The sequence below is a fragment of the Giraffa tippelskirchi genome, chromosome 3, assembly GCF_054371585.1.
Source record: "Giraffa tippelskirchi isolate mGirTip1 chromosome 3, T2T-mGirTip1v1.2.pri, whole genome shotgun sequence".
Taxonomy (NCBI): Eukaryota; Metazoa; Chordata; class Mammalia; order Artiodactyla; family Giraffidae; genus Giraffa; species Giraffa tippelskirchi.
The window spans coordinates 22,260,106-22,500,055 of record NC_137277.1 but is presented as its reverse complement, the minus strand read 5'-3'; the positions used below and the strand labels follow the sequence as shown (position 1 = coordinate 22,500,055).

The 239,950-nt window shown below is 45.2% G+C and overlaps 10 protein-coding genes and 2 long non-coding RNA genes across 41 annotated transcripts; 6 read left to right on the top strand and 6 right to left on the bottom strand.

The window, feature by feature from the left end:
* Positions 1–8,004: 8,004 nt before the first annotated feature.
* Positions 8,005–32,688, top strand: ERBB2 (erb-b2 receptor tyrosine kinase 2). Its single transcript, XM_081582178.1, is given in 28 exon segments — positions 8,005–8,313; positions 15,053–15,204; positions 16,313–16,526; positions 17,180–17,205; positions 17,207–17,390; positions 17,672–17,740; positions 17,914–18,029; positions 18,155–18,296; positions 19,166–19,285; positions 19,555–19,681; positions 22,963–23,036; positions 23,124–23,214; positions 23,461–23,660; positions 24,033–24,165; positions 24,259–24,349; positions 24,936–25,096; positions 26,544–26,591; positions 28,190–28,328; positions 28,411–28,533; positions 28,838–28,936; positions 29,214–29,399; positions 29,518–29,673; positions 29,789–29,864; positions 30,163–30,309; positions 30,642–30,739; positions 30,939–31,127; positions 31,412–31,664; positions 31,807–32,688. Coding segments are annotated over 28 exon segments (3,843 nt in total). The 5' UTR covers positions 8,005–8,240; the 3' UTR covers positions 32,163–32,688.
* A 577-nt stretch (positions 32,689–33,265) lies between these two features.
* MIEN1 (migration and invasion enhancer 1) lies at positions 33,266–34,638 on the bottom strand. The gene is made up of 4 exons (XM_081582209.1): positions 34,514–34,638; positions 34,312–34,409; positions 33,796–33,872; positions 33,266–33,708 (listed from the first exon to the last, which is right to left on the bottom strand). Exons 1-4 carry the CDS (start codon positions 34,600–34,602, stop codon positions 33,625–33,627), a joined length of 348 nt encoding a protein of 115 aa, XP_081438335.1. The 5' UTR covers positions 34,603–34,638; the 3' UTR covers positions 33,266–33,624.
* A 5,186-nt stretch (positions 34,639–39,824) lies between these two features.
* Positions 39,825–48,650, top strand: GRB7 (growth factor receptor bound protein 7). 7 transcript variants are annotated; one of them, XM_081582179.1, is made up of 15 exons: positions 39,825–39,994; positions 44,382–44,538; positions 44,645–44,798; positions 44,980–45,136; positions 45,264–45,385; positions 45,476–45,553; positions 45,819–45,956; positions 46,297–46,407; positions 46,552–46,650; positions 46,945–47,025; positions 47,134–47,250; positions 47,439–47,499; positions 47,628–47,715; positions 47,819–47,912; positions 48,112–48,650. In XM_081582179.1, the coding sequence occupies exons 2-15, from the start codon at positions 44,387–44,389 to the stop codon at positions 48,256–48,258; spliced, it is 1,599 nt and encodes a 532-aa protein (XP_081438305.1). In that variant the 5' UTR covers positions 39,825–39,994; positions 44,382–44,386; the 3' UTR covers positions 48,259–48,650. The 7 variants fall into 7 exon arrangements, with proteins under 7 accessions (XP_081438305.1, XP_081438310.1, XP_081438309.1 ...); XM_081582183.1 differs by lacking the exon at positions 39,825–39,994 and adding an exon at positions 40,184–40,263; XM_081582180.1 differs by lacking the exon at positions 39,825–39,994 and adding an exon at positions 41,873–41,891.
* LOC145542732 (uncharacterized) lies at positions 41,507–55,956 on the bottom strand. 9 transcript variants are annotated; one of them, XR_014080094.1, is made up of 9 exons: positions 55,678–55,956; positions 53,203–53,362; positions 52,470–52,691; positions 48,340–48,536; positions 47,763–47,870; positions 46,620–46,739; positions 46,104–46,308; positions 43,473–43,527; positions 41,507–43,009 (listed from the first exon to the last, which is right to left on the bottom strand). XR_014080094.1 is itself a non-coding variant. In XM_081582208.1 (3 exons), the coding sequence occupies exons 1-3, from the start codon at positions 55,800–55,802 to the stop codon at positions 53,163–53,165; spliced, it is 366 nt and encodes a 121-aa protein (XP_081438334.1). In that variant the 5' UTR covers positions 55,803–55,956; the 3' UTR covers positions 52,726–53,162. The 9 variants fall into 9 exon arrangements, 1 of the variants encoding a protein (XP_081438334.1); XR_014080091.1 differs by lacking the exon at positions 43,473–43,527; XR_014080096.1 differs by lacking the exon at positions 53,203–53,362.
* Positions 55,957–59,581: 3,625 nt separating this feature from the next.
* IKZF3 (IKAROS family zinc finger 3) lies at positions 59,582–150,241 on the bottom strand. Of its 9 annotated transcripts, none has more exons than XM_081582187.1 (8): positions 150,166–150,241; positions 128,382–128,435; positions 126,213–126,314; positions 88,150–88,410; positions 87,073–87,240; positions 84,938–85,054; positions 75,380–75,496; positions 59,582–65,866 (listed from the first exon to the last, which is right to left on the bottom strand). In XM_081582187.1, exons 1-8 carry the CDS (start codon positions 150,170–150,172, stop codon positions 65,163–65,165), a joined length of 1,530 nt encoding a protein of 509 aa, XP_081438313.1. In that variant the 5' UTR covers positions 150,173–150,241; the 3' UTR covers positions 59,582–65,162. The 9 variants fall into 9 exon arrangements, with proteins under 9 accessions (XP_081438313.1, XP_081438314.1, XP_081438315.1 ...); XM_081582188.1 differs by having other exon boundaries at positions 126,213–126,311; XM_081582189.1 differs by lacking the exon at positions 88,150–88,410.
* LOC145543778 (uncharacterized) lies at positions 119,828–123,744 on the bottom strand. The gene is made up of 2 exons (XR_014081041.1): positions 122,844–123,744; positions 119,828–120,758 (listed from the first exon to the last, which is right to left on the bottom strand). It is a non-coding gene; the product is annotated as an uncharacterized LOC145543778 (long non-coding RNA).
* On the top strand, positions 133,287–136,071 carry LOC145542734 (uncharacterized). The gene is made up of 2 exons (XR_014080099.1): positions 133,287–133,748; positions 134,632–136,071. It is a non-coding gene; the product is annotated as an uncharacterized LOC145542734 (long non-coding RNA).
* Positions 150,242–154,053: 3,812 nt separating the features above from the next.
* On the top strand, positions 154,054–161,697 carry ZPBP2 (zona pellucida binding protein 2). Of its 6 annotated transcripts, none has more exons than XM_081582201.1 (8): positions 154,054–154,136; positions 154,371–154,436; positions 155,593–155,718; positions 156,367–156,528; positions 158,302–158,520; positions 159,056–159,138; positions 160,384–160,564; positions 161,278–161,697. In XM_081582201.1, exons 3-8 carry the CDS (start codon positions 155,640–155,642, stop codon positions 161,370–161,372), a joined length of 819 nt encoding a protein of 272 aa, XP_081438327.1. In that variant the 5' UTR covers positions 154,054–154,136; positions 154,371–154,436; positions 155,593–155,639; the 3' UTR covers positions 161,373–161,697. The 6 variants fall into 6 exon arrangements, with proteins under 6 accessions (XP_081438327.1, XP_081438325.1, XP_081438323.1 ...); XM_081582199.1 differs by having other exon boundaries at positions 154,054–154,245; positions 160,384–160,491; XM_081582197.1 differs by having other exon boundaries at positions 154,054–154,245.
* A 16,160-nt stretch (positions 161,698–177,857) lies between these two features.
* Positions 177,858–189,401, bottom strand: GSDMB (gasdermin B). Its single transcript, XM_081574955.1, is given in 12 exon segments — positions 177,858–178,193; positions 178,642–178,712; positions 179,086–179,224; positions 179,328–179,488; positions 180,374–180,400; positions 181,422–181,460; positions 181,989–182,073; positions 182,779–182,941; positions 184,319–184,324; positions 184,815–184,965; positions 186,327–186,419; positions 189,173–189,401. Coding segments are annotated over 12 exon segments (1,329 nt in total). The 3' UTR covers positions 177,858–178,028.
* Positions 189,402–191,450: 2,049 nt separating this feature from the next.
* Positions 191,451–198,720, bottom strand: ORMDL3 (ORMDL sphingolipid biosynthesis regulator 3). 3 transcript variants are annotated; one of them, XM_081582176.1, is made up of 4 exons: positions 198,539–198,720; positions 194,344–194,543; positions 193,495–193,646; positions 191,451–193,075 (listed from the first exon to the last, which is right to left on the bottom strand). In XM_081582176.1, exons 2-4 carry the CDS (start codon positions 194,515–194,517, stop codon positions 192,940–192,942), a joined length of 462 nt encoding a protein of 153 aa, XP_081438302.1. In that variant the 5' UTR covers positions 194,518–194,543; positions 198,539–198,720; the 3' UTR covers positions 191,451–192,939. The 3 variants fall into 3 exon arrangements, with proteins under 3 accessions (XP_081438302.1, XP_081438301.1, XP_081438303.1); XM_081582175.1 differs by lacking the exon at positions 198,539–198,720 and adding an exon at positions 197,648–197,764; XM_081582177.1 differs by lacking the exon at positions 198,539–198,720 and adding an exon at positions 197,101–197,343.
* A 10,407-nt stretch (positions 198,721–209,127) lies between these two features.
* On the top strand, positions 209,128–210,291 carry LRRC3C (leucine rich repeat containing 3C). The gene is made up of 2 exons (XM_081582174.1): positions 209,128–209,618; positions 209,835–210,291. Exons 1-2 carry the CDS (start codon positions 209,160–209,162, stop codon positions 209,922–209,924), a joined length of 549 nt encoding a protein of 182 aa, XP_081438300.1. The 5' UTR covers positions 209,128–209,159; the 3' UTR covers positions 209,925–210,291.
* A 16,529-nt stretch (positions 210,292–226,820) lies between these two features.
* On the top strand, positions 226,821–238,471 carry GSDMA (gasdermin A). The gene is made up of 13 exons (XM_081582173.1): positions 226,821–226,865; positions 226,958–227,077; positions 228,950–229,168; positions 229,351–229,531; positions 231,734–231,899; positions 233,101–233,197; positions 233,831–233,878; positions 234,270–234,296; positions 234,825–234,845; positions 235,751–235,905; positions 236,304–236,418; positions 237,281–237,354; positions 237,875–238,471. Exons 3-13 carry the CDS (start codon positions 228,955–228,957, stop codon positions 238,115–238,117), a joined length of 1,341 nt encoding a protein of 446 aa, XP_081438299.1. The 5' UTR covers positions 226,821–226,865; positions 226,958–227,077; positions 228,950–228,954; the 3' UTR covers positions 238,118–238,471.
* The last annotated feature ends 1,479 nt before the right edge of the window (positions 238,472–239,950 follow it).

Below are 239,950 nucleotides of genomic sequence, written 5' to 3'. Positions count from 1 at the left end.
GACACGGGTTTGATCCCCGGATTGGAAAGATCCCCTGGAGAAGGGAATGGCAACCCACTCCAGCATTTGTGCCTAGAAAATTCCATAGACAGAGGGGCCTGGTGGACTACAGTCTATAGAGTTGCAAACAGTTGGACATGACTGGTACACACACACACACACACACACACACACACACACACACAAAGGCACTCGCTAAGACCGAACATGGAGTTTTTTGGTGTTTTTGTTTGTTTAATGAACAATGTAATTCATAAGTATTTGAGTGCCAAAGCTGGGCTATCAAATCACCAGCATGATTCAGACTACGCTGAGATAAGAGAAATATCCTATTTCAAGAAAAATTAAGAGGAGGATCTTTGGGAATAGGAAGTGAAAGTGAAAGTGTTAGTTGCTCAGTCCCGTCCGACTCTTTGCAACCCCATGGATTGTATAGCCCACTAGGCTCCTCTGTTCATGGAATTCTCCATACAAGAATACTGTAGTGGGTAGCCATTCCCTTCTCTAGGGGATCTTCCCGACCCAGGGATTGAAGCATAATTAGTGTGTGTATAATGATTGCCTTTTCCTCCACTCCACTCTCTGGATTCTATTCTTTTTTTTTTTTAAATTAATGTATTTATTTGGCTGAACCAGGTCTTAGTTTTGGCATGTGGGCTCTAGTGCCCTGACCAGGGATTGAACCCACTGCCCCTGCACCAGGAGCTTGGAGTCTTAGCCACTGGACCACCAGGGAAGTCCCTGGATTCTATTCTTTCACTCTGTCAGCAAACATTTCCTGAGCCCCTAGCCCTTGCACCAAGGTAAGGCCCAGCTCCAGGAGGCACCATTCATATTTTATGTTCTGTGAATGGCACTCAGGGGTGCCCCATTCACATTATATTTTCTGCAAATGGTACCTTTTTCAGTTCAATATGACATGAATAGTGTCCCCTGGAGTTGGGCACCCAGTTTGATACTGATTGGGAAACTGAAATGAACAAAACAACCACTCAGCCCTCTAGGAGCTGACTGAAAATAATCGAGTGCTAATACTATTTTGCATCTGATGGATCAGTTCTTTCTTTTTTCTTGCTCTCTTTAAAAGTTAAAAATAATTGAAGTATAGTTTATTTACAATGTGTGATAGACTAATTCTTTTATAATACAATATTTTATTTTGTCCTTACTATAATGCTTGGATGAATATTTTTACTAAGATTCTCACTTAAAAATGAGGAAATTTAGGATTAAAGAAGATGTAATACTGACAGAGTATGGATTCTCTTTTTGAGAAATAGAGCTTTTAAAACTTTCAAGGTTCCAATTTAGGATGCCTCATCCTATATTATATCAAACATCCTAAAATGTGGCAGCACGCACATTAAATAAAATATATAAATAACTATATATAATTGAATTGAGTTTCTGTAAATAGTTGACATATTGCTATATTTTGTACACCTTTAATAAAATATTAATTGTTTTTTTGCAGTTTTCTGATCATATTTTGGAGCTAGCATTGAAAATTTTTTCATGCCTCAAATATTTTTTAGGTCCTTGAAAATTCATGGCTATCCAATGGAAAAAACAATCCTAGATTGAAGGTGGAGAGGTCTGTCATGTTGTCCTGATGGGAGATGACGTGTTGTTTCTTTGGGACATCTTTTGAGAATTTTTCCTGCCAGAAGAAACAATTACCAGGCTTCTTCATCTCCCCACTTTTCAGCCCAGAGACCCTCCTTTCCTTGCTCAAGAGCTCCCTAATCTTAATCTGTTTCCTAACTTGGATTTGGTTTTTTATGTGAGTCACAGCCTGCCAAGTCATTGATTTATTCCTTCAACTCAGGCTTATTGAGCCCTACTGGGTGTTAGCAATTGCACTAGGAAAAAAATAGATGAATCAGAAATCTTTCCAAGTCTTGGGAGGTGAAAGACAAAAGCAAACATTACAGTATGCTGAGGGCTCACAGGCAAACTGACCATATTCTTAGAATAAAAAATTGAGGGATAGTCTACAACGAGGATTCCTCCTAACTTATCAAATAGGTATTGCAGTTTACCATGTGCGAGTCTCTGGGGACAGAGCAATGAACAAGGTGCCATCTTTCTCATGGTCAGAGGAGGAAGACAGGCAATGAATACTAAACAAAAGACCTGGATAATGTAACTGCTAATGCAAGAGCACATTGGTATGATCACTATGTAGGACTGTTTAGCACTGTGTAAAATATACATACCTTTTAATCCAATAATTTGCATAGACTCTCTAACCAGCAATTTCTCTCCTAGGTATATCTACATCTACACAATCTCTAGGTATACCTGCACAAGTGCAAAATGGGGTAAAGTACAAAGCTATTCAAGGCAGCATTGTTCATTATTTTCAATAGCAGGAAAAAATGAGAGCAAAAACTAAATGTCCAGCTTTAGGGAATGAATTACATAAATTGAGGGAGATCTAGATAATTACCATAGAATGCAAAATAGAAATTAATAAGAATGGAGCAGATTTATAATATCCTGACATGGAAAAACCGTCATGATATTTTTGGTAAGTATAAAAAAGCAAGATACAGAACAATATGTGTGTGTCTACACATTACCTAGTGTGAGGAAAAACAAGAGTGTATGTATTATGTTTGTTATTTTTAGAGACTATACCTAGAAAGTGAAAATAATTGTTGCCTCTGGGGAGAGGTGGAACTGTGTATCTGGGTGACAAGGAAGTGAGACATGTTTTTTATTCTTGTACTTTGAAAACTTTGTGCCATTTGTATGTCATCAGTTAGAAAACAGGAATAATGTAAAAACTCAGTTTCACATAGTCACAAGCACTGAGTAGTATAATTGGAAAACAACCTGAATGAGGGAAGGAAGGCAAAGGAGGGAGGAGGAGGAGGCCACTTGGGATTAGGTGGCCAGAGACCTTTCTGAGAAAGTGACATCTGCGCTGAAACTCGCTTGACCAGAAGAAACCAGCCCTGCTAACGCCTGGGGGCAGATTGTTCTAGGCTGAGGGAACAGCCAGTGCAAAGGCCCTAAGGCAGGAACAAGCTTGGCATCTTCGAAAAACAGAAAAGAAAGCCACATGACTGGAAGGCTCTGTGACCTAAGTAAAGGCCAGAGACCAGGTTCTGGCAGGTCTCAGGTCAAGGTGAAGAGTTTAGGCAACAGGAACCCATTAGGAGGTGTTTTAGCACCGGAGCTAATGAAATGATCTGATTTATGTCGAAAACATTTACTTTGGTATTGTGTGGGAGAAAGGAAGGACTGAAAGGGGACAAGATCTAAGATTAAAGACCCATCCTTTTGCCTATGGAACTGATGGAAGCTTAGACCAGCTGGTGCTGGCATTGGGAAAAGCTTAGATGAATTGGAAGAGGAATTGATGGATTTTAAAAGATGATTGTATGGGAAGTGCAAGGAAAGAGAGGCATGGGTTCAGTCAATGAAATCATCTGAAACTGGAACTGTCCCCCTTATATCAAGACTTCATGGTTGCCACAGCTTTATGCTTCTCAAAGCTTCCTAGTCTCTTCTTCCCCAAACGGAAAGCCAGAGGCAAGAATGTTCTCATTCACACCCCAGTCGTCTGTATCTACAGCAGCAAGTGGGGTGAGCATGGGGTCCTCAAGGCTTGAATGGAGCAGGAAGACCCAGTGCTTGTGAAACAAGGAATCTGGAATCTGCCAAAAAGATGACTCAATGGGGCTTTCAAGGGACAATTGTAGGGGTTGAAAGGGTCACTACTCCCACACCAAACCCTAAAACACTGTGACCAGGAACCATTCAGTGCAACGCCCATATTTCAGATGGCAAAGTGAAGCCTTATTCAAGGCCACACAGCCCAGTTACCATGTGAGGCCAGCCCCTCAGATGCACTTAAGGCACATGGTAAGCAGTTAGCACAAACACACCGACAGCACAGGACATGGGATCACAAGCCGTGACAGCTGTGCGTGCCCAGGCCAAAATGGAAGCCACGGGTGCTCCATGCACCTGCATCAAAGCCAGATGAGAGCTCAGGCAGGTTAGAGAGGGAGGAAGGCCAACTCCCCAGGCCTTGGCCTGCATTCCTGAGAGGGGCTGTGGGGCTGAGGGAGGCGATCAGCACTCCCAGGGTCTCATGTGTCTGGTGTCCCTTTGGGCTCTGCTCCTTTGCTAACCTGGGGACCAGAGTTAACAGACTGGCCTCCGAGAGGTTAGGTTGCAAGTTAAGGATAGATTTTCTGACCAGAAACTTCCAAATTACTCTCCTGTGGCCCCAGAGAGGCCTTGTGCCTACTTTCGGGGGACTCCTTCCAACCAACTAATTCATACAGGTGCTTCCCCAGCAAACCTTGCCCCAGACTAGAGGCCTTGTGGGGTAGGCCCCAGTTTGTGACCTGGACCTCGAACTGTGGCCTGAGTCTCCTCCCTTTTTCTGTTTGTTTTCAACCCTCTGACCCCAGGCTGGCTGTTGAGGTAGCCAGAGAGGAGGAGACTCTGGTGCCAACACATGTGTGCGCGCACACACAAACACACACACACACACACACACACAAGGCCTCCTGTGCCCCCAGTGTCAGCGGCTGGTCAATGATTGACTGGTATTTCACAGGCTGCTGGTTCCAGCCCCCAGCCTGTTGACCCTTCGAGGTCACCTCCCTGAGCCAGAGCCCCTTCCTGCCTCTTCAATGCTGGTGGTCACCTCCACTGCCTGCGGACCCAGTACCTGCCGCCAAAGACCTTCAGTCACTCTCTTCCTCTGCAATTGTCTCTGACTCCCCAGGCCCCTCACCGGACCCTTCTGGCAAACTCTCAGGTTCCTCCAGCAACCCCGGCAGTCCCCAGCCCCCCCTGCTCCCCCTGAGGCCCCCCCTCTGTCTTTGTCCCTCAGACATCCCCTTTCCTTGGCTGTCCTGCCAGACCCTGCTGGAGGGGCAGTTGAGGGGAGAAGCGAATCAGCAGCACCCACCCCTGCCCCCCTTCCTCTCCTCTTGTCAAACACCAGACAAGGTTTTCTCCCCTTCCTTCCTGGCTCTGAATGGGCTCTTTCTCTTTGGGAAACTCAGCCCCTCTGGAGCCTCCTCCCGGGGCGTGAAGTTCTGACCCCCGCTCCTCCCCCGTCCCCACTCCCCCCCCCCCCGCTGGCTCCGCCCTCCCCCAGCAGCCCTCCAGGACCGAGCATTGTTTCCAGCCCAAGTTTCCCCCTGAGATCTGAGATGCGGAGAGGGTGGGCTTGTCCGCCCAGAGCAGGAGTAGTGGGTGGGGAGGCGAATTTTTGTGGAGGGAGGGACCAGTTGTTCCCCGGATTTCTCGGAGGAGCCTCCTCTGACTCCTTTGTGGGGACCCGCAGGGAGAGTGGGTTCAAGCACCCTTGATTCCAGGCTGTGGAGCTGAATGGCTAAAGCCAAAGTCTCAGAGCTCCTCTTCTGCAAAATGGGGAAAGACAACATCCCCTCTCCTGGTGCCCGAGGACTCCGAGAGATGAGTGTGGCTCTGAGACAGAGGGTGGCACACAATGGGGATCGAGTAAGGTGGCACCACAGCAATTTTGCTGGCAGGACGAACCCTCCACCACGGCAGGGAGCACGGGGCCCGGGGGACAGGGGGCGTCTTCAACCCTGGCTCTAACACCCTGATGCTCTCTTGTAAGCCACAAGCTTGCGTGCCTGGTGCAGGTACAAGTCCTCCAGCGTGTGGCCAGCAAATGACTCTTGGAGCCAGAGCAGTGCTTCCTCTCTCTGAAGGGCTGAGAGGCCGCAGGTCTGAGCAGCTCCTTGACTAGGTCCTGGGCTGGGTGACGGGGTGAGAATGAGGGGCTGGTTGTGCGGGCTGTTCCACTTTTCCCTCGTTAGCCCTGACAATGTCTTGGGGAAATTTGTTAACATGTTTGAGTCACCCCTAGAGAAAACAGGGATATTATTGATGCCCATTCTGAAGGGTCACTGTGTTCCCCCCACCCCACCCCACAGCAGTATTTCTTGAACATATGTGACTATAATCCAAAGAATAAATCCATTGTACCTCATCACCCAGGACACACATGACTTACCCCACTTACCTGTAGTGAATCTTTTCGATTGCGTTCTATTTCTCAACAACAAAAAAGTTTTGTCCTGATTGTTGAAATTAGTTTCACAACCAACCCAGTGTTTACTGATCTACAGTTTGAACATTACCGGTTAGGGCCGGAGGTTGACTTACTATGGTCTTGAAGAGGAGTAAGGGGATTTTCCTGGTGGTCCAGTGGCTAAAACTCCTTGATTCCACTGCAGACAGCATGGGTTCCATCCCTGTTTGCTACAGGGAATGGCCAAAAAATAAATAAAATAAAGTGGGGTAAGTTTCAGGCTCCTCATTTGCATGTATGTGTCTAATTTTGTACTCATAACTTTGTTTTCCTTTTCTTAAAGAGAGTTCCTCAAATTGTGTAACTTCAGGCCCCACAAAACCTAGATTTGCCCCAGTATAACTAAACCTGAGACCACTCATTGGGCAGTTTTGTTGTTGTTATTGTTCAGACATTAAGTCGTGTCTGACTCTTTGCCACCCCATGAACTGCAGCATGCCAGGCTTGCCTGTTTTTCACGATCTCCTGGAGTTTGCTCAAACTCATGTCCATTGAGTCCGTGATGCCATCTAACCATCTCATCTTCTGTTACCCTCTTCTCCTCCTGCCCTCAATCTTTCCCAACATCACAGTCTTTTCCAATGAGTTGGCTCTTTGCATCAAGTGGCCAAAGTATCGGAGCTTCAGCTTCAGCATCAGTCCTTCCAGTGAATATTTAGGGTTGATTTTCTTTTACTATGTGCTAGATACTGTGCTGAGAGCTTTGGGAGTATTATCTCCTTTAACCCCTAGCAGTCTGCCAGATGCTATTTTACAAATGAGCCAGCTGAGACATGGAGAGGCTCAGTCACTTGCCCAAGGTCACATAGCTAACAAGTAGTGGAGTTGAGATTTGAACCTAGGTCATCCTGATCCCAGAGTGCCCTGTTCTCTGGACCTTACCATGAAAGTGCTTGCCTAGAACCACGCAAGGAATAAGGAAGCAGTTTAAGAGATGCTAATGTTCTTCTTTCTCCACCCCGGGTAGGTGCCTCTGATCCCCTCTGAGCAGCACAGTTATGCTCTAGGCTGAACATTTCAGCATTCCAACTAGAGTTGCCAGTTTTAGCAAATAAAAATAAGGATACCCAGTTAAATTTGAATTTCAGATAAACAACAAGTCATTTGTTAGGACAGGTATATCTCGTGCAATATTTTGTTGGCATTCCCAACAGAAGCGTAGCCTTCCTTCCATCCCCACCCCCATTCCACCCCCCACCCACCGGATCTTAGCAACTGAGTCTGGGGCTCCAGGTGGAATGCCGGGTGGGGAGGTGGAATGGAGCAGGCTAATAAAAGACAAAGGACAGAGAAGGAATCTTGGATGAATTGGGTGCTGAGTGCCCCATAAAGTAACAAGGATGCTCTTTGAAGGATTGAGATGTAGGTTTCTCCAATTTGACTCTTTCTCCAAACTTGTAGACTCCCTTAAAACCATGCTTTTCAGACCGGAAAAGATACCTAAAAGATTCCAGAAAGGTATGCCAGTGAGTCCTGGATGCCACAGATTAAAGGCAAAACATCCCCCTCTTTGACTAACATTTTCACTTGAGGATGTGCTAGGAAAACCATTATTTGGTATTAAAATAAATAGGCATCTGATGGAGTAGGATGCAAACGGCCAGGAATGTTTTAAGATAAAACCTGCGATTTAAGAGAAAGTTCAGGATGGCAGGCTAAAGTGTTTGCCCCAGACTCTCGGGGAAGGGAGGCGCGATCACCCTCCTCTCCTTTGGGGGGGTTCTCCTTTGGGGGAGTTCTCCATGGAAACGGGCGAAAATTGCTGCCGGCGTCTGGGTGCTGGGAGCGACGCACCCAGGCCTGCGCGGAGAGAGGGAGAAAGTGAAGCTGGGAGTTGCCACTCCCAGGGACTTGCTGGAATGCGGTTGGGGGGGGGCGGCGAGCTGAGAGCGCGCTTGCTCCCAATCACAGGAGGAGGAGGAGGAGGAGGACGGCTGCCTTGAGGAAGTACAAGAATGAAGTTGTGGAGCTGAGATTCCCCTCCGTTGTGCCCACGGAGCCGAGACGAGCCCCTGAGGCTGCCGACGGCCCCAGCGCCCGGTGCCCTTTCCGGCGCTAGCGCCTGGCCCTCTCCCCTCGCCCGCCCGGCGCCCTCCCTGCCCGGTCCAGCCGGAGCCATGGGGCCAGAGCGGCAGTGAGCACCATGGAGCTGGCGGCCTGGTGCCGTTGGGGGCTCCTCCTCGCCCTCCTGCCCCCCGGAGCCGCGGGCACCCAAGGTGGGTCTGGGGTGGGGAGGGCAGGGAGCGGCGACAGGACCTGCCGCCTGGGACCCCCGCCGATGTCCCCGGGCAGGCGCGGGTAGCGGGGGTCATCGGAGCTCCCTGATCCCAGGTTTCAGATAGTCGGGGCCTTCGGAGCCGCGGGCCCTCGGCTCGGAGGGGCCAGGGAAGGTGAGGTAGGGGGGTGATTACGCCGGAGCGGCTCTAGATGGGACCGGCGCTTTGCAGGCTCCGCGAACTTGTCATAAAAGTTCTCTGAAGTTATTCAGAAAGTTTCCCTCAAAGGGTGAATTGCGTGGTGTGTGTGTGTGTTTTCCCCTTTCTTGAGCCCCTCAAGCTCCTCTCTCAAAGCCTTTCCAGTTGGCAACCTCCGCCTCCAGACTGGACTGGGCTGGATTCCTGGGGGTCCCTTCTGCCCGGCCCCCTCCCCGCCCCCTTTCGGCCGAGTGGGTTGAGTTACTCCGGCTTCGGGCAGGATCGGGGTGCGGAAGGGGGGGAGGTGGGGAAAGCAACCTGTCCAGTCGGAGCCGGGGAGCCGAGGGTGGCCAGTCCGACTGCAGCGTTGCCTCACCGGAGCCGGGGGTGGGGGAAGGGGGAGAAGTTTGTTTTGAACAAGTTTCCTTAGGGCCGACTTAGGGACTGTGTGCTTTGTCATTTGGAAAGCGTGGGCCACGGAGGGGTGGCCGTGTGTTTTCTGGTCTGGGGCATTAAAGTGGGAGGATTCTGAGGGAGGGACTCCTGGGCAGTGGGAGGGAGAGGGGGTAGCTAAGGAACAGGGAGACACGCAGGTGTGCTGGGCGCCAGGCTCGTCTGCTTTTCCTTTATGCTGTATGTGGGGAAGAGGGGGGGCACTATGGGTCTTCCCCATCTGTCCATCTAGATGCATAATGATTAAAGCTAACACGTATGGGAAATGCACACTGTGCTAGGTGCTGTGCATGTTTGCCTGGGTTCCCTCCTTTTATCCTCAGAACAGCCCTATAAGAGAAGTCCTACCAGTGTTCCCATTTTCCAGGCAAAGACCTGGGCTTCAAGAGGTGAAGTGGCAGCAAGTAATTGGTGGGTCCTGGATTGGACCCCAGCTTCCCCACCAGCTCAGCGGTAAAGAATCTACCTGCCAGTGCAGGAGATGCAGATTCGATCCCTGGGTCAGGAAGATTGGCAACCCACTCCAGTATTCTTGCCTGGACAATCCATGGACAGAGGAGCCTGGTGGGCTCCAGTCCATAGGGTCACAAAAGAGTCAAACATGACTTAGTGACTAAACAACAACAGGTCGGATCCAGGCAGTTCGACCCCCAGCCACACCTTGGAAAGCCCTGTGTTCATCTGCCTTGAGCTCTGGGGGACACTGGACCCTGCATCGCCGGGTTGTGGGGAAGCCAGAATGAGAATGTTCTAGGAGTGGTGGCTGGTCTCCATGGATCAGGGAGTCTGGAGAAGGGGTGGGTGTCGGCCTGTGTGTATGTGCCCGAGGGCCCCTCTGTCAGAGCTTTGCTGTGTTATCTGAGCAGCTGCTGTGTCAGGGTGTTCTTAAGTTGTGTGGTCTATGTGTTTGTGTGTCTGGGCTTTGCAGTCACCCTGCTGAACTCTGCCCTCTCAAGGAACTCCCCCTAGAGCTGCTGTAAACAGCGGGAGGTGGCCCCACACCGCCTTCTCTCTGAGCAAGGAGCCTCCCCGTTCCTTTCCTGTTTCCCAGGCGGGCTTTCGACTGAGAAGAATGAGGCAAGGCTGGGCTGCCAGGCGGAGCCGCTGCCCTCCTCGTCTGGGCCTGGGAGTTGAGCAGGTGGAGCGCAGCTAGGTTGCTGCAGTATTGGGTACTGGGGGCCCCTCAAGGCTTCCTCACGCCTTGGCACACAGTGCTGGGTGCTGAGAGAGGCATGGTGTGCAGGGGAATGGCTAAAATGGCAGAGACCCACCCAGCTGCCTCTAGCACTCCCAGTGTATGCCAGGGCTGAGGGGGAAAGGGAGATGGGGGGAAAGCCCAGGGGTTTGGGCTTTTCTTTTCGTACAGTCAAGGTTTTGTAAAGTGCAGCGAACACATCTTGGAGAGACCATAGTTTAATTCCTTAAAGATTCTCCCCACAGCCTCCTTCCTTCTTTTTGCTATACTTAGGGAAAGTAACCTCGTTCTACTATTCAATAAAAAATAATAATTGAAAGATAGGCTCAAATGCCAAAAGAGAAAATACATTGTATTACAAAGTCAAATACAAAGCGCTTTTCATTTTCTCTTGGTTTGGAATTACCCAGACTCCTGCTTTATGGACTTAACTTTTAGAAAAGTACGCATGCTTCCTATTTGCCAAGTTCTCGTCCATTACAGTTTCACTGCTTCTCTGCAACAATCCTGTGAAGTAGGAGCACAGATGAGAAACTTCTCTGAAGTTCAGAGAAACAAAGTGACTTAGCCAAGGCTTCCCAGCAACCCAATAATGTCCAGGGCATTTTTGGACTCTGATGAGGAGTCATTAAGAGTTGATCAGAGGGCCTTCTCTGGTATTTCAGTGGTTAAGAATCTGCCTTCCAATGCTGGGAACACAGCTTAGATCTCTGGTTGGGGAACTAAGATTCCCACATGTCTCAGGGCAACTAGTGAGCCCAAGAGCCCCTGCACTCTGGAGCCTGAGCACAGCACAACTAGAGAGAAGCCCACACCAAAAGGGAAGATCCCACATGCTGCAACTAAGACCAGACACAGCCAAAAAAAAAATGTTGATCAAAGTGTTACGCAAAGCCTCAGGGGCAGTCAGGTGGCCAGACTAGGGCAAAGGTGCTGTTTTGCTATTGTGGTGAAAATGAGGGTGAGCTGCGCCCCCAGCCCCATTTTCCCTCTTGGCTTTGGAGTTCCTCCCTTCCATGTCCAGTCCATGTCTGTCTTCCTCTTGTGCCCTCTAGGCTTGGCAGGGGATGGAAGGCAGGAGTGGGGCTGAGGCCAGTGGGACCGACAGGGCTGTGGGCGAGGGAGGGACCAATGTGGGGCTGGCGCTGGGGCTGGTACAGGGCCAGGCTGGGTGTTCCTGCCCCTGGTGCTAGCATGATCTGCAAAGAGATCCCCTTGTCTGTACTGTGGGAAGCCCCTCCCTGTTGACACCTCCATATTTCAGTAGGCCACCTTTCCTCCCCACCCTTGGGATGAGAGGCGAGGTAGAGAGAGGGGTGTGTGCTCTCTTAAGGAGTGGGAGAATTATAGCCAGTGGTTGTGTTGCCCCAGCTCTGTTGACAAAGGCTTGTCATGTTTGCACACTGTTTCTTGATTCATTATCTCATTTAACTCTCGTGTAATTTCTCTGCAGAGAGTAAGAGTTGTTATTGTTTATTATCCGCGCCTTACAGCCAAAGACAGGTCAGCAAATATTCACTGAGCACCTGCTACGTCACAGGTACTGCTAGGCATACAGGTGAATCTGATTTGACCTCTGCCCTGGAAATCCAGGGACTTGATCAGGGTTACACTGTGAGCAGCCCTCCAGGGTTCTGGCCGAATGAGCTGAGCCCAGGCCCCGGTCTGATCCACCAGGTTGTGTGTGCCAGGTGAACCTTGGTGTCATGGGAATGGGCTCTGGCCCCGTGGGTCTGAGGCAGGTGAACTTTGGGGACGCAGGCAGTGTTCATGGAAAAAAGGAAGTGTTGGCTTTTGTGCTGGTGAGCAAGAGAGGCAAGTGAGGCTGAAGGCTGGTGAAAAGGAGAGAACACACTTGAGAGCCCCCTAGAGCTGGGACCTGACCACTGACATTCAGTTAGAGAAACATGGGGACTGACCAGCCTCTGGGCAGAGGGCTGGACACAGTGACCAGCCTCTGGGCAGAGGGCTGGACACAGTGACCAGCCTTGGGCAGAGGGCTGGACACAGTGACCAGCCTCTGGGCAGAGGGCTGGACACAGTGACCTCAGCTGGTGCCTTTAGGTTTGGAGACTCTTTTTATTTTTAACTAATTATAATTTTTGGCTGCACTGGGTCTTGGTTGTTGCGTGCAGGCTTTCTCTAGTTGCAGCGAGCAGTGGGCTACTCTCTAGTTGCAGAGCTCAGGCTTTTCATTGCAGTAACGTCTCTTGTTGTGGAGCACTGGCTCTAGAGTACATGGACTTCAGTAGTTGTGGCTCACAGGCTTAGTTGCCCCGTGGCATGTGGGATCTTCCTGGAGCAGGGATTGAACCCGTGTCCCCTGCATTCACAGGTGGATTCTTAACCACCAGACCACCAGGAAAGCGCTGGTTTGGAGACTCTTGCTTGGAGTTAATACATTCATTCATCCCCAAACACTTATCCAGGGCTCATTGTGTCCTTGGCTCTGGTCTGGTCCTGCCTCACACTACCTTTGCTCAAGAGATCTGGCTCCTGAAGGGCAGGTGCTCTGGAGACAAAGCTCTCCTGTGTGGGACAAGACCTCCTACTCTGGAGGAAATCACTGAGGGAGGGTGGATATGGGGACCACGGTAAGGACTGGGGAGAGGGAGATGAGTGAGAAGATGGAGGTGTGGAAGTCCTTCTTGGTTTCATGTCAGGTTGGGGGTTATTAGTCCCCAGGCCTCCAAGGAGTAGGTCTCAGAGTCCCAACTTTACCACGTGTTGCAAACAGTTAGTCTTTATTTTTTGGCCGCATGTGGGATCTTCATTCCCCAACCAGGGATCGAACCTGCACTCCCTGTGTTGGAAGCTCAGTCTTATCACTGGACCTCCAGGGAAGTTCCCACAAGCACTTAGTCTTAATCAGACTCTAAACGGCTACAAACAAACCCGTGGGGCGGGGCTCCCTCTCTTTCTGGTCCTCCCGCCCAGCTCAGCCACTCGGCCTGGAGCCTGTTGTAATCAGTGGCATCAACAGAGCTGGTGTGTATTTACCTTTGCACAGGGTGTGGGGTGGGGCGTGTGTGCAGTTAGGCCTAGTGGAAGGAATGTGGGATCTAAAGTCAGGCAGACTCCAATTCAAATCAGGCCTCTATTGCTCACAGCTTTATGATCTTGGAAGCATAATTCCTGGCAGCCTCAGTTTCCTTCTTTGCAAAATCAGGGTTGTGGATCCCAGCCTCTGGGGGTTGAGGCTCCACCCAGAGTGCCTGCCCAGCACACGGTAGATGCTCAGTTGACCCTGTTGCTCCCAGGGTTCCTGTTGTTGTTTTCCCATTGCCAGGGCTACCGCAGCTGGTGTGTCCCTTCCAGGCGGCAGAGGCCGCAGAGGGTGGAGACGGCCCCTGCACCAGCTCTGCCGGTCCCTGTCCCCGGCCTGGGCTAGGGCCTTGGGGTCCAGACCTGGAGACAGCTGTGCCTACAAAGCAGCTGAAGTTGCCGAGGCCGGGGGAGGTCCTGGCAGCGGGCGTTATTTTGGGCCTGGCCTGCCACCCCCGGATCCTGTTTCTCTTGGGAGTCTGGGGGGAGGGACCCTTGAGTTCTATTTCTGGGCCCTCCTCTTCCTCCCTCTTTGCTTCCTTCCCTCCCTGGCCAGAGGAGTGGGAAGACAGACCACTCTGGGTGTTCCTGGGAGGCTGCCCGCTTGTGGCTGTTGACCCAGGCCGGACCCCTGGGGCTTGTTCCCCCAGCCTTTCCTCCAATTTCTGGGGGCAGAGGGTATCTCTTATTACCTCTCAGGATTTGACCTTAGGCTCCAAGTTGTGGGGAGAGCAGAAGCCCTGGTGTCAGACCCCACAGTCAGCCATTGTATTGTCCCCCTGAATCTGCACGTAGTCCGTGGGAGGTGGAGTAGGGACCAACAGGAATTCCAGACACCTCAGGCACCTGTGGATCTGTGGATCTGGGGGTGCCCTCCACCCACCTCTCCCGGCACACCCTCCTGGGCAAGACGCGCCAGGTGATTCATCTTCTCACCAGAGCAGTAAAACGAGTTCCACTGGGCCCTTTAATCTCCCCCCTGCTGGTAGGCATGATGCCAGCTGCTGCCAGTGCGCCCCCTTACCAGGGGTAGTTCACCCTTTCTAGTGTCCCTGGACTTAGTGGGTACTTCTGGTCTCAGGGACACTGGACTGGGGTCCAGGTGGGTTGGGTAGCAGTACATCTTGATGCCACTTGGCTGCTGGTTGACAGCGGGCAGGTACACAGGGCTGACGTAGTGCCCTTGTGGCAGGAGTTTCGTGGCACAGATTCTGCCAGCTTGTTCTGGAGTCTTGCCCTGAAGAGGTGGCATGGGTGAGGTACCAGCAGACGAGCCTTTGGAGCAGGCAGCACTCTGGCTCAGCGTCTGCAGCTTGGGTCCAGATGCCCAGAGTTGGGATCTGACGCTCCTTTTCTCTTCCTGGGGAAATCCCAGAAGTCCCTGCAGTGACCAGGCCACTGGTGGTCCCCAGGCCCCAGCTATGACTTGAGCTGACCCTCTTTCCCCACTTTCTGGGTGGCATTGAGGGGGTGGGTATGCCTTGCCAGGAGGTTGGCATGTGGGTGGCATTGTTTGCTCGGGAAAGGGGTAGGGGGTATCCAGAGGATTCGTGATTCATCATTGCCTCTCTTGGGGGATTTTTACCCGTTGGCCCTGAGTCGTGCCTTTGGGACAAAAGAAGGCTTTCTTTGCCAGCCAACACCCTGGATTGAACGGGCAAGCTCCCTAAGGCTGGCCCAGTGGGACCCCCTCTGGATGCTCAGGATGGGCCAAGTTGGCAGAGGGGGAACCTCTTCCCTGATTTCCCCCCCTTTCCCAAATTAGCACACTTTCTTTTGCTGTTGCACGTGGCCAGTTGGAGAAGCTCACTGCACAGGCCCTTTGACCCATCTTCTCTGTCCTGCCAGTGTGCACCGGCACAGACATGAAGCTGCGGCTGCCGGCCAGTCCTGAGACCCACCTGGACATGCTCCGCCACCTCTACCAAGGCTGTCAGGTGGTGCAGGGTAACCTGGAGCTCACCTATCTGCCTGCTAATACCAGCCTCTCCTTCCTGCAGGTGAGGCCCATGGGCAAGACCCAGCCAGGCCCTGCTTCCTGCTGGGCTGAGCCCTCTGCCTGCAGATGGGTGGTAGAAGAAGGTTCCCCGCCTTACATTTTCTCTTTCATTGTGGCTCCTGAACCGGGAAGTCATTTCTCATGTCTCACCCCATCCGTCCTGCACTAAGACCAGTTGACTCCCTGTCTACAGTGTGGCTGACTGTGGACATCTCTGGGTGGAATGCATCTATTCCTGGGCTATATTTTTTGCTCTCTCACCAGCATGATCACCTTCCCTTGTCCAACTGTTCCAGCCACTGTCCCCCTCCTACCTGAAGTAATGAAAGGCCTGGCAAGTTCTGAGTCCAGTTCTGCCACTGACAAGCCCTGTAAATGTGGTCTAGCCCCTGGCTTCACTGGATCTCAGTTTCCCTATCTGTATATTGGGAGCCATGAGGCCTTCTCTGGTGGCTCAGATGGTAAAGACTCAGTCTGCAATACAGGAAACCCGGATCCAATCCCTGGGTCAGGAAGAGCCCCTCGAGAAGGGATTGGCTACCCACTCCAGTATTCCAGCCTGGAGAATCCCATGGACAGAGGAGCCAGGTGGGGCTACAGTCCACGGGGTCGCAAAGAACTGGACATGACTGAGTGACTAACACTACACTGGGAGCCATAGGCATACTTGGACTCCTCCTGGGGAGCCCATTTAGAATATCATGTGGGAGATATATGTGAAAGGGTCAGGAACAGGAGAGAGAGTGGAAGCCAGCCTCTGGGTTGTGTCCCAGAGAGGGGCCAGGTGTGCGACGCTTAGTCCGTCAAATCACAGACATCATCTCGTCCAGGCATTTCCTGTACAGATGGAGGAGCTGAGGTGTAGAGAGGGTGGGGTGCCTGCTCACAGTTTACAGAGTGCTGCCCCCACCCCTTCATTTTCTTTCTTGATCATACTAGAATCTGGTACTAGAACCTAGTTTGGGGAGGTAGCAGGCAGACTGCTTGGTGGCTGGGCCCTTGCCCAAGATCCCCAAGCTCAGGATGACCATGAGGAGGTCTTGGGGGATGGATGGTAGTGGTCCAGGGCCTGACCTGCCTCAGCCCTCCCCTCCTCTTTCCCCTCCCAGGAGATCCAGGAGGTGCAGGGCTATGTGCTCATCGCTCACAATCGAGTGAGTCAGGTCCCACTGCAGAGACTACGCATTGTGCGAGGCACCCAGCTCTTTGAGGAACACTACGCCCTGGCCGTGCTGGACAATGGAGACTTTTTGGAAAGTGCTGCCCCTGCTGCAGGCACGGCCCCAGGAGGGCTGCAGGAGCTGCAGCTGCGAAGCCTCACAGGTGGCCATCTTTATCACTGAAACTTTCTGCTGGTTACTGAGAGCTGGCCAGGGGTCCCTACTAGTCAAGGGGAGACTTCGTGTGAATCAGAACTGGGGTCCCTTCCAGATGGATGCAGGTGGAGCTAGGAAAGGAGCCCTTGTGAAGATTCAAAAAGATTTCCCCTCTTCCCAGAAAGTCACAGCTTGCACCAGCATAGTTTGATGATTAGGATGCTGGCTGGATTTTTGCCCACTTCTTGGCTGAGTGCACATGTACAGTGAACAACCTGTGTAACTGTACGTGGCAGCCCTGGGACAGACAATGTTCCAGACTCTGAGTGCCCAGTGCTTTGCATGCATAATCCCATCAGTCCTGCCATAATCCTCCAAGGGAAACATCAGTGTTCTCATTTTACAAATGAGAAAACAGGTTTACAGAGGATAAGTCACACAGCTAGTTAGTGGTGGTGAGGCTGGGTTTCACACTCTTTTAACTGCTAAGCCATGTGCACACAGAAGAGATGGAGGAGAGGAGGCAGTGATGTGGACAAGTCACTCCTCCCTGGATCTTTGTTTGTGGGTGGTATTGATAAGGCTCAAAAGATGCTGAAGGGGTGTTCTCTGCTCCCCGAGGAACCCGGGGTGTGTTTCAGAGTCCTGCTCCACTTTTAGAAGGCAGGCAGGCCCCAGGGGAGATAAGAAGATGCCAGATGGGGGAAGAAGCCCCTGATTATTGCCCACCCCACAGAGATCCTCAAGGGAGGGGTCTTGATCCAGCGGAACCCCCAGCTCTGCCACCAGGACACGATTTTGTGGGAGGACATCTTCCACAAGAACAACCAGCTGCCCCTCAAGCGGATAGACACCAACCGCTCACGGGCCTGTAAGCCTTGTTCTGCCCCACCTGCAGCCGTTGCCCTTTCTCATGCAGCCCAGTGACCCCAAACTCCTGGCTTACTCCTTGTCCCCCTCTGCTGCCGCACTAACAGCACCCATCTCCCCTTTCTCTGCGTCTCTTCATCTCTGTGGTTCTCTGTCCTGTTTTTATGTGCTTCTAGATCATGCCTCTGGGTTTGAAGTCCTCTCCTCCTGCCTGGGTCTCTCCCTCACTGTGCATTTCACGTCCTGGTCTCGGTCTCTCTCACTGCCTTTCTGTTCCTCCAGGCGCACCCTGTTCTCCAGCTTGTAAAGCTCACAACTGTTGGGGAGAAAGTTCTGAGGACTGTCAGAGCTGTGAGTTACAGGGCGGCCCAGGCTCTGGAGGGCAGGGGCTGGGTGACACGGGAGGGGGTGTGCCAGCCCTCTCGGCCTCTTCCCTGGGGCAGGAAGTCTCCCCAGAAGGTGATGCTGGTGAGGGGCTGGTGCCTAGACTGCTGCCCAGCCCTCATCCCACCTCCACTTGACAGTGACGCGAACCGTCTGCGCCAGTGGCTGTGCCCGCTGTAAAGGCCCGCAGCCCACTGACTGCTGCCACGAGCAGTGCGCTGCCGGCTGTACTGGCCCCAAGCACTCTGACTGCCTGGTATGTGCCCCCTGGGCCCCAGCCCTCAGGCTGCAAGGGGAGGGGCATCCCGCCCAGTGTTGTTCTATGGCCCCTGGCACGCCAGGGCAAAACAGCCCAGTGCCCACCCGCTGTCTGTCCCCCAGGCCTGCCTCCACTTCAACCACAGCGGCATCTGCGAGCTGCACTGCCCAGCTCTGGTCACCTACAACACGGACACCTTCGAGTCCATGCCCAACCCCGAGGGGCGTTATACCTTCGGTGCCAGCTGTGTGACTGCCTGCCCTTGTAAGTGCCGGGGAGAGACACAGTCTTAGTAATTTTGCTGGGGAGTTTGGTTTATATAAATGGGAGCATGTTGTGAGTATTGTCTGCCACTGGCTTTGGAGAGCTCGTCATGGCAGTTTGTGTCAAGCTGCCCAGTTCTTTAAATGGCAGCGGAGCAGGTGGCAGCAAATAGTAGCAGCTAAGAGCCCATGCTCAGGAGGCTTGCGTTCAAGACTTGGCTCTGCCACTTACTCATCATGTGAGCTTCTTGCTGCATCTCAATTTCCTCATCTGTTAAATGGGGGCAAAAATAGTCCTGCTCTCGTAAGGTGGTTATAAAGTTTAGATGAGTTAATATTTGTGAAGCTCTTACAACTGTGCCCAGCCAATACTCAGCACCCCTAAATTTTAACTTTTATTCTATGGTCAGATGGATCTGACTTTGATTTATTAGCTCCCCTGTTTACTGATAAGCATTCAGAGACTGGCCTTGTATCTGGGGACTTCTTTCCTCCTCTCGTGGCAGATAGCAGTGAGCTCTTGGGTGCTGGTCGTACCTTCCCCATGGTGGGCTCGAGTACAAAGTGTAGGGTCAGGCTATTTGGGTTCACATCCTGGCTCCTCCACTTTCTAGCACAATGACCTTGAGTAATTTACAGAAAACTCTGTGCTTTGATTTCCCTTTTGGCAAAATGGTAATCTAACAGTGCCTATCACATACGGCTTTCATGAGGGAAGGACGAGTGTACAGGGCTCAGACATGTTGTAAGGGCATTTCAGTCTCAGTTGATATCATTCTTACTGTACTACCTGGGCATGGTGACACGGCTCATGGTGGGTGTGGGGGTGAAAGGCCAGGATACATGGACACACAATCTTGATTTCCTCAGACAACTACCTGTCTACGGATGTGGGATCCTGCACCCTGGTTTGTCCCCTGAACAACCAAGAGGTGACAGCTGAGGATGGAACCCAGAGGTGTGAGAAATGCAGCAAGCCCTGTGCCCCAGGTACCCAGTGGTCGCCCCCCCCCCCTCGAAACAGCCGGCCTGGCCTAGCCCACTGTGCCACCCGTCCTCAGACCCTCCTGGGACCCAGTCCTTTTCTCCCACTGACTCTACCCCTGGCCCTTCCCCTGAGCTTCCCACAAGTTCCCCTGTGTCTCCTGTCAATGTGGGGAGGGGCATGTGGCCCCAGGAGGGGACTGTGGACAGGATCCAGGAGGTTGCGGTCCTGGTGCTCCATGTGGAGGCTGAATGCCCCTGCCCCCTCCCCACAGTGTGCTATGGTCTGGGCATGGAACACCTGCGGGAGGTGAGGGCGGTCACCAGTGCCAACATCCAGGAGTTTGCCGGCTGCAAGAAGATTTTTGGGAGCCTGGCTTTTCTGCCAGAGAGCTTTGCAGGGTAAGGATACTCAAAGTCAAGGATGGACACACAGCCTGAGACAGCATTAGGGCAGTCACTGAATCCTGAGGCCCCAGAAGTGGCAGCGTTTCTAGGGGGTAATGGGAGACAGAAGTGGGAGACCCAGGATACAAAGGAAGCTGGTGGAAGACCAGCTTGGCCGGGGTTGGTGGTGGGGGGATGGGGGTGGAGGGTGGGGTGGGGGAAGGTTTTTCTCTTTGTTTTTGGTTTTTGTTTGTTTGTTGCTTTTGGCCACACCATATGACTGGCTGGATCTTCCTTCCCGGACCAGGGATTGAATCTGGGCCTTTGGCAATGAAAGGGAGAAGTCCTAACCACTGGACCACCAGGGAATTCCTGGAATTTTTCTCATAAATGACATGTTATCTATAAACATGCACTTACTTGTATGGAGGTCACTCCATCCAGATAAAATTCTCTTGAGTTCATAGTAGCTTTATTCATAATGGCCGCAAACTGAAAATAATGCAAATGTCTATCAATAGCTGGACTTCCCTGGTGGCTCAGCGATAAAGAATCCACCTGCCAGTGCAGGAGACGCCAGTTTGATCCCTGGGTTGGAAAGATCTCCTGGAGGAGAAAGTGGCAACCCACTCCCGTATTCTTGCCTGGGAAATCCCATGGACAGAGGAGCCTAGAAGGCTACAGTTCACGGTGTAGCAAAAGAGTTGGACACAACTTAGTGACTAAACAACAACGACATCAGTAGCTGAATGAATAAACCCAGCTTACCCTTGGACCTCATGGGTTTGAACCGCTTGTGTGCATGCTAAGTCACTTCAGTCGTGCCTGACTCTTTGAGACACTATGGACTATAGCCCGCCAGGCTCCTCTGTCCATTAGATTCTCCAGGCAAGGATACTGGAGTGCCATGCCCTCCTCCAGGGGCTCTTCCCAACCCTGGGATCGAACCCAAGTATCTTATGCCTCCTGCATTGGCAGGTGGGTTCTTTACCACTAGCACCACATGGGAAGGCCTTTGAACTGCTTGGGTCCATTTAAATGTGAACTTTTCCTAGTAAATCCATATTGCAGTACTGCACAATCTGGGGTTGCCTGAATCTGAAACTGTAGATACAGAGGGCTGACTGTATAGTTATACTGGGGTTTTCGACTTCATAGAGGGGTTTGGTGCCCCTAACCCAGGCATTGTTCAAGGGTTAACTGTAAAAAATGGTATATCCATACAGTGAAATTCTCAGCAATAAAAGAAATGGCCTCAGGATACACAGAACAACATTATGTAGGGGTTTTCCTGGTGGTCCAGTGGTTAAGACTTCGCTTTCCAATGCAGGGGGTGCGGGTTCCATCTCTGGGGAGCTAAGATTCCCCCATGACTTTTGGCCAAAAAAATGGAACATAAACAACAATAAACACTATTGTAACAAATTCAGTAAAGACTTTAAAAATGGTCCACATCAAAAAGTCTTAAAAATATTATGAAAAGTGAAATAAGTCAGATGAGAGGTCCACACTGTGTGGTTGCCTTTGTTTCAGCATAGGCAAAACCACTGTGGGGTAACACAAATCAGAACAGTGATTGTGCCTGGGTGAGGGCCTGGACAGGAACACAAAGGAAATTTCTAGGGTGATGGACATATTCTATATATCACTGGTGGAGGTGGATATGTGAGTGGATTCATTTGACAAAACTCATCAAGCTGCACACTAAAAATCTGTGTGGTTTCTTGTATGTGAATTATACTTCAGTAAAAATATGTATTGCAAAAAGGAGGAAATTCTCTTCACTTCCTCCACCTCTACTCCCCTTTCCAGAGGAGGCCACTGGTAATAGTTTGTGTGTATTCTTCTAGACCATTCATACATATATAGACATACATGCACAGAGAAATGTAGTTCTAATAATTTGGAGGGGGAAGGTTGATTTAAAATGTGAGCCTGCTGTGAATATTGTCTGCCCCTGGCTTTGAAGAGCTGATTATGACAGTTAGTTCACGTTCAGCTGCCTTGTTCTTTCAACAGCAGTGAAGCTGCTGCTGCTGCTAAGTAGCTTCAGTCGTGTCCGACTCTGTGCGACCCCATAGACGGCAGCCCACCAGGCTCCACCGTCCCTGGGATTCTCCAGGCAAGAATACTGGAGTGGGTTGCCGTTTCCTTCTCCAGTGCATGAAAGGGAAAAGTGAAAGTGAAGTCGCTCAGTCGTCCGACTCTTAGCGACCCCATGGACTGTAGCCCACCAGGCTCCTCCATCCATGGGATTTTCCGTACTGGAGTAGGGTGCCATTGCCTTCTCCGCAATGAAGCAGGTGGCAGCAAACAGTCGCAGCTAAAAGCCCAGGCTGCCTGGGTTTGAGACCTGGCTTCTGCCACTTATTAGTCATGTGGCCTTCTTGCTGTGTCTCAGCTTCCTCATCTGTTAATGGGGGCAGAAATAGTCCTGCCCTCATAAGGTTGTTATAAAGTTTAAATGAGTTAATATTTGTAAAGCTCTTATAACATTGCCCAGAAAATAGTATTTGTTTGGCCAAAAAGTTCATTCAAGTTTTTCCATAACATCATATGGAAAAACCCAAACAAACTTGTTGGCCAATCTAATACATGCTCCTAAATGTTAGTTTTTCATCTATAGTCTGGATAGATCAGGGTTAGATTTAACAGCTCCTCATTTATGGAGAAGGCAATGGCAGCCCACTCCAGTACTCTTGCCTGGTGAATCCCATGGATGGAGGAGCCTGGTAGGCTGCAGTCCATGGGGTCGCTAGGAGTCGGACACGACTGAGCGATTTCCCTTTCACTTTTCTTTTTCATGCATTGGAGAAGGAAATGGCAACCCACTCCAGTGTTCTTGCCTGGAGAATCCCAGGGACGGGGGAGCCTGGTGGGCTACCGTCTATGGGGTCGCACAGAGTCGGACATGACTGAAGTGACTAAGCAGCATTTACTGATGGAATATTTAGGTATTTAAAACATTAAAAAAATTTTAATCTCCTTAGGTTTTTTATTTTCCTTCTAACAAACAGTTCTCCCTTGTACATGCCTCTGGAAACAGGGGCCAGTGTCTCTCTAGGGCACATTCCTAGAAGTAGAATTTCTAGATCAAAGGGTATAAGTATTGTTTTGATAGATCCTGCCAAACTAGGGCCTGGGCTTTGAAGCTCAGGATGAGAACAGCCAGGCTTGATGGGCAAAGGGTTTAAGTGGAGGGGACGTGGGGGAGGATGACAGGACCAGCTTGGTGGAGCAGGTTGTATCCACTCTCTTCCTGGCCCTGACGACTCCTCCCCTAATCCTTCTTCTAGGGACCCAGACTCTAACATCGCCCCGCTGCAGGCCGAGCAGCTCAAAGTGTTTGAGTCTCTGGAGGAGATCACAGGTGGGCCCTGTCTCTCTGAAGCCTGCTCTCATGAGGCTGGGGGTTCTCATCCTGGCCCCATACCCTAGCCTCACCCTGTGCCTGCAGGTTACCTGTACATCTCAGCGTGGCCAGACAGCCTGCCTGACCTCAGCGTCTTCCAGAACCTGCGAGTAATCCGGGGACGAGTTCTGCATGAGTGAGCACCAGGGGAGGGGGTCCCTGCCAAGAGAGGCGCTGCCCAGGGAGGCCTAGGAGAAGTTTTGGGTGTATGTATAGTGGGGAGAAGGGGGTTCCTGTTCTCCGGGGACTCCAGCAGCAATCTTTCCAGGGTATTTGCAGTGTGTGCTGGGGACAGGAGGAAGGCGAGGGCAGTCCTGGCTGATGGGGGAGGGTCAGCGGTGCGCTGCCCCCCTGCATTTGAGCACCACTCCCCCTCCCACAGTGGTGCCTACTCGCTGACCCTGCAAGGGCTGGGCATCAGCTGGCTGGGGCTGCGCTCGCTGCGGGAACTGGGCAGCGGGCTGGCCCTCATCCACCGCAACGCCCGCCTCTGCTTCGTACACACGGTGCCCTGGGACCAGCTCTTCCAGAATCCCCATCAGGCTCTGCTCCACAGTGCCAACAGGCCAGAGGATGAGTGCGGTAAGACAGGGAGCCCGGCGCTGCATGCTCTCTGTCTGCCGGCGTGCGGGTGTGTCCAGGGGCCTCTGGCGGCAGCAGTCTGGGACTTCCTTGTGTATGTGCCCTGCCTGTCCCAGGTGCACCATCGCTGACCCAGCTCTGGCTGGCCTGGCCTCTTGGCGTGGCTTCTAGCTGGGTCCGGCCACGCTGCCTTGGCATCCCTTCCTTCCCTTTCCTCTGTTCCTGGAACCTCAGAACTTTCTCCCTGCTGTGCTCCCGCCTCTCTAGCCCAGAGCCACGCCCCCACCCCCCCACTTCCCCCACGCCACCGGTCTCCATGGGACCTGGAACCTCCCATAAGAGTCCCCTCTGACCCCTTCCTCCTCACTGCAGTGGGCGAGGGCCTGGCCTGCTACCCACTGTGCGCCCAAGGGCACTGCTGGGGTCCCGGGCCCACCCAATGCGTCAACTGCAGCCAGTTCCTTCGGGGCCAGGAATGCGTGGAGGAATGCCGAGTACTGCAGGGGTACGCCTTGGGCGGAGGAGGGGGCGGCCAGGAGGTGGGGGGAGGTGCACAGGGGCCCCTTCCAGACCCCTTCACTGGCTGTCCTCCCCTCAGGCTCCCCCGGGAGTACGTGAAGGACAGGTACTGTCTGCCGTGCCACCCTGAGTGTCAGCCCCAGAATGGCTCAGTGACCTGCTTTGGCTCGGTGAGGTGCTGGTGGGGTCAGAGCTGAGTGGTGGGAAGCAGGGCCGGGTTGGGGGGGCGGCTGGCAGGCACCTGGCCAAGTCCAGTAAAATATCCCTGGGGAGGGCTCCAAGCACAGGCCTGAACAGTAGGAGAATGGAAGGAGGCTGGGATGCTGGGGACGGCAAGAACTGTGGACCCTGAGACCCTTTCGACCATGCAGAAGGCCCAGGGAAGCCTGTGCGCTTGGCTGTGGCAGTGCCAAGGTGGTTAGACATGGGCGCTCAGGCATCAGACTACCTGGATTCAAATCCTGGTGTCACTTCCAACCTCGGTTGGCTCATTCGTGAAATGAATGTTACACTAGTACCCACCCCATTGGGATACAGTAAGAATTAACTTAAAATAGGGTTTGGCACTGTGCCTGAGCACTGGGAAGCTGGGTGCAGAACAGGGGCAGCAGACATAGCAGGTCTGGGGCTGTCTCAGAAGCAAGGTGAAAAGTGCTGCCGAGTGGCCATGGGAAGCCCCTAGGGGACCCAGGGGCCTGATCCTGCTGCCCAGGGGTATCAGTGCCAGTCCCCCACAAACCCTTTCTTCCCTCCCAGGAGGCTGACCAATGTGTGGCTTGTGCCCACTACAAGGATTCTCCCTTCTGCGTGGCTCGCTGCCCCAGTGGTGTGAAGCCTGATCTCTCCTTCATGCCCATCTGGAAGTTTCCAGATGAGGAGGGCATATGCCAGCCGTGCCCCATCAACTGCACCCACTCGTGAGTCTGAGAGCCTTCCCCATATAAAGAAGGGCTGGTTCCAGGAGCCTCTCTGAGGCTCTTATTGTAAAAGTGGGACATCTCTGCCTTTGCTTACCCCAAGGCCCTTAATTTTTTATCTTTTTTTTTCCAATCACAAAAGTAACACATATTGTTAAAAATTTTTAAATTAAAGCATGAAGGATAAATTAATAGTATTAATAGTTCTATCCCACTGTTAATAACTTGCCATATTTCCCCTCCAGTTTATATGTGCACATGCTAACATATGTATTATTATAATATACAAAATGTTTATATATTATTTTTATTCTCCAATTTTTGTCTGCGCACATTCTAGTCTATATTTCTTTTTACTAAAATAGGAGCCTAGACCATACCTATTATTTGCAAATTGCTTTTTCTCATGCAACACTGCAGTTTTTCTTGCAATGCTTTTTCATGTCCTAATACAGTGATCCGCCCTGTTCTTTTTATTTTTTTTACTTAGTTGTTTTTGATAACACGTGGAACACATGCATACATTCTTGTAAGACACATTTTCAGCAGTATCAAAATAAACAGTGTAAAGCAGAAGTGCCCTTTCTCCCACTGCCCCACCCAGTCCCTCCCCTCCCTGGGGAGAACTACCAGGTTACTCTGGTATGTGCATTTGTCCAGGCTTTTCTCCACATATTTACATAAATGCATTTTACGTTTATGTTAGATTGAGTCATAAGATTGCTGTTTTTGGAAGTCAAAAATGATCAAGAAATAACAATTTCATCTAGCTCATCTATTTCTCAGCAATTTCATTTGACTCATATACACTTTGCTCCCCCGTACCCTCCCCCCTTTATGTATCTTGGAGGTCCTTTCCTGTGAATGCATATGAATCTACCTCCTTTTTTTTTTAAACTACTCAATCTGCCGTATGGATGTAGTTATTTAGTTGTGTCCCTGCCTGAGGAGTACTGACTGAACTTGTTTCCTTTTTTTCCTTTTTGGCAGTTTATTGCACTTGAGCTCCACGTACAAGTGAGCATCTTGTACATGCCCCTTAGTGTACAGGTGTTGGCATTTTTAGGGTTTATCCCCAGAGGTGGAACTGCTGGGTCACAATATTGCCAAATTGTTCTGAGGAGGACAGCAGTAATTTGCCCGACTACAGTAGTAGTTTACACTGGCATCCTCTACAGAGGAGATGGCCAAGCTCTTGGACTCAATGCTCCTTTGGGTGTCCCCACTTCCTACCCACCACAGGGAGGTGCAAAGGATATGGGTTTGCAGACTGGAGGACTCCCCCGTGGGCTGGTAGAAAGAGCCCTGGTGACCTTGAGCCCAGTTTCTGCCTTGGTCAAGTAGGGATCATAACCCAGTCATACTCACCTCCTGGGATCCTGTGAGGCTGGAGTGAGTGCAGGAGGTGGTGCCCAGCCTTGTTGACGGAACTCTCTCTTTCCTGCAGCTGTGTGGACTTGGATGACAAGGGCTGCCCCGCCGAGCAGAGAGCCAGGTCAGCCTGGTCCCCAGAATGCATCCCACATCTCCCTCAGCCCCCCACTGACCCCTGGGTGGTCACTGCTGCTGGGGTCATGTCCTGACATGACACGTGTCCTCCCCAGCCCCCTCTTCCACTGTGGATGCTCCTTTCAATTAGCTTCAATTAGTGGGTGGAGGGGCTTCCCAGGTGGTGCAGTGGTCAAGAACTGGCCTGCTAGTGCAGGAGACACAAGAGACCAGGGTTCAATCCCTGGGTCGGGAACATCCCCTGGAGTAAGAAATGGCAACCTACTCCAGTATTCTTGCCTGGGAAATCCCATGGACAGAGAAACCTGGCTAGTTACAGTCAAAGTGGTTGCAAAGAGTTGGACACGACTGAGTGACTGTGCACATGTGCACACACACATGCAGTGGATGGAAGGCCTGCTCGGCTTGCTTGGGGGTCAGGGAATAGGAAGACACCCAGCACCTCCCCACCCTGTGTAGCTAGGGGTCTCATAAGGGACACAGGTAGCCTTCAACTCCCTGGGACTCGAGGCACGCTGAGAAGAGGGCATAGCTGCAGCACTGAGGGAGGGACAGTGAATACTTCCCTGGGGTCAGTGGGAGGCTTCAGGCACATGAGCTAGGTTTTGAAAGAGGGGTGGGAATGTCACTTGTATTAGGAGGAAAGCAACCAGGCAGCATGGTGAGGGGTGTCGAGAAAGTCTAGGATGTGTTTGCTGAAGATTCTGCTGTGGTGGGTAACTGACTAAGCACAGAGGAAGGAGTAGGGGGTGAAGTCTGAGTCACGTCAAGGCCAGATCTGGAGGGCATACGCTCTCCCCTACCATGAGGCCACAGGCCCTGTGATGTCCATCACTGCCATCGTTGGACTTGATTTCTAGACAGAGGGGTGTTTTGGGAAGGGTTTTAGGGAGAAAAAGATCAGAGTGTGTCCTAAGTAAGCATTTGTCCATGAAATAAGGGTCCATTAGAGGTCTGTGATAAGCCAGCCCTTGGCTAAGCAAGGGAGGGGGACAAGGATGACAAGGATGTAGGGTCAGTGCCCAGGAGATCCTTCTATCCCAGGATAAGCAGAGTCTTGAAAGATGACCTCATGCAGAAATGGTGGTCCAGGCAGAAGTATCATAACAAAGGCTGGGAGATGTGGAAATCGTGACCTATGGGTGAAAATTTTGGCTAGAACATCAGAATCACTGTGTGCACATTCCTGGGCCGCACCTCATACCACAGTCAAAATCTCTGGAGGGTGGGGCTCCATACTCTCACAGGTTGACCAGCTCCCTGGTGAGTTTTGTCAGGAAGTTTGAGAATCCTGGGCTAGAGCTATGGGCAAGGGCATAGACAACTTGGAGATGTAGGTGTAGAGGGTTTTGAATCCTAGCAAGGAGTCTGGACATTATTCTCGAGACGGTAAGGAGTCAAGGTAGGTTTTAGAGTAGGTTAGACAGGATGGGAGCCTGTGGGTCACCCTTCTGACTTCCCTTTCCAAATGCCAGTGACAGTCGGCCCCGCTCCCCCCTCTCCCCCCGTGCCCCGCCGTGGGACCCCTTCATCCCCCCTGCCCCAGACTGGTCCCCAATCCATGATCCTGGCTCCTGCCCCCAGCCCTGTGACATCCATCATTGCCGCTGTGGTGGGCGTTCTGCTGGTTGTCCTTGTGGGGCTGGTGTTCGGCATCCTCATTAAGCGAAGGCGGCAGAAGATCCGGAAGTACACAATGCGGAGGCTGCTGCAGGAGACGGAGGTGAGGCGCCCTGAGGGCCTCAACGCGGCCTGGGGGTCTGCGGCCCAACCTCTGGCATTGACCCACTACCCCCTCACCCCAGCTGGTGGAGCCCCTGACGCCCAGCGGAGCGATGCCCAATCAGGCTCAGATGCGGATCTTAAAAGAAACAGAGCTGAGGAAAGTGAAGGTGCTAGGATCTGGAGCTTTTGGCACCGTCTACAAGGTCAGGGGTGGGGCCAAAGTCCCCGGGGGTGGGGGGGGCGGTCCTAGAGGATGCTCCTGGGTGTGGCTGAGGGTTTGTTGGGACCATAGCCAGGAGCCGGGGGTGGTGCAGTTGAGTAGGGCAGTTAAGGATAAGGGATTGGGAGTGGCCAGTGGGTCTAAATGGTGAGGTTGTTGTTAAATAATGGGGTTGGCCCAAGGGTGGCGGAGGGAATTGGGAGCACAAGTAGTGACTCCAAGTAGGACGACTGCAGGTGGGATCTGGCCGGCTCTTTTCCTGCTCACATCCTCCTCTCTCTGCCCAGGGCATCTGGATCCCCGATGGGGAAAATGTGAAAATCCCTGTGGCCATCAAGGTGTTGAGGGAAAACACATCTCCCAAAGCCAACAAGGAAATCTTGGACGTAAGCCCTTCCACTCTCTCCAGCTGGGGGCACGGGGGACCCCTGGCTGCAGATCTGGGCTCTCTCTCTCTTCACTGGGGTTTTGGGGGACACCCTGTGATTCCCCCAAGTCTCTACTCTTACCCTCCCTAGTCTGTGGGCCATGGCTCTGGTTTGTGATGAATGGGACTGGATTGGGTAAGGGTGGCATTATCATGACTCAGCCCTTGGGAGGGGTGTGTGGTGGTTGGGGGTTAGTGGTTTCCCATACCCTCTCAGTGTGTACCCTTGTTTCCAGGAAGCATATGTGATGGCTGGTGTAGGCTCCCCATATGTGTCCCGCCTCCTGGGCATCTGCCTGACATCCACAGTGCAGCTGGTGACACAGCTTATGCCCTATGGCTGCCTCCTAGACCACGTTCGAGAACACCGTGGGCGCCTGGGCTCCCAGGACCTGCTGAACTGGTGTGTGCAGATTGCCAAGGTATGCACTTTGGGGGCCAGGGCTCTGCAGGTACCCTTAGGGAGCAAGCCTCTGGATAGGGAGGTTTCCTGGGAGAGTTTTGGCAGAGCGAGGTTCACGCTGATGCCTCTGACCCCAGGGGATGAGCTACTTGGAGGATGTGAGGCTCGTGCACAGGGACCTGGCTGCCCGGAATGTGCTGGTCAAGAGTCCCAATCATGTGAAGATTACAGACTTTGGGCTGGCTCGACTGCTGGACATTGATGAGACAGAGTACCACGCAGATGGGGGCAAGGTTAGAGGAGGGAACAGAGTGAAACAAGGGGGAGTGGGGTCTGGCCCCTGGGAGAACTCAGAATGGCCACCTCCCACCACACCTGGTTGGAGGACTTCCTTCTCTGCTCTACCAGGTACCCATCAAGTGGATGGCATTGGAGTCCATTCTCCGCCGGCGGTTCACCCACCAGAGTGACGTGTGGAGCTATGGTGTGTGATGGGGTGGGTAGGGAGGGTGGACAAGGAGCCATGGCCCTGGGGAGAATGTGGGTGGAGGATGGGGTGAATTAATGGACACCTTTAGTATGAATGTGGAAAGGGAGGAAGTGGCTGCCAGTGCCTGTGCACTTCCCAGGGACTGAGGAAAGACCAAGTTATCTCCTGCCCTTTGGCACTGCATCTTTCCTCCTTCCCCCCATGGTGCCAAGCTCTTGGGCAGAGGCTCTGAAGCTCCGTACACTAAAACTGCCTCTGGTCCTCCCACCACCTTACCCCATCTCTGCCCCAGGTGTGACTGTGTGGGAGCTGATGACTTTTGGGGCCAAACCTTACGATGGGATCCCAGCCAGGGAGATTCCTGACCTGCTGGAGAAGGGAGAACGGCTGCCCCAGCCCCCCATCTGCACCATTGATGTCTACATGATCATGGTCAAATGTGTGTTCTTGAGCTGTGTTGGCTGCTTGGAGGAGGGAGTGGGTGGTCCTGGGCGGATGGGCCTACAAGGGGCATGGGAGGGGGCCAAGAGCATGGTGATATGGTTAATGGAGTCTCAGAAGGCTCTCCCTGCCCTTTTATAGTACCAGTCCAGAGGAGCTAGCGAGGGCCAGCTAGGGAAAAAGACTGCAAAATAAAAAGGGGAAACTAGTAGATTCTCTATCATCAGAGGGCTTTGGACTCTAGTGTTGTCTAGACTGGGGTTGGGAGTGAGGGGCGCTGCATGCAGGCTGCAGCCAGAACTGAGATGCCGGGCTCTTGCCCACCCCCAGGTTGGATGATTGACTCTGAATGTCGGCCGAGGTTCCGGGAGTTAGTGGCCGAATTCTCCCGCATGGCCAGGGACCCCCAGCGCTTTGTGGTCATTCAGGTACTGAACCTTTCACCCCATCCCTGCCTATGGCTAAGAGCACTCTCCCTTAGAAGGGAGAAAAGGGAGAATGATTCCTGAGTCCCGGGCCTCCAAGCTCCTGCCTGACTCGTCAGACTTCTAGCCCTCCCTGAGCCACCCTCAGGAGCCTGCGTACTGGGCTGGGGAGAGGCTGCCATGCTGTCTCCCTCCTCCCCAGAATGAAGACTTGGGCCCTGCTAGCCCCCTGGACAGCACCTTCTACCGCTCGCTGCTGGAGGATGACGACATGGGCGACCTGGTGGATGCAGAGGAGTACCTGGTACCCCAGCAGGGCTTCTTCTGCCCAGACCCTGCACCGGGTGCTGGGGGCTCGGCCCATCGCAGGCACCGCAGCACATCCACCAGGGTCAGTGCCCCCATCACACGGTGGTGGGTGTGGTTGGTTATCTCCCCTGACTCCAGTGGACTAGGGTCCCTTCCTCCCATGTCCCCCAGCCATTACCTCTCATGGAGGAGGCCCCATTTTCCCAAAGAAGGATTCCTACTGCTTTCCAACTGTGATCCCATTCTTTCTACCGTGCCTCTGTCATACATCAGAGGTGATTTATCTCCTGGGACCCTGTCACCTCTCGTGGAGCCTCCATCTCAGATCCATGAATGACCCCCATTTTGACCTCCTCTTGTCCTCAGAGTGGCGGTGGTGAGCTGACACTGGGGCTGGAGCCCTCCGAGGAGGAGCCCCCCAGATCTCCGCTGGCACCTTCCGAAGGGGCGGGCTCTGATGTGTTTGATGGCGACTTGGGAATGGGGGCGGCCAAGGGGCTGCAGACCCTCCCCCAACATGACTGTAGCCCTCTACAGCGGTACAGCGAGGACCCCACAGTACCCCTTTCTCCCGAGGCTGATGGCTACGTTGCCCCCTTGACCTGCAGCCCCCAGCCCGGTATGAAGTCAAGCTGGAGCTAAGAGACTGGGAGGTGGGGGCTGGGGGTGGGTGCTCTGCCCAGGACCTGCTGCAGAGCAGTTGTAGCAGCTAGGACACAGGGTTCCACCCCCTCACAAGATTCCTTCTCTTGTCCTTTCAGAATACGTGAACCAGCCAGAGGTTTGCCCACAGCCACCATCACCCCTAGAGGGTCCTCTGCCGCCTCCTCGACCTACCGGTTCCACTCTGGAAAGGCCCAAGACTCTCTCCCCTGGGAAGAATGGGGTTGTCAAAGACGTTTTTGCCTTTGGGGCTGCCGTGGAGAACCCTGAGTACTTGGCACCCCGGGGCAGGGCTGCCCCTCAGTCTCACCCTTCTCCAGCCTTCAGCCCAGCCTTTGACAACCTCTATTATTGGGACCAGGACCCATCAGAGCGGGGCACTCCACCCAGCACCTTTGAAGGGACTCCTACAGCAGAGAACCCCGAGTACCTGGGTCTGGACATGCCAGTATGAGCCAAAAGGCCAGGGCCACTGAGGCCCTGCTGAACCCTCAGGGCGTGTGGAAGGCCTGACTTCTGGCCCACATCGGCACTAGGCAGGGAGCGGGCCCTTGGATCATGTCCAGGGGAGCCTGCCATGCCAGGAATCTCCTTTCCTACTTCAACTTCTAGGTGGCTGAGAACGGCCCAGCCTGACTTCTTCCAGATCCTTGGCACTGAACGACTTAAGGAGGCTGGGCCGAGTGCAAAGAAGGCCCCAAGGGGGTGTCTAGGAACTACAGCAACCCATTCAGAGACTGTCCCTGAGACCCAGCTCTGTCCCTGGGAAGAAGGGAGCAGCGGCAGCACCCAGATCCAGTCCTTGTACAGACTGCTTTTTTGGTTTTGTTTTGACTTATTTTTTTTGTTGTTTTTTTAAAAATGAAATAAGGACTCGGTGGAGAGTGGGTATGGGGTGGGGGCAGTCCCTGGGGTTGGGGGAGGGATGTCTTCCACACTCACTGTCTCCATTTGCAAATATATTTTGGAAAACAGCTGGACACCAGCCTATGTCTAGGGGTGGCTTGGAGCCGTCCCTTTACTGCTCACTTCCTAACTTACATTCAGTTCATCTTTCCTGGAGGGACTGGCTAGGAATCTTAGGAAACCTTGAATTAGCAACCTACTTCCAGTTTTCTGGCTCTTGGGTTGGGGGGAAACTGGGAGTTGGAATTCTGATCTGAGAGCCCTTTGAAAAGATCATTCTTAGAAAAAAAAGAACTCCTAAGGTCACTCACCCACCCACCAGAATGGGGTAATTTCCTTTCTGTAGGTAGGGGGAGTTGGGGAAGGATAGAGGAAACAAGAGGCAGTCTACTCTGTGACTCATTTTTCTTGCCTTGGCAAGGAAATCACTGAATTAACAGTAGCTAGGGACAGGGAATCCTGTCATGCTGGAGTCCATGGGGTCGCAAAGAGTCGGACATGACTTAGTGACTGAACAACAAATCCAGAAAAAACCCACCCAGCCAGCACAGTCACGTTGGTGGAATAAAGGCTGGGCTGGCCTCTGTCCCCCTTTTCCTCCCTCCCCACAGTCCCAAACTGGACATAAAAACACACACTAGTGGGCACAGGTGTTTGCAGTGCCACTTTATTGCCAATAGCTAACATTGCCTGGGGCTAGTGGAAAATAAATTAGAACTATGGTAGCATCTGACAGATACAGCTAAGCTGGAGAGGGGAGCAGGTTTTTGTGGGCACTGATCTTAGGGAAGGGGTGTAAGGTGTCTGTGGAAATGTCCATGGAGAGCATCTCTCTTCCACTCCTAAGACCACAGAACCATTTACTCCCTCCTGGTGCTCACCAAGGGGGCAAAGTGGAGGCCAGGGTCTCTTAGCTGCTAGGAGCTAAGTGAGGTGAGAGAGGCAGTGGGATCAAAGCGGGCAACCAAGGCTTGGATCCCAGAAGAGAGCAGGAACCGAGAATCATCCAGTCACAGGATTACACAAGGAGGGCGGCTGTTCGTGATCTTTTCGAGGGGTTCTCCGTTACTGGCTCTTCGGATGGCCTCAATGAGCTAGAGGGCAGAGATGTGGAATGGGATGATGTGTCCCTTGGAGGGGCAGGCTGAACTAGGGTTATTCCCGGCATTGCAAGTACTCACATCTTTCTCATAAGGAAAGCCCCCATTCTCCAGCTTGGAGAACACCAGCTGTCCATTGATTTCAATCTCAAAGGCCCCTAGTATTAAATAAACATATGAATGAACTGTATGCTGAGCACAGGCAAAAGGCAGGAAGTTCTATAAAAGGGGGCCTTCTACACTCCTTAGACTTCACACAAGCTCCCTCATCAGCCCCATTAGAGATTCTTCAAGCCATTTCCTAACCCTGGGTCAAGCCAAAGAAACTTAAGGGAGGCATCACCCGTGTGCCCGTCCTTTGAACTCCTGGTAACTCAATGAAAGGTTCCCTTCCCTCCAACACTTGGGTCTCACCCGTTTCTCCCAGTAGGCTTCAAATGTGACTCCCCTCACCTATGGAAGGGGACTCAAGCTGGCTGGTCATTTTACTATATGTGCCAGGTACTGCTGGACACTATAAAGCAGCCAATGCCAGAGCTAGAAAGGGATGGAGCTGGGATTTAGAACACTGACTCAGCAGGTGTTCTGCAGCCTCACCTGTACCCCCCAGGCGCGACTCGATCTCGATGCCTGGATACTGCTCCTTCACGGCACTCGCCAGCTCCAGGTAGGTCGCCTCGAAGCCGCAGGGTTCGCTAGGGAGAGATAACCGGAGGTCCGGTTGGGTTTCAGAAAAGGTACCTCCGGTGGACCCACCCTCGTCCGGCCCGGATCCCCGTCACTGGCAGGGGCCTCTCACCAGTACTCAACCACAATGCGGACCCCACGGCCCGGTTCGGTCTCCCCGGGAGGGGGCGCTAAGGCCGTTGTCCCTGTATCCCCGCTCATTGCCGCCAGCTCCCTACAGCTGCTGCTTCCGGGTGTGACGCGACGCCGCGAGCACGTGATGGGGCGGGGCCGCGCGTGACGTCGGGCCGCCCCCTGCAGGCGGCTGCTACTGGCTTATGACCGTGTTACCAGCTGGAGGGCTTGGGCTGGGCGGATCGGCCTAGACCACCTTTCCTGGCCCGAGTTCTCGGAGCGCCGGTCTTGCCCCATATCTAGTGTCCGCTGGACTTCACGGTCTTATTTAATCTAATGACATATCTTAGACTGCAGAGGGCCTGGGGTTGACTGATGGTATGGAATAGTTGCCGTTTCTCCTGTCTTGCTGATGGCATTATAAACCATTCCACAGTTACACACTCAGGTACTTCTTACTCTTGAGCTCTAAACTGCAGGCACAGTCTGGGTAGTTTCTGTCTGTCTCATGCCTTCGGAAACCTTAGGCTTTAAGGCTTCTATTTCGCAAGCTCTGTGCTGCCATCACGTGCACCCGGTTCCTCTCCCTCCCCGTCTCATCCTACCCCACTACCGAGCTGGCATCTTTATTCCCGATTTTGCAGCTCTAGAAATGGAGACTGTCTCCTTGCCTCTTCTTTCCCTGGAGCCCCACCAAAGGATCCTCTCAGGTTACCCACTCTAGCATCCTTTTAAACCACTCATTTTTAAACAATTCAGTGACTTACCGAGTTGTGGAGCCATCACCACAGATTTCCACCGACATACAGGTCCCACCTGCGTGTTTTCAATCTTTCCAGCTGTCGGCTCCAGCCCTAAACAACCACTGATCTGCTTTCTATCAATTTGCCTTTCCTGGATGTTTCATATAAATTAAATACTATGTAATCTTTTGCTTCTGACTTCTGGCACTCCTTTTAAAGTTTTTGAGGTTCATCCATGTTATAACATGTACTAGAATGGCACCCCACTCCAGTACTCTTGCCTGGAAAATCCCATGGACGGAGGAGCCGGGTAGGCTGCAGTCCATGGGGTCGCTAAGAGTCGGACACGACTGAGCGACTTCACTTTCACTTTTCCCTTTCATGCGCTGCAGAAGGAAATGGCAACCCACTCCAGTGTTCTTGCCTGGAGAATCCCAGGGATGGCGGAGCCTGGTGGGCTGCCGTCTATGGGATCGCACAGAGTCGGACACGACTGAGGTGACTTAGCAGTCCAGTATTCTTGCCTGGAGAATCTCAGGGACGGGGTAGCCTGGTGGGCTGCCGTCTATGGGGTCGCACAGAGTCAGACACGACTGAAGCGACTTAGCAGCAGCAGCAGCAGTGGTTCCTTTTTGTTGCTGAGAAATATCCCAGTGTATGGATGAGATGTTTTGTTTACTCAATACCAGTTAATGGATATTTGAGTTTCCAGTTTTGGGGTATTTTGAATAATAATGCTATGAATGTTTGTATGTCTTTGTATGTACATGTGTTTTTACTTCTTGTGGGTAGGTTCCTACTGGTAGAATTGCTAGGTTGTGTGGAAAGTTTATGTTTAACTTAAGAAATGGCCAAACAGTTTTTCAAAGTGGCTGTAGCATTTTACATTCCTCCTAGCAATATATGATGATTTGTTTCCCTATATCCTTGTCAACACTTGTCGTCTGTCTCTTTCATTATAGCCATCCTGTTCAGAGTGAGGTTTTACTTTGCATTTCTCTAATGGTCTTGACCACCTTTTCATGTGCTTTATGAGCCATCCATATACCTTAATTTGGAAAAACATTTATTCAAATCTTTTGCCCACTTTTAACTGGGTTGTTTGTCTCTTTAGTGTTGATTTGTAGGAGTTCTTTATATACAATTGACCGTTAAACAACACAGGTTTGAACTGGGTGGGTCTACTTATATGTAGACTTTTTTCAATAAATACATACTACTACACAATACAAGTTTGGGTCAATCTTAAGATGAAAACCAGATGGGGGGCTGACTGTAAAGTTATATTCAGATTTTCAACTGCTCTGGGTCATTGGTACCTCTAAGCCCTGCATTGTTCAAGGATCAACTGTATTCTGGATACAAAGTTCCTAATCAAATATATGACTTGTAATTATTTTCCTGCAGTCTTCCACGAGTATTTTTTTTAATTTAATTTTCTAAGTGCAAAATTTTTAAATTTTGGTGAAGTATAGTTTATCAACTTTTTGTCATTTGTGCTTTTGGTATCTCATTTGTATCTGAGATACAAATCTCTGCCTAACCCAAGGTAGAAAGATTTTTTCCCATAATTTCTTCTAGAAGTTTTATAGTTTTAGCTCTTACTTTTAAATCCATGATCTATTTTGAGTTAATATTTGTAAGTTGTGTAAGGGAGGATCTAAATTCATCTTTTGCCATGTGGATATTCAATTTGTCCCAGAACCATTTATCAAAAAGACTATTCTTTCCCTCACTGAATTGTCTTGGAACCTTTGTCAAAAATCATTAACCAGTAGGTCCAGTGGTTAAGACTTTGCCTTCCAGTGCAGAAGGTGCAAGTTCGATCCCTGGTTGGGGAGCTAAGATCCCACGTCTCACAAATGAAAAACCAGAACATAAGACAGAAGCAACATTGTAACAAATTCAATAAAGACTTTAAAAATGATCCACATCAAAAAACATAAAAATGTTAAAAAAAAAATTGATTGACCAGAAATGTAAGGATTTTTACTTGGACTCTTAAAGCTGCCCTATTGATTTATAAATCTATTCTTTTGCATTGTCATTTCTTTTTTTATTTAAGAAATTTAGATATAACTTATACACAGTAATATACACCCTCTGGAGTGTACCTTTCTGTCAGTCCTGACACACACCATTGTACATCTACCACCAGGACCAAGATACACAGCAACTCCATTACCTCCTCACAAGCTTCTCTGCTGTCAACCTCTCTCCCTCCTCCTCAACTGCAGATCTGTTTTCTATCCTTAGCATTCTGCCCCCTCCAGAAAGTCATATAAATGGAATCCTATAGCACTGAGACCTCCGAGTCTGGTTTCTCTTTACAACTTATTCTATCCTTCAACATCCAGAGTGATTTTTCCAAAATATAAATCTGCCCGCTCCTCTGGGCCTTTACTTAAGCTCAGATGGACCCTGTAGGGTCTGGCCTCTGCCTATAGTTCCTGCTGGTCTGGACAGACAGGATGGATGGCTCTTAAACCCGGTTTACAGAACAACCACCTGAGGGCTTGTCAATACCATACATTCCTGGGTCTTGTCCTCAGAGACCAAGTTTCAGTAGTTGGGGAGGGGCCCAGGGATCTGTTTCTTTGTTGTTGTTGTTTGCTTGGTTTTTTAAAGTTTTATTTTATTTATTTATTTTTGGTTGTGCAGGGTCTTTGTTGCTGCTTGGGCTTTTCTCTACTTGCCATTCCCAGGCTTCTCATTGCCATGGCTTCTCCTGTTGTGGATCACGGGCTTCAGGCATGCTGGCTCATTAGTTGTGGCGCACGGGCTTAGTTGCCCAATGGCATGTGGAATTTTCCTGGACCAGGGATCGAAGCTGTGTCCCCTGCATTGGCAGGAGGATTCTTACCCACTGGACCACCAGGGAAACCCAGGGATATGTTTTTTTAAACAAGCCCAGGCAGATTTGGAGGCCACACTTTGAGGGACACAGTTGAGTACAAAGCCTTTCCCCACACCTTTCACACCTGCTCAGCCACACCTGTGTGGGCTCCTCTCCCTTCTTCTCCACCCTGCTCTGCCTCTGCATGCTCTGTCCCCTTTTGTCAAGGGTTTTGGCACTTGTTTCATCATCATGAAAGGTGCTCCCCCTTCCCATCCACCAATCCAAATCCTCCAATGCAGACAACTTCCCCTCTGCTCAACTGTCACTTCTATGGACAAGTCTTCCCTAACTCCCTGTGTGTTTTCCCAGTATAGTTGTCTCCTGTCATCTCTTATTATTTGTGTGATCCTTTGATTTCTTTTTCTTTTTTGGCTGCCCCTGGGTCTTCGTTGCTTTGCTTGGGCTTTTCTCTAGTTGCAGCAAGCTGGGGCTACTCTCTAGTTGTGGTAGCTTCTCTTGTTGTGGAGCACTGGCTCTAGGCACACAGGCTTCAGTAGTTGTGGCACACGGGCTTAGTTGCTCCATGGCATGTGGGATCTTCCCAGACCACGGATTGAATTGGTGTCCCCTGCATTGTAAGGTGGATTCTTAATGACTGGACCACCAGGGAAGCCCTGGTTCTTTGATTAACATCAGTCTCCCTGATTAGGCTGAATGAAGATAATGGTGGGATCTGTTTTGTTGCACATTGTAGCCTCAGTGCCAAGCATGTGGTTGGCATATAGTAGGTACTTAACAAATATTAGTTGAGTGAATGAAGGATTGATTGAGTGAATTGTCTACCATGTTTTGCACAAGATATCCCGTGGCCCAGGTGACCTTGCTTCTTTCCCCACTTCTTCACTTAGTCCACTCTGTTTTTTTCAAGGAAAACTGAGTTTGGAGAAAGTTGAGCATAGAGTCACTCCTCCAGGTCCCCCAGGGCAGATCTCTTATCACCCCTATGAATTGTCTGTTTACTGAACTGTCACCCACTTGGGCTGGGAGGCGGCTGCTGCCTTTGATCTCAGTCTCCAAGGCCCTCTCTCCAACCCTGTGTTTGCCTACTGCTGAAGGCCAGCGCTAAGGGGAGTCCCCTGGCACCTGGCCAGAGCTTTCCCCAAACCACTTCTCCCACTGGGAGACCTTGCCTAACCCCTTCGATTTCAGAAGGAAAACCTGAGACCATGGACTTTGCTTATAAGGGAGGATATATGCTGGGTGCCCCTGAGGGGCCAAGGTGCAGCCTGGGTGGTCAGACTGTGGCTGGAGGTCAAGGGGCAGGCCATGTTGCTGGACATCCTTCTGGCTGGCTTCCCTCTTTCATAGAGTGCCCTTTGCCCCAAGGGGTAAGACCCTGAGCAGCAGACAGCCCCCCTAAATTGGCCAATAAACAGACCAGGTTTGGGAAGGGGCGTGGGGAAGAGTGGGCGAGTCTCTTTTCTCTGATCTTCCAGGCCCCAGCTCCTCCTTCCCAGGTCAGGAGGACTCTAGATCTTCGCTTTCGGGGCTGTACAGTGTGACTGTCTCTCCCCTGGCACCTGCTACAGAAGGACAAAAACAATCCCAGCCAGGATAGAGTGTCAGGGAGTCCCCGCCCCTCCTCCGGTGCTTCCTCCTCCCATGCCCCTCCCTCAGGCCCCGCCCCCACCTGCCCAAGATAATTTGTTTCCTTGGGTCAGAAGCCTGGACAACAGAGCTCAACCTCCCCCGACTCCTACGTTCAAAGTCGGGACACTCTCCTACCACCTGTAGAGAAGAGGGAGGGGGTTTGAAATCAAGCCCAGGTACCCGAGGTTCCTAGACAGTGCCAGACTTCGGACCCTGTGTTCTGCTGCTCCGTCTGGGGCTCCTCCAGGTAAGGGGACCGAGATCGGTCTCAGACGACAATCTGCTCCCACTCCCAGCCGCACCAGGGCCCCAGGCTGTGCCAGTCTCAGGGCCAGGAGCTGACTGGATGGCTGCCCAGGTGGGCAGGACAGGCAGCCGCCCAGCTCCCCCATCCTTCCCCTCTTCAGTGATGTCAGGCCAAGGGTGGGGACAGGAGGGGGACAGGTAGTTAAGAGCTTGGCATCTCTCTTCCTAAATCGGTGGCCCCAGCCAGGTGTGCCAACACCCAGGGTCCAGGTAAGGACCAGAGCGCCGCACTTCGTCTTAGGGGTGGGGAGCACCAGTAGATCCGGGAGAAGGATGTGGAGATCTTTGGAGAATATGGAGAAAGATGTGGCCTCCCGCTGTGTTTCTCTGGAGGCCTCACTTTCTCTTTTCCTCCAGCCTCCCATCCTGCCCCCTCCTCACTATCTGCCCTCAGTCTTTCCCTGTTCTCATTCCCTGTTCTCCCCATTCCTCTCTCTCCACCCTGCCTTCCCAACAGCCCCAAACACACACTCCAACCTGCTGATGGGAGTCAGGGAAGCAGGAATCCAGATTCTCTCCTTCCGGAGACGCCACAGATTTCCCGCTGAAACTAGTCCCTCCCCACATCCCCAGAAGGAGGGGTGTCCCAATGCCAAGGGGGCTGCCCCAAGTCTCTCCCAGGCTCCATCTGCTTTGACCCCAGTTTGAATTCCCTCAAGTCTTTATTAAAGACAGATGTCTCTGTGGGGGCAGCGGGGCATCCTCCAATTTGGAGGGCAGTAAAGGAGACAGATTCTCTGAATTGCTAGAGCTTCGTCTTTCTGGATTGTATCCTTACTCAGCAATACAGACTTCCCTGGTAGCTCAGCTGGTTAAGAATCTGTCTGCAATACAGGAGACCCCAGTTCGATTCCATTCCTGGGTTGGGAAGATCCCTTGGAGGAGGGCATGGCCATCCACTCCAGTATTCTTGCCTGGAGGATCCCCAGGACAGAGGAGCTTGGCAGGCTACAGTCCTGGGGGGTCGCAAAGAGTCGGACACAACTGAACGACTGAACTGAACTGAACTGAACTGAGCGACTCAGCACAGCCCTCCGGTGGGAAGGTGGGAGTGGGACAGGCCCCGGCAGAGGGGTGGGGAACCCTTCTGGCTTCAGAAAGAAGTGGTCTAGGTAGGCTGAAGGGCTAGATGCTGAGGGTCTGCAGCGCAGTGGGGCCTGGGGAGAGTGGGTGCGCTGTGCGGATGGGGGAGGGGGGCCGATTGCCTGGTCCCTCTGAATAGTCTTGGTGAAGACTCGGATCCCAGTCGGGGTCTCCCTGGCACGCTGGGGATGGAGAATGCACCTGCCTGCAGTTGCCAGGCCTTCCAACCCCACTGCGCCTCCAGAATGCCCCCTCTTGGTCCGCCTGTCCTGGACTCTGCTCTCCCCTCTCCACCCCCCTCTATCCTGCTGGGGGGGCCCCCCGTGAAGGCAAGCAGCCTGTAATGATTAACTCCACAGACACTCTAGCATTCTTCCCGAATTAAACTTTAAAAGAGCTGCCCCCCTCATTCCCATTGGATGTTTTTCCCCTAGTGAGGGAGGGGGCGGGGCAGCAGGGTCCGGGGGCCCTCCCCCCAACTCCAGGTCAGCTAGGGGTTTCCCGCCTCCTCACCTGAGCCCTCACCCTAAGCGCTCCCCCACAGGTAAAGCCTTCCTCCTGACTAAATCCCGATGCGGGCGGGGCGTGAGGTTCCTGGGCCTGGCAGGGGCCTTCCCGCCACCTCCAGGCCCCAGCTCAGGCCTCGGCGCTCCAGCCCCTCCCCCGCACCCCCGCCCCGGGAGGTACCGACGGTGGCCTTGTTTTCTACAGGCCCTCTACCCTGAGCCCTGCCACCCGCCCTCCGGGCCAGCCAGGTGGGGCAAGATTCAGGAAGTAAACAAGGAGGCTGGAGGCCGGGAGGGCGGGAAAGAGGGTGGGGCCCGAGCCACGGGGGCGGGGAAGTCGCCGATAGGAGTCTCAATACTAAGGGGACAGATTGATGTGGGGGTCGATTTCTTCAATAAACCTTCCCAGGGACCCAGTTTGAAAGTTTCAGGTCTCTTGGGGTGTTGGAGGGGGCTGCCCAGGAAAGACAGCCAGGGCTGCTTTCTTCCACCTCTCCTCTCTTTGGTCCTGACTCCCCAGTCCTGTCCTGCCTTAGAAGGGTCTGGAGAACTGGGTGATGGGATCTGGAAGCTAAATCCATCTAGAGTCAGCCTTCCTGCCCCCCTACAGAGGCCAGACTCTAGTCTGATTCAAATCTACCCTCTCCCCTTCCAAACACTGCCCAGATTCCCCTTCCCTCTGGGATGGAAGAGGATCCAGTCCTCCCGGTCTCAGACCACACCACTGTTGGTCTCTGGCTTCCTGGAGCCGGTGGTTCCTGCAGCTCTTCCCCTAGTCCTCCCTGGAATGAAGTGAGCAGGGCTGTTTGCCAGAGGTTAGAGAGCAGGTGGGAGTGGGGGCCTTGTGTTTTGGTGTTGTGCTGGTGTCTCTTGGTGTTCCACGGTGGGTGGATCTTTCCCTTCCTGGCAGGACCACCAGCCCCGTTGCTGGCTCTGCCTCCGGGCCTTCCCCTGTCTGCCTGTCTTGTGTCTGTCTTCCTGTGTGTCTTGACTTTCCACTCCTGTTCCTCCTGAGTACGCCTTTGATCAGAACGCCCAGGAGAGTATATGAATTAGAAGGACCCTCATTTCCCAGGGGTGATGAGGATGAGACCCTCCCGGGCCAGCTGAGTCCTGGGTGCTAAGGGTGAGCAGAAGCAGCAGCAGCAGCAGAATGGAAGTCTGGGGGGTCCTGGACAGGAGAAGGAGCATTGCATGTTTCTTTGGGTTACTTTAGGTACCCCAGGGGCACTCCTGTGAGGTCAGCTCCACTCCAGATGGGCTTCTGAATCCCGGTCAGGCTTTTCTTCTCTCCCTCCTGGGTGAGGGGACTCCTGGGCTGGGTGGTGGCTACAGGGGGCCCTTTGCAGATGGCACCTGGACCTGGACTGGAGGTAGGCCAAAGGTGGGGAGGAGGAGATGATGTCAGAGGAGCCTCAGCCTCCCCTCCACCACCCACATCTTCCTCCTCCCCAGTCCTGTTCTGGAGGGGTGGGGGAGTGGAGGGGATGGGTAGAGGCAGGGTTGTTTGTGTTTCTCCTAAGCCAGGAAGTAGTGGAGATGAGTCAAGGGTGAATGGAGAGCTCCAGGCAGTATGTCCCGCCCCACCCTGACTCACCTGTCCCCCAAATCTCCTCATGTCCTCACTTAAAGGTTGGGGACCTGCCTCATCCTGGGTGCGGGGTGGGGGTGCAGATCTTGGGTGCCTTAGGCAAGCTAACAGCGCTGGCCCAGTATCTGGAGCACAGGCAGGGGACAGAACTGCGGGTTCTCCCAGGTCCTCCCAGGTCTCAGCCTAGCCTAAAGGGTCTTGGTTTCTGTGGAGGAGGGGCTTGCGATGCCTCTACCTACTAGTGGCCATCTTTGCCCCATCTCTTCTATCCTTGTCCTGGATGCCGTATAGTGCCTGTGGGCAATAAAACATGGGTAAGACCCTGGCCTTGCCTGGGATGGCTGGGCATCTTCCAGACCAGTGGGTGGATAAGACAGGTGCGCAGTCATTGGTACAGTGGCCCCAGCACAGGGCTGAGAGGGAGCCCTTCAGTCTGAATGTAGAAAATCCAGGAAGGCTTCTCAGAGGAGGTGGCTCTGGCGTTGAGGCCTCAAGAAAGTTGGGGAGGGGGAGGGGTCTAAGGAAGGCCCACAAGGTTTGGGGGCTGCTGGGGCGCGGGCCCCAGGCTCGCCTTCTGCCTCCCATTGCAACTGAGCCCGCCTCCTGCCCTCCTGGTTCCTGTCCTTCCCCACCTCCTTCTCCCCTTCTGTGCATCACTCAGCACTTGAGCAGGCGTTGCCACAACAGGCTCTGGCAACAAAGCGCTGGGAAAACCTGGGGCAGAGCCCAGAGGAGTGAGTGCCCCACGCTGGGAAGTGCAGGGGTGACACTGAGCCCCGGCCGTGTGTGGGTCAGGGAGTCGGTCGCTGCTGCCTGGCCTGTGGTGAGGGGACCCTCACAGCTCTTCCCCTGGGCAACCTGGGGTAAGGAAGAGCACTGGACTGGGAGTCCAAACGCTGAGTTCTGCTCCCTGTCTCATCTGTGATGAGGCAGGAATGCTTCTTTCTCAGGTCTCAGAGTCCCCTTTTGTAACAGGAGCTCACTCTGCCCTTCCCCAGAGGCTCCAGGGAACCCCAGTTGGGGGGGATCGAGGAGGGGCCGGATAGACTCTGAGAGGCACCCGACAGAAGGGTGAAGGAGGTCTAGGTCTCCTTGGCCCCTCTCCCCAGGACAAGGGCACAAGAGCAGCTGTTCCTCTTCTCCCTCAGATGTTATGGAGCTGGGTCTGTCTCCGCTTCATCTCAGCAGCTCCCCAGAAGACCTGTACCTGGCCTCTGGGACCCCTCCTGGGACTCCTCCAGCTCTTGAGGCCCCTCTGTCTGGGGAGGTGAAGAGGTCTCAGCCTCTGCCCATTCCAACCAGCAGGTAAAGTGGGGTATTGGCCCACGGAGGGAGGCTGGGGGGAGTGGTCAGCACTGGGGTAACGCACAGAAGCTTACCATCAACTCCTCCCCTCCATCTCCCGCCCCAGGAAACTTATTCGAGAGGAGGAGCTGCGGTCAACCTCTCTGCCCTCCATCCCCAACCCCTTCCCCGAGCTCTGCAGTCCTTCTTCACAGAGCCCCATTCTTGGGGGGTCCTCCAGTACGAGGGGGCTGCTCCCTCGAGACACGAGCTGCCCTCATGTGAGTTGCCCTGGGAGAGAGAAGGCAGGGAGCATGGGGTGCTAGGGGATGGGGCGGATACAGTGCCACCTTGGCTGGGTGGAGGGGATTTGGTCAAGGATCCCAGAGGGTAGAGCAGAGGAGGGTGGGAGAGAACCACCCTTTGCCCTTCCCCGAGTCACCTGCCATTTCTGGGGTGCAGGTCATAAAGGTGTACAGTGAAGATGGGACTTGCCGCTCGGTGGAGGTGGCGGCAGGTGCCACGGCTCGCTACGTGTGTGAGATGCTGGTGCAGCGATCTCACTCCCTGAGTGACGAGAACTGGGGGCTGGTGGAGTGCCACCCCTACCTAGCACTGGGTAAGTTGGGGCGCAGGGGGCTGCCTGGCCTGGGAGACAGTGCTTCACACCTTGGACTAGGCAGATTTCTCATCCAGGACGTCTGACTGGCCTCCACTGACCCCTGCTTTTTGCCCTTGACCCCCAGAGCGGGCCTTGGAGGACCATGAGTCAGTGGCAGAAGTGCAGGCTGCCTGGCCCATTGGTGGAGACAGCCGCATCGTCTTCCGGAAGAACTTTGCCAAATACGAGCTGTTCAAGAGCACTCCAGTGAGTGTGTGTAAGGGGGGGTCTGGGCCCGGACACCCCAACCCCCACCTGGATCCTCAGTCCCTGACTCCTGGCTCCTTTTGCCCCCAGCACTCCCTATTCCCAGAAAAGATGGTCTCCAGCTGTCTGGATGCACACACGGGCATATCCCATGAGGACGTCATCCAGGTGAGGGCCCACTCCCATTTCATGGCCTTGACTCCACAGGATCGCCCAGGGCTTCTTGGCCCCGAAGCTCGTGCGGTTCCTCTATGGGGTGGAAAGCCCAGCACCGCCCTAAGCGTCAGTTTCTTTCTCTGCTAAATTACAGTAAATGTAAACCCCTGCCACCAAGGCAGGTGCTAGGAAGGCGTGTGTGTGTGTGTGTGTGTGTGTGTGTGTGTGTGTGTGTGTGGCCACCTCTAGGCCTCTCACCCTGCTCTTCTGTCCTCAGAACTTCCTGAATGCAGGCAGCTTCCCAGAGATCCAGGGCTTCCTGCAGCTCCGGGGGTCAGGGCGCAAGCTTTGGAAACGTTTTTTTTGCTTCCTGCGCCGCTCTGGCCTGTATTACTCCACCAAGGGCACTTCCAAGGTGAGGTCTTAAAGGTGACAGCCCCAGCCTCTCGGAGACCCCATCCCTGGTGCTTCTAGGAGCTGCCCCTGCTCTGTGGGAACTCCTAGACCTTTCACCCTCTAGGCCCTGAGACCCTCAGCTACCCCTTTTCCCCTCCCAGCTTACCTGCCCTGGAAGGTAGCAGTGGGAGAGGCAGGTGAACTGAGTTCAAGTCCTGGCTCTGCTTCTATGTGCTGTGTGACCTGGGGCACTTCTCTGCTCCTCTCTGGGCTTGAAATCTCCCCAGCTGGTTTAGGGGGGATGGCGAGAAGGGGGTAAGGTCTGCCTGTACCAAGTCTTGCTCACTCGTGCTGCACAGGATCCGAGGCACCTGCAGTGCGTAGCAGATGTGAACGAGTCCAACGTGTACGTGGTGACCCAGGGCCGCAAGCTCTACGGGATGCCCACAGACTTTGGCTTCTGTATCAAGGTGAGGATCCTACCTCGGGCTTCTGAGCTCCTTCTGGGACCTCCCAGACTCCTATCCCTGTACCCTTCCCTGCCCCACGGAGAAGGGAAACAACATCTGGTTCTAAAGGCAGATGTGGGACCAGCCAGTTTCCTCTCCCTGCAGCCAAACAAGCTTCGAAATGGCCACAAGGGGCTTCGCATCTTCTGCACTGAGGATGAGCAGAGCCGCACCTGCTGGTTAGCCGCCTTCCGCCTCTTCAAGGTGAGGTCCTGGCACTGGCTGGGGGGCTGACCCGGCTCTCGGGATCCCTGGCGTGAGGGAGGAGTTATAGTTCTGTCCTCAGGAAGTCTCTGGAATGAGAGGGCATCATCATAGCCTTGCTCTCTCAGAATCCTTGGTCCAAGACTGGAGCTGCAGCTCTGGCTTCAGGAAGCCCCTCATCTAGGGGCAGGGATGTTGCCCGATTCTTGGGGAGTCCTGGTCTGGGTGGGGCACCACAGCAGAGCCCCCAGCATCTGTGTGACCTCTGGCCTTCTTTCTTTCTCCACCTCGCAGTTTGGGGTACAGCTGTATAAGAATTACCAGCAGACACTGTGCCGCCACCTGTGTCCACCCTGTGGGGGTTCCCCACCCTTGGTGAGTGCTCACAGGGTGTTGTGGGCGGGGGGAGGGGAGGCACCCAGGCCCCATGCCAGGGATACTGAGGTCCCATCTGACCCCTCTCCCGTCCTGTCCAACCTGCAGAGGAGTGTCTCAGACAGCACCCTGGTGGCCATGGACTTCTCCGGCCATGCCGGGCGTGTCATTGAGAACCCCCGGGAAGCTCTGAGCGCCGCCCTGGAGGAGGCCCAGGCCTGGCGGGTGAGGGGGCTACACTCAGCTGTGTGTTTGTACTGATCTCCATCTGGGCTTCCATGGATCGGGAAGAGGAAAGCGAGGAGCGAGGGGCGAGGGGAGGCACCCAGCTGCAGAAAGAGGCTCTACATTCTTGAGGGGCTGGTAATGCTCCAGCCATGCCCTGATCCCCCATGTCCCCCACTGTTCTGCAGAAGAAGACGAACCACCGTCTCAGCCTGCCCACCCCTAGCTCGGGCACGAGCCTCAGTGCAGGTGGGTGAGGGCCCGGCATCCTCAGGGGCAGGGGGCTGCTATGGCTTCTCTGAGCATTCCTGGTGTGGGTGGTGAGAAGGAGGGTCCCCGCCCCAGAGTGACCACCCAACTGCCTCCCCTCACCCCAGCCATCCACCGCACCCAACCCTGGTTCCATGGACGCATTTCTCGTGAGGAGAGCCAGCGGCTCATCGGGCAGCAGGGCCTGGTTGATGGGTAAGGGACAGGGCTGGGCAGGGCAGCAGACCAGGGAGGAAACAGACCTGGGTCCGGGTAGCGGCCTTGTGTCCTCGGGTCACGTTGCCTTGTCTCCTGGCAGCCTGTTCCTGGTCCGAGAGAGTCAGCGGAACCCACAGGGCTTTGTGCTCTCTCTGTGCCACGTGCAGAAAGTCAAACATTACCTTATCCTGCCGGTGAGTATCCCCGCTTCCTGCCACAGAAATCCGGGACTGCCAGCAGCCCATCCTCCCCACCCCGCCCTCAGGGTGCCTGGGGTCTCCCCTCTTTCCTTGCTTCTGCACAAGCAATGGGGATCTCAACCTTGGCCCAGGAGGGCTCTCCTCCAGGCCCTCACCCCTCCCTGACTTCCCACCCCCTGTGGCCACACCCCAGAGCGAGGAGGAGGGGCGCCTGTACTTCAGCATGGACAAGGGCCAGACTCGCTTCACCGACCTGCTGCAGCTCGTGGAGTTCCACCAGCTGAACCGCGGCATCCTGCCCTGCCTGCTGCGCCACTGCTGCACCCGCGTGGCCCTCTGACCACTGTGCGGGCTGGCAACGTCTCGGCCCACCCCAGGCTGCCCCCCTCCTCCGGAGCTGCCCGCCCCGGAGCGGACTCACAGCGGGCAGAAGGTGAGGCCAGGATCATCGTGAATGGCTGGGGGCTCCCCTGCTCCGGTTTTCTTCTCTGCTCCTTGCCTTCTTCAGGCAGAAGGTGCTCCCCGCCCAGTCCACTTCTCAACTTCTCCTTCAGGGAAGACACTTGTGTGGCCCTCTCCCCTTCACAGAGCTCCTGGGTGCTGCTCTGGGACAGGACACTATGGGAGAAATGGGGGCAGCCCAGGTGGTCTTTATACCCCACATTTTGTACAGACTGAGAGGCCAGTTGATCTCTGTTTTATACTAGTGACAATAAAGATTATTTTTTGGTACACCTGTGAGTTCTGTCTGGCAAGGCCCGGCTAGCTGGGGCTGGGGGGTGATCAGAAGAGGTGAAAGTGGAAGTTGCTAGTCGTGTTTGACTCTTTGCGACTCCATGGACTATACAGTCCATGGAATTCTCCAGGCCAGAATACTGGAGTGGGTAGCCTTTCCCTTCTCCAGGGGATCTTCCCAACTCAGGGATCGAACCCAGCTCTCCCACTTTGCAGGCAGATTCTTTGCCAGCTGAGCCAAAAGGGAAGCCCAAGAATAAGCCTATCTCTTCTCCAGCGGATCTTCCCAACCCAGGGATTGAACTGGGGTCTCCTGCTTTGCAGGCGGATGCTTTACCAACTGAGCTATCAGGGAAGCCCACCAGGAGAGATGGGCACCAGTCAAGCCCTTCAGAATGTGTCAGATGGATCCAGGCCATGTGAAGCCAAACCTGGATGTTTCTTACTTTCTTTAAAATGTTTATTTGGCTGCACCAGATCTTAGTTGCGCCATGTGAACTCTTCAGTTGCAATATGTGGGATCTAGTTCCCTGACCAGGGATCGAACCCGGGCCCCCTACATTAGCCATTGGACCCCTAGGGAAGTCCCCAAGCCTGATGTTTCTTGAGGAGCTCTTGGTCATCAGAGAATCTCGATACCACCTACTGGCTCATAGTAGGTGCCCAAGGATTGCTTGTTAAATGAATGAATGAACAGGGGACTGTCATCCAGGTGAGGCTTCCTGACAGGACCTAAAGCCATGGAGGTCACTCTAACAGGGCCTAGGAGCCAGAGATGGGTCAGACAGCATCCATGTCCTCGGCAAGTGCTGGGCTACCCGGTAGGGTAATGAGTCCTGACAGACACACCATCACCACCAAGTCACACAATGGCTCCATTACCTTACCTCGAGTCAGTCCCTGTGTTCAGCTCCTCCCCCCTCAACCCCTCTCCCTCCCCAACCGAAGATCTGCTTTCTGTCCTTACAGTTGGTTCCACTGTTCTCTGTACTGTTTGTTGTCTGTTTTCTCCAGAAAGCCATGATGGAATCCCACAGCACTCAGCCCCCTGAGTCTGGTGTTTCCGAAATAGCACTCTGCCTGCTCCCTGCCCCGCTTCCCCCACCATGCCTCCACTTCAGCCCAGATAGACCCGGCAGGGTCTGGCCTATGCCCATACCAGTCTATGTTTTTGTCTAAGAGCTTTATAGTTTCAGCTCTTACATGATGGGAAAGCTTTATAAGAAAGGTATCAGATTGGCAACCCCTGAAATGCTGCTCAATCTTCAGATCACAAAGAGACAGAACCTCCCTCCAGACACATGAAACTCACTGAGGCATTATTTTTGCCAAGAAATCAAGCTCCCTGGATCCAATGACGAGTTTTATAAAAAATCAGAGGAACATGTGAAATGACACATGGGGATACAATGACCAAAATCCAGACTGGGAAACTACAGAACAGATAACCCGGTTTCTTCAATAACAAAAAATTACAAGAAAAGAAAAGATGGGAAATCTCTAGGTTTCAAGAAATTTAGACATTTATCAAGCAGATGTAATGTGTTGACCTATTTGATTCAAATCCAAACTAGTGAACTATAAGAAGCATTTATGAGCAATTGGGGAAACTTTGAACTCTGATGAGATATTTGATAATATTAAGGAATTATGGTTAACTTTTTAAAGAGTGATAGTGGTATTGTGGTTATGGGTTTTTTTTTTGAGTCTTTACATTTAAGAGATTCATTCTGAAGTACTTATGAGTGAAATGATGTCTTAGCTTTTTTTAAAAGAGTTTTTAGAAATGTATTGTTTATTTTTAGTTTTGGTTGCACTGGGTCTTCATTGCTATGCACGGGCTTTCTCTAGTTGCAGTGAGTGGGGGCTACTCTAGTTGTGCGTGGGCTTCTCACTGTGGTGGCTTCTCTGGTTGCAGAGCACAGGCTCTAGGGTTCGTGGGCTTCAGCAGTTGTGGCGCCCAGGCTCAGTTACCCCACGGCATGTGGGATCTTTCTGAACCAGGGGTCAAACTCGAGTCTCCTGCATTGGCAGGTAGATTCTTAAACACTGGACCACCAAGGAGGTCCTCAGCTTTGTTTTTTGGGGCTTAAAAAATTATTTCTCATGATTTTCTGGCTTAACTGGATAGTTCTGCTTTACATGATCTTGACTGGGCCACTGGAAAAGACTGGAAGGGTGGAAGACTGGAAGGCTGACCCAAAACAGCCTCATTTACCATGGCTGGCAGTTGGTACTCATGCTGCTTAGAAGTGCAGCTGAGGCTTTTCGCCAAAGGTCTTTGATGCTCCTTCATTTGAATCTCCTCCTAGGGTCTTTGAGCTCCTCACATTATAGCTTTTGGATTCTAAGAAAGTGCATTCTACTAGTACTGGAGGGTCTCCTGTGGAGGTGTGGGTCGGCACTGGCAGCAGCAGTCCTGGAAGGGACCCCTTGGCCTAAGTCCTCTTCTCAACTTTGTTTTTAAAATAAGCTAGAGGTTAGGGGAGAGAGTGTGAGCACAGTCATGACCATGCGTTAACACTGTTTGAAGCTGGGTAATCGGGACATGGTGATGGGCTTCCCTTATAGCTCAGTTGGTAAAGAATCCGCCTGCAATGCAGGAAGGAAGGAAGGGAAGGGAAGGGAAGTCGCTCAGTCGTGTCCGACTCTTTGCGACCCCGTGGACTGTAGCCTACCAGGCTCCTCCGTCCATGGGATTCTCCAGGCAAGAATACTGGAGTGGTTTGCCATTTCCTTCTCCAGGGGATCTTCTCGACCCAGGGATCGAACCCAGGTCTCCTGCATTGGAGGCAGACGCTTTAACCTCTGAGCCACCAGGGAAGTCAATTCCTGGGTCGGGAAGATCCGCTGGAGAAGGGATAGGCTACCCACTCCACTATCCTTAGGTTTCCCTTCTGGCTCAGCTGGTAAAGAATCCGCCTGCAATGTGGGAGACCCTGGTTTGATTCCTGGGTTGGGAAGATCCCCTGGAGAAGGGAAAGGCTACCCACTCCAGTATCCTGGACTGGAGAATTCCATGAACTGTATAGTCCATGTGGTTGCTTCCCTGGTGGCTCAGAGGGTAAAGCATCTGCCTGCAATGCGGGAGACCCGGGTTTGAACCCTGGGTCAGGAAGATCCCCTGGAGAAGGAAATGGCAACCCACTCCAGTCCTCTTGCCTAGAAAATCCCATGGACAGAGGAGCCTGGTGGGCTACAGTCCATGGGGTCGCAAAGAGTTGGACATGACTGAGCATACAGGCGATTAGGTACATGAATGAATCAGTACAATGAATCGGTACATGCGATTCATTCTTCTTTAATTTTGTATAAGCTTGAGAATTCTATAATCATTTTAAAAAATTTAATGGAGAATCTCTCTCCAAGTCTTTGTGATTGGTTGGGCACGAGGTGGCGGGATCCCATTTTGCAAGTGAGGAAACTGACTCCTCAGAATGGCCCCAAATCACAGTGGGAGAGCCAGGTCCAGAGCAGCAAGAGTCTACTCCCTCACGACTGCCTGGCTTCCAGGTGGAATTCCTAAACTGCCTGCAGGGGATCCTCCCCTGGAGAGCCCCTCCCTTCTCTGCAGCCCTCCTGCCGGTAGGTGGTGTTGTCCTAGGGTGACTTTGAGAAGGACCAGCCACCACAGCCAGGTCAGGCCGGGCTTGGCAGGCCCAGCGGCCACTTGTGATGGAAGCACCCCAACCTCGGCTAATCCTGAGGAGAGGGGCTAATCCTGAGGAGAGGAGAGGCCGGGGAGTCAGGCCTTTCGGACAGAGATGGGCAGACAGGCTTCATCCATGCTCAGCCTGGAACCTGCTGGGGATTTACCTTGAAGAAAGTACTGCGGTCCAGGAATGAGGGGGTGAAGATTTTGTTTCTTTTTAGCAAGATTTGAGGAGGCAGGGACCAGTGCAACCTGCCATCTGCCATGGTTCCCAGAACCATCTCATCAGTGGCTGCTCCTTGGGCTCGAGCTGGCTGGTATTGGCTTATGTGCTGGCCATGGATGCCCAGGACCAACTTCCAAAGTATGGGTGCGAGGGATCCAGGCTGGGGTGAGAGCAAAAGGGTTAGAATGAGTCACTTTTTTTTTTTTTTTAATTTATTTATTTGGCCGGGTTGGGTCTTAGTTGCAGCATGCAGGATCTTTCCTTGTGGTGCATGGACTTTCTAGCTGTGGGGCACAGGCTTAGTTGCTTCACAGCACGTGGGATCTTAGTTCCCGGACCAGGGATCAAACCTGTGTCCCCTGCACTGCAAGGTGGATTCTTAACCACTGGACCACCAGAGAAGTCCCTCAGTCACCTCTTAAGCATGTCCAGGTATTTAGGCTGCATAAAGATAGGACACAGTGACCTCTCATAGCCTGAGGCATAGGGCAGGAGACCAAGCCCTTCTATGTCAATCAGCTAATTGGAATATGTGAGATAGATATCATTCCCATTTTAGAAATGGGAAACTGAGGTTCAAGGAGAGTCCCCCCACTGAGGTCATAGATACAATTAGGGACAGAGGTCAGGCTCAGCCCATCTCACGAGTGGTGAACACAGTCCTTCCTTGCCTTGTCCTTTGTTCTCTGTCCTTATCCTTCTCAGTACTGGCCACTCTGAGGGACCTGGGCTGCTGGGGGCCTTTAGAGGTAGCAGCTGGCTCAGCCTTGAGCTGGATACTGGAAATCAGCAGCTGGACGTCCTTGGTGACTGGCTGAGATCGCTGGCTTCCTGGAGGAGAGGCAGCAATTGAGAGTGTGGGGGACGAGGGCCCCTCAGCTCACAGAGGGACTCAGGGCAAGACTCCCCAGCTCTGAGGATGCAGCATGACCTGCAGAGGCCAGACAGCAAAAGGGACTGCCAAGGAGAGCTGCTGTGCCGGATAGTGGAGGCCTGTGACTGTAAGGAAATCTGGGCTGGTGGAGGGAGGTGGAGGAAGTACAGGCTAGTGCCTCAGATAATGTCTTTTCAATATTAAGTTATTGGGTTTGATTATCTTAAAAAATGTGCTTATTAAAGAACATTTCAGAAATCAGAAAAAGGCTTTGGAAAAGGAAAGGAAATTCCCCGTATTTCCCCCTGCTGACGAGGACGCAGGCTCTGAGAGGCACTGTGGGGCCTATGCAGGGGGTTGGCCCTGAAAGGCCTGCTACATGTCATGGACACATCACAGACACCAGCTCCTGGGGCTAGCGTGGCTGCTGTGAGCCGGGCGCCAAGGTCCAGAGCTGTCCTGGGTACACCTGGACCTGTGGGAGGGTGTGGCCACAGGGTGGGCCTTCCCGCCTGCTCAGGTATGGAGGTCAGAGAGAGCTGGTGCCAACTTTCTGGACTCTGGGAACAGATGCGCAGGATTCTAGGGGAGCCCACCTCTCTTAGGATGTCCTGGGAGAGTCATCCAGACAGACAAAGCTCTGGCCAGTTCATTCTCTCCCTGCTCCCCAGACACCCTGGTCAATGAAATGTAGGCAGCCTCCAAGTTCATGGGTGGAGGACCTCCCAGTGCAGGCCTGAGGGGTCAGCTTCTGCTCAGTGGCCCTGCCTGGCTCCTTCCTCTTGCTCCAGTGCCAGGTATAATGAGGAGGGAGGGAGGGAGGAAAAGAGAGAGGCAGGGGAGTCCAAGGCCACTGGAAAGGATCCTTTCTTCCGAACCAGCTACATGAGCACTTTTCTAACAGTTTCTGGGAGTCCAAGGGTTCCAGTAGGGGATTGGGGCAGGTTGGGGGGACTGGGGTAAGTTGGGGATCTTCGGGGGCAGCACTGTCTTTCTGTCTGGGAGTTTGGCATCATGGTGTATGAAGAAAAAAGTTTTTAAGACTGAACCATTGATCTGGTCTGGCAGGCAAAAAAGTGGACCCAGAGAGGTCAGGGGTTGGTCCAACTTGCCCAGCGGTAGGGTGGAGTGAGGAGCGGGATGGGGGATCAGTGGCAGAACCTCAGCTTTGGGGCTGGGGTGTGAGGTATGCAGTAGTCTCTTACCAGAGAGCTTCCAGCTTGGGTGGGGAGTTGGGGGAGGAGGGAGGAGGAGGAGAAGGAGCTGGATCTTGGGGAAGCTGGGTGTTGCAGACTGGAATCTAGGGCCTCAGGGGAGCAGGTGATCCTGGGGCCTGACGCTGGCCCCCAGGGGTCCCCCATGATCTTTATACAGGAAGAGGTGTTGGGAAGTGGGGGTACCACTTGGGCTGAGAAGTGTGGGCTGTACCAGGCCCTAATGAGGCCTGAAATTCAACTGCATATGGGTTGAGCTGTGATGGCCTCTAGTGTCCTCTTACAAGGCCAAGTCTGTCCCACTGAAGGGGCCAGTTTTTCTTTGCTGGGCACCTGGAGGGCCGTTTATCGAAAACTGTGTTTTCATGGTAAGCAGTTTGTTTTTACTTGGATTGGGTTTATCTTGAGGTGGTTTGGGGGAGACTGAGGGAGAGTGGGAGGTCAATGCTACTCCTTTAGGGCCACCCTGTGGATCCCTCTAGGGTCCCCGTAGTGGAGCTGGGCCCTGTGACCTTGGAGTTTGAGGGGAAGCTGTAGAGAGGGACAGACTGGGCCTCCTGTACCCTGCCAACCTGCAGCCAAACGACGTGTTCCTCTGTATCTAGTGCCCAACTGGTGCCCTGAGTTAGATCCACAGCAGAGTAGAAGTGGGCATTCCTATCTCAGTTTTCCAAAAGATTCCAGGGTATCTCCTGTCTCCCAGCCTTGGCCCACCCACAGCCCTCTTACAGCTTCCCACCTTTTGGTTACCTTCTCCCAAGCTGATCTGTCCCAAATATCCAAGGGATGAGCTGGGGGTGGGAAGGGGCGGCTGGGTGAGTAGGAGTCATCCGGGGACCCATCAGGCAGTAGCTCTGGCTCCTCAACACGTGATCTGCACCCACCGCCCCTCCTTCCTTCTCCCCGGCCTCCTCTCGATCTCTGGCGCCCGACGGGCCGAATCCTCGCGGAACTGCGGGCGCCTGGCTCCAGAGAGCCACCTTCGCCTCTGAGGCGGAAAAGCCGGCCTGCCTTGCCAGGGGGCGCGCTGGGTTGGGGAGGGGTAACTTTCAGCTCACCAGTCCCCGCCGAAGCCATCGAAGATGCGCCTTCGATCCCCGGGCCAGCAGTAGGAGGCTGGCGCGGCGCCCCAGCAATGAACCCATCCGTCGCGGAGCAAGGGGATTATTAGTTTGCTCTTCATGGAGAGTCGGTGGGCTGGGTGATGGCCTTTAGAGATCGGGCAGGTGGAGGGAAGTCTGAACACCGCATCCAAGCACCACGGGGCCTCTAGGGGCGAAGGCCAGGCAGGACCCCGCGGGCGCGGCAGGCTCGGGTCTTCTCACTCCCTGGGACCTGCGCCGGGTCCTCCCGACGGCTCCGAGCCGGCTCAGCCGCGCGGCTGCAGTGACACCCAGTGGCGGTGGCGGGAAGTGCAGGCGCCTGTGCCTCGGCTGCAGTTGTTAAGGTCCGCGCCTCTCGAGGTTCCCACTCGTGGTTACGAGCGGGCACCCCCAGGAGAGAAGGCCTCGCTTTGCAGACTGCCCCGCGGGGCACTTCCCTTTCCCCTCCCCCAGTTTCCTCCCCTGCAGTCGCCCGAGCGCTGGGAGATCCTGCAAGGTTGCAGTGCCCGGAAGGGCGGGGCGGGGCGCAGCGGCGGCGCTGGGCTGTGACCCTGAGCAGTTTCACTTCTGGATCCTGCTCGGGGGTGTGATGGGAGAGTACCTGGGCTGGGGGAGGAGGCGGGGGACACACGGCTCGCCGAGGTCCAGCGCTCAGGACCCCGAGTAAAGGATGGGTTTTTACTTCTGGGGTGTCACGCGACCCACGCCTTCCTCCATTTTCCACCCCGCCCCACGGGTTCCACTCCGCTGTCCCCGGAGCTACGGCTCCTCCCCAGCAGCCGCCGCCTCCGCGGGGGCTGCCGACCCCCGGAGAGGCCCCGAGCGGCGTGGGCGGCAGGAGGAGCGAGCTGTGAAGCCGCAGGCGGGGGGTTAGGCTGCGGGCTGCTGAGACGCCGAGCTGTTTCTCAGAAGTGCAGTTGCCCCTCCCCTCACACCCCCCTCTGCTCCCACCTCGCACCGCACCCCTTCCCCCTCCCCCCGACCTTCGCTGTCCTCTCCCAGGAAACCCTAACCCGGGAATCCGGTGTCTGGGTCCACGAAGATTTAGGAGGAGGTCCTGAGAGAGGACGGCGAGGGGAGGGCCGAGATTCAGACCCAACCTCACTGCTCATATTCCGAGCCTCCCACCATGCCACTGCCCTGTCCCCACCCCACCCCCAGCTTGTGGGCCAGGGTTGGAATTTTATAGAACGGGTTCTTGGGACCACTTGGGAAAATCTTAGGCCTCCAGTCTCCTGGCTCCAGCGCCCCACCTCCCTCCCAGTGCCTGAGTTTGGGGGAGACAAGAGCGGACAAAACCCTCTTTCTCTCCTATTCTTGTTTCTGGACAATGGGAAAGCCCTGGCTAGAGCAGTGGGGTTGAGGCCAGGCTGAGTCTGTTGGAAAGAACTTCGGAAACCCCTGACTCCGGGGCGGGGTAGGGTGGGGGTGGAATCTAGGCTCAGAGAGAGAAAGAAAAGTACCCAGGGTGACCCAGAGAGCGTCAAGGCTGAGGTTGGAACCCAGGAGTCCAGACACTCAGCTGGAGTCAGTGAGGCCCGCGTTTGTTTTTTGGAGACTTCAGGGCTCTGCTGGATTTAGTGACTCGGCCTGCTTTCTCCTGCTTTACCCCATCACAGGCGCACACACACAGTTTCTGAGGAGAGGGAGGTGGAGGTGCTGAGGATGTGATTCCAGTGAGGGTGGCATGGGGATGGAACCCCTGGAAGGATGAGCCTAGGGGAGAAGGCGGCATCTGCCCTCCCTAGTTGCCATCCACCAGCCGCCCCCAGGGCTGTGGTTTATTTGACTAGGCAGCCCTTCTGGGCCTGGGGGTGGGGGTGCGGGCGCTGGGGGGGCGCTGGGGGGGTTGAGGGGAAAGGCGAGGTGATGGGAAAAGGCTGCTCTGGGGCTCCCTGCCCCCTCAGTCCTGGGGAAGGGGGACGCTTGACATCACCCACAGGCCCTCTAACCCCATTCTTTCCACTGCAGGCTCTTTCCTTAGGTATATTCGGTTATTCTGGGGGAAGGTCTGTTATTTGGGGGGAAGGGAGGCAGCTGCCTACTTCACAGGTCAAGACAGAGTTAAAAACAAAACCGCAGCAAATTCAACACCCCGTGTCCTTCAGGGACTTTCCATGACACCTTCCTTCCCCCCTCTCCCCCAAGCCAGGGAGTACCTCCCCAGAGGGCCTCCCTACCCCAGGTGCAGTGGCTTTTGGCTTTTATGCAAACAACTGTCTGACTGGGAATGCTCTGCAGCCTGACCTTGTGTGTCCTGCCGCAGGAGCTCCTCTGCCAGCCCTCAGCCGTCCTGGCCTTCCCAGGACTCTCACCCTTCGCCCCCAACTCTTCCTCAGACTCTGGATTCCAGGGGAAGGAAGGGAGGCCAGGAAGCTAGGTCCTTGGCCCTCTGCCTGCCCTGGGGTGGCAGTTGCCTGCAGGTGGAGGTTTGCACCGCAGCAGCCAGCAGCCAGGGTGAATGGCCTGGTTGTGTGGAGAGATGGGGGAGGGGGAGGGTGCAGGTGTGGGGTGAACTCCAAGGCCAGGCCCACCCCTCCGCCTCTAAAGCATCCACTCAGCTCCTGAGAATTAGTAAAGGAAGCTATCCTCAGGCTGGAAGAAAGTCCATTCAGCCCCAACCCCAGCACCAGTCAGCTGCCAAGCTGGCTCCTCAGCCAACAGGGAGTCTCCCTGCCTCCCTCTCCTCCCACTTTTCTCTCTGAGCTGCTTTGGCTTTGGGAAGGGAGTGAGGATGGGGAAGGCCACAGACCATCCTCTCCAAGGCTACCAAGCCGCCATTTTTTAATGTATTCAATGCTCCCAAACCTGCTGCTGCTTCTAAGTCGCTTCAGTCGGGTCCGACTCTGTGCAACCCCATAGACAGCAGCCCACCAGGCTCTGCCGTCCCCGGGATTCTCCAGGCAAGAATACTGGAGTGGGTTGCCATTTCCCTCTCCAGTGCATGAAAGGGAAAAGTGAAAGTGAAGTCACTCAGTCGTGTCCGACTCTTAGCGACCCCATGGACAAACATGGGCAGGCTGCAGAGCCGTTCTTCCCTCCCTGACCTTAGTGTTGAGACTGGAAAACCAGCTGGAGAGCCTCAGGACGGTCTGGTGGTGCTGAAGGAAGGGAAACAGTGCTGAACACAGAGCCATGAAAGCTGCCACCAACCTGGCCCCACCTTAGCTAGTCCTGAACTTCAGCAGTGTCTTCCTCCCACCTCTTCCCCAGAGGAAGGAAAAGGTGCTCTGGGTGAAGCTGAGCAGAAGGCCAGGCCAGCTCTCAGACTCTTTTGTGACCTTTTCTGAGAGAGAATAGAGGATATCAAGACAGGAAGAGAGCCACACGATACCGGCACCATTCTCCTAGGAGTTACCCCACCGGCACCCAGCTTGGGCGTCCAAGTTTCTACAGACTGCATCTCAATGTGGTGGCTGAGTTCAACTGCAGGTTGAGTTTCCCAGCGTGGATGTTTCTGAGACCCCAGAGATGGAAAAATCAGGAGTTGCCTATCCTTTAGGAAGGATCCCTGCTGGGAAGGGAGGGCGGGGTGGTGTCTTGGAACTGGAAGACACCATGCCCAGTGTGTCGTGTTTGCCATGTCCAGGCCCCTGACCTCCTCAGGTCCCCTTAGTGAACTAAGGGCCAGTGGACCCAGAGTCCCACCATGGGGACACGGGGCCAGCAGCAGGATACCAACGGCAGGTTCAGCAAGACATTAGGCAAGATGTTTTAGTTCAATGATAATTCTGCTTATCTAAGTATCTGAACTTTAAGAAAGAGCCAGAGGGGCTAAATTAAGAAAATATTCCTAGGGGGCAGAAGAAATTCCATTTTCCGACAACAGCGATGACAAATGACAGGCATGCGCAATGACTAATTTCAAACACACCAGTATTTTTTATTTCATTTTTCAATGTAAAAATCAAACATAATAAACTTTGAAAACTATCAGCAGGGTTGTTTTCGATGCGGGAATGCACTCATTAGGGTTCTGGCAAGGTGCGCATTGCTACATTTCAGAAGCTGAACCTGTACAGTCTTTACAGAGGAGTAGGGCGCTATAGTGCTCCAAGGGGTTGGACTCCAGGTCATGAGGGAAGGTCACTGATGGGCAGGGAGGGCATTTCTGAGAAACCAGCCGAGAGTGCTATGAGCACAGGCTGTGTCAAAACCACTCGGCAAGGTCTCCCTCCCTCACTCCTGGTGGGAAGGCCACCCTGAGCCCCAAACCACGGTCCCTTCTCTGCCCCTCCCCCACCCTGTCATTCTGCAGACAAGGGTCATCCACAGACCACACGTGTGGTGGCTTTGGCAGCCAGAAATTAAAAATAAGCTACGGTTTTTCCAGTAGCCAAAATGATCCCTCACCAAAGCTTACAGACTGAGAACTTGAGCATGCAAAACCACAGTCTGGGTAAAGGGATGTCTGCTTTTCAAATGACCTGCTAATTCTTTGCAACCCACAGTAATTTGGTTTCTGTGAACCCACAGAAGCAGGCCCACTGAAAAGGGCCTTGTCTGCTAACCTGGAAAAGTCCTTGTGTAAATGAGTCACTGGCAATGGGATCAGTCATTTTTAAGGCTGCCCCATTTTCCTAACATGTCAAAAGGTCTATTCTCAGTCTTCTTAGGAGAGGAAGAAGCAAAGCTGCCCCCACACACAGAAAATGAAGTAGGCCCCACAGATGCATGACTTGGGCTTGGGAGAAGATGGGTGACATCATGGGACTGCTCTTGGGCTTTCCAGAGTGGGATTGATGGAGAGATGGATGGTGAGGACCACTTGAGGGAACGAAATCACTGGGAGAATTAATGGTGGAGGGCTCATAAGATGGTGAGGGAGCAAAGCTAGTCTACTTATCTGACTGCAAAGTCATGAAGTTTCTGTACCGTGTGGTTCATACCCATTGGTTCTAAGGTTCAGCATATTCTTTACTCTTAGGCATTAAAACAACATGAAGCAAACTGTGTGTTTGGGATCAGTTGCCTCTATTGGCAAGTGAATTTCTATCATGGTCTTAGTATGATTTTTGAATATTTTCCATGTCTTTAAATCCAGATACAGAAATATGTGGAAAATCTACAGCCACCCAACATAATTCACCCCCATCCCCCCAAAAAACAAAGTAATGTTACCTAATAGACAAAATTACATAAAACCTCACAACATCCTTGGGAGGTAGATATTGTTATGTCCTTACATTTTTAAAAATCAAAACATTAACATTCCAGTTTCAAATAACAATTCAATATGAGCATATGACAGTTCACTATTGTAATATTCAGAGGAAACTTGCATTCAGCTTCTTCAAAGTGCAAAGACCTGTTTCTCATGTTGATGACACGGCGTGGGACAGGCTATATACAGCTTGGGTCAACAAAGGTACAGTCTTGTGCTAGGAGCTACCCAAGTCGAAAGTCTAGACCTCTCTTCTAGGCTCTTCCAAGTCCACAGTCTCCGACCCTGGGTTCACTGATCATTCTCAGACCTTTTCAGTCGGTTAGGCTTAGAGATGAGTCCTTTCCCTGGGATGGCCCAGGTTTAGCTTTTGGTTCTAGGTCAAAATTGTCCTTTTCACAGGCACTTAAATCCCCAATCATTCTGTTTTTCTGAATTCTGCCTATAGAGAGACTCTGAACTGTACTTTCTGTCTGAGCACAAAAATAGCTCCTAATTCTTTAAAAGATGAGAAGGATCACTGCATATCTCTTATCTTCTGCACAGCCTGAGTCCGTTTTCTAGGGTAAACTTTTCACCACTCCCCTTTCTTTTCTCTTCTTGAGCTCAAACTTCTAATTCTCTTTGTCAAAGAGCCTGGACACTCCAAGGACTCAAATCTTGAGTGTTATAGAGTTTCCAAATCTCCACTAGAGACCAACGTACCTACTCATAGTGGGGTACACTTTAAAGTTAGGACTTCAAACACTAAACATTTAACATTTACACTGCAGTCGTACTGCCTGTCCTGGGATATATATCAGAAGTATTGCTTTTTTCCCCTAAAAACATTCTAAACCTCACATTTAGCTGGGGGAAAAAAGCAGAGGAGGGGAATAAAACAGTTATACAGAAGCTCCTTGGAAAAAGCATTATGCTGATGCTAGATTTGTTACTAACACAGTGTTTCAACTGAATAAAATGTTGTGTTTTTAAACATCTCTCTTTGCAAAAGAAATCTGAGGTCATTTTACTTCTGGGTCTTGCAAAATGTTAAATAAGCCTTGCCTTTAAAAGGTGAGACATTTTGTCACTGATAAAGTTGGAAGCTGAGTCAGGAACAGCTTAGAATGGATAACAAAGCATAACATTAGCTAGCTTATCTGTGTCAAGGTTAATAACTTCTTGGAAGAATGAATTAAGGAATCTAAAGACTGGTGGATTTATTAATATTTTTCCCTGGTGGTGGTGTGGAGTGTAATGGGGGAGACACTTCTACCAGGGAACTGAAGGAGGGAACACAGGCAACACTTCAAATAACAATACAGAACGTTTGGAGAACAGCTCTCTTCCTTTTCCACTCTTACCACCTTGGCAGTAAGGGAATTTTTCACAGGTTTGGTTGTTCCTCAGATTTCGGCCTCCTGGGTATGTGGTGGGGGCCTGGCTAATAAAAGGATTGGGGAAAGTGAAGGAGAGAGAAAACCTACACAGCTCACGGTCACAGGGACTCTGGCTGAGAAAGGAACTGTGCTGTCAGAAGCTGCCGAAGACCTCACTGTAAAGCACGGTCAGATGTAAATCTTACCCTGCCCTCCTCTCTAGGTTGCTAAGGTTCTTCTTCACCTCCTTCCCCACCCCACGCAAGGGAGAGGGTTAAGTAGGATAAGGAGTGCCTGCAGAAGTAAGTGTTTACCTGTGTTGTGGCAACTGCTACATTCCACCCTGTTCAATTTCAAGATTTAAGAATGTGGAGTTTCCACATACACATTTTCTCTGGACTTGACATGTCCCAATCCGAAGCTCAGAATGCAACACTGAATGTGCAGCCTGTGTGAGGGGTCACCTCACTCATAAAACTGACCTCAGAACGATGGAAATCATTCAGAAAATCCATTAGTCACAGAGAAAACCAGGGTCGTAGCTACAGAGTCCCCATCTTGGTGGGAAGGGCTTTAGTTTCACTATCTTAAGGTGCAGAAGATGATGTCTTCTCTAAAGACTCTCCCACTAATCTGGTGGAAATACTCGCTTTCCCTAGCTTTCTCTTCTGCTAATCCTTGCTTCCGAATTCTCTTCCTTTTGTCCCCTAAAGAGTCAACAGGATGTGTGATATTTCAAAAATATAACAAGCAGCTCCTCTTTCACAATGGATGTAAACAACCTGGTGTGGCTTGGAGTCTAGGATTACAGAAACGCAGTGATGTTCAGAATCCCACACACTGAAATCCATCTAGTCTTCCAGCTGAAATCTCAAACATGTTGGGACTGTTGCCATGGAATTTCACAAAATCTTTTTTTCCTGAGACAGACGCCATGCTACAAAGAAGGATAAGCCATTTGTGCAGTCTGAGGTGGAACATTTAAATCACTGGCAGCACACAGACGCGCTGAGTTTGAGCCTAATGCATAAAGAAACCCTTTCGAAATACCAAGGCAGATACATAAAACACTATTCTACCAGGTATTGGGGATTCTTGCCTCTGCTAGAAATGTTCACACAACTGACTCTTCATTTGTAAATAGGCTCCATGAAGTGGCCCTGGAAGCAGCATTTATTTTTCCTAACACAGTCACTTTCAAAGGAGAGAAAAAATAAGGCTCTGTGAGCAGCTGCAGGTGCCAGTTTGTCTGCACACTCGGGGGCAAGATCAAAATATCTTCCTGTTTTTTGTTCCTCCCCTTCACACTCACAACTCAGTGGTTAAAGGAAAAACTTAACAATACTACCATTTTCACACCAAAGAAATGTGAAACATATATTCATATACACATACTCTTCTGCTTAATACCCATACATTAAGAGGTTCAAAAAAAAATTGTGGTTACTACACAATCACATAAATTTAAAGCTGGAAAAGACCTTCAGAGAACATCAAAATCCAATCCAACCCCTGATTCTATGGTTGAGGAAACTTAGTTTTAAGAGTTAAGTGATTTGCCCAAAGTCATTCCGCTAATTAGTGGCAAAGATGGAATTCAGCTAACAGATTGTGTGACCCCTATTCCAGTGCTAATTTTACAATTATCACAGCACTTTTCCTTGACAGCATGTCTCCCATAATTAATGAGAAAGATGTCCAACACATCTGCAGAACCAAGAGCAAATTTTCAGGGAACTGTGGAATACAACAGCTTCATTTAAAATGTATGTGTGGGGAAGTGGAACCCCCAACCTGCCTGATGGAGGAGAACCTGCCAGCAGAGGTGCTCTCTCCTCACCCATTCTGAAGCTCAGCTCTGATCATGGTGTGTAGCCTTGATTCCTTCCTGTGGGGTGGGGGAGACTAAGTCATACATTTTGGATTCTTTGGGGTTTTTTTTTTTGTCAAAAATCATTGGCAAGTTTGCTTTGGGTTTGTACACCAATACTCCACGAAAGAAATGAAAAACTTCCGGGTGGGTTGTTCCTCCCTCCCTCCATCCCTGGTGATGCTGCTGAATCACTTCCCCCTCAGAACCACGCCTGCCAATCTCCATCGCAGGAAAAGGATGCCATCATCCAAGCAGACAACCTCCTGGAGTTTCAATGACAGTCTATGTTTAAACCACTGGTTCTTCTGATACAGAGTTTCTTCTGTGCATGGTTTAACCCAAAGCAGCTTTAATGGTAGATGGGAGGAGGATAAAAAGTAGAAGCAGAAGTATCATTGGATAATTGGGGTTTTTCGCTTGTGTGATAAGAAGTGGATCTGATGCTTGGAGAGTAGGGACTTTGGTTTTTGGTAACTTATTTTATGGCCGTTCTTTTCCTTACTGTTAGACTCTAATTTGGGGTGGTGAGATCATATTCTAACCCTTCAAACTTGTGTGAAGTACAGATGGGCAAGGTTTCCCAGCAAGGTTAGCTGATCAACAGTTCTTCTCTGTGGACTGGAGCATAGGACTATGAAGCTTTTCCACATATGGCCAATGTATTTAGAAAACAATGTTTCAAACAGCACAACCAGGAGACTCTTCTGATTGGCAATAGACTCCAAAGAATGCCTGTCTATTGCTACAAAAGATTATGACCAAATATTTCATTGGCTTTTAAATGTAAAATTCATTGGCTTTTAAATTTCCCTCATGGGAAAACACAGGTTTCACAAAAGTAGTAACATGATATATCTGCAAATGATTTCTGAATGGGGACAGCATTTCTCTGCTGCCTACGTGAACGTGATCCTTTGAACACTAAAATGGCATGGAAAGGGGTTTGGAGCTGAGTTTGAGAGTGATCTGTTAGGTGAGCGGCATTATCAGTTTTAAAATGATGTGGAATGGTCAGGTGACAACCACCTCTGGGCCTGGGTGTTCACTTCAGCATGGCTCTGTGTTCCCCTCTGGCTATATGAGACGAAAACTCGTAACGATCGTGGCTTCGATATCCACACATGTTACACTCGAAAGGGTCACGAAAGCCGTGGCAACCCATGTGAATAGTGAACATCACGTAATCCAGGAAGAGGACTCGGCAGTGGTCACACCGGTACACATCTGTCACCTCCCCTTCTTTGTTGATCACTTTGATGGAGTCTCTTGGGCAGATGGGTGGGGGCTTGAGGAGTTCATAAGAGCGGGGGCCCTCCTTCAGAAGTGGCATCCCATTGCGGGCCCGAGGAGGGACCATGGGATTTTGCTGGTAGATGTGATTCTGGCGTTCCTCATGGTTGCTGTCAGTGTCTGTGGAGTCGTGGCCACTGTTGGTGGGGGACAGACCTCTTTCAGAAGGCAGGCTCTTCTCTGACAGGTGGATGTTCTTCTTTTCCAGCTCCTGGGGGGCACCATTTGGCATCTCGGCGCGGGTGAGGGCTATGGGGTACATGCTGCTGATAACCGGGACCATTTCTGAAGTGGGAGCAGGTGGTGTCTGGACCAAGGGGCGCAGGGCTTCGGCCCCGAGATAGCTGATGGCATTATTGATGGCCTGGTCCATCATTCGGGTCTGGATCATCTCGCTCTCCTTCTCGTACATGTAGCTAGGATTATAGCTGACATCAAAGCAGTGGCGCTTCTCACCTACAACAAGGGAAAGAAACGGTGACAAAAGGAACAACAAAAGGCACAGAGTTTTTAAAATGATTTTCTGGAGTCCTTGAGAAATGAGGAAGGACAAGTTGCCTGTTTAAGAACACTCAGCCCAGGCGAAATGGTCCTGCACGATGCTGAAGTCTCAAGGGACAGTGGTTGACAGCACATGTTTGGACAGTCAAAATAACTGAAACCAGCAGGCAAGAGGGAGTCGCAGATGTCACTAAGTTGAGGCTACAATGTGAGCTGTTTCCACTGCTCATGTCAGAGGGGAACCCTGGAGAAAAGAAGCAAGGGAACATTAGGAGGGGGCTCAGGAGGGGGCGGGGAGTTGCCACTGTCAGGACCGTGGGGGCTTCTGCATCTCTACTGTTCATGAGCTCTGAAGATGCAGTCCATTCCTGAACTTTCTTGTTCTTTTCTGCTTGTGACACTAGGGAGCCAGGGGGCCGGATGTGCTGCAAAAAGTGGGGATGCTCTGACCTCGGCAGTTTTTTAAATAACTGCAGAGGCAGAAAAAATAGCCCCCAAAACTCCAACTTACCACTCCCGAAACACATCGGTCATTAGATTGACTGAGATTTAAATATAAGCGCTTCAAAGGCAGGGAGTTTTAGAAAGGCTCTCTTGATGAAAGATCATGATGTTTGTCCTCATAAAGTGTGTTATTCTTCTTTTGTTTGAAAAGATGTGTCATTGATACATATGTGATCATTAGGACTTATCTCACACTTAACTGAAAAATTTATTTTGGTCACCCGCTCCTACTTCTCATGTCAAACTGCTGAGAAATTTTGAAAACAGAGTTTAGCCACCTTCAGGGTGTGTGGGTGTTCTGTGTTAGAAAACAGACTCTTTGGCCACGGGGAAGGCAGAGGTTGGGTCTGCAGTGATGGCAGGTGTGCTCAATGGTGAGTGGCTGGTGGAGGCACAAGAAAGTGGGGAAGACGTGTCAAGGGCTGGAAGTGAGGCCAAGGTTATTCCTGATGCTTCTTCATTCTGTAGACACTGGATTCAGAGAGATTTGTTAAACGATAACCTCTCTTCCCTAACATTTCCGAAGCATGTTATGGTTCCAAAACTTGTCACTGCCACACAGTAAAGGCTTCAGGGAGGAAAAAAGACAAAAAAGGATTGAAACAACCAGTTTCTGTTCTTGAGGACTCTCCAACCTAGGGAGAGAGAAATAAGACTTGGATAGTTGGAACTGGAGAAAAATAAATGCTAAAAGTTTAGAAAGGGCTGCCTTGCTCTACAGAAGCTTTTATTCTAAATGCCATGTTTGAGGCTTTTAAGCAGGGGTGGGGGAACACGTCTTCTGTAAAAAGGCTTATAAGGCAAGGGCAGGGCAGTCTGGTACAAACTATCTATTTAAATGTTAAGGGAATACAAAAACTTCAGGAGTACTTTCGGAAGGGAAAGTATTCTTGGAAAATCTAAGTTTTGAGAAGGATCTTGATGAACTGGTTGGATTTAGATTTTCAGAGAGGCAGAAGAGACATCCTAATTGAGACATGAGCATGAATCAAGACAGACACAAGGGACCATCCAAGATGTGAGCAGGGAGGAATGAGAGGGTTTGGATGCAGCAGGAAGTACGGAATAAAGGGTTTCTCAGACTTCACTTATTCCTCCACACTATGCAGTATCAACACCCCAGGGTCGTGCAGTGGCTGAGAGCAAGAGCTCTAGAGTCAGATGGTATGGATTTGATGCTGCCTCATCATTAGTAGTGGTGTGAGCTTGGGTAAGTTCCTTAACCTGTCTGTGGCTCCGTGTCCTCATGTAAAATGGGGGTAATAATTGTATCTACCTTAACTAGTAAGAGCTTAGAACAGCACCTGGCACACTGAAAGCACTTGGTAGACTTTAGGGTTATTTTTTTTAACTTGGTTTGAATCAGCTTGCATTTTCTTTCTTTCCTTTTTTGCTAAAAGAAATTTGTTTTTTTAAGGAAACTTTATATCACCAACATAAATGGAAAACCAGAGTCACTTGCCACAAATAGAAGGTAACTATGAAAATAAAGACAGCGAAACACAGCAATTTATTAAAGTTTGATCAGATACTGTAAGTACCTGTAGACAAAGATCCCCTCTTTCTTTGCTAAAAATAGAGCTTATCAAGTGTGTGATTAGTGTTGAAGACAACTAACATCTAATAAAGTCTAAATCTTTCTCCTGGTATAATCAAGAAGATTCAAAGAGAACTAAAAAGAAAATAATTTCCTGGCCACGTAGATCAAGGTTTTCAAATGCCCTGTGAGCCTCCTAGCCTTTTGCCTCCAACATTTTGGGGAATGCTGAAAAAAGGTGACACATGGTGGGACCAAATGATGCCCACTCTGAACAATCACCAGTAGGGCTTAGATCTGGACAATGGCAAACCTCCAGTGCTCTGGAGCAAGAGAGGCTTGTGGTCAGAATGTTATTTTAAGGATATTAATGTAACAGCAATGTGTAAGGTGGACCAGAACAGTGAGAAGTTGGAGACAGAAAGACTTGCTAAAAGACCTAATCAGACGGATTTGTCCTGCATCCCCACTACCTTAAAGCCAACTTGACAGCTTCCAGACAAATACCTGAGAGAAAAAATATACCAAGAAAATCACTGTGCCTTAACTACTCAATAAAAAGGAACAGAAACAAAGACCTTTGCCAAAGTAATCAATAGTTCTTCTTTCAAGTGCCAGACTGGCTGTGTCTCTGATCAGAGCTGTTTGGAAGAATGAGACTGGAATACGAAAGCTGGCTTAAGTCACAAATATTCATTCCCCTGAAAGTGACACAGAAATGATGAACTTCGGTTTCTTGGCTTTTCAAGGTTACTGATGATGTGCCAGTGGAGCTAACTCTACTCAGTTCCTCCAAATACCAGGAATCTCTGGAAGTCTTTTTATCTTTTCGCCTATCAGAGAGGCTCCAGAAAGTTTCCGAGGTGGGGCAGGCACATCCCAACCTCTGCTTTTATCCTTTCTCCCAAGAGTTTGTTTTGCCTACTTAGGCCAACGATTTCACAGTTTCTACCACCTGCAGCACATGTCAGAAAACAGCTGAGTGCTAAGGTTGTAAGAGGCAAAACAGCAAGAGGAAAATCAGCTCTGGATGTGGAAATGTGCGACTGAGTTCTGTGGTTAACGCAGACCATTGTTCATTTTTAAGAAGATGGGAGAGTCTCAGATCTTCACGTGCACGCAACCTGCCCTCATCAGATCCCCTCATCTCCGAGTTACGGTAACTTGAGTAGTGCAGATGATTATCAGTCACCTGTAGACACGATGACTCAATGTGTATGAAACTCAGGAGGGGTAAGCTACAGTAATTGAAAAGCCAGCAGCTCACGTTTCTTTAGTAACACACTCATAAAAAAGGTTAGTCAAACCACAAGAGTGTAACTGCTCCCAAACCTGCTCGGAGCCTCCAGTCCAGCTTCTAGTCAAAATCGAACCACACCTCTGCGTGATTAATGAGAGCAGCTTCGGGCTGAAGCGTAGGTTTTCTTCCAATGAGAATACAAATGGCAACAAGTCCTAAGTTTAGAAACCCAGACTGCCTCATTGGGCTGTTCCCTACCTCTGATTCCTTTTAAAGGGGTCAATCCCTACTGCCTAGGCTTTTGGTAACCCTGAACTGAGCATCTGCCCATCCTGAGTTGTGGCAATGTGGTGAGGGTATATGGTTTTTGGCTGCTAAGTGCCAACCTGAAAGTACAGAATCATAGCCTAGAGCTAAAAGGGATCTTAGCTGGGCACGTGGATTCAGACTTCTGCCTTGGGGATCCAGGGACAAGATCCACCCCTCTAACCTGTTTACTTCTCTACTTCACAGTACCAAGCACTGGGCCTTATGTGTAAACACTAAGAAGAATAGCTACTATTTATTGAGTCCTACTATATACCCAGTGCCATCCTAGGTCCTCTGCATATTGTCTCATTTTACCGAAGATGAATTATCATCTCTTAGTCAGATGAAGGATTTAAGGCACAAACAAATTGACTGATTCGCACAGGTTGCTCAGCTGGTAAATGGAGATGTGACCCAAGGGCCCATGTACTTCAGTTAGTGTCTGAGCATTAACTGTTTCCTGGCTGCTACCTCACCCGTGTCTCAATCCCACCACCAGCAATGTCTCTGGATTCTCTGCTGGGATGGTTCCCATAAGCATAGAAAAGCAACTATGCTTTGTTCCATATGGACCAGTACCATGCATTCAATAAAGATCTAGATGCATAGAGTTGTCATGATGTCCATAAGTGCTTAACAGAGTACTGGCACATGTGAGCACTCAGTAAGTGGTAGATCTATTATTATTGTTGTTGTTGTTAGCTTCATACCATGTTAGGTGCTTTAAAGAATACAAACTTAATTGCAATCCAACAGGAGATGTAGCATGTACACAATTTCATTACATATTAGTATCCTTAACACTATGTGGTGAAACAAAGTATAGAGTAGCCAAGAAAGCAGAGAGAGGAAAATACATACCACGCCTCAAATATGCCACATAACATGGGACAAATATTAACTTATTCTTCCTCTAAAGTCTGCTTGAAATCTGAGGTGGTGGAAGTGATGGTGGTGGAGACAGTTACATATATCACGAAAAGCAGACTGTTAAACCCGCCTGGATTGCAGGGGGAGGACAGAGAGAGGACTCAGGACAGTATGGGAACGTAGACCACGTGGAGGTTTAGGGCAGATGGGAGGGAGGGCATTCCAGACAGTGAGCATGGAAAGAATGATAACATAGAAGTGGGAGTAGTTCATTACGGCTGAATTAAAAGATTAGTTGGCTGAAATGATACATTTAGAAAAGACAACTTAGAGACAGATTGTGAAAGGCTCAGAACGCCTGGGTGGTTTAGATTTTATTCTGATGAGAAGCCATTGAAAGATTTTTTTTTTTTTTGACGAGGAGGAGAAATGATTTTGACATTAGAAAAATAACAATTCCGATGTGATAGTCATCACAACAGGATAATGTGAAAAACCAGGGTTTTCATTAAGTCTTTAAGCTTCTTCAAATCACTTAATTGTATCTGCTGATACCTTCATACCATTTCCCACATGTATCACCGCTTACTCTTACTCCAAACACATATCCTCCCCCTAGAAAAGGGCAGGTAAGTAGGGTAAATGGAATATCTGATGATGGTGATGGCTCTGATCTCACTCTAAGTGAGACTGAAGTGGCTAACACCTCTTCCAGGAGGAGGAGAACAGAGGGTAGGAAGCCACAGAACAAGAAGCAGGAAGGAGGAGAGAGAAAAGAGAGAGTTGTGGGGGTGGCAGTGAGGAAAACTGAGCTGGAGACCACGTTCGGTTGCTGCAGAAGCCTTTGTCCTCTGTGAGTCACCATGAAGTGCTATTTGGTTGTCATCTGCCCTGATGGAGTCACCACAGCTCTTTTCTCAAGAAAACACACCCTTAAGAGAGAATGACTGGCCTTCTTCAAGAATTTTTCTTCCACCAGCTCTCAGTGACTAGATCCTCCCCTTTTCAAAGCCCCCGTGTAGCGCACATGACATGTACGGCTCTGGGTGACTCTCTGCGGAAGGAAGGCCTTGGACTGCAGCACATTATAGACCCAGGCTCTGGCCCTGCTCTGTCACCTACTAGCTGCATCTCTCCATCTTTCCCATCCCCCTTCCTCCCTTAATGAACAACCTTCACCTACTGGTTCCTAACATTCCTTCAAGCTCAAAAAGGCTATGACTTTGGATGCCTATAGGATTAGGGATTTCGGCCCTTTGGGAAGGGATGGGAGAAGATACTTTCTGCTTTTAGAAATAGGCATTAAAACTGCTTCCTGTCACCCTGTTAACCAAAGCAGACAATTTCTCATTAGTTACTTCACAGGGAGAACCGACAGTGTTTGCTGAAGTGTCAAAACCTCACGACATGTTTACCGAGGGTGAGTGAGATCTTTTTTCATGTTCTTTTCAATGTGAAAACTTCCTTTAATAAAGTAATACATGAAATTAAAAAAAATAGGGAGATGCTATGGTAACCACTTTGGTCTGAATAACACATCTGTTTTTGGAGAAAGAATGAAAATCAGAAAAAGAAATATGCAGAAATGTAGTCATTTTCCTCCTCCCTCCAGGAGAGAAATCTGGCCTCTATTTTGAGCCAAGTATTTGAAGATGGCCTAGTTAGAAGTATAGTCAAGCAAGTCTGTAACCAGAGAATAAGATTCAGAGAAAAGACAGTCCCTAAGGGGGTTAGGTGCTAAAAGCAAGGTCTTCTTGTCCTTTGGAAAGAACAACTAGAAGAATTATTTTGATGACATAAAGATGCTGATTTCTAATGAATGTGTGTCAATTTATTTCCCATTTTATAGAAAGTGATACAACATTTCTTGGAGAATTAAAAAAAAGGTGATTTCACTTTTCTCCTCCTTGGGTGATTTAATTTTACTCTTACTCTTCAACAGAGGCATGTTTTTGTGTTTCTAAATGCATTTAGACAATACAATCCATCCTGCTTCCTCAGTTCATCTCTAATGGGTAAAAATGCTTTCTACGGGTAATTATCTCAAGCCTGTTAAGAAAGTAACAGGCTGACCTGATGGTATAATCTTCACCTTTACCCTCACAGTTCAAGAGGTCAGAGAAGCCAAGGCTGGTCTGGGAGCTCTGCAACCATCAGCCAGGATTAAAGGGAGTGACTCATTCTTTCTTCACATTTTACCCATTGCCATTTCCCTGGCAGCTGAATCCTTTCAGAAAATCGTGTCTTGGAGAGGAAATAGAGGAGAGAAAAGAGGGAGGGAAGATATTAGCTCCACATGTTTTATATCACTACATCCTGAATACTGCATGGTGTCATAATGTTCCTTTAGTTCCCCTTTGAAATGATTCTTTTCTATCAAAAAGGTTGATTAAGTTAAGTGATTCAGAGAGTTTTATTTTCAAACAAATCTCTTAAGGTTCAGGGTATAAGCTAATGCTAGAAGATGAGACCAGAGCTCAGGAACCAGACCATCACACACGTGGCAGGAGCTCTACAGACATTCGCATGATAGATGAACGCACAAAAAGAGTGGATGCATCGGCAGTACTGTACTAAGTAAAATATGTAAATGTTGAACTAATGTAGCTGTTTTATAGATACTCAGGTTAAATGACATCTTCCTAAAAAAAAAAACCACCCTAAATTATATGATATGGTTTATAATATACAATAAACATAGAATAACATATCATATCTATACAATCTTGAGAAAAAAGTTATCTGAAGTTATACATATTGACTTACAGTGGTGCTCATAATTGCTGGCTTTTATACTTCATCTTACAGACTTACAGAATGATGGAGCTGGGAGGGACCTTCTCGATCACTTCATCACCTGTTCAGTCTATCCATTTCACAGATGAGTAAACAGAGGCCCAGAAAGGTTATGTGATTTGTCTAAACACACACCGTTAAGAAATGACTGAACTTGAATCAGAACCTGGTCTTCTGGCTCCTAATCCAGTGCTCTTCCTACTGCACATTACCACAATTTACAAAAAAAAAAAATTCCCCCAGCTATTCAGTGCCCCGAAGTCCTGAAGTTGCTACCTCAGCTCAAATCCAGAGCTAACTAGACTGGGTTTCCTGATGCCAGCACAGAGAGAACATGATGGTTCAGAAGATGAGAGAAATCAGTACCTACCAGATCAGCATCTCTCCTGAGTCTGGAAATGGAAGAGTGAAAACCCTCTGGTTATAACGGTCTTAAACAAATGGAATGGATCCCTGATGCAATAAGCAAAATGGCATGGACTTGGACATATGAAACATGTGTTTTGTTTTGTTTTTTTTATAATTTGTGCTTGTATTTTTTTTTTTAACTTTGTAATATTGTATTTGTTTTGTACCAAAACAACTTATTAAGTAGGGCTTTAGTTCAAGGACAGGTTTAAGGAAATTATATGAACTAAGTACCTTCTCTCATATTTTAATTCTCTTAGACCAACATGCATTGATCATAAGTGGATTGAAATAAAATCACTTTACATTTTTTTCTTGCCCATTTCTCCCCATGTTCCTCCACCTACATCAGCTGCAGCCATTTCTACAGTCAAAACATCCCCCAAATTACATTACACTCATGGCATAGAATAATAATTCAAACTTCCTTTTGTACTCCAGCCAGAACCTCTTTACACAAGTACAGCTCAAAAGATGTATAAGCAATATTTTAATATAATGTCTTGGTGTCATGATTTGTCCATTGTGCCTAAACTCCATATGAAAGTCACTGCATGTCCCCTGACACTTCCCTCCAGGAGAGGGAAGATGGTAATGAGGAAAGAGTCTCTCTAAACTGAAATGCACCAACTTTAGTCTGACATGATTTATTCTTACAGTAACTAAAAGGATACAAAAACTTCTCAGCCAATCAACATAAATAAAATAAATAAGCATAAACACCAAACTGGGTAGCTTTGAAATATATAGTACAACATATCTCTATACATATCTCCTTCAACATATCTCTATAATTCACATAAAATTAAAAAACTAATTAGAACAGAATTTAGAAATTACCTAGACCAGAATAAGATTCAATCAGATTAAAAAACCAAGCAGGCGCTTGATATCTGTAAAAGCTATTGAAAAGAATAAACACAAAAGAACTGAAGTAAAAAATCAATAGTAGCAACAGCTCTGGAAAAACAGACTGACAGGTTTCTAAAATATTATTGGTGTTGAGGAAGGTCTATTTTTGTGGGATAACTATTTTTGTTCAATATCACCGACTTTCAATTTATAGCAAAACCGATACATTCAATTCAGCTGCCTACTCCACAAATACAAATCTATTTTAAATATCATAGTCACATTTATGTAAACATCTGGGAGAGTTCAACAAAATATTTCTGCCATTTGGCAGTCCTAACACTTTAACGGACATAATTATTTCTTAGCCATCTCATTCTTGCTGTGTTTTTTGACAACGTGAAAACCAATGGTATAAAAATTAACTCCAGTAAGACAAGTGACTAAATCAAACCTTGTTATTTAAATCTATACATTCTCAACCACATTCTTTTAAAACCAATTCTCAGTCAAATTCAACAAAATATAGCAATATATTTTAGAGCCTGAAAAAAGTTTGAGCATGATAAGGGAACCAACTTGTAAAATATAATTACAAAAGATTACAAAAATGCTATCTTGAACATCTTACTGGTGTAAATTGCACAAACTCTCTCATGCAACATATGTCATTCAAAATAAAGAGGAAGGAACAGCATTTCTAACACCAACTTCATTTAAGATACTGGATACCAAATACTCCTTTCTTTAGTAGTTAAGATTTTTTAGTTAAAAATATTTTATTTTATTTGCTCTAGTTATCAAAGTGAATCCCAAAGAATAAAAGTTGTAAATGGAAAAATCAATTATCTTAACAGAGATTAAACTAGGAAAGGCCTGGGTAGTAAGCATCCTATGTTATCTCATTCAAACTATCTGCTAACAACAGCAGGAAAAAGGGTTGTATTCTTACCAATGAATTTCTGAGGCATTGAGCTTTTTCGCTTTGCCACATTGCTTGCTAATCTGTCCAGAACGAGAGCTCTTTCACTTCCCATCTCTGCTTTGATGTGTCTTGCCTCCACACTTGCTGGTTTGGAAAAATGAAAAAAGAAGAGGGAAAAGAACACAATGATAAATGGAGAGAAAAAGAAATACACTGGAAGGAAAACTGTCAGAGGTCTGATGCAAACTCTGTTGTTACCTGTTATTACTGCTCAGATTCTTGCTTGGGGTACCTGCTGTGGTCAGTGAAGCCAACACCAGGGCACATTCAAATCTTGCAGTCTTATGCTGACATGGGAAAGCCCGACCCATCCCCAACCAGTACCTTCATTAGCAAGAGGAAGTATTAAATAAACAGCCTGGACGTGGTTGGTTGCAAAAAGATAGATAGATGGAGATCTTCTAACCCCCGATCAGCCTTCTTTCTGATTCTGAGTAACTGCGTGTGACACCTGCAGACTGATATAATTCTTCTTAACAACTTTGAAAAAAAAAAAAAAAGGATGGTGCCCCAGATTTACTGCTCTGTTTATGTTAATAGCACTTTTGAAAATAGGTACACTTACCCAGACAGCAAGAAATCTACTCAGTGATTTGTGTATTGAAATTCTGAGTGGTTTTTTTCTTTTTCTTTTTCTTTTTTTTCCAGCATGCTCCTTTCAGTTCCTATCTTTTAAATTCTATTTTTCTGGTCTCGGCATTGTCTGTTTCTTATGCTCTTCACATTTCAAAATTGTCTCGGTTAAAATTTCCCTGAGCAACACTTCTGTCTTGAAATTATAGAGCAATTTGTATAATGGATCTTTATTATATTTCTAATGAAAAATGTGAATAAAAACTGCCTAACAATATGGTCTGATTGTCAATCCACAAACAGACCTTTAAGTGGTATAGGTCTGTAGTTCTCAGACCTGCCTGAATATTAGAATCACCTGAAGAGCATATAAGACACACTTATGCTCAGGCCCCCTTTCAGATCAGTTAAATCAGGATCTCTGGTGTAGGGGCCTAGGCAACAGTATTTTTAAAGTTTTCCAGATGATTTTTAAGATGCAGCAAGAATTGAGAAGCACTGGAATAATATATAAATAGCAGCCAACATAGAATCAAACTGGAATAAATGTAGTATAATTTAGTCTGGTACAGCATGCAGTATCCAATAAGAGTTTACATCTGAAGTTCAAAGAGACACTAGCTGCTCTAACTACAAGGCTTTAAATTTTAACACATGATGCTAGTCCAAGGTAGGGGTTAGTAAACTTTTTCTATAAAGGGTCAGAGAGTATTTTAAACTTTGTGGGACACATACAGTCTCTGTTCCATAATTGGTTCTCCCTTACACTTTACAAATGTTTAGTCCTAATGTGCACAAGTAGGTTGCTGACTGCGTTTGGCCGGAGGGTCATAACACCCTTGCCCTAAGCAAACATGTGATGCTACAAACATTTCTCTTTGTTTTATCATAAGCATTTCCGGAGGTCCCAACTAAATGAAGTATCCATACATTCCCAATGTCTCTAAGGAAGAAGAAACTGATATCAGTTTAAGGGACTAGAGTAAAAAGCAAGTGATGAGTGCAGAATGGAATTTCCCACCCCCCCCAAATATATACACAGATTTAGGAACTGTCAGTACTCATTCGGCAGTTAAAAGAGTTTACTGTATGAAGAGATTCTAGGGAGACGGTGAAGGACAGGGAAGTCTGGTGTGCTGGGGTCACAAAGAGTTGGACATGACTGAGCAACTGAACAACGACAACAATATACATAAATAATGTTCCAAGTTTCATGGTCTCTGGGACATTCAAAACCACAAATGGACATGCCCAGAGAGAAGAAAACTGGTCATCTCTGCAGTAAATGAAAGACAAAGAAAGACCTCAAGGGCAAGACTGTCAAGAATGGCCAGGGTGAGACATCAGAGCCAAATCAGAAAAAAAGAATTCAAAGTATTAAATAGTTTTCATTTTATTATTGGCACCTTTTTGATTTTGCTTTTTAAAAACTCCTTGCCAGTCATTACACATTAAATTATAAAACTCAATTCAAAAATAAAGTTCAAGAATAAAATGAAATCTGGCTCCAAAAGTGAATAAGAGAAGAGATTGATGACAATGACCATATTTACTAGACTTTGTTTCTTATCAGAAATAATTCTGTGCTCTAAAGAAATAAATCCCAGCCTCCAGTTTAAGCTATAATAACAGTGTTTGTATAAATGAAGATAAGAAGGATCCGAATAAGGGGGCTGGGCAGCTTTGGGGCTAGTGGTAAAGCACTGTGACTTCAGCTGACAGACCGCTGTAAATAACAGGTACTTTAGTGACAGGACGCTGCTGTTGAGCGAAGTGGGTCAAATTCTGTCCAGCACAAGGATAGGTTTAAATGACCAAACAGGAAACTATTATACATATTATTTCCTTTCACACAAACCACCACCAGATGTGGCACTACCCAGAGCCCCAAGAGCAGAGAGATGAAAGACAAAGGCCTGGGATTTGAAGTAAGCTCCTGAGGCTGTTATAAGGAGGCTTTTCTTAGGAGTGTCACAGAGGCAGCTCAGTTTGTGCTTTGACTTGGTTCCAGCAACCTTGAGGAGATTAAATCTAGGTAAGGTCCTCCCCCACCCCACCCCTGCCCCACGTATTTATTATCAAAAAGATTCATAGTAAAATAAGAATGAAAAACAGTACTTTGGGAATTTTAAACTTTCTCCCCATCTTACCACTACTCTTTTTTGGTTTTTCAGTCGCTCCTCTAACGGCCCCATTATCACCCAGAGATCTGTCAGTCCCAGGACTTCCTGCAAGCATTATGCTGTCAGTTTGGTTTTCCCGTTTGGCTCTCAGGAGTCCCTGTCTACATTTTACCAAAGTCACCATCAATCACCACAAGCATCTTTCTGAGGACACATATTCTATATACTCTATATCTGGGAGGATGCGAAAGCGGGTATACAATGACCTGAATAACGTAATTGGGGCATGTCACTAAATGGCAACCTTTAGAGATAACATCATCTTTTATCCCTGGTTACTCAGCAAGCTTGTCTTGACAGTCATTTCTAGGTAAATCATATTCTGGAAATCAGTGACCAAATGCCTGACATTTAAAAAGATAAAATTCTGGAGTGTTTATGGATATACAGATAATTTGAGGCAAACGGGGAGACTTTCCCATATTCCACAACTCTGATTCAATTGAAAGGAGTCCTCTGAAACTGCTAATCTTCTTTTCTTTTGCCATACCAAGAGGCCTGTGGGATCTCAGCTCCTTGACCAGGGACTGAACCCCTGCCCTCTGCATAAGAAGGCAGATTCTTAACCACTGGAGCAAAAGGGAAGTCCCTGAAACGTCTAATGCACAGGACTGCCATCTACCAACACCCTCCTGCAGGGCCATTCACTCAAAATATCAGCTTCATGATGCCAATCCTCAGTGTATATGTGCACATACTCTAGAGATTAAGTTAATCTTTACTAAATTAACTGTGTTTTCCAACTGGCAAGTTAGGCAAAGGCTACAGTTTCAATTGATTATGGTATACTCTCGTTTTCTTCCCCCAAACTTTCAGTCTACTGCCTTGCAGTTATTGGACAACTGCTGTACTAAATGATGCACCCTGTAAAACACAACTGCTTTGGAGTCAAGACAATCTCTTTGGGATTACAAGGAGTCTAAGCAGTAGACTGAAAAGGGAAAAAAAGGGACTTGGCGTTTGGTCCTCTGCTTCAACTTTAAGACTCAACTGTCTATTTATACAAACAGTCTAGACTTGTTATCTTGCCACATCATGTCTCAGAATTTAAGTAGAGGGAAACCAGTTTGGCAAGATAGTAAGGAAACAAGATAATGGGTTTAAATGACAAAATAGGAAATCCGTTCCTGGGTGGTGTTTGGCAGTTTAATGTTGCAAGGGGTGGGTGTGGGGAATATGGGATGCTGGCAAGGAACAATTTGCACACTTGGTTCATGAGTGAGCATAGTAGGAGTAGGACTAATTCTGGGTCAGTTCCCCTTCATGTTACTTGCCTATTAGTATACAGGGGAGATAACCATTTTCATTAGCAAAATGATTTTAATGACATGTTGGAAAAATAAACAATAAAACTCATACTAAATAAAAATTATAGAATAAGCTACTGTCTTTAATCTCAGTACAAGTGTTAATAGTTCATCTGGTTTTTAGTTAACTGGTTGCATGATGTAATTTCTATTTCAAAGTGATTGTAGATTTAACTATATAATTTGTTGTGTTCTTGTTCAAAATCCTTCATTAGATCTTGAAGTGTTACATGGAGCTCAAATAAGAGGCACTGCTTCCTGTCTCTTCTATAGTGTGGTCTGGTCAGCCAGTAGGTGATGGAGAGTGGAACAAAGGGGTGATATTATGCAATAAGAATTGTCTAACAAGAGATTGCTATCAAAGAGCAAGCCAGGTTCTAACAAAAAAGTTACATAAAACCATTGCCTTTTTGAGCATGTACAATGAATACTACTTGTGAGCTAGTATTGACTTTCTAAAAAGAATAATCTGTTGGGAAATTAGACGTTTAAAACATTTTAAGCTTTTTCTTTGGGCTGCTATTTGGTAAAAGTACGGATTTTTTTCTGAAATTCTCATGCTTGTATTATCTCAACCACAACAATGAGGATGAAGATAAAAGGTTTTGACTTCTAGATTCATAAATAAATATAATTATTCAATTACTTTAAAAATCTTGTTATTGCTAGAACTCATTGTCATACAAAAATATGTCCCGCTCCAAGTATTCATAATTTGTGTGAAATGAGGCTAAATGAATCTCTATACCAGCTGTTAGTCCCTTTCTGGAATAAGGATCAAGCTAATGAGAAAATGAAATCTGTGGTCGCCTATATTCATTCTTCTTTTCATATATACTCCATTAACACAGCAGAATTGGGAGTATCTTGATGATGTCTGGTACAGAAACTTGAGCTGAAGTAACACCATTACATGTGTCTCTGTTAGACCTTTATATTATATTAATAGATCCAGTGCTCAGTCCCTTGTTGGACTGAGTTCTTTGAGGGTAGGGGCTTAACCTCCACTCATCTTTACAAATAGATCTGACACAGAGCCTAGCCCATGAGAATGCAACGAATGCTATCGGAACAAAAGAAAATGATCAGCAAGGGCAGGAGTCTTGTCCAACACAATCTTCTTTTGCAGACTGGTCTCCAGTCCAAGGTCTTTTCATTTGTCCTGCTTCCATAAAGGCCTGATTCCTGACTGGGGCAGGTTTGTCCCAAGGCTCAGCTCTCACAGGAGGCTGCACTTCAACTTACAAGAAGCACTTGATGAATGGTTGGATGGCATCACCAATTCAGTGGACAAGAACTTGGGAGAACTCCAGGAGATGGTGAGGGACAAGGAGGCCTGAAGTGCTGCAGTCCATGGGGTCGCAAAGAGTTGGACATGACTGAGCGACTGAACAACAACACTTGATAAATAAGTGTCACATCCACAGTAGAGCACCATCCCTTTAAAAGCTAGTAATGGCTCTCCTCAAAGGTACAGTGGATGAGAATCCACCTGGCAATGCAGGGGACACAGGTTCGATCTCTGGTCGGGGAAGATTCCACATGCTGCAGAGCAACTAAAGCCTGTGCACCACCACTGCTGAGCTAGTGCTCTAGACCCACGAACCATAACTACTGAGCCTGTGAGCTGCAACTACTGAAGCCTGTGCACCCTAGAGCCTGTGCTCCGCAACAAGAGAAGCCACCACAATGAGAAGCCTGTGCATTGCAACGAAGAGTAGCCCCAGCTCACTGCAACTAGAGAAAGCCCAAGTGTGGCAATGAAAACCCAATGCAACCAAAAAAACGAAAAAGGAAAAAAACCTAGAGATGAAGGGATAAGAGGTACCACTGGTGATACTATATTGGTCAGGTTCAAAATGGAACACTATGTCCAGACCTGGACTCCCAATTCTAAGAAGGAAACAACAATAGAAACCATGTAGGGAGCTGTGACAATAATCAAAGGATTGGCTTGTGTTCGATTAAAGGTTCTTTATATTTTGGATTTTAGGAAAAATCATGAGAACTAGTTGAAATATCAAAGATAGACATGACATGCAGTGTTTACCATTCTTGATTAAGCTGTGACTTTATACATTTTCTAACCTGAAACCACCATAACAATATATTTGTTTTTTTAAAAAATCAAAACTTGCTGACTTAGTTAGCCTTTTATTTTTTTTGCTGAGACTTTAAGTGTTTTGCATGCATTCATCAAACCAACCTATGAAATGCAAATTAACTCAACCTCTGTATTTCAGTATTTCCTGAATCACTTTATACCACTGAAGATAACAAAAAAATTTCTTTGAACACTTTTCTTTTTTAACATTTAATTAATTTATTTATGTTTGGCTGTGCTGTGTCCTCGCTGCTGCTTGGGCTTTTCCCTAGTTATGGCGAGCAGGGACTACTCCTTAGTTGTGGTGTGTGAGCTTCTCATTGCAGTGACTTCTGTTGCGCACAGGCTCTAGGATGTGCGGGCTTTAGCAGCTGTGGCCTATGGGCTCAGTAGTTGTGGCTCCCAGGCTCTAGAGCACAGGGTCAATAGTTGTGGCACGCGGGGTTAGTTGCTCTGAGGCATGTGGGAACTTCCCAGATAAGGGTTCGAACCCGTGTCTCCTGCATTGGCAGGCAGATTCTTTACCACTGAGCCACCAGGGAAGCCCCTCTATCACCACTTTTCTAATTTGAAATTCCTAAAAAGGTCATGGGGATAGGAAGTAAGGTGGTAACCTTTCTTCAACATCACTAATTTTGAATTTATTGTTCATAGAGGATATTTTGCTCATGTTTTCCCCTACTTGCAGCACAATCAAGACATATACACATACGAAAGTGTCTATTAATTAGTATGTGTGTTAGTCTACTTTTGCTAACTAAATAATATGTAACCTTCAAAAATACATAACTAAGTCATTTTTCCAAAGGTAGAAAAAAACTAAATGCCAATTAATTAATAAATGAATGGATAAAATGCAGTGAATCCATACAATAGAATATTATTCAGCTATAAAAAGGAATGAAGTGCTACCACATGGATGAACCCTGAAAACATTATGCTGAGTGAAAGAAGGCAGATACAAAAGGCTACAGATTTTATGATTCTATTCATGTGACATGTTCAGAATAGGCAAATTCTTAGAGACAGAAAGTAAATTAATGGTTGATGGGGGCTAAAGAGGGGGGAGCAGGAGTGACTGATAAAGGGTACAGGGTTTCTTTCGAAGTGACAAAAATGTTATGAAATTAGAGTGGTGATGGTTGTATAACTTTGTGAATACATTAAAAACCACTGAATTATACACTTTAAAAGGGTGAATTTAATGGTATGTGAATTATGTCCCAATATGTCTTTGAAAATAAAAAAGTAGCTAATCATGAAAACAGCAAAAGTTCTACTGATTTTTAAGCAAGTCATTGAATTTTTGATGCGTTTCAGTATCCTCAACTCTAAAATGAAGAGGTGGGATCAGGTGCTCTCTTTAATTTGTCTTGCTTTAAATATTAATGATTCTACTTGGAATATAAGAGTTTCATAACTTGAGAATTTCTCATAGTAAGAGCTTTTTCTATTGTCTGAAATATGGAACTTCAAGTAAAGATGCCCAGGTATTGCCTGACTAAGCTTAAGCATGTTGCTTAAAGATGTCAAAACCCAAGTTTTAGGTTTTTAAGAGCAAACATTTCTCTTTAGAAATAAGGAGGAAATCCAACTCCTTGATAAAACTAAACATGCCATCAGGATAAAAAGCAGAAGCAGTGCACACCAACGGAATTCAGTTGGCCAGCTCCTAACACCATAAAATAGGCTTTATCTAAAACAAAAGTTTCCTTTCACTCAAAACGGGTACAGTTAAACTACTCAAGATTTCCACTCCATTTTTCCTGAGTTTCACATTTCTGTCACATTTTGGTAATCTCTCTGTTTTAGAATTTTCAAACTATTCAATTGCAACTACTACCACCAAACACCAGAGCCCATGAGGATTTATATCTACTCTAAATAAGCAACTGGTTCAAGTAACCAAATAAAAATAGCAGGCAATCCAAGCTGCAGAACCAGTGAAGTGAAAGTCGCTCAGTCATGTCCAGCAACCCTATGGACTATATAGTCCATGGAATTCTCCAGGCCAGAATACTGGAATGGGTTGCCATGCCCTCCTCCAGGGGATCTTCCCAACCCAGGGATTGAACCCAGGTCTCCCACATTGCAGACAGATTCTTTACTGTCTGAGCCACCAGGAAAGCCTAAGAATACTGGAGTGGGTAGCCTATCCTTTCTCCGAGGGATCTTCCTGACTCAGGAATTGAACCGGGGTCTTCTGCATTGCAGGCAGATTCTTTACCAACTGAGCTATCAGTGAGGAAGCCCAACCAGGCTGATGGTCAATTATATGGGTCAAAGGACAACTGCAGGGATGTTATACAAAAAGGTTTCAGGTTGTTTCAACTCAAGAATGAAAGGAAATAAAACCACAACTGATACACAGAAAGACATCTGGTGTTTCAACCAATTGCCACCAGGCATGTAATTCAAAACATGGTATAAAATATGAAATTCCCAGAGCCAAACATAAACATCACAATAAATCGTATGAGTGGACAAGTACATGATTTGGGGGCCCTGTGCAAAGAAAGTCCTTGAGGTTTTAATGAACTCTGCCCCAGCCACCCCTCAAGCTGTCTTTACCCTCAATCTTTGCCATTTCAGTTAATGGCAACTGCATTCTTCATCACATTGCACATCAATCTGTTACGAAATCTTGCTGGTTCTATCTTCATACTATACAGAGTTAGAACATTTTGCACCACCTCTACAATTACCAAGACGATTTTCTCTTGCTTGAATTATTGCAATGGCCTCCTAACCGGACTCCCCAGTTTCTAATCTTGCCCCCAATACAACCTATTCTCAGTAGCAAGTAGAGGGATTTTTTTTTTAAATGAGAAGTCCAATCATGTCACCTCTCTGTTCAAAACCTTCTGAAGATTTTTAATTTCACTCAAGAGTAAAAGCCAACATCTTTACAATGGCCTACAAGGCCTGATAAGATCTGGTTGCCTATTTCCTCTCTGGCCTCATGTCCCATTACTCACTTTCTTCCTGCCACACAGGACTACTTACACTTCTTTGAATTCAAGCCCCAGGGCCTTTGCACTTGCTTTTTCCTGGTGATCTGCAGGGCTCTCCCCTCATGCTTTTAAGTCTGTTAAAAGGTCAACTGGCTGATGTTTCTTCTAACTCACCTTCAGCCCCCAGTACCTGCTTTATTTTTCTCAACAGCAATTACTACCTTATAAAACATCAAACAAAACTGTATGTTACTTTTTCATTTTGTTTCTAGTCTGCTTTTCCCAATGAGAATATAAACTCCATGTGGGCAGGATTTTTTGTATTTTGTTTACTGTTGCAACCTACCACCTAGAACAGCAGGTGCTCACTAAATATGTCCAGAACAGGTGTGGCATGAACTCACCAGTCTCACCCAGGTCAGTGCTCTGAAGAAATGTACGGCAGCGCTCCTTGTGCTCCTCAAGGGAACTTCTCTGCTTGTAACTCCTTCCGCAAAACTCACATTTATAAGGTTTCTCAACTATAAGGAGAGCACAAGGCGCACTTAGTGACCCTCAGGGGTTATAGAACAAGCGGTGTATTGGGGCCCTGTGAAAACTGTCCCCTAGGAAGGAGACTGCTGAGAGAAGCCGGAGTACTTGGATACTTGTGCATCTACATTACTTTTAAATTCAGTAAACTGAAACAAGCGTATCGCCTATGATTGAGTGTCATGTCCTCTTTGAAAGGATAGGTTCCTTTCACAAATGAAAGGATTTAGACTCAATGATTATCCTGGAGCACAGTGTTTTGGCTCCAAATCCAATCTTGCTTCTTCAGGAAAAAAATACAAAAAGGGATATTTTATTTTTCAAGGAGATTTGTGTGGTTTAAGAATGAAGTAGGAAGATATCCTGTATTCTGTGACATCCAGCTGGTTGTAAGTAAAGAATGCTGCACTTTGTGGGTATTAGTCACTAGAAGTCTTTTTAGAGTATTGACCTATTTCAATAAATATAGCTTGTCTTTGCCCAGTGGCTGTAGCAAAGTCTGGACTCAATCAATAAAAACTGACCTAACCAACTGAGGATCGTTTTGAATAACAGAAATAAGAAGGAATTTCAAAAAATGACTTCATCTTAATTTCTAAGACAAAGCAAAAATTTCCTCAAAAGTGCATCCATACAGTAGAGGCCACCTTTAATCTCCTAACTCCCCCAAATGCCTTACCATTATAAATAATAACTTCAACTCTGCGTGTGGGGCTCACCTTTCTGACTTGTCAATAAATGTACACCAGAAAGTTTTCAGAATTTTAGGGACTGAGATTTTTTTAAATTTTCAAGTCCTCTTGCTCTGTTTAAAATAGAGCCTTTGAGGCTTAAAGCACTAAAAGATCCTTATGGAATCACAAATTAAAATAAACACAGGTTTTCTGGGGCTAGGAATGTTAAGTTTCTACATAAATTGAGGTCCTCTAGAATCTTAAAAATGACTGCTATTGTTGGATCTTACCTGGAAAAAACAATAGAAAAGAACTACTCTAATTTTTTGGAACAACTCAGCCTTAACTCATTACTGTGAACAATGAGCTGTAAAAGAAACCCTTCTTTTTACCCTTTACCGTCTCTCAAAGTGGGTTTTCTTGGGGCTGATTTGTTTAATCCTTAGTCTCTGAATTGTGACCAGTTGTGGGTTTAGGGCTGGGTTTTAGTCAAAGCAGAATGTGGATTAACATAAAAACAAGCCCTTTTTTTTTCCTTCAATTAAAATTTTGTCAGCTAACATCAAGAACATGAGGTCCCAAATTTGAAAATAAACCCAGTTTTATTTTTCTAGGAGGGAAATTCTAAATGTTAGTTTAATGTGGTTAAAATAAGGAGTGAAAACATCAAGAGAGAACATAGCTTTTTATGAATTCTTATTGCTGCTCATCTTTTAGAGATTAAAAATAAATTGGGTGATCAAAAAGAAAGTTAGGTTTAAGAAATTTAGCTCATATACACCTAAAACTAATATAATGTTATATTTTTAATTATATCTATTAAAAAAATAGAAAGTCTAGACCAGAATGGCCCAAACTCCCCAAATTAGCCCAGATTAGCCAAAATTTACCCTCAGCAGAGATTCATACCCAGTTTACAGTTTTACACAACTTACAAACTGTACCTCATTTACTTTATCCAGACTTTTGAATGAATAATATGTGTGTATATTTTTAGGAAAATAATCTTTTAATAAAGTTTGCCATAAAAATACTGATGGCTATAATGTTTTTGCAAAAATTAAAAAAGCATTTTTACAGTGTAGGCTTCTCCTGTCTGTGTTGTTCTCTAGGGGTACAAAGATGGTAAGGAGATGATCATCCCCATTGAGCCAGACGGAGAGCAATTAATGTCTTAATGGAAATGTAATTAGCCCTAGAGGTCTCTGCTGTTGTAACCCTTCAGAACCAGAGTGACAGATTGAAACCTCCATACTTAACTCTTTCTAGTTTCCTCAATGGGCACGGAGAAACAAACATTTACTAGGTATGGAATGCTCATTGCTCTCACTTACCAGAATGTGTCCTAAGATGACCTGTGAGTGCATCTCTTCTCTGGCATGCGTAGTTGCAGAGGTGACACTTAAAAGGTTTTTCCCCTGTGTGCAGTTTAATGTGGCGGAGGAGGTTACCTTTCTGAGTAAAAGATGCCCCACACTGATTACACTGGAATGGGCGTTCACCTTTAAAAAGGACAAAAAGGAGATTTCTGATCACCCGGCAATTGGCGAAGCATATGCATAGATTCGATGCCTATGGCAAAAGCTCATTTTTTAGATAGTTTCTGTTCATATTGGGATCAGATGGGAGCTGTATTTCAAGGGAAGCCTAGGACTGACTTAAGAAATCTTCCTTCTAGAAGAGAAAAAACACTCATCTGGCAAGGCTAGGTATCACCTTGCCTTGGATCAGAGCAAAGAAAATGAGTAGCTTTAAAAGTGCTTTCTAGATTTAAGTTTTTGTATTACTTAGCATTCCTTTTAAATAACCTCAGTCTATAAAAAGAGTCACAGACTGAAGTCCTAATAAGGTATAGAGAGCCAGAAATGCTTTTTTTTTTTAATTGAAGAAATGCTTTTTAAAGTCTCCATATCCGATGTTAGATGAAATCTATTGGGCTAGGTGGGAGTGTTATGTTTGCATGCATCTCTATAGACTTCCTTTTTGTTGTCTGAAAATAAATTTTTTAAACTGTTAATAAAAATTGAATTCTTTCATCTACCAAATTTAAACCCAATACAATAAGGAGATCTGCTGTTTTAAAAGTTATGCAAAATATATGCAAGATAATTAAAAAGCCTATCACACAATTTAACTCCCACTTGTTACTGAAGAAAAATATTTGGCTGACTTACAACACTGTGATCTCTACAGTCTTATTCATAGCATTTGTGATATGCTTGTCAAATGCATGGTGAAGCAGGAATAAAAATCACTAGGTAAATGGAAATGCAGAGAGGGAGAGAGACATCAGAATCATATAAAAAATCCATGAAAAGTAATCAAAAGTAAGTTCTAAATTACACCACTTCTTTTCTTATGTGGTTGAATTAGGACAGTTTTCAGAACAATGGATAGAACAGACTATTTACCAGTATGGCTCCGCTTATGAACCATTAAGACATTGAAGCTAATGCAGGATAATCCACACACATCACAGTTCATCTTGCCACTGGTTGGCCTGCTACTATCATATGAGACAACGTGTCTCCCCAACTTAATGTTTTCATATTCATTATATTCTCTTGAATAGCTGTAAGGAATTTCAGGCTCTTCTGCATTTCCCATGGGCTCTGGCTTTAAAACATTCTCATCCCTTTCACTGTATTCATCTTTCACTTTCATTGAATCATCTGCAGGGAGGAAAATGCAAGAAATGAACAATGATTGCCTTTGCAGCTATCAAAGCAGCTCAAAGAACACAGACCCACAACTGACAATTAAATACCAAATGAAGCTAAAAATATTGTACATCTACAAAACAAGAAAACACCATTAGGATAATCATTGATTATCTGAATTCAGAACCACAGTCAGGGGAAAACATAGACACACGTGCACACACACACAAACACACACAAAATAGATGACAGCATTTTAGGCTATTCAGAAAATTAGAGATAACAGATTTTAGCTATGACTGCTCAAAGCAACTATGAAAAAAACATTTTGAGCAATTTTTCTCCAGTACTGGGGGAGAAGAAAGGTTCTCATATTTAGTACCTTTTTTGGTGGCTGCAGTTACAAGGTAAGGTGGTGTGCTCTTTGGTTTCAAGAAGAAAATACTATTTTAATTCTTCAATTGCATCCAATTTAAGCCACTAAGACTGAGAGTTGAATAGTTAACAAGTTTTTTTTTTCTGATTTTAAGCCATGCCTTGCCTCTTCCCCTTCCATGTATACAAACTGCTAAAATGAGTCTTATCTCTCTTTCTCTTGGAACTGATAAAGAGACTACGCTGAATGTAGAGGAAGCTGGCAGTACTAGTGAAATACTGTTGAGAAAGATAAAAGGAGAAGTAATCCTTTAACATAACCTTCTAAGGAGTCACTTTCATTGACACAGGTATAAATGAAGTTCAACCTAAGCAAGGGGAACAGCACCAATAACCAATACCCAAGTTAGGGAGGGCTAAACTCGAAGCCCTAGAATAAAGCACTGGATAGGAGAGGTGTGGCTGGCCCAAGTGAGTTGGCTGATCAGGTACTATTTGAATAAGAGTTGCAACATTCTTAAGCTGAAGAACATAAGAAATGAAGAAGGCCAATTTATGTACTAAGAAAACAAAGTATTTGCCTGATGTAATAATAATAAATATTTATAAGGGATTTTTCATATATAAAACATTCTGCATAAATGCTCACTTTTAAAAAAATTCATTCTTAAAAACTGGAAATTGTAATGCTCCATGGGAATCACAAGTCAATGGGATTTCAGGGCTGGAAGAGAATTTAGAGATCATCTGACCCAACCCTTGTTCTTCAGATGAGGAAATCCAGGAACAGAGATGTTTTTGGGACTAGCCTACAGTTACACAGCTAGTTAATAGCAGATGAACTGGAATTAGAACACTGAACTTGGATTTGCCCTTGCACTCTGACACATAGAGTCTTATTTGCTCCTTATATCATATTCCACACTCCCTCGTTAGTGGTATAGATGCTAAAGACCAAAACACTCTGAAGAAAAGATATTAAAAAAAATGACATCCCTTCCAAACAACACCAGTAAGTGCAGCTCCTGTTGCCACACAGGAGGAAGTATAACTGCAGCTGTGCCTGGCTTGCTACCTTCTACTCAAGTTTCAATTTTCACTTCTATCAAGGTTACCTTTCATCTATATTAACTGTGTTTGCTTAATAGAGCAAGACAGGGCCTAACCACCAACAGAGGAGCCATTGCTGCAGCACTGTTCCACTGCTTCTCACCACGGTTCATGGTTCACAACCTTTTACTCTTTGATTAGAAGAGACGGAGGGCTGCAGGAAACATCCAGTGTGTTTCAAAGTGGCCCATCCTATGCATCTGGGTTGTATATGAATTGATATCTATTTCCTACATGGAGAGAGATTCATCCCCTTCCTTGGACACATCTTGCCTGCTTTCATATGGAATTTGTTTCCTTAAGTGGTTTTTGCTTTTTAAATTTTGTTTAAAGAGAAGGATGCACCTGAAGCTTGTACCCTCCTCCCTCCTCCATCGCTCCAGCTGCGGGTGATATCCCACCAAAGCAAGTGCTCTTCAGTTTGCATGTAGGCGTTTAAAACAACCTCAACGGAAAACTTCAGTACTGAAAACCAAAAACAGCATATAGAAAAGGCCAGCAGAAATGGATCCTTTTCATTTGGGTTTTAAAATGTTAATATGAACAGACTCAGACTGTTCTGTGGTCCTTGAAAATTAAAATCTAGTAAGATCAATGTTTTGAGTCTTTCTGAAAACACAAGACATAAGAAGGTTGCTCCTTCTCTCAGGATTTTGGCTTTAATGGGTCTGACCTAGAACTCAGTACTACGCCGACCTACCTCAGAACAAATCCTTGGCTTTTGTTCTTGAGGACTTAGCTGTAGAACAAGGAAGTCAGTATTTGAGACTCAGGGCTCTAAGGGAACAAATCCAAGCACATGAACAGGAAACTGAGGAAGTCCCTTGGACTTACTGGACCAAGAGAGTTCTTGATTTGCTCTTGGGGTCTTACCAGTTTTAGATAAAAGATCTGGATGGCCTCTCTACATGGTTACTGAGGATCAACAATTCATTATGGTTTACCATGTGAAGATAAACAAAGCTGAATACTAGAATACATTAGTATACAAGACACAAAAGGGATTCCTGAGAGATTATTTGGCTTAGCACCTAGTCTCCAAATATAGTCCACCAAAACTACCAGAAAAGAAACTAGTCTGTTTTATGGACTAAGAGATTCATTCCATTCCTTGGGAGGAAAATTTGTAGGAGCAGAGGAAAGGGAGTGGGAGGGACATTCTACTTAGTGTCCCTTGAAAACATTAATAAATATATCTAGTGGTAAATAACCCACCTCCCAATGCAGGAGACATAAGAGATGCAGGTTCAATCCCTGGATTGGGAAGATGCCCTGGAGGAGGGCATGGCAACCCATTCCAGTATTCTTGCCTGGAGAATCCTAGGGACGGCGGAGCCTGGTGAGCTGCCGTCCATGGGGTCGCACAGAGTCGGACACAACTGAAGTGACTTAGCAGCAGCAGCTCCCCTAAAGATCTTCAATAAACTCATGATTCTTAAATCCGGTGGTTTTTTGTGTGCCATTCTCCCCAACTTCTCTGCAGCCCTTGATACTGTTGACCACCACTCCTTCTTCTTATGTATTCCTACTTCTTCAGTGAAACTGAAACTTCTTTCCTCACCTTCTGTGAGTGAGTGAGTGTGAAAGTCGCTCAGTCGTGTCTGACTCTTTGCGATCCCATGGACCATACAGTCCAGATTCTGTATGGCCAGAATACTCCAGGCCAGAATACTGGAGTGAGTAGCCTTTCCCTTCTCCATGGGATCTTCCCAACCCAGGGATCGAACCCAGGTCTCCCGTATTGTGGGCAGATTCTTCACCAGCTGAGCCACAAAGGAAGCCCAAGAACACTGGAGCGGGTAGCCTATCCCTTCTCCAGCTGATCTTCCCAATCCAGGAACTGAACTGGGGTCTCCTGCATTGCAGGTGGATTCTTTACCAACTGAGCTATCAGGGAAGCCCAGCTTCTGATTACTTTCTTCTAGCTCCTTCCCCGTTTTGCCTTCTAAGTACTGTCCCTATCCTTCTTTCTTCTTCCCCGCTAGACCTCCTTCCCTATGGCAATTTTATCCACCTTTAAGGCTTCAACTAGCACCCCAAATATATATCTCAAGGTACAATTTCTCTCCCCTTTTTCTGTCCTCTGTTCCCAAAGGCCTCCTAGGTATCCTCACAGTTACTCAGGTTAGAATCTTTACAGTCATCTTTCCTCCCTCTCTTTTGCGTCCCCATGTTTAATCACTCATTAGTTCTATTTCTGCACCCTCTCTCCAGTCTGCTTCTCCTACCCATATTTTGCATGCTCATTATCCCAAATCTCAAACTCTGATTGCTCTCCTTACGATCTATTGTGGTAGCCTCCACATGGTTCTCTCTGCCTTCTTTCTCTCTCCTTTCCAGCACATCCTATACTCTGCCGCCAGATGGTTCATATAAACGATAGCTCTGGTCACATCATGAGCCTGTCCAAATTCTCCAATAGTTTCTGCTGCCAACAACATGAAATGCAAACTCAGAAACAAAGAATTTAAAAGACCTTTCAATATCTGGGCCCAACTATCTCTGTAATGTTGATTTGGAATACTTGGGTATCTTTAATGAAACTAAACAACTTCTGAGTATTCTTCCTTTTATTATTTCCACTGCCAAAAAGATCTTTCTCCAACACTGCCAAAGGTCCAAATCCAACACATCTTTTAGGCTAAATTAATTTGCCATTTTCCTCTATTATGTCTTCCCTGTTCCCCTAGCTGCAAAATAATCCGTTCCTTCTTTCTCTGAGTTACTTATAAAGTCACTTCACCTCCCATATGGACATATAAGCTATCTGAGATCAGAAGTTACACAGGTTTTGTTTTGTTTTCTTAAACTCAGTATTCCCTGTGACACTGCTTGAAGGTTGTGGGGTTTTAAAATACAAATTTTAGGGGTCCCAAAATTTTGGGGTATGAGGACTGGAAACATGCATTAAAATATGCTTTCCAGGCAAATCTTATGCACAATGGAGTTTGAGAACCACTGCTCTAGAATATGACAGAGCGCTGTGCGTAAAGTATATACACAGTAAATACTTAGTACATGGATCTACTACTATGTTAGCCTCCTAACTGGTCTACAGTGGATATGACCTCTCTTTTAGACTATATCCTATTATTGAATTAATCGGCCTGTTGTACTAAAATCCTTGTTGAGAAACTTTCAAGGATTTCATTTTGTTTACAGAATCCAAACTCCTTAGTGAGACATTCAGGGGCCTGTCCAGAACCTGCCCCGAGCTGACCTGACCATCTCATATCTCACTAGACTCCCTGAATCACCCTTCTCTCTAGACTAGAATCTCGCCTATTCAAAGTGAGGTCCTTGGATCCGCAGTTCCAGCATGCCCCCCAGGAGCTTATTAGGAATGCAGACTCTTAGGCCTCACCCCAGACCTACTGGATCCAATTGTGCATTTCAACAAATCCTCAAGGATTCTTATAACACATCAAAGTTTGAGAAGCACAGTAGTCATATTACTAAATGTAGCTTTCCAAGTCTCTTCTCCAATCTTTTCTTTACCTAAAATGCCCTTCTCCACATCAACATTCTATTCAAACTTGCAGATGCTGGTTAAATGCCATTTCTTCCATGAAGTTTTCCTTGATACTTTAAACTAGCAAAAAATTCTCCTGTTTCTGTTTTCATATAGCACTACACATAAAACCAATAATACTGTTCCACAGATTTATATTATACATTCAGAGATGTTTATCTTCATTTTTCCTTGATTTTTCAGTTGTCAGTGACTGGCAACACCCGAACTGTTAATAAAGGCAGAAAATCTTAAAGATCTGGCAAGAAATACTTGAATATACTTGAGGAACAGCGCCCCAGTATCCCGAAATCTTTAGTACTGTGAACAGACCTTTTGCAATATGAATAATCTGCCATTTCAGTTTTGTAAAACCTAGTCTCTTATTATATGTATCAGGTTTCTTAGACACATGACTTCGATTGCCACTTAAACGACCATCAAGAATCTTCATAGGCACTAGCAATATTTTATTTCTTAAGCCAGGTGGTGGGTCCATGGATGCTTGTTATTATTCTTTATACATGTAATTATATTTGCCTTTTTGTATATATCATATACTTCATAATAAAAATGTTAAAGGCTCCTGAGTAAATTTTTTATAATCGAGCTTGTGGAGAAAAGAACACACCAAACCACAAATTGCTGATAAAGGTAATTGCTAAACATTCCCAGGGCAGGTGGGGGGAAGATGTCTAAATTGAATCTAACCCATAGAAAATTAGATTAGGTTGCACTTCTTTCTAAAGGAGCTACTCTGGGGTACAATTGCTCCCATCTTTGTCTATGTTCTGGAGGCCACTTAGGAAGATGACACACACTAACACACACACACACCCCAGAGAGAATTTTGTAGGCTGAGGAGAACAAAGGCTTGGCTCACTGGGGCTGATGCACATGGTTTCATTTCCTGGGGTGATGGTTATCACATGAAAGGCTTGCACTCCAGAGTAGACATTTTTGGTTTCACCTGAGACACTGCAAAAACAATGGGTCTTGGAAAGGATCCAACATCTAAATCCTTCAGGGGCAATAGCAGTCTCAGCCAACTGTGCCTCAGTTTGTTTTTACAGGCACATAAAATGCTCAGTTGGAGAGAAGAACCTATCAAAGATGGCAAACAGAAGAGGCAACTTGGATGTCTTGGATAGCATGTTTTTAGTATGAACTTCCCAGTGTAAAAAGCGGGTTCTGAATTTCCACTCTCAATTATGAGATCTCAGAATTCAACTCAAAGAACAAAGTTTGGAGTAATAGCTTCTAGTTTGCCAGAGATGTTGTGAGAAGGGACAAAATCAGATAGCAGCTTTAGACAGGGAAGACACAAAAGGGGGATGTTGTTTAAGTGTTTTACAAGGATTGGGGGTCATAACCATGAAATCCTCGGCACATGCAAAAGTCAACTGGATAACAAAGAAGCTTAATCATCTTAATGTGGCATTTTAATGATGCCACTGATTTGCTATGCCAATTCAGAGATAATGAGGCCCTAATGCTACAGATGTTCAGCCAGGCTAAAAGAAAAGGGGGGTGGGCTTTTCTAGCATGCCATTTTCTAACTATCCAATTAAACAAATTGTGAAAGCATCTAAATAGTTTACCAGGTTTTGACAGCTGTTAATAGGATTTAGAAGCTTGAAGCACTAAAGAGCAAAATGGGAGATACATGTACTGTAGGTATTTAGTCTATAGTTTGTTGCTATCGCCCAATATAGCAAAAATAGATTAACTAGAACAGTTTTCCTTATAAAATTAATGTCTGTACTCCTTTCCCTCAATGGCTTCTTTGTAGTACAAACAAGAACACTGAAATTATGGGTCATTTTCATTTTCTAATTTACATTTTTACGTGTAAAGTGAGGAGGGAGAAAAACCAATGATATTTTGAGAAGTAGAGAATACGAAGTTTTAGTATTTTCTAACCAGTGAAATAAAATTTCAGTGAAAATAAAACTTTTGGTCATTGATATATAGTATCCACTATGTTTTTATTTTTCTCTTCCTTTAAAATTTAAAATGATGGGCATCTTGTGGCTTTAAAACACCTATTTTAAAATTAGGAAAAAATTGGTAAATATGAATTGGACTAAGAAGAGATAAAATATTGATATCAATAGTGATGAGATAAGAGGTAGCAGTTTGGATAATATTTGATTCGACTTAAGTTCTCATTAAAACATATTCTTAACAGACTTTAAATTTGCCCTTAAAGAATCTAAACTGGTAATTAGTAAATCATGTCACTTCAAATTCAAGAGCATTATCATGAAAACATGAAGAAAGTTTCAGTCGCAAAGGAACCACCCTTGATTTTACTAGACATTAATCTTTGTCTTATTATCTGACTATCAAATAGCTCATTCATTGCCATAATAGTAAAAATAATTTTGCTTAATCATAATAATTTCAGTGCGACTTTTGCTTCTCCATTAGAACAAGAGGAGATTTATTACTTTTAACAAGAATACACTATACATCAGCAGTAGATATCATCCAAACTGCTACCTCTTATTTCAACACTATTGACATCAATATTTTATCTCTTAGCCTGATTCACATTTTCTAATCGTTTCCTGATTTTAAAATAGGAATTTTACAGCTGATCAGTTGGACTAAGTTCTTCAGCTACCATCAGGCCAGGTGAATTCTTTATCTTGAATTGTTGTGAGGACTGAAAAACATGATGTGTGGAAGTTCCTTCTAAACTATAAAAAAAGTATACAAGTACATTTTTTCATGTCTGTCCATTATAGCTATGAACTTTCTCTATTGATTAATCTATGTGTTTATTATTTTATATTTATATTTCTGAGAAAGAACTGCTATTCATTGAAAAATAATGATTGAAAAAAATATATTTAAAGAGGTTAAGGTTTTAGATGTTGCCTAAACATACTAAAGTAGACTAAAATATGGACCTGGTAGATACTGCTGCTGCTAAGTCACATCAGCTGTGTCTGACTCTGTGCGACCCCACAGATAGCAGCCCACCAGGATCCTCTGTCCCTGGGATTCTCCAGGCAAGAATACTGGAGTGGGTTGCCATTTCCTTCTCCCCTGGTAGATATTTCGTTTATAAATCCAGAAGAAAAAGCTTTCTTTTCATTCACAATTTTCTTGTGTATAGGATATTCACTCTTTCTATCTTTTCAAAAATTGAACAGAGTTCAATCCTAAAAATTTAAAGTATATTAAAATATAATTCTTAGGGACTTCCCTGGTGGTCCAGTGGTTAAGAATCTGCCTTCCAATGTAAGGGACGCAGGTTTGATCCCTGGTTGGGGAACTAAGATATGCCTCAGGGCTACCAAGCCTGTGTGCTGCAACTACTGAGCCAAATAAATAAATAAATATTAAAAAGAAACATAATTCTTAGAAAAATTTAAAAATTGTTGTTCAAATACAATTAAATTGGTTAAAAACATCCTAACTGTCATAACACCAAACTCAGGATCATGGGTAAGAGAAGGAATGAAAATGTCTTCTAAATATATTCAGAGCATAAGTAGTTCTTGTTATACATAGTACATGTATGTGTTATGTTACTATATAACAGTTAACATGTTTATTTATTGTTTATTTCCCATACAGATTAGAAGTATCATCAAGGCAGAAGCCAGGTTTCAGTAATATTTGTGTCCCTAGAACCTTTCAGAGGGCTCACTTATTGAACGAAAAAAATCAACGCATGAACGAACTCCTTGGGCAGCCTGAACCAATTTAATGATAATAAAAAGGCCAGCCAAGGAAGAAGTCATAAGAGAAGAGGGTTCCATCCCTGGGTCAGGAAGATCCCCTGGAGAAGGAAATGGCAACTCGCCCCAGTATTCTTGCCTGGAGAATCCCACAGAGGAGCCTGGCAAGCTCTGGTCCACAGTGTCACAAATAGTTAGACATGACTGAACGACTACACACCACATGAAAAGGAAGAAGTCAGTCCATTAGCTGTACCACCCCCTAGCTTGTCTAGAACAATCTGAAAATGAGTTGTGCTATGAAGAGTTTCTCCTCATGATACATTAGGAAAAAAACCCAAGCCCCCCAGTGATAATAAGTTTTCTAGTTGATTTCTTTGCCAAGTGTGGTCTGGCTTCAGCCCCTCCTATTCTGCTACTTTGGAGCAGGCTGCCACTGACCAGCCCCGGCTCCTTGAACCTCTTCCCTGAACTCTATTCATTCTTTCTTCTACTTCCACCTCGTTTATTTTCCATGTTTACTTGTCTTTCTCTGTCTCCTAGGTGTGAACGATATCCAGGGGTCTGTTTCTTGCACTTTTTGGTTTTTTCACTTCACATATTCTCCTGATCCGACTTTTTTTGCTAATGACTCCCGAATCTATATTTTCAGCCAATCCTGCCTGCTAAGCCCAACAGATACTACCAATCACCTCTTGGACTCCTTATGCTTGTTTCATACTCAGTCTAATGCATTGTTTCTCTCTTCTGTACTTCCTTTCCACATCTGCTCCCCTATGTTAGTTCCCATTTTCTTCTCTGTGTAGTGGCTCCTTGATGTCAATGTCTGCACCCTCAACATTTAGCACTCTGCTGGGTACAAAGTTTAGCAACCGCTTACCAAATGAACAGAAGGAAGGAAAGAAAGAAGGCAAGAAGGAAGGAAGGAGCAAAAATTATTTGTTCTTTGCTTAGAGTACAAAATTAAGGCTGGAGATGTTTCCAAAATACTGCACAGATTGTAATTTTGCTTAAGGCTAGTATCTTAGGCCATGGCAGAGGAAAACAATAAATTGTATTTCTAACTTAGGGTATAGAGGATTCTTGAAAGAGAGAAAAATGAATATAAGGATTAAGAATTAGAAGATTCTTGCTTTTTTAAACATTAAATTAAAGCAAAACCTATACAAAGTAATATAAAATTTACCACCTGCTACACATTATTTGAATTTTTCTTCCTCTCTGCTTCGTCCATTCCCCTCTTTCTGTTTTCCAAATAATGGAATTAAAGCACTAAGAAACAATGGAAGGAACTCAGTACTGACTTGTCCTAGGTGAATGTACATTAAAAGCACATAAGAGAATAAGCTATTTTGTCACTGGAACATGTTAGTCCCTGAGGGTAAAGTATAACTGCTTAACAGCTGCCCAGTGACATACTTCAAGACTGCAAGCAAAAAATGCATCCTAGTTCCACCAGAAACTGTGGAGGGAATATTGCCTGGCAGAATAAAACCAGGATGGGATCCAGCCAACAAACTGGAGTACAAGCCCCTTTCTATTTCAAAAGGCAACTTCCAATGATCACAAATAGAGGTTTCTAATAACAGTATTCAAATAGCACCAGAATGGGTACTAATAATCATAAAGAAAGGACAATATCATATTTCACTCTCATTTTGCCCACTGAAAATAGATTTGAATGTCTTTTTTTTTTTAAAGTTCTGATGAAACAGCATGAACTTTAGAGTAACACAGAATCTAGGTTCAAATTGTACTAACTAGCCGTGTGATCTCAGCAAGTCACTTGACTTCCGTGAATTTTCTTATTTGTGCAATGAAGATAACATCTACACCTAACAAGATAGTTACGGTAATTAAATTAGGCAAAATAATGTATATAAAGGCCTAGCATATTAGCTGACATATAATATCTTTGTGACCTTGGAATCGATTTCTTACATTTGATACCAAAAGGATGATTCATAAATGAAAATATCTTACGACTCAATAATGAGACAAATAACCCAATTTGAAAATGTGGAAAAGATCTGAATTGACATTTCACCAAAGAAATTACACAAATGAACAATAGGCAAATGAAAAGATGTTCAACATCATTAGTTATTAGGGAAATGTAAATGAAAACCACAATAAGATACCTCTTCTCACTCACAAGTATTGCTAGCATCAAAAAGACAGATAATAATGAGTGTTGGTGAACACATGGAGAAAATGGAACCCTACCTAGTACACTGTTGGTGGAAATGAAAAATGGTACAGTCATTTGGGGAAAAAAAAACGTTTGTCAGTATAATAGGCAACCTTCTGAAACTGCTTCCAATAATCCCTGACTGCTGGTATGCATATCTTGTGTAATCTCACCTTGCACGTGGGTTGGATGTAAGTGACGTGCTTCTAATTAATAGAACACGGTAAAAGTGATGGGAAATCATTTCTGTTTATTTTTTTTAGATTTTTTTGATGTGGACCATTTTTTAAAGTCTTTATTGAATTTACAATATGCCTTCTGTTTTATGTTTTAGTTTTGTGGCTTCAAGGCAGGTGGGATCTTAGCTTCCTGACCAGGGATTGAAGCTGCACCCCCTGCATTGGAAGGCAAAGTCTCAACTAGTGGGCCACCAGGGAAGTCCCTCACTTCCTTTATTATGCTATAAAAGAATATGACTTCCATCTTGTTCTCATTCTCTTACTCTCTCTTTCTCTCTCTGGTGCTTCTCACGAGCTTCTCTAATGAAGTAAGCCAGACAGCTCACACGGCAAGAAACTGAGGGTAGTTTCTGGCCAAACGACAGTGAGGAAAGGAGGCCCTCAGTCCAAAAACCTTCAAGGAACTGAATTCTGACAAGCACATGAGTGAATCTGGAAGTTGATCCTTCCCTACTCAAGCCTTCAGATGAGACTGCAGTCCAGGTCAACACTTTAATTGCTGCCTATGAGAGATTATGAAGCAGAGGAACAAGATAAGCTATGCCTCTGTTCCTGAGATAATAAATCTGTACTGTTAAGCTTTCAAGGTTTGGGATAATTTGTTATATTGCAACCAATAACTAATATAGACTGTTTCTTATAAAATTAAACATAAATTTACCGTACAATCCAGCAACCCCACTCTTAGGTATCTACCCAAAAGAAATGAAAACCTATGTCTATACAAAGACTTGGACACAAATGTTCACAGCAAGATTGTTCATAAAAGCCAAAACAAAAATGGAAACAATCAGAATATCCATCAACTGGTGAACTAATAAACAAAATGTACTTTATCAATACAATAGAATACTATTCAGAAATAAACAGAAACAAAGTAATGATACATGCAACAACATACATAAACTTAAAAACATTATGTTAAGTAAAAGGAGCAGAGCAAAAGAGTACATATTGTATTATTCCTTTTATATGAGATGTCTAGAAATGCTAAGTCTATAGAGACAAAAGTCAAATTAGCGGGTGCCTAAGGCTGGGATGGTTTTTCCAGTGGTCAGGTATGGACATGAGAGTTGGACTATAAAGAAAGCTGAGCACTGAAGAATTCATGCTTTTGAACTGTGGTGTTGGAGAAGACTCTTGAGAGTCCCTTGGACTGCAAGGAGATCCAACCAGTTCATCCTAAAGGAGATCAGTTCTGGGTGTTCATTGGAAGGACTGATGTTGAAGCTGAAACTCCAATACTTTGGCCACCTGATGCGAAGAGCTGACTCATTGGAAAAGACCCTGATGCTGGGAAAGATTGAAGGCAGGAGAAGAAGGGGATGACAGAGGATGAGACAGTTGGATGGCATCACCGACTCAATGGACATGGGTTTGGGTGGACTTCAGGAGTTGGTGATGGACAGGGAGGCCTGGCGTGCTGTGGTTCATGGGGTCGCAAAGAGTCAGACACGACTGAGCGACTGAACTGAACTGAACTGAACTGAAGGGCTGGGAGGAAGAATGGGACTTGACTGCCAACAGGTACAAGGAATTTTCTTAGGGTGACAGAAATGTTCTAAAACATGGTTGCCCAACTCTGTAAATTTACTAAAAATCACTGAATTGGACACTTAAAGGTATGGAAATTATAACCAGACTATAGCTGTTTTTTTTTTTAAGAAAACTATAAGAATTTTTTACAAAATCAACAACTAATAGCTAACAACACTGATACATTCTCTCTCAAGAGGGGAGAGTTTAGCAGCTCATTCACCAATTATTATAAGAAACATCATGACAAGTGTAGCTTTTGAGCTATGATTAAGCTCATATGAGAAATCCTTATAAGACTATCATTAACTCCTTTTATTCTTGTGCAACTAATTTCATGCCCTTTTCAAAGAATTTAATAACTGCCATGTTTAAAAAACACAAGATGTATCTGCTAATTGGCAGTAAGAAACAGGCTAAAACAAGCAACTGTAAGAGTTGGCCTCACAGGACATTTCTACAGTACTTAATTATTTTATTATCTACTACTTCAGAGAATACCTAAGTAACTACTGATTTTTGTTTTCTAAATTGTACTAAAATCCATAAAAATCCAGACTTTCTAACTGTATTAGTTCTTTGTCACATTTTGTCTTTTTATGTCTTTTTATGTGGTTTTATGTCTCACTTTCCATTCTGTTAATGGTTGAGTGTGCTTTACTAGGTCATGACTATTACTTGATTAATGAGTGCTATCCCTGACCTACAAGTCAGCAGTGGTATAAAGCAAATGGGGAAGCTCTCTGAGGATTCACTCAGGAATGTGAGAGTTTAGTTCTCTCATTAGAAAAGAAGAAATTAAAGAATTATCTTTTCTATATAGTCTTAAGAGAGAGAACTAGTACAACCCGAAGGACTAGAACTGGAAAATCAAGTTCATGGTGAGTAAGAGTTCATATAAGAATGCCAGAAATAGTTCTGGACTGCAACCAATGAAGAAAGATAATAAAGGTACATTAGAGTGGATGAGTATTATGGCCAGAAGCCTAGGCTGACTTAAGAGACGCTAATAAAGTGCCTTTTCTATATTTTCCAGGGCTGCTATGAACTTCCTTGAGGAGTAACAAAGGCATGGCTGGGATTTCTGCTTCTGCAGACACAGGTGCAGAAAAGCCTGGTCCTAACAAATCTTGTCAACGTTTTTAATGCCACCAGACTGACTAACATAGTGAAACATCTACTTCCATCCCGTTTTTACTTATTCAGTTGACATAGTTAACAAATCTATTAAGGGTAAGGCCACAAATTATTTTTAATTATTAAACCATGGATTTCCACATGTAATGTTCTGACAGCATCATTCACTGCAGAATACAGTTTTTAAGACTGTCATTTCTGCAACCTCAAATCTAGATCCAACTGCAGTTGATTAAAAAGCAGATTTCAACCAGGCAGCTGAATGAGAAAACATCTGGACCTACCAGTCAGAATGAGAAAGGTCACATGTTAAATCCAGATAATCTTGTTTATTGGTGTTTGAAGGTTATACACCAAGGGCTGGATTACCAAGGTCCTCCTTTAGGCCTGGCTCTGACATCTTCATTCATCTGCTCTGTGTGTGACACTTGAAAATTCAAAGCTTTAAAACTACTGTGTTGTCAGTCACTTCCAAATGTAATTTTCCTAACTCTAAGCCTGAATACTATGTCAGCCTATTGCTAGACTGCTGAATATTAAATGCTACAAGAAACCACATAACAGAATTGTCAGGGACAGATGATGTCTATTCTTCTAAAAACCTGTTTTCCAAGTTGCCCCTCAGCAATTTTTGTGGATGAAGCATTTCCAACATTCTCTATCAAAACTTAAAAAAAAAAAAGGAAAGGCTTTTGAAACAGCAAGGAATATAATCAAAAGGTTGCCCTAGGATAGGGTTCAAATTAGTGATGAAGAAAGAAAGAGTATTGTGCCTATTTCATGATTTTCATAATTAGTATATATCAGTATTATTTTATACACACACAGGAATGAACCAAAATTGTTTGTGTTGAAAGCATAGAGACCATTACATATAAACTATTACAAAAACAGCAAAGTTAAGGAGTCTTAAGACCTTACACATGTTGGCCACGGATTTTTCATCTTCTCTAGGTTGTGGATCTACCTGTGAAAACTATACTGTACATAGAAAAATGTACAGATATCGATAAACAAAATTTCACATAGTTTTGAAGAGGTTTTCAAACCTTGAGGTATCAAGTCTATATTAGGCTTTTAATCAGGTCCAGTCTTAAATTGATGGCTCCTTAATTACATTGTATGTATTTTACATGATAGCAGTTGGTCTTCAAATTTTTTGCTTGCATAGTCTCAAAGAATTTTGAAAAATTTTTGAAAATTTTTTGAAAAATATTTACCCCTGGTATACAGTGGACATTAAGTGGATATTAAGTTGACATCTATAACTTATCATAATTTAAAAGTTTTTAGAACAAAAACACAGTTTTGTTTATTGTAAATAATGTTAAAACTCACTGCACCCTTTCAAATGGGTGTATATGGAATATAAATATTAGTGATTTGATTTACTCCCTTATGAACTTAAAAATACATAAATAATCTTTAAAAAATCAGATAATTTCTCCTTGAACTTCTATTTCCATTTTCATTTTCCCATAGAATTTTATCTTTATGCTATTCTTTTATGCTTGAGTCTTCTATTGCTCAATCTATCATATGTCTCTATAGCAAAAACAACTATAAAAAGAAAAGAAAAAAACTATATACAAAAATAAAATATTTTTATTACCATGAAGTGCTATGTGTTAATAAAATTTCTTTGAGATTGAGTTATCATTAAAATTATTAGCATAAAATTGATGAAAACAATATAGGTATGTTATAAATCTTGATCAATAATTATTAAACATAAAAAAGAAAATGTTGGGCATGCATCTCTAAATGAAATGGATGAAAGGGGCATGCATTTATAAAAGTTTCAATAGAGGAATTATCTCTTGACCCTTTGTTTGATATCTTGGAAATATATATATATATATACACATACATATATATATATTTTTTTATTGGAGTATAGTTGCTTTACAATGTTGTGTTAGTTTCTGCTGTACAGCAAAGTGAATCGATCACATGTATACATATATCCCCTCTTCCTTGGATTTTCTTCCCATTTAGGTCACTGAGTATAGCTCCCTCAGCTATACAGTCTGTTTTCATTAGTTATCTATTTTATACATAGTAATGTATATATGCCAATCCCAATCTCCCAATCCATCCCACCTCATCTTCCCCCCTTCTTGGAAATATTTACACTTTAGGGCAAAGAATTAAGATTTGGGATGGGTGAGAGATGTGCCTTTCTTCTACAAAGTGAAGAAGGATCACTATGAAAGGGGAGGTGGGAAAGAAGAACCTCAATGACAGCAGCCTAGTAGGGGAGATCAGTTCCAGGAAAGAGAACATGATGAAGATGAAGACATAGAAACTGATTCTCTTAAAATTATCCACATCCATTTAACCCTTGGAATGTCTCCCCATATCCTGGTTTGGGGAACACTGCTAAAAAAGACCTCAAGGCCAAAATGTACTCACATGCTCTTCTTCACTTAATCAATTGACAATTATTTAGTGAGCACTGGGGACAGTGTAGATGATGAATGGGTAAATGAATAGTTGGATAGAAAGGCAAAAAGAAAAATGGATAAATATTGACCATTTACTGTCAATGAATATTGACCACTTGGCATAAAAGGAGAAAGAGACTAAAGACTGTCCTTGCCATGTCATCAACTCTCTGAGGTCAACCAAGTACAGTAAGATCCCGCCCCAATGCATCAATTTGAATATAACAGGACTGGTGATTGCCTGCAGCTGTCCACTATGCCTTTCTCTGACAGGAGCAAGCTAAAATTCTTATGTTATGAGATTAGGTAGGAAGTAACTGCTTCATGATTATTTGAGACTTTTAAAGTTTAATATATGGCCAGTAATGTCTAGACTAAACTTCACTGTTGTTGCTTTGTGCTTTTTGTAATATTAATAGTATCTACCAAAAACCTCCTATATTTCATTAACTCTGTAAAAATGTGACCCCCGTATCTTAAAAGACAAAATTTCTGGGTCCTGCCTACTATGCTGTGGAGATATCTCACATACTCTTCTCCGACACTATTCGCCTTTGTGCAAATTACCTAAAAAAAAAAAAAGTCCTTTTGACAAATTATGAAAAATGATGACCTAGTGAGCCAGCATAGGATTTCATTTGGTCCTCAGTCCAGTGGCGTGCTGGGAAATGCTTAAAAACCCACTCAGAGAGGGGCCAGAGCTTCTTCATAGCATTTGCTGATGTCAGTGATATAAATATCATAGCCTATTTCAAGCTATCAACATGAAGTCAGCGGCTCACTGAAAACTTAACAAGCGGTTATGAGCTGCCTCTGGCACATCACTGGGACTCGTCTTACCCCTCAGCAGGGTGCATTCATGTGGTTACCACAACGTACCAGGGCACAGAATGGCCCGGTCACCACGCCTGGTGCCAAACTCAGTTTGAGCAGCTGAACTCCCTTGGCAAGAGCAGATGCTGGGCGAGTTACTGGGCACAAATGGGTGTTTCGTGCATACTGCTAACCAACTGGACTGGAATCTACATTTTATTTCACTCCTCTTGCCTCCACTCCAAGCAGGCGCCAGTACTATTGTTCCACAGTTAAAGGAAAGTCAAAGGAAGGGAAAGAGTTTTGGAGAACCCACTAAGGACAGTGGGCAGACCTATTTTTCTGTCCATTATTACAACTGTACATTTCTTTTCTGTGAATGACAAATATCTTCCTATAATTTCCTTTTAATTCACTGTGCCACAGAGGTTGGTGAGAAAAAAAAAAAAAGAATCCTGGGGTGTTTTTTGTTTGAAAAAAGTCAGGGAGGGGTGTCTGGGTTTTATCACCAACAGAACTTACCCGTTTGACACAGTACAAGCCGTGAAGCCTCTGCCCATTGTGAGCACTTACAGAAATCCCCTGTGAGTGAACTTCTGCAGCAAAGCACTGCTGATTTTGTAAGATAACCCCTGCATCCCATGAGCGACAGGTCTTGATCTGGGCTTGAGAGATGTAATATTTTGATAAAAAACGGCACTTCCTTTTGAAGCATGTACTTGCGTGTGCTGAGCAGTACCGCTGGAACCTCAGTGAGCGCCTAGGCGAGGCTGACTCGGTCTCTCCCAGCTCCCTCCAGCCATAGACCCCTCCTTCACACATCTAAATGTAGCAGTAATTAGCATCCATGAACCACAAATGTGGCTTGTTTTTTTTTTTCCCCCTTTCAGAAGCATCAAAATAGTTTGTATTTCTCATGAGTGCAAAAAAGTTGTACACCTCAAAAGATATTGAGACTCTGACATGGAAAACTACTGAGGACGGGAGCTCTAGCTCCTAAGGGGAGGAGAATGATTTGTTTTCAGCAAACTTTCTAACTAAAGTTCTTATCTTTGACCTAAGCATAGCATCACCATGGAGAAAATTTAAGGCCTTTCGAAAAACGATCAGATTCAAGTTTTCTCATGGAATCAGTCACGATCCTAACTCTTACATAAAGGAATAATTAAATAAATACACTACTTGCTCACCTCTGTATAATTAATTAAAAAGAAACCTATTTCACAACGAGAACCAGGTATATCCAATATTCGGTTCTAAAGATTCTGAAGATGAAGAGTGTACCCTCAAAGTTCATATATGTCAGAAATTTCAGAATGTGACTTTATTTGGAAATTGTGTCATTATAGGTGTAATTAGTTAAGAGGAAGTCACACTGGATGGGCCTTTAACCCAATGACTAGTGTTCTCGTAAGAAGAGGAGAAGACACATACCAATACACTCAGAGAAGGCCCTATGATGATTAAATTGGAGTTGTGCTGATACAAGCCAAGGAACACCCAGGATTGCTGGGAGTCACCAGAAGCTAGAAAGAGGCAAAGAAAGATTCTTTTCTAGAGCCTTTTAGAGGGACCATGGTGGCACTGACACTTTCATTTGGAACGTCTAGCTTCCAGAACTATTAGAGAATAAATTTCTGCTGTTTAAGCCACCCGGTTCGTGGTAATTTGTTATAGAAGCCCTAGGAAACTAATATGAAGGGTAAATGTGCCACTTAAGCAGAGTAAACAGCCGAAGCTGATGGATATTGAGATATACTGTATACTTTTTTGCCCAGTAGCAGCTCAAGAACAAACTGCTAGTGTAAGTAGAAAGAGATGGTGGTTGTTAGGGGAATGCTGAAAAATGGAGGCCAGTAGTATATTAAATGCAGGGTATTGGTAGCCAAATTTATATTCCCTAATTATTCAAAGAAGAAAAGCAATGCCATATTCAAAAACTCAAAACATACAGATGATGGAATTTTTCCTTCCCTATTCTAAGTGGGAAATGGTAAGGATAGGGATTCAATTTCAGAGGAAGAAGAACTGAAACAAAAAGCTGTGAGGTTCTATGTCAGACATTCTGCCTTTAACTGCATTTCTTTCTCACAGGGCCCTGCTGGGATGACACCCACCATCTGGTGTGTCATCTCTACCTAGTCATATCCTAGGTACACTACTGTTAAAACACATTTTACCTCTAACCCTGATCTCCAGAGGCTTTATTTTATTGTATTCCTCTGTGAACACAGGCCAGATACAAACAATAAGAATATTTTCTCTTGTGATACGTATGACTACTTTAATTTCTACTTTTGACATTATAATATCTCAATGATGTTTTCAATCCAATAGGAAAGTCCCAATATCCTCTGTATTCAGTGAAGTGCCTATGATACTCCCAGCACTCATCCAATGCTAAACAAAAATAAAGACCTGGGGAACCCTTGGTTATTTCTTACTGCTCAAGATCAGTTCAACTTAGGGGAGTTCAAGGGAGAATGGATACATGTATATGTATAGCTGAGTCCCCTCACTGTTCACCTGAAACTATCACAACATTATTTGTTAATCAGCTACATCCCAAAATAAAATAAAAAGTTAAAAAAAATCAGTCTGACAACAGTTGGAGTTGGTCACTACTAAGATGAGAAATAATTGTTCACAGGAGTCAATGACTAGGCTGGAAAAAGAACTCTCAACCTCTTCAAAAATCCAGGTGGATTATATCACTTCCTAGATGAGTATTTTTGAAAAGATTTAAATGTGGGCCACGAGGGTTGTTTTTTTTTCTCAAAAAGCTTATAATGTAATGGGGTGAAAATTTGTCATGCACAAACAAATCCAGATAGAGTACAATAAGGCTTAAATAAACAGTAACTAAACACACACCCAAACATCAGCTCTAAGACCATACTTGAGGAGGCAGGGGTTGGCACAGTACAAGAAGGCCTCATGGAGGAAATAAACTTGAATTGATTTAAATATCTCTAGTGCTTCAATCTACTAGATTTACATTTTCAGGAAGAAAAGAGGAACCAACTGAGTGGTAGACACAACACTGAATCCACAAATGGTTTTATTTGTGACCAACTGGCTTATATAAACTGTAGTGGCACAAAGCTATATCTACAGTACATGTGTGTGATAAACAGAGCTGTTAGTGATGTATATTTTTCAAATTTAAAAAATAATCCCGTTAGACCCCCACTGATGCCTTTTTGATATGGTTACATGAACCTTGCTCCTTTCAAGAACAATAGCTTTCTTAAGCTATCACACAATACACGCATACACTAGGCCAAGAGTCAGCAAACTATGGCTTGCGGGCCAAATCTGACCCCCTCAGTGCCTGACTTTATCAGTAAAGTTCTTGAAGGCCATGCACATTCATTTCCGCACCTGCTACAGTTGCTTTACATTACAACAGCAGAGTTGAGAAGCTGCAACAGAAATTGTGTTGCCCACGAAGTCTAAGATATTTACTACCTGGCTCTTTACAGAAAAAAAAATTGCCAACTCCTGCACTAGGGAAACAAGTATGGGAAACAAGTAAACATAAGTTAAATGTTTACACCTTTTAAAAGTTTCTTTTCCCAAATATTTTATTTTGTTTCTCAAACAACAATACTAGTTGGGTAAAGCCTTTTCCCTCTAAAAATTTAGTCGGTCTTTCCACAAGAGAAAAATAAAGCAAGTGTTTCTAATTTTTCTATAAAATGATTTTCTAAGAGTTGGAAAATTAGAAAGAGGCACATGACACATTTAAATATGTACATTAAACATGATTACAATTATTCTGAATTTAAAACATTCCAAGATTGGTCAGGTCTTAGTGTCTAAAACTTTGGAGGACATTAAAACACACTTCCACAAACTTAAATAAACTAAGATCCTCTAAAGCATACTTTTAAAATAATCATTACATTACAGCTAAATTTCTCTAATTACCTTTTTTTTTTGGTATGCGGGATCTTAGTTCCTTGATTAAACCCATGCCCCCTGCAGTGGAAGTATGGAGTCTTAACTACTGGACCACTAGGGAGGTCCTCCTAATTCCGTTTAAAAGTATAATCCTAACTCTAGTCTTAATGTTTCCCTATGCTAAATATGGGGCTTCCCTGGTTGCTCAGACGGTAAGGAATCTGCCCGCGATATGGGACACCAGGGTTCAATCCATGGGTTGGGAAGATCCCCTGGAGGAGGGCCTATTCAATCCATGCTGAATATGGCAGAAGTCCCTTAATATATCGATATATTAAGATTCATTACTTATCTTTCCTCAGGCAATGCTACTTTTCAATTCTGTTATTTCATATTTTAGCATGTATAATTTGTATATACTGATCATATGGTATCTTTTTAAAAAGCAGACACCTGGTAACAATATTTCCCAAGGTATATGACCCTGATCAAGTGCCAGCATTATGTTACATTACAGTACAGCAGTCAGCTTAATCATGAAATGATGAATTAATCTTTCAATGCTAAAGGTAGCTTATTCACTTCTAAATTGGACTTAACAGAAAGAACTGTTTCTTCTCTTTCCCAAATTATTTAGAATTATTGATAATATCTTCTAGTCTCTAACAAGAACTACATGACACTCCCAGACCCTTAACAAGTGAGAAAAATAGACAACTATTCCAGTAATCCACTGACGTGTAGCTGGAGATGACAGCAGTTGGAGATGACCCTCGGCAGCACTTCTCGATCAGGGTCATAATACTGTTGCATGGACTCCTCGAGAAGTGCTACAATACATGGCTTTTTATAATATTTGTTTTAAATTCCTATAGTTGAACAGAGTTATGTGGTTTCTTCTTTATATTTCAATACTCAATCTTTTCCCCCCAACTATCTGAAAACATAAAACTCAAAGGCTACTTCTGAACCCAGAGCAAAGTCTAACGTAAGTTGTAAATTCCCAGACTGAAATTAGGATAGGGATCACCATTTCAATCCTAAACTTCTTGGTGTTATCCACCAGACCTCAGAAACCCTAATTTGGAAAAATGCAAGCCAATGACATGGTTATCATTTGCCTCATTCTGAATGTGACTCCATGGTTGTTGCCTTCAGAAAGTTGCACAAAGTTGGTAGAACACCATATGCCTTTCCTCAGCACAAATGACCACATCCTGTGCCAGGCAGCAATTTTCAGTCTCTGTGGTTAAGAACTGGTACAAATTAATGTATAGCTAGGCAGAGCTGGAATGTTAGTTGAAGCTGTGATTTGAATCTCAGAAGTTTTAGACATAGACTTTCATTTCTTGGGCCTTAAGAATCTAAGACAAAAGAAGAAGATTCAGAGAAACAATTTTTGTCTTTTTCTTTTCTTCCTTTAAGGAAGAAGTGTGTGTATGCATGTGTGTATTTTTAACTAAACAAATATTTACTGCACATCTACTGCCAAGTGTATTCTAGGTACTGCAAATACCTAGAGCAAAAAAGAAAACTCAAGATCCTGGCTCATGAAGGGTGGAAAAAGAGACACAATAAACAAATAAAACTCCAAAATTATCCATTGCAAAGTGCCACGCAGAGAATTAAAATAGGCTACTGTGTTAAAATAACTGGGTTGTCAAGGAAAGTCTCTCTGAAGAAATGTCATTAAGATGAGATCTGAGTGATATTCACAAAGCAGTACTGATAATATTTATCAACATACACATTAATACAAAATGCTTGCAATGCTAACATAAATATAGTGCTCAAAAGTCACAAAAACAGTCTGGAAGTATTTCATATGCTAATATAGACTATATTTGAGTGGTAGATCAGAAGTCGATTTTTCTTTTTTCTGTTTCTACAAACTTTCCAAACTGTGGTAAAACACAAAAATACATTTAGTCTTTGTTCCCAATTCCTTACACAGAGTTCCTAAAACCCTTGAAATTTCTTGAGTGATAGGAGTGTCTTTTGCTATTCATAACAAGCTCCTTTCAATCATACCTGAACTTGTGCTACTGAGGTAACTTGGGGTGCAAGCCCCTAGATAGCCTCAGGATGGGCTGGTCACCAGAAACACCAAGTGATCAGAGGACTGGAATTTTCAGCACCACCAACCAACCTCCAAGAAGGGAACTGGAGATTGAGCTCTATAAATACTTCTGAACTGTAAGATTCAGAGAGCATCCGGTGAAGACATCAAACTGCTGAGAAGGTGGTGTGCCCAGGGAGGGCATGGAGGCTTTGCACCCCACCCCACCCCCCATCCCATAGCTTGCCCTATGCATCTCTTACATTTGACTGTTCTTGAGTTGTATTCTTTATGATAAACCAGTTATAATATGTAAAGTGCTTTCCTAAGTTCTGAGTCATTCTAGCAAATTATCAAACCTGGGAGTCGGGGGGAGTTGTGGGAAATCCTAAATTTGTAGTCAAATTGGACAAAAGTGCAGGTAACCTGGGGACCTGGTACTTTCAACTGGTGTTTGAAGTGAGGGTAGTCTTGTCGGACTGAGCCCTTAACCTGTGGGTTTTGCGCTAACTCCAGAAGTTAGTATCAGAATTGAATTGATGTTTGGAGAATCAGTTGTTGGTGATGGAAAACATCCCAGAGTAGGTGTCAGGAGTGGGATTTGCTAGAACAGCCCTTGCTCATAGAAAATATAGTTTGGGAAGAAAAAGAGGGGAATGAAGAACCTCTGATCCTTGGCCACATGGTCACCCATGTTAAAGAGAAGCAGTTATGCTAGGATCAGTTACTATAAAGTAAAATTACCCAGAGTATTCAGAGATGGATCCAACTCTTGGGAAGCTGATTCACTGGATACATGCAGAAATGCAAACTGATAAGAAAAAAGTGAAGTGCATAATTCCTTGATCACTGTTATTGGCAAGAGCTGAAATGAAGAGAGTTCTGGGTCAGACCTTGATGATGGACCAAGCTCAGATTTCAGTTGGATTCTGCTTCAGATACGAGGCTCAAAGTTTCCCCTAAAAAGAAAAACTATGCAGAAATCGCAGAGAGTACCTCTCAGAAGGTACTTCATGTGGTAGAAAGGCAAAACCAAGAAACTACTGAAACCAGGGGGTAGAATGTGAAGGAGTTGTCTTATTTTGTGAATCAGTACCATAAGTTTCCTGGAGAACTTTTAGTAAAACAGATTGTGAGAGTGACTAATTTAGGGGCACTGTCTTTAGTTCTGAATGCTATAGAGTGGAAGAGCATGTCTGGGTTGATAAAGGACCCACTGCTCATTATGAAACAACTGCAGATGGTTACACAAGACCCAGACACACAGCATGTTTTCCATGAGGAAATGGTCAGCCTGGTGGACTGGATAAAAGCCACCATAAGGTCTGCTTACCCTGAGAAAGAGGACCATCCAACTCCCTCTGTAAGTGCCAAGTAGAACAACCCAGATGAAGCAGCTGATATGTTTCATATGTAAGCCAGATGAGACTGACTTTATGACAACCAAGATAGTCACTCACTGAATATGCCTATTACCCAAGTCATAGTAAATGCTGTGGATTAAGGGGGTGTTCTGATTGATTTCAAACATACACAGCAGTAAGTGGCAGCTTGCAGCAAGTAGCAGTAAGCAGCACCTAGAAGCAAGGTCTTAGTTTCCCAGACTGGGAGTCCTAACCACTGGACCACAGGGGTCAGCAGTTAGGGTCTGAGTCCCTAGTCTTTGTCTGCCTAGTCAAGAACAAATTCAGGTGAGGAGGTAGAAGGTGAAGAGTAAAGTAATAAGTTTATTAAAAAGGAAAGTACATGCAGAAAGGCACACAGGTGAACTCAGAGAGAGAATTGCACCTTTGGGAAGTTTAAATTCTTTATAAGGGGGCAGTTTTTCAGGTCTTGTCTTCCCTTAGGCCAATCAACTTGTTTTGTCCCCTCCCACCAGCCCACCAGTTAATTTGTCTCAGGACTCTCCCCTGAAGTGTGCAAGCACCCTTAGCCAAGATGAATCTTGAAGTGAAGGCTTCTTGGAAAAGTAAGACTCATTATGGCCTGGCATTAACCCCTGATTTTTGACCCCAAGGAGCCTTTCTGCACATGTGTAGTGTCTCTGTTGTCCCAAAGTGTGTGTGTGGGGAGGGGGGGCGGGGGCTGAGATCCTTTACTCTCACCCAAACGGAGTTTTGCCCATTTGTCCTTGCCATGACTATTATCTTAAGGTTTTTACAAGAGACAAAGACTGGCTATTTACCCTGTTTCTTCTGTTACTTGCATTTTGGAGGGCAAACAGGAGGCTGATTGTAAATGCCTTGACTAGAGCCCACCTATCTCTTGTTTCAGGAATGCAAACAGGAGGCTAATTGTAAGTATCTAGCCTATTGTAAGAAGAAGCCCACTTCTTCCTGCCCCATGAAATGCAAACAGGAGGCCAGTTGTCTAACCTGGAGTCCATCTATCTCCTACCTCATAAGCATGCACATGTTATATATAGCATGGTAAAGTTACTGCAGCCACAGAAGGAGATGAGAATGAGGCCTGAAAGGAAGAAGTTTATTACGCTCACATGATCCATAGAAGGGGTCACCACATAACAAACAGGGCCACAGGGGAAAGTGCCAGTGCCAGTCAGAATGCAGAAAAGAGCAAGGAAAATCCTAGGCTAAGAGCCTTCATTGGACTTTCTGAGAAAAGGCAAGCAGGCAGGATAAACAGTTAAGGACTGGTTGGTTTGAATAATTATAGCAGGCTTTGTGACAAGTGGTCTCTAGTTGTCTGGTACTTGGCCCTGGATTGATTTCAGGCAAGGGAAATATAGGTTGAGTTCATGAGATTTAGATAAGGAGATAGTAGTTGCGGGGTCAGACTCAGGATTTGGTTGGTTTGTATATGAAAAGCATGCTCCTGGTCAAGTCCTTTGCTATCTCTAACAGAAGCAGAAGAGATTAAGAAGAGGTGGCAAGAATACACAGAAAAGTTATACAAAAAAAATGTCTTAATGACTCGGATAACCATGATGGTGTGATCACTCACCTAGACGCAGACATTCTGGAGTGTGAAGTCAAGTGGGCCTTAGGAGCTCCAGCTGAGCTATTTCAAATCCTAAAAGATGATGCTCTTAAAGTGCTACAGTCAATATGTCAGCAAATTTGGAAAACTCAGCAGTGGCCACAGGACTGAGAAAGGTCAATTTTCATTCCAGTCCCAAAGAAGAGCAATGCTAAAAAATGTTCAAACTACCATACAGTTGCACTCATTTCATATGCTAGCAAGGTTATTCTCAAAATCCTTCAAGCTAGGCTTCATGAACCGAGAAGTTCCAGATGTACAAGCTGGATTTAGAAAAGGCAGAGGAACCAGAGATCATATTGCCAACATTTGTTGGATCATAGAAAAAGCAAGAGAATTACAGAAAAACATCTACTTTTGCTTCATTGACTACACTAAATCCTCTAACAGTGAGGATCACAACAAACTGTGGAAAATTCTTAAAGAGATGGGAATACCAGACCACCTCACCTGTCTCCTGAGAAACCTGTATGCAAGTCAAGAAGCAACAGTCAGAATCAGACATGGAAGAACTGACTGGTTCAAAACTGGGAAAGGAGTATGACAAGGCTGTATACTGTCATCTTGCTTATTTAACTTATATGCAGAGTACATAATGCGAAATGCCAGGCTGGATGAAGCACAAGCTAAATCAAGATTGCTGAGAGAATTATCAACAACCTCAGATATGCAGATGATACCACTCCAATGGCTGAAAGTGAAGAGGAACTAGAGAGCTTCTCAATGAGGGTGAAAGAGGAGAGCGGAAAAAGTTGGCTTAAAACTCAACATTCAAAAAACTAGGATGAAGGCATATTGTCCCATCACTTCATGGAAATAGAAGGGGAAAAGGTGGAAGCAGTGACAGATTTTATTTTCTTGGGCTCCAAAATCATTGTAGATTGTGATTGCAGCCATGAAATTAAAAGATGCTTGCTCCTTGGAAGGAAAGCTATGACAAACCTAGACAGCATACTAGAAAGTAGAGCCATCTCTTTGCTGACAAAGATCCATATAGTCAAAGCTATGGTTTTTCCAGTAATCGTGTACAGATGTGAGAGATGAACCATAAAGAAGGCTGAACGCTGAAGAATTGATGCTTTCAAATTGTGGTGCTGGAGAAGGCTCATGAGAGTCCCTTGGACTGCAAGGAGATCAAACCAGTCAATTCTAAAGGAAATCAGCCCTGAATACTCACTGGAAGGACTAATGCTGAAACTGAAGTTTCAACACTTGGCCACCTGATGCGAAGAGCTGACTCACTGGAAAAGACCCTGATGTTGGGAAAGATTGAGGGCAGGAGGAGAAGGGGGCAGCAGAAGATGAGATGATTATACAGCATCACTGACTCAATAGACTTGAATTTGAGCAACTCTGGGAGATAGTGAAGGATGGGGAAGCCTGGCGGGCTGCAGTCCATGGGGTCGCAAAGAGTCGGACACGACTTAGCGACTCAACAACAACAAGTACTGGTTATCCCTGGAAAGTCAGTCTTTCCCTGGATCTGAAAGGCTCCAAAACATCACAACATCAAAAATACAGAAAATAAGAAAATATAGTTAATATAATAGGCCTTGTGATGAATAGATGCCAAAAAGACAAATATAGAATCTAAGAAAACACAAAACAGGGGACCTCTTTTGCATGGGCGTCCCATTTAATATTATTGCTTCAAAATTCAGCAACAGTCTCTCAGGCTTATTGAATCTGCTGTCTCAGCTTCCTCTCTTGTCTTTCAGATGCTAATAAAAACATTAGGTTAATTAACAAGAAAATGAGGAGAGGTAGAGGGAGAGTCAAGGGACTTGTCCCAGCAAGGTAGAAAATTGTAAATGGTTATTGAGAAGTAAGATTAATAAAGGAAACATTGATAGGGCCAAAATAAAGAAGAAAAGGAAAGGAGGAGAGTCAAGACACTCAGCAGAATGAAAATCTTTAGATAGTTATAAAGAAACTGGAAAAATAAAATGGACATCAAAAGAGTTAAAATAAAGGTCATAAAATAGCATTATGGAAGGCTGGGTGGACCAAAGGGACCCCCTGCTAGTTCCCCTACTTTAAAGGGCCCCAAAGAGTCAGACATGACTCAATGACTAAACGACAACAAAGTCTACTCTATTCACTCCAGTGTAAAAATCAGAAGGTAAAGATTGCAGTGAGAAATCTGATCTGAAATCATCTAGGGCAACAGTCAGGCAGATTAATCTCTGTCATAACAAAAGAACCAGGGTCCCCAGCTCAACCTGTCACTTAGGGACCCAAAGTCTTCTGCCAGTCATAAGAGAGGAGAAGAAAAGTTTCTGGAACTCCATGGCATGGGTACCTCAAGCACTATAGTACCTGAACTTGTTAGTGAAGCCCTAAAGAGGGCTTTCATTAGATTGAGAGAATATAGAAATGTAAGGGTTGATAGGATTAAGGCAGTGGTTTGGATGAAAATTGGGATGTTTTAAACAGGTTTTATTTGGAGAAATTGTGCCTCCTTCACCTGAATGTTTTATAAGAATGGATATTATGTCTGATTGGGAAACATCTCCCTTACCTAATATTGTAAAATTAACCCCTGTGGAGGGGGCTAACTTAGAGTTGTAATTTAAAAAATCGGGATGAAGACCTAAATAGACATTTCTCCAGAGAAAACATACATGTCAACAGGCCAACAGGCACATGATAAGATGTTCAAAATCACTAATTATTAGAGAAATGCAAATCAAAATTACAATGAAGTTCCACCTTACACTGATCAGAATGGCCTTTAATGAAAAAGTCTTAATGAAAATAATAAATGCTGGGGAGGGTGTGGAGAAAAGAGAACCCTCCAACACTGTTGGTGGGAATGTAAATTGGTGCAGTTACTATGGAAAACAGTAAGGAGGTTCCTCAAAAAACTAAAAATAGAGCTGTCATATGATCCCTATGATCCAGTCCCACTCCTGGGCATATATACAGACAAAACTACAGTTCAAAAAGATACACGCACGCCAGTGTTCACTGCAGCACTATCTACAACAGCTAAGAGACCGAAGCAACCTAAATATCCACCGATTGATGAATGGATAAAGAAGATGTGGTACATATACACAAGGGAATACTTGTTATTATTGTGTAGTTGCTAAGCCGTGTCCAACTCTTCTACAATCTTATGGACTGTAGCCTGCCAGACTCCTCTGTCCCTGGGATTTCCCAGGCAAGAACACTGTAGTGGGTTGCCATTTCCTTCTCCAGGAATCCTCCCCACCCAGGAATCAAACCCACATCTCCTGCAAGAGCAGGCAGATTCTTTAACCACTGAGTCACCAGCCTCAGACATAAAACAAAATGAAACAATGCCATTTGAGGTAACATTGATGGACCTAGAGACTGTCATACTAAGTGAAGTAAGTCAGACAGGAAAAGACAAATATCATATGATATGACTTACACGTGGAATCTAACATGTGACACAAATGAACTTATTTATGAAATGGAAACAGACTCATAGAAAACAAACTTATAGGTTACCAAAGGGGAAAGGAGCTGAGGGAGAAGTAAATTAGGAATTTTGGATTAGCAGATACAAACTACTATATATAAAATAGATAAACAACAAAGTCATAGAGGACTATATTCAATATCTTGTATATATCATAATGGAAAAAAACATGAAAAATAGTATGTATTTATATATATATATATATATATGCAAAACTGAATACCAGAATACCAGACCATCTTATCTGTCTCCTGAGAAACCTGTGTGTAGGTCAAGAAGCAACAGTTAGAACCCTGTATGGAACAACTGATTGGTTCAGGATTGAGAAAGGAGTACAACAGGGCTGTCTGCTGTCACCTTTTTTTTTTAATCTATATGCTGAGCACCTCACGAGAAATGCTGGGCTAGATGAGTTAAAAGCTGGAATCAAGATGGGTGGGAGCAACATTGACAACCTCAGATATGCGGATGATACCACTCTAATGGCAGAAAGCGAAGAGGAACTAAAGAGCCTCTTGATGAGGATGAAGGAGGAGTGTGAAAGAGCCAGCTTAAAACTAAATATTAAAAAAACTAAGATCATGGTATCCAGCCCCATTACTTCATGCAAATAGAGGGGGAAAAGGTGGAAGTAGTGACAAATGTCCTCTTCTTGGGCTCTAAAATCACTGCGGATGGTGACTGTGGCCATAAAATCAGAAGACATTAGCTTCTTGACAGGAAAGCTATGACAAACCTAGACAGTCATTACTCTGCTGACAAAGGTCCATATAGTTAAGGCTATGGTCTTCCCAGTGGTCATGTACAGTTGTGAGAGCTGGACCGTAAAGAAGGTGGAGCACCGAAGAATTGATGCCTTCGAACCGTGGTGCTGGAGAAGACTCCTGAGAGTTCCACGGACAGCAAGATCAAACCAGTCAATCTTAAGGGAAATCAACTTTGAATACTTATTGGATACTGAAGCTGGAACTCCAGTATTTTGGTCATCTGATGCGATTTACAGCAGACTCATTGGAAAAGTCCCTGATGCTGGGAAAGATTCAGGGCAGGAGAAGAGGGTGTCAGGATGAGATGGCTGGATGGCATCACCAATGCAATGTACATGAACTTAGGCAAACTTCGGGAGATGATGAGGGACAGAGAGGCCTAATGTGCTGCAGTCCATGGGGTTGCAAAGAGTCGGACATGACTGGGCGACTGAACAACAACATGTACACCTGAATCACTTTGCTGTATACCAGCAACTAACAGAACATTGTAAATCAACTATACTTCAATTTTTTTAAAAAAAGGAATATAAGAGTTGATGGATTAAGGTGAAAGTTTGGAGGAAAACTGGTATGTCCTAAGTGATTGCATCTCTTTTACCTGAATGTATTATGGGAATGGTTGCTGTGTCTGACCAGGGTACTCTTTTGTAGAAAAGGAGCCATGAAAATCTATCCTTCAAGTAATATTAATTGGACATGCTAAATGAGGATGAATAAGATTGCCCAAGTCCACATAGGGTAGAAGAGAAGCTGGAGCACTGGCGTGGACAAATTCTATGCAATAGTTCTATGTGGAGCATAGACTGGGGCTTATGGCAAAAACCTGGGAGTGCTTCCTAGTGACAACTATGGCAATGACGGAATAGAGAATTTCTACTTGAGGGGCAAGTAGTAGGCTTATATCAGATATTAATTGAAACTGCCCCAATGATTGCAGGACAAACAATAATCTCAATATCTGAAATACCCATGGTATCTTAGATGGTGTCAGAAAAACACTCTAATGAGGAGGGCAATGCCCAGAAGAGTTCCACAAGAAAATGGAAATGGTTTACACAGGATTATGCTATAAGAGAATGCAAGCTGGAGATACAAGCAGGGAGCCTCTTTTCTACTAGGGCTGACTTTGGAACTGTGTAAGGAGCTGCCAGATTCTATCATCACTTGGACAGTGCCCTATAAACAGCTCTTTTTTTTAAGCTTTTTATTTTTTATTGGGGTATAGCCGATTAACAATGTTGTGATAGTTTCAGGTGGACAGTGAAAGGACTCAGTCATACATATACATATATCCATTCTCCCCAAAACTCCCCTCCCATCCAACTTGCCACATAACATTGAGCAGAGTTCCATGTGCTGTACAGTAGGTCCCTGTTGGTTATCCATTTTAAATATAGAACAGTATACATTCCATCCTAAACTATCCCTTCCCAGCATCGTCTCCCTGCCCCAACCCCAGCAGCAACCATTAATTTGTTCTCTATGTCTGTGAGTCTCTTTCCCCTATAAAGAGTTCTTATGTTAAGTTGCTCAGTTGCGTCTGACTCTTTGCGGCCCCTGCCAGGCTCTTCTGTTCATGGAATTTTCCAGGCAAGAATACTGGAGTGGGTTGCCAGTACCTACTCCAGGAAATGTTCCAGACCCAGGGATTGAACCCAAGTCTCTTATGTCTCCTGTATCATAAGATTCCACTAGCACCACTTGGGAAGCCCAAACAGCTCTTGACTAACCAACAAAGGTCTGCTTGATGTATGGATGGCAGTCCAAGGTAAATGGCCAATACCCTATTTGAAAGACCTTCTTCAATCTTCTGATTGAAGAAGGTAAAAACAAATCAGTTTGGTAGGATGAATTACATGCTGCTTTCCTAACAGTTATGGAAGAATCGAACAATAATGAAAGCCTCTATGTTTTGGTTTTTACCTGACTCATGAGTGATGGTCAATGACCTGGCCATATTGATAGGCAGAAGGCAATAGAAATCTGGCCTGTTAAAGGGATGACCACATGGAGTAGCTGCTGCTGCTGCTAAGTCGCTTCAGTCGTGTCCGACTCTGTGCGACCCCATAGACGGCAGCCCACCAGGCTCCGCCGTCCCTGGGATTCTCCAGGCAAGAATACTGGAGTGGGTTGCCATTTCCTTCTCCAGTGCATGAAAGGGAAAAGTGAAAGTGAAGTCGCTCAGTCGTGTCCGACTCTTAGCGACCCCCATGAAGTAGAGCCCTGCAGAAATCACTATGGAAACTGGAGAGTACATTAAAGTAGGACAGGTTGATATTCAACAGAAGAACCTCCTTCCAGACTAGATGATGATCAGTCATCCATGGATATCGTGGTATATTAGCTTGAGATGGCAACCTGGGTACATGAAATGAGTAGACATTTGGGGACCAAAGTAGTACAGAGGGCTGAATCTGGACATATTCCTTTTGCACTCTTTGAGGCTCAAAATGCCAACAAGAACTGTTCAGTATGCCAACAAGAGAAACAGAGGCTGCAGATGGTTATGGGGGGATTCCTCAGGGGGAAGACCCCACACATAGCTGGCAAGTGGATTACACTGAACCAATGTCAGTAGCCCCAGCAGGGCTACAAATGGGTTTCGACAGAATAGACATTGACTCTCTACTGAGTTTTGCTTACCTGGTGGTAGATGCAAAGAGTCCAAGTACTATAAAATAATTGGAATAGAAGATATTGAACCCATTTGGATCATCAAATCACATTTTATCAGAGAAAGAAACACACTTTACAGCTCATAATGTCAAATAACGAATAGTCAGAGAGATTCTTCTCAGAATAAGTTTCATAGAAAATTGGAACAAGCATTTGAAATACTCATTATTTAAAACAGGGGGAGATGGAGGCATGAAGTGTTGGTTAACGTGTTTTCAAGAGTAAAAAAAAAAAGAAGGTACAATCTGTTTGTAGGATATATATTAAGTTTTAAGTTGACCTTAAAATGCATTCCAATATACATCAGGTGCAGACAAATACTGTTTGATTCCATTTACACAAGACACCTAGAATAGTCAAATTCATGGAGTCCGCTAGTACACTGGGAGACAGAAGGGGCTGGGGGGTAGAGGGTGGGGAGGGGGAATAGGGAGTTAGTATTTAGTGGGGACAGAGTCTCAATTTAGGAAGGTAAAAAATTCAGGAGATGGATGATGGTGAGAGTTGCACAACAATGTAAAGGCACTTGGTGCCACTGAACTGTATAATTAAATCTGGTTAAAATAGTATGTTTTATATTATGTGACTTTTACCACAACAAAAAAATTTTGATAAATTAAAACATTAAAAAAAAATACACTGAACATAAGGAGCTAAGGCAGCGTTGTTCCCACCAGATGGATTCCTCTGTTTCTCTGGTGGATCTGGGGAAGAGAGGGTGGTGAGAGGCTGCTGGTATGACTGCAATTTTTTCGTGAGAGGAAGATGATGGTCTGACTATATGATTCTTTCCAAGGAGAGAGGACACTGCTACGATAAATATACTTTTTGTTTTCTTCTCCATATACTTGAACTTTCTCTTTCCAATCTGATGCCCTGTGGTCATAGGACCAGGGATGCGACTACAAGTGCCAGAAACAGGGATGATTCCTAGGCAAGAAACTGTAACTATAGTTTTACACCTTTATGTCAGAATTCCTAAAGGCCTGGTAGGGCAGGTAGTGCCTTCCTTCTATTTGACAAAATCAAGGTTAACGCTTGAAAGTAGCTATCGCCTGGTGGTAAAAAAAAAAAAAAACAGACCAGTATTTATGTAGCTAAGTAATTCTACCCTATATGAATAGAAATGAACTGAAGGGGAGGCACTTACTACACTAGCATGTTGTCTGAAATCTAGAACAGCACAGTTGCTAAATCTAAAGTTCCTTCCAAATGTGGAAAAGTTTAGGTATAAATAAATGGAGAGAAGGAGGAACAGTAGTTCAGGGTAAAGGAATGAATCAATGGGCTATGCAAATGAAGGAAATCTAATATCATATTACAATCTCAACAGAGGCTCAGAGCAAGGGAATAATACTGTCTTTTAGCTCAATTATGGGCTTCCCTGGTGGCTCAGATGGTAAAGAATCCGCCTGCAATGCGGGAGAGCTGGGTTCAATCCCTGGGTTGGGAAGATCCCTTGGAGAAGGTAACCCACTCCAGTATTCTAGCCTGGAGAATTCCATGGACAGAGGAGCCTGGTAGGCTACTGACTATGGGATCACAAAGAGTCGGACGCAACTGAGCAACTTTCACTTTAGCTCAATTATACCAGATGCTTGAAAAGATGAAACCATGTATTGCTGAGACTACTTGTGCCTTTGGAACTTGACAAGATCAAATGGAAGCACACAAATCTGAGTGGTCTCACCCTTGAAGACATTTTCATATGACATGATGATGGACTAGACTAATTAATGACTGAATGTGACTCTAGTGATGTACCAGTATCTTTTGACTTATATGGTGCTTTTGCTATAAGAGATTAGTGGTCAGAGACAAAATATACGTTTGGTCTTTGTCCCAGGTTCCTGGTATGAAGTTCCTAGTTCAGTTAAGTCACTCAGTCATGTCTATCTCTTTGCAACCCCTGGACTGCAGCACGCCAGGCCTCCCTGTCCATTACCAACTCCCAGAGTTTACTCAAACTCATGTCCATTGAGTCGGTGATGTCATCCAACCATCTCATCCTCTATCATCCCCTTCTCCTCCCGCCTTCAATGTTTCCCAGCATCAGGGTCTTTTCAAATGAGTCAGTTCTTCCCATCAGGTGGCCAAAGTATTGGAATTTTAGCTTCACCATCAGTCCTTCTAATAAATATTCAGGACTGATTTCCTTTAGGATGGGTTGGTTGGATCTCCTAGCTGTCCAAGGGACTCTCAAGAGTCTTCTCCAGCATCACAGTTCAAAAGCATCAATTCTTCGGCACTCAGCTTTCTTTATAGTCCAACTCTCACATCTGTACATGACTATTGGAAAACCATAGCTTTGACTAGATGGACCTTTGTTGGCAAAGTAATGTCTCTGCTTTTTAATACGCTGTCTAGGTTGGTCATAAATTTTCTTTCAAGGAGCAAGCGTCTTTTAATTTCATGGCCGCAGTCACCATCTGCAGTGATTTTTGAGCCCCCCAAAATTAATTCTCTCACTGTTTCCATTGTTGCCCCATCTATTTGAAGTTCCTAAAACCCTTGGAATTCCCTGAGTCATAAGAATGTCTTTTGTTATTCATAACAAGCCCCTTTCAATAACACCTGAGTTTATGCTACTGAGGTAACTTAGGTTGCAGCCCCTAAATAGCCTAAGAATGGGTTGGTCACCAGAAACACCAAGTGATTAGAGGACTGGAACTTTCAGCATCACCCACCAACCTCCAGGAAGGGAACTGGAGACTGAGCTCTATAATACTTTTGAACTGTAAGATTCAGAGAGCGTCTGGTGATGACATCAAGCTGCTGAGAGGGTGGTTTGCCCAGAGAGGGCATGGAAGCTTTGCACTCCCCACCCCATAGCTTGCCCTATGTACCTCTTCCATTTGGCTATTCCTGAGTTGTGTTCTTTATAATAAACCAGTAATAGTATGTAAAGTGTTTTCCTAAGTTCTGTGAGTCATTCTAGCAAAGGATCAAACTTGAAGGGAGGGTGGTGTGGGAAATCCTAAATTTGTAGTCAAGTTGGACAGAAGGGCAGGCAACCTGGGGACCTGGAACTTTCAACTGAAGTACGAGTGAGGGCAGTCTTGTAGGACTGAGTTCGATGAGTTCTGTGATAATTTTAGAAATTAGCATAAGAATTGAATTGAATTGTTGGATGCCCAGTTGGTATCTAGAGAACTGGTGGAAAACACCCTAGACAAACTTTCTATCATGAACATGTATTACTTTAATAACAGAAAAGAGTAAAATAAACATGTTATTTAAAAAAATGAAATATGAAAAGACAACCAATAGAATGGGAAAAAATATTTACAAAGTGACCAACAAGAGATTAATCTCCAAAATGTACAAACAGCTCATGCAGCTCAATATCAAAAAAGCAATCAATTCAATCAAAATAAGGGCTAAAGATCTAAATAGACATTTCTCCAAAGAAGACATACAGATGACCAAAAAAGCACATGAAGAGATGCTCAACATCACTGATTATTAGAGAAATGCAAATCAAAACTACATCGATGTACCACCTCACACTGACCATCTGATGATGGTCAGAATGGCCATCATCAAAAAACCTACAAACAATAAATGCTAGAGAGGGTGTGGAAAAAAGGGATATCTCTTACACTATTGGTGGGAATATAAATTGGTACAGTCACTAAGGAAAAAAGTATGGAAGTTTCTGAAAAAAAACAAAAAATATAGCTACCATATGATATAGCAATCTCACTCCTGGGCATATATTCAGAGAAAACCATAAATTGTAAAGGTACACGAAACCTAATGTTCATTGCAGCACTACTTACAATAGCCAGGACATGGAAGCAAGCTAAATGACCATCACAGATGAATGAATAAAGAAGATATGGTGCATTTATACAATGGAATACTACTCAGCCAGAAAAAGGAATGAAATAATGCCATTTGCGACAACATCGATGGACCTAGAGATTGTCATACTGACTGAAATAAGTCAGATAGAAAGACAAAAATCATATGATATCACTTATACATGGAATCTTAAACAATGTTACAAATGAATTTATTTACAAATCAGAAATAGAGTCACAAACATAGAAAACAAACTTATGGTTACTGAGGGGGAAGGAGGGGAGGGATAAATTGGGAGATTGAGATTTACATATGCACACTACTATATATAAAATAGATAACTAATAAGAACCTACTGTTAGCACAGGGAACTCTACTAAATACTCTGTAATGACTTATATGGGAAAAGAGTCTAAAAGAGTGGATATATATTTATATTTAACTGATTCACTTTGTTGTACAGTAGAAACTAACACAACATTGTAAATTAACTATACCCCAATAAAAGTAATTTTTTTTCTTTTTTTAAAATTTATTTTAATTGGAGGCTAATTACTTTACAATATTGTGGTGATTTTTGCCATACATTCACATGAGTAAGCCATGGGTGTACGTGTGTTCCCCATCCTGACCCTCCCACCCACCTCCCTCCCCATCCCATCCCTCTGGGTCATCCCAGTGCACCAGCTCTGAGCACCCTGTCTCCTGCATCGAACCTGGACTGGTGATCTATTTCACATATGATAATATACATGTTTCAATGCTATTCTCTCAAATCATCCCACCCTCACCTTCTCCCACAGAGTCCAAAAGTCTTTTCTTTACATCTGTGTCTCTTTTGCTGTTATATCCCAATAAAAGTAATTTTAAAAAATTAAAAAATGAAGTTATTATAGCTTGAACACTGAATAAACACCTTAAATTCTCAAAATCTGATGATATCCTTCAGCAAATTATTAAATGCAAATATTTGTAAAGTGAATAAAATTGAATTCCTCCCAACTCAATCCACATGTGTAAGTTTTTCTGATTTCTTCTCCATACTGAGCCTCAATCGTCTCTTTAGTTCTGGTCTGTACACTATGGCTCACCTCCTATGTCTTCATCCTCATTGGCTGGGCCTTCTGTACCATCCACATTTTCTGTTTCATGAGCTTTGGTTAAATCGTAGTCATTCAAAAGCTCTGAACCTTCTAGGAGATAAAAAGAATTTTAACTATGCAGTAACTTTAAAGGATTTTTATAAACCTGTATTAAGTAAGACTCCCATTTCAGCTTTATCCAATCCCTAAGTAATAGACAATATCCTTTCACATACACCCAAGCAAGATGTATGTGAAATTTTAGAAATATGCTGAAGGTTTATTTGCCTTTCAATTAGACATCATTTTCTTGAATAGTTCTTTCACCTTAAATTCCACTCAAGTTCCTTCTGGGTAGAAATTCTCTCTCCTTTGGTGTATTTCGGGATATTTAGTGAGATGTTAAGACCAAGAATATTAACATATAGTGATGAGAAATACTGAGCCTCAGACTACTGGCAAAACTCAATTTGGGAAAGATGCTTTCCTGAGAGGAAGCCTGTAAGCTTCTGTACACCAAATTCTATTTTCCCTTTCTGTTCACATTACAAATATGATTTTGTGGAAAACATATTGGCCCCCAAATTCTTTTATTTCTTCAAACATTTACTAAATGTTGACAAGGCTACAGATATGAATAGGTCATAGTTCCTGTATTCAAAGAGCTGATAATTTACAGATGTAGATAAAACAAACACACAAATACAATGCAAGATTCAGACAAGAGATAAGTCTAAAATGTAGACTTGGACAAGAGATTAAGGAAAATACAAAGTGTTATGGGAGTTCCTAAGTAAAAGGCAGTAGATATGATAAAAGCATGGTTAAATAAACAACAAACTTGCCAATAATTAAGCTTAACAAAACACAATTTTTTACAATAAATATCGATAATAATAGAAGTAAGGAAGAAGGCATGACATAGCTGTAATTTTTTCACATATAAGCACGGTAGCTTAATAAAAAAATGATAACAAAAGAAATGAACAGAAAAGACCCACTTGCCATCAAACTCCTTCCCAATATTCAATAAAATATTTGCTGAGAACCTATTATATGCAACAAATAGTCAAAAACACTGAATCCTGCAGCACTAAGGAGGGGCTGAAAGGGGAGGGGTGATGGAAACTCTGCAGTGGCTTCCTTTCTGCTGCAAGCATGACTGAACATGTGGAACAGGACATTTTACTGGAATATAGGAGTAAAATGGAAACATATCACATAAGATACATGACTAAGAGGTCCTGAAAATGTAGTCATCATGGATTCAGGTAAAGTTTCTCATTTCTGCATATCATATACTCTTAGACACTAAGACATTGCTCTAAACAATAGTTTTCTTTTCTCAAGCCTGAAACGATAGATATACAGTGCACATCTGAATAGCTGATATGGGGTACATGTTCAATTAAAACATAAGGCTACAACTCAGAGTAAAATAAAGACACCTGTGTGGTAAATTTTGTAATATAGCAAAAGCTTTGATTCAAACAAAGTGAGTTAATCAATAGAGAAAACACGGAATTTATTTTTAGGAAATAGATTATTTTAAGTGTTTATAGTTTATTCTGGAGCAAGGGTCAGCAAACCATGGCCCAAGGCCAAATCTAGCCATGGCCAGTTTTTATTAATATATAGACCCAGGAGGCAGAAATGGTTTTACAGTTTTAAAGATTGTAAAAAAATATTGTAAAGTTAAAAAATAGATAAATAAACTAATTTAAAATAAAAAAAATAAATAAAGATTGTAAAAAATATAAAGAAGAATATACAACAAAGACCATATACGGCCCACAAAGTCTAAAATATTTACTCTCTGGCCCTTTACAAAAAAAGTTTTCTGACCACTGTTCCTGAGTGAAAAGCACAAGTTTTATAAGCTATGATATTGTTCAACAAAAGCTGTCTTAATTCAAATGAATCAGCTGAAAAATTTTTTAAAGAAAATAAAAAAAAACAGTGAAAAAATTAAAAAACATTGGGTGGGGTGGTTTGGCTCTGTGATGTCAAATAACTTATATGATCTGAACGGATGCATTATTTTTGTATCAGGAAGACACAACTTCATTTTTTCCACACACATTTCCACAGCATTTTTATTGCAATCAGCATATTCCTCTTCATTTGAACTATTCAGTAAAGGTATATTTTTAGAGAGGAAAGACTTGATGTTGTTACCTGTGGGCACAGACTGTTCTTGTGTGTTTTTCAGTTCCACATTTTGTTTTATATCTGAAACGAAAAGGATTATAAATATTAGCTATTTAGAGTAAATTCTTCTCAGATTTGAGCATTCTAAATTTAATAAGGATCCCACTTTGGAAGACTTAGTTGCTGATTTCCTCTTCAGAGCAGGACTATTCTCTACATCCTTCCTAAAAAGTGCCTCAAGGAGAATAAAAAGAATCCATGCAGAAATTATATTTTAAAGAGATTAAGAGGAAAAAATTACTATTCTGCATTTATTCTGGTACTTTTATTTTTTCATAAAGATCTGAGTTCATATCTGGTATAGTCTTGCTTCAGTCTAACGGTCTTTCTTCAGCATGTGTACTAGTACAACTGTATGAATGACAACTTTTCTCAATTTTCCATTTATTTGGAAATATCTTTTTTTTTTTCTTTTTCATTTATTTATTTATTTGGCTGCACTGGGCCTTAGTTGTGGCATGCGGAATCTCTTAGTTGTGGCATGTGGGATCTAGTTCCCTGAGCAGGAATTGAACCTGGGCCCCTTGCATTGGGAACTCAGAGTCTTAGCCACTGGACCACCAGGGAAGCCCCTGGAAATATCTTTATTTTGCCCTAAATTTTAAAGGATATTTTTATTTGACATAGAATTATGGGTTGACAGTTTTCTTCTGTCACTTTAAAGATGGCATTCCACTATCTTCTTATCCTCTATTGTTTCTGATGAAAAGAATATTTTCTATCATTGTTTTCCTTTACACATTCTTTTTCTCTGAATGCTTTCAAGATTTTCTCCTTAGTTTTTAGCAGTTTAACTGCTATATGCCTAGGTGTGATTTTATCTGCATTTATCTCACATGGGTCCACTGAACTCCTTATCTGTAAAATTGTGTTTTTCACCAAACCTGATAATTTTTCAGCTATTGTTTCTTCAAATTCTTTTTCTCCTCCATTCTTTTGCCCTTTTTCTTCAAGGACTTCATCTACATGCATGTTAGATTTTTTCATAGTCCCACATTTTCTTGAGGTCCTGTTCTTTTCCCCTTAAAGTTCTTTTCTCTGTTGTTCAGATTGAATACTTTCATTAATGAATCTTCAAGTTCATTATCCTTTCTTCTGTCATCTTAATGTGCTATCAAGCCTACCCAGTGAATTTTCCATTTCAGATACTGTAATTTTCAGTTCTAGAATTTCTATTTTGATCTTTTTTATAGTATCTCTCTGGAGTAGGAAAAGGCAACCCACTCCAGTATTCTTGCCTGGAGAATCCCATGAACAGAGAAGCCTGGTGGGCTACAGTCCATGGAGTCGCAAAGAGTCAGACACGATTGTGTGACTGAGCACCCTACATACACATAGTCTCTCTGCTCGATTTTCTATTCGTTAATTCATTACAAGCACATTTTGCTTTGCATCTCTGAGTATAATTATTACACTTCTTTAACAGCCTTGTCCCAATTGTCTTGTCTCCAATTCTAATATCTATATCATTTTGGGGTTAGTCATCTATGATTTCCTTTTCTCTTGAGTATGGGTCACATTTTCCTGCTTATTCAAATAACCTAATAATTTTGGATTGTACCCTGAAAATTATAAAGATATGTTACAGAATTTCTGGAGTCTGTTATGTTCCTTTGACGATATAGATTTTCTTTGTTTATTTTACTTTTTAAAGCATGTAGTTAAACTTAGATTCTGTTTCATTTGTGGTGGGAAGCATCTAGGGTAATCAGTTGTCCCAGTATACCTGGGATTGAAGGTTTTCCAAGACTTCAGAACTTTCACAGCCTCAGGGAAACTGGCACAAGTTGGTCACTGCTGCAGAAGCATAAATCTCTGTTCAGTTACTTTCACCTCGGATGCACTGCTCAGGGTGTGACCCATCCAAGTGTAGTTCAAGGATTAGCTAAAGATTTGGTCCAGCTAGAGCACTGATACACAAAAGGGCCTCTCTACCCTCTCCACTCTAGGATTTCCCCCTTTGCTTCCTATGATTGCTTGTGATTGCTATGGTTTTTTAAGCCAGTAAAACTGTGGATTATCTATTCAAGTTCTGGTCACCCAGATGCTAAAACTGAGACCAGCCTTTGAGCAAAACAGCCTTAAAAACAGGTTGGTTTTGGTTATTTTCCAATGCCTGCAGGTAATAGATTTTTCATATTTTGTCCAGAACCTATAATTGTTATCTGCTGGAAGGCTGGTTCAATGGAACCAACCTCCTCTACTACTAGAAACTGAAACTCTCCATTTGTTCTTTATTTCAATGGTGATCATATACCCATAACTGCTCCAGATACCATTGATTTCAAATAATCTATACTATATTTCAGACATATTTCAATTTTTGTTTTGAAAAATACAGTCACTGCACTTACATTCTATCCTAATGTTAAAAGTTTAACACACCACCCATTAGATGTTAGCAGCAAAGCCTAAGTGCAGGGAAAATACAAATATTTTTAAAATAAACAAGCGTTAGTTAGTCAGTCAGTCAGTCATGGCCGACTCTTTACGACCCCATGGACTGTAGCTCACTAGGCTCCTGTGTCCATGGAATTCTTCAGGCAAGAATACTAGAGTGGGTTGCCATTTCCTACTCCAGGGGATCTTCCTAGCCAGGGATTTAACCTAGGTCTCTTGCATTGCAGACAGATTCTTTACCATCTGAGCCACCAGGGAAGCCTTTTGTAAAATAAGCAAAGGGGCAGCCTAATATGCAGTGTTAAAACCCAAGAAGGGTGAAAGAAACGTCCATACAAGGAATAGGGACAGGCCAGGGTAGGCTGCTGGAGACCAACCAATATGAAAAGTGTGCCTGTGTGGGGTGCACATTTAGCATGAGATGAGGAGGGATTCTACATGAAGAGCAGACAGATTGTCAAGTCAGAGCCTAAGCAGGATAAGAAGGGCAGGAGAATTACCTGGGCTGGAGTGATGAAGAAAGTATCCAAGTAAGGGATGGCCTAGCATGAGGAGTCAGAGCCTGAGCATAGAGAAGAGGCCATCTATGCCTGGGGGTGCTCTCATTTCAGGAGCAGACAGGGTGAGCAAAGCACCCACATAGGGACAGTGGGGGCTGCCACTAAAGAGCCCAAATGGAGTGAGGAGAGTTTCTATGTTTGGGAGTATCCAGGGCAAAGCATCAGAACTTGATTGGGTTGAAGAGGGCATCCACATATTAAGGGCAGCTTTGTACTGGGATGTGTGCTGTGCTTAGTTGCTCAGTTCTGTCTGACTCTTTGCGACCCCATGGACTGTAGCCCACCAGGGTCTTCTGTCCATGGGGACTCTCCAAGCAAGAATACTGGAGTGGATTGCCATGCCCTCCTCCAGGGGATCTTTCCAACCCAGGTCTCCTGCATTTCAGGCAGATTCTTTACCATCTGAGCCACCAGGGAAGCCCAAGAATACTGGAATGGTTAGCCTATCCCTTCATCAGGGGATCTTCCAGACCCAGGAATCGAACCGGGGTTTCCTGCATTGCAGGTAGAGTTTTTACCAGTTGAGCTATCTGGGAAGCCCGTCAGACTCCAATAGTTGAAAAGGTATCCACGTAGATCAGTGCCTGCAGTACAGGATGTCAGAAACCAAATGAGGCAAGGTAAGAATCTTCACTGAAGAGGAAATGGCAGCGGCAGTGGATGACTGTTTATACAAAGGAGGATCGATCAAGTAAGAAAAATATAATAAGGATAATGAGACCCAGGTTTTTCTCTGTTAGAGAAGGGAGTTATAAATATGGAAACCTGTGGTCCTATATTGGAAATGGAAGTATTCGCAGGAACACATGGCTTCTACTATATATAAATTGATACAAAATATAGATGGAAATGTGTGTTTATGTATGGTATAACACACATGGTCTCTAGCTCTGTCCACTGAGAGCCCCTGGGAGCAGTGACACCACAACAGCTTTCAGGATACGGATACTAACTTCTAAGTATCATTCTCAACTCATAGAAACCATATTCCTTGGAGAAATGGCTGACTCCAGCACTGGGGGAGGGAAAGTACAGATGAGTCTGGAACATTTTGTTGTGCCAGAAAGCAAGGAAGTGCTCACAGAAACAAGTGGATTTATTAAAATGATACGGAAATTATTTTGAAGGGGTTCCCACTGGCCAAATCTGAGACAAGGGAGCATCAAAATTATAATGATAGTATTGGATTATAAGCTATTAAAAAACATAAATTCATGAGTCCATATTGACATTAATAAGTAGTTGATAAGTTGAAAGTCTAGTAACAAATGGAAAATTTACATAGTTTCAAAATGCTTCTTCTCACAATATTATTACAAAGATGAAAAGAGAAATTATATAGTGGAGAACCTTGTAGACACCACTGTACTGAGTAAAGTGATCATTATCGGTAATGGGACAAATGAAAAGTATGCGTCCATTGATAATGAAAAGAACATAGCTTCACTTCTGTGATATACCTGCCAGACATGTACAATCTAAATCTAACCATAAGAAAAATAACTCTAATTGAGGGATAATTTACAAAATAACTGGCTTGTAATTCTCAAAAGTGTCAAAGTCATGACCGACTGAGGAACTATTCCAGACTGAAGGACAGGGAAGAGACGTGACAACTAAATGCATATGTGATTCTGAGCCGAATTCTCCTGAGGTAAAGGGCATTATAGAAGCTACTGGAGAAATCTGAGTGGGGTCTGATGATTAAATTGTAGTAATGTATCAATGTTAATTTCCTGATTTTGATAGTTGTTTCCTGGTTATGTAGGAGAAGGTAGAACACACACTATAGTCAAGGGTGGACAGGGCTTCACGTCAGCAACTTACTCTCAAAATTTCCGGAAAAAAAAATAGTTTTTTGTACTGTATTGCAATTTTTCTGTAAGTTTGATAGTGGGAGTTTTTTAAAAGCTTTTTTTTTTTTTTTTTTTTAGCTAACTGTGAAACTTTTAACTGCACACTAAAGGGATTCTGAACAAAAAAAAAGAAAAAAAGAAAAGTAGCTCAAAAGTTTCACACGAACAATCTTCATGTGAAAACACATTTTAGTTATTACAGAGCAAGATGGCTTTTGATTTGGTGACCTAAAGAAAAAAGCTCCTAGTTCTCTGAGCCTTTTAAACTCTCTGACAGTGACATTTAAATAGCTCTCAATATTTTTTCAAGCAGCGTTTGTGTGGTATAAATAACACCAGAAGGAACTAAGTACAGTTTCCAAGAAAAAAAGGAGATTTGACTATCTGAGTATTCAAAATTTGAAGGAGACATTTAAACCATCTAAGATTTCCCTGGAAGTCCAGTAGTTAAGACTCACGTTTCCACTGCAGGGGACACAGGTTCAATCCCTGGTCAGGGAACTAAGATTCCACATGCTGTGGCACAGCCAAAAAGAAAAGAAAAGAAAACCATCTATAATCAGGCTATATGGATGTTCTTCTTAGGTGCTAAAAAATACTTAAAATACAGGAACAAAGCAGTCTGAAGTGTATTTCCCTTCTCGAATGTAAAGATCTTTATAAAATGTGAAGTCTGAAAAAAAAATAAAATAAAATAAAATAAAATGTGAAGTCTGGCAGTGAATAGATGATACAGGAATTCCCACCTGAAGACCAGAAACCTATTAAATATTTCTAAGTGCAGCAAAAGTTTTACAGTTTTTAATGGATCGTTTTGTAATTCCTTCATACTTCAGTCCAAAAAAGACTTCAAAAATTTCCATGGTGGGGTCTACTCGGGTATTTTTCATGTGCTGGCAGTCAACATAGTTTTAAACTATTTTCCAAAAAAAAAAGTGCTCTAGAAAGCTAAGAAGGAAAGGTCCCTATTCTTCTTTTGACAAAAATATTAATTCCCTTTACTGATATTAATATATATGGTGCAAATGATGGAAGAATTCCAAAGTGGATTAATTCTGTTGAAATATACTTCCTGTCAATTTTCTACACCTCTCCTACTACTTGAATTGGGTAAAGCATGTTCCTGCCTCAGGACTGTTGCTTTTACTCTTTCCTCTGACCAAAATGCTCTTCCCTCAGCCACCCGCCCCACCTCCTTTCTTCATTCAGGTGTGTGCTCAAAAGTCACCTTATCAAACCAGCTTTACCTAACTACTCTATAATAAGATGTCATCCTTCATTGTCACTTTTCTCTCTTACTTTATAAAATTTTCTTCATACAATTTCTTCATTTTCACCACCTGATGCGTATTTATTCATTTTTTAAAAAGTATTTATTTATTTGGCTGTGCCAGCTCTTAGTTGTGGCATGCAGAACCTTTGATCTTCATTGCAGCATGCAGGATCTTTAGTTATGACATGTGAATTCTCAGTTGTGGCAGGTGGGATCTAGTTCCCTGACCACGGATTGAACCCAGGCCTGCTGCATTGAGAGCATGGAGTCTTAGCCACTGGACCACCAGGGAAGTCTCTATTTGTTCACTTTTAAAATGTCTCCTCCCCACCCCACCAGAATGTAAACTTAATGAAAACATGGATGTTGGCTGTAATTTTTATTGCTTTTTGCTATATTTTCAGCTCTCAAAATAGTACTCATTGTGACAGCCACTCAATAAATATTTGTTGAATTAATACATGAACTTTTACATCTCTATCTTTGCTACTTTTAAATACTCTAGGTCAAGGTTCTACAAACTACAGCTTATCACCTGTTTTTGTATGACTTGTGAACTAAGAATGAGTTTTACATTTTTTAATGATTGAAAAAAATCAGAAAGATGCATTTCATGCAACTTGGAAATTGTGTGGAATTCTAACATCAGTGTTCATAAATAAAGTCTTATTGGAGCACAGCCAAATCCATGTTGTCTACAGCTGCTTCTGTATTCCAACAGCAGAGTTGAGTACTTGCAACAGAGACTATATGACTTGCAAAGCCAAAAACATTCACTATCTGGTAACCTTTTAGAACAAGTTTGCCAAGACCTGGTCAAATCTACTATTAACACTAATACTGCACTGTCCAATACAATAGCCACTAGCCACATGTGCCAATTTGAGTTTAAGTTAATTAAAGTTAAAAATTTAGTTTCTCAGTTACCCAACCGCATTTCAAGTACTCAACAGAACATGTAGCTAAGGGTCTTTCATATTGGAGAACATAGCTATAGAATATTTCCATCCCTGTAGAAAGTTCTACTGAAGAGCACAGCTCTAGATTTTAGAATATCTTGTTGCTGCTTGGGATACCACTCCCTGCAAAGTTGTTTATTTAAAGCAAACATTAAAACTTTGGGTCAGGAAAGAAACCATGTATAAAAATTAAACCAATGAAAATTCTAAGGAAATTATACTAGGAAACAGCTTAACAATGATCATCTTCTATCAATGTTTTCTAAATTCCTACAATTGGAATTTCAGGGGAAAGCACTTTCTATTAATGCAGTAATCAAAAAGGTAAAGGATATAGACAGCTGCTGCTAAGTCGCTTCAGTCGTGTCCAACTCTGTGCGACCCCATAGATGGCAGCCTACCAGGCTCCTCCATCACTGGGATTCTCCAGGCAAGAGCAATGGAGTGGGTTGCCATTTCCTTCTCCAATGCTTGAAAGTGAAAAGTGAAAGTTAAGTCGCTCAGTCGTGTCTGACTCTTTGCGACCCCATGGACTGCAGCCCACGAGCCACCTCCGTCCACGAGATTTTCCAGGCAAGAGTACTGGAGTGGGGTGCCATTGCCTTCTCCAAGAACTTTATAAATTTCACTGATTAAAAAATTAACGTGAGTCTTCGAAGGGTTAAAAAAGAAAATCCATATGATGCCAAACGTCCAGATAAAATATTTCTTAATGTACCTATACGGGGCTTCCCAGGTGGCACAGTGGAAAAACAATCTGCCTGTCAATTCAGGGGACATGGGTTCAATCCCTGGTCTGGGAAGATTCCACATCCTGTGGAGCAACTAAGTCCATGTGGCACAACTACTGAACCCACACTCTAGGGCCCATGAGCCACAACTACTGAGCTTGTGCTCTGCAACAAGAGAACCCACCACAATGAGAAGCCCATGCACCACAACCAAGAGTAGTCCCCCACTCACCATAAGCAGAGATAGCTGAGCAAAAGCAACAGAGACCCAGTGCAACCAAAAATGAAGTACTTCTATGTGTGCACACAAAATAAACTCAGCATGTACATTAGAATTTTTGTATCATTAGATAAAATCATTTTTCTTACCTCATTTAAAAGCCAAAATTACAATCCCTATTTAACACCCTTTCATATCAATTTCCCTCCTGCTCTTGCCGTAACTTAATAATCTCCTGATATATTTATTGTTTAATTAAATCATTACTGTTTTCCATTGACACTGATGTTGTACTATGTTTTCCAATGACATTTTACCTCTTAAACAATAAATTTTTTTTTTAAACAATAAATTTTATGGATAGATTTTTAGAAAAGTTCAATCTTCCAAGACTGGGCCAGGAATAAATAGAAATTATGAACAATGCAACTACAAGCACTGAAATTGAAGCTGTGATCAAAAATCTCCCAAAAAACAAAAGCCCAGGACCAGATGCCTTCACAGGAGAATTCTATCAAACATTTAGAGAAGAGCTAATGCCTATCCTTCTAACTCTGCAAAAAAATTGCAGAGAAAGGAATACTTCCAAACTCACTCTACAAGGCCACCATCACCCTGATACCAAAACCAGACAAAGACAACATAAACAATAAATCTTATAAAAGGTACATAGCTTCTGTAACTGACATGGTTCACAAATATATTGGGCTGTTAAAGGTTATTTCTTTTGTAGTTTTCCAAGCACTCTTACAAATTCAAAGCTTTATTAGCATTCTCAAATTGTTTTCTACCAGAAGTGAAAATAAGCCTCATCATATGCTTACTGAGAGATGATAATTTCAAATTTGTTTTTACTCCTTCAGATTCTCTTTTCTTTGACGAAGATGCTATTTAAAAAATTTCATGAGTTAGAATTTTTGTTAAATATACCAAGATTTTTCTCTGAGATTCTAGCATTTTCTGTGCTACAAAATGAAAAGGGGTAGATTACAAATAAAATTTAAAGTTGAAAATGGTAAGGATCTGGTTAATTGAGATTTCATCAAAATTCACATGTGAATAATATAAGTTATCAATGAACAAAATCAAATATTTAGCAACAAAACATGCAACCATATTTTTAATTCAAATGATTATAAACTTGTTTTCATTTTGTTACTTTAAGTAATTATCATTCAGTAAAGGATAGCCGCTAATAAACATGGAATTCTGCTCAATGTTATGTGGCAACCTGGTTGGGAGGGGACTTTGGGGGAGAATAGATACATGTATATGTATGGCTGAGTCCCTCCAATGTTCACTTGAAACTATCACAACACTGTTAACTGGTTATGTTCTAATACAAAATAAAAGTTAAAAAAAAGAATACCAGCTAATATAATTCTACTCTTAATTTCAGAGATCAGATTTCCACTTGCTGGTCTGTCTTTCCAGCATCACGTAGAAGCTAAAGGAGAGCAGAATGTCAGTCTCACTGGTGCCTGACAGCAGCCAGAAAGTTGTCTTTGAGTGTCAGCATTTCCCTTTACCTTCATAACAATAAACTGATTTCTCTATCCCCATACCTCTTTCTTAAATTTAAAATGTCCACTTTCACTTTTTAACAAAAAGCTTTGGAAACTGAGTCACTGACTACAAAATGATCCTTATAATCAATGAAATTAGAAATGTTGGCATTGAAGTAGATATCTTACCTACCTTATCTCTTCTTTCCCTGCCACTTGATATTTGAATTTTCTCCAATATCCAACCATTTGGATTATGAAGTCTCTGCTTAGACACTTCCAAGAATACAGAAGTTATACTTTTCCTTTTCAGAAAAATTCTAATGGTTTAAAAAGTTCCTCCTTAAATACAGTGGAACTCAAAAGTTCCTGAACTGTCCATTTTAGGTCCTAGTTCAGCTTTCTGGGAACATCCAGAATAAATTATTACACAAATGCTACCACTCAGTTCCTTAACCATGGTGAGAGCTTTCTTCTGAACCTGGTTTTGTTTGCCTATGGTCCTCCAAAAATATGGCATCAAGCACTTAGCCCAGGAGTGCAAATGAGACTTCATATTATCTCATAGCATCTCTGGAAAATAAACAGGTGCAACGGCATTTATTATTCTTCCCATTTTACAAACAAAATTTAAGACAAAAGAATGACAAAAAATACGAAGTCATGTAATTGTCCAAAGGTACAATGTCAGTGGCACATTATGAAGAGAAACAGGATTCCTCTCTTGAGTTTCAACCTTTGTTTCAAATAATTTAAATAATATTTTAAGGTGCTTTCCTATACAGATTATAAATCTTGGTTCGAAGGTCAGAACTAGAAGACATTTTAGACCCATTTAATTTCAAATACCTCAAGTGAGAGGAAAGGAAGATATTAAAAAGGGGGGGCATGCCTTAAAATGAGCATAGTCTCTCCAACCATGAAATCCTTCCTTTCCTTCCTCTTTGGACCAAGGTAAAGGTTAAGAGACATCAAGACTACTTCTCTAAGAACATCAGATCAATACAGCCCACGTTACCCTTTTTTTTTAAACAAAATATTCCATTTTCCCTAGATTAAATGTGAAGAAATTATAGACTGCAGGGCACAGGTTCTAAACAGCAAATTCAATATCTAGTGTTATTTTCCTTGAAAGGTCAATTACTCTAAAGTTGTAGAAAAATATATTTTACCATGGATATCACGTGCCAACAAACATGCAGAGAGAAAAGGAAGAATGAGCATTTCATGTCATTGATACTTTTAAAAATTGTCTGTGCTAAAATGATTAAATCAAACATATTCCAAGTAAGATTTTCATTTTGTAACTGTAAAATGCCTAGTTGGTTATAGAATAACTGAAGTTAAAAACAGAATATCAATTGAAGATGGGTGACAGACTTAAATGTGAAAGCTAAAACAATCAAATTTCTAGAGGAAACTATAGGAGAATATTTTCATGGCCTTGGATAGGCAAAGACTTCTTAAGCAGAACATAGGTTCCATTAATCCCAAAAGGAAAAAAAATGATAACTTAGTCTTCATTAAAATTAAGAATTCTGTTTAGCAAATAGATTAAGAAAATAAATAAGCAAGTTACAGACGCAGAGAAAATATTTGCAACACACATCTGATGAAGTTCATGCTTCTAAATTTTAAATGTCTACAAAATCAATAAGAAAAATATAAACAATCCAATTTTTAAAAAATGTACAGAAGACTTACAGCACTTCAAGAAAAAGAATATGTAAATAGCCAATAAACATACAAAAAGGTACTCAACATCATTATTCATTAGGAAAATACAAATTAAAACCACAATGAAATACCACTACACACCCACCAGAATAGCTAAAATTTAAAAGACTGACAACAGCAAGTGTTGACAAGTTGTGGAACAACTGGGGATCACCAGTGAGAGGGTAACAAGTCCAACCACTTCAGAAACTGTTTGGCAGTATGCATCAGACCTAAGAACACACCCGCACTATGACCTAGAAACACTAGTCCTAGGTATGTATCCAAGAGAAATGAATGTATATGTCCACCAAAAGACATGTACAAGAATATTCATCATATAGATAAGCAATGGAAACAAATCAAATGTCCATCAACAGTACAATGAATAAACAAGTTGTATATTCATACTACTCAGTAATAAAATAGAATGAACTATTAATAACTGTAACAATATGAATGAATCTCAAAGGTATGTTGAGTAAAAGAAACCAGACACCCAAAAAGTACCTACTGTATGATTTATGCAGAATTCAAGAACAAGAAAACTGATCTATGGTTGCAGAAGTCTGAATAGTGCTTTACTTGTTGTGTATGCTCAGTCACTTCAGTCATGTCCGACTTTCTGCAACCCATCAGGCTCCTCTGTCCATGGGGATTCTCCAGGCAAGAATACTGAACTAGGTTGCCATGCCCTCCTTCAGAGGATCTTTCTGACCCAGAGATTAAACCCACCTCACTTATGTCTCCTGCATTGGCAGGAGGGTTCTTTACCACTAGTGCCACCTGAGAAACCCTTTTTACTTGGTGTAAAGGGAGGTTTTGTAAATGGGCACAAAGGGAATCTTCTGGAGTGATGCAAATGTTCTGTATCTTTTTCTAAATTTTATTTTACTGAAGTATAATTGATTTAAATGCTATGTTTCTGGTATAAAATGTTTCCTATCTTGACTTTGAAGGAATGTATATAGATAAAAATTAATCAACCTGTATATGTAAGAAATGTATACTTCATTGTATAAACTATTCCTTAATTAAAAATAAATCTATTAAACACAATCATTTTCAAATATCTAAAATACCAAAGGAGTTCCTGGAGGTCCAGTGGTTAGGACTTGGCACTGTCACTGTTGAAGTTCTGGGTTCAATCCCTGTTCAGAGCTCAGCCAAAAAAAAAGCCCAAACCTTAAAAATGCAATTATAGCAATATCTTCTCTCTTTTAAAAAAGTTTGAATTTGGGGGGATTTTCATGAGTTTTCTATAGTCTTTATGGACTATATATATACCAACCATCCTCTGAATGGGCACCATGTAAAAATTCTTATGGTGAGGAAATTTATTTACATGTTATGTGCCACCTAAATATGAAGATATTTTCAGTGATAGCCAATTCTCCAATCAAATTTTCCTAAGGATTGAGATTTCAAGATTTGTTTCAATTCTGATCTTTGATCTTTTTCTTTTTTCACTAAGCTTAGGCTACAGATAGTTTGTGTCATTCATCTTTGGAAAACAAAAACAAGCAAACAAAATCTCTTGATCCACATCTATGCTTCTCTCCAGCAATAGCCCCTCTTATTTCTCTGCTTCACTTCCTAGCTAAACTTCTGAAGAATATGACCTGTACCCAGTGATTCTACTTCTTTTACTTCCATTCCTGCTTTAACCATTTCAGTCTGGTTTCCATCCCCACAACTCCACAAAAACCACTTTTGTTAAGGTCACTAGCAAGTTTTACATTGCCCAAAACCAGCCCACACTATTTGTCCTCACTTTACTTGATTTTCCAGCAATAGCGAAATAGTTGTTCACTCTCTCCTCTGAATTTCGTTACGCCGAACTCTGTTGGTTTTTTTACTTGTCTCACCATGCTGTTTCTCTTATGTTAGCCCCTCCCCCTCTACAGTACAGTTCAGTGCTCAGTCATGTCCGACTCTTTGCAACCCCATGAACCGCAGCACGCCAAGCCTCCCTGTCCATCACCAATTCCCTGAGTCCACCCAAACCCATGTCCATCGAGTCGGTGATGCCATCCAGCCATCTCATCCTCTGTCGTCCCCTTCTCCTGCCCTCAATCTTTCCCAGCATCAGGGCCTTTTCCAATGAGTCATCTCTTCGCATCACGTGGCCAAAATGTTGGAGTTTCAGCTTCAACATCAGCCCTTCCAATGAACACCCAGGACTGATCTTCTTTAGGATGGACTGGTTGGATCTCCTTGCAGTCCAAGGGACTCGCAAGAGTCTTCTCCAACACCACAGTTCAAAACCATCAATTCTTCAGTGCTCAGCTTTCTTTATGTCCAACTCTCACATCCATACGTGACCACTGGAAAAACCATAGCCTTGACTAGACGGACTTTTGTTGGCAAAGTAATGTCTCTGCTTTTTAATATGGTGTCTAGGTTGGTCATAACTTTCCTTCCTAGGAGTAAGCGTCTTTTAATTTCATGGCTGCAGTCACCATCTGCAGTGATTTTGGAGCCCAGAAAAATAAAGTCAGCCACTGTTTCCACTGTTTCTCCATCTATCTGCCATGAAGTGATGGGACCAGATGCCATGATCTTAGTTTTCTGAATGTTGAGCTTTAAGCCAACTTTTTCACTCTCCTCTTTCACTTTCATCAAGAGGCTCTTTAGTTCTTCTTCACTTTCTGCCATAAGGGTGGTGTCATCTGCATATCTGAGGTTATTGATATTTCTCCCGGCAATAATGACCACCTAAATAGGATGCTTCTCAGGGCTTGATTCCCAGCCCTCCTCTCACAATAGGTGGCCCCAATCATTCCCATGGTGCTAAAGATCATCTACATGCTGAGGATGACCAAATTTCTATCTCTAGCCAGACTTTTTATTCAGAGGAGAGGTGCACCAACCCTGCCCTGACCACTATTCTTCCTTTTATAACACTTCAAATAATTCAAATGTTTTCATTGGGGATTTATTTGTTTGGGAGCCTGCCTTATTCATCTGACTGTAAATTCCAAGTGGGCAAAAGCACTGTTGTCTTCTTCACCATTGTATTGCCAATATTTTGCATACAAGACATATAACAGTCAGTGAATAGTTTTTGAATGAAGAATGAATGAATAAAGATTTCTGACTTTTGAATTACATTGCTATTAATATAAATGTTATACTACAAGGTAAGTCAAAATCAAATGTTATAAAGCTTTCATTGCTCAGCTATCTTTTAAAACCAGCATATAAACAATAAAAATATATTCTAAAACACATATCTAAAGATATAAAGATGATCTACTACTAACCCAATATGTGCTATGAGAGTGATAAGTTTCACTAATACTTTTCAAACTGTGGGCCATGTTTATCAGATTTTAGTGTGCACAAGAATGCCCTAGGAATCTCATTAAAATGCAGATTTTGATTCAGCATATCTGGCCTGAGATTCTGCATCTGTAACATGTCCCAGATGTTGCCAGTGCTACTGGTCCACACACCATACTTGGATTAACAGGCGTCTAAAGGATCTTTGTAAATGAATTATGAATTAAACTGAACATTTGCTGGATCCTAACTTCACTTCTAGTAGAATGCAAGGTGATTTTTGTACACATCATCTTATTCAGATTGCTGGTCTCTTGCAGTTTTATAAACTTAGAGGAGTTCTCAACCTTATCAAGACCAAGTGCCCCCCTCTTTTAGAAAAAGTATTTTATAATGCCTCTTTACACCGGGTCGACCCCTGGGTTGGGAAGATCCCCTGGAGAAGGGAATGACAACCCACTCCAGTATTCTTGCCTAGAGAATTCCATGGACACAGCAGCCTGGCAGGCTACAGTCCATGGGGTAACAAAAAGTCGGATACAACTGAACAACTAACACACACACACCATCATAAAGTAAATATAACCTATCCACACATTGAAGTTTTCTAAAAATAAAAACCTAACTGTAACATAAATGTGAAACAAATTAATAAAATAATTTGTTTTAATATGTAAATATACTAGTAAATTATTATAGAAGACATAATAAGAAGGTAGTCAGATGTGTTTATAGAATCATCATGAATGCAAGAGACAAAATATGCAAGATATAGCTTGCATCAATAATGGTAAAGTCTTGGCTCCAAACTAAAGCAAGAATCATCTTCCTTTAATTTACTGGGTTGGCCAAAAGGAACCCAAACAAACTTTTTGGCCAACCCACTAGACAGTAGTTTCATTCTTAAACAATTAAGATTGCATTAAAACCATGCAAGAATACTTTATGCATAAAATAGTTAGGTTCTAGCAGTCATTAGATGACATAAAATATTACTAAGTTTCAGAAAAGCAAGAGATTCCAGCCTAGAATGAGGAACAGCTTCCTAAAAGACTGCCAGGTGCTGATCTGTGGCAGAGGGAAAGGGTCGATAGCTAAGCAGATCTAGCAGTGGTCCCTACAGTGATATCCTTACCTAGTTTTACATGAGCACATATGCAGAGGAAAAAAATATTCTGTGGATATGAAAACACAAGCATGCTCAATAATCATATTTTATGAATGTGGAGTTATATCATAGCTGATGTAAAATATAATAGCTCCACTCTGAAAAAAACGGTTTCTGTAATATTTAACAACTAATCATTTTTGCCATCATCTGCCTTTTATCTCTGCAATTGAAGATCATTTGTGAATGCTCATTAGTAGTTGATTATACTCTTGTGCACAGTGTAGACAGTAGCACAAATGTATATCAGAGGCTTAATTTGACTTTCATGTGTATCATTTACCAAATATTAATGCATTGAAGATTATCCCTATAAAATTTATATTCTGACCTCAAAATAAAACTTTTTAACCAGCTCTTTGAAAATATTAAAAATTTATAAACGTGACACGAGTAAGATTGTGGTTGTGCACTGGAATTTTTTTCCTGTGCATATTTGCTCATATAAAATTGTTCTGATGTGCTAAATATTCTGCTATGTTAATAGTCTCTCAAACAGATAATACTTTGCAAATAAACTGATCATGGTGTGATAGAGAAATCAAATGAAGTAAAACATGGTCTTCTCAACTTTAAAAAGTAAAACATTTGTTGTGAAGAAATAGTTTATTGTGGCTTGCTGAAATGCTGCAAAAAATGTAGCAAAGCCAAGGATTAGATTTCACTATGCTATTTTGCCCAAAGTTAAGCCAGTATTGGATTAGGAAAAAATAATAGTATTCAACCTGTTGAATTCAGCCAACATTTGAAGCTCTTCTATCAAACCTTTAATAGCATCTCTGACAAATTAACCAGCAAAATTAACTAGCTTTCATGTCACTATTTTCTTTACTATCTTTACCATAAAAGTTGAACAAATAAATAGCCAAATGACCAAACACAGGCAATTTATTAGCTGATTTATTTAATAAATATGACGGCAGTCCTACTATGTGCTAGGGACTAGCCTGGGTACTAGTTATCACTGGTGATAAAAAGATCCTTACACTTTGGAATCTGACAGTTTAGACGGGGCAACAGGTGTACTAATGACCAAAATATGCAAGAAATCTAGTTAAATAATCTTTAAATAATTAAGAGTAAAAAATACAGTTTTGCACTGCTTCATCAGTGATGCTATTGAAATGTTTTCCATTTCTCTTATTTAAAAAAGTTTCCTTTATAAACCCACAAATAATTTGATGTGCCAAAAATGTTATCTCTAAGAACAGTTGCTAATAAATACAATTTGTGATATGTTTCCAATTCCATTGATATAATAAGTCAGGAGGTAAGCTGCTTTTGAATTTTTGATGCATAAAAAGCACTGCTCCATAAATGCTTTTATTCTGTTTCATATCTATTATTAAACATTAGTTTTTTCTGTCTTCTAGATGGTCTACATGTCCAGTATAATACGGTATCGACTCCAAATTATATTGATTTACTCTAAACCACTTTTTACTCTAAGAACTTTAATTCTGGATGCAAAAGCAGATTTCAATTAAGGCTGAAAAAATTATCTCATCCAGGATCATTAGGGATTATTTTGACAGATTTTACAGCAAAAATAATTAATAGTTATATATATATATAAAATTTTTCAAATAATCCTCCTATAATAGAAATATAATCTTTGTTTCATTATTTCATCTTTTTTAAAAAAGTGATTCAAAAGGCCTAAGGGTCATCCTTATGATTTCTAATTATTATGAATGTGCCAGTTGATGGGAGAGTTGTATTTTCAAAAGGCTTAACAGCAGCCTACTCTATGTTCTTATGATGTTTAGAATCTTTTTTCCACAATAACTAATGAATGTTTAACACATTCAAAAAGCATTTATTGGGTACTTACTACAGGCAGCTTCTGTGTTAATCACTCCTTTCTCACACATGGTCTAGAACTACAGCTTGAGTTAGGAGCCAATTCATATTGGTTATCTGATAAAAGACCTACTGATAATCTTTTAGTCTAAGTGTAAATATATACACTGATGACAAACTTATAACAACGTATTAAAAAGGTATCACTGGGAAAATGTATGATAATTTTATGGTACCATCCATGTATCTTACTGACTGAGGAAGCAAATTTCCCCTCATATTTGATCCATATCTTAATGGACTAATATGTGATCCTGAAATCTGCTCATGTAAAGTTAAAAGGTAAGGTTTAGCATTAAGTAATATGCTAGTCAAAAAATCAATAACATTTTTGTTTTCTAAGTTTTCCTTTCTGTTATACCATTTTAAATACTTTAAAAGTTTTCTGAGTTCTAACAAGGAATTGCTAGCACCAATCCCTTATTCACAAAGAGTAATTAATAAAAGGCGTCATAATAAAGATAATGAAAATGACTTTTCAGCACCATTTTTTCAAAAGTTTTTTTTATGTGGACCATTTTCTTAAATTCTTTATTAGATTTGTTACAATAATGCTTCTGTTTCATGTTTTGGTTTTTTGACTGTGAGGCATATGGGATCTTAGCTCCCTGACCAGGGATTGAACCTGCACCCCTGCACTGGAAGGCAAAGTCCTAATCACTGGACCACCACCAGGGAAGTCCCTTTTTGGCACCATTTTGAAATTTGAATGCAACAAACTCTGAGGACCTTTTATGAATCAGGAACTGTTCTTTGCACTGAGTATACAAAAATAAGACACACTTTCTGCCTTCAGAAGCTTAAAGACCAGTGGGAGAATAAACACTTAAATCAGTAAATAATTTCAGTATAAGTGGGAGAAGTATGCATAGTAAGGAAAGGCCCTTAGACCAGCTGGATGGAGGTGAGGGACTGAATAGAATGATCACCAGAAAGCACCAGGGAAAGTCATGAGAAGGAGGTCCTTCGTGGTAATAATGTATGAAGAGTCCTGAAAAGATGAGTAGGCATAACAAGGTAAAGAATGGGATGAAAATTTTAGCAAAGACATGGAAGTGTGAAACAGCATATTGGATAGTAGGAAACACAACCAGAAATTTTCTAAAATTATGTTCTACCAGGACCCCATGACCTTTCTGTGGCTTTTGTTCCTTTGAATTTTATCAGTTCAACCTTCACACGTTCATAATGGAGGGCTAGTAAACCACCATCTGGAGGCTGTATCTATGTAAATATCATCCATCCAGAACAGAGAAAGGAAGCTAGAAATGAAAAAAATGGCTACCACAAAAGCCATGTGGTGGGAAGCTGACATCAAGAAGGAGACAAAAATTACACAATAACCTAGGAATATTTAGTGTAGGGGCAATCAGCTCTGCACAGTTCAAAACCCCGTGAGAATATACTACAGAACAATACATTACCTGATGGTCAGAATAGTGAGTGAGGTCCCTAAGATAAAGTTTTCTCTTGTGAACCTTGCTTATAAGGGGTCTGTGTAACAAATACTCTTAGAAAGATTTCTAATCCAATCATGTTAAAAAAGGTTTTTTAAAATATTTATTTATTTAGCTGCATTGGGTCTCAGTTGTGGCACACGGGTTTTTCTCATGGCATGTGGGATCTTCACTCCCAGACCTGGGATCGAACCTGCATCGCCTGCACTGGAAGGAGGATTCTTAACCACCAGACCACCAGGGAAATCCCAAAAGTTTTATATTAAATAATAAATATGCCAATACCTGTAAAATTCGTATTTGTGAACCACCCATTTCTCAACCATCAGACAGAAGGCATATTATTACAGCACAAATAACAAACTTCAGCTAACATAAAGAATCTCTGTGTAGAAAATATTCAGGATCACAAATTGGGAGAAAAGAAAATAATTCTAGTTCTTGATTTATTACATGCATTAACTCTTCATCTTTACATGACAAATTTTCTATTTCAAAAGCTTATTTCATCTGACATCTCCACACACAGAAATTCTCAATAAATGTCTGGTAATGAATGAAAAAATGAATAACTTTTTTAAAAGATTTTATATGTTGAAGAAATAGTGACTATATAGTCTCACATTTCACAATAAACCATAGCATATTAATTTGACCCCCAAATTAGGCAGAAAATAAAGTATTTCATCAAGTACTCTACTTGTTTACAGTGCCAAGAAATGAGAGGGATACACTGTAGGTCAAATTCCAAACTGGGACCAAAGTATCAAAACAGTATAAAAGTACTTTATTTAAATATCAAACACATGGGCCAGATTAGCCAATCTTGAGTGGCTATAATAAACCAGATATTTTACTACACCAAATACTCTGATCCTCAAGGACGTCATGTTAGAATAGCCAAATTCACATCACTAACCTTTCTGTTAATCTTAGTTTTTGATTTAAGTGTGAATTCTTTGCATTAAGCATACCATATAACATCCACCTCCATGGATTATGAATATAATCTACTCATCTAAACTCATAATTTAGTGATCCAATTCTGTATTCTCTTTCCATTTATAGCCTGTACATTCCAAATAAAATTCTACACAAGTTTTCATTCCCTTTTTATTCAGCTTATCAAAAAGTCACTGTTAGGGCTTTAATACCCTAAATTATGCTATTTAGTTAATAATTTATTTATTTCACATTAAATAAATGAATTCAGAAGTATTAACATTTATAGAGAAACATCCAGTTTCCACTGTCTTATACTAATCCATATGTTATTCTTGAGAATGAAATGATTAAGACTAGGAAAAAATTGTGTTGGAGTATTGATCTATCACTTCACAAAAATAAACTCAGGAATTCATTTGTAATAATTAAAGCCTGAGAGTTTTTTAAATTATTTTTTCTAGTGTACAACAACCTAATTTTTTCCTGTTCTTGGCCAATGAAATCTTTACATGATAAAAATTACACATCATAAACCATTTTTCAAATATTCAAAGTGTAAATTTTTAGATTTACTTTTAAACCTTGATAATTTTTATAAATTTAAAGCAAAAAGTTTTTCATAATAGAAAACACTTGAAGTATTTTTCAATAATAATCATTTAAATTTTTTTTTACAGAATACTAAATACGTACTGTGCACTGACTTATCATTTGGCATTCAACTTAGAGGGAAAAAAACACGTACAAGTGCCAAGTCAGTTTAAAATTATAAACATACCCATGTGCAAATTAAAGATTTACAACCATAGTACTGTGCTCAATTATACATGAAACAAAATTTATTTTGTGCCCTGACATTCAATCAAGTTTTAATAACTTCATAGACCCTAGACCTAAAGCTGCCAAAGATAAAGGCATACTGGCAATAACAGAGCCTTCAATCATTATGAAGAAAATATCCAGGCTACTGATAATTATTTATCAAGTTAACATTTTATTTAGGTGTCAGCATCTCAGTTACTAATAGAATGAATACATTTCTCACAAATTCTGATTTTCTATCACCACCTCCTCCAACTTGAGATGCACCTGCCATTTTCAAGGTTTCAGAAACACTTGTTAAAAGACTGTTGAAAAGTTTAAAATAATACTGTGAAATTTTAGTTATCCCAAGGAAGTATATATATATCCCAATAATACTGAAAATTTGGGGGGAAGTGAGGATAGTTTAATGACTTTCAAAATTAATTCAAATGAAACTCTTCATGTGAGCCTGATTTTTTGCTTTGAGTAAATAAGTTATCATTAGAAGACTGAGTACCAAGGGAAGCACAAATGCCATTACTTTAAAATTTACCTTCCCATATGACAGCATTTACCCTTACAGGGGAAAAAAAGTCACCTTTCATCCTAAAGAAGTCACTCAGGTTAGCCCAATTCCAATGGACATTGAAGCCATGAACAAAAAAATCATGCAAAAGGATTAGTTATTCCACCTTAGGTTTGCTGCCATTTCAGGGACACCCCATAAGTACTCCTCCTCTGCAGAATCAGAGTTGACCCCTGACAACCCCTAGGAGGTAAAACTGCGGAGAAATTATCACTGTCCAAAGTTAGGTTGGGGGTTAGGCGGGGAGGTAGCAAATGAGAGATGTATGAAAACCGACACGCTCTGCCCTCTGAAATGCCTATTTACTTTTGACAAAAGAAATAAATAGAAGCAAAACCGAGATTCAGAAGGAACTCTCTCTGCTGCGTGCACCGGTTGAGCATTTCAAAGACCCCTTAGAAAAGAAGCAGGCTGGAGGCTCACCTTCCATCTCGCCGCCGGGCTGGGCTGGAGCTGCCGCTCTGGCTACCCAGCCGCTCCACGTGCTCCTGCCGTCGCCGGGACGCAGCGCGCAGCTGGCGGGAGATTCCCAGCGCGGGGAGTCCCCGGGATCCGGCCGCCGCGTCGGCGCAGATTGAAAGGGGCAGGAGCCGGCGACCGGACGGTGCGCGGGGTTACAGCGGCGCTGGCTGGCGGCGGCTTTAAAGGACGCTCACCGCCGAGGTATCTACCGCGCCTCCAGCCGCCTTTTGAATGTCAAAGCCGAGAACCCCAATAGGAAGGAAATAGCAAGACAGTAAATTGTCTCCAAATGTCTATTTTAGAAGGATAATGGATAAGACAGTAATATCACATGGCGGGAGGGAGGATCTGGATTGCTTTCTTGCAAGTCTAAGTTCAAAGTGGTTTGTCTTGAGCAAAATCTGGAACTTTTGGTCTAGATTCACGGATGATAGCCATGAATGCCATCAATGAGCACTCCATTAGATGTAATATGTTTTTCTTCCTCAACTTTTCATTTCACGTAATAAAAGTTCTTGATCCAAGTTTTCAGGAAGTTCTCAGTTCCAAAGAGTGTTGGCACTCTCATCAACTCAACTTTTTCAGTTTTGGAAGCAATATTCTCACTTTATTTTCCCTTTTGGAAACTGCTTGGTTTATTTGCCACCACTCACAAAACACTACACACTGTATTTATGTGTGTTTATTTTCTACTACCTTACCTTCTTCCAAATAGGATCTGAGACAGCTTACAAAAATATATACATAATGTATCAGTGCTAAGAGATTGGGGTGGGAAGGGGAAGATACACTAAGACAGTAAAATTGACTCAAAGATGTTAGTTGTACACAGTGAACATCTTTTCCCAACATCCTTCCCATGTTATAGAGATCAAGCACACATTTGACCATAGGGAGAGGGAAGGGGAGGTGAACATATAATTTTTAAAAAACAGAATTTTTCTTCACACTGAGGTTGAAGGGACATTGTTCAGGTGAGTCCTCTTAAAGTTACCCAGTGTGTTAAATATGTAAATGAAAACACGTAAACGATTCTCAAAAAGACCATTTTTGCCTTTGTTAGAAATGTACGTTGTTGGTATATACAAGTATATTTGAGACTTAAGGTTGGGAGTTCATGCATCAGAAAGCCATACCAGAGTAAACCCGTTCTTATCCAGTTAAAGAATACATGTTGTAATTTCATGAATTTTAGTTTATTTTAAATATGCCTTGGTATAGGAGATATAGATATATAGATAGATATAGGTATATAATTTTTAAATGAGTTAATAACTTGTAGTGGCTTTGTTTTACAATTATGGCAAAATGACAGCATCTCTATAACTTGTATGGGTTGGAGTTCTACAGGATAATAACAATTTCAGAGAAATACTCTAAACACTAGGTCTAATTTTAGTATCGAAAGGGGAAATTTGTTGTTTGTTAGTTTCTAAAGGCAAAAATAGCACATCAAAAGTAGCAGAAGAGGAACTGTAAAATTTCACAGGGATGGTGTAAGGATGAATAGTTATTTGGTTATTAAAAGTTTTAGATGTTTAGCTTCCATTACAATGTTCTTTATACTTACCAATGGAATGTGTTACTACTCTGTGAATAATTAGCTCAGTATTGAGTATTTCAGACTCAAAAATGTGATACTTAAGGGGATAGATAAAAAGTAAATGGGTAAAATAATTCATGTAGCTATTTCACCCTCAAGGAGGTAGAGCATAAATCCCCACTCCTTTACTTTGCGATTCACTTATGGGTGTTTCTAGCGGCCTAGTGATTAGGATTCCGGGCTTTCACTGCCATGGTCTGGGTTCAATCCCCGGTCAGGGAACTGAGATCCCACAAGCCACACAAAGCACCCCACCCCCTAAAAAGAGGTTTTTTTAAAAAAAGAATGGGATTCACATAGTGACATCCTTCCAAAGATTACAGTATGAAAAGGTATAGGAAACAGAGTATCACAGAAACCAGACAAATACTACCTCAGCCAGGTGATCAAGTTAACAACAATGATATAAGGCATGTAACAGTATGTGCCCTTGATATATACTTGAATATGGTACTTCACCTCCATAGCCTTCCATCCATAAACCCTATCCTAGAGGGTTAACTTAGACTGGTTAAGCTCCAGTCTAACCTAGAGGCATTCTGCAAAGAGCCTGATCAGTTCAGATCAAGTCAATGTCATCTCAAAACTCATTAACTGTCAAGGTCATCAAAACCAAGAAATGTATGAGAAACTGTCACCGCTAAGGAGACTTGATGACTAAATGTAACAAGGGATCCTGACTGGGATCCTGGAGCAGAAAAAGGCTATTAGGTAAAAATGAAGGAAATCTGAATCAAGTATGGACTGTATTTAATAAGGTATCAACAGTGGTCATCACTTGTGAGAAAAGTATCACAACAAATGTAAGATGTTAATTGTAAGGAAATAGGTGGGCATACAGGAGAACTCAGTACTATCTTCACACTTTTTCTATAAATCTAAAACTATTCTAAAATTAAAATTTGTTTAAAGAGAGTAGATGGATTCTTTGAACAAATCACTACTCATTTGGTTAGATCTCTTCTTATAGTATTCAAAGTTGATCACACAGGGTTTACAAGGATCAATTACTTATAACTGGGAAGCTAATAAAACACTGTAGATTTAATGATAAACTTCCAGGGAATCAGAGATAATGCCTAAATTTGTCTTCATTATCATTACTTTAAGAAGGGAACAGTTGAGACTGAACCATGAATCTAGACACGGTAACTGACAAGGGTGGATCTGACTCACCCATTTCATGGCTTATGCTATGTAGGTAAAATTAACAGTGACTAAAACTGAAATCACTGACAAAGGCTGCTCCTGGACCATCTGAGATAGTCCAAGTACTGACTCGGCTCAAAGGAAATAAAACTGAAAACTCTTGATCTCACCCCAAATAATCATTCTGCACCCTGTCTGAACCTTGGGCTCTCTACACACCAGCCTACTCAAAACTACGACTGAGGGTGTCCCGCTGCTAAGAAATAGACAATACGCAGGGCTTTCCAGGCCACTAAATAAGTAGCCAAGAAAGAACCATGAAAGACACTGGCCTGGTCTCTTTTGGAGCTCACTGATCTTTACTGAGCAACCACCCTGCAAAAAAGAGCATTTGGAGATCTTGCCTTTCAACTGGGCCCATGTTCTTGCTTTTGTTAAAGCAGGCTTACTTCACAACCCCAGATACATTTGAAAGTGGAGTCTCTCAACATCGTATGATACTGGAAGTTGAAAATGAAGGTTTAACGTTCCTCTAGAGTGCAAAGGCCTGGAGACGCCTTCTTGGTGCACTAGTTCTTCAGGTTCTTCATTCTGTGGGTTAGAACACAGTTGGGTGAAAACTGGGAGTTAAGAATTTGAAAAAGACTGTGCACACAATTCCAGACAATTCATAAGAAAGGCATAGGGAATTCGCACGCGGGGCTCTCTGCTTCCTGTAAAGTGGAAGCTTCTTCTTCCTCAGATCCTAATGTAATCTCATCCCCTATCGGCCCTATCCCATTGCGCCCACCGTGTTCATCTCGTCGATCTCTTCAGCTCCTAGACTAAGGAAATGACTAAAACGCGAAGGTTTTTCTTCTCTCAACGACTGCCCAGAGAACTAAGCGGACAAGACAGCGGGAAAATGGCGCCACACTGGAGGCGCGAAGCACCGGAAGCATCCGCCTGACGGCGACCGCGTGCGCGCGAGGGGCAGGGCGTTCGCCTCCCGTGCACCTGCCAGGGCCCTGCTCTCTGCCCACTCCCCTCCCCCAGCCCCACCCACGCGCGACAGGCCGCGGAGCACGCTCGCGCTCTCCTGCGCGTCCGCTCCCTTTGTAGCTACGCACGGTAGGGGAGCGGACCCTGGCGGTTTGCTCCGCTCGATGGAGAGATGGGGAGGCGTGGCGCTGGGGCCGAGGTAGGAAGGAGCCCGCCCCTCGACGCCTAACCCTCCCGCGACGCTAGCCCCTGAGTCGTGATGCGAGCGTGGGTCCTACTCTCCGCGGTGCTCTGGTACCTCACAGGAGGTGGGGCTCCTCCCGCCCGGCCCCAGGCTTCCCGCAGCTCCCCTGTCCAGCCTCCTCGCTTCGCCCCGCCCCAGTCTGAGCTCCGGCTTCTCTTTCACTTGGTCAGTGGTTTTTTTCCTCCGCAGTTGGATGGCAGCGTAATTCCGAACGCACTGAGAAAGGCTTCATTTATGGCAAGCCGGGACACCCAGGTAATGAATTAGGATCTCTTCACCCGCAGAGTCCATACGAAGAGCCGGGGGCTCCGTGGCTCTGCTGAGGTTTTTCCCGAGCAAGGAAATGGAGCAAAAGTTTATAGAACGTCTGCTGTGTGCTCTGCACTTCTTGGAGGTTGTTGCATCGTTTCATCCTTACAGCGACGCCACTGCGCCTCAGTTGTGTAAAGAAGAATCTTGCCTAAAGAAGCACGGCTCGTGAGGAGCTAAGACTCAATTTATAGCTCTCTCTCTGATACCACCTCTCTTCAGAATGTCCCTGCTGCTTTGCAACCTGCGAGGCCAGCTCAGAGGAGTGATTTCCGGGGCTGGAAGTCCCTCTGTTTGGAATGTCCTTATCCCTTCATTAACTAGAACTCCTACACATCATTTCCGGCTCAGCTCAAATGACATTTGTCACTGTTATAAAACTTTCACACACTCCCCAAGGAAAATTAGTCACACAGCTAACTTTAGATGACTTTGGGCCGGTTCGTAGCATTGGTTACATTTGGAATCGCTCCGTTTTTGGAGCCCCTCCCCCTCCGTGCCGCCGTCGAATTGTGATACAGTATCTTCTTTATAGGTTCAGACCCTGGTGTTCAGCAGGTTTTAAAATTAGGATCTGGTGGGACAGTATTGTTCCAAGCACATTGTTGCTGCTTCCATCAACTCCGAAATAGAGTAGGAATCGCAGAAATTCTTCCTTATGTGTCCCACATAGACTGAATTATTGTTCCTAACAGAGGACATTTACAGCTAAATATCACATTTGCCTTGGGGATGAAAATGATCATCTTTAAAACAGTTTTGCAAGCAAAAAGATCCTTTTCTGATCTTTAAATTGATTCTACCAACGCTTCAAATTTTTTTGATTCTAGTTAGTTCTGAATCTGTACACTAAAATGTATTATGTACATTTTTAACTATCACAGAAAAAAAATAATGACTCTGACAGTCTAGAGTTTTAAAAGTCTATGGGAAGTAAAAAGGACTTTAGTTTTCCAAATGTTATAATGATATGCTGATTTTTAAAACAGTGAAATCCAAAGAGAACTAATCAAAGTAACGTTGGGACAAAATGGTAGGAAGTGTGTTTATTAATTTAAATTTTGCTATATAATGTAGTTATATACTGTTTTATTTGTCACAGTGAAAGTATATGTAAAATTACATCACAACAGCCCAGTCCTTGTCTGTATGGACTTTAAACGTGCTGGAAAAGAAACAGTGGACCCCACCTACTTATGGGTTGGGCCTAATGAAAAGCCATTAACAGGTAAGTTATTTGATTTTAATATCTTCTTTTTTTAATGATGCAAACTTTTTTTTAGAAAAGCACTATTATGTATGAGAATGAAAAAGTTGTAACTTAATTTTAACTGCAGTTTCACATACTCAGTATTTAGACAGTCATAACCTGGTCTGTGCCTTATTTTCTCCTTATGCATAAAACTGAAGCAATAATTTTTGTACCTTTCCTCCCAAAGGCTTATTAGTTCAGAAGTTTTTATAAAACCTAAAATTTATCTTTGCAGCATCTGTGATAGGAAATGAGGTAACTAATTTGTAATTTTTCATGATGTTAGAAAGGTGTCTTAGAATGTAAAGATAATTTCTGTCTTACGTGAAGAAATTGCATCGTACTATAAGGTACTGTAATTTCATTTACTGAATTAGTGGTATAAATAATTGAAATTAGATGTCAACAATTGAATTAAAGAAAACCAAAATATATTTCAAAAGTGTATTTATCATGTGGTTTTCCATTGAGTAATACAGCAGAATTAAGACTTTGTTGAATTCTTGAAGTTAAAATTGTCCATTAATTTATAAATTTTCGTATGTGTTTGTAACCCCAAGTTTACTAAATAGTGTTTGAATTGTTACATGTTAAATAACCAACTCATTTACTCTTTCTGTTTAGGAAGTAATAGAATAAATATAACTACTACGGGAAAGCTGATGGTGAAAGACTTTCTGGAACCTTTGTCTGGACTTTATACATGCAGTTTTTCTTATAAGACTATCAAAGCAGAAACCCAAGAAGAAAAGGTAGTAAAGCAGAGATATGACTTTATGATCTTTGGTAAGAATATAGACACATTTTAACTTATACATTTAGTTTGGATCAGAATTAAATATATGGTTTCTTCATTTAGTGTAAATGAGTCTATTATATATAGTTGGTATGGCTTATAGAGTATTTTAAATGTGACTGGTTCCAAATAGGAAAAGGAGTACGTCAAGGCTGTATATTGTCACCCTGCTTATTTAACTTATATGCAGACTATCATGAGAAATGCTGGGCTGGAGGAAGCACAAGCTGGAATCAAGATTGCCGGGAGAAATATCAATAACCTCAGATATGCAGATGACACCACCTTATGGCAGAAAGTGAAGAAGAACTAAAGAACCTCTTGATGAGAGTGAAAGAGTTGGCTTAAGGCTCAACATTCAGAAAACTAAGATCATGGCATCTGGTCCCATCACTTCATGGGAAATAGATGGGGAAACAGTGGAAACAGTGGCTGACTTATTTTTCTGGGCTCCAAAATCACTGCAGATGGTGATTGCAGCCATGAGATTAAAAGACGCTTACTCTTTGGAAGGAAAGTTAGGACCAACCCAAACAGCATGTTAAAAAGCAGAGACATTACTTTGTCAACAAAGGTCTATCTAGTCAAGGCTATGGTTTTTCCAGTGGTCATGTATGGGTGTGAGAGTTGGACTATAAAGAAAGCTGAGTGCCGAAGAATTGATGCTTTTGAACTGTGGTGTTGGAGAAGACTCTTGAGAGTCCCTTGAACTGCAAGGAGATTCAGCCAGTCCATCCTAAAGGAGATCAGTCCTGGGTGTTCATTGGAAGGACTGATGATGAAGCTGAAACTCCAATACTTTGGCCACGTGATGTGAAGAGCTGACTCATTGGAAAAGACCCTGATGCTGGGAAAGATTGAGGGCAGGAGGAGAAGGGGACTACAGAGTATGAGGTGGTTGGGTGGCATCACCAACTCAATGGACATGGGTTTGGGTGGACTCTGGGAGTTGGTGATGGACAGGGAGGCCTGGCATGCTGCAGTTCATGGGGTTGCAAAGAGTCGGACATGACTGAGTGACTGAACTGAACTGAAATGTGACCAAGCAACCTCAAATTGACATCAAAATAGTGTGTCCTAAATAATCCTCTTTCAGCCTTCCACTTCTCACTGTCCAGGTATGCCGGCACAATCTGCATTATCACAGTTTTGCTAGGTAATTTAAAAATTGATATTTAATTCCATAAAAGCAAATTAATGATCCTTTTCACTGGAGTGTGCTGATACCAGTGATACTTCTGTAAACTAAGACTCTCCCCACCAAAATATTTTTTTCTTGATACTTTTAACTTATATATATAGGGCACCCACAGAAGCTATATCTTCTCTTGTACTCAGTAGATAATGTATCAGATAAAATAACCTTTTTCATTAAAGTCATAAGTTTTACATCTTTTCATAAGGACAAATTGTTAAAACATTTTGTGCTCAGTTGCTCAATCATGTCTGACTCTTGGAGAACCCATCGACTGTAGCCCCCCAGGCTCCTCTGTCCATGGGATTCTCTAGGCAAGAATACTGGAGTGGGTTGCCATTTCCTTCTCCAGGGGAATCTTCCTTACCCAGGGATCGAACCTGCATCTTCTTGCGTCTCCCACATTGGCCACTCCTGCACTGTGCCACCTGAGAAGCTCTTAAAACATTTTATTAGATAAATTAAGTTTCTGTGGTGGTTTGCAAGATTGATGGTATTTAATATTACATGTTATTTGGAAATTGATGCTAGGCACAATTGTTTTATTCTCATCTTTTTCTTTTTAAAGCCTATCGGGAACCTGACTATTCATATCAGATGGCTGTACGTTTTACCACAAAATCTTGTGTAGGAAAATATAATGATCTGCTTTTTCGAGTCCTGAAGAAAATCTTGGATAATTTAATCTTTGATTTGTCATGCCATATCATAGAACCATCATATAAATGCCATTTTGTTAAAGTTCCAAAACATGGCCTCATTCATGAGCTATTTATAGCCTTTCAAGGTAAATAATTTTAATATTTCTTTAAATTTATGAGTTTAATCTTATTACAGAATTAATTACCATATTAATATGAGAAATAAGTAGTAGGCTCTAAATGCTTGTTAAACACTAAAATATATTGTTGTTCTTAGCCTGATTGTGGTTTTAAAAATTAACACATTAATTATTTGCCTTCAACTATGATATATTGTTGCCTATTTTTGAGACATCAATAGCATTTTATAAATATGGCAAGCTAATATTTAACTTACAACTTCTTACAGAATTGTAAATTGTATTTTTGAGAACTTAACAAAAGGGGGAAACCAAACCAAATTTATTTCTATTCATTTTAAAGCCTTGTAGTTACCTCCATTAGCCCCCAGATGGAGTGAAATCATAATGTATAAATTATTCAAATTGTGCATCTTTCTAGGATTACATAGATTAAACACATGCACACATGTATACTGAATTCAGCATTTGGAACTTTATTGGAGTGTTCGGAACTTTTTGGAATCGTTTTGTGAAGATGTCATTTTTTTCCCCCCTCCAGTTAATCCTTTTGCACCGGGGTGGAAAGGTACATGCAATGAGTCTATTGACTGTGAAGATACCACTAATCATAATATCCTCCAGGTGAGAATTTCAGTGTAGGGGGAAAGTATTTGAACAGTAAACAAACCTGTTTAAAAACTTAAACATGAAATATTATTGATATTGGTTTCAGTTTTATAAACTGAGATTGTGAGAGTCCTAGCTATTTTAAAATGTTTTGTTTTGGAATAGTATGTTTGGAATATTATATAACTCCTCAGGTTAATATTATGTATTTTTCCTATGATAGAAGGATGGATCACTGGTCTTTGTTCTCCAAATATAACCAAGCAGCAGCTTGTAAAACAACCTTACAGGGCTTCCTTGGTGGCTCAGTGGTAAAGAATTCACCTGCCCATACAGGAGACACGGGTTTGATCCCTGATCCAGGAAGACCCCACATGCTGTGGAGCAACTAGGCCTCTGCACCACAATTACTGAGCCTGTGCTCTAGAGCTTAGGAGCCGCAACTACTTAGCTCACGTGCTGCGACTACTGAAGCCCATGCGCCCTTGAGCCCAAGCACCACAACAAGACAAGCCACCACAATGAGAAACCCATGCACGGCAACTAGAGAGTAGCCCCCACTCTCTGCAGCTGGAGAAAAAGACTGCCCAGCAATGAGGACCCAGCACAGCCAAAAATAAATTAATTCATTTTTAAAAATGAACAGCCTTATAAAAATAAATAAATAATGAACAGCCTTATAATCATGTCATTCTAGGTTAAAATATTGGTTTTTCCAAAACTGTATCTTTACTGATCATAATAGTTGCTCTCTCCTCTGCCTTTTTTGAGGCTCAGGACATAGTCTTAAAAAACACCTTCATTCTCCTCCTCTAGTCCCTAAGCCCATACCCTTAACATTGTGCAAGGTTTATAGGTTATTATTAGTTACTATTTAAGCCCTGTGCTCAAAAAATAAAATTTACACCATTAGTCTGTAATGCTAATTAAAGTTTTGGTTTCTATCTTGCTTGGCTCTTTGGAGTTAGAAATAATCAACTCCCAGTTATCTATATATGGAATAGACATGCTGCAAATAATTCAAAACAAGTGCTTTTTAACCTCATTTTAATTCTTCTTAACTGTTGTACATAAAAATTGACAATAATTGATAAGTTCAGGCTAAACTAATTTTGGTATTAACATGCAACTTTTCAGGAGTTCATCTGTTGTGCAAAGCAGTGGCATGCTTGTATTACATTTCATTGCCTCTGATACAGGAGAAGAAATTTGGTTCACAGTTTAGTAATTGTACTTCTCTCTGGTGTTTCAAAATCTTAGGCAAGAAATCGAATAGAAGAATTTTTCCGGAGCCAAGCATATATTTTCCACCATGATCTAAATAAAACTCTACCAGCCATGCATTTTGTGGATCACAGTTTTCAAATAGTACGTATGGATAGCTGTCGTCCAGGCTTTGGAAAAAATGAAGGTCTACACAGCAATTGCGCTACCTGTTGTGGTAATTATAAAATACACATATCTAGTTATTTAGGTTATATAGTCAGAATTCTCTTAGCACAATTGAATTGAATATTTATAGTGATTTTCTTACCAGAGAAATATATTTAGTTAAAGGGAAGTAAAAATTCAAAGCTCAGATTTCTAGACATAGTTATCTTCATGTATATTAATTCTGCCTAGTATAATCTTTTGTACTACAAAATATCTCTATGCATTCTGACTTGAGATACTATACTATGAAAGGAAACAAAATGGTCCTGCCTAGAAATTAGAAATAGGAACTAGAAAACAAGAAATAGGAACTCATAAATGGAGCAATGCAGAAGTTGCTGGAAGATGCTACTAAAGGAAAAAGTAGCTAAGATTCTAACTTTCTTTTACAGTGATGATCGAAGATCATCAGACAACAATATTTAAAACTCGTAATGGGGAGTTCCCTGGCAGTCCAGTGGTTAGGACTCCCCTTTCACTGCCATGGCTCCAGGTTTAATCTGTAGTTGGGGAACTAAGATCCTGCAAGCTGCTCAGCGGAGCCAAGAAAAAAAACAACTCATAAATAATCTTCCACAATGTAATTGGTTGAACATTACTGATAGTAGAATATAGATATAGAATGTCAATGGTGTGACATTGATGGCAATTTGTTTTATTGATATAAAATACCTTTAACTGAAATTATAATAATCTACTCCATTGTATTTTCCTCTGCAGTGGTTTGTAGTCCTGGGACTTTTAGTCCTGATGTTGATGTTACATGTCAGACCTGCGTTTCCATCCAAATCTACGGAGCTAAATCATGCCCGTAAATTTCAACATGAAGACTAGGGGTGAAAGCATCATTACTTGCTTGTGGAGGTGGAGGACATAAGATGATTTGTTCACATCCCAAAGTGTCATGGATATTTCATTAAGGAAGATCAGTAAGACCAAAACATTGGAAAATGTACATTTTAAAAACCGTAAAAAGGTAGTCAACATGGTATTTCTAAGAAGGCATTTAATATCAGTGGATGATTTTTAATGAAGTATGTTTTGTTGCTTACAAACAATCTTGTTTCTTTGTACCTAAAACTATGTTAAGGTCAAGAAGAGTAGGCAAGTATAATATAATAAAATTTTGTACTTTGCATATATTATTTTGTTTGATATCACTCATATGATATAAAGACATATGTATTACCTTTATAATTAGAACAAAAAAGGTCATTTCTTTTGGTCTCTTTGCTTTTAGTCTCTTTATTTTAGAATAATAGACTTTATTTTTTAGTATAGTGTCAGGGTTACAGAAGAATTGAGCAGATATTACACCGAGTTCTGTATACCCACTTCAGCCATACCCTCACCCCTCCCCAGTTTCCCCATTAGTAACATCTTGCATTAGGGTGATACATTTGTTATTAATGAACCAATGTTGACACATTATTATCAACTATAGTTAATAGTTTATATTAAGGTTCATCCTGCGTGTTGTACAGTTCTGTGGGTTTTGACAAGTGCATATTGACATGTGTCCACCCCTCCAGTTTCATACAGAATAGTTTCACCACCCTTAAAATGCCCTGTGTTTAATCTCTTCTCTCTCTCTTACCCCACAGCCCTTGACAACCACTAATCTTGTTACTGTCTCTACAGTTTTGCCTTTCCCAAAGTGGATTAAACTTGGAACCATACAGTATGTAGACTTTCCAGACTGACTTCTTTCACTTACCAATATTCATTTAAGATTCCTCCATGTCACTGTATGGCTTTGATAGATCATTTTTTATTGCTGACTAATATTCCATATCATGGGTATATAAAGGACATATTGATTGCTTCCAGTTTTTGATGATTATGAATAAAATTGCTATAAATATTTGTGTACAGGTTTTTGTATGGACATGAATTTTCAAATCAATTGCGTAAATACCTAGGAGCATGATTGCCGGGTTGTATGTCAAGATAATGTCTAGCTTTGTAAGAAATTTCCAAACTATGTCCCAAATTGGTTTACCATTTTACATTCCCACTGCAATGGATGTGTTTCTTGTTGTTTCTCATCTTCACCAGCTTTTGGTATTTTAAGTTTTTTTGATTTTGGCTAGTCTATTAGGTATATAGTGATAGTTCATTATTGTTTTAATTTTAAATCCCCTAATGACATCTGGTCTGTGCATTATTTCATGTGTTTATTTGTCATTTGTATATCTATCATTTAGATCTTTCTCCTTGTTTTCATTGAATTTTTCATTCATATTGTTGAGTTCTAAGAGTTCTTTGTTTATTTTAGATACAAATTCTTATCAGATATGTGTTTTGCAAATATTTTCTCCAATTTTGTGGTTTGTCTCTTCTTCTCACAATGTCTTTCACTGAGAAGAAGTTTTTAATTTAGTAAAATCCAGTTTACCAATTTTGGGCTTCCCTGGTAGCTCACTGGTAAAGAATCCCCCTGCCAATGCAGGAGACACTGGTTCAGTCCCTGGTTTGGGAAGACCCTACATGCTGTGGAGCAGCTAAGCCCATGCACCCTAACTATTGAGCCTGTGCGCTAGAACCCAGGGACCCGCAACTGCTGAACCCTCGCACTGCACCTACGGAAGCCTGTGCGCCCTGGAGCCCACGTTCAGCAACAGGAGAAGCCACTGCAATGAAAAGCCTACACACTGCAACTGGAGAGCAGCCCCCGCTTGCCACAACTAGAGAAAAGCCTGGGCAACAAGGAAGAACCAGTGAAGCCAAAAATAAATAAATAAAATTATAGTTTACCAGTATTTTCCATGGATCATGCTTTTTACGTTATATCTACAAACTCATCACCAAGCCCAAAGTCATGTAGTTTTCTCCTGTTGTATTCTAGAAGTTATTTAGTTTTGTGATTTACATTTAGTCTAAGATGAATTAGTTTTTGTGAAAAATGTAAGTTGTATGTTTAGATTCTTTTTTTTTTTTTTTGCCTATGGATGGTTCCAGCGCCATTTGTTGAAAAGACTGTCCTTCCTCCATTGAATTGCCTTGCTCCTTTGCCAAAGGTCAGTTGTTACATTTGTGTGGTTCTATGTCTGGGTTCCCTATTTATTAATTCATGTAATCTTGCATCAGTGTGGTACTACCTTGATTACTGTATAGTAAGGCTTACATTTGGTTGGTATCAGCCCACTGACTTAGTTCTTCTTCAGTATGGGGTTAATTATCCTGGGTCTTTTGCCTTTTTATATAAACTTTTTAAAAAAATTTATTTATTATTTGGCTGTACTGGATCTTCATTGCTTCACACAGGTTTTCTCTAGTTGCAGCGAGTAGGGACTACTCACCAGTTTTGATGCTTGGGCTTCTCATTGCGGTGGCTTCTCTTGTTGCAAAGCATAGGCTCCAGGCACTCAGGCTTCAGTAGTTGTGGCACACAGGCTCAGTAGTTGTGGCACACGGGCATAGTTGCTCTGTGGCTTGTGGGATCTTCTTGGACCAGGGATTGAACCCATGTCCCCTGCCTGAGCAGGTGGATTCTTAACCACTGGACCACCAGGGAAGTCTATGGTCTTGTATTTTTAATTTCAAATTCCAAATGTTTATTGCTGGTATTTAGGAAAGCAATTAACTTTTTTATATAAACCTTACATCCTGTGATCTTTCTCTAATTGCTATTAATTCCAGGAGGTTTTTTGTAGATTCTTTGAGATTTTCTACTTAGACAACCATGTCATCTGCAAACAAAACAGTTTTATTTCTTCCTTCTAATCTGTGTGTCTATTATTTCCTTATCTAGTCTTACTGCATTAGCTAGCACTTCCAGTATGACATTGAATAGTAACAGTGAGTGGGCACATCCTTGTCTTGTTTCTAATCTTAGAGAGAAAGCATCCAGTTTCTCACTATTACATGTGATGTTAGGTATGGTTTGTTTTAATAGATGTTCTCTGTTAAGTTGAGTAAGTTCTCTATTCCTCTATTTGATTGATACGATCATATGATATTTTCATCTTTAGTCTGTTGATGTGATAGATAAATTGATTTTCAAATGTTGAAACTATTCTTCTGTATTCCGAATAAATCCTTTTTAGTCATCACTTCAGTTCAACGTTCAGTCGTGTCCAACTCTTTGCAACCCCATGGACTGCAGCATGCCAGACCTCCCTGACCATCACCAACTCCCTGAGTTTACTCAAACTCATGTCCATTGAGTCAGTGATACCATCCAACCATCTCATCCTCTGTCATCCCCTTCTCCTCCTGCCTTCCGTCTTTCCCAGCATCAGGATGTTTTCCAATGCGTCAGTTCTTCACATCACGTGGCCAGAGTGTTGGACTTGCAGCTTCAGCATCAGTCCTTTCAGTGAATATGCAGGACTGATTTCCTTTAGGATTGACTAGTTTGATCTCCTGCAGTCCAAGGGACTCTTTAAGAGTCTTCTCCAACACCACAGTTCAAAAGCATCAATTTTTAGTCATAATGTACAGTTATTTTATACATTGTTGGATTTGATTTGCTAATATTCTGTTGAGGATTTTTGCATTTATTTTATGAGACATATTAGTCTGCAGTTTTCCTTCCTTATGATATCATTATCTGTGTTTTAGTATTAGGGTTATTTTTTGTTAGTGTTAATATTGTAGGTATGTGTGTCAGTCAGGTCCAGTCAGGAGACAGAAAACATGAAGCATTTTGAACAGGGAAATTTTAATATAAAGAATTGTTAACCATAACGGGATTAGAATAACAAGGAATTAGATAGTAAGATGTAGAGAACCCTAAAGACTCTGCTACAAAACCACACAAGGAAGAAGGGTTGTTGGTGAAGCTGCTGGCCAGCATGCACTGCAGGATGTGGCCAGTGGAGACACTGCCCATGCTGCAGGGGCCTGTCAAGGGAATAACCTGCTGCTTTTTGATGTCAGCTCAGTTTGGCTTTTCCTTCCCTCTCCTTAGAAAATCCTGCAGCCTGTAGGCACTGCTCTTGAGTTTGTGAATTTCTTTTTTTTCCTAAGCCAGAAAGCAATTTTCTCTTTTATTTGTTTTACATCCTCCATTGCCCCTGTACTCTTCAGGTTGCTGCTGTATTTGCTTCTTAACTGAGTTCACCATTAGCAGGCTTCCCTTACCCCATAGTTCATGCATCTGATAAATGTTTCTCAGGCCCTTCTTGATTTCCTCCTTCAGTTTCAGAAGCTTCTTCATGCCCTCGAAAGGAAGAACATAGATAAACTGACAGATTAGTATGATTACCTCTATAAGTAGAAATAGTTTAATAGTCAAAAGCAAAACCTGATCTCAAGAAACATTAATTTTTAAGTTACAATAATGGGGGAAGACATATCACTACCAGGTTTGTGCAGGTGTCAGTGGCCTAGAGTGGAAGTTATTTTCTATCACAGCAGGCTTGCTATTTCACCAATAACCCATTCCTCAGAATTGAAAATTAAGTAGCCAAAGAATTTTTGTATTTCTCACTGGGCCAGAGATTGTCACTATCACAAAGTAATATAACTTCAGCAGCTCTTGCACAGTAATGAATTATGTAGGTCTGAAGGACCCTAAGGTTGCAGAAACATGATTGGTGCCAAAGTATGGTTGCCAAGGGGCAATGTTTATTTTGAAGACTGCTAGATAAGTGAGTTGAAGTTTGGATAAACAGATGCAGTACTATCACTTTGGGTCATCTCAGGGTAACACATTGATACCTAGTATCAGAATCTGGAAACAAATAGACCACAGTGAAGGTATTTGGAAAACAAAGATGGTAAGGAAATCGGGAAGCAAAAAGAAAGTGGCTTTAAGCACAAAACTTGGACTGGAGAGCTCTAATTTAGGCTCCTGGGCCCTACCTCATTTCTGTAGAAGTTTTGTGGAATGTGACTCAAGCAGAAGAAAGTCAACCAAATTTGTAAATGCAGTTCAGTTCAGTCGCTCAGTCGTGTCCGACTCTGCGACCCCATGAATTGCAGCACGCCAGGCCTCTCTGTCCATCACCAACTCCCGGAGTCTACCCAAACCCATGTCCATCGAGTCAGTGATGTCATCCAACCATCTCATCCTCTGTTGTCCCCTTCTCCTCCTGCCCTCAATCCTACCCAGCATTAGGGTCTTTTCCAATGAGTCAACTCTTCGCATGAGGTGGCCAAAGTATTGGAGTTTTAGCTTCAACATCAGGCCTTCCAATGAACACCAGAATTGATCTCCTTTAGGATGGACTGATTGGATCTCCTTGCAGTCCAAGGGACTCTCAAGAATCTTCTCCGACACCACAGTTCAAAAGCATCAATTCTGCGGCACTCAGGTTTCTTCACCATCCAACTCTCACATCCATACATGACCACTGGAAAAACCATATGTAAATGCAGAGGAAAGACCAAATTGAGGATGGAGGTATGTGTGTCTGCCTCCCTCTTCTTTGTGGCCCAGCTGATAAAGTCTAATGTCCAATGTCCAAAGCATCTTGCAAACTATGTCTCCTTTGAGTGACAGAAGGCAAGTGAGGAAGATGTCTGCAGTCTACAATGGAAAGACCCTGGCTTTCTGATTCTAGTCCTGACTTTATCATTTTCTATATTGGCAAAGACCGTTTTCTCATCCCTGCTGTGGGGAAACTAATACCAGATTCAGCCTCTCTTAAAATGTAACTTTATGTAATCTAATCATTTATATGAAAAAGCTATATAGACCGTAAAACACCAACAGTTTTAAGGCTCTGTATTAGCTTTGTGGTGGTGGTTGTTGCTCAGTTGCTCCTCCTTTGTGAGCCTGTGATAAACAATGAAGTAATTCTACACAGCTAGGAATCTAGAGCTTTCACCATAATTTGCATTATTGTTGTTGTTCAGTCACTCAGTTGTGTCTGATTCTTTGTGACCCCCTGGACTGCAGCATGCCAGGCTTCCCTGTCCTTCACCGTCTCCCGGAGCTTACTCAAACTCATGTCCATAGAGTTGGTGATGCCATCCAACCATCTCTTCCTCTGTCATCCCCTTCTTCTCCTGCCTTCAATCTTTCCCAGCATCAGGGTCTTTTCCAATGAGTCAGCTCTTCACATCAGGTGGCCAAAGTATTGGAGTTTCAGCTTCAGCATCAGTCCTTCCAATGAATAGTCAGGGTTGATTTCCTTTAGCATTGACTGGTAATTTGCATACATTCTATCAATAAGCTTTTATTTACTATGGGTCCAGTGTTCAGTAGTCTCGGTCTCTGTCACCAGGGAGGGCACAGACTAGTGTCTGAGACAAATAAAGCACTGCAATTAAGTGCCATTGTGACTTAGATAGCAGCTCTGTCCTTTGGATATTTAGGTGGTAGATTTGAGGGAAGATTTCAGAAGACAGGCAGAGGAAGGATTATACTGTCTCAACACACATAAAAAAAGCTTAAAATGAAACAATAAGCATCACCATTCTCTTTTTTTTTTCACCACTGTTATTGTGCAATATGCATACAGAAAAGTGCATTAAACACTAATTTACTGTTTAACATAATTATCAAATAAACATCTGAAATACCCACTACCCAGTGAAGAAATAAAATATTTCTGCCATCCTTGAAACCCACCCCTTTCCCATGTACCTGTCCCTGATCTTATCATCCCTCCTCCAAAGAGGATGAATGATAATAATTATTTCCTGCCTTTTCTTAGAGTTTTACCACCAAAGTTGGATCCCTAAACCATAAAGTTTCTCTGTTTTTGAACATAATGGAATCATAATGGATATACTCTTTTATGCCTTGATTCTAAAGATTACTCTCACGTAGAGTTAGTTCATTTATACTCATTGCTGTATAGTATGCTGCTGCTGCTAAGTCACCTCAGTTGTGTCTGACTCTGTGTGACCCCATAGATGGCAGCCCACCAGGCTCCCCCATCCCTAGGATTCTCCAGGCAAGAATACTGGAGTGGGTTGCTATTTCCTTCTCCAATGCATGAATGTGAAAAGTGAAAGTGAAGTTGTTCAGTCGTGTCTGACTCTTAGCAACCCCATGGACTACAGCCTACCAGGCTCCTCCATCCATGGGACAGGCAAGAGTACTGGAGTGGGTTGCCATTGCCTTCTCCCGCTGTATAGTATACCATTATATAAATATACCACAGTTTGTTTATCCATTCTATTGTTGGGGAACACTCAAGTTGTTTCTGGTTTTGACTGTTACAACATCCTACTAAGTAAAATTCTTTAAAGTATATACCATGTGATGCATACGTGCACAAGTTTTTCTAGAGTTTACACCTAGCAGTCAAATTTTGGGGTTATAGGGCATGTCAGTGTTCCATTTGTAACGATGAACTGTTATTCAAAGAGTTTGTACTAATTTATCTTCCCAGTGGTAGTGTATGGAAGTTCTCATTGTTTCAGAGACTTACCAACATTTGGTATTGTCAGACCTTTAATCCTTTTCCAGACTGGTAATTGAGTAATAGTATCTCCTGGAGGTTTTATTTTATGTTTCCTGATTACTAATCAGGTTAATCATCATTTCATGTTTGTTAGCCATTAGGCTTCTTTTTCCAAATATTCTTTAGAACACTTTTGACTCTCTTTGTATTGAGTCATCTTTTTTATTGATTGGTACAAGCTCCTTATACTGGATCTTATTATTTTGTAAATTACATGTTTTAAATGTCTTCTCCATGCTATAGTTTGTCTTTTCACCTCTTTACGATATCTTTTGATAAACAAATGTTTTTGTTTTGTTTATCTGGGGTTTTGATTTTTTTTTTTTTGGCTGTGCTGCACAGCTCAACTTGTGGCATCTTAATTCCCCGACCAGGGATTGAACCTGCACCATTGGCAGTCAAAGTGCAGAGTCCTAACCACTGGACTGCCAGAGAATTCCCTTGAACAAGTGATTTTAATGTTAATATAGTTATAGACTTGCCTTAGATCTAAATTCTATTTAGATCTATTTATCTAAATTCACATTTAGATCTAAATTCACATTTAGATCTAAATTCTAACTGGAATTAGTTTTATATATGCTGTGTGCTAGGCATCATTTAAAATTTTTTATCTATGTGGTTACTCAATTGTACTGACACCACTTACTGAAAAACCTAGCCTTTCCCCAGTACTCTGCAATGATACTTCTCTCATATAGCAGGTGTCCCTTTATGCATGAGAATCTATATCTGAGATGTCTCTTTTATTTTTCTATTTGTCTCTCCCTGCTCGAATGCTACACCAAAATATTACAGTTTTTATCTGGTAGAGCAAGTCTTTCCACCTTGTTCTTCAAGAGTATCATGGCTATTTGTGCCTCTTTGCACTTCCATATAAGTGGAAGTGGATAACTTATTAAGTTATATGCACAGAAATGTTGGGATTTTTGTTGAGATTGCATTGAATCCATAAATTAATTTGGGAAGATTTCACATTTTTACAATATAGTGGCTTCTAACTCTTCAACATAGTATTCCTTCTTTAAGTCTCGTAGGTCTCTTAATAAGAGTTTATAACTTAATGTGTCTTTCAGGCTTTTTGTTAGATATATTCCTAGGTATTTCACATTTTTGGTGCTATTATAATTGGTATTTTTAAATTTCATGTCTTTTGTTGCTGATGTATATAAGAATACAATTGGTTTATATATATTTTAGCAAATTACTAAATTACTACTTTTAATTATCTATAGACTCTTTTGGACTTGCTGCTACTGCTACTGCTAAGTCACGTCAGTCGTGTCCGACTCTGTGCGACCCCACAGACGGCAGCCCACCAGGCTCCACCGTCCCTGGGATTCTCCAGGCAAGAATACTGGAGTGGGTTGCCATTTCCTCCTCCAGTGCATGAAAGTGATAAGTGAAAGTGAAGTCAGTCAGTCGAGTCCGACTCTTCGCGACCCCATGGGCTGCAACCTACCAGGCTCCTCTGTCCATGGGGTTTCCCAGGCAAGAGTACTGGAGTGGGGTGCCATTGCCTTCTCCATTACTATATACAAATTAGATCATCAACAAGTAGTACAATTTTGTCTTTTGGCAATTTTCTTTTTAAAACAGTAACCTTACATATTTTGTTTCTCTTTTGGCTTCCTGTACTTGCTAGACCATCTATGTAACATCAAATCGATAAAGGCAGTGGCAGTAGGCATCCTTGTCTTGCTTCTGATTCAGTGAGAAAACTTGTAACATTTCACTCCATTCAGTATGATATTTACTGTAGGTATTTTATAATATGTGTATCAGATTAAAGACACTTCTTTTATTCTTTTTTTCTAGTAGGAATTTTTAATGCACTTTTTTCCTTCAAAACAAACAACTTTTTAAAAATTTTATTCAAGTATAGTTGACTTACAGTGTTGTATTAGTTTCTGGTGTACAGCAAAGTGATTCAGTTATATATATATATATATATATGTATATATATATATACACATACACATATATATATATATATGCACACACACATATGTACATTCTTTTTCATATGCTTTCCTATTATGGTTTATCACAGGATATTGAATATAGTTCCCTATGCTATATAGTAGGACCTTGTCGTTCATCCATTCTCTACATAACAGTTTGCATCTGCTAATCCCAAACTCCCAATCTATCCCTCTCCTATCCCTTCCTCCCCCTTGGCAACCACCAAGTCTGTCCTCTGTGACCATGAATGTTTCATAGGTAAGTTCACTTGTGTCATATTTCAGAGTCCACATATAAGTGATAGTATATGGTGTTAAAGCAAACAACTTTTTATTGAAGTCTAGTTGATATGCAATGTTGTATTAGTTTCAGATATACAGGAAAGTGATTCAGTTATATATATTCCAGAAATATATATCTACTCTTTACAGATTCTTTCCCATTATAGGTTATTACAAAATATTGAATATAGTTCCCTGTGCTATATAGTAGGTCCTTGTTGTTTATTTGTTTTATATATAGTAGTATGTATCTACTCCTAATCCCAAGTTCCTAATTTATCCTCCTCCACTCCTTCCCCCTTTGGTAACCATAAATATATTTCGTGTGTGTGGTGTGAGTGTATTTCTGTTTTGTAAATTACTTCATTTGTATTATTTTTTTAGAATCCACATATAAGTTATAGTATATATTTGTCTTTGTCTGACTTACTTCACTTTGTATGATAACCTCTAGGTCCATTTTAGGAATTTTTATCAAGAATGAAAATTGAATTTTATCAAATGTTTTTTCTGTATCTATTGAGGTGGTCAGGTCGTCTTTCTTCTTAAACTTTTAATGTGATGAATTACATAAATTGATTTCTTACTGTTAAGCTAACCTTGAAGTCCTAGATAAATCTAACTTAGTCTTAATGTAGTTTTCTTTTTTTTAATTTCTTGATTTGGTTTGCTATTCATTTTCTATTTTTGCATCTAAGTTTATGTGTGAGACTGGCCTGCATTTTTCTTTCTCTAGTTCTTGTTAGATTTTGCTAGCATTGTAAACAATTTGGAAAGTGTTGCCTCTTTTTTAATTCTCTGGAAGAGTGTGTATAATGTTGGAATTGTTTATTCTTGAATGCGTCATTGAATTTACTGGAGAAACCATCTGGACTTAGAATTTTTTGTGGGAAGATATTTTACTGTTGATATAATATCCTTTGTAGTTATAGGATTTTTTGTATTTTCTATTTCTTCTTGGGTTAGTTTTAGTGGTTATACTTTTCTAGGATAGTTCTTATTTTATCTAAAATCTTAAATTTATTGGCATAATGTTGTTCTAATATCCTTTTATCTCTTTAATGCCTGTAGCATCTATAGTGGGCTTCCCTGGTGGCTCAGATGGTAAAGAATCTGCTGCAGTGCAGGAGACCCAGGTTCAATCCCTGGGTTGGGAAGATCCCCTGGAGAAGGGAATGGCAACTCACTCCAGTATTCTTGCCTGGAGAATTCCATGGACAGAGGAGCCTGTTGGACAGGGGTTGCAGTTCATGGGGTCACAAAGAGTCAGACATGATTGAGAGACTAACACACAGCATCTATAGTACTGTCTCCTTTTCATTTTTGAAATTGATTATATGCGTTCTTTCTCCTTTTTTCTTTTTATCACTCTTCTCAGAGGTTTGTCTATTTTATTACTGATTTCAAAGATCCAATGACTGTCTTTATTAAACCTCTTTATTATTTATTTACTACTTTATCTTTGCTGTGCCCTTTATTTTCTTTCCTTCCATTTATTTGGATTTATTTTGCTAACATTTTTTTTAGCTCCTTGACATAGATACTTAACTCTTTGATTTTTTTTAAGCTTTTCTTCTTTCACGTAAACAATTAAGGTTATACATACATATTCTGTTCTCTAAAATATCAGCTTTAGCTAATCTTACAAGTTTTGGGGTGTTTTTTTTAGCTGCCTTGGGTCTTTATTGCTGCACTTGGGCTTTCTCTAGTTGTGGTGCTTGGGCTTCTCATTGTAGTGACTTCTCTTGCTGGAGGGCACAGGCTGTCGGGCACATGAACTGCAACAGTTGTGGCCTACAAGCTCAGTGGTTGTGGTTTGAGGGCTCTAAGCACCAGCTTAATAGTTGTGGCCCTCAGGCTTAGTTGCCCCAAGGCATTTAGGATCTTAGTTCCTGGACTGAGGATCCAGCTGATGTCCCTTGCACTTGCAGGAGGACTCTCAACCCCTGGGCCACCAGGGAAGTCACCTTACAAGTGTCATATGTATATTTTTATTGCTAAAAGTTTTATTCTTCAGTTATTGTTGGGTATAGCTTTCTAAATATGTCCATCAGATCAAGTTTGTTAATTATGTTGTTCAAATCATCTGTATTACTGACACTTTAGCTGCTTATTCTATAAATTACTAAGAGAAGTGTGTTAAAATCTTCACTGTAGTTTTGTACTTGACTATTTTGTTGTCTGTCAATGTTTGCTTTCTATATTTTAAGATTATTATGTACATAGCAATTCAAAATTGTTGTATCTTCTTGGTAAATTGAAACTTTTATCATTGTGAAGTGGCCTTCTTTGCCACTAATAATGCTTAATGCCTCAAGTTTATTTTGCCTAATATTAATGTAACTATACCAGTTTCTTCTTGGCTAGTATTTACAAAGCTAATGTTTTTCCATCACTTTATTTTCAATACTTTATATCTGTATGTTATCTAGATGTCTTATAAACTGTAAATAGATAAATGTATCCATTCTGACAATATTACATTGTCGCTGCATCTTTTAACCCCATACATGTAATTCCTAATACATTTGGATTTCATTCCACCATTTTCTTTCAGGCTTTTTGTTTCACCTGTTTAAGGTTTCATTTTCTCTTGTTTCATGTATTCTCTTTGTTGATAATCTTTTTATCACTCTGCTTTTTTCCCTCCACTCATCTGTTCCCTAGTCTTTTGATGGTTACCTTAAAAATTATAGAATACATACTATATTATCAAAGCCTAAAAGTAAGCAATATCTTTTCTCTTTTCCCAAATAAGATAAAACCCTTTAGAACACTTTAAATTTATTATATTATGTTATTTTATTGTTACTATTATCCTGTATTTAACATCAAAAGATGCTAATAATATTGTTTTATTATTTCTGTATATAATTACCGCTCATTTAGATGTAACCATATATTTACCAGGATAATAAATAACCTAGCTTGCCACTACCAGAAACAAGATTGGCATCATCATTCTTGAGTGTTTTTCATCTATTCCACATCTAGAAGTTTTTATTATTTCATCTAGTCTCAGTCTCTCTCTGCCTTTCTTGTGCTTCTCTTTATCTCCATTCTCTCTCCTTTCAATGTTCCTCTCCTCCAGTTTAGGAGCAAAATCAATAAATTCCTCAATTTGTTACCTGCAAGGTAGTTTTCCCTCTTCTCCAAGACCTGTTGACATCCAGCTCTATAGGATCTTATCTATCCCAAGGTGGCTAAACTTGCATTTCTCTAAAATGGTTTCCTTCCCAATAGGGTCTCTAACTCAGACTGGAGAGATGTTGAAACTGTCAGAAGTTGGTAAGAGCTAAGTGCTTGAGCTAAGAGTTCAGAATGAGTAAGAGTTAGTGGAATCTCTCACATCCCTCCAAGCTCAAATAATGACTGTTCCAACTGTCCCCGTTTCAAAACCATCCCCTTCACCAGTTTCAGCTTCTGGAGCAGGAAATTCCTTACAGACTTACGCAATTAATGTATTGAGCTTCACTCTGGAATCAGAAATGTGAGATGAAAAGGAGAGAAATCAGCAGATCAAATATGAACCTCAGGTTTCTGGGTTAGTTTAATTTCCCTTAGACAAGTAGTCCCTTGCTTGCACTCTAAGAGGACAGAAAAAAAATCTTAATGACAACTGGTTGAGACAGCCTCATGAAATTCTGAATGTGTCTCCCAAACTTCCCCCAACTCAAAGGCACTTTTGAAAAGGGCCCTAGTAAAGTAGCTCAGCTGGTAAAGAATCCACCTGCAATGCAGGAGACCTCGGGTTGATTCCTGGGTTGGGAAGATCCCCTGGAGAAGGAAAGAGCTACCCACTCCAGTATTCTGGCCTGGAGAACTCCATGGACTGTATAGTCCATGGGGTCGCAAAGAGTTGGACATGACTGAGTGACTTTCACTTTTCACTTTTTCAGTAAAGAAAAGTAAAACTTAAAGTAAACCCTGTTCTCCAGAAGCTTTCACATCAGTGGAACAGACATATGTGTTAATAATTTTGGTACAGTATAGTGAGGCCTTAATAGAAATGTATTCAACATGCTCTGGGTCAATCAGAGGAAGAAGTAACCAAATTCTTTGGGAAACTGAGATAACTACTGAAGAAGAGATATTTGAGCCTTAAGAAGTGGATAAGGTAGGGGAAGGTAATCCAGGCAGGGGAAGAATGCAACCTGTATAAAATACAGCATTGTAAAAGTGCGTGACATGTTCAAATAGAAGACTAATAATTTGGCATGGCTAGAATCAGCATTTAAGGAAAAGGGAAAAGGACTGTCAGAGGTAAGATGGGACCACTCTTTTATCTTTTATTAAATACTCTCATCATACGCTGTATTTTTTATAACGCTTTCCTACTTTGAACTTCTTGTTCAGTGTTTTTTCACAACATTCATCCTTAGTCCTGGGGAATCAATAGATATTACCCGTGGCTCAGATGGTAAACAATCTGCCTGCAATGCAGGAGATGTGGGTTTGATCCCTGGGTCAGAAAGATCTCTTGGAGAAGGGAATGGCAACTCACTCCAGTTTTCTTGCCTGGAGAATTCCATGGACAGAGGGGCCTGGTGGACTATAGTCCATGGGGTCCAAAGAGTCGGACACAACTGAGCAACTAACACTTTCACTTTCTTTCAAAATTAATAAATCAAGAATAAATATAAGAATATCATTTTTAGTTGTAATAAACACTAAAATTGTTAATATGGCTATCACAAGAAGTGGGACTAGGTGATAGGGTTAAGGGGTTTGAGAAGACACTTTTCCTTAATTTGTTTATACTCCTCTGTACTGCTCAAATCTGTTCGCTTGTGTTCTCATTATATTTTTAAAGTTTTTATTTGAGATAAAAATTCACAGTAAAGTGTGCAGATCTTGTGTTTAGCTTAATAAATGTTTACAACGTGTAAACATGGTTACACATCCAGGTAACCACTATCCAGATCAAGATATAAAATATCTCCAGTGCTCCAGAAGATTCTCTCAGTACTGCCCCTTCCCAGACATACTGCACCCCCTGAGATCACCATTGTGGTGACTTCTTCCACTATCATGTAGTTTTGCTTGTTGTTCACCTCATTTACATGGAGCTATATAATATGTACTTCCTCAAGTCTTTCTTACTGATGTATAATACACTTCCATTAAAATAAACTGATCTTAAATGTTAGCTCAGTGAATCTTGATATATTTCCAGCACTCCAGAAGATTCCCTCATGCCTCTTCCCAGTCAATAATGTCCCCACTAAGATAATCACTATTTTGACTTCTACCACCATTGCTTTGTTTTGCCTGTTCTTGAGCATCATATAAATGGAATCATACAGTCTCATGGAGGGCACCACCCAGATTTTCTTTAGGAGACCCTGCTGTAGGAAGCAGCTTGATGAAGGACCTCTTACCCACCCTACTATAGATCTGCCTCCTGAGCCTCTCCTGAGCAGCTCTCTGACCAAGGCTGAGCATGGGGTCCCAGAGCCTGGCCCTCCCGCCTGATGGGGAGCCCTCTGGCAGAAGGCTTTTGCTCTGGTTGGCTTGGCAGAGACCTGCAGACTGTGCTGTCGTCTGAGACTCTTCCTACTCAGTCTCTCCCTCCTCCTCTCCTTTCACAGGTTCTAGATCATGTGATTTGAAGTTTTGCCACATCTATTCCTGTTCCCTCTCCCTTTATTCTTCAGGAGCTTTTCCCCTAATAAGTCTCTTGCATATCTGCTTCCATTTTGGCACCTACTTCTCAGAGGACCCAAACACAAGTATGCATTTTTGTGCTGACTTCATTTGCTCAGCATTCTGTCTGTGAGAGCCATCTATGTTGTTACATGTAGCAGTAATTTGTTCTCAGAAGAGAACATACTCATTGCATGAGTATAGAGCAATATATGTATCCATCCTAATGTTACTGGGCATTTGAATAGTTTTCAGCTTAGTGCTCTTATTTTGATGTTTTTATACATGCAAGTATTTTGGTGAACATGGGCACTCATTTCTCTTGGGTATATGCCAAGAAAGTGGAGTTGCTGAGTCATAGGCATATTTTAGCTTTAGTAGATATTGTTAAAGTTTTCCAAAGTAGTGGACCAAGCTATACTCCAAGAGCACTTATAAGAGTTCCTGTTGCATATAATATTTTTACAAATGTAAATGTAAAAATAAATAGTTCAAAAGATAGATACAAACCAGATGTATGCTATCTTATCCTAGGTAAGTTACCATTTTTAAAACTGCCCAATAGAAAAAAATGTTCACATACCCTAAAATGTGCATAGCGGTTTTATTAAAGGGAGAAGGGAGATCATGGGGTACTTTTACTTTTGACTTTGAGCAATATCTGAAATGCTTTACAGCAAGTACATATTTCTTTTAATTATTGTCTTGAAAAATATTAACTAGAACTAAAAGGCTTATGATGAAAACCAGCAGGCTCCTCCTATACTCCTCCACACCCCTCAGTCACGAGGCTCCTAGCTTACCACTCCTTTGCTTCCAAAGTGAAGTGAAGTCGCTCAGTCGTGCCTGACTCTTTGCGATGCCATGGACTGTAGCCTACCAGGCTCCTCCGTCCATGGGATTTTCCAGGCAAGAGTACTTTGCTTCCAAAGATGTGTTGAAATCCCTTATCAGCTGCCTAATTCTCTTTATTCCTTGTGGGTTTCTATCATTTCCATCACTTTATTGTCATTTAGTGAAATTTGAAGAGAGAGAGAGGTAATTAATATGCTCAGTCTGCCACTTTTAATTAGAAGTTCATGCCTACAATCTAGCTGATTTTTGGACATTATCATAGTGAATGGGATGTATCAAAGAATAGCAGCTTGTTTTAAAGACATCATTCTGGTGATTGGGATTAGGGACGATGAGGATGGACTGGGGAGGAGAGCACTCAGAGGCTGGTGGGCAGAATGCTTAGGAAGACACAGGGGGGCTTCTCAGCCAGCTGCAGCAGGATGGAGACAACAACACAGAGGGCACAGAGAGTCCACGCCTCAGGATCACAGCTCACATCTAGGGGCCCCTCACCCCAGTTCTTCTCCAGGAGGGACTCCACCTGGAAGGAAACCCACCAGACTGTAAAAGCTGAGAACAAGGAAATATACCAAAAATGGCAACTATGTGGCCATACCCCTTAGCCCTGAGTCCACAGCAGAGGTTGTAATCCACCATGGCACCCTTTCCTGCAGAGCCTGGGGAGCCTCATACTCCCAACATGGTAATAGACACTGCTGATGAGTCAACATGGGGCCAATTGCCCTCCAGGAACTAATAGTTTCCCACCCCCTCTCTTGCCCACAGGCAAACTACAGAGCCTAAAAACCCCATCCTGAATTGTCCTGAAAACTACATGTCCAGGGAATTGCCACAAACCAGCTACATAGACGTGAGCTGGCAGTGGACTATGAAGTAGGAAGGGACTGGTCACTGAGGCTTCTGGGTCCCTTGAGAGCATGGGCAGTCACTTCCACTAGGACCTGGGCCCTCAGCCCAGGCTGTCTTACCTTGACCTTCATGAGGGGCAGGGTCCCCTTATCTAAGGCCTCAGCAACAAACTGCCAGTACTCAGACAGCTCTGGGGACAAGAGAGAGGGTGGTCAGCAGAGAGGCAGGGCACATAGTGGGACAGCGCTTCACTGTCTGATCAGACCTGGGACAAGCACCACAGAAGGTTCCAGAGAACCCCAGAGTGGCTAGACAGGGATTATTCCCACTGGGTTCCTGCTTTCCTCTTAGCCCGCAGGAGGTCGGAGACTGCACCATGGGGAAAGAGGAGGCAGTCCCTCCATCCCTGGCCTGGGGAAGATGGCTGGTTTGTAAAGTGTGAAGTCTGTGCCTCACAGAATGTAAAAGGCAGTGATACCTCCTTCCTCCCAAGAGTTGACCCCCCACAGGTCCCTCTGCTCAGCATGTCCTCCACGCCAGCTTATATCCAAGCCCCTCCTCACCCATCAGGGCATCCAGGACATCCCAAATGGTTTCTGCGCGCGCCTCTATCAAGACCTCAGCAGCGTTGAAAAGACTGCTTATGAGAGAATTCGCTGGGCTGTTCATCTGTAGCTCCCCGGAGCGCTGGACCTCAGACACCTAGGACCAGGAGATGGGAGAGAGGGGGCCGGTCCCATTAGAGTAGATTGTCTCCCCACTGGTCCCGCCCTCTCTCTGCCCTCTTCTTCCTTGGGCCTTTTACTCTTTGCTCTAGATCCTACAGCTCTTCATCACTGCTGAGGCACTTAGTGAAGCAGTTTAGCACCTCTTTTTGCTCCTCTGGAGTCAGATCCTGGAGGACTCGCACCACGTCCTGAACCCTCTCTTTTATGCTTTGGAAATTCTCCAAACTCAAGGACTTCCCTGTAGAGGCAGAAATTAAGAACCCAATCCCCCCAGCCTAGCAAGCTCCATTACCAAGGCCCCCTAGCCCTCATTCTTTATCTATCTTTCTTCTGGAGACCACCTCTCTGTAACTTTCCTTCTTCTAGTCTTTTTTTGTTAACATGAAGCAGATAGACACCCACTATCACTGCCTTCTTCCCAGACACCCACCATCACTGCCTTCTGCTGACCCCACTTCCACCTCCCAGCTCACCCTCAGTCTAGTACCAACCCCCAATTCTTCTCCACCTCCAGGAAATCAAGGCTTATGTAGTTCTTGCCATTCAAAGTGCAAGCTTTGGACCACAGTAGGAGTGATGAGGATTTAGAGGAAGTTAGAGCAGTGGTTCTCAGTCTTGACTGTGCATGAGAATCCCCTGCAGAGTAATTAAAACTCCCAGTGCCTGGAACAGGCCACACCCCCAGATCAGCTAAATCATAATTTCCAGAGGTGGAACTCAGTTATCACTACTTTCAACGTTTCCCTCAGGTGAAATCTGTGTACCAGTGAGAATCACTGTGTTCAGAGGAGAGAGATGCAACCTCTAAAGTGGAAACCTACTTTTGGCACTGCCCTACCTTTCTCCAGGGCACGGCAACCCACTCCAGTATTCTTGCCTGGAGAATCCCATGGACAGAGGAGGCTGTCGGGCTACAGTCCATGGGGTTGCACAGAGTCGGACATGACTGAAGCAACTGAGTACATACTACCCTTCTCCTCCCAACATTCTCCACTACTACTACCACACACACACATGCGCACGCACACACTCAGCTGCCCCACTTGAGCTGCATTCCTTGGGGCCAGAGGGCTCAAAGGTGAGGAGTGCAGCTACCCTGAACATAGCTGGCCTCCATTCTTACCCAACCAAGATGAACCGCCATCTTTCTCTGCAAAGAAAGGAAGAATAATCTCAGCGAGTCCTCAGGACACCTCCACCCCAGCCCACCCCATGGACATTCTTGTCCCAGTGGTGGGGGTTCTCAATTCTAGACTCTGAGCCCTCACTGCCTATGCTGGGGAGCCTGCATCCTCATCATGGCCTATAAATGACAAAGTACTATATTTACAGACCCCTTCCTACACTCAGAGATAGGCAGCCATAGGCATATGCCTAAGATGATTGAAGGAGAAAGGGAAGTCCAAAGAGAAGCACCATGTCCTTAGCCACTCAGAAAATCTAGGTGACAGTAGGAACTGGAATCTATTCCCTGACTCCTCTGTGATGGCACTTAAGAGTGAGAGAGAATCTTACTTGAGCTAGCAAGACCTTGCCAGAACTGAACCTGCAGCTTCTACAACTTTCAGTAATTTCTCTTGAGTGTTCTATTCCACCTAGACCTCTACTCCACCTAGACCTCACTCCACTCCTTCACAAGGGCTCTTAGGCAGTACAGCCCTTATGGGATTCAGGAAAAGACTGAAAGGCCAGAGGAAGCCATGCACAGAATCATACGGGTCTCCTGGTCTAGTCCTAGTTCATTTTAAGGTTAGTACGACCATGACTCTGGGGGCTGTAGGCCTAGTGAGCGGCAGAGCCAGGACAAGACCTAGGACTGGATTCCTAGTCCAATGCTCATGCTGTTGTGTGAGAACTGGCCAGGCAATTCAACTGTGCTTTGTAAGCCAATAGGCCTTCGGTAAGAACTGTGAACCCAGGATCCAGCCCACTGACCTACACAGAGCAAGTCAGAGTTGGCGGAGCCTGGAAACCCTAGGTCAGCATGCAATCCAACCTACTTCTCCAACAGGCAGATTTTCCTCCTGCCCTCACCTTGGCTCAAACTCAAGTGCATCCTGTTACATTCTCAGCACTGATGACTCTATAATTCCAGGTCATTTGCTATCCTTTTTTTAAAACCAGTATACTCGCCCATTCTAGAATGATGAACAGGAGGCCCACTCACTCACCTTCTGGAAAGGAGCTGGTTTTGCCCAAGAAACAAATATCTAAGCCAGTTTTTAAAAAGAGAGAAAGAGAGACCAGTTGTTAGCCCAGTTCTCTCTCTATAAGTTCCTCTTTCTAATATCTCCCCAGTCTTCCCACCCTGCCCAACAGGAAAAATAAATTCTGGGAGAGAGACAGGAGCTAACACCTCTAAGGGAAGAATAGGGTTTCCCAGGTGGCTCAGCAATAAAGAATCTGCCTGCCAATGCAGGAGACATGGGTTCGATCCCTGTGTTGGGAAGATGCCCTGGAGAAGGAAATGGCAACCCACTCCAGTATTCCTGCCTGGGAAATCCCATGGATAGAGGAGCCTGGCAGGCTACAGTCCATGGGGTCGCAAAAGAGCTGGACATGACTTAGTGACTCAGCAACAACACCCTCCATCCTCTTCCCAGTCCCTGAAACTTCCCCCCACCTTCCAGGTCACCAGGACCCCTACAGACTGACACAGACCCCAGATGAACTGACCCCCACCTTCGTCATGTATTCAGCTCCCCTATCCCACCCCCACCCCGCCAGGCCGAGCTTACCCATCCTCTCTGCGCTGGAGAAGACAAGCTGCTTTACCCGATAGGCCAGGACCTTCTCAGCGGGGATAGTCACTTCCTTTTCGGACTAGGAAAAAGGAGCGATGTAGATTGACCCCTCAGTTCCTGACATAATTACCTTGCCTGATCTCCCAAACAATCCTGGAAGGTAGACATTATTACCCTCAATTTACAGATGAGAGAACCGAGGCTCTGAGAGGGTCAGCAGATGAGCCTGTTTCACAACAGCAGAGTTGATATTTGACTCCACATCTGACTTCATTTCCATTTCATTCAACAAATATTTATGGGGAATTCTCTGGCTGTTCAGTGGCTAGGACCCGGCACTTTCACTGCCAGGGGCCTGGGATCGATCCTTGCTTGGGGAACTAAAATTCCACAAGCCACATGGTGTGGCCAAAAAAAAAATTTATGGAGGACAAAACATGTCTGTTTTGTTCCAGGCATCATGGCTTCTGTCGTCCTGCCTCCTAAAAAGGGAGGAAGACAATGAACAAGCAAAAAACACCCATGTAATTATAAGCCATGGGAAGCGCTATGAAGCAAACGAAAACAGAGCATTGCCAGAGAGTAAAAGGGGAGAGACTGTGTGATGCTATATACTTTCTTGGGGTAAGAAGAGAAGTTGTAAGAAGGCCAAGGAGCAGGCAAGACTGCTCAGAAAAGTCTAGAGGAAGAGATGAGGAGCCTGGTGTCTGGGCTGGCAGCCCCTGACCCGCAGTGGCTGAGCCAAGCTGGCTTGCCCACATTCCCTGTCTCCAGAGATCCTAACCTCGCATTCATATTGGAGACCAATAATTTTCAACAGGATCTGAAAACTAAATTGCGTTTTATATTTCAGGGTTTCAGTCTTTGTTGTCTTCAGAGTTTCTGTCACTAGATACAGGTCTTCTCCCTTTGCCTGGATTGATTGGAATGAAGGAGGCAGTTCCTTCCTGGAGGGAGTAAAGGGGGAATGAGAGGGGCCCCACCTCCTAGGCACATTTCTCCCTCCCCACCAGTTACTCTCTACTTGAGAGTAAGTGCTCCTAAGGCCGGAAAACCAAGGAACGTGGAACCCCTCCCTGTCAAAGTTCACTTTACCCACCATGGAGGGGAAGGGGGTGCAAAGTGGGAAGGGAACCCACTAGCATTTCTGGAAGATTAGAGTATGCCAGCACAGTGAAATACTTCACACGTCGTTTCATTTAACCCTCTCCACACCCCTATGATATAGGCAGGCTTGCATCCGTTTTTCACATGTAACTGAGGCTTAGAGACAGGTCATGAATGGTCCAAGTTCACACAGCAAATAGGCACAGAGCTGGGATTCAAGCCCCGGTCTGTATGAGTCCAAAGCTTGTGCCCTTCTCATGGCACTGAGATGGGCATGTGCCCAGTCCACAGCAGCCCCTTCTCTGAGAAGCAGTCCCAGCTCCCTACACGGGTCTATGAGACCTGGTTGTGCATTGTCCATCTTTGGGGTCCATGTGCCATTTCTGATTCCATAAGGGAATTCACGGGCTTGCCTAGTAGCTCAGAGGGTAAAGCATCCACCTGCAATGCAGAAGACCTGGGTTCAATCTCTGGGTCAGGAAGATCCTCTGGAGAAGGAAATGGCAACCCACTCCAGTATTCTTGCCTGGAGAATCCCATGGACAGAGGAGCCTGGTGGGCTACAATCCATGGGGTCGCAAAGAGTCAGACACGACTGAGTGAACAACACACAAGGAAACTCATTTTGTGACTTAAAACAGCCTGATGAAACTTCCGGTATTTGCGGCCAAAAGACCTACCTACATCCTTGCCTCTGGTGACCTTCCTTTACCTACCTGCCCCCACACAACTCTATTTACACACTCAACATAGCCTCACCCTAGAAACAATGCATTCTAGAAAAAAAATGAGTTCGCTCAGCAAAGGCCCCTCGCCAGCAAGACTGTGGTGGTAGGAGCAGGTCAAAGGACCAGTACAATTTCACTGTAAGCCTTTCAGTTCTTAATTAAAAGGGGGAAACAAAAGGCATCCACCCTGCTCAGGGAGGGCTAGCCCAGGGAAACAGAGGGGCCCCGTTCCCCGAGCCATCCACACTTTCCAACAATTCCAGCTAGGGGAGAAGACACCAGCACCAGCCACAACATAACTGCTGAGGGGGATGGCTGGTGGAGTCCCTTGGAAGGACCATGCCCTCAGCTATCAGAATGATTGTCTGTAGCATGCGATTGGTGCCACCCTGGGGGGGTGGGGTGATGGCACTTCCTGTGCAGGAAATGTTCAGCTGGGGTGCTTTGATTTCACCGTGCTTCACCTCAGCTCTCTTCTCGAGTACTTACCGTGTGCTGGGGATAAACAGAGGGGTTAGTAAAGACGGTCTCTGGTTACAAGTTGTTCTTAGTGCGGTGAGGGCCAGGTACATGGAAACCACTGACTTGCCACAGGGCAAAGTGAAACAAGCACAGAATGAAAGATTTGGGCAACACAGTGTAAGAAAACAGAGAAAAGTGGTCTCAAAACCAGCCAGTTCGCTCCAAATCAGAGTCATCAGTTACCCCGGAGGACAGCGGGAAAGTAAGTGAATTGGGGACCTCAGAAGAAGGGCTCCTGGAGGCTGGTTCTGGATGAATGAGAAGGCTTGCTAAGCGTGGAGAAGAGGAGGGCATGCTTGAATAAGGACTGGGTTGTGGGGGGGAGGGGTACTGGGAGTAGGGAGTGAGAGGCAGCGTCACCCAGGGCTCCCCACCTCCAATGGCCTAGGTACCCCAAAATATGGGCTTCTCCCTCTCTCCTTCCCCCTTGCTGCCCACCTCCAGCCTCACTTGTTCTTAAGGGAATTCCTGGGGTATCTCGCTCTTTTCTAACTTGATATTCTGCTCCTGGAAAATGTGGAATGCTGTTTTAAATGTCATTTGGGGGGGAAATTTCACTGTCAAATTTCCCTTTGCGTCTACAACGTCCAGAATTTCAAAGGTATCATCTTGACCTGGAAAGAAAAAGATAAGGTCACAATGTCGTTGTTATCACTGAGGCTGACCCAAAAGATCTCTCTCTAGAAGATCCTTGTTGATGCGCCCCATCCTGTGCTCCCCTCATGATCCCCTTCTCTTCTGAGCAAGTCTTCTAGCCATGGCTCTCCAGCCAATACTGTTCTCCCCAGAAGTCATCATGGTTGGAGCCCACTCTGCCACATTCTTACCAAATGACCCTGGGTAAGTCACTTCACCTCTGAATCTGTTTCCTCATCTATAGAAGGAGAATATTCACAGTACCTACTTCCAGTGCTTGAGGAGATTAAATCATGCAGCTAAGCACTTAACACACTGCTAAATGCTCAATAAATGCAAACTAGTCCTATTAAACCATTTGAGAGGCTGAAATGAAACAAAGAAAAGCAAAGCGAAAGAATTAGGAGCCCCTGACCACCTGTCTTCCCAGGTGGCACTAGTGGTAAAGAACTGCCTGCCAATAGAGGAGACAATAAGAGACTCAGGTTCGATCCCTGGTTCGGGAAGATACCCTGGTGTAGGAAATGGCAACTCGTTCCAGTATTCTTCCCTGGAGAATAATGGACAGAGGAGCCAGGAGGGCTATAGACCATGGGGGTCACAAAGAGTTGGACATGACTGACGGAATGAACACAATTTTGGGGAAATAAAAATTAAGCAGAGTTCAATCTCTGTGTTTGTGTGACCTGAGCAGGTGTAAAGTGAGGCAACTTTGGAAAGCTGCCCACTGGCATGGACTCTGCCCAGCCTTGCATAAGGCCTTGCGTAAGGGCCTGGAGTCCGAGTCTATTGATGCCCCAGAGTTAGTGGCGAGTGTGTGGAGATGCTGCCAAGCTGAGTGCCTTTCTCCCAGACTTCCCAGTTTTGAGCCTACAGAGGAGGGAGAGCTTCTACTGCTGCATTTCAGGGGTGGGTCTGGATTTCTAGAGAAAAAAAATGCATTTTGAAACTGGCAGAAACATGACAGACCTAGAAACAATGCCTGAAATCAGTCCTGTGTGTGTGATGCTAATGTCTCAAGGCCCATTTGTTTCTTGAGTAACGTAAAATTTGGTGTACTTTATCAGAAAGAGAAATCAAAGCTCATGCACACAAAGGCTACAGTATGGGAGAATTCCCTGGTCCAGCAGTTAGGACTCCATACTTCCACTGCAGGGAGCATGGGTTTGATCCCTGGCTGGGGAACTAGATTCCACAAGCCATGCAACATAGCCCACACAGTATGGGGAGGGGCAGCGGGGAAGAGTAACGTGACAATGGAGAAACCTGACCGGTACTACCCTCAGCCAGGTGACCAAGGTCAATATCAATAGTGATAAGTCTTGTTGACAGTACATACCCTTGATATGAGGGTTTCCCAGGTGGCTCAGTGGCAAAGAATCCTCTGGCAATGCAGGAGACGCAGGTTTGATCCCAGAATCAGGAAGGTCCCCTAGAGAAGGAAATGGCAATCCACTCCAGTATTCTTACCTGGAAATCCCACAGATGGAGGAGCCAAGTGGGCTAAGCAACAACAGCAGCAAACCCTTGACATGATGTGGTAAGAATAGCACTTTACCTTTGTAGTCTTTCCCCACCCCCCCAAATTCATTTCCTAGGTCTAAGAGACAAAAAAAGAATCAGACAAATCTCAGTAGAGAGGCATCCTATGATATGCCTGACTAGTACTCCTCAAAACTGTCAAGGCCGTTAAAAACAAGGAAAGTCTGAGACACTGTCACAGCCAAGAAGAGCCTAAGGAGACGTGACAACTAAATGTAACATGATGTCCTGGATGGGATCCTGGAACAGAAAAAGGACACTAGATGAAAACTAAAGATATCTGAATAAAACTAAAGAAATCTGAATAAAACTTTGTTGCTGTTCAGTCACTCAGTCATGTCTAACTCTTTGCAGCCCCACGGACTGCAGCACATCAGGCTTCCCCGTCCTTCACTATCTCCCAGAGCTTGCTCAAACTCATAACCATTGATCCGGTGATGCCTTCCAACCATCTCATCCTCTGTCACCCTCTTCTTCTCCTGCCCTCAGTCTTTCCCAGCATCAGGGCCTTTTCCCACGAGTTGGCTCTTCATATCAGGTAAAAGACTTTAATTTTTTAAAAATCTATGTATACCATCCACGTTAAAAATAATAATGTTTCCAAAAGAAGCAGGTCAAATTTCCCAAAATCAGTTTAAATTATCAGTTCATTTCATTCTTAAGAATTTTTTTCAAGTTTAGTTTCACATCTGTCTCTGAATTTTTAATGCAAACAGAATTTCCCTTAAAGGAAGTTAACCTAATCAATTTTCCATAACTAAACTTGCCCCTGCCCCTGGAGAATAATATGATCATTGCAAAACATCCTAGTCCCGCTTTAAAGTTGTTTTTTTTTTTTAATGAACTTGTCATTTGGCAAACTGATTTTTTTTGGTGGGGGGGTGGCCACGCTGAGCAGCATGCAGGACCTTAGTTCCCAGGAACTTAGTTCTACAAGGGCTCGAACCTGTGCCCCCTTCAGTGGAAGTTCAGAGTCTTATCTACTGGACCACTAGGAAAGTCCCTGATTTTGATTTTGATTTTTTTTGAGAACTAGCTTTTAGTAAATTGACTCTTGGCAATTCAATTTTCAGAAAATCGACTCAGAGTCTTTGAAAAATGCTAATCTGAAATTTTCCTAAAGCCCCTTGCTTGCTGAATTAAACTCCACTTGTGGAAAAGCCCACCACCTCTGAGCAATATGGGTACTGTTCTTGATCACATAATAGTCGTACGTGGCAGGTGCTCTAGAACCATACAGCGGTGTTAGAATTCTTTTCATCTCTTCAATTCAGTTCAGTCGCTCAGTCGTGTCCGACTGTTTGCAACCCCATGAATCACAGCAAGCCAGGCCTCCCTGTCCATCACCAACTCCCAGAGTTTACCCAAATCCATGTCCATCGAGTCGGTGATGCCATCCAACCATCTCATCCTCTGTCATCCCCTTCTCCTCCTGCCCCCAATCCTTCCCAGCATTAGGGTCTTTTCCAATGAGTCAGCCCTTCGCATTACGTGGCCAAAGTATTGGAGTTTCAGCTTCAACATCAGTCCTTCCAATGAACAACAATGATCTCCTTTAGGATGGACTGGTTAGATCTCCTTGCAGTCCAAGGGACTCTCAAGAGTCTTCTCTAACACTACAGTTCAAAAGCATCAATTCTTCAGCGCTCAGCTTTCTTCACTGTCTAACTGTCACATCCATAAATGACCACTGGAAAAACCATAGCCTTGACTAGACGGACCTTTGTTGGCAAAGTAATGTCTCTGCTTTTAAGTATGCTATCTAGGTTGGTCATCCATCTCTTGGGGAGAACCAAAAGGATTTTGGTAGAGATGTCTGAGCTGTAAAACTCCTCACCATGAGGCGTGAGATGCTGTAATAAAGTCTCCAAGAGAGGGTTCATTGACACCTCTCCTGGGGCTTCTGAAACCCAAGAAACCCCAGGAATTGGGAATTGCTGAGCTTGGAAGCAGGGGGATGGAACAGACTTCTCTCCTAAGGCCTTTGAACCCTTATGGAGTTCTGCTTACCAGCAACTTCCCATTCAACCCTCATTCCCAGGGAACAGGAAGGGCTAACAATAATAACTACCACCCGCAGAAAGTCTGGGGTGAACTTTTATTGAATGCTCCTTCTTGCAGGCACTGTGGTAAATGATTTACGTAATTTACCTCATTTGATTCTTGCAACAGTCTTCTCAAGTTGACAGATGAGGAAACAAGCATAGATAAAGCAACTTGTCCAGAGGTTACCCAGCTGGTAAGTGTGGCAGAGCCAGGTTTTGAAGTCACATGCCCCCCGGTTCTAAAGCCTGAGTCCTTTCTTAACCACCAAGCAAATTGTTTCCATTTATTCATACATTTAAATGATTAACATTATAAACACATGAGAAGACCTCAGCTAATTTAAAAGCGAATTATTTACAAAGGGAAAAAATAGGAAAGACTATTTAGGAATAGTTTCCAAGAAAAACAAACTGCCACTTCCCCTATTCCCTTCTCCCCATGCAGCTCTCTTGAACATTTCTTAAGTTGAGGTGTATGGTTGTGTACATACAAATTCCACGGTTTTTTGGTTGACTGGCTGACCTGGTTGATAGCAATGGGGCATTGAGAGAGGGGTAGAGTAGGAGTGGGCAAAGTCTCTCACCACCTCATACTGACCTTGGAACTCGGGAACCACCATATCAAATGGTACTTCACTCTCCAGGATGTCCTTCAGGGTGAGGTTTGTCTTGTCATACTGGTATCCAAAGAAACGTCTCGTCTTCTTCACCAGATAGAAGCAGCGGAATTTGTCAGCATCCATGAGGCTTCTGACGGCAATCATCTCTCCACTGGTGTCTATCTCTTTAATCACAGCTCTTGTGATTGACTCAAATACCATGGGCATTTTGCCTAGACCAACTGGTGAAAGGAAGCCAATTGCAGTTTGGGGGCAGGGGGATATTGGTTCAGGTTTTTTAATCTTCTATTTTTGGCAGATCCAAAAGTTCTAGGCCAACCAGAACTTGGAATGATTTGGCTTCCCTGTTTCTAGAAGGTGTGGCATTTACTACACACTAAGACGGAATGACCATTACAAATACCAGACTCTCCTCACCGCTGGTAGAACCCTTCTGGAGGAAAGCTGGAATGGCGATTGCCCCAAAAGGAAAGTGAGACCTGTTTTCTGAGTCTCCCACAGCAGAGTTGCCCCCTTGCTCAGAGGGACCTGATGGGTGGGAAGGCAGGCCCATCATCCCCAGACCTTACCACTGCTGATGAACAGAGGAACCAGGAAGAGATGAGGGGCCTGGCTGCAGACCTCACGTTACCAACCCCAACAGACAACTTTTTCCCTTGGCTCTGACTCCTGGGCCTCCCTCCCTTCCTGTTCTGCAAGGCAGTTGGATGGGTGCCCCTACCCACCATTTTCCATTAAGATGGTGATAAACTGGTCTCAGAAGGAAACAGAAAGGGTAGGGCTCTACCTTTATACTTAAAGAGTGGCTTGCAGCTGGGTACCCCGGACGGTCCCCCACGCCCAAGTCCTGTCTCCTCTGTTTCCGGTCACCTTCTGAATGATCCCTTCATACTCGGTAAAAGAAAATAAATCCCAAAACCTCACCTGGGACATCTCCCGCCACCCGCTCTCTGCTTCACCCTCTCCCTGGTCTACTTTTGGCCCCTGTACCTCTCCACTCGCCAGCCCTGCAGGATCTTCCATAGGCTGACCACCGGTCCAGTCTGACACGGCTGCCGCTCCTCCGTTTCTTGTCATCAGCAGCTCTGTGGTCCCCACCACGTTGGAGCCCCTTCCCTCCAAACCCTTCCTACGCTCTCCTCTTCCATCAATCACTCTGCCCCTCCTTCCTTTTCAGATCTTTTCCCCTTTCTTCAGGCTCCTCTGCCACCCTCCTGAGGCCAGACCACACCCCACAGGCTTTCTGGCCACCTTCCCCTAATTCCCTTCTGGCTGACGCAGGCAGCTGCTCACCCCTAACCCATGTTCCCTTCTCCGTCCCTGCCCCTGTCGTGGTGATCAACTCTCAACTCACCCTCCACCTAGAAATCCTTCTGGGATTATGGAGAGGCTGTGCCCAGGGCCTACGGGTCCATCTCAGGGGCCACACACCTCTTTTTGGCCCTCAGCTACTCACCAAAAATGGAGGTTGTAAGAATCCCCTCTGTGTAAGGTCTCTGCACAGTTCCTGGCCACTGTGTCTTGGTACTATATAATACGGGAACTGAAAGAAACAAACTGTAGAGCTAGGCGCCCCACCTCTCAGAGTTTTAGATAAGCCACATTATGGCCCAGCTGGAGGCCAACAGGTCAAAGGTAAGAAACCGACTCTTCCCTCCTCAAGGACTCAGGGAGCAGGTAGGTGGGAGGTAGACAGGCAGACACAGATGATACTGCACAGAACAGGCTGTAAAGGCCCCTCCCTGGCAGGTGAGCCTCAGTAAGTCCTCTTCCCTCCCACTCCTGCTTGTGGAGGGAGGAGGAAGCAGGAAGCTTCCTCTGAAGACACAGAGGCCAGGGGGAGAAGCCTCCCTCCAAGGCAGGAGGAGAAGTGACAGGAATTCAGGGGGAGGAATTCAGAGGAAAGGACTGGACACCCCTTGGGACTCTGGCTTCTTTATGAAGCCATGGCTGAACTGACACCCTCCCTGGCTGTGGCACAAGCACTCCCTCTGCCAGCCCAGCCTGACTTAGCCAACCAAGCCCAGAGGCCTAAGTTCTGTCTGAGGACCAGCCAGCCGAAGTCCCAGAGGAGAGTGCTGCACTCTGGCCAGCTTGCTGCCTTGGCTAGCTCACCACCAGCCCCTTCACCCTGTTCTGCTGGCCCCAGGGGCCCTCCCACCATACAGGCAGAGGGTGGGACCCATGCTCCACACTGCCCTCCCCCCGCCCCTCCTCCAGAGCCCTCCAGGAAGCAGAGGCCAGACTCCAGGGAAATAGGAACACATTGTCCTTTATTTGCATTTCTCAGAATACTGTACAAAGGGAGTAAAAATCCTATTCACACTTTGCTTAGAAAGATTTTGAGGTGAAAGTTCCCTATGATACATGGGGTGGGGCTTGGGGGGACCAAGAGGCAGAAAACAGGGCCAGTGACCCCCCCAATCCCCACTGCTCCCTCAAGGCCCTGGTACCCACACCTCAGAAGTAACACAGACCCCAGTCAGACGGGGGGTGGGGAGAAGGCGGCTCGCCTCTGGTCCTTGCTCAGGCTCCCGCCCCCCTCACCTCCTCAGCCTGAGTGGACAGCCCCCACAGGTCACTCCCTGCTCCCTCCACTGTCCTGCTCAGGCGGGGACCATGCAGGACTCTCTAGCCCACCAAACCCATTTGGCGGTGACCTGATGAGCCCACGGGTGCATGCCACACGAGGCGCCCCAGCCCAGCCCGTCTGCACAAGGAGGTCACAGGTGAAGGACTGCAGAGGGGTCACAACACCGCTTCTGTGCAGCATCCCCACGCCGCACCCCCCAACCACCGCAGAGACAGTGTCACACTAGACCTGGGCTTACAATGATTCACGAGCCTCTCCCACCCATTCCACCCCCCACACCAACCCAGAGCTGCAGATCCACAGCCTCCCTACCAATGTATCACCCCACCCCGCTGGGGGTAAATGATCCCTCCGAGCCTGCCTCTCCTCCCAGACCACTTCTCAAAGAATGAAGTTGGATCTGTCCCCACTGCCCACCCCCCTTACTCCAACCCCAGCTGCTATGTGGCCCCGTTCTTCTAAGACTCAATTCAGTATCCCACCCCTGCCCCCAATTCCCTCCCCCAGGGCCAGGATGGCTGCAGCCCTGGCTCCTCACCCCTGGGACCAGGCCACCCACATCCAGCCTGCCATCCTGCCCCTTACCCTCCCCACTCCTACCCAGTACCCCAGGTGGGTCGTGCAGGAGCCACTGGATTAGACAATTCTCTACCCAGAGCAATGATGTGCTGCCACACTGTTGCTTTCATGGATACAAGCACACACTAAGTGTCATTCTAAAGACTTAAGAATTAAAGTGAAACAAACTAGAAGCTGTACCGTCCCCTCTGCCCCACTCACAGGGGTTAAAGTGCTTTAGCAGTCTGAGGATGAGCAAGTGAGCAGGGGGCTTCTCTTGCCCCAACTTCACAGGTCTGTGTTTAGCCCAGAAGCCCAGCCCATTTCATGAACACCCCCACAGAGTCTCTATCCAAAAGGCAAAAGGAAAAGATTAAAAAAAAAAATCAGAAAGGGTCAGAGCCCCAGGGGGCCCCACCCCAACCCACTACAAGCTACTTCAAGTCTGCTACTGGGGGAAGTGAGGGGAAAACTAGGGCCCAGAGGCTCAACCCCCGTCTCTGGCAGTTACCAGAGGCTCCTTCTGTCTTCAGCATCACAGCCCAGGCTTCAACCCCTCCCCCGCCATCCCGGGCAGGGGAAGGGGCTGCACCCTCAGTACTTATTGATTCCAAAAATCCGGACTCCGTGGAGCTGGGGCAGCTTGGGGATGAGCACGCTCATCAAAGACACAGTGTTGAGGATGAAATGGATCTGGTCGTACTTGGTATAGAAGCTGGTGAGGAAGTACCTGTAGGACGAGGTTGGGAGGAGGTATAAAACTCTGAAAGATCCCTTTCTTCCCCCCTCCCTGGTTGGGGGAGACAGATTTCTGACAGTGAGGAGTTATGGGAAAGACTTCCCAGAACAGAGGTAGGGTGGTAAGATCCCCCTGAACTACAGAAGCCCCTGCTGACCCAGGCCCCGTGCTCTACCCCAGGCCTGTGGGCCAAACTCAGTGGCAGGAAGGAAGCTCCAACGGAGGACAGACAGGACCAGGGAGTCACAACCTGAGCCCAGCATGAGATCCAGGGGCACCCCAGCCTTTCTTTCTCTGCTCACTCCTATGCCAAGAGCCATAGTTGGAGAGGGGTTTAAGCCTCGCAGGGCCCCAGGGTTCCCCCGGCCTTGGTCTTTCCACTGGCATCCTCCTCTGCCCAAGGCACTCACAGCACGATGGGTGTGATGGTCAGGAATTTCCGAGACGCGGTGAACTGGACCCCATAGTCCATCTGCTCCCAGTGGGTGAGCAGCCTCGCCTTTCCCTGGTCCGGGGTCTCAAAGGGTGTCCCCTTCACTGTGTGCAGGAAGATGTACATGCCCTGGAGGGAGGGGCCTTCATTAGAGGACACAGAAGGCCAAAGGCCCTCCAGCTCAGCTCCTCTGCCCCAGTCACAGACATGGGCTCCCGGTGATTCGGAGCCCCATCTACTGGGAAGGGGATGTGGGCCGGAGGTCAGGATGGAGCAGCTGGGAGACTGGCCAGAGAATAAGGAGACCCACTGGGTGAGAGGGCAAGCCTGGCATGAGAATTCCCGGGGAGGAGTCAACCACAGAACCAGCAAGGAGACGCCGTCCCTCCAGCCCAGGGCTAGGCTTCTTGCACCAGCTGGGAAGAGGCCAGCTGATGGGAAGCAACCAGGTCTTGCTTGCCCACCAAGAGTACCAGGGAGCAAGAAGGTAGTGAAAGAGCACGGAGGGGCAAGAGAGAAGGACACTCAGATCCTGATTGGGGAAAGAGGCATTTCTGCCCCAGGCTAGGCATCCAAGTGCTGCAGACTCTTTGGGGTCCTTAGCTCAGCTCTCGATGACCCCCTCTTCCAATCCATAAGCTACCCCGTCCAACAGGTGTGGCCATACCTGCAGATTTTATTCCAGTAACGGGGAGTGGGGCAGAAAGAAGAGAACTCTGGTGACTGATGTCAGCATGTCACCCTGACATCTGGCCCACGTCTGAGGGGGAGGATCCTCTACCCCCACCCCAACCCCACCAAAGGCAGGCAGCAGGCAGGCCCTCACCATGTTGTGGATGAGGTTGGTGAGGGTCCAGACGACGGGGACGCTCACAAAGGGGATGCTGAGCAGCACGACATGGAGAAGCCCGATGGCCAGCACGTACGAGAGCCAGATGCCGCGGCTGTTCATCACCCGCGTGTTGGGGTTCACCTCACTGTGTGCTGTTCCCACGTTCATCCTGCTGCCCCTCTCCTGCCACTGTCCTACAAACAAGTAGCACAGGCGAGACAGGTCACACCGCTTTCCCTGCTCCCTCACACCTTCCAATTCCTGTAGGGAGGCAGACTTTATTCATTTCCCGCTGCTGGGCTGGGACAAACACCAAGCTGCTCTGTACATCATCCAATCAGGACAGTGCCCTTCCAGGCACTGGAACTGCCTGGGTGGACAGGCCATCAACAGGCATCCAGCCTCAAAGCAAAGAAACCACTCCCTGTCCTGCAATCTCACCCTCTGGAGGGCCCTCTACCCAAGAAACCCAGGGCAGGGGAGAAGAGGCCCGTGCCCTAACAATCACTCAGCAATTACCCCTGCCGGACTCCGTCTCACTGAGGGTCTGATATGACACATCTCCACCCCTGAACCCCCTGTTCTCCCCATGAGAAGGAATAAAAGGTGAGAACAGGCAGTAGTGGATGAAGTATTTAAGGGTCACTGCTTCTACCCACCTTCCCTAATTCTCTAATCCTGGGTCTCCCTGCACCCAAACTCAGGAAGATTGATGGGGGTTAGAAAGAGAGAGAAAAGGAAGAAAAGAGAAAACAGACAAGAGACAACCTTTGCCCAGACCTGGAAGCTGCCTTCGTGGGGACACAAAACCACCCATCCAGATGTTTTATTCATCTGGCAGCCACTCAGGCTAGCCCTCCTGATGCCACCCGTTTTCCTGCCAAACCACCTCGGCCCTTTTCCCTACCAGAGGAGGAGCAAGGACAGTGACCATGAACCAACATCTACAGTGCCCATGGGCGCCTGGAGCCCACGTCAACAGACTTCTCCCAGGGACGTACCTACACACCTCCTGCCCTCTTCCCTCTCTGCCCACCCATCCTCACCTGGGCCTCTTTTCCCAGTATCTGTTTCCAAGTGTAAGTTATTAGCACCATGCCTTCCTCTGCCCAGTTCCAAGGGCAGAGACCCTGCAGCAAGGAGAACCAGGAGGGCTGCCCTGGGTGCTCATGAAACCATGCAGGCCAGCCCGTTCTTGGATGCAGGTAAGGAGGGGAATGAGCAGCCCTTTGTCCAGAGCTCAGCTGTCCCCAGATCTCCGAGGGCCCTCTGACCAGCAGGAGGTGGGAACAGATGGCATCTTTGTACTGGCTCACCTCCTGAGCTAAAGGGAGATCCTGCCCAATAAAGACCCTAAGGTCATCACCATGGTAACAGCCCCATCTTTCCTGGGGATACAAAAAGGGGTCCCAGATGAGGGTATTCTGGAAGTGCTCAAAAGGTCATCCCCCGACCCTGCTGCGATGACCCCCCCACCCCCAGACTCGGTTGCCCTCTATCTCTGGGTGGGATCACAGAGACTGCATAGCAGCCGGAATTCTCAAGGATCAGTTCCCTATTTCCAGGATAATGGGAACAAGTTTCCTCCTCTCCGATGGCTTCAAGCTTAGAGACCTCAGGGGAAATGTGACCCACAACACACCTTCCCAACATACAAACATACATGCGATGGCTCCAAAAGCAGTCATGCTCCTGGGGCCCATGAGCTCAACCCATTAGGTTGGATAATTGGGCCTAAGAGAAACCCAGGGAACTAGAAAACCAGGACTGGCTTGGTTGTGTACCTTCCCAGGGCCTTAGGGCTTCAGTTACCCAAACACAAAAGCCTCCACCTGGTGGGAGGTGAGTGGGGGGTGGGGGAGACCGGCTAGGAAGTGACGGCCTGAAGGGCTTAACTGCTGACAAAGAGGGAGCGAGTTCCCCAAGTAGGACCAGAAACTGCTTCCCTTCCCCACTTCTCCCTTTGTCCAGGAGGGCCAAGAGCCTTGCTGAGTCCCAGACGATTTGACACTCCTTTCTGGCTGTAACAGGGCATCAAGCAAAGTCTGGGGCGTCTCGGAGGGGCTCAGACCTATGGCTTCAACTGACACCCTGGGAAGCTTCTTTCTGCAGCCTGAACACCAGGTGCCCTGAGAGCAGAAATTCCCAGGAGACCTCCCCCCCAAAAAAAATACAAAAGTCAATAAACTAAGGGAAAGACTGGCAGCAATAAACTAAGAAAAGCTCTCCTGAGACTTCTGTGTGACTAAGGGTACACACCACTTCCATAAGTGAAATAACCAACTGCCCCTGGCCCAGAAGGGGAGAAATGGAGAGAAGCAGCTGGCAGACACAAAGTAAGCTCACACCAGCTGAGGCTGAGAAGTTCTGCGGCTATAACTAGCAGGTGGCTGCCCGCGTCAGTCCCCGAGGTAGTTTCATAACCTGCTTCAAACCAAAGCCTGCAGCAACTCTGTTAACTACTTTCTTGCTGGCAGCTCTTTCCTACTCCTTCCCTCACTTTCCTACTGGGTCCTACACAAATATCTCTGTCCAGTCTGTCAAGACACCTAAGCCAACACCACAGTGCCAATGGCCAGGAGAGCTGCTTCCTAATCTCTCCCCCAACTAAGGGCAGCAAATCTTTCGCCTTCTGGGTGAGGAGTACAAAGCATAGGAGCCTGCAACCTGGACCCCAGCGGGGAGTCCCTGACACAAAGCCACTGTCTTTCTGCCCACCCTCCAACAGGCAGGGCCACCACCGTCGCTCACCACTTAGCTCTGGCTTTTCCTCTCGGACTCGGGAGGGCGGTGGGGATGGAAAGGCGAGAAGAAGAGCGAACCCCTACTAGCACGGGGAGAGGGTGAGGCGAGGAGGCGGAGTCCTCACTATTGTTGGGGTTTGCTGAGTGGAACTTCAAGACGAAGTAGGGGTCTCCGCTCCTTCCCCCAGCCTGGGACCTCGCACTCGGAGCCTGGCCCCGTCCGGAGCCCCACCCCCACCCCGACACGTTCACCCAGCTGGAAGCGGCCAAACCTTTATCCACGAAGCCCAGCCTCTCCCCGCCCCCATCCCCAGCCCAAGCGCTTCTCCTCTACGCCCCATCCCCTGCCTCCTGCCCCTACTTTCCCCTTTCATCACTTCGACGGATGCACCCCCACCCCTCGGCTGATGCACCCCTGCCACCTCCACTCGCCCTGTCCCGACCCCCTCCAACCCCAGGCGCCTCCCCAACAGCCCCCACCTCCTTTCCCGTCCCTCCTGTAGCCCCAGGGTACTCCTGGTTTGGCCACTCCAAGGCCGCCCGTCTGGACTCACCGTATGGGGCCAGAGGTCGAGGCCCGGCAAGGGTGGCCGGGGGCGGGGGCCGCTGCTGCTCCAGCAGCAGTAATGAGCCGCGGCGGCAGCCACCCCGCTGGCAGTTCGAGCCGAATCAGGGCCCCACGCCAGCCCCCATTACGTCACCGCCCAGCGCCGGACCGCCCGCAGCCTCCTGGGAGTTGTAGTTTTTACGCCTGCTCCAGCCCAGGGCTCTCTGGGGCCGCCCGCAGGTTTCAACAGTACGCAAAATGAAGGTCAGCTGGTATTGCTTTGACGCATAACAATGCCTGTTTTGGCGTCAGCGTGCTTCTTGTGGAGTTTACTATTGCCCGGTTTTGCAGATGAGGAAACTTTAAGTTTTAAATAACTTGCCATAGGTCCCCGCTGGGTCCTAGCCTGGACAGAAACCCAGAAATTCTGACCCCAACTCAGAGTTTTTCAACTACACCTCGCTGCCTCTGACTCTCCAGACAGCTAGTGGCTCAGCCCCTGTCGGACCCTCCTGGAAGCGGGTTTTTCGCGGTATTGGTTAGTATGAGAGTCTGGAGGGCAGAGAACTAAGTCCACAGCCTGTCTGCTCCTCAGTTACACCTGACCCAGGCCAGCCTGGGCCAGGTCTCATCTTTGGCCTTCCCACATTAGACGTGGGAAGAAGACAGGTGACTTGGGAAACCACCCTGATGAATAACCAGGTCCCTGAGTCCCAGTCCCAGGTCAGTTGTGTGGGTTTTGGGTGGCTCTGGGGTCTGCAGTTTTCCCCTCAGAACTCTGCAGGCCAGGGCACAGATTTTCCTGCCGGGTAGACTAAGCAGGCACTGCTTCACCAGCAGTGTAACCCTGGGCAAATAAGTTGTCTTAAGCTCCAATTCCATACCTGTGAAAACTTACCTCCAAGGTTGCGGGAATTCAAAAGAATGTTTGTAAAGCGACTGTTATATTGTAGGAAGCTGTTTCTGTAGGAGGCTGAACTAAAGGACTCTTGAGGTCTCCTGGGTCACTCCCACTCTCCATGTCAACAAGAGGGCCTTGTTTGAATAGTTTCTACTTCCCCTGCCCCAGCTTCTAAGTCCACTCTATGCCTGGCAGGGCTGGAATAGCAGGATCAGGTGATGTCACGACTGGCCAACCTGGCTGGCTGTGAACACACACTGAAATGAAGGTGAGGGAACAGAAAGGAGAATGCTGGTCCAGGGAACCTGGCGAGCACTCCTCTGTGACCTCACCTACCCTCTCACCAGGCGGCTGCCAGGAAACAGCTGTCATAAAGCTGGAGTGGGCCCCTGAGGGACCTCCTGGACACCCAACAGGTTGGTATCTGAACCACTCAAAGCAGGAGAACAGGCAGCTTCTGAAATATTTCCAGGGCCAGTAGCTCGAGAGCACTCAGCCCAAGACTTGAATAGTCACCCCAGAGTCTTAAACAGTTGTGCCTGGGCCCTACAGAAGTTCCTGCTGGTTGGTAGAGGCCCCTTCTGAAGAAATAAGCGAAAAACTGCGTGTTGTCCTTCCATAGAGGCCTCCCCAATACTGAGGAAAAAAAAATTCTCTTGTTTTTCCCAAAATGCGCCTACTGGACTCCTTCCACTTTTCTCTGGGAGTCTTTCGTCCTCCCCACAGTTGATCAAGCTCTCTGATCTTTGCCAATTTCCTCACTGTCTGTGAAGTTCAGTGACCCAGACTATTCCAAGCCTCAAACAAGAGTCTGACTAAATGCATAGTCTAACGGAAAGATTACTGGACATACCATGCCCTATTAATAGCTCCTGTTATCAAGGGTGTTTTTTTTTCTACGATGAGAATGAACAGAGTCCTGACTCACTCTAGGTTTGTGGTGAATTGTGGATCGCTTTCTGCTTAATTTAGCCTGAGTCCCTGTCATCACCTTTCTCCTCTGGCTCTCTGCCCTTGTAATTACTATGTCTTCACCAGACATCCTTTAGCCTTGAATAGGCCTAAGCACAGTCCAGAATGAGTGACAGCACTCTTATGTAGCGCTGGCCAGTGTGTAACCCCTCAGACAAACAATTGCTGATATATGCCAAGAGATTAAAAAATTGTTCAGGCCTCGGAGCCATGATTACACTTCTGGTAGCATATTCCGAGGAGGCACAGCCCATGTACTATGTGTGAGGGTGTTCATTCCAGCATTATCTATAACAATAGAAAACTGAAAGCAACCCAAGAGCCCAAGAAAAAAGTTATAGTACTATATCCACTGAGTGACATAGAAGGAAGCCACATAGTAAATGATTGTGACTAAGAAAATGTTAAATGAAAAGATCAGGATACAAAATAGCCTGTGCTGGGAGTTCCCTAGCGGTCCAGTGGTTAGGCACGGGGCTTTCAGTGTTGTAGGACTGAGTTCAATCCCTGGTCAAGGAACTAAGATCTCAAAAGCCATGCAGCCTGGCAAGAAAATAAAAAAAAAAGTCTGAGCACTCCCCAGGGATGCAGTCAGCAAAACAAACACCCAACTCCATCAACAAATAAATTGGAAGAAAAAAAGGAGAGGGAGATACTTAAAGGAAATTAGGAAATCTATCAATCAAAAGCCTTATTGGGGTCCTCATTAAAGTACACCAACTTAAAAAAATATTTAAATTATTGAGGAAATTTGAATACTAGCTTTTCAAATTGATGATTTTAATGAAATATACATTTTAAGGCATGGTATGGTACTGTGGTAATTTTTTCAATAAAAAAATCCTACTTATCTTCTGGACATATATGCTAAAATATGTGTGGATGAAATTATATGATGACTGGATTTGCTTCAAAATAATCTGGGCTAGGGGTGGGGGAGGGGAAGAAAAGAAGCAAGTTGGGCTGTAAGGTGATAATTATTGAAACGCAGAGATGGGGACACAAGATTACTTCTATTATATTCTATGCTTTTTTGTGTTTGAAATTGTCCATAATAAAAAGTTTTTATAAACCTGCAAATGCATTAACGATTATGATATGACAAGACAGAGGAACACTGGTAATATCCTGCCACCAGACTGCCGGGGTTCAACTCCCAACTCCTGTGGTTGCCAGCTGTGTGACCTTAGGCAAGTCACTGAACCTCTCCGTGCTGTGGTTCATAGAAATGAAGAATGTTGATCTTCATGGTGATACCTGCCACATGTTGTTGTGAGAATTAAATGGGTCACGACATGTGAAGCACTTAGAACAAATCCAGGCACACAGGGATCATTATCGACTTTTATTAGTCCATTCCACATTTGAGTGATATTTGATCATCTACTTCACTAGGCTGTGGAAATCCAATAAAATAAAAACAGATCTTGTGTTAGGATGGAGAGGTTGGGGGTGATCTTTTTCATTCTCTAGTTTCAAACTTTGTGTAATGTGAGATTATTCATTTAAATTTTTTATGAAAAGTGTTTATGTTTTTAAAACAGAGTGAGTCATCTTCACAGACTCTCCCTGCCCTCTGGGAGCTCCTTAGTCTGCTCTAGTAGACATGTTCCCAGCCTTGGGGTGTTTCCATCTGGTGGGGTGGGGAGGCCTCTGCTTGCCACAGATACACCGTGTGGGCCGAGATAGCAAACAGGGGCGGGGTAACGAGCTGGGAACACATTCCTGGGGTGCTGGCAGTGGTGGGAAGTGAGGAGGTGGGATGTCAAGAAACTGAACCCCTTCCTCTGAACCCCAGGGAGAATGACTGAGCCCTCCACTCTTAATCACCTCCTACTCCCCTCCAATTAATTCCTGCTGCTCCCCAGCTCCCCCCACCTCACCTCCCTCCTTGCAGAAGGGGAGGTGTTGAGGTCACACCCAGACCAAGTGCAAGGAAGCAAAGAGCTGTTTATGTCCTCAGCTGTTTTTGTTTGGGGGGGGCACCTGGGGTATGTGGTGGCAGCAGATGGGAGGGGGCAGTGATGCTGAGCCATCAGAGCCCTGAGTGAATTTACCAAGTTGATGAGAAACAGGAGGAGGTGCCAGGACAGGCCACCTTGCCAGTGGGCACTCCACTCTCTTCCCCCGCTCTCCTCCCCTCGCCCACCCTGTGGTTGGCTATTTTGGGCTGCGGAGAGAAAGGGCTGAGCCTACCAGGGCCTCCTGGGCCAGAATCAAGGCTAGGGAACCAGAACCTCCCTCGGGGAACCAAGATAGGGCTGCTCATTAGGAACCCCTCCATCTGAATATTCTCTGATACAAACAATTGAGATTTTCCCTTATGCGGGGAGGAAAAAAAAACAGTTTAGAAAACTGTAAATATTACCAGATCAAAAGGGCAATGGATATAAAAACAGTAGCTTTAAGAAAAGCTCCCCTAGGTTCCTTCCAGTCTCATGACTACCCCTAGTGGGCCCCACCTCTTTAAGAATTCTGGGCTGCCACTGCTCCAGATCAGCTTCCATCTTCCCCTCCTAATACAGCTCTTCTTTCAGGGGTAATCACAGCCACCATTATTAGCGTTTGCTCTGTTCCAGGCACTGGGCAAAAGGTCTTACCTACATCACCTCTCTTCATCTTTCAAACAACTCTGTGAGATAGGTATATAGGTAGATAGATAGGGTTTTGTTTTGGGTTTTTTTTTGGCTGTACTGGGTCTTCGTTGCTCCTCAGACTTTTCTCTAGTTGCAGTCAGCCAGGCTACTCTCTAATTGTGATGATGCGTAGGCTTCTCATTGCGGTGGCTTCTCTTGTTGGGGAGCACAGGCTCTAGGGCATGCGGGCTTCAGAAGTTGAGGCTCCTCAGCTCTAGAGCACAGGCTCAGTAGTTGTGGCGCATGAGCTTAGTTACTCCACGGCACGTGGGATCTTCCCCGGACCAGGGATCGAACCTGTGTCCCCTGCATTGGCAGGCAGATTCTTTACCGCTGAGCCACCAGGGAAGCCCCAGTAGGTAATTTTATTATGTCCACTTTGCAAATGAGAGAACTGCCGTAGGAAGAGTTTAAATATTTTGCCAAAGTCATACCGCTAGGAAATAGCATTTCTCCCAAAACTCAATCCTGCACTGGGAGCGCTGTATTTATCTGTTACACATCCACTGCCCCGGAGGCTGCTTGCTCCATATTTCTTACTCATCTTTGCATTTCCCGTGTATACTAGGTTCTCAGGAAATGTTAGCTGAGATTCATACCTCCCAAACTACTGCTACATCAAGCTCCTAACTACTCTCCCCTAACCACACTTGGCTCTCTCTTGCTCTTGTCTCAGCCTACAATGCCTTTGTGCCACTGGTAGACTCCTATTTGTCCCAGAAAGCCACCCCTCACCTGTCTCCTTCTCTGTGAAGGAGACTGTCCAAACAGAACCCACTGCTTCATCCTCTCGACTTCTCTGACGCCTGCAGACGCCTCAGCTACAGCCCACCTCTAGGCCATCAAGAGGCCAAATTTGCGCACACACCCATCTTCCCCTATTGTCTGAAGGCTGTTCTGCTTCTCTCTGCATCCCCAGTGCCTAAGAGGCCCAGCAGGTGTGTGTTGAACTAAGGAGAGAGTACATCTGAGGATGGGACCATGAGGTATGTATACCCTTGTCAGTTTCCGCAAAAGAGCAGAGGACTTTGTTGCCTCCGAAGCCCAAATTGCCCAAGAGACTGGTGTTAGATGGGTCCCTGGTTGACATGCTGGGTCAAGGAGACAGCCCTCCTCCTTTCCTTTCAGTTGTCCCTCTCTACCCAGGCTGAGCCTGGGGGGCACTTTCAATATCAGGCAGGGAGGGGCCTAGAGGACTGCTCAACTTCCTTCCTCCGAGGTCACATCTCTGGGGCATGGAGTTACTGTCGTTGGAGGGAAAAGTTGTGACTCAGGCCACGGAGGGTGGGGGCCTTCAGGGCCTACTTCCCAGGGCCCTGAGCTTTGGAGCCAAGCCCTGCCATGCCTCAGCCTCTTCCCTGCCTCAGCATCATAGATACATTAAACATCAGGCTGGAAGGGATTTCAGAGGCCAAAAGTCCAGAGAACCAAAGACCCAAGGAAATTGGGGAAGGATGTGTCCACTGACACAAATGTCTGATGACCTTGAGCTCCTCCAGTCATAGCTCTTTCAGCCCCCTTCCTTCATCACTTCCCGCCTGGACTGGTGTAGTAGCTGGTCTCTCATTCACCAATACATCTTCCATACAGCCAGCGGCATGATCCAAATTCAAAGCTAATTTTAAAACACTTCCATCCATCAGCCATGGAAACAAGTCCTAATTCTTACCTTGTATACAAGGCCCCAGGATCTAGATCTTTTCTACTCTAACTGCAGCCTTTGCCACCACCCCTTCAGCTCTACGTCTGGGAGAAGCTAAGCCTTCTGACGCTACCTTGTTCCTGCTGCTTCACCTGATGAACTCAGCCTTAAACACCCAACTCAAATGTCCCTCCTTGGTAAGGCCTTCCCTGAGATCTTGGAAAAGTTAGTGTATCAGGTAAGAACGCTCTCCGTTAAAAGCAACGGAAAACCCAAGCAAACGAATGATTCTGACCCTGGGTTGCCATCAGAATCACCTAAAGAGGAACTTCCCTAGTGGTCCAATGGTTAAGACTCTGTGTTACTAGTGCAATGAATGCAGGTTTGATCCCTGGTTGGGGAATCAAACCTTTTTGATTTGTGCCATCTTTTGTGCCACGAGGCATGGCCAAAAATATTTTTAAATGAAAAATATTTAAAAGAATCACCTAAAGAGCTTTAAAAAGTCCCCATCACTGTACACATGCCAGATCAATTTAATTAGAATCTTTGAGGTGGACCCAGGCATCTGTAATTCTCAAAACCTCCCATGTTCTAATGTGCAGCTAAGTTAAGAAGCACTGAAGCAGGAGTTATCTTTCTCACATAATGAGTCCAGAAGTAGGTAGTTGCTGGTGTTGGCTGAGCGGCTTAGCCATATCCAGGCCAGGTCTCAGTGATACTCTTGACCTTTCCTTTCTGCTTTGCTGCCTCAAGGTCAAAATATGCCTGTAGTTGACTCTTCATGTCCAATGCCTGAAGAAAGCTGTAGAGAGAAGGGGAGGGTTCAATCTATCCTCTTTTTATGAGCAAATCAAAGACTGTCCTAGAAACCCCTTAGTCAACTTCAGCTTAGATGTCATTGGTCATAGTGAGCCACACCCAGCTGCCAAGATTGCTCCTCCCAAATCAGTGTGTGTTATCAAGGAAGGAGCTTAGGAACAGACACTGAAGGGTGGCAGAATACACCACCCCAAAATATGTCACTTGGGCCTAAGGATTATTTTGAGCAGATGCAAGAAGGGCATTCTAATCTCCTCTTTTCTTCCAGAAAAGAAAGTGAAAATGTTCATCGCTCAGTGGTGTCCAACCGTTTGCAACCCCATGGACTACCCACCATGGGAGCCAGAGGAGCCCACCAAGGTCCTCTGTCCATGGAATTCTCCAGGTGAGAATACTGGAGTAGGTTGCCATTCCCTTCTCCAGGGGATCTTTCCAACCCAGAAATCGAACCTGAGTCTCCTGCATTGCAGGCAGGTACTTTACCATCTGAGTCACCAGAGAAGCTCTTCTTCCAGAAAACAGGAGAACAAACTCCCCACGTGAAAGATGCCCTCCTTGTATCAGGAGAAAAGAAAATTCTTCAATGGGGAGTCAAAGCCAAGAGAATTCTGTACAAACAGACTTTGTTAAAATAATTTCTATCTTCCTCTAGGCTCCCCATATATTTTAGTCACTTCTCCACAATTGCTTCTCTTTATTCAACCCAGAATAAAAGTAGTAATGTTTTGCCACTTTTCTGGGTCTTCATTTCCTTGTGAAGGTTCACATGTCATTAACATAAATTTGTTTTTAACTTTTTTAAATTGAAGTATAGTTGGGGCTTTTCTTTTCGGCTGTGCTACATGCCTTCTAAGATCTTAGTTCCTTGACCAGGGATCAAACCCAGGACCCGTGCAGTGGAAGTGTGGAGTCCTAACCACTGGACTGCCAGGGAATTCCCACTGACGTATAGTTGATTTATGTTTCAGTTGCACAGCAAAGTGAATCAGTTATACACACACACACACACACACACCCATATATATATATATATATATATATATATATATATATATATATATGTATGTATTTTTTTCAGATTCATTGCAATATATTGAATATAGCTCCCTATGCCCTACAGTAGGACCTTGTCAATTTATCGTTTTTATATATAGTGGTATTTATCTGTTAATCCCAAATTCCGAGTTTATCCCTCCTCATCCGTATAAATGTGTATGCTTTTCTCCTGTTAATCTGCTTATGTCACTTCAATTCTCAGGCCCAGCTGAAAAGCCCTAATTGGGCAGGGGAAAACTGTTGCCTCCCCTAGAGCACCAGCAGATTCTGCCACAGTGACTTAACCTCTCTCTTGGCTTTACACATCATCTGGCAGACATCACATTAAAGGCATCGTGCAGACGTGTGTCAACATGTCCGTGTCTCCCTCCAGACCAGCAGTTCTTAACTCAGACTGAACATGAGAAATACCTGGGGAGCATTTTGAAAAATACCAGTGCATACACCCCATCCACACAGATTTTAATTGCTCCAGGTACACCCAAGCATAACTAATTTTAGAAACTCCCCAGAGTGATTCTAATGGGCAGACTGGGTGAACCACTGGGCTAACCACTGCTATCTAAGACCTTCAAAACAGGGGCTGGGGACTTCCCTGGCAGTTCAGTGATTAAGACTTCACTTTCCAATGCAGGGGGGAGTAAAGATGCCACATGCCTCATAGCCAAAAACTAAAACATAAGAAAAAAAAAAAGCTAGAAGCAATAATGTAACGAATTCAATAAAGACTTTAAAAATGGTCCACATCAAAGAAAAAGAAACTTAACAGGGGCTGTATCTTAAGCACAGCACTACTTATAACATGGGACTCACAGGATATCTTCATTGAATGAACAAATGAATAAATGAATGAACGGTGGAGAACTTCTGCTTCAGCCTCGTTCACCCTCAGACTGTACTGTGCACCGTTCTGAGTATTGTTCCCCCTTCCTCTCTGTTTTCTCATCTCTACTGAGCACCACATTCGATCACCCTCAGTGAATGATGTCCGTGAGCCAGCCGGACCCTTCTGGGTGCACAGACTTCCTTCTTCTCTGACAGCTGCCATTCCAGACACCTCAGTCCCACTCTTACCTGGCAGCCACCCTAGTTGAAGGAGATAACTCTCTCCATCCACATCCAGGCTCCCCTCTTGTGCCTTAGCTAAAGCCCCCACCCGGTGTGACAAGACAGCAATGGTGGGGGGGGTGTAGGATTCCACATGCTTCATCTTCCACACTCAGCCCCAGTCCCAAAGTGCACCCCCAAGTATTCAGTGGCAGAGTGCCTGGCCTAACGAACAAGCAACCCACAGACAAAATGTCCACTTCCTCTGCCCAAGTGTAGAAAATGTGTCTTACCGGATTCCGTGGACAATCTGCAATCTGAGAAATGACCCTGTTAATGTCACCGGAATGAGACAGTGGTGAGCACATCCTCAGTGATAACATCATCCCATGTCCTAGCCTCTGATTCTGACTTCCATTACCTGTCTGAAAATGCTCGTTCAAGGTCACCTACAGGGCCAGGCTCAGGGACCTGCAACCTGTACAGTGCCCCACGCCCTGCATTCAGAAGGGCCCTGCACGTGGTTTTACAACCTACTCCTGTTGCCATCTTGAAATTCTCAAGTTTTGAACAAAGGACCCCAGTCTTCATTTTGCACTGAAGCCTGCAGTTCTGTGTCTAATGCTGTTCATCTGTAGTCTCTTAGAAAATCCAACAAGGTTTTCCTTCCCAGAAAGTTCTCCACAGCATATGACCTCATATGACCGCTGTGACACCCACCCTTCTGTTCCCTTCCCTTACATTAGGAGAGGGTGGCATGATGGGGCAATGTGGCTGTAAATGACGGTCAGGATCAAGAGACCCCAGGGAAAAAGTCATCCAAGCTCTCCCCAGATCCTGGGCATGAGGGAGAGTTAAAGGTACCAACTTGGGAGCTCAAGGTCCCAGCAAACTAAGAGAAGGTGAGTCAGCTCCAATCCAGAACAGAAAACCAGTGAGAAAACTTCTAGATGATCATATGGGACTTCAGAAACCTTGAAGAACCCCCTCCAGCTCCTTAAGGGGCCATCTGCCAACAGTGCAGAGAACTAACACAGTGCCCTCTGCCTGGCAAGGAGGCTGGACACCCTTCAGGGAGCCAGAAGATGAGGTCCTCCAGAGAGAGACACGTTTTCCAAGAAAAAGGGTGAAGGAAGTTTATTTACCGTGGAAGACAGTGTGCACAGTAGGAGGGAAGAAAGGAGGTATGGAGCTGGGGGTGGGGAGACAGGTTGCTGAAGGCAGTGGTGTGAGATGAGGCCCCCCCCAGGCCTGCCAAGCAGGGATCCTCCTACTGAGCCAGGCTCTGGGCAGAGGGCAGAGGTTCTAGGAGGCAGAGTCTCAGCCCTGGCAGAGAGAGGAAAGATGGAGGCTGGCAATGTCAAGGCCTTGGAAAGGGAACCTGAGGCAGGGAATGGAATTGGGGCCTGGTCTTCCCACGACAGGGCTCATCAGGGTCCAGGATCTACCCTCTCTGGGCATCGGCTGGCCAGACCAGGGCTCAGGTATCCGACACCTGGGGCCCGGAGTCACATGCCAGGAAACCCAACACTCCTGGGCCCCAGCCCCCAGCTTCCAGCAGCTGCGGGAGCAGGGCTTCTGGAGCAGGAAGTGGGTCTCCAGAGTCGCAACCCAAGGAGTCTACTTCCGGGAAGAGGGCAGCACAGGAGAAGGCTCTCCCAGCAACAGGGTGAGAGGCTGGGAAGACGAGGAGGGAGAGGACAGGGAGGAAGAGTGGGGCGGAGAGGACAGAGCTGGGATGGGTCGAGGGGTGGACGCTCCAGGAAAGGGGGTGAACGGGCACAGAAGGTGGGGGCTTGAGTCACTCAGCCTGGCCGGATACCATGAAGTCCTATTACTGATCCGTCCTCCTCATCTCCTTCACACGAGTGCTCTCTGGTGCCTACCTGGCCCATCTGGCAGCCACCCAGGTCCTTTATTCCAGTGGAAGGAAAACAGTACACGAACAGAAGCAGACGCTTAGGAGCCCCCAGACCCAGAAGGACCAACAGAGCCTTGGACAGAAAGACCTCCTAGATTAGCCCTCCAGAATCAAAGAGAACTTAGAAGAGTCTCAGGCGCAGGAGACCATCTACCACGAGGGCCCAGTAAGGAGTCTTAGACTCCAAGGAAGCAAAAGAGCCACCCAGGCCTGAGGGGGAGAAGGAAATGGCAATCCACTCCAGTATTCTTGCCTGGAGAATCCCATGGACAGAGGAGCCTGGCAGGCTGCAGTCCATGGGGTCGCAAGAGTCAGACACGACTTAGCGGCTAAAGAGAGAGATGGGGGGGGCCCTGAGGGAGCTCCCAAAGGAGAGGCCCTAGCCCAGAGAGAATCCAGAGGCGGACTTCAGGAAGAGAACGCTGGCTGCAGGGAACGGAATTCTCTCGACTCACTCTTCCTTTCTGGAATTTTTCCTTCCCCAGATTCTACTCCAGTCCAGGACTATGCCAATCTGTGGCCATGTTCCCACCAGTCGGTCACCTCCTGTCTCTGCTGCTGGTTATAGACGCAGGGGGGACCGTGCCCAGCCCCCAGGGGGTTCCCCAGGGCTGCTATGTGGCAGAGGAAGCTGGGGAGCGGACTTTCCGCTGCAGCCAGGCGGGTCTGAGCGCCGTGCCCACCAGCATCCCCAACGACACCCGCAAGCTCTATCTGGATGCCAACCAGCTGGTGTCGGTGCCAGCTGGTGCCTTCCGGCACCTGCCTGTCCTGGAGGAGCTGGATCTGTCCCATAACATCCTTGCCCACCTCTCAGGGGCTGCTTTCCAGGGCCTGGCTGGGACACTGCGCCACCTCGACCTCTCTGCCAACCAGCTGGCCTCGGTGCCCGTGGAGGCTTTCGTGGGGCTAAACATCCAAGTGATCCTGTCTGCCAACCCGTGGCGCTGCGACTGTGCCCTCCAGGAGGTGCTCCGGCGGGTGAGGCTGGCCCCGGGCACCGGGACGGGCATCGTGTGTGGTCCGGGAACCCGACCGGACCTCGTGGGGCAGGAATTCCTGCCGCTGGTCGGGGAAGAAGAGTTGTGTGGGGCGGGGCGGGGCGGGGCCCGGCACAGCACTGATGTGGCCCTGCTGGTCACCATGGGGGGTTGGCTGGTGCTGGTGGTGGCTTATCTGGCCCACTACGTTTGGCAGAACCGGGACGAGACCCGACGTCCCCTCAAGCGGGCCCCCGTGCTGCCTGTGCGCTCTGAGGATTCCTCCACCCTCAGCACAATGGTCTGACGACCAGGGACACTTCTCCGGGCCCACGCCCGGCTCCCCTCTCCAAACCCTCTCCTCTCCTCTGACCCCCTCTGCCTCCTCTGCAGCCCCTTATCATCCCCCAATTCCACCCTCTTCCTCCTCTGTCTGTCTGAAACACCTAATAACTCTCAGTCCACCAACACCATCTTCCCTGCCTGGGGGTTTGAGCGCCTACTTTTGGTACCTAACTCTGCTCATCTCTCATCAAGAGAGTGAGGGAGAGAGACTGTACCAGTTATTGTTATAGATTCACTGCATGGAAAAATATTTTTCCAGAATTATGAATTAATTAATAGCCTAGAATTCTTTTTCATACTCATGAACTATATAATAAAGGACTGCAATGCATTTTGCATAGTTTTCATTTCTTCAAAATTGCTGCTTTCTAAAATTCTCTTGTTTTCACATTTTGTTGGGGAACACAACAACTCTACTGAGAAACCCAACTCAGTAGAGTTTCACCCAAGAAATAACAATAGTTGGACCTTCCTGAATTTTTCCATATGGCATTTTTTCTTGTTATATTTATACTTGATTTTGAAGGGTTGCTTACACTTGTGTCACTGCAAGCAGTGAGTACCCAGTCATTGTGTAACACATAATGATACTTATTGTACAACAAAGCCTGAGAGTTTGTACCAACTGTAAACCCCTAGAGTTAGGTGTCTCTTTCCTAATCCATTCATCTATACCATGGCCTTTTCCCTTCACACTCAGCAGGCTCATAAGGTTATTTGCCTTTAGTGATTTCACTTTCTTACAGTATGAAATGATGAAGGTTGATAAAAGGAGAGATTACATTTAAAAAATAAATAAATAATAAAGAACAGGAAAGCAAAGCTAAAAGAAACAGCAGCTCTAATTTATTTCTCTATGAGAGTCTCAGATATCCTTAAGTATTTTCCTGTTTTGCCTCTTCAAATCCAGCCTAAGCTAAAATGAAAAGGTATGTAGATGCTGGTATTACACATACGCACAGTTCCCAAAGACCTCAGTAGGGTAAAAACCAAAAGGAAGCAAAACTAAAAGAAGATAAAACAGGAGAGCTCGGTTCGATCCCGGGTTTGGGAAGATCCCCTGGAGAAGGGAATGGCAACCCACTCCAATATTCTTGCCTGGAGAATCCCACGGACAGAGGAGAGCCTGGTGGGCTACAGTCCATGGGGTTGTAAAGAGTTGGACGCGACTGAGCGATTTTCATTCACTCACTCACTGCTGGTAAAGAATCTGCCTGAAATGCAGAAAACCCCAGTTCAATTCCTGGGTCGGGAAGATCCCCTGGAGAAGGGATAGGCTACCCACTTCAGTATTCTGGCCTGGAGAATTCCATGGACCGTACAGTCCATGGGGTCGCAAAGAGTCGGATACAACTGAACAACTTTCGCTTTCAATGGGACTGGACTGTGCTAGACTCAGACACCCAGAGCTTCCGAGTCCACAGAGATGGGGGAATGACAGACCAGAGAACTGTGGCAAATGGTCACGTGTGCCACCTAGGAGGTAGGAGCAGGCAGCTGTGGAGCGTGGCAGAGGTGGTCTCAAAGGCGGCACTGAATGGATGTTTGAACTGACTCTTCAAGAATGAGGGGGGCTTTGGCAGAAAGAGGAAGGTCCCAGCTGAAAGGTGGTGGACCAAAGCAAAGAAGATGCAAAACAACTTGGAATGTCTGGGCAGTGGCAAGACTTACCTGGGGGCTGGAGAAGAAGGTATATAGGAGGGCAAGCAGAGAGAGGGACCAAGTTGGCGGTGAGGTCAGAAGGGACCCTGCAGGCTCCTCCTCTCTTCTCTCTCTGCCTCTGCTGAAAAGCTGCACCTGCCTCTCTCTCTCTCTCTCTCCCTCGGACCCAGGCTCCTCTCCCTGTACCGTCTACTGTGGATCCCCTGGCTTAGGGTCCTCTGCTTCCTGTTTCGGAGATTCCCTAACTCTCTGCTCTCTCTCTTGTACACAGAAGGGCTTCCTGAACCCTTTCCCTTGGGAGAAAAGCGGTTTCTGCTCCACCTGAACTGGGGATGGATCACTAGAGAGCTAGAGGGATGGGAAGGTTTCCCACCCCCACCCCAGAACATCACTGGACAATTCAATAAAGTCCCTTTATTAATGTCCCTGATTTCTTTCTTATTTCACCGAACACATGTGGCCCTGCACTAAGGAGTAGGAGGGTGTTGAGAGCTTCACCTCCACCCCCAGGACTCCTTTGATGGGGGTGCTCCCGCTGAGCTGGTGCCAGCTCCTCTCTCCTCTCCTACCTCCCAGCTCCTGACACCAGAGTCTATCTGCCACGGATGCCAGGGCCTATGCATTAATGATGATGGAATGGAAGGGTAGGGGATGGGAGGGGACCGGGAGGGAGGACACCAGGGAGGAGTGAAGGAGGGCGAAGCTCAGACTACTAAGGGAGCACGGGAGGAGGGAGTCAGTACTCTCTTAGCAATCTGTCTCTTCTCTCAGCAGGAGTCCAGGTAAAACTAGATGTCCCCACAGCTAATAAAAGAATGCCTGGACAGAGGAGGAGGGGAGAAACCAAGCTGGCTGAAGGAGAGGGCCGTATGAGACATCCCCATCACAAAATAGGCTTTTCACGGGACCCAAAGGTGCCAACACAGCCTGTCCTTTGTCCTTATGAGGGTGATTCACCCATGTGGCCTCCGTGGAGGAAACAGCCACTTTCAGAAAGCTCCTGGGAGCCCCAGTAGAAACTGCAGATAAGAAACACTGAACCAGGGTTCCATCTAACTCATGGCAGAGCCTGGGGCAGAGTAGGAGGCCACTCAGTGAGCAGTAAAGAGGAAGCCATCACCTCCCTTCATCCCTCTGACCCATCCTGACTTCCCTGTCTCCTTTCCAGTCTTGCCCGATCCTCTCTCGATCCCTGAGGCTCCCCCTACCACTCCAAGTCTGAGCTTCCTCACCTCACCCAGGAAACCTCCACTCGACTCACCTCACAAGAACCTAGGACAGGCCCCCATCTTCTTTTCTCAGGAGACATGGGCCTCCATCTCCACTTCCAGAGATGCTCGGGGATGGGAGAAAGAACTTGAATGTGCGGAGTTTCAGGCTGTGGCTTTGACCATCCACCCCAGCCACATCCTGGCCGGGGTCTTAGGATCCTGCCCCATCCCTAGTAAACCCTCTGTCAGTCCCTCCCCTACCACTCTCAGAATCTGCCCCCACTCTGCTCACCCGTCCCCTTCTGGAATCGGCTGGGACTCCTCTCACTGGGTTCTGGGAAGTAGAGTGTGGAGACCTGCGGGAGTGGGAGGGTAGGGGACGGGTGGGGCCCCGGGTCCCTGTCATAGGTGCCTATTTCTGGATGTTCATTCAAATCCCTGTTGTCCTGAGCAGCAGCGACAACATCTCTAAGGTCTTCAGAGAGTGGGTTCCCCTACCCTGACCCCTAACTCCAGTTCTGAGATAAGCTCAGGATGGGAAAGGATCCAAGGAGGGAAGCCTGGATAGTAAACATCCCACCAGTTATCGCCATGGCTCCCCTCTGGCTCAAATTCCTTTCCCTCTCTGGAATAGGACAGGAGGGAAGGGAGAGAGAGGACAAGTGGGGCAGACAACAGAAAATGGGGGGCAGGCTGGGGAGATGGCAGGGATGGGGAGGTGGTAGGCTGCTGTGGCTCTCCTCCCCAGAGAGTGACCCCATCACCCAGGCCAGTTAGGGTCTCTGAGGCAGAACTTGGTGCAAGGGGGACATCAAGTGCTGTAAGTTTGGACGTTCCTGGTGGTCCAGTGGCTGAGACTATAAGCTCCTAATGCAGGGGCCCCAGGTCCGATCCCTGGTTGAGGAACTAGATCCAGCATGCCACAACTAAGAGATTTCTCATGCTGCAACGAACTAAGACCCAGTGCAGCCAAAAAAGAATCTGTCTGCCAATGCAGGGGACATGGGTTTGATCCCTGGTCTGGGAAGATTCCACATCCTGTGGGACAACTAAACCCATGCACCACAGCTACTGAGCCCAGGTCCTAGAGCCGGTGCTCCACAATTAGAGAAATCACTGCAATGAGAAGCCTGCACACGGCAACTGGAGAAAGCCCACGCACAGCAATGAAGACCCAGTGAAACCAAAAATTAATAAATAAATGAATAATTTTTTTAAATGCTGTAGCTTCAACTCAACCCATGACAGGAGACTAAACGAAGTGGGTACCCACAGACTGAGAGAAACACCTGCTGGGACAACAGTCACTGAATCCCTAAGCCCTTCCCTCGGCACCTTGGCCTCTGGGTATCCCCTGAGCAGGGAGGAAGTGGTGGCACACCTGGTTTCACCCCCATCCTTACCTCTACCAGGGACCACAGGTCATAGAGCCAGAGTTCCAAAATGCCACCCGGGCCCTGGCATGGCAGCCGGATGGCCTCATTTTTGTTCCCTGCTTCTGGCCCTTCTGCCTGGTACAGAGGTAAGGGAAACATGCTGTGTCGAAACCAATCTCTCCCCCAAGGCGTGCTGGAGCTAGGAATAAAACTGCTAGGTACTGAGAGAGCCCAGCCACATGCCTAGTCCAGCTTTGATGCGAGAACCCAGGAAGGCAGGTCCCGGCTTGTTATCCACAAGCAGCATCCCGGAGCCTGCGGGCTGTGGGTGGGGGTGGGAGCACAGGAGAGGCCCTCACTCAGCCTTTCCATCACCTGCTTCTTCCTGCCTATGGAGCAAAACCTGGAGCGTCAGGGAAAGCAGACGCTACCCTCAGGAAGTCCCCGTCTGAGGAGGAGAGCTATGATCCTAACTCTCAGGGAACCCATAGGCTAATAATGGAAGAAATAGGGTCCTTTCTCTTTGCAGAGCTTTGACGCTGGTGAGGCCAAGACATTCCCCAGACGAAGCCCATACAACCCCTGGTTAGCTACCAAAGGAAGTGGAGAGAAAACAAACTGAGTTCATGGGAACTGAGGGAGACAGTTAAGAAGCAGCAGGTGGGGCACAGCTCCACCCTTCCTGTCCTGGCCTCCTGTGCAGACCTACCAAGTGCAACCCTGAATGAGCAGCTGCTGCTGCTGCTAAGTCGCTCAGTTGTGTCCAACTCTTTGCAGCCCTATGGACTGTAGCTTGCCAGGTTCCTCGGTCCATGGGATTCTCCAGGCAAAAATACTGGAGTGGGTTGCCATGCCCTCCTCCAGGGGATCTTCCCTAACCAGGGATTAAACCCGCATCTCTTATGTCTCCTGCATTGGCAGGCATGTTTTTTACCACTAGCGCCACTTGAGAAGCCAGGTGATGAGAGGGTGTTGGTATCAAAACCAGGAGGGAGAACCAGGCACCTTCTTCCAAGTCCCTCCCCCTTTAGACTAAGGGGAGTTCCAACTTAGAAACGGTGTGCCCTCATCTCCCTGAGGCTCTGTTATCAGGAACCTCAGCGTCCTGTGAGGAATGATTTCCCAAACCAGGAAGGCAGAAAACTAAGCAGACAGTGCAAGGTATCTGAGCTGCCACAGACAATGCCACAAGTCCACTCGCTCATTTCATAAACATTTACAGACTTACTCCTATGTATCAGGTGCTGCAAGTACAAAGAGGAGGAAGTTGTGGTGCCCATCTTTGGGGACCTGACTATGTATCAGTGATGACAATTAGCATATCAGTTAGTGATGACAAGGGGGCTTCCCTTGTGGCTCAGCTGGTAAAGAATCCGCCTGCAAAGCGGGAGACCTGGGTTCAATCCCTGGATTGGGAAGATCACCTGGAGAACAGAAAGGCTACCCACTCCAGTATTCTGGCCTGGAGAATTCCATGGACTGTATGGTCTATGGGGTCGCAGAGTCGGATATGACTGAGTGACTTTCCCTTCCCTTAGTGATGACAGAGGCATGCACAGGGGTCATGTGAGCCCAGAAGGGACATCTAAAGCAAATACTCACTCTGGTTCAGGCACTTTGTTCACAAGAGCACTGACAGAGAACACATTTATTTTGCCTATTTTTGAAAATCTTTTTTTACATAGAGTTCTAATAATATTGCAACTATGTTTTCCTGCATACAAACATTCCTATTTGAAATAGGAAAAAGTTCATCACAGATAGAACAACAGCAGGGAAAATCAACAGCCTGACAGCAGGGAGAGACATTACTGAAGTATTATTTTCAATTTATTTATTCATTTTTGGCTGCACTGGGTCTTTGCTGCTTGCCCGGGCTCTGTCTATAATAAATAACGCAGAATGACTATTGGAAAATGCTCACTCTACCAGTGCTGTATCCTCATACCGTCCTCCCATGGGACCAAGATCTGCCCTGGGGCTGTGCAGAGGGCCCAGTCGCTCCTGGAACAGCTCCTCGGGTGAGTGAAGATGCCTCTCCAGCACCTGAGTCAGAACATCATGATCCTTCTCTGCCCCCGTTTAATGTCCCATGGTCAACATCACACCCACGCACCTGCTTCAGTTCCCTGGAATTCAGTTTATCTCCTGCCGGTCTCAATACTCTCTTCTGCACTTATGACGATCACTATCTTCCTCTTTTAGAATGTTAAAAACAACAACTCAAGCCCCCATACTAAAACTAACCTCAGAGGTCAGCCCTCAATTTTCATTCATTTTATTCATTCATTTTAGGGGTCAGGGACCCCCATCATGCAAAGTCAAGCCATCAGGAAAGGTTCTCTCAAAGAATGTGTGAGGGAAATCACAGGGGCATGGTGTCTGTCTTGGAGAACCAAGAAAAGACTCCGAGATCAACAAAGTTGCAGTCGTAGGGCTCCTGGTGAATATCTCTGTCACAGGCAGCAACAAATGCCAAAATTCCTCCACACCCAAAACCTCAGCATTAAGAAAGATCTGGAAAACCTAAGAAGGGATGAGTTTGCAGAGTGAAGTGGGGAGGCAGGTTGAGATAACAGGCCAGCCAAAGAGCTTGGCACCAAGGGGGCATGCCCCCGCCCCAAGCAGTGCAGGCTCTCAGAGCAGGCAGAGATCTTCATTTCATTAATACTTCTGCCCTGATAGGAGGGAAACTTTCTCGAATGCATCACCTGCTCCCTATCCCTGAGAGTGAACACTCCAAGATTTGACCTTTTTTGCAAGTAACTCAAAGTCAAGGAGACTGATATTACACATTTTTGCCATTTTGAGGTGGGGAGAAGCTTTTGTCCACACAGGGCCATTTAGAAGACACTACGTGTGAACTGGGCTTCCTTGGTAGCTCAGCTGGTAAAGAATCTGCCTGCAATGAAGGAGATGCTGGTTCGAATCCTGGGTCAGGAAGATCAGTGGAGAAGGGTTAGGCTACCCACTCCAGTATTCTTGGGCATCCTTGGTGGCTCAGCTGGTAAAGAATCCACCTGCAATGTGGGGGAACCTGGGTTAGATCCCTGGGTTGGGAAGATCCCCTGGAGAAGGGAAAGGCTACCCACTCCAATATTCTGGCCTGCAGAATTCCATGGACTGTCTAGTCCATGGGGTGGCAATGAGTCGTACATGACTGAGTGACTTTCACTTTCATTTTCTTTCTTCACATGTAAATTGGTGCAGTCACTATGGAGAACAGTACAGAGGTTCCTCAGAAAACTAAAAATAGAGCTGCCATATGATCCTGCAATCCCATTCCTGGGCATATATCTGAAAAAAATGTAATTTGAAAAGATACACGCACCCCAATGCTTTTTGCAGCACTATTTACAATAGACAAGACATGGAAACCTCAACATCCATCGACAGAAGAATGGATAAAGAAGATGTGGTACATAGATACAATTGAATACTACTTGGCCATAAAAAAGAACTAAATGAAATAATGCCATTTGCAGAAACATTGGTGGACCTAGAGATTATCATACTAAGTAAAATCAGAAAAAAATAAATACCATACGATATCACTTATGCACGGAATCTAAAATATGACACAAATGAACTTATCTATGAAACAAAAACAGACTCACAGACATAGAGAACAGACTTGTGGTTGCCAAGGAAGAGGAGGGTAGGGGAGAGATGGATTGGGAATTTGGGATTAGCAGATGCAAACTATTATATATAAAACAGATAAATAGCAAGGTCCTACTGTATAGTATAAGAACTATATTCAATATCCTGTAATAAATCATAATGGAAAAGAATATGAAAAAGAATGTATATATATGCCTACACATATATGTATACATGTGTATATATTGTATATGTATATATATATATATGAATCTCTGATGTACGCCAGAAGCTAACATAACATTGTAAATCAACTATACTTCAATAAAATAATTTTTTTTTAAAAAGATGACACTGCAGGGCCCTACTGCATTGCTTTCTGAGTTCTTAAAAATACTTTTAGTAGGACTTCCTTGTTGGTCCAGTGGTTAAGAATTCACTTGCCAATGCAAGGGACATGGGTGCCATCGCTGATCTGGGAAGATTCCTCATGCCACAGAGCAACTAGCCCATGTGTCACAACTACCGAGCCTGCATGCTGTGACTACTGAAACCTGCAAACTCTAGAGACCATACTCTGCAACAAGAGAAGCCACCACAATGAGAAGACTATGCACCACAACTATCAATACAAAAGAGCCCAGAAAAGAGTGGTGAGTTGTCCAAGATCACACAGAGAGTGAGGCGTCCTGGTTCTTCCAGGAGTAGAATCCACAGGCCCCCTGTACCTCTATGATACACACACTCCCTTCCAAGGGAATGGGTTGAGGGAAGGGTGGACCCAGGGGTGCCACTGAGAGAGCTGGACGTGTACAGGAAGAGAGCTCCACCCACTCAGAGCCAGCTCCACCCCACCCAGCGCAAGAAGCTGAAGAAGCTTCAGGAGCATGGGGAGAACTTGTCTGTACATGGTGACTGAGGCTTTGAGATGCTGAAGAGAGCCAGACAGGAGGGCTAGCTCCATCCCCCTCCTCACTGCTGCTGGGCATCTTTTATAATATGTATTTATTTGGCTCGTTGGATCTTCGTTGCCGCACGTAGGCTCTAGAGCACAGGGCTCAGTAGTTGCAGCGCTTGGGCTTTGTTGCTCTGCGGCAGGTAGGATCTTAGTTCCCCAACCAAGGATGGAACCGGAGTCACCTCCATTTCAAGGTGGATTCTTAACCACTGGGCCAGCAGGAAGTTTCCCCTGCTCTTTTCTTCTCTTTTCTAAGGACTTTTCCATCTATTATCTCACAGGACTCCTGAGAGGTTAGGCTACATTGTTGCTGCAGTCCCCATTGCATGTGTTTAAGAAACTCCCTGGGAAAAATCCAGTGGCTCACCAGCTACTCAGTGGGGAATCTGTGAGCAAAACCCAGGCTCTGAGACTCCAACCGGTTCTTTCCCCTCACAGCTCCACCTCCTGCCAGAGTTCTCACCCCATCGGCCAAGTTCCCCTGTCTTCATTTCTCTCCCATGTTCCCCACTGCACCACCTGCCCCTTGATGGCCTGTCTTTCCCCAGGGCTCTCTCAGTCTCATCACCACCATCAGCCTGCCCCAAGCAGTAATCATTAGGGGGAAGGGAGTTGGAGGGTACCAGCTGGAAGCTGGGTGAACACAAAGGAGAGGAGGGGAGGCAGGCAGCCTAGGGCTGGTCCCCCAGCATCAGGACTGAAATCTGGGAGGTGGAGGCCTTCCATTCCTCTTTAAGTTCTGCTCCCCAAACTAACTGATGACCCTAGACCCCTTCTCAGCCCCTTCGAACCCTTTCTGTGCAGCTCCCTAAAGCATACACTTCACACCACTCCTCCCTTCTCCGAGACCACACTATGTGAGTATATGTGGTGAGGAGAGTGGGCCAGAGAAGGCAAGATGGAGGCAAAGAGTCAGTGTCCCATTTCTGAACCCCTCAGACATGTTCCTATTCAAGGACCAGAACCTGACATTGTTCTTCTCGGAAGGTGAGAGAAGCTGAAGGGCTCTTCTTCCCTTCCACCCCATAATATGAAGGAGGCTGGGAAAAGATGGACAAAGTCTTAGAAGGCGAGAGAGACACAAAGATCCCCTTTTTCCAGCAAAGGAAAGAAACTGCTCAAGTGAAGACCTCATTCCCAGAGTCCTATGTCAAACCCTCGGGCGGATGGTGGCTGGGATGCAGAGGGGTCCCTCAGACTTTAACAGGATGTAGTGATGTCAGGAATCCCAGCCACCGGTTTCTTGGGCCTTTAAGTGCATCCTCTCCCTGCCCCCGCCTCCACCACCACTCTACCAGGCAGGGTGAGGCTGGGTTGCCCCTGGGGGCAGGAGGACGCCTCTACCCTTAGGGCTCCCAGTCCTTCTGCTTCTGTTGCTGTCGCCTGTAATGTTCCTTTCCCCTCGGCAGGATCCTCAACGCCCATCGAAAAATACTGTAAGGAGTTGAGCTCCTCCGTCACCCTGATCTGATCCTCTTTCCCTGGGGAGCGGTTCTTGAGGGAGGACCAGGACACCAAGCCCCACAATCAAGTGCGTGGGAGTGGCGGGCCTTTCAGGTGAAGTTACATGGAAGTAGACACAGGGTAGGGTTCTGGTCACTACTGTCCTGTACTCAAAGCTCGGTCTGGGCCTGAGCCGGTCCCTGGAGGGCCCACGGGGTTTCGCGAGCTACAGGCTGAGGTGGAGGAGTTGCTGCTGCCGCCGCTGGGCCACGCTCGGTGGCTGCAGGAGCCCTGGGTCTCGCGGGGGCGGGGGCGGGGCCGGGGCTCCGGGGGCGGGGCCGGGGCGGAGTGGGCAGGATTGTTGGAGGCTGGGGGCGGGGCGACACGGGCGTTCCGGAGCTCGCTGCAGTGGGGACTGCAGGACGGCGGGGCTTAAAACGGCTGGGGGCCAGGTTTGAGTCTCTGGGGGCGGAGCTGGGGTGCTGGTGATGGCTAGACATTCGGCGCTGAGGGCGGGGCCAGGTGGTGGGGGCGGGACAACGGAGTGAGGGCGGGGCTTAACGAAGCTGGGGGCGGGTGTGGGCGGCCTGGGCTGAAGCTAGGGACAGCAGGGGCCAGACGCAGGTCAGATAGGGCGGGACTGGCCTCCTCCGGGAGATCTTGGCGAGCACACCACTTCAAGGGAGGCTTCTTTATGCTAAGGGGGGAGATTAGCATCCTGCCCCGAGGGAGCCCTCCCTCTTAGTGGGGAGACCTGCTCCTCCTCCCTCACAGAACTCCCTGTCTCTCTTAACTACCGGAATATCTAGCTGACCAAGTTCTCACCTCTCTACCACATGGGTGAAGGGGTCCTGGATCTTAACAAGCCAGAGGTCCTGGGAGTCCGAGGGGCAGCCCTGGGACTCAGTCCTCAAATGACTGTAGGAGACTTCTGGCAAACTCAGCCCCATGCTGGCTGAATACATCCTCTCCCTGTGGAGGCTCTGGGCGGCAAGGGTCGCGAGTTGAGATAGGGTGAGTTACTGATGTGGTTGACGGCCCTACTGGACTCGGCCCAGTGGTACCAAGAAAGAGGACCTGAAATGTAATTTACGAGTCCCACTGCAAAATGAGAAATATGTTAAAATTTCATTGAGTTATTATTTAAGATGACAACTGTTGTCCTTTTAGTCACTAAGTCCTATCCAACTCTTTGGGTACCCATGGAAAGTAGCTCACCAGGCTCCTCTGTCCTTGGGACTTCCCAGGCAAGAATACTGGAATGAGTTGCCATTTCCTTCTCCAGGGGATCTTCCCAGCCCAGGGATCAAACCAATGTCTCCTGCACTGGTAGGCGGATTCTTTACTGCTGAGCCAAAGGGAAGCCCTAACTTGACAACAGCAGTGTTAAACTAAGCATGGGACCCATGCAAAGCTTGCATGCCCATCAAGCCAGCTGTGGTACCAAGCAACAAAGCAGAGTGACTCAGGGTCCAAGCTCCAGATGTCCCCTCCAAAGAAAAATAAGAGGTGCAAATCCTCCTACCCTCCCCCCACTCCCATTCATTTTTCCTAATGGAAAGGGGAATATATCCTTTTAAGAATCTTCTCTTATCCTCTCCTGGAGGAGAGTGAATCTGCGGCACCTCCAACAAACAAACACACACATCACACACACTCATGCAAGCCCTAACTCCCAGAGCTGCCTTACAATCCCCTGCCCGCCAGAGAGGGAGAGAGCATGGCCCTGTCCCTCATACCATCACCTCTCCTGTACCCTCTGCAGAGCTGAACCAGGAGCAGCAGCAGCTGCTGGCCATGTCCATGGAGAAAGTCTTCCTTCTCCAACAGACAGAGTTGGTGAGGATCTGAGGATTGCACAGTGGATGTCAGAGATGACAACAAAGGTAAACTTGAACACTAGAAAGGATGTGGGAGCACACCCAATTCCACCCCCTCTCTCATGATGAGCACTCTGGACCAGAGAGCAGAGGGCACTTCTCCAGGGCCACACAGCAGGCTCTTGGCAGAGCTCTCTACAGATCTCAGATCTCCAGATTCTTAATCCATGCCCATTTCTTCTCTGATATAGCACAAATAGGTAGAAGGGGTCAAGGAAGGGGCAGGGACTGAAATTTAAAATTTTACTGCAGACTACCTCTGAAGTTGGTAGGTCCCCAAATGCAAAGCACCTTGTAATGTTTATTCTCTACCATGCAGGCGGTGACCATCCTAGAACAAACTCTTCCAGTGGGAGGCAGTGCTCTTCTGTCTTCACTTCAAGCTGCCCAGGGGCTTTTAGGGTGAGGAGCTGAAGGTCACCCAGCCCTGGTTGAACTCTGCAACCTTGACATACAAAGGGATGGACCCCACTATACCCAGGAGCCCAGTGCCTCATCACCACTCTGTATCCTCCATGCCATCCTTGCTGTCTTACAGGTGTGGCCAACAACACCTGGCTTTTCCCAGTTGGAACAGGGGAAAGCAGAGTAGGGCTTGGCACAGGCCTGAGGAAGCTGGAGAAATGGAGAGGACATGTCCTTCTCCAACCATCCCTAGCTAGTCCACCTCCTTTTACTCAGCAAAGGTCTAGAAGCATGTCTGGGCAGGGGGTCACTTCCCCTAAATGCTCCAACCTTCCCAAGTCCTTCTCCTTTTGCCTTCAATCTGGAGAAGGGGATAGCAGAGGATAAGATGGTTAGATAGCATCACAGACTTAATGGATATGAATTTGAGCAGACTCTGGGAATAATGGAGGACAGAGGATCCTGGCGAGCTACACAATCCATGGGATCTGGCCTACATACATGTGCTATGTGTGCTAAGTGGCTTCAGTCATGTCCAACTCTTTGCAACCCTATGGACTGTAGCCCACCAGGCTCCTCTGTCCATGGGATTCACCACACAAGAATACTGGAGTGGGTTGCTGTTTCCTCCTCCAGGGGATCTTCCCAGGAATTGAAACTGTGTCTCGTATCTCCTGCATTAGCAGATGTGTTCTTTACCACAAGCGCCACCTGGGAAGTCATATGGTCTACCTACACACACACACACACACACACACACACACACACATTACATAAATGAAGAAGAAAATGGATAAGGAAGTAATGCCCTGTCCCAATGTCTGTGTCTGTCTGCAGGGTTTGCAGTGCACTCTGTGGCTCAGATTTTCAAAGAACAGGTGGCTGGGGCTTCCTCCCCTAAGTGGATTCCCTTCCCTGATCCCCCTGGCTGATCCCCCATCTCCTAGCAGCGACACACAAATCACGAGCTTGGCGCAAAGCTCAGGGTTGATTATCATCCATTACCTCCCCTAATTTACCACCAGAGGGAGATAGAGAACAAGGCCTGTTTCTTGCATCAGCACGCTGCCCCACCCTGGCTCCTGTTTCAACAAATCTCTGTTAACTGACCTAAAGCGTTCTTACACGTTAGTACAATTTACATTTCCTCCAGTACAATTGTGTCCCAGATTCCCCTGAACATAAACAAGGACTCTAAGGAAAAGAAGTCTCTGAACCCTAAAGGGATTCTGTGTGTGTGTGTGTGTGTGTGTGTGTGTGATACTTTTTTTGCAGCTCATGGACAGTAGTCCACCAGGCTTCTCTGTCCATGGAATTTTCCAGGCAAGAATACTGGAGTAGATTGCCATTTCCTTCTCCAGGAGATCTTCCTGACCCAGGGATGGAACCCAGGTCTCTTGAGTCACTTCGCCTGAGTTGGCAGGCTGATTCCTTACCACTGCGGCACCTGAGAAGCCCTAAAGGAATTCTGTGGTCTATTCCTAATGCTTTTACCAGAGGTTTTCTTGAGGAACAGGTAGTGATGGGGGTGGGGTAGAGCGAGAGGTTGACAAAAAGACAGGATATCCTGGGTGGATGGGAGGAGTAACACAGGTACGAGCTGACAGATATTTTTACGCCAAAAGCACAAGCCCTTCAACCCGGCTAGCCTCACAAACCCTTATTTCTTCTCTGTGCCTTGAACCCTCAGAGACTCCTGCTTGCAACACCATCAGGCAGTGTGGGGAATGGGGCAATAGGGTGGAGGTAGGTGGGAGCAGGCCTGGTAGAGTTCAGAATGAAGGAAGGATGTCATGAGAAATAAAGGAGCAATATTGCTAGGCCAGAGGAGAGAAAGCAGGCTAGACGGAATTTTGGGGTCCTCAGGAAGAGCAGATACAGGCGTGACTTTTTTTCTGGCCACGCTTCACAGCATGTGGGATCTTAGTTCCCCAACCAGGAATCGAACCTGTGCCCCCTGCAATAGAAGTGTGAGATTCCTGACCATTGGACCTCCAGGGAAGTCCCCAGGCATGACTTCTTGAAACCACTATTCTCCAAATCTTTGGAGAATGAGCTTAACTGGAAACCTTGACTTGCAGTCAGTGGGAGGAAAATAGACACCAGGAAGAAACTCCCAAAAGTCTGGCCAAGGCAATGGTGGGCTGGGAAGAGGGTGGGGAGTGGGGCCACCTACTCTGGAGTTGATTAAGGGATGGGAGACTGCACAGCCCAGGACCACATGCTAGTTGCTATGGAATCACATCCATGTGCTGAATAAGAGCTATAGAGAGGAAAAGATGAAAATCCAGGAAGAACCAGGAAACGAGACGTGGAGAGGATATTACACAGACACACATTTCTGCGTACACGTGCACCCATGATGGGAACTGCATGACTAATGACAGCCCTCCCACACACTCCAGCTCCCACCTTTTCTTCTCCTAAGGAAAAGGGATGTTTGCTTAAGGTGATGGTTAGAGCTGTTGAAGGAGGAGGTATTAGGTAGCTGCACGAGATGAGTGCAGGTGGGTAGAAAAGGAGGTGAACCAGAAGATGGAGGCAGAGGACATCCCTGGTGGTCCAATGGTTAAGACTTCACCCTCCAATGCAGGGGGTGTGGGTTGGATCCCTGATCAGGGAACTAAGATTCCCACATGCCGAAGGTTGCAGCCAAAAAGTTTTTTTAAAAACAAGGTTGGGGTCTTCCTTTGTAGTCCGGTGATTAAGAATCCACCTGCAAATACAGGGGACACAGGTTAGATCCCTGGGCCAGAAAGACCCCTCATGCTGGGGGGCAACTAAGCCTGTGAGCAACAACTACTGATCCCCACACCCCCAAGAGCCGGTGCACCGCTGCAAGAGAAACCACCGCCATGAGAAGCCCATGCATCACAACTAGAGAAAGCCTGCACACGGCAACAAAGACCCAGTGCAGCCAAAAAATTTTTAAAGTAATAATTAAAAAAAAAAACACCGAAGTTGTATTCCTACAAAGTTAATACACAAAAATCAATTTAAAAAAGAAAGATAGGAGGCAGGAACCAGAGGCTCAGCAAGGGCAAGGTCTTGTCTTGTTTCAGGACCCAGAGAAGAGAGATTTGGGAGCAGCTGACATACTACTGACTGAGACTTTGGGGATAAAGGTGAAGTAGTTAAGTTTTTAGAACTTTGGCTGAGGGTGATGTGATCTAATCTCTCCCATTCATCACCAGCCCCTCAAGAAAACCTCCAGTAAAGACCTAACTTATTCTTCATGGCCTTCAATGTCACATTTCATTTTTGGTAGGTGATATTGAAGACAGCCTACAGGTGAGAGCATGAAGGCTCAGTGGTGTTCAGATTTACGTGCGGATGGACAGTCTCAGATCCCAACAACATAGGAGCCTGGCTTGTAAGGGTCTCGATTCGTCATCTAAGGACCTGTCATGTGTGTAAAGTCTCCTTCACAATTCCTTCCAGGCAGAGATTTAAGATAAGAGTAAGACTTTGATGGGGAGGGATAAATTAGGAGTTTGGGGTTAACAGATACAAACTACTACATATAAAACAGACAAACAACAGGGTCCTACTGTATAGCACAGGGAACTATATTCAGTATCCTATAGTACACTATAATGGGAAAGAATATGAAAAAGAATATGGACATATATGTATAACCGAATCACTTTGCTGTATACCTGAAACTAGCACAACATTGTCAACCAACTATACTTCAATAAAATTTTCAAAAACTATACTTCAATTAAAAGAAGATAAGAGCAAGACCTGAGTAACCAGTGGTGAGTAGTCTGAATTCCCATGGCAAATACACATTGTGGCCTCTTCCATTAACTCCACTGGGCCTCTGCCTATGTATATGTGTATGTACAATACTACATGAGGTATAGAGATGCTGAACAGGAAGCAACGCAGAGAAACACTTGGAGTATCTCCGTCTCCCCCTACACAGACATAAGCTTCTAGCAGTGTCATAGTTAGGTCCCTGGTTGACAAACGGCAGAGGACAGTTTTTCAGCTGCTCTGCTTGTTGCTGAAATATGAAGACACACAGGATTTCTTATCCCCTCATCACACCTACAAGGCCTCATCATGAATCCTAGATGCTTCCTGATGACCATGATGATAAAACAGACATGCCTGTTCCATATCACACACATGCATGTGAACACACACACACACACACACACACACACACCTGCCTGTCCCCACTGCCTCTCTCTGCAGCCCCCTCCAAGGCACCTTCCTTCCTCTTTTCTCAGCCCATCAAGCCAACCTTCAGTCGCCACCTCTCCCCCACCCACGCTGGCACCTGCCTGGCAGCACCTCACCCATCCCCTCAGCCTTCAGGAGGCCAGGGCCCGGGGCAGGGTGCACATGGAACAGGTTGATGCTGTTCTCCCGGAAGTGGAGCAGCTGAGGGGTGGGGTCACTGGGGCAGGCGGGGTCCCTGGAAGCCTACATCCTTGCCTCCACAGAGACATAAAGCCACAGCCTGACCTGGTGAGGGACAGTCATTCTCTCAGCCCACAGACCCAGAGGGCTCCTTGCCTTCACCCAAGAACCAGCTGCCAGACAGGACCCAGCACTGCTCCCCGGTAAGAACTTGCCGACACCAGGGGGTGGGAGGGCAAGGGTGTTCTAGGGGTGAACAAGAATATGGGTGGGACAGGAAAGGCCTAGGAGTCCCATAGGGCCCAGGGGGGTAGAACTTTTTTTTTTAGTATTTATTTATTTATTTGGCTGCACTGGGTCTTGCTAGATCTTTTAGTTGCAGCATGTGGGATCTAGTTCCCTGACCAGGGGTTGAACCTGGGGCCCCCTGCATTGGGAGCATGGAGTCTTAGCCACTGGACCACCAGGGAAGTCCATGGGGTAGGAATCTTGACTGGCCTTGGTGAGGGAAGGGAGAGGTGGTTCCATGAGCACTTCTCTGGTGAGAAGGAGACAGCAGTCACCCAAGCCTTTCCTGGCTGGCCAGACTGCCTGTCCCATCTGAGCCCTTCAAGGAATGAGGGATTAAAAAAGCACATTGGAGCATGGTTGTATGGTTGGCAGAGTGGCCCCGTGTACCTGTGAGTGTGCCCCCAGCCTCCCTGACTCTGTGAGGTGCCCACAGGGGATGTGAGGTAGTTTCCAGCCAGCTGGTACGTCCTCTTCCACCCCTGGGGATAATTCAGCTGGGCCAGCTGGCTGACCAGCTAAAACACCTGGACTTGAACCTCAAAGGCAGAGACCAGAGGCCATGAACCTCTGGAGGCCATGAACCTAATGCAGGCTCCACACTCTCCAGGGCCCTCTGATCCTAGCTTATGTCTCCCAGTGTTAGTCGCTTCAGTCGTGTCTGACTCTGCGACACTATGGACTGTAGCCTGCCAGGCTCCTCTGTCCATGGGATTTTCCCAGCAAGAATCCTGCAGTGGGTTGCCAGGCCCTCCTCCAGAGAATCTTCCCGACCCAGGGATCAAACCCGTGTCTCCAGCATTGCAGGCAGATTCTTTACCATCTGAGCCACAGGGCTGCATTTCTTCATTCACCTCTTCATTCATTCTTTCCACACACATTTGTCAAGCTCCGCGTCTGCACTGAGCACTGTGCTTGGAGCTGAGGCCACAGAGATGACTAAGACCCACTTCCTGGCCTCGGGGAGGTCACGGTCAAGTACATGAGGGTCAGGTAAGGGTCAGGTAAACAGATCACAGCCACATGAGCTGTCAGGTGTTTCAAAAGGGCATGTACACAGTACTTTGTGGACATGGGGTAGAGTCACTGGTTGCTGGAAGCGGGGAAGGAAGGGGTCACAGAGGAGTGACCCAAAGTGAGTCTTAAAGGACGAACAGGGATTCTAGATGGGAGAGGAGGTATTACAAGCAGACTGGGCAAAAGCAAAGAGCATCAAGATGTCTGGATCTGTTGAGTGGTACCAGGAGGGAAGCGGATCTACCCACAGCTGTGAGCCAGGAGCAGGGCACAAGCAACATTAAGATACAGGGAAGTGACTCCCACCCAAAGAAAGAGCAATGGGGTGAGCAGCACTGTCCCCTGGGTCCTCCTAGGCACAAGTGGTGGCTGCCTCCCTCCCCCAGATTCCCCCAGGTGGTGGCTTTCACGGTTCACTGGTAGGGAGACAAGGTGGGTGTAGCTGAGTGAAAGGAGCTTTACTTCCACATTAATGAGATGTGCTAGTCAGCAAGCCCATGAAGAAAGTGAGCAGGGAGTGAGCAAAGAGCCCTTCACAAAGAGAGGGGAGGTCTGGCTCCTCCAGCCAGCCTTGCAGCGGGGCAAGTTGTTTCAGCTCTCAGGGCCTCATTTCCTCACCATAAAACGAAGACTCCTCTGGTCCCTTTCAGCTCTGACATCCTGAGAATTCAGGCCTCTTTAAGGGCATACACTACCCCAGAGCCCATGGACCTGTCTTGGTGGGAGATGTCACCCTCCCTCCCAACTTGTCACTTTCTCTCCCCATACAGAGACAATGACCATGTTTGAAAATGTCACCCGGGCCCTGACCAGACAACTAAACCCTCGAGGGGACCTGACACCCCTGGACAGCCTCATAGACTTCAAGCGCTTCCACCCCTTCTGCCTGGTGCTGAGGAAGCGGAAGAGCACCCTCTTCTGGGGTGCCCGGTATGTCCGCACCGACTACACCTTCCTGGACATTCTTGAGCCTGGCAGCTCTCCTTCAGGTCAGCCTTGGCCACGGACTTGGGGACTGAGGGAGGGGCTGGAGCCAGCCTACCAGGAGGACCTGAAGCTGTCTCTGCCCAGGGGGCAGGGGTGGGAGTCCTCTAGCCAGAAAGTTCTCGAAGGAGGCAGGGAGGAGGAAGTGCCTCTCGGCCCAGCCCCCTTCGTCTTCTCCCTCCTGCAGACCCAACAGATTCGGGGAACTTTGGCTTTAAGAATATGCTGGACGCCCGAGTGGAGGGAGAGGTGGACGTGCCAAAGACGGTCAAGGTGAAGGGGACCGCCGGCTTGTCCCAGAACAGCACCCTGGAGGTCCAGACCCTCAGTGTGGCACCCAAGGCTCTGGAGACCTTGCACCAGGAGCGGTGAGACTCGGGGCAAAGCTGTGCGGTGAAAGGGTACTCTAGGCCTTGAGTCAAAGGGCAGGGCCCTCACATTAAACTTTCACCTATTGGTCACCCCAAAGGAGCTCTTGAAGATGACCCTTCAGCCTATGGGTGCATCCGGGCCATTTCCTAACCACTCCCCTCAACCCCACCCCCATCCTTCCACCACCTCCACTACCACCTCCCCACTATCACGAATACCCGAGGATGAGTGTTTTCCCAGTAATGAGTCGTGTGGCCTTGGAAAAGTCACTTCACTTCAGCTTTCTCTCCTGAAAAATGATAGTGTTCGATGAAATTCTCTAGAGTTTTTTTCCCTACCATAAGACTCTATGAAAATACACTAAAAAGAGAAGAAATCTTAAATGCTCCCTACTGTGACTTGAGCACAGCATTCTCCTTGTGTAAACAAAGCCCCCCACCCAGCCCCAACCGGCAATGAGCTGCCCTCAGGAATGCTGCCCCATCAGCACAAGGGGTGTGGCAGTTGCCATGTCTGTGGGTTTCCTCAGATGTTTGACTTGACAAGAGAACTGACTTTTTAAGTAGTTAAGCGGTGGTTGAAAGGAGGTGAGTGCTGGGGAGGCAAGAAGAAAGGGCTGAGGTGCTTGGGGAATCACGCAGTAAACTCAGCCTGCCTAAGTACAAAGCACTTTATTAGGTGCTGGGCTGCACTAGAATACCTTTGCCTTGTGATTTCAGAGTCGAGGGAAAGTGTACAACAGTAACTCTAATCCAAGGCTAGAAATGTAAGTGCCAGAGGAGGGCTTTGTCTGAGTTTTGTGGCAGGTCAGAGGACTTCTTGCTGGGGAAATGAGGACAGACTTCGCAGAGGAGGCAGCCTACGACCTAGGCCTTGAAAATGTGAAAGTGTTAGTCACTCAGTCATGTCCACCAGGCTCCTGTTCCATGGAATTCTCCAGGCAAGAATACTGGAGTGGGTAGCCATTCCCTTCTCCAGGGGATTTTCCCAACCCAGGGCCGGAACCCGGGTCTCCTGCGTTGCAGGTGGATTCTTTACCATCTGAGCCAGCAGGGAAGCCCTAGGGAAGGCCTTGAAAGATGAGCAGAAATTGGACCTGCAGGGCTGAGAGAATGGCACTACAAAGGCACACAGGTGAGAAATCTCAAAACCTGTAGCGACAGGACTTCCCTGATGGTCCAGTGGTTAAGATTCCAAGCTTTCAATGCAGGGGGTGTGGGTTCCATCCACAGTCAGGGAACTAAGATCCCACATGCTACACAGCGTGGCCAAAACAGATAAATAAATGCAATCCATCCATTAAAAAAATTTTTTTAACCTATAGGGGCCATGAATAGCCGGTTTGGCAGAAGCAGGTAAGAGTAAAACAAAGGAGAAAGGTAGGGAAAGCCAAGACCACAGAGGACCCAGGTCAAGGTCACGTCTCTGCTGTAGGCACCAGGGAGACCTGACGATACTCTGATGTGCCATGATTAATCTGGCCAGATGGAGGAAGTGTGTCAGAGGATAAAGAACAGGGAAGGCAAGCAGACCAGGCAAGAGTCTGTTCCACTGCCCATCAGCGAGATAAACTCAGTAGGGAGGAGCAGACAGAAAGAAAAGGGCTGAATGGAAGCACAGTCTCATGGACAACAGAGTGGATGGACTTGGCAGGGTGAGGGAGAGGATTTTGTCAAAGTGCACCTGATAGAGATCTAATGTGCAGCCTGGCCGTGTTAATAATTCTATATTGCAGGGAATTCCCTGGTGGTCCAGTGGTTAGGACTCCGAGCTTTCATTGGCGGGAACCTGGGTTCCCTGGTCAGGGAGCTAAGATTCCACAAGCCAAAAAAAAAGTGGAGAGAAAGAAAGGACCCCCCAGGAGAGATGCACAAAACTAAGAACAGGGAGGAAAAGGAGGGGAATCCAAGGGAGAAAGAAACAACCACGAGACCCCATTCTAGGCCAGATGCTGTGCCCGAGGGTTCCCCGGTCTCTCTCTCTCTCTTTCTCCCCGGAGGTAGATGAGGCAACCCAGACTCAGAGAAGCTGCCCTGCCAGGAGGCGGGAGAGCTGGGTTCCAGCCTGTCTTGCTCCAGAGTCCTCACGCTTCCCGACACCCCCACGCCTCGCTCCTGGGAATGACAGAAGAAAAGAGAAGGGCAGGGCCCAGATTGAGAAAAGCTCTGGACAGTTCCCTTCTGTTTCTCCTGTCACAGGAAGCTGATGGCAGGGCACCCGTTCCTGGAGGAGATGAGAAGTCGAGGAGAGAACCTGTATGTGGTGATGGAAGTGGTGGAGACCGTGCAGGAGGTGACCCTGGAGAGAGCTGGCAAGGCCGAAGGCTGCTTCTCCCTCCCGTTCTTTGCCCCGTTGGGGCTACAGGTTTGCTTCACACACACACACACACACACACACACACACACACACACACACTTACATTGAGCTTACCCTCAGAGGCTCTCTTGCTTTGCCCAATCAGCACCCCCCACTCCAGGATACTGAAAAGGACCCACTCCCTCCCCTTGCTTTTCAACATCCAGACACCAGTTGGCCAGGAACCAATTATCTCTATGGTTGGAGGTGCCCAGTTGAGTAGATTCCTGTGCCCACTGCCACAGGGAGCTACTAGGGAAGGTGAAACTCACAGTCACCAGTTTCCCCTTACAGGGCTCCCAATCTGTAAGAAAGACGTCCTTGCTGCCAGAAAGGTCTCAGTCTCATGAAGGAGACACAGAGGTGAAAGGCCAGAGAATACAGGCTAGGAAAATTCAATGTAAATAAGTAGTCTTTACTTACCTATATCTATACTGTGTAAGTATAGATCCAAAAAAAAGCAAGGAGATGAAACCAGTCAATCCTAAAGTAAATCAGCCCTGAGTATTCATTGGAAGGACTGATGCTAAAGCTGAAGCTCCAATACTTTGGCCACCTGATACAAAGAGCTGACTCATTGGAAAAGACTCTGATGCTGGGAAAGATTGAAGGCTTTTGAAGGAGATGGTAGAGGATGAGATGGTTAGATAGCATCACCGACTCAATAGACATGAATTTAAGTGAATTCTGGGAGATAGTAGAGGAGAGAGGAGCCTGGCATGCTGCAGTCCATGGGGTCACAAAGAGACAGTTATGATTTAGCAACTGAACAACAATATACTGTGTAAATATTCAAGGGCTGAGTTGGAACCAGGTGTAAGGATTAGTCATGGAAGGCTTCCTGAAGGAGATGATCATGGGACAGATGGCAAAGAGGAAGAAGGAATCAGGGCCTGGATGGATGCTCTAAAGTGGGACAGGGATGCACAGGCAGGTGATGAACAGGTCTGCCCAGTTCCTTCATGTGTCTGAACCCGGAAGAGAGAAAGAGATCATTAAAGGGGTGATCAGCAGAAATGAGCAGAAGAGCTCTGAAGCTCATTCCACACTGGATGGAAAGGTGATCAGGGACACCACTGAAGGGTTCCTAACTTCTTATCTCCCCAAAGGCTCTTGGGCTTGGCCTTCCACTTGCCCTTTACCCCCTCCCTCCCAACATCTCATATGTAGGATCTTTGCAGACTCACAAATCCTCATTGTCTACTCCTAGGGATCCGTAAACCACAGGGAGGCTGTCACCATCCCCAAGGGCTGCATCCTGGCATTTCGAGTGAGACAGCTGATGGTCAAGGGCAAAGATGAGTGGGGTGAGCATGTTTTCCCCTCCATACAAGAGTTCTCCACACACTCCTAAGGCATCTTGCTCCCCTCTTGTGGCAACACTGGGGAAGGAGTAAAGGAGTATATTGTATTGTGGTCCAGCCTTCACAGACAGAACTGTAGGGGCTGCTCTGGGAGTGAGGAACCCTGGATTCTGAGCATCTCCTGAGTGCTGGGCACCTTTGTTAGCAGGGAAAAGGGAGTACAGAGATGAACAAGCACAGCCTCTGCTCTCCAGAATTCTGGAGCCAGGAGTGTCCTGGTGGTCCAGCGGTTAACTCTTCGAACCTCCACTGCAGGGGCCTTGCGTTCAATCCCTGGACAGGGAACTAGGATCTGGCATGCCACGTGGCCAAAAAATAGAAGTCTGGTGCTGATGGAGGAAACAGACACAGACACCAGTACTAGAATGCAAAGTAGAAAATAGTGATATCAGAGGGAAAGATTTACAGAGGAAGAAAAGATTACTTCCAGCCGTAGAGACAGATCAGCGGATAATGTTGAGGTGTTCAAAGACAGGTTCTTAGCCTTTAGCAGAGGCCATGGGCTTGAGGCCAGAGAAAGAAAGTTGGGGCAGCTGTTAAAAGTCCTTCTGCCCTCCCTGCTCTTGTTCCTTACAGATATCCCACACATCTACAATGATAACATGTACACCTTCCCTCCTGGAGGTAAGTGAAAATTGCTTCCTGGCTCCCCATGTGTTCCTCCCTACCCCTGACATTATCTGCTGACATCCTGCACCCTCTAATAGGGTATACCAGAAGCCCCTAAGGAGCCCCCTGGTTTTGTTTCCCAAGGCTCTAAAAATATCCATCTTCAGCTTTAGGAAAGGCAGATAGAGGCATAGAAATGTGCCCAAGAGAGACAGAGAAACAGAAAGAGACTGGAAGGCACCATTGGAAGCAGAAATACTGGAGACAGTGTGTGTTCCCAAAATTGCAGGGGCGGATGAGCTCTGTTTTTATAATGATCACTGATAAAGCTGCCTTGACAACTGCTCTAGATAAAAAGACACAAAGAGGTTTTATGCTGACATATGTGTGTTGTTTCTGTCTTCAGAAAAGCCAGAAGATGAGAAGTTCACCCGTAAGTGTTTCCTGTCATTTCACCGCAACTTTCTTGATAGGATTTTAAAACTCCAATGTTTTTCTTCCCTTCTCTCTGGGACTGACAAGGAATGTGGCAGAGCAGATCTCAGAAAAACTATTGTCTCTGAAACATGGCAGGAATTCCAATAGCTTAGGAAAAAGCAGTGGAAGGGGGAAAGTCTTTGGACAAGACTCCCAGGTGGTCAGATGCCTCCAACCTCTGTCCTCAGGCCTTAGTAATAATGACCTGTCACATGCCCATCTGCATCTCTGCTGCCCAGTGCCTGGGGCAGGAGCCGCTGAGTCACAGTGATGCCAACTCAATCCAAGTGCCCCTTTTCACAATGCCTTAGCTTCTCTGCTGCCCCATTTTTGCCTCCCACGAATGGAGCAAGAGTATCCTTAAGACAGCTGGGACATCCCAGAAGACAGGATTTATTTCCTAACCTCCATTTATGTCCCACTCTCTGGGTATGGCTACTGTTTGGGAGGATTGCCTTCTAATTGGATTTTTTTTTTCCTTCAGTTATCCAGGCATCTGATGTTGGTAAGGAATTTTGTGTTTCTCCCTAGATTTTGGCAGGAAGGCAGTGGAAGTAACCTTGGGGTGAAGGGAGAGGAAGACAAGTGCTGAGTCCCTGGTGGTGGGGCTTGGAGCCACTTCCAGGAAGCCCACTCTTTCCAAAGCAGGCTGGATGTGTTCCTAGGATGCCAGGCCCCCAGAGGGGCAGGCCAAGGTTCGAGCTATCCCTAGTCAACCCATGTCCCTGGATTTAGACCCACTAATCTTGGGGCTTCCCAGGTGCCACTAGTGGTAAAGAATCTGCTTGCTAGTGTAGGACACATAAAACACGCAAGTCCAATCCCTGGGTTGGGAAGATCCCCTAAAGGAGGGCATGGCAACCCACTCTGGTATTCTTGCCTGGAGGATCCCATGGACAGAGGAGCCTGGTGGGCTACAGTCCATAGGGTCACAAAGAGTTGGACATGACTGAAGCAATTTGGCACGCAGCATGCACACACTTCTGAGCAGTCCCCTCCTGGTCTTCACCCAGTCACCAAAATCACTTTGTCAACTGACTCTTGAGAAGGGAAAATAGACCTTCCTTCTCAACTCTATGGGGAGTCCTAGAGAAAGGGAGGTCAGTTGTCTACTGATCTGGGATGGAGCCTAGAATCTCAGGGGGAGTGAACGCCTGGTTTAGATGATACTGTGGGTCCTGGCCCACCCCTCGATTCCCCATCTCCCCATTCAACACCTTAAGTCAAGTCTGGGGAATAACTTTATAACTGTGTACCTTGGTCAAGCAAAAAATGAAGCCAGGCTCTAGCTGAGAGCAGAGCTCAGGGGCAGTAGAGCCTGGGGGCCTGAGCAGGGCTGAGTGAAGGAGACCTGCCCGGAGGGCACGAACTGAACTGCTGAAGAGGATACCACGTCTACTGTTCCCACAGGGGTGGTACACAAGGACTTCAGGACCCTAAAAGAAGAGGTTCAAAGGGAGACCCGGGAAGTGGAGAAACTGAGCCCAGAAGGGAAGAGCTCCCTGCTCAGCTCCCTCAGCAAACTCCTAGGGAAGAAAAAGGAGCTACAAGACCTGGAGCTCACGGTGAGGACTCAAGGGAAGGGTAGGAGATGCAGGAGAACATGTAGGTGGTGCAGCTGGTGGGGGATCCCACAGATCTGGCAGAAGATGATACAGCCCCTGCACCCTGTGTCCCTCTGGAGATGGGCAAACAGTGCAGATTCCCGGGCTTCCCCCTGATCGACAGAGGGTAGGCAGTGGGCCAGCAGGACCTTCTTTTGGAAGGGGGCTCGACCTTTCCTTTCCAGAGTCCAAGACTCAGGGACCAAGGAACACAAGAGTCTAATACTTTTCAGGATTTGATATCTTGAAAAAGAAACAAGGAAATGGAGAGAGTTAACACACCTCAAGGGACTGTCATGTGCCAGGCACTGTGCCCTCTACCCATGTTCTCCTAAATAGTCACCCAGCTTTCCCCACAGCTTGAAGGAGCTCTAGGCAAAGGACATGAAGAGACCCTGGAGGCACTCCCAAAGAATGTCCTGGTATCAAAGGAGGCTATGGATGCCACCCTCTATTTCCTTGGAGCCCTAACAGGTAAGTGGGGAGTGAGGTCTTCATTTATACACCTATTCAGTTGTAGGAATGAGTCACTAAATGAATTCTTGAATGAATGAATGAGTAAATAAATGCCAGCCAAATTCTACTGCAGTTAAGCAGTTTATATCTACATTTTAAAAAATTGGCTTCATTCCTAAGGATTCACATGGTCACCATACCCTAGTCTTGCTAACAGAGGTTGGGAAATAACCCTAGTTTTTTTTTATCAGTCTTATATTTAAAACTTCTGCATATCACTAAGCTCATCACTTTAACTTCAATATCTGATAGCTTTAATCTGAGGATAACATCTTCTGATCTTACCCCTGAACTCTTTTTCCCTCTGCAAGAAACATTATCTCACTTTGAAAAACACTCTGATCTTTCACATGTAAGCTGAGATGTTTGTTCCTTCAAGAAGGCTGCCCTAGGAGCTTCCCTGGTGGTGGCTAAGATGCCATGCTCCCAATGCAGGGGGTCTGGGTTTGATCCCTGGTCGGGGAACTAGATTCCACATGCCTCAACTAAGACACAGACAGATTAATTAATTAATTAAAAAAAAAGAAGAAGCCTGTCCTCAAACACCAAGACCAAAGTAGATCCTCAGCTATGGCTCCTGTCACAGCCTATATTGTAATTGCATGTTATTTTGTCTTCTGCACTAGAATGTGGAGAAGTTCCTTGAGTGAGCATGATTTTTACCTAACACACCCAGCAAAGGTGCCTGGCCCAGAACAGGCATTCTACCGTGGGTGAACATATAAGTCAATGAATGCTGAAATTATAGAAGTACACCCATTTGGAACCTGTAGTTCCCTTTGCATCAACACACATCTCTTTCTCTGCTTTTTTTCTCCAGAGCTAAGTGAAGCCCAACAGAAGCTGCTGGTAAAATCTGTGGAGAAAAAGATCCTACCAGTGCAGCTAAAGCTGGTAAGAAAAAAATGGCAGATGTTAGGGAGACTTTGGAAAGGGAGTCAGCTATAACTGGTGGAAAGATACAGTCTAACCTAATGAAAGAACCATCCTACAGGGCCTCTGTCTTATCCCAGGAGATCATGCCTACTTCTCATTTCTCTCCATGTTTCTTCCTATTTGCTATTTCACAACTAGAGGTAGAGGAGTGCATTTCTGGGCAACTATCTGCGTTTTTCAGTCTGATCCTGGGAGAAGAGACAGAAAACTCTAGCTTGGTTTATTCCTAGCCAAGTGATGTGAGTCAATCTTAATGTCTCTGAGTCTGCCTCAATTCACTCCTCTGTAAAATGGGCCTAAAAATAAATGTGCTGCCCATCCTACAGGGCTGTTAAAAAGCCCAGGCAGAGTTGTCATGTGATGTAACCTAAGGGGTTACAGTGAGAGAGAGTTAGCCCTCTTGGTGGATTCTGTGAGTTGGGAGAAAGGAATAGAGCTTTCCAGTTCTTTCTTTTCATGCTACTTTGCTTCCTTCCAGGTGGAGAGCACAATGGAACAGAATTTCCTCCAGGATAAAGAGGGTGTTTTCCCCCTGGCACCTGAGCTGCTTTCCTCCCTTGGGGAAGAGGAACTGACCCTCACAGAGGCCCTAGTGGGGCTGAGTGGCCTGGAAGTGCAGAGGTCTGGCCCCCAGTACGCGTGGGACCCAGACACCCTCCCCCGCCTCTGCGCCCTGTACGCTGGCCTCTCCCTCCTGCAGCTACTGACCAAGGCCTCCTAACTTGCCTTTTCCATTCAACTCCTGCTTCCTTAATGCCTTCCCTACCTCGCTGTATCCTGTGCAGACACCCAAGGGCATTTCAGAACCACTTGGCTGAGGATAATGGAAACTGTAGCTGATCACTCAATTCCCACTTGTCCAACTCTATACGTCCCCCATCCCTACTGCTCCACAGCCCATCCACAGATGCTTAAATTCTCTAATAGTGGAAACACTCAAACTTGAAAAACTATGAACCATATCAGCAAATCCCAAATTAATTAATTAATTTCCTATCCCAACCCCTCCCACTTATGATTCTAAAAATCAAACTTTACTGGAATTGATGAAAAAACATTATTTCATTGAGTGAAACGGCTTTTGGTGTTTTTCCTTGAAGAATCTATCCTAAGGAAATTCTAAATTTGTGCCAGAAATAGACATTATCATACTCTATACAGATTATATGTACATGAACACTATTATGATGTCCTCAGACCAGCTAGAAAATGCTCAGAGAAGAACTATGAGGATGTAGAATGTGAAATCTAGACTCTAGAATCAGAAGATCATCAAAGCAATTTGTCTTCCAAGAGGAGCCTTTGAGGCTCTCTGGACTTGGGTTGAGGGACAGGGAAAGGTGAAGACCTAGAGATATATGGTATAAGCACAAAAGTAAGACAACTTCCAAGTTTATTGAATAGAAAATGCAGGGGAATTCCCTGGCTCTCCAGTTGTTAGGACTCTAAGTTTCCAATGTCAGGGGGCTAGGTTTTATCTTCAGTCTGGGAACTAAGATCCCACAATCCATGGAGCCAAATATATATGTATATATATTTTTTAATGCAGATAAGTCAAAAATAAATGGTACCCCAATAATACTGGGTGGCTTCCCAGGTGATACTAGTGGTAAAGAATCCACCTGCTAGTGCAGGAGACGCAAGAGACCTGGGTTTGATCCCTGGGTCAGGAAGATCCCCTGGAGTAGGAAATGGCACCCCACCCCAGTAGTCTTACCTGGAAAATACCACAGGCAGAGGAGCCTTGTGGGGTACAGTCCATGGGGCCGCAAAGAGTCAGACAGGACAGAGCATACACGAGAATAAGGCTGATCCAGAATTTTAAAAAAGAAAATATAATATTATCTTCTCATTCCACCTTTCCTTCTTCTGCCCTCAATTAGGGTGGTTGCAGGAGGAAGTGAAGTGGGTAGAACTGGCATGTGGACAGGTTAACATACACATTCGGTCTCGTAAAACTGCTGGGTTTATACCAGCCTCCTCTGTCTAAAGCTGGGTTTTAACATCTTTCACTGATCTCTTTTAACATAGTTTTATGGGTGGAATAATTTCTCCAAGGTTTTGGCCCCAGGAGTCAGACTCTTCCCTTCTTAGCCACCCCTCTCCAGGCTGGTTTCCTCATTCACCAGGAATTCAAGGCCAACTGCCAAAAACTTTGTGTTAAGCCATCCTCCCCCACTCTGGGGAATCTTCCAAGGCCTGGATATATTGCTCAAGGACATTCTAGGTAGTTATCTGCTGACTTGATTGTTTTTCCCTTGTGATGTAAACTTAATAATGAAGTGAGCTAACACCCTAACTATCCAGAAGGGTTACCTCATAAAGATGAACAACAAAGCCCATCTGTTTTCTTCCTTTGCCATTCTCATCTACCTACAGTTACAGATACGGTGTTATAAAGAACACGCTTTAGGGACTTCCCTGGTGGCCCAATGGCTGGGACTCCAAGCTCCCAATGCTGGGGGCCCCGGTTTCATCCCTGGTCAGGGAACTAGATCCAGCATGCTTCAACTAAGAAGCAGCATGGCCAAATAAACAGATATTTAAAAAAGAA

Excerpts from the sequence above, each read along its gene's own strand:
- IKZF3 (XM_081582187.1), bottom strand. Across the intron at positions 87,241-88,149 it reads TCATAAGCGGAGCCATACTG|GTGAACGCCCATTCCAGTGT; the intron begins GTAAATAGTCTG and ends TCCTTTTTAAAG. Across the intron at positions 85,055-87,072 it reads TCATCTTAGGACACATTCTG|TTGAGAAACCTTATAAATGT; the intron begins GTAAGTGAGAGC and ends CTCTCCTTATAG.
- LOC145542732 (XM_081582208.1), bottom strand. The coding sequence starts at position 55,802 with ATGAAGAGCAAACTAATAATCCCCTTGCTCCGCGACGGATGGGTTCAT. Across the intron at positions 55,411-55,677 it reads GATGGCTTCGGCGGGGACTG|CTCATCCCTTGGATATTTGG; the intron begins GTGAGCTGAAAG and ends TCCCACCCCCAG. Across the intron at positions 53,363-55,369 it reads ACAGATCAGCTTGGGAGAAG|GAAGCCAGCGATCTCAGCCA; the intron begins GTAACCAAAAGG and ends CCTCTCCTCCAG.
- MIEN1 (XM_081582209.1), bottom strand. The coding sequence starts at position 34,602 with ATGAGCGGGGATACAGGGACAACGGCCTTAGCGCCCCCTCCCGGGGAG. Across the intron at positions 34,410-34,513 it reads CGCATTGTGGTTGAGTACTG|CGAACCCTGCGGCTTCGAGG; the intron begins GTGAGAGGCCCC and ends ATCTCTCCCTAG. Across the intron at positions 33,873-34,311 it reads GTCGCGCCTGGGGGGTACAG|GGGCCTTTGAGATTGAAATC; the intron begins GTGAGGCTGCAG and ends ATTTAATACTAG.
- GRB7 (XM_081582179.1), top strand. The coding sequence starts at position 44,387 with ATGGAGCTGGGTCTGTCTCCGCTTCATCTCAGCAGCTCCCCAGAAGAC. Across the intron at positions 45,137-45,263 it reads CCACCCCTACCTAGCACTGG|AGCGGGCCTTGGAGGACCAT; the intron begins GTAAGTTGGGGC and ends CTTGACCCCCAG. Across the intron at positions 45,554-45,818 it reads CCCATGAGGACGTCATCCAG|AACTTCCTGAATGCAGGCAG; the intron begins GTGAGGGCCCAC and ends TTCTGTCCTCAG.
- ORMDL3 (XM_081582176.1), bottom strand. The coding sequence starts at position 194,517 with ATGAACGTGGGAACAGCACACAGTGAGGTGAACCCCAACACGCGGGTG. Across the intron at positions 193,647-194,343 it reads CCAACCTCATCCACAACATG|GGCATGTACATCTTCCTGCA; the intron begins GTGAGGGCCTGC and ends CCCTCCCTCCAG. Across the intron at positions 193,076-193,494 it reads ACCATCACACCCATCGTGCT|GTACTTCCTCACCAGCTTCT; the intron begins GTGAGTGCCTTG and ends CTCGTCCTACAG.
- ZPBP2 (XM_081582197.1), top strand. The coding sequence starts at position 154,197 with ATGCGAGCGTGGGTCCTACTCTCCGCGGTGCTCTGGTACCTCACAGGA. Across the intron at positions 154,246-154,370 it reads GCTCTGGTACCTCACAGGAG|TTGGATGGCAGCGTAATTCC; the intron begins GTGGGGCTCCTC and ends TTTCCTCCGCAG. Across the intron at positions 160,565-161,277 it reads CAATTGCGCTACCTGTTGTG|TGGTTTGTAGTCCTGGGACT; the intron begins GTAATTATAAAA and ends TTTCCTCTGCAG.
- GSDMA (XM_081582173.1), top strand. The coding sequence starts at position 228,955 with ATGACCATGTTTGAAAATGTCACCCGGGCCCTGACCAGACAACTAAAC. Across the intron at positions 233,879-234,269 it reads GTACACCTTCCCTCCTGGAG|AAAAGCCAGAAGATGAGAAG; the intron begins GTAAGTGAAAAT and ends TTCTGTCTTCAG. Across the intron at positions 234,297-234,824 it reads AGAAGATGAGAAGTTCACCC|TTATCCAGGCATCTGATGTT; the intron begins GTAAGTGTTTCC and ends TTTTTCCTTCAG.
- LRRC3C (XM_081582174.1), top strand. The coding sequence starts at position 209,160 with ATGTTCCCACCAGTCGGTCACCTCCTGTCTCTGCTGCTGGTTATAGAC. Across the intron at positions 209,619-209,834 it reads TCCAGGAGGTGCTCCGGCGG|AACCGGGACGAGACCCGACG; the intron begins GTGAGGCTGGCC and ends TACGTTTGGCAG.